Here is a 243,793-nt window from a genome sequence, read left to right on the forward strand (position 1 = left end):
AGTACCTTCTTAGTAACTCTACCATATATATCGAATATTCCCCTGCGATACAAACCCCTGATGACACTTGCCCAACATTAACTCCCCTACGCCCCGCCTCCCCTGGGCTCCCAGTTCAGAACCCACCATCTTCTCATAACCAAGCTGAACCACCAGTACACCCTCTCTCCCTCACCCCATCAAGCCTATTAGCACCGCTGCCTTGGACCTCCCCCCTCCAAAATATAACTTAACCATGTTGTACCATTGTTTCTCCATCCCCGACCACGCGTCCCCATCCACCCGTCAAACTTTGCTCCCCCATCGCACTCCTACCACATAACCAAACTATGGCTCACATTCTTTTCAACTGCCCATCACCCCCTGCCGTAGCAAACCAGCAACTCCACACCCTCATTCCTTGAATGACATTCCCATATAGAAAACTATTCCTCTGCTCATCTCGTCCTGGATAAGGATGTGTTCATCTTTTAAAATGTTCGGCTCCCGGCACTCTCCTGCTGTCAAAATCTTCTCCCTCTCATGAGGGCCTTTTGTTGTGGGTCCTTGTCCTGAGGATGGGATAACTCCTCCCCCATAAGTTCCCCAGAAACTCTCTGAAAATAGTCCTCAGTGACCGGGTTGTATTTTATTCCCTTGTATTCAAAAGAGATCAAGAAGGGGAAACCCCATCTGTACCTCCCCCCTTTCTCCCTCAGCCACCGGATGGGAGGTGAACACAGGCATCGTCTAGCGAGAGTGAACCCTGAAAGGTCTCAGAAGATAGAAATGTTGGCTGCCCCATACTCAATCGGGCCTTCTCTCCTCATTTTGTCCAAAACCCTCGACTTCTCAGAGTACTAATGAAATCTAGCCAGCATTGAACTGGGGCCTCTACCGCCTCCGCCAGCCCGGTGTGCTCTGTCTTTCGTTACTTCTCTTGGATATTCTCATGCGAACACTGTACACAGTACTTCCTGGTTTGTTTTTTCTATATGCATTTAGGATCATTATGCCTCTTGCGATTCTCAAAATCATCCATCTTCAACCTCATGGCTTTCTCCTGACGTTCCAATTCTGAGATCTGATTGGTCTCTCTCCAGGCCCTGTACTCTATCATCCAGGGACTCAATCTTTTATCCAGGCCATCTAACTCTCGGCCCAACGTCCGCCCGTATCCCTCTAATCTCCCCCAGGATAGCAGATATGTCACTCTTTGTGGCTCCCGAGTCTCCAATGTCCGGAGGGTGTGGGTCTTCTCGAGCCCCTACCACCCTTGGTGTCGAGTTTGCTCTCTTACTTTTTTGGAGCAACCCGTTCCAGAGTCTCTGAGTAGTCAGCCTCAGGGGGAAGGTCCCTGGCTGAATGACCCCCTTCCTCCTTAGCGCTAAACTTCGCAGTCCCTCCAATCAGACTTTTCTGGTATTATACCCCTTTTTTTTATCAATCTGTTTATTATTTTCATAAGGGATGGAACAAATGTACGACTTAAGCATAGTACATTAGATTCTACTTAGCATTATTAGTATTGACATGGGAGCACCACTAACATAGGATGCTAGCGAGGTACATTGGCAGCAAGAAGGTACAGGGTTGGGGGCGGTCCATCCTGTCGGGCCCTTCAGCCATCTCCTCCCCACTTCCCCATATCTTCGTGAATTTCCCTGGACAGCCACTGGCTCTGTAGACTCTCTTTTCCAAGGCAGAACAGCGGTCCAGTTCCGCAGTCCACTGGCTTAATCTCGGGTGCTCCACAGAGCCCCAGGATGCAGAAATCAGTCTCTTAACAAGTCCCTGTGCTACAGCCAGGAATGTTTTTTTCGTGTTTTGTAAACTCAGTATCGATCCATAGTCCCAGCAATACCAACTTCGGGTCCAAAGGGACCGAAGCCCGCATTACAGTGGACAGTTTTTGTGTACATTTCCCCCAGAAGACTTTAATCTGTGCACATTCCCAAAGTGTGTGATAGAATGTACCTCCTTCCCTACCGCATCTAAGACATGTGTCACTGTCTGCCATGCCCCATCTAGTCAGCATGTGCAAGAGTAGTATACTCTGTGGAGAATCTTGAATTCTATTAAGCGCAGCCGGGCCGCTATTCCCACCTCTCTCGGGAACATCAGAGCCTCCACCCATTCCTCCGATTCAAGCCTTCCCAAATCCTGCTCCTATTTCTCCCTCAGGCGGGTGAGCTCTCCGGTCCAAAATGCTGGGAGTACTTGGTATAATGTTGATGTGACCTTGGCAGGGATGCCAGTTGAGAATAGGTTAGCCTCCAGAGGGGAACTACTAGGTCCTCTCCCAGGGAGGGAAATTGGTACATATAATGCAATGCATATAATGGAATGCCTCCACAGTTGACAGTCCATAATGTCCTTGCAGCTTTTCAAACGGTTGAAGGCGCCCCTCGTGTGTTATATCCACCAGGGTGTCTATACCTTTCATCGCCCATTCTCAAAGTACCCCATCTTCAGCAGCTCCTTCAGGTGCGTGTTATGCCAAATGGGCTCGTCAAGAGTCAGTTTTCCGCCCCACCCCATGCCCTGGTGTGCCTCCACCCACACTTGGCATGTGTGCCTCATCGGCCTGGGCAGGGTCCTCATGTATCTTGTCCCCCATATAGTGCCTGTCTGGGTGTACGGCCTATCAACCTTTCTCGTTCCGCTGCGATGTGTGGGATTGTCTGATCTCCGTGCAGCCAGTCATTCACCATCCCCAGCTCGGCTTCCCAGTAATATCTGCGCAAGTTAGGCAGGCCTAGGCCCCCTTCCCATACTGACTGCGGCAGTGTTTTCAGTTCTACCCGCAGCTATTTCCACCCCCATAGGAGCCCCCTTAAGGATCCCGCAATTTCCACAAAAGTCTTCTTTGGAATCGGGAGCAGGGCGTTCTGTAGGAAATAGAGAGATTTGTGTAACGTCAGCATCTTAAATAGGGCGGATTTGCCCAGCAGGGTTAGTGGGAGGGATTGCCAGTGTATGATATCCTGTGCGAATTTGTTCACTACTGGGGTAAGATTGAGCTGGATATAGTCCGATAAGCGAAGGCTAAGGTGAACACCAAGGTATTTGAAGCCTGAAGCCCGCTAAAGCTTTGGTATGCCTGTAGTATTCCAGTCACGGCCGGGCACAAGGTCTTTGGGTTATTCATGTATATTAAGAGGTTGTCTGCATAGAGCGAGACCCTATCTTCCCCACCCCAGGGCCATTTGAATACTTCCCATTTTGGGCTTTCCCCGAGTTGTGTTGCTAGTGGTTCTGTTGCCAGAGTAAACAACAATGGTGAAAGGGGGCATCCCGCCGCGTACCTTCCACCAGTTCTAAGGCCCGAGAGGTGACCTGGTTTACTCTTATCACCACCTCGGGGGAGTTGTATAGGAAGCAAACCCAAGCTAGGAAGTTCCCACCAAATCCCATGCGCCCATAATTTCGCAAAGTGAGTCCCACCGCACGGAATCAAACGCCTTCTCCAAGTTTATGGCAAGGAGTGCCAGAGTGTCTGGTATTTCAGTCACCAGGCCAGGTTCATTCGTGTGGATCTGGAGGGCATGAACCCGCATTGTCCGGATGCATCAGCGAGCCGATCACGCCCAGCAAGCTGTTGGCCAGTACTCAGGCCAAGATCTTAGCCTCTCCATTTATTAGGGATATTGGCCTATATGAGGCACACTGTTCCAGGGATTTGCCAGGCTTCGGGAGAACCACTATGCTAGCCCTTCTCAGATCAGGTGGCACACTTTCATCTTGTTTACATTGTAATTAAAAGCGATGCAAAGGACCAATAACTTTCTCCACCAGCCGCTTCCATGTCTCTATTGGGAACCTATTGGGCCCTGGCGCTTTCCCGGTTTGTAGCTGTGCTATTGCTGCTGAAATTTCCTCCTCTGAGGCGTCCGCTTCCAACCCCAAAGCTTGTTGAGCAGAGAGCCTTGGGAGAGGCACCTGATTCAGCATGTCCCGCTCGCCTACCTCCCGGTTCTCAATGACCGCGCTATATAGCGCCTCGTAGTATTGTGCAAAGGTCTTGGCTATGTCTGCATCATTGGTAATTACCTCCTGTTTGGCGTCACGTAAGACACGCACAAATCCGGTCCCTCTATCTTCCCTTTCAATCCTGGCCAGAATGTTCCCCCTTTTATCTCTGGTTTCATGGATTTTACTTTTGTCTATCTGAGTGCGCTTCCCTTGCGTTGTCCACTGCCACATTACGTAGTGTTTCTTGCGCTGTGACTAGTGGCAGCTTGACCTTCTGTGACCCGGAGGAGAGAAATTCCTCCTCCACTTGTTGCACTCCCCTCTCCGCCTCCTCCACCTCCACCTCATGCGCATGCTTCTTACGCTTAGCTGCCCCCAGTGAAAGCGCCTCCCTCTGCAATGTGGCCTTATACACCTCCCAAAGTGTGACTGGGCTGTCGACCGTTCCTGTATTTATTTCAAAGTACTCCTGGTTTTTGCCACCAGGCCGTCCACAAATTCAGGATCCCCCAGATAATAAGTGTTGAGGCGCCAGCTCCCTTTGGGCTTTATCCTATTCTTTAGCTCCATGACTAACGGGGAGTGGTCCGATATCCCTATGGCTAGATATTTGGCAGATAATAGCCGATGGGTCATGTTCGCTGGGATGACAAAGTAGTCAATTCTTGACATAGATGTGTGTACCCAGGAGAAAAAGGAATAGCCCCTCTCGGTTGGATGAAGCCATCGCCATGTGTCTACCCACACCAGAGCCTCAGCGAATGAGCAGAATTTGGTGCAGGCCGCCAGGTTCCTGGTGCCACATATGTCCTGTCTAGGCCCCGGTCCATCACCTCATTGAAGTCCCCCCTAATATCCAAGCATCCCCGTGGCTTTGAAGCGTGAGCCCTTGAATACTGCTACTGTTCACAGAATATCACCCCTTAACTCCCCCTTTGCAAAAACATAGCACCCCCTAGGGTCGGACTTCACCTCTGTAAGCTGGAATGGGACCCTTTTGTGCAAAAATATGAGTGTCCCCCTGGAGCCCATAGCAAAACCTGCGTGGAAAGCCACCCTGTAGTTGGATCTGAGTAAGAATTTACACTCTGTGCCTGCTAAATCAGTCTTAGTAAGGAATGTAATGTCAGGGGACAGCCTATTGAGGAACTGTAGGACTAACCTTCTTTTGACACTTGAGCACAACCCGTTTACATTCCAGGTCATCACTGAGATTTTGCCATTTTGATTCATCATCCCAGAGAAACCATGCTTCCACCCTGATGGTGCCCCCCCTTCCATTCCCGTGCCTGCCGCCCGTTAGCTCTCCCCCCTTCATGCCCGCCTCTACTAGGGTGTCCCTATATGCTGCGTACCTTGAGAACCCAACAACCGTAATCAGGCCAATAACGGTTGACCAACTCTTCCCACACCCCACCCTGTACTCCTCCACAACTTGAAGCACCTGTTGCCCTAACACCAAACCAAACGTGTTTAAAAGAACCATATCAACCATTTGTTGGGTGCCCGCTGTTGCTGTTCGCGCGAGCCTCCATTCCCAATCTATCGCCGCTAAAGTTGCTTACCCCGGAGTGTCTTTGCAAGAATATAGACTGGCGCCTTATGGGGCACCAAGTCATCCGATGCCCTCTGTCCCCGGCATGGATTCTAAAGGAGCTGTTTGCTCTGCTGTCTGCGATTTGAACAATGTTGGGAAGTGACCCAGTCCGGTTCTCGTCTGTGTTGCTCTTTCGGTGGCTGATGTCCAGGCGATGAGAGGACGTTCGTTTCGCGCCATGAGCATGCCTCCTTTGGATTATTGAAGAGGTGCACTGTTCCCTCGTGGTGAACTTTGAGTTGCGCTGGGAAGAAGAGCACATATTTCATGCCAAGTGAATGCATCTTTCTTTTTACTGATTCAAAGGATTAGCGTGCTCTCTGGACCTCCCTTGTATAGTCTGAGAAAAATCCAATCCAGTAGCCATTATAGATTATGGGACCGGAGGCCCACACTATTTTCAGAAGGGCATCCCGGTCCCTGTAGTTCAGAGTCTGTGCAATTATAGTGCGGGGGGATGCCCCGAGGATGGGGCGTCCCACTGGCATCCTGCGTGCCCTTTCCACTGAGAAGAATTTGGAGAGCTTCTTCAGGGCAAAGAGCTCTGTTAGCCATTGTTCCCAGAAGAGCTCCATGCTGGGCCCCTCTTCCTTTTCCGGCACTCCAAGAATGTGGATGTTATTGCACCTTGCCCTTCCCTCACTGTCTTCTGCCCTACTTTCCAGGTGGGTTAGCTTCTGGGTGACCACCGTCAGTTGTTTCACCATTTTCTTAATGGCGTCCTCCGAGTCCGAGATACACTGCTCTGCCTCCCCGACCCTCATGGCCATGTTTAGCATGTCTTGCCGGAGAAAAGGCACTTCTGATGAGAGGCCATCAAGTTTCTCCTGCATAGAGGACCTAGATTCCCCTATGGCTCCCATTATGTCACGTAGAAAGATTTGGGAGTCTTGCAGCTCTCCATCTGTGTCTGCTGTCCCGAAGGCGCGAGTCATGAGGAGTTGGGGCATACCCACTGTATATTGGTTCATTTTACACTGGTGCCGCGTATTCTTAGCTTTATCTCTGACCATGGTGCTGCAGGGTCGGCTCCCTGCCTTACTGCACAATGGGGATGTCGATGCCCCATTGGCTCTGCTCCGCCAGCGGCCAGTGAGGCCTAGGCTTTGTCCCTTTGTTCTGGATGACTTGTGGGACGGGTTGTAGGTTTTAATGCTGCCTCCTACTCCTCCAGGATATGCCTGTCCAAGGTGGATGGGCTGTGGTCCTAGTCGGGGGAGGATGTCCTGTTACTAGTTGCGGCTCAGGGTTTGCCTTCCTGTGTCTTCCGAGCCAGGCTCTGTAGGCCTAATGTTGCCCACCCCGGATCTTTCCCCTGGGTCTGCCGGGTCATGGAGCAGACGGGGATCACAGTGTGAGTGTCTGTGCTCTGTTGGCTTTATTGCCTTCCCTCCATTGGTGGCCAGAGAGGTCCTGGACTCTCCTTCAAATCTTGGGGTGGCTCTTGGTTGGCTGGGGTGAGCGGCCCATTGCTTTAGTGGTGGAAGGATGCCCCACAACTTATTGCCCTCCTATTCCTTTTCCTGTAGCTAGCCGGTGGGCCTGATGATCTCCACCCCATGATCTCTGCCCAGTGTTTGCCGTTGGATCCTTTATGTTGGGCCACTGGACACCGCTGTATTCCACCTGGAGGGGGAAGGGTGCCCAGTGTCAGCCCTCCACTGCACTTTTTGCGCAGTGTCTAGCGCAGCTCCCTGTTGTCCGGAGCCTGCAGCCAGCCCTCCTGAGGGTTGGGGGGCCATGAGGAGACTGCTGGTGTTGCCGGCGACTTGGGTGGCTCATGGCTGGCCGGGGTGCCCTAGCAGTTGTATTGTTTTGGCGGAGATGTACCCCGCTGTGGCTGCAGCACTGGGGGCTGTCCCCCCACTCCTTGCCCTGTAGCTGCCCAGCAGGCTAGATGACCCCTGGCCCAGGCCCTCTAACCTGGGTCTGCCGCTGAGTTGTCTGTGTTGGGACACTGTCCCCAGCTGGCCTGTGATCTGCCTTTACAGTTCTCCCGCCTGGAGGGGCACCTGGTGTCAGGGCCTCCACTGCTCCTTGCACGGTTTCCAACACTGCTCCGCTATATTGTGGGGCCTGCGGCAGTCCCATCTGGGGGAATGGGCCCGTGAAGAGGCTACTGGTGTCAGGCCGGGAATGGTGGTGCGCTCGGCCGTTAGGCCGAATCCGAAAATGGCGCCTGCTGCCTCACTTCCCTACCAGCGGTCTTTCTGAGGGTTCCCTTGTGCGATTTTCCCCTCGAATGCAGCAGTCTGTGGCCACGATGTTCCGCTGTCCAGGGCAATGGTTTTTACACTTGTAAGTGTGGGGAAAACAGGATTCATTCTGAAGGTTGTCTGCAGCTGTCCGCAGCTATGGAGGCCCACGTCTGCATGCTTCTGCTGTGCAAGAGCACCCCTGGTATTATACCTCTTAAAGTACTTCCACGTCAGCCGACAGGGACCAGGGGCGGTGCAACAGCTTCTCTGGATGGGCCTCCCGGCCCCAGGAGTCACAGGAAGTGCTGCCTCCTGTCCTCCCCTCCTGGGGAAGGGTGGAAATCAATCAGTCATCCTTCAACAGCCCAGCTCTTCCCCTGGCTCATTGCCTACTCCCAGATCTCAGGCCTCCCAACTCATCGGTCTGTAAACTCGTTTGTCTCTGCCAAGCCTTTCGTCACTGGCCTTTCTCTGCTCCCTCCTCTCCAGCCCCAGCCCGCCACAACCTCACGCATTATAATTCTTGCCCACAGTTATTTCTCTCTTCCAGTTGCCACTGTGTATGTATGGCTGGTGTAATGATCCATCACTTGGTAGACGGAGACGCAGTAGTGTTATCCAACACACCCCTCCCATAGAATGCCTACGTTTCTCCACCCTTGAAGGCCCAAATATCCCTGCGCCACACGTCTATGTTCTCCTCAGACGGGGTAGATCTAAGTCACTCCACTCCCCTCCATGCTCATGCGTCCCCGCTCCCTACGAATCTTCCGGGCCTGCTCCAGTAAACTCTGGCAGCATGGGGCAAGAGGTCACCTGGGTACACCCTTGGTAGTCGGCGGTGACCTTCTCCACACGTCGATGATCAGGCCCCTGTCTGTCTGGATCCTCAGCTATTCCGGTGGCCCCATCGAGGTTGCATATATGGCAGAGAATAATCCTGCCATCTTCCAACTGCCACGCCAGCACAACTCTGCTGCCCAATTTCTGGCAGGGGGGACGCCCCTCGCCTCTGCCAAGGGCTCGCCCTGCCCCTCTCACAAGCCGACTTCAGAGTGCGAGGACTGCAGTTCTTGTGGTCTGCTGGACTCTCCTTGCAACGTCTCCGGGTCCATCATCAGAACGAGTCCAGAGCTCCCCAGGCTGCCACGGCACACATTGGGCCTACGTTCGGTCCACAGAGGTTTCAACCAGGGGTAAATGGGGCCTGCAATGCCTTGCAAGGTACCCCACTTGCTGCACCACTTCACAGGGGGCTACCCCCCAATCTCGTTGCGGCTAGCACTCTGGGGAAAAAGGGGGTCCCGGGTCTGCTTGACCCAGATGAGGAGCGCTTTCTCATGGCTGCCATCTTGCCCGCGCCCCATTTTGGCCCCCTGGATAGGTTTTCGTCCTGCGCAGTACAGGGATTCAAGCTGGTTTTCTAATTCCAGCCCCATTAGAGCAAGGAGTGAGTTCTTGCTTACCATAAATCTTTGCCCTTGATTGAATACCAAGGCATTGGGTATCTTTTGAAATGGGGGAATTCCATTCCCACATGGGAAAGGGGCAGCTGTAACCTGCTTAAATAAATCCTAAGCTTCTTGCCCAGAATATCGCAAGCTCGCTACTTTTTGCCCTACTGATTCCCCCCCCCATCCTATCTTGCTGCGCCTCAAAACACGTTTATAGGCGCATTACAAATGATCAATAAATACAAATAAATACATAGAAATGTATTTATAATTTCATTGATGTGATTAAAGAAAGTGGCAGGCCATTCCACAGGTAGAATGGAAAAGGGATAAAGCACAATTGGGCATAGACTAATCTTGATTTTCTCAGCCCCTCCCCACCAGGACAATAATGGAATAGACATTTTCATAGCAAAGTTTCTACTTTTGTCTGGGTGGCTTCCACATTCAAATGTAATAAGTCTTGCATCTGGATAGAGAATTCAATACCTAACTATTCAATGGAGGTCATCTTTCACAAGAAACCAACCATCTCAACCTGTTCTTTGAAACAGTATTTATTTAGAAGCCGGAGACGACCCGTCAAATGGTTCATATCCGTATTGATTGACTTCATCTCATCCTGAACCTCCTGTGTACGCTGATCTGCAGGGTCATTTTCTGTAAGATGGCGAATACAGCCATGATGATACTCAGGACATTTTGCGTCGTGAGCATTTTTTTACAGGTAGAGATGACTGTCCTTGTACCGGTTTTGGGAGTGTTACCTTCCCTTCAGGGAAATGCAGTTTTTTGGGATGCCGTAAAGGAGACTTCCACCACCTCTGCACAATTTCATGTCAGGATGTTTGGTATTTTGGGTCAAAAGCCACTTCAGGGTGAAGTGCATTATCAATTCTTCGAAACCTTTTTGAGTATAAATTGCTATTTGGTGTGGAAGTGCTGCTTTCATATGACCGGCTCAGTGTCATTACTGTAGTTCCACTCCCTTACAATATGGCCACTAGTTTGTAAGACACAGATGATTAACTGTATTTTCCCAAGCGTTTGAAACCAGCCGTGCTCACCCCCACGCTGCAGCACATACACGCCAACATGCTGTGACCAGAAACCGGTAGGAATCTTGAAGTCTCAAAAATAGTAATTAGCATAATGATGTCACATCACACCAGGTAAGACGATGTGGTGAGCGTAGGCAGCAACAACAGGGGGGTGAAAGATTGCGTGAATGAGAGGAGGAGATAGGAGGAGGGACACAAAGTAGAGGCATCACACACTGACAATTTAGTATCAGGGACACCCTATGACACGTCCATTAGAGGCTAATATAGCATATCACTCAGTTTCTTGGATAGTCAGTCAGACCTCAGAAAATACAGATACACTGCCAGGGGCCTGTGAAAGGTCTTGATCAGTGTCTTCCATTACTCCTAGTCCAAATATTCCTTGTCACAGTATTTATTGAAAGTAATCTTCCTTCTGATAGGACCCTTACCCACATTTTGTTTCAGAGCCCATGACTACCCGGCATATAAAGCACCTGACATGTCCAATAATTTGCCTGTCTATACCAAAGGAAAAGGGACAATCACACCAACAGGGAGGGAGAGACTGGCGTCAGTACTGTGACAAGGAAGAGTAGCAATCTGAGTAATGAAGATTAAAGGCAGGTAATCAGAGCATTACATCCACGTCCTTCATCCTCGTAGCAGTACTGATTTATAGAAGTGTTCCAAAGATCCAATATCGGACTGGCACATACTTGCACAGAAAAGGAATGACCTTCCCCTGCACAGCAGGAGCAGTGGCTAGTCCATGGAGAATCACAAGCAACCCCCTAAGGTAAAAGAAAAGGGGAGTGTGGAGGGCACCCTTTACAGAGATCTACCGGGAATAGGCCAAAGAGGCAGGCCCTAAAGGCAGACACAAATCCAGGCCGCTCAAACAAAAATAATTCAGGTAAACCAAGGATCCCTGACCTGGAAGACAAACCAAACGAAGGGACCGCCAGAGAATAACACGTCCCAGGAAAACCAGGGGAAAAAGACATGAGGAATATGGGACATGTCAGGTGCTTTAAACCCCAGGGCCAGTAGGGGGGGATTATGGAAACATAATTGGGAAAGGCAGACTGTCTTCAACAAGTACTGTGAGAAGGAAGAGGGACATGGAGGTCATTATATGTTATCATTATACATACTAAGTACTCTCACATAAGAAGCAGAAGTGAATTGAGTGCAGGGCTTGTAGGACACAGGTCTGTTTGCTCCTCGAGGGCCAATCGACGTTACAGCCTCTTCAAGGCTTATTCAGATTTCTCTGGTCTCATGCTCTAAAATATGTTGACTTTATCCCCCAATCTGAGGTATTCGATCACTTTTCACTCTGCTCCAGTGCCACTGAGGCTTTCCAATACAACAAATGGCACACTTGATGTCAAGATATTAACTGTTCAAATTAGAAAGGGATTTATTCTTGCCTGGTGTTAACACCAGGCTATTGACTGGCCAAAAATTCAATTTCTCCAAAAACCCAAACGCCAAGGCAACTTTCAGTTTACTACAGAGACTCACTGCCCTTGACCAGGCCCTGCTAAGATGTGTGGTGACCCACTTCAACATGATGGTTGGGTGCCCGCGCCCCCTTGATTACAACGGAAAAGAGGCACCCATGGAGTGCATACATCATAAGGGAGACAACGAAATACAGCTGAGGGTCAATAGCTGCCGATTATCATGAGACAGCCAGCAGGTAGCTAAAACACGAAATACCGACTGACAAGCTACACACCCTTCTTTGTCAGTGTCTGCTGCGGAGCAACCAATGTTAAAAGTCAACAAGGTGAAAAATGGCCACACGGGATCCAGCAAATGCACCTTGTAAGGTGAGTGCTGCACAGTGTACATTTAAAGCCCCAGAACGAAAGTCATATAGAGAGAAATCTATTGCTGTCTTATAAGACTGCTGACTTGCAACATGGGGTAATTGCAGAGGGACCCCTGAGGCTCGTGGCCCCTTTCAACTGAAAAGGTTGAAAGACCCGGATGCCACCACTGCACTTGACACATCAATTCAAATATTAAAATGTGCAATTAAAAATGTACACAATTTACCTGTCTCAGAGAATGATTGAAGACGTTTGCAGCGGAGCTGTGTGTAAACAGGAGACACTGGGAAGTTCGTTCAGCAGTAAGATAGGTGATGCTCTGACACTTGCCTGGACTTCACGTGCCCAGGGCAGAGAGTGTGTCTGTTTCATTTAGGTTATCTGTGGCTAAGTAGCATGTAAAAATTCATAAAATGAATGGGCCATTTAAAACGCCCATCTATTGATGCTGCTCGTCCCTCATGCTGGGCGGGCTGGGCCTCAGGCAGCCTAGCCTGGAGGAGCCGTAAATCGGTAGGTTTTGTCAACAACATCTGTAGGCGGTAGGATTGCATAAAAAGCAGTAGCTTACAGCCTAAATTGGTAGGGTTGGCCAGTATGCTCCTCTTCGCCGAGAGGGCAGCTCTGCCTCAAATCTCTGTCCTTCGGTCTATCAGTGGGATGGTGCCACCTGCAGATGCCTACCTTGCATCCACTCCCATGTCCTTCACTGCTGAATGGAAGAGGAGGGGGCTGCGGGAGGGAGGGGGCATGGATGGCGACCTGCAGGTCTCCCCTCCTCACAGTCTCTGTCTCAAGGGCTCTCCATGGGTAATCGCTACATCACACTGGTATCTGCGGCCTCACCAAGATCCAGGGACTCCTCCACATGGTACGACGAGAAATGTACATAAGTTAGTTTGCTTTAGGGGTGAATCAAGTGGGGCAGGGACAGAGTCTCTAATGTTTGGACGGACATCTTGTGAGCTACCGACCACACCCCCTGGAATTAACAAAATACTGGCACGTCATCAGATGTTCCAAGAAGTGCCAGACCAAATGCACAAATAATATCGAAGAAATGGTCAAATACAGCATAACATAACCATCAAAGGATTACAATCCATGGAAAATCCAACGCACAGTATTCCTTCCCAGGAAAATGACCAGTTCCCAGGAATCTGGGGACCTCACTGGAGAATAGGGCTGACACCCAAGCTCACAGACCTGGAACTCCCTGTATTAGTAGAGGAGCTTCCCATGGAGGCAGCAAGGCTGGTGGGCCACCTGATGGCCAAATCTGCCCCTGCCAAATGTGTCAAGCAATGGGACTGGACACATGACAACGTTGCATTAGTGTCTGGGCATCCTCATAGCACCAAAGACAATAAAAAGAGGTGGAATGACCCAAAGAGACAGTATGCCTCATAATTACATACACGTAGTAGTGCACAGAGACTACATGCATCCTTGCGAAGCAAATCTGGCACTGTGGTGGACCTCAAGGGCAATACTGTAACAGGTGAGGTGACACAAAGCTTGTGTGAGGGCTACAGGTTGCAGGTGGTGACTAGAATATTATTTCATATAAATTACATACGTTATGGCTTGCAGTGGAAAGCATGCATTAACGCTGGCCGATGCATGATATATTGTGAAGGGAAGGGCCACCTTGGCAGTTATGAGCATGGTGTCAGCCACATCACATTAGTCTAGGAGCCGTCAGCACCACCAAACTCAAACACTCCACCAGCAGGCAATTTACAAATGACTCCCAAGCACAAAGACAGTGGTATGACATGGGCACACCACATACTGGTTCATACAGAGTACAGAGGTGTCATTTTGTGCACTCAGGCAATCTCCCTTGCGGTGCAGCGGACAAAGGGCAAGCAGCAGGAGAGCAGCTCACCTTGAGAGCAGCTGCCTGTCGCACTCTCCTGATAGAAGTCGAGTATGAAGAGAAAAAGGTAATTGTGCTCCTGCATTTGAGGGGCCCTGCCTACAAAACAAAGCTCCCTGGACCTACTACACCCAGGACTCTGCCTTGAAGTGTGGAGCCCTCTGGAACACTGTGACTGACTCCCAGAGGGATGTGCGACACATTGCCTCCCTTATTCAGTCTCCCATGGGTATCCAGGCTGGGCGTCTGCAGCCATGAGCCAAAAGCAGCAAAGGGCAGCTTCCTTTGTAACCTTCTGGGGTTGAAAAGCGCCATGGGCCAGAAACCCTGTTCAAACCAGGACTTCAACAGCTCACCCTTTACCTGAATTCTGCTTCCACACATTGGCCCTCATTCTGACTCAGGCGTTAAGGGGTTTACGGCGCCGTAAACGGCGCCGACCCTTAACGCCTGATTACAAGGTTCCCTTTGCGGGATGGCTTTTAACGGCTGCTTTTTTGCAGCCGTTAAAATCCATGCCGCAAAGGGACCTTGGCGATAATTACGGCACCGTAATTTACGGTGCCGTAATTATCGCCTTTCCCCATTCCCATTATGCCCTATGGGGCGAAAATGGGAATGGGGAAGGGTAAAATGGGAAATGGGGATTTACCGCCCCACTCACCTTGGAATGGGGCGGTAAATCCGCCAACCACCATGGCGTAAACGTAGTTTACGCCATGGTGGTAAGGGTACGGCCCAGGCGGTAACTTACCGCCTGGGTCGTAATGAGGGCCATTGACTATCCATGAACTCTCTGTTCACTGCAAAGCTTCTGTTACCTCACAGAACCAAGGAACCTTGATGTTTTGTGTCTGTTAACGATCATTTGGTAGCACCATTCTAGCTCAACGCAGAAATTCCACCTGCAACTTCTCAGCCAACCATTCGCCCCTTCCTTTTCCACCCACTCTCCCCCTATTGCACTACATCCTTTCTTCGTATTCTTGACTTGCCCATTTCTTCCACCATCTATCAAGGGTTCTACGTTATTTCGTTACTACGATTCGTTTTTTTTCGAAATAAAAACGGCGATGAAAAAACACACAATGAAAAATACCGCGGTGAAATGCGTGTATACCCTATCAAGCATCTTGATGTTGTGCCATTCCTCCCCCTACTCACTCTTCACCTTCCTTTCTCTCACAGATTCAGCCTCACCTTGGGGAGGCCAGAGACTAATGCAGAAGTTACACCATCTTCCTACTGCCCCCCTCCTGCACCCACACCCCTCAAATAAGACGCTCATGTGCTACCAGGAACTTCAACTTCATCTATCCATCCCCTGCCTACCCCACAGCACCTGCTCCTATCAATCTTACAGTTGGTCTCTGGAATGCATGAACTCTCTGCAATAAGACTTCTACATCACTGACCCCCTTCCTATTCCCCTTCGACTCTCATCACCTTCAACTTTCACTTTTTGCTATTACAGGAACCCAGATCTCCCCTCATTACTCTAAAACACTAGCGGCTCTGCAAACCGACTCTGCTACCTTCTCCCACTATCAAAAAGGCCCCCCAACACTGTCCCTCTAAGCCCCTGTGACATCAGCTCTTCCTGTTTCGAACATGCCACTATTTAACTCTTCCTTTCTACTCTGCTCACTGTTCTGGTTCTCCATTGACCCCATGTACCTCTCAACAACTCCTTCCCTGATCAAACCCTTCTCCTTGAGTCACTTCCTACTGACATCCCTGTTGTAATACTATTGGACTCTAACCTTCCTACGCCCTCTTCAGCTGCCTGCCTTGAACTTAAATCCCTCTATTCCCTCTACAACCAGCCTACCCACTCTGGCGGGAACCCTTTACCTGGTCTTTCTCTCTAGCTCACTCTCCTCCTCTAACCTCTACATTGAGCCCTCTCCCTCTGATCACTCCATTGTTCACTGTAACATCTAATTTCCTCCACCTTCAACTCATCTCCCCTTTTCAATGACTAAGAGGAAATTCAGGCAGGACTTTTTTATCCCCTACCTTCATGATGTGCGGACCTCCTGCGCCCCCCACACATTGACCGTGCTTTCTCAGACTTTCACTATTAATTTATGACTCCATTTGACCAACACAATCCTGCTTGCATATTCACGCCTTCCCATCACCAGACTTGGACCACATCTGAAATTCAGACCCTCAAAACAAACATGCACCATGACCTACAAACGCTGGCACAAATTATAGACTCCTAGCCTACAAAAAATGTATTGCTGCCCTAACCTCTGCACTGCACTCTACCAAATCCTCCTACTTCACATACCTAATCTTCCTTCGCAATCAACCTTGCAAACTTTCATCTTTATTCCAAACTTCTCACACCTCCAAAGCTAGTATCCATCACCCCCTCTACGGCCTCCGCATGCACCCAAGAGCCTAGGCCTTGTCTACAGCCTTGCTTCAGGGAGTGTGTGGCGCCATGCTCCCCTGCATGCCTCCATTGCCTTGTAGTGGTTGTGGGCAAGGCCTAGGCTTTTGGGTGCATGGGCGGAGGCCATGGGCGGAGTACCCAAGAGCCTAGCCCTGGAGTACAATCCCTGCATGCACCCAAGAGGCTAGGCCTCGTCTACAGCCTTGCTTCAGGGAGGGCAGTAATACAAAGCCACATGGAAGAATTTTTTTACAATCACAGTTTTGCAATATGCACCTTTTATGCACCTACTCAGATAAACTTCATTGGCGGGTAGCTGCACAGGCGACTATCGTTTTTAGGTGACTGTAGGCAGACAATTGGCGAAGGGGAGTGAATTGGAGAGAATATGAGGATATCTGCAGTGGGTGTACTTTGTTGTCTTGTGCCTGCAAAGCCCCTACCTGTAGTCAGGAAAGCTACATGGCCACATGTTCCCATGCATGGCTTTATTGCCTTCTAGGAGGGTGTTTCCACGGGCTAGGCTCTTGGGTGCATGGGCGGAGGCCATAGGCTTCCGCATGTAACCAAGAGCCTAGCCCTTGAGTACAATCCCCTGCAAAGCCTTGAGTACAATCCCCTGCAACGCAATGCAGCCATGTATGCGACTACTATGATATTGCTATGTGCATTGCACACACCTGTATAAAGAGTGCATTCTGTTTGCCTTAGCTCATTTGGATAAATTATTATAACCATACCTTCTGACATCACATAGAGTTTTAAATATGTAAGTGTCCTAACATACTCACGTTTGTAGAATCATTGTGGAGGACATGTCAGAGGTCTTACAGAAGCAGTGGTGAGGCATGCCACCATTTGCCTTTGGAATGGTGTGGCCGTGAACAGAGCCTTTCTTCAGGGAGTGCAGGAAGAAACTGGAGCATGCAGGGGAGCACTGTCATAATGGTATCTCGAGTGCACACATAGGTAAACAGAGTGCATGTCATTTGGCTCTGGCAACTTCGTTAAGTTATTAAAAACATTCTTTGTTCCATCCGATGCACTTTGCAATATGTGAATGTCCTAAGGTACTCATCTTTGTAGATTAATTGTGGAGGACATGTCAGACTTGCTACAGCAGCATAGGTGAGATATGCCACTATTTGCGCAGGTACTCACATATCCTTCATTGGTGGGTGGCTGCACCTTCCGAGCCCATTGGTGATGGGGAGAGTATTGCAGATGATATCGGGAAATTTCCATTCACTGTACTATGTTGTGTTGGGAGCGGCAAGCCCAAAGTGCCTTGTGTGCATGGCTAGGGCCCTTTGCACTAACAGTCTGGACACTGGTTGGCAGTAGGTTGCTAAATGTTGCCTTCTTTGGGTTCGTTCCTACACTGATATGTAAATCTAGCATACACTCTTGCAAATATGCCTGACTCCTGTGGGTGCTCACCATTACAGAATGGTTGTGGAGGACATTTTGCAGTTGGTACACCAACTGAGGTGGCGTGAAGTGCCTGCTCTTGCATATGGCGTACATCTTTGGACTTGTTGCCGTTCATGGACTGACATGCCACCATTTGTGTTTGGCATGGTGTGCCCCTGATAATACCCTGTGTTAGGAACGATTTCCGTTTCATGTGTAATATTCCCTCCAGTTGTGTACCCCCCAACTTTTTGCTGATGTCTAAACAGCATAGTCTGACTTTACCAGAGGAGCACAGCCTTCTGCTGCACTCCCCTGGGCTTTTCACTCACTTTTTATGCGGAAACTGACATGCCCTTAAAAACAGTCAGTACTGGGAGACTTTGTTTCACTTAGTCCTTGTCCATGTTGCAACTTTTCTGCAACATGTAACAAGTGTACAATATACCTTACAGTACAGTGCACTTGTGTCTAGTCATTTCCAAAGGCCCTAGATACTCTCTAAGGATTTTTTTAGGGGAAGTGCAGATGTGCATTGGACAGGGCTGGTGACAGCATATAATTTCGCATATTTTTAATGTTTTCTTGCCAGGCAAACTGCGATTACCTCGTTTGGCAGTTAGGTGGCCTGGCTCCAAAATGGCCACGCCACAAGGTTCTTTGTCCTATTCTTTGGACATCTTGCCCCTTCAGCTTCCCCAGGTCGAGCCGATCGGGGTCAGTCCTTATTTGGGCATGCATTTTCCCGCAAAGCACCAAGCTTTTGCGGGCTTCTACGTGCCTTGTGTGCGTGCCTTCAGAATGTAGGCTGTAACGTCTGGTTCCAATAAACATCCTGGGTGCCAGAGAGTCTGGAGTGCTGTGAATGCCTGGGACCACCATGATCCATGATTGGTCCACGTATGTTATGCCTGCATGTGAGGAGATCTCCCATTGGGTCCTCTTTGTTTTGGCGCATTGAAGATTCTGGATAAGAGAAGACCCCAAACGCCCATACCATGTCGATCTTTGGAGTTCCCACTGAACGAAGGATAGGATCCAAGTATCCTGAAGCTAAGAAGCCGAGTCGAGGAACCGCTGGTGACCTGCTGGAAGGTTTGGCACCCTGAGCCCGCTGTCGTCACGCTGGACACCTCTGCATCTGGTTGTCCTAGAAGGTCTGCAAAGACGCTTCGACCCATTAGAATAGTTGGACCTACTATTTTCGGCACCTTCATCTTAAGCCTTTTCGGAAGTGTCCTTGGGCCAACCAGTAGACTGACCAGCTTGCGCAGACGTTTTTCCCTGATACCACCACCATTTCAAGGAAGCCCTTGAAATTTAGCACTTCGCAACCTCTGTGTTCACAGCACTCTCACACTGAATTTCATACACTCAGCATTCCCAGGTCTGGAGTAAAGTGAGCGCACCTGAACCAGACTTTTCGCGGTTGCCGTGTCACCCAGCCGTGGTGACGAACTGCAAGTTCATTGCAGCTGTGGTCCTCTGTGCCCTGAAGCCTGCTACAGTGGAACTGGCCTGATCCATCCACCAGGAGAGGTGAAATCGCCACAGTACCGTAGGGCAGTCAACGCTGTATGTTCGTCGCTGAAAGCCGCAGAGCCGCAATATGGCCGCATTTGAACCTACAACCGAAGTGGACTCGACTGCCAAAGTTTGGTTCGGAGTGTGCCGGGGGTCGGTGAGTAATTGCAACCCTAACTGGTGGTCCCTAGCGCATCCATACATTTTTACGCACAAGTGGCCCTTGAGGGACCATCTCCTTTCCACTGCTAGTGTGAACTAGTGAACTATTCCCAACTCTTGGAATCGACTCTGCCCTCAAGTGGAGGCCCTCCTCGAATAGTGGGAACCTTTTCTGCATCGTCTCACCTACCTTCCTGAGCTGCTACAGCCCCTACAAAAGACCCTGCTTTGCCCATTTGAACTACCGTGTGCACCAGCTTCACAAGTACATTTGAGCATTAGGCTCCCCTCATCTTAGGGATTAGACTGCCTTTCAGTTAGGATTGTGTTTGATGCAGAAGGGCCTAAAGACTATTTGCACTGGCTGCTTCCTTCCCTGTTTAGGTTGTGGACCCATTTGGTGCTTTCATCCTTTGGACCCCATTGGTATTGTATGTATGTGTATAGATAGGCTTGTGTTGGTTAAATAGTATTGCTGTGATTGTCTCACTGTGTGTTGGATTGCAAAGGCCTTGGAATACATGTATTTATATTTTTGATATATAATGTCCTATGACCCACTAGATCTGTGTATACTAGCATGATCTTCACTCCCAAGACCCAGAGAGTCCAGGCAAGAGGTTGTAGTTTCCCGGTCTTGGCAGCAAATCAATTGAACTCCTTACCATCCTACATTAGGAATATTGAGTCACATCTTGCCTTCAGGAAAGCAATACAAACGTTGTTGTTTGTGTAGCTAGCTTCGGGTGCTACCACCCATGCTCACTGCACTATCGCTATAACTGATTGACAAACCTCAATGTAACCCCATCTGTTTGCATTAATTTCCGGTGACTTTGATCATACATTGCATCCCAAGCTCAATGCAACCTTGAGCTAAGCAACCAAGTGTAACTAACCCTGCTGCACTCCAAGCTCACTGTAACCATGAGCTTAGTAACCTATTGTAACTAAGACAGGTAACCCTGCTATAACTAAGTCATATTCATGCAACATCGCCTCGATGCCCTTGGGCTGCTAGTGCGCTATACAAATATAAAATAAATAAATCAAAAATACTCCTGACTGGGAGCCATTTGTAAGTGTCCTTTACTCTCTGTGCTCATTGAGGTCTTTCAGTCACCCTCAGCCCTCCTGAGACCTGGGGGGTCATTCTGAGGTAGGCGGTAAGGGGTTAACGGCGCCGGTAAAGGGGCTGGAGCCGTCAACCCCTTACCGCCTTATTACAAGTTCTGCTCGCGGGACCCGCTAAGGCCACCTGGTAAAATCAGGCATCCTTAGCGGGTCCTGCGAGCAAACCAGGGTGCTAACAACGGGCCCGTTATTAACGGGCCAGTTGTTAGCACCCTTCCCATTCCCATTGAGACCTATGGGGGCTCGAATGGGGATGGGTTCCTTGAATGAGGAATTACCGGGCCCTTCAAGGTTGGAAAGGCCCGGTAATTCCTCATTCAAGGAACCCGGACCTGGTACCGGTAAGGGGGTAGCCATGCCGCTAATAGAGGCATGTTTACCCCCTACCTCGTAATGACCCCCTTAGTCTTGACCGCCGCTATAGCTACCTTGATTGGTCTGGCTTGTCCAGAAGGTTACCCTGTTCCAAGAAACTAGATTGGCCTTCTTAACCTCTGCCCACCAGGTCAGAGTTCAGAAATCCATTTTAACACCCTGTGCTTTGAGAATGAAGGCAGATATGGCGACATGACACGAGTTACTAAGCAGTGGCCATTTACAGTATAGATAATGTACAGACCGACCCACATACATTTGCAGCAGTGAAAACCATCAACGCCGTCACGTCCCGCAATATACAGGCTGGCAGGCCATCTGACTGTTAGCTTTCTTTTGCGTAATTGTTGAGATGACCAACGAACGCGGTTTGCGGTCCCATTGTGTGCAATTGCAATGTGTGCATCGCTTTCTTTACCTGTACGTGTGGGCGGCATACACAATCGCAACAATCACTGGCATAGCTGACTTTACAGACCGACCCACATACATTTGCACTGGACAAAACCATCAACGCTGTCACGTCCCACAATATACAGGACGGCAGGCCATCTGACTGTTAGCTTTCTTTTGCGGAATTATTCAGATGACCAATGAATGCAGTTGGCGGTCCTATTATGTGCAATTGTAATATGTGCATCGCTTTCTTTACCTGTACATGTGGGTGGCATACACCATTGCAACAGTCACTTGCATAGCTGACTTTAGTTGTGGAAAGTCATTGCGAACGGCGTGCACTCCAGGTATTTTTGTTATGTGCATGCCAAGCGTAGCACTCTCTGTCATGTGAGAACCTAGCTCTGGAAAGAAACAACACAAACAAAAGCAAAAGCAGACATGCGCACACAGAGCGTACGGTTCCAGAAAATTCCCATACTTTACCAACAACACTGTGAATTGTTGCAAGTGCTTTATTTGGCTACAGATTGTTCACGCAAACGTTTAAGGTGGCTGCCATCAACGCTCTTTTATTTTGCAAACAAATCCAGTGTGCAATGCCGTATGTGCACTTCTGTACTTCTTTTGTCCTCTAGCAAAGTGGACAAAGGATAACTGTGTGGTCCTTGGTGGGCCGTGTGGTAGAACACATTTGCTTTGCAAGGTAGACAAGGTAGCAGCTGTTGCCTCTGGGAAGCTTTACAGAATAAACCTTTGCATGTTGGTTCGTATTGCCGGAACTGCAAATGGACATACCGGCCCATATCAGTCAGCCGAGATAACGACAACGGAAAAGACATTGCTTATGGTAATCTCGCAATGCTTGGTCCACCACCCGTCTGTTGGAATGTGGAAGGTGTGGCACGCGCAGAAAGGTGCCAGGTATCTCACAACAAAGAGGAATTAGAATAGATGTAAGTAACCACTATTAGTGGCAGCTTACTGGAGAAGAGTTAGTGGGAAGGTAGTCATAGTAGGTGGCTGCCTCATGGACCATGTAGTGTGTGTTATTGAGTACATCATATGTTAACCTACTGCTTTGCTCTCCAATTTGTAGGTGATACTGTCCTTGTACGGCTCCGCACAAGCAAAATGTCTTTGACACGTTGCCACCAGATGCTCCTTTCATGCATTTCCTTTTTACAAAAAATGACAGTGCTAGCGAGTGTTGCTAGACCCACAGCATAATGTCTCTGTATGTGTCCAAAGAAAAAAATAAAAAAACAACTGTAATGGGGTTCCCCTCGGATTGCAGGAGAATGCAGGAGCCAGTTTGCTTAAAAATGCAACATTGAAATGCAAGCTGTCGATGTTTGTGTACCGGTTGACAGCTGCGTGAACCTTTGGCCGTTTATTACTTTCAATACAATGAGGGTGCGTAGAACTGGTAATTGTTTGAAAGGGCATAGTAAGGGCAAAACAGGGAAATTAGCACTGCACAAGTGAGCATAAGGTGTGCAGTTTCACTGTATGATTTGCCTTCCCTTTTTGTACTTTATGTCTGCATTTGCAGAGGCCGGGGAAGAATGCCAACAAAACAAAGTACAATCACAGTTGCAATTTACGGGGAATGGTGGAGACATGCCACTGTAACGGTGCATGATAACTGCAGTCACAAACCTCTGTACAATGCACACAGAGAAAGTTTGCGGTAGAGTAAATTTATAATTATGCATACAGAACTGCAGCTTAATAAATTGCAGTCGTAATACACATGAGATGTAAAGTTTTACTTACATAACTTCGTCAAAATCCATGCTTCTATTGGGTGGGGGACAAATTGCAAGGTACGGCCTGTGGAATTGTTGCAGGCTAACTTTGGGGCACATGGGCAGAGCAACTGCAGTGTAAGTTATGTATCCTTTTATTCTAGAATTCCATACGTCTGCCCTTGGAGCTAATCATGCTTTCCACTCAAGGCTGCTTTACAATGCGCATTTGTCCTGTTGAAGGAGAGGTATGTTAGGTTTTGCTTTCCAGAGATGAAGATGGAAAAAAAAGGATTCAGCTGGCAATGTGTTTTGATTGTACCATGCAATTCCGAATGTTGGTGGTGTCATTACGGTGAAGGAAGTACGACGTATAAGTAGAGATGATGCCCTGCATGCACAGATGGAAAGATATATAAGATGTGCTTTTACAGTCCCTAAGGAACATTTATATGTGCAGTGTGTTACAAGCCATCGGTGGAGGATGGCACACTGTGTGTGCGTTGCCTCAGCATACGTGGGTGGCTGGACCATCGTACGCAGTTTGGTGTGTTGCAGTGTGAACATGTTTGGGGCAGTCGTTGATGAAAGAAAAGGAATTACTGCGTACGTCCTTCCAACAGTGTAAGGGGGTTATGGTGTGCAAAAGGTGTTTACATTATACAATAAGAAAGGGAAACAGAAGTTTAAAAATGTAAGGAGTAACACAGTGGTTGAACTATGGCTGCTGATCTATGTACCATGTGCTGCCATGAGTGTGTCAGTGAACAGTGCACATAGGAAACAGGTTATCTATGATGTTGTCAAACTGAAATATAACAGGGGGGTGCACTGCGTTACTGAGATGCTACAGCAAAATTGCTATGCGATAAATAAACAAACCAAACAAACACTAGAAAAGACACTAAATGAAACAACATGAGACACAAAGAAAACACACACAAATCGGTTCAATTGCAACAATAAATTTACTTTTTTCATGCCTTGCATTGCATGATAAAATCACTGCTCAATACTACATTTAGCAAGCGAACCTGCAACCCCTAACATGGGTCACTAATTACAATGGGTGCAATCTACCCTGCCCCTCTGGCTGTGCTAGCAAGCCCAATTACTCAGTCCAGCTGAGTCTAAATAGCAGATAATAGCAAAGCTCCTACTCATCAGCATTTCCCCCTTACCCCACACACATTGGCACTCTAACACTCATGACTCCCCTTTGGGCCGTCTCACAATGCATAACAAAACACTTCTCCTAAGGACTTTCCGAAAAGCACTCATTCCCTCCCACTGCTGTGTGTTCAGACAAGCCAGATAAGGTGGGCCGTCTTTCTCTTCTACTAGGGCACAGGGCAATCTAATTGTTTTGCATTCCAGACTGAATACTGCACCATCAATAAAGCTGCAAACGGCAAACAGCTTCTTCAGAATGACTCCGGACAGCAGCTCTCTCTAGCACCTAGCAAGCATTCTCTAACACTAAGCACTACTAAAATGGACCAGTATAGATTCTTACATTCTAAACGCATATCTTTCAGCAAACATGGAAACATCATGGCTAAGCAAACCCTTCAAATTGATAGGGTCTATTTATTTGGTCAAATGCATGGTCAAATGTGGCTTTCATTGGCTGCATAATGAAGATGAATTATACTTATAACTCATAACAGCAAGCATAATATCTGGATTTACAATGTTTGTATGCATAGTTGTACAGTGCAGTGGTAGTTGTGGGCAGGGTCTGCAATATTGAATGCATGGCTGGAGCCCCTACACTGTACTGAGTGTAGTGAAGCGTGTAGGGCGTACGCACAAGGTGTGAAGTGTACTGTAGGTGTGCATTGCAAATTGTGGCATTGCTATGTGCATGGCAGACATAAGTGCACACATTGCACTGTGGGCATAGTACAGAAGTATGATACCACATGTGATGTCATCAATGGCATTTTTGATGTCCTGGGTCTTAGTCTTAGCAGTGCACGGTGGTGGTGTGAGTTATGGTTGCTTAGCTTACCATAACTGGCGAATTTCTGGGGTTTTTCAGTTTTACTTGTAACCATAATATGGATAGGTTATTATTGCAAAGTAACTGTAATGTCCCTTTGAAATAGTTGTTGCAGTGAATTTGGTAGGTTTGTCTTAGGGCAACTTAACCATAACGTCCCTTTAACGTTTTTGTCAGTGAATTTCATAGGTTTTTAGTAGGGCACTTTAACCATAATGTTCCTTTGGCATCGTTTTTTTAGTTAATGGGATAGGTTTTTAGTAGCGCAACCTAACCATAACGTCCCTTTAACAGTTTTTTGTCAGGTTTTTCCTTTTGTTGCTGGGCGAGGGCTGGAGGTTTCCACATGGAATTTTAATTTTTGTAACTAATGAAGAAGAAATTTTAATCGCAAGATGTTGCAGCCAGTTTTGTGAGAACACGAACATTTACTCGAATTTTGGCACACAACTCCAGGAATGCGGCTCAGGACTGCACCGTGTACACGGTGCGGAGAACCAGTATATATATATATATATATATATATATATATATATATATATATATATATGATACATTACTCACCATAATCGTAATTCTGATGCTTGTATCTGCTTAGATTCAGATGCTATGCATAGGCCGACATCTAGTGGAAGCTGCAGAGTATTACAGTTTGTTTTTTGAAACTTGAAAATGGGCGTTGACACAGGGCGTGCCAGTAATACTATCCCTAGTGTGACGTCCATTGTACCCATGATCCCTCATGCATCTAAGACCCTCAGATTGTATTTTTTCTGACATGAGGTAGCATGAGGAGTAGCGCGAGTACAGATAATCCAAGCAGATAGATAGATAGATAGATAAGACTACAACAATCCATGCGCCTTCTCTCAGAGGGGAGGAAGGGTGGGTCGCATGTGAATCTAAGCAGATACAAGCATCAGAAATACGATTACGGTGAGTAATGTATCCCTTCTGAGGCTTGTGGAATCTGCTTAGATCACATGCTGTGCATAGATTAGCGAGCAGTGTTAGAAGAAGGAGGTGGGATGTGAGAAGGGTAATGAGCAAATAAATATCTTAGAACCGCTTGTCCCACTTGAGTATCTGTCTTGGAATGGGTGTCAATGCAGTAGTGCTGAGTAAAAGAGTGAATAGAGCTCCAAGTAGCTTATTTGCAAATAGTGTCAAGGGGTACATTTGCAATGAAAGCCAGAGTGGCCCCAATGCCTCTTGTAGAGTGGGCTCTTGGCGTGAAAGGCAAAGTTTTTTCAGAAAGGGAGTAACACAGCTGGATACAGTTAACAATCCACTTAGAGATGGCACCTTTAGAGACGCGATCTCCCTCTTTGCCTGCAGCTACGGAGACAAACAGTTTGTCTGTTTTCCTTAACGGTCTGGTTTTGTTTGCATAGTAGAGAACCGCCCTACGCACATCAAGGATGTGTAGTTTCACCTCAGCCGAGCTTTGTGGGGCTTGGAAGAAAGCCGGAAGCTCGATGGACTGGTTCACGTGGAATTTAGAAATAAACTTAGGTGAGAACCTAGGGTGTGTACGTAAATCCAGTTTATCTTTATGAACCGTAAAGAAAGGATCCTGCACTGACAGAGCCTGAATTTCACTGACCCTTCTTATTGTTGTAATTGCTACTAAGAAGGCCGTCTTATAAGTCGGGTGTTTGAGACTGCTTTTATGCATGGGCTCGAATGGGGGCACCACGTTAAGGTCCCATCCTGGTGGTGGGTTTGAAATTGGAGGGTGAAGTCTCTTTACTCCTTCCATGAAGGCTTTAACCACTGGTACTTTCCACCACGACGCCTTGTTATGGGAGGTGGTGTATGCTGACAGAGCTGCCAGGTGTACCTTTAGTGAGTTAAAAACCAACCCTGCGTCCAGCAGGTGGAGCATGTATGTGACAATTGTGGAAGGAGTACAATCAACTGGGTTGATTTGCTTATTCTGGCACCAGATAACGAATCTTTTCCATTTGTCAAAGTAGCAGTGCCTCGTGTTCGGCTTCCTAGATTCTCTTAGGATGTCCATACATCTCTGCGGTAAATTGAGATGTCCAAACTCTATGACCTCAGGAGCCATGCTGCCAGGTTCATTGAGTTGGGTTGAGGATGCACTTTCTGACCTTGGTGCAGGGACAGTAGGTTGTACCAGCCCGGGAGTTTGATGGGTTTGCACACTGCTAGTCCAAGTGTGGGAACCACGGTTGTCTCGTCCACATGGGAGCAACTAGGACGAGCGTCATCGATTCTCTGTTCATCTTGTTGACCACCTTCCTGATGAGAGGTGTTGATGGAAAAGCGTACGCAAACATCCCTGACCAGTTCATCCACAGGGTGTTCCCCTGGGAGTCTGGTTGGGGGAACCTGGATGCGAATCCTGGGCACTGGCTGTTTTTGCTTGTGGCGAATAGGTCTATAGTGGGGAAACCCCACTGAGAGAAGATATTTTCTACGATTTCTTTGTGTAGACACCATTCGTGTTCCTCTGGGAGGGGATCTGTGCTCAAAGCGTCCGCCAGAGAATTGAGATCCCCTGGAACATGTTGAGATGACAGGAAGATGTTCCAACTGAGTGCCCATATCCAAATTTTCTGGGCAAGCTTGGACAGATTTGGCGAACAAGTCCCTCCTTGCTTGTTCAGGTAAAACATGGCTGTAGTGCTGTCCGTCAGGATCTGCATTGACAGGTTCAACAGGTAGGGCTCGAACGCTTGAAGCGCTCTGAATACTGCCAGAAGATCTAGCAGGTTGATATGATTCTTTGCCACTGAGTGAGACCAGAGACCCTGAGCTGTGTGGTGGAGATGGTGTGCTCCCCATCCTGACAGGCATGCGTCCGTTGTGACTATATCCTGTATCTCGGGATCGTAAAAGGGTTTCCCCTTAGACAGATTTTCTCTTGTCCACCAGTGAAGGCATTGTACAAGTGTTGGCGAAACGACCACTAGATCGTCCCACTGACCACTTGCCTGAGACCCCTGTTTCGCCAACCATTCTTGCATGGGACGCATGCGCAGGCGCGCTTGGGGGACCAGGTAAATACATGACGCCATCATGCCCAGCAAACGCATTGCTTTGCGTACCGTTATCTGGCGACCGGCCTGATACTGCGGAATTTGGAGCAGTATATTCCGAATTCTTTCCTCTGATGGAAAGGCCAACCCCTCTTGTGCGTTTAGGACAGCTCCTAGGAACTGTTTGGAGGTGCTTGGCACCAGACTTGACTTTTTCTTGTTTATGGAGAAACCTAATTCAAAGAGGAGGTCGATCGTTCTTTGAATGTTTGTTCAGCAAATTACTGGGGTCTCCCCCGTGATGAGCCAGTCGTCCAGATATGGGTACACTGGGATTGCCTCCCTGCGTAGGTGTGCCGCCGCCACCGCCAGTACCTTGGTTAATACCCTGTGAGCCGAGGCTATCCTGAAGGGCAGTACCTTGAACTGGTAGTGCTGACTGTCCACCTTGAAGCGCAAGTATCTTCTGTGCGCTAGGAACATGGAAATATGAAAATAGGCATCTTTCATGTCCAATGGTGCCATGTAATCCCCCTTTTTTTAGGAGGGGAATTACCTCTTGGAGAGTAGTCATGCGAAATTTTTGGGGCTTGACATACTTGTTTGCAAGCCGTAAGTCCAATACTGGGCGCATTGTCAAATCTTTTTTTTGGCACAGGCAAGTAAGTTGAATAAATACCCTTGTTTACCTGGTGTCCCTGGACGAGTTCTATTGCGTCCTTTGCTAGAAGATTGGCGATCTCTTCAAGGAGGATCTTCTGGTGGTCTAATGAATGTACTTTTTGTCGTGGGGGGTGGTTTCGGGGACACTAACAGTTCTATGCAGTATCCTGCGGACACTGTGGACAGCACCCATCTGTCTGATGTGATCCCTTTCCAAGCTTGAGTGAAGTTGGAAATGCGCCCCCCTACTGGGGATGCGTGAGAAGGGACCCTGAACGGAACGTCACTGTTTTGGGGGAGGTGAGCCGCCGCCTCTACTGGGGCTGCCTCTACCCTTACCACGTCCTCTTTTGTTACCCCTGCCATAACCCTGGGTAGACTGCTAGTTGTTGTTCCATGGTGTACCCTGCCCCTGGGAATAGTTGGAGCCTCTCTGGGAATTTTGGCCGCGTGGGCGGCGAAAATTGCCCTTCCCTCTTTGATTCGGGGGTTTGTTGGTTAATTGGCCCAGGGATTTGAGAGTCTTGTACTCATCCTTGGCATTTTTTAGCGCATCCTCTACTGCCTTGCCAAACAGTAGATCAGGCTCCACCGGTTTGTCTATTAACAATGCTTGGGTCTCGGGTTTGAACCCAGATTGTCGTAACCAAGCATGTCTTTTGAGAACAGTGCTCTCTGCTATCAGTCAGCCGGCGTTATCCGCGGCATCAAAGGTTGCTTTAAGGATGCAACCAGACACGGCTCTTCCCTCTGATTCAACCTGTCCCAACTGGCCTTTTAAAGGTTCCGGGGCAGAATCGATGAGTGCTGCGACCTGTTACCACTGGTGGCAGTTGTAACTCGCCAGTAGAGTGGTGGAGTTGGCAATCCTTGCCTGGTAGGCAGAAGTGGAGGCTACCTTTCTACCCAAACCATAGATCTTTTTGCTCTACTTGTCGGGGGGAGCTTCAGACGAAGATAGGGGCGTTCCCGCCCTCCTTCGGGTGTTTGTCACTAACAGGGAGTCCGGCTTCAGTTGTCCCCTTATGTACAGTGGGTCTGACTGGGCTGCCCTGAATAGTTTTTCGATCCTGGGGTTTACTGCCCTGGTGAGGTTGGGATTTAGAAGGGAAGGGTCTATTCTCCTCTCTATAGATTTGAGAATAGGGATGGCCTGGGCAACAGGTCTCCTTTCTCCCACTAGCTCCTCAGCAAAATCTCTCTCTTCCTGTGCTCCCTGGGTATCTATGCGGAAGTGTTCTTCCGCTCTGGACAACACCTCATTCAGGAGAGATTGGTTGTCGACCGGGGAGTCGGCAACCGGAGGTTCTTTGCCTACTGGGGAGTCTACCCTGTAGGTTTCTGGGTCATCCTCGTCCTCCTCTTGGTCCTCGTCATCCCCATAGTAGTCCATCCCAGTTTGGTCTCCCAACAGGCTCAAATCTGGATCCTCAATCAAAAGTGGATCCTCATTATATTGAGAGTAAGGCTGTATACAGAAGGACTTCGCGTATTTAGTGGACGTGCTGTGGGTAGCGCTCGTATCGCCGGGGGTTTTCCCCAAAGCTGCCCTGCCGGACAACCTTCCGAGGTCGGGGACTTGCGCTTGGCTGGCTCTCGACGCCACGTTGCCCTCGCCGTCCGAAAGTACAGCGTCGCTGCCATCACTGAAGGCGCCCTCCGCTGCCATGGCCTCTTGTCGCCTGGCGTGGTGGGCCCAACGTTTGATCGAACGGTCCCTTAAGGTCTTCAGCAAGCAGAGGTTACACGTGGCGTGTCTGTCAACCCGAGAGTACTTGCGGTTGCACTTGGGGCAAAATTGGAAAGGGGTACCCTTCATACGCACCCTGTGGCAGCGGGCTAGTGTGTGTAGGAATATATAAGAAAATGTACCGAGAGAGAGAGAGAGAGAGAGAGAGAGAGAGAGAGAGAGAGAGAGAGAGAGAGAGAGAGAGAGAGAGAGAGAGAGAGAGAGAGAGAGAGAGAGAGATGTACCACCCCCACTCTCCCTTCCGAGGCCCAAGTCCGTTGTGCAGCTCTCGACGGTTGATTTCTTCTCCAGTCCGGCATCGAGTGTCGAAGTTCGGTGACTCGACGTTGGGGTGGAGAAAATGGGGAAATATTAAGATATTTTGAAAAATTATGGCTAAGGTCAGGGAACTCCACGGGATGCTTCCGACCAGTACGGCGGAAAAAAACAATCTGAGGGTCCTAGACACGTGAGGGATCATGGGTACAGTGGACGTCACACTAGGGATAGTATTACTGGCACGCCCTGTGTCGACGCCCATTTTCGAGTTTCGAAAATCAAACTAATACTCTGCAGCTTCCACTAGATGTCGGCCTATGCACAGCATGTGATCTAAGCAGATTCCACAAGCCTCAGAAATATATATAGAGAGAGAGAGAGAGAAAGAGAGAGATAGAGAGAGACAGAGATATACGTCACCCATTAAATTAAGATAAACCAAGATGACAAAACGTCACTTAATGCCTACATCAGTGCATATAGGGATGAGTATCCTACTTGCATTTTTTTGTTAGTATTGCTGTTATGGTTGAGATGATGTCCTTTGAAGCAATTGCAATTTTAGGATGAGGTTTAATTTTAGAGTTGAGCTTTGCATTTATTGTTCAGTATTAGTAATGTTGGCATCTCACATGTAGTTGGCACACAACTGAGCATTTAACCCGCAAACAATATCGAGATATATATTGTATATCATTTTTCAACCCAAAAATATTGAGATGTGACTTTTGGTCCATATCGTCAGCCCTACTAGCCAGATCCTCCCCCACTGCTACTTACCGATGACATGCTAGTTGGCTCTCCATACACAACCACTCTCTTTTCAAGTTCTTTCTCCTAGTCTAAAAGCGATCAATGGTCTTGCTCCTCAGTACCCGTCTGATTGGATCTCAGTTTACTCACCATCTTCTTCCCTCTGATCCATCCATGCACTCAAACTCACTGTTCCATACCCTCCATGTGCCTCCACACCTTCCGCTCTTTCTCCCTACAACTGGAACCCACTTTCCAAATCAATGATCTTTACAGGTCTTCAAAGCTTGGTTTAAATGCTGTTCACTTGCTAAAGGGGAAGCTCTCCCTGCCTTCTTCCCATTTTCCCTACTCGTCTCCACCACTACTTCCAGTAACGCTTAACAATGGAATTGTATTTTATATTTAATTAGTACTCTTCTTTAGTTTGAAGGACTTGCCCCGTTAGGTTAATGTTCCCTTTATAAGTCACCTGTTTTCTTATATACATTTTGTTTCTGTTGGTTTTGTTTTGTCCCTGTTATATATGGTTATTTGATATTTCTATAGTGGCTTCTGCCCTCGTTATGGCTTTGGAGCGCTGCAGCGGATGAGAACCCTTTGGAAGACTAGTCCGTGTAAACATGTAAAAAAAAAAAAAAAAGGAGCAATGCAATGCATGTGAACAGTAATTGCTGTTCTGTGGTAAGCAGAGATGTCTAGGTTAAAGCATTTTAAATCATACAGCGCATATTGAAAGGTATAAGGTAGACTGATATGGCAGTGACTGTAGGACAGCTGGATCCAATCTTTCGTGTGACTCAGCTGTATTGTATGGGTTTCCGCGCGAGAGGGGTCAAGGATGTTGCGAGTAGTCTATCAATCCCTAGGGCAACTGTCTACAGCTGAGGGCTCTGCTATACCTGCTAACATGCAAATTACAAGCACAATTGTCGGTTAAGGCATAGTTAACCACCGGCCCAGGTCCTCTTTCTTGTCTGTACCATCTTGTTATCGCAGTAAAAATGTAATGAACTATATCTAAATGTGGTGGCGGCAACCTATAGAAAAATAAATACGAGACTAGTCATCCATGCTGTCTCCAGGACACCCATTCCTCTAGAGAGAAGCCACTCACTACCCCCCTCATTGGCCCACCCATCAGAGTCCTTTAATATTAAATGCCCGGCCTGGATGAGTTCTGACTGCCTGATCCTTGAGAAGTGTGAATTCCAACAAGATAGTATGCTCCCCTATGCACCCTGCACTAGTTATTTCCACACCACAAGCCAAATGCCACACAGCTCAAAGAGACACAACGCAATCGTCTTGGTGGACCCTCGGGTGGGTTCAACAGACAAAGCACAGTTTCAGGTGGGCGTTTCTATACGGCAATATAGATATATTCAGAGACAAGGCGGCTTCTGGCAGTGTGGATGTTGGGTGACAGATTGATGGGAGTGTTGGTTCTGTTGGTGGAGCGCCTGTAGGACAATCAGGTGATAGAAAGGCTGTGTTGGTGGATGACAAGTGTGGAGTAGTGACCTCAGTGAACCGCAGGGTATGAGGTGGAAGGAAATCTGAAGTTGCTTCTATTCCTTCCCATCTGAATATTAGTGGGTGACGGTGCAGTTCATGCGGATGGATAGTTAAGGGCATGTGGTCTCCCTAGCAGAGAGCATGCAAGCAACTGCTTGTAGCAATCAAACATTGCCGAGGAAGGAGTCATTGGTTTGATCCTGCTTTCTTGGTCAGTAGTAATTACAGTCTTCAGTGGGATACGCTGAGACGAGGACTGAGACTAACTTCTGGCTTGGGGTCCCTTGGGATATACTCCTAGTAATTCAGTCATTCCGGTAGTGCCGTATCTAAGTGGGATCTCATTGTGGCTCAGGTGGATTGTGCCTTCCTAAGAAGGGGTATCTGTTCAGAGTCATCACTCCTGTAGCACGAATCTGCCACAAATGAGAGGGGTCATTATGTCCATGCTAACAATTGTGGTGGGTGGATGAGTCGGGACGGGTGCCAAATGTCAATGGAGGGTGCAATAATTGTTTTTTTTGGTTGGAAAAAGTGGGGAAAACTCCAGAATGATGCTCCCAGTCATGTTAATAGTAAGGGGGATTGCGTGGAATTCTTTTAGGTCCAAAGAAGGCTATGGTACAGCAGCACGTATCTGCTTTTTAGGTTATTGGTTGCCCAGGGCGAATAGCCCAAGGAGTGCCACAGTTTGCCAGTCAACAATCCCCCCCCCCCCCATCACTGGTCACTTCGACATAAACAGATCAGACACTCTATATTGAGCCATTAGCAGCGATCCACACGCCCATACATACACATATAGGGTAACATGTCTAGATGTAAAATTCCTCTGCAACTCCACTCTATAGTGCAAGACAAACCATTGATGAATCTGTGAAGTCAGTTGCTCAGCATTACCAAGGCATTCCACAGAGTCGAACGAGAACTCCCAAGCATTACTGGATCAGCACACGATCGATCCAGTGTGGGACCCTACACCTTGTATGTCACCGATACATATCCTAATTTTACACCCTCAAACTGGCTCACTACTTGGGCTCATCTTTATGCTATTGTACAAGCACCCTTCGTGGGAATCTGTAAATGTGTTATTGTAAGTCATTTTTGATCGAAATTGACATCCCTGTTCTTCAAATAAATACAAATACAATGCACACAAAAATCCAAATGCCCATTCATCCCAGTGAAGTAATGTGTTGACTACTTACCACATCTCACCCATATGTATCCACAGAGAACACAGCCGGTGATGAACGGGGACCGTCCGGCACCCACACAAATGCCACATTGCACCCTGCATCACATGACACATACCAGTAAATCCAAAGCCACCACTGCACCACCCACAACAACAGGTATGCAGGACCTCCAAAAATCGGCTGTCACTCTATCAGTCAAATGTAAAGACCACCCCCAACCCCGCCCCCCAGTGAGGCAGCACCATGTGCCAAGCCAGAGCAACCTGTACAATTTAGCCCAGTCAGCCACTCCAGCCAGCCTGGCCCAGATACCAGCGCCAATACATGTGGCTGGGAAAGTGACCCAGGATGTCATTTCTTGTCCCTCATCCTCTGTTCATGCTGGTGTCACCTGTGAAGATAGCTGGATGTGGACAAAGCTACACCACCTATGGGCATAGGCATAGATGATACTAACGGAGACGAAGGCGGTACAGGTGTATAGATTCCAGACGTTCACTTCCTATCTGATCAACATCACCCCACAGCTGCCAACAGCCGAGAATAGTCCATTTAATGGGCCAATCTGCCAGGTTGGATAACTCTTGTGATGCACAACACTGACATTGTCAACCCCATCAGGAAGATGGACCCGGAGCTTCAGAACCAAGAGGACGCACCAATGGATGTGCTGCAGGACCTAAGAAAGGTTTTACCCTGCATTGCAAGAAGTTGGGACAGCATATGTGTACCATCCGACAAGGCAAAATGATGGTCTTGTGGGTGCCATAACACTTCAAAGCCAGCAAACGGGGGAGCGCACAGAGGAAACTCAGCAGTGCGTCCAACTGCATCTGGGATTTCGGATTGGCCCTTGTAGCAATTTCAGTCTGTGCTATCAAAGACCCCCACACCATCAAGACCCTCCACATGATCAACCTATGTGAACACCACAGATGAAGCGGTTATTGGCAACCCTCCTCATGGCTATGCATCGTGTACACACCCCCACCCCACAGCCCACATGGGAAGGGGAAGACACCAAACCAATAAGGGTTCCTATGGATACGAGTGCTCGCAAAAACAGACTGGTTCAAGGTGTGTTTGGGTGCTATCTGATGGACAGGATGCAGAGGTGTTGGGGTTGAAATCTGGGGGGCATGAGTGAGTGGATGAGTTCAGATACATTTTTGAGAGGGGAGGTGGAGCGGGAAGGGTGTGTCGGGTTTGACTTCTGGGGAATGGATACCAAAGCACATGTCAGTCCGTCATGTAGAATAACAGGTGCTTATTACACGCATGCACCCGAGAGTTCATTCATGCACCGGTGTCCACTTTGCCTATGTTAGCAGGTAAGACCATCTTGTTGATGGTGTAGTTTTAGGCATGTCTGTTCTACTGTCACATGGCTGCACAAGCCCCATCTCCTGCAGCATTCACAGGTGCTAGGATACTTTAGGATGGGAAGAGTTACCTCAAGGCCGAAACACGTGTCCGGGGTTCCTGGTGGTACTCTTGCTCGTAGGAGACTTGCCTAGCATTTGAGTGCTAGACTGTCCAGGTGGGTGGGATCAGACCGATATGAAAAAAGATAAAGGTACAGAAAGCCAAGACGTTGCTGGAGACCGTCCCGAGTAGGAAACCTGCAGTAGAACAGGTTATTTTGACTGTTGTCTTTCTCAGTAAGGGGGCTCTCAGACTTTTGTATATCCTAAAAGGAAACAACTGTTTCTGAAAGCAAAGCGGTCAAGACAAACACGCAAATGAAACACAGAAGTGGGATGTAAAAGCTTGGAATAAATCATAATCACTGGAAATTGCTAATCTCTTCCAAAGGCAGCAGGGCCAGTGCATCCCAAACTGCTAGGTCACCTCCCTTCTGCACAAGAGGCAGGGCATCCCAAACTGCTAGGTCACCTCCCTTCTGCACAAGAGGCAGGGCATCACCTCCCTTCTGCACAAGAGGCAGGGCATCCCAAACTGCTAGGTCACCTCCCTTCTGCACAAGAGGCAGGGCATCCCAAACTGCTAGGTCACCTCCCTTCGGCACAAGAGGCAGGGCATCCCAAACTGCTAGGTCACCTCCCTTCTGCACAAGAGGCAGGGCATCCCAAACTGCTAGGTCACCTCCCTTCTGCACAAGAGGCAGGGCATCACCTCCCTTCTGCACAAGAGGCAGGGCATCCCAAACTGCTAGGTCACCTCCCTTCAGCACAAGAGGCAGGGCATCCCAAACTGCTAGGTCACCTCCCTTCGGCACAAGAGGCAGGGCATCCCAAACTGCTAGGTCACCTCCCTTCTGCACAAGACCACAGGCAACTCCAGACATTACCGAACCAAACGATTAATAGGTCTTTCACTACTGGAGCATTGTAAGGAATTATGTTTCTGTATTGTTCTGTTGGTTTTATGTAAGTCCTTTAAATATACCCTGTGTGGTCTGTATGATTTAGACATTTTATTACACTAAACTAAAAATATATACCCTGGGATGCTTTCACATTGGTTAATATGCGTCCTACCATTATCATACATCTTATCCGACACTTAGAAAATTACCACAATTTAAAATATTTACACTACGTTTTAGTACTAATATACTGTAAATCAAGGAACTAAAATATCTTTCAATCGTGCACAGGGCTTGCTAAACCGACTCTGCCCGACTCCGATAGCGCATTTGTGCACAGTTTCTGATCTCTTGTAAAAATGCCTTTCACACTAGTGCAACAGAAAGGGATATGCTTTCAGCTGCAACTCCCAATATTCCAAGTAAATGCCCACAGCGTCTCATGACGACCATTGTCTGTTGGTCTCAGCATGAGGTTACGAAGCACCTGTGTATTTTATGGCTACCAAAAGGGAGCGGGGCTAGGGGGGTGATGACCGTAGCTGGTTTTTATGGGTGTTAAATCAGTTCTGTGCAATACCAAAACGGGATTTGTACATTCTTCTTGGGTTTCAAAGACAAAGTTTTACCATGGTGAGCTCTTTCTCTAATGTTTCCATGCCACGAAAAATAGCCCTGATAGAAAGAAACCAAGAGGAAAGACCACCTAACTAGACTGACCACCTAACTAGACCCAGACGAAACCTAGACCTTCACTCTCCCACTCTTACGCACCGGACGAACACAGCCAGACTGGCAGACGCATCTAGATAGACGTTGGCCTGCGTCGCATGTGGATAGGACTGTTCGAAGGATAACACGTCCGCGCCTAGGAAACGTGAATGCTAGCTTATGCCACAATCAAAGCCGTGAACACCAACCTGCATGGCGTTCGGATGGAGTTGTGAACGCTAGCTTGCCCACTCCTGGACCGATCTCTAAACACTAGCCTGCGCCGCGACCAGATAAAAGTGTGAATGTTGGCATGATCACACCAGTATGGAGCCCCAATCATTGGCCTGCGCCGCGCCTAGATGGGAATGCGAGGGCCAACAAGTGCCACTCTCCCCAGAACCGCGAGTACTAGCATTGGTAAAGGTCAGGTAACCCACTAACCAATAAGCTCAAACTCTGCATACTTATCTCACTCAAAAACTCACACAACCATCTCTCGCACAACAAACCGCACGCACTTCACAACACTGCAACAACACATAAACCGGAACAACAGCACACGTGGACTGACTCCAATCCGATACCTGCACCAAAGCTCAGCACCCGGTGTATACCGAGTTGAAGCTGCCAACAGCACACCACTTCTCGCACTATCCTACTCCCTTCTTCAACCTACTACCCCATCCCACCTTTATCGTTTGCAGATCCGCCTGAGCGCCTGGGGACCAATTCCGTTGGTGACGGTGCGCGGTACAAATATCTTTAACATTTAACATTTAACACCAGTAGTCACCGTAATGTAACAGCGCTCTCAGGTGGACTGCTTCGGGATACATTCAAACATTTATATTGTGGTTATTGTCTTTGTCATTGAAATATTGGGGAAGTAGCTCCCCCACAGCAATCCTTTGCATTTTAAACCTGCAAGGCAAGTTTGTTCCTACGCCATCGTCACCAGTTTTTTTTAAACGTAGGAAATAAAAATATGGCACTGTGCGTTAAAGCAAGAGCAGCGCTCCGTTATTGCCGATTCGTGCCTGTTCGCCAAGCTGGCTGTAACACAGCAGTACGGAAGTCTGCTGAAAATCCCCCAGTGGACATGCGCAGTGCTTGCTCCTGCCCTCCAAATCCCCCATGGAGCGCAAATTCTCCATATAAATAGGACTTTCAGCCGCCATATTGTGATGTCATTTCCACACTGTACATAGCCGCCACTTCTCGCGAGTCTTTTCGCATCTTTATCTCCCCATGCACTACACACACATCACTCATGGCAGAAATCCCAGAAAAAAGAGCTTTTCCCTCTGAACTTTGGGTTCAGCGGAAACCCCTCTAGGGAACTGATCTAGCAAGGAATGTGTTTTTTCCAGAACTCAAAGGAGTGTACATTTTTGCAAATTTTTCATTTTAATTTTTTTTTTTTTAAAGTCCATGATCAATGAACTACACGCAGACTTTGTGAATACCACAAACAGAAACACACAATGTTTTCAAGGAAGACATAACAACTGATCAATACTGCATTTGTTATTTATATACAAATTATAATTTTGTCGTACCAAAACAAGTTGCTTCGGAATCATCAAAGTAATGGATCAAAAATATAGACCATCATTCTAATTCGGCTGGTTAGGGCTACACAAAGTTAATCGCTAGTCCATTTTGTATATTAAAAAGCCATCCGTAAAGGGGGTGTCTTGACTGAAAAAGAAATTCGTAGTCCTATAAAATAAGTGTTTTGAATAAAGGCTCTTAGACTATACAGGTCTTGTAGCGGACCGGCACCAAGGCTGTTGGAAGCATCTGCAGGGCACGGCTGCACTTTGGGACAGCTGGATTTGCATTCTGTTATTCTCCCGTAAATTGAGGAAGTCGTTTTTCTGCAAAGGCCGCCATTCCTTCCAACCGGTCTTTGGTAGGAATAACCTGTATTTGAAAGGAAAACATGATCAAATAGAAGCAGTTATATGGTTGAGTGAATTATATTTTAAACCACCTAAAATTTAAAACCTTTAAAATAAGGTAACTTTTGTGCGCTTCATCATGAGAACAAGCCAACCTTTATTCACCATATGGGCAACGCTACCTGTCACAATCCAGGCGAGTGAGCCCTTCCGGGTTTTCTGCACTTGGGCAGAGGAGCCAGCCAATCCGGTTGTTTGGATCACAGGTTGAATCCACGATCCAAGCCCACGTTCCGAGCAACGTAAAGGCTGCTCACCCGCATGCCATCTACCCTTACCCTCCGCGGTCTCTGGCTTCTTCCTTCCCCACCTCCCTACTTCACATACTAGATTCCTTCGGCAGCGGCACCACCGATACCGAGCTGCGTCTTTGGGCACCATGGAAATGGAGCTCAGGTTTCCATCTCTACGGTGGCCATCTTAGGCAAGTATTTTATTTGAATGAACAGGAAGCTGCAAACAAAATATATTGAGGTCAGCACATCAGGTTTTTGGATTGAAAACCTGGGGTGCTAATAGCAATAAACCCTTCTGGTGGGCCGGATCGGGTTGTAATGGCAGCGGGAGCCATTGTTAAGGCCCTCATTGCAGGCCGGATCGGGTTTATTATAATCAAGCTCTTACTTAATTGCAAATAGGAGACTCTTCATGTTTTTTTAACACATCCTTAACTCTTGGATAACATGTTTCAAGTACTTTGGAGATAAATTCATGGGTGGAGGCACCAAACAAGTAAAGGCCTGCCAGCCCAAGTTAATGACATTAGTGAGCTAGGACAATTCCTGATTGTTGCACAGCTATTACTGTCTGGTACCACAGCACAGGGTGGTACTCAGTGGGAGCATCTCCTGGGGAGGGATTCCCCCTCTGGGACACAGGCAGGAGACAGCGGGAGAACGCTGTATTTTGACCCTCACCCAAACCCTAATAATTCTCCCTTAGACCCAGTTCCTTTTCATTTACCTCTATGTATGTATGTCAGTCTACCCCTCTCATTAGTACTGAGATGGGGGGGGAAGAGTAGAGACTACTCTCATATAGACCATCATGCGCAAGGACTGGGACGAGGAGGAGGCACAGAAAATGACGATCACCAACAAGAACATGATGGAGCAGTCTAGCTTTTTGTGGACTTCTCCAATAAAAACCAAAGAGGGACTTACCAACTTGTCTTGCCCTCCCTGGAGGAGCTGCGATTGCGTACGTGGTACAGCGAAGGAAAAGGAAGCAGACCGGGACACAGGAGAGGGAGCTGAGAGGTCCAAACCCAGTTCAAGAACGAGGGACAGAACAGCAGTCTGGTGGACGGTAGCACCACGCGTTTTTAAAGCCGGGGATGTGCTGGGAAAGAGAACTGAACGACCGGGAAGAAGACAGAGGCTGCAGAGCAGCCGCAGCATAGAACAGGTCCACGGAAGCCACAGGGACCCATTGGCTGTTAGACGATCAGGACAAACCAGAAACCCTTGCGGACCACGTGTTGGGGACTCAAGAGAGTTGTGGCAAGTACAGAGGGGCCACAGAGAGCCAACAACCTCAGTCTGGAACAGGTGGGAAAACCCAGATAGAAGAGAGAACCAGAACGGGTCGGTTTAGAGACCCTACCCGAATTGAGCGAAAACCAAGGGGAAGGTGAAGGACCTCTTCCTCATCACAGTCTTATTGGAAGGGACTGATGAGAAGATTAAAGCTAATGAAAGCAGACCATTGACAGGTTAGTAAACTAAGTTGTTCCAGGCCAGGGAAAGGGAGACATTTTTCTGGCTGTGTGAACTCTGAAACAAAGTCAGAGAAAGACCAGAGGAAGGCAGTCATTCCCCCTGGTATTGTGAACTGTGTCGAAAATGTAAAGAGACCAGGGAAAGGAAGTAATTCCCCCGGGTAGTGTGAACTGTGTTGAAATTGTGAAGAGGCCAGGGGTGGGAGGAGGAGAGTCATTCCCCCTAGCATTGTGAATGGTGCCAGAACTATAAACAGACCAGTGGAAGGAAGACGCTCACCATGGTATTGTGAACTGCAAAGAATGTCTGAGATCAGGCCAGGGCAAGGGAGCTATTCCCCTAGTATTGTGAAATCACTGAGTGCAAGAGGCCTGGAGAAGGGAGGCATTCTCCAGGAACCCAATAGTGAAGAAATAACATTGTGCAATAAGAAATGCTGATCTTTGCGGTGGAATTCTACCCTTTTGAGTTGAACTAAGAACTTTGCCGCTTATTTGACATTTCAACCTGGAACTTTGTTTGGTACCTCGAAAAGGGATTGGGACCTGGGGAAGGGAGCCACTCCCTCAGGCAAAGTTCCTACCCAACAAGTGGAACTGGGAGCCATTGTTCATAAGAAGGGAGCCATTCCGACCAAGAAGATCCACTATCTCTTTAGTTTAGTTACAAGTGTAAGGGATAGAAGTAGGGTTTTGACACAGAACAGTGAACTCTTGATTCCATGGGCATCCTGACCGATATCTTGGTGTTTTAGTTGAGGCAGGGAACCCCATCTTAGAATAGGGAGAGATAGGTTTCTCATTAACAAAAGTTTATGGAAACTATGGAAAGAATCCAGGCAATATGATTTCACCTTGATGGAAGTCTTGAAAAGGCACATGGAGGTGTGAAACCGATGTTGGAGTCTGTCAATTGCACAACAATATTTTTATTTAGAGTCACCAATAACAAGTTACTTTCTTACCTGGTAACGTTCTTTCGATGGGATGGTCCGACGACGTATTCCATATCTATGACATGTAATCACCACAGCTGTGCTGCTTCAGAAACATTTTTCGGCGTCTGCGTCCTGCGTCGATGCGCCGTCGTCGAGGACCTCCTCCGACGTCCGACGTCATCCGATGTGATAAGTAGGACGCACAACGCCCATAGCCTCAGTTGTAGTTTTTACCCCCAGAACGTGTGACATTAGTCAACTGCCAGTCAGACACAAAGCCTTGCGGAACGTAAGCTGCAATCGCAAAAGAAATTCTGCAGCGGGGAAGGCAGGGCGGGAGCGATATGGAATACGTCGTTGGACCATCCCATCGAAAGAACGTTACCAGGTAAGAAAGTAACTTGTTCTTCGAGCGGATTGGGTCCTCCGACGTATTCCTTATCTATGACAGACTCCCAAAGCAGTACCAGAGCAAGGAGGAGGGAAAGAATTTAGAATCAAAATTTAGAATAGCCAATCAAATAGCAGACCAAAGGACCGCCTTGCCAAAGGCCAGATCCTGTCCTCGGATGGAATCGAGGGAATAGTGACGTACAAATGTATGTACTGATGCCCAGGTGGCTGCATCACAGATGTTGCGAATGGGAACACCCCTCTGCAGGGCAGTAGATGCAGCCATACCCCTGGTAGAATGGGCCCGCAAGCCAGCCGGTGGGTCCTTACCCGGCAAGCGGTAACACTCCGAGATGGCCAAAATAATCCAGCGAGACAAAGTCTGTTTCGTCACAGCTTGCCCCAAACACTTTCTAGCGTAACCAATAAAGAGTTGATCGTCCACTCTGACCCGGGACATGCGTGAAACATAAAAGCTTAAAGCTCTCCTAGGATCAAGCCTATGGAGCCTCTCCTCTTCCTTACCAGGATGCGGAGGAGGATAGAATGCCGGAAGAACAACCTTCTGGGCCAAATGAAATTCCGTCAGTACCTTCGGAAGAAAAGAAGGACGCACTCTAAGGACAACCCTGTCCTTGTGAAATACAGTGAAGGGTGGCTTAACTGAAAGTGCCTGTAACTCACTCACTCTGCGAGCGGAAGTAACCGCAACTAAAAACACAGTTTTCAGAGTTAACAGCCTCAAAGGCCAAGAATGTAAAGGCTCAAACGGAGCACCCATAAGAAACTTAAGAACAAGGTTTAAATCCCAACCGGGCACCAGGAAAGGTGACGCAGGGAACACATTAGTGAGCCCTTTCAGAAACTGTGAAATTAAAGGGATTTTAAAGTAAGAACACTCTTCAGACGAGCGCTTAAAGATAGACAGTGCCGCCAGGTAACCTTTAATGGTACCCACTTGCAAGCCCCTGTGGGCCAAAGAAAGTAAAAAGGACAGAACCATGGGGATGTCACATGCAAAAGGATCCACATTCTGAACTCTGCACCAGTCGCAGAACTTACGCCAATGGCAACGGTACAGAGACTTAGTTTCTGGCCTTCGGGCCGAAAGCAACACCTCCATAACGTCTTCAGGGAGGTCCCAATCCTTATACCTCAACCTTTCAGAAGCCAAGCGTGAAGGTTGAGGGATCTGAACTCTGGATGGAGAACCTGACCCCCCTCCCGTGAGAGCAGATAGTCTCAGTAGGGAAGACGACGTGGAGGGCAGATGGACAAGTCGAGAAGGTCCGGGTGCCACGTCCTCCGAGCCCACGCCGGAGCAATGAGGATCATCCGGGAACCGAACTTCCGTAACCTCCGCAGCACTTGCGGGATGACGGGGACTGGAGGAAATGCGTACAGCAGCGGGAATGACCACTCCACCATGAACGCGTCTCCTAAGGCTCCATTTGGAGGAAATACCCGCGAGCAAAACCTTTCGCACTTCCGGTTTACACTGGAGGCGAAGAGATCCACTTGAGGGGTCCCCCAAAGGGCGAAGATCTCCAGGAGAATCTCCTGAGCCAACTTCCACTCGTGAGAGATCGCGCTCTGCCTGCTCAGAGCGTCCGCCGTCACGTTTTCGTCTCCGGCCAGATGAACTGCCGAGATCGAAACTTCCTGCTGGATGGCCCAGAACTCGTGCTGCATCGCCTCCCTGCACAGAGGAAGTGACCCTGCCCCCCCCTTTTTGTTGAGGTGGTGCATGGCCACTGTGTTGTCCGTCAGGATCAGGGCATTCTTTCCTCGCACAGTCGGCAGAAAAGCCTTCAGGGCTAGCCTGACGGCCCTCAGCTCCAACAGATTGATATGGAGTCTGGACTCCGACGGAGACCAACGACCGCTGACTGTCAGCCCGTTGGCATGAGCTCCCCATCCCGTGAGGGATGCATCCGTCACGATCGTCACCTCCGGCCAGGGAAGCCAAAATGGATCCCCCTTCATCAAGTTGCCTTCGACGGCCCACCACAGAAGGTCCCGGGCGACCGAGGGCGGCTCCTGAACCGGGTCCGACATCCTGCCGGAGGACTGCGACCATTGCGTCTTGAGTGCCCACTGCAAAGATCTCATCCGCAGGCAAGCCTCTGGCACCAGAAGAATGCAGGATGCCATGAGGCTGAGCAACCTCAAGAACTCGAAAACTGGGAGCGTCTGGGCATGCTGAAACTTGTGCACCATCTGCTGAATGTGAAGAGCCCTCACCTGGGGAGGAAAACACTGCCCCAGGGAAGTGTCGAGCACTGCTCCGATGTACTGGAGCCGCTGTGTTGGCGTCAAATGGGACTTCTTTAAATTGAGGGAAAAGCCCAGCCTGTGAAGGGAGTGGCAGGTGACGGACAGATGATCCAGGACTTGCTCGGGAGAGCTCCCCCTGATCAACCAATCGTCCAGGTAGGGGTAGACGTGAATCCCCCCTTGCCTGAGATGCGCTGCCACCACCACCATGAGCTTGGTGAAAACCCTCGGGGCAGAGGTCAATCCGAACGGCAGGACCCGAAACTGAAAGTGCGAGTCGCCAACCGCGAACCTCAGGTACTTCTTGTGCTTGGGATGGATCGGCACATGGAAGTAAGCATCCTTGAGGTCGAGTGACACCAACCAGTCCTGAAGCTGAAGGGCCTGGAGGACTTGAGAGAGAGAGACCATCTTGAACTTGTCCTTCCTGAGGAGTTTGTTCAAACAGCGCAAGTCCAAGATGGGTCTCAATCCCCCGTCTTTCTTCAAAATCAAAAACGAAATAAAAAAATAAGGGGAATACCATCCCTTGTTCCTCTCCGCTACAGGCACCAGTTCTATGGCGCCTTTCTCCAGCAGGGCTTGAATTTCCTGCGCAAGGAGCGGATCCGGACTCTGCAAAGAGAGGTTCCCCGGTGGATTGTCGCGAGGCCTGTGCCGAAAGGGAAGACAGTAGCCGTGGGTTATGATCTCCAGAACCCACACATCTGAAGTAATGGCTTGCCACTCTACAAGATGCTGCGCCAGCCTTCCCCCAACCGGCGAACCATGGGACATGGCCTCATGACTGAGTGGGAGCGGCTGCGGCGTTACCTGAGGGCAAAGAGGCAACTGCCCGAGCGGCCTTGGCACCACGGGTACCCTGTCATCCACCTCTGGTACCCCTGCGTTGGCCTCTTTGACTGCCAGCTCCTCTCGCTTTACTGAAGGACGAGTAATAGCGAAAGGAACCACCCCTCCACTGCTGTCTCCTAGGACGAAAAGGCGGAGGTTGGCGAACAGCAGCGCCCAACGACTTCGCTGCAGCTTTTGAGGTCTGCAACCTCTCAAGGCTCTCGTCAGTCTTGCTGCCAAAAAGGTGTTCACCGTCAAACGGCATGTTGAGGAGCCGGGACTGCACATCAGGAGCAAACCCCGACTTCCGCAACCACGCAAACCTGCGTATAACGGTGCTCGCCGCCATGGACCTACTGCCACATTCAGCTAAATCCAAACCCGACTGAACAGACTCACACATGGCATCCTTACCATCCTGGACCATAGCAAGGAAACCATCCCGTTCGTCCCCTTCGGGAATATGTTCAGCCGCTAACGCAACACAGTTCCACAGAGTGTGTGAGAAACGAGACAAGGCACAAATGGAGTTGGCCGCCTGAAGCGCCATACCACCAGAAGAAAACACTTTCTTCGCCCAGCCATCAAAACGTTTGTCGTCCCCATCAGGAGGGATGGTCGGGTACGACGCCTGCTTTGCCGGGGCCGTGGCCGCCTGCACCACCAAACTCTCCGGAGTGGGGTGCCTGGTCAAGTAGCAGGGGTCGCTACTGGCTGGACGGTATTTTCGCGACAAGGATCTGCCCACCGCCGGGAGACTCTCCGGAGCAGTCCAAGCCGCCGCCACCCTTCTCTGTAAAGCCATATGGAACGGCAGTACCGGGTCAGTTGGGGGACCAACATCAAGGATGTCCGTTAGATCATCTGGGGGAGCAGACCATCCCAAGTACTCAGAAACCCTAGCCATAAGGCGCCGGTACGAGGAATCGGCATGAGAGCCAGGCTCAGGCCTACAAAACTCCACCTCCGGAGAGGTGTCCAGTCCACTGGCATCATGCAGTGACTGCCTCAAATCGTCAAACTGACTATGGCCCGATACAATTTCATCTGGAACCTGACTAGGAACCAGGCCATCAGAATCCTCATCCGCCTCTGAAATATATTCCAGGTGGCGAAAAGAAGGCACCCGAGAGTGCTTGCACTTAACCAGAGCCTTCCTAGGGGGTTCCCCCGTGAGACGGGGTACCTCCGACACGAAAGGCGTCGATGGCGTCGAGCGAATCGGCGCCGGCGTCGAGAGAACAGGCATCGGCGCCGAGAGGATCGGCGTCAAGGAAATCGGCGTCGACGTCAGATGCAGCGCCGCCAGCATCGGCGGCGTCGACACAGCCCTCGAAGCCGGAGCCCCGAGCGTGTCCTTCGACGACCTGAGCGTCGACGGCTTCGACGACTTCCTCGAAGCCGGAGCCTCGAGAAAGCCTGTCGACGCCCTCGATGCCTCAGACGTCGACGTCTTCCTCGAAGACCTCACAGGTGCACACGGTCTCGAACGCGTCGAGGACCGGGACCTGGAACGGGTACGTCGAGAACGAGTCTCCTTGTCCGAACGGGACCTCTCCCGTGACTCGTGCCGACCACTCTTGCGAGCGGTGTCTCTCGACCGCTCACGACCGACCCCACTCGGGGGCGCGGACGGCTCAGTACCCTGCGACTCGAGAATCGCCAGCATTTTCTTCCCAAAGGAAGCCCATTCCTCCGGCGTCGCATGGCTGGTAGGGTAAGCGACGTGCCGGGCAGAGTCCTCCGAAGAGGACCTGGAAGACGACCGGTGTCGGCGCTTCCGAGAATGCCTCGAAGAGGTTGAGGAGTGGCGAGACCGACTCCTAGAAGGAGACCCACGAGACTTCCGACGATGACGCGGAGAGTCACCTCTCGAATCATCCGTCGAAAGCCCCGCAGACTCGACTTCCGGGGCTTGGACACCCGACCTACCGACAACTTCTTACGTTCGCGTAAGGCTTTGGACGTGAGTGACTGGCAGTCGATACAGTCATCCGTGTCGTGGGCCTCCCCGTCACCGACATCTTGGACCCACACTCCCCGCACTTCTTGAAGCCCGGACGCGGGGTCGAAGACATCTTCACACGAAGGATTTTCACAAAAACGAACAGGTTCGAAGAACCGAGAAGAACAGAAATCCAAAGAGTCGAGGCGTTAACCGAGATTCACGAAGCAACACGTTCGCGGAAAAAACGGAACTGAGGCTACGGGCGTTGTGCGTCCTACTTATCACATCGGATGACGTCGGACGTCGGAGGAGGTCTTCGACGACGGCGCATCAACGTCATCGACGCAGACGCCGAAAAAAGTTTCCGAAGCAGCACAGCTGTGGTGATTACATGTCATAGATATGGAATACGTCGGAGGACCCAATTCCCTCGAAATGAAATTACAGGGCAATGACTCATTTTTTTTTAAAAGTGTTTAGCATATTTAAGTGGTCAGGGCCCTTGAGATTTGTAACGCTCACCTGATTCCCACGGAGGCGCAGGTCTGGCTTCGAGTGCTGATGCTTCTTCAATGGTGAAGCGCAGGACTCTGAAGATGGACAGGAAGGGCCCTCTACTCTGGCTTCTCCGGCTCGCAGGAATATTCCCCTGTGCGTGAAAATGGAGTATTACCTACTGACTGAGTTATGCTTAAGCCTCCCACTCTCTTCCAACCCTCCACGATACCCTTCCACGATTCCCTGTGAAGTCTCACCTTAGGGTCAGGAAGGATGAGCTCTCCATCCTGCTTCTGATGCAGGGGCGCGTTGAAACCCAGTTACTTCACTGTATTGAGAATTGATGGGAGTTCAGGTAAGCTTGACTATTCAGGTAAGGCTCTGTAAAAGTTCTGTTGCAAGTTCAAAAGTCCAAGCTTAATAATAATGTTCCTTGTCTTTTTGCAGCAAGCGCTAATGCTTATGTCTTTTTTCCCCTTAGGGGCCGGGGTTCGGAATGCCGGAGATATGGCGCCGACCCGAAGTGAAACGTGCAGTTCCAGTAAATGGCAGGTTAGTTCTGGATGAGCGCTCGGGAACTGTCTTTGCATACGCTCATTCAATGTCTTTGTCTTTTTTCCCCATAGGGGCCGGGGTCCAGAAAATGCCTGGAAGCGGCAAGACCCGAAATGAAATGGGAATGGCCCAACAGGTAAGTCTTATTCCCTTCCTTCTCTCACCTCTTATTCTTGTCTTTTTCTCTAGGCTCTGGGAAGTGGCTGTGTATCCGGATGATCGCTGCTGAAGATGGAGGCACCCAGGAAAGGTGAGTGAAATGCAGCGCTGCAGCAATCGTAACGAAATGCTTTTAAAAATGATGTCTTCCTTTTCAGGATCGTCGGTGTGATGTCTCTGTGGTGCAGATTTAGCTGGTAAGGTCTCTTGTCTCCCTTTGCAGGTGACCCAGGATGCTGACAGGCGTGGCTGAAGTCCAGATGCAGGAGCTGTCACGGTGAGCGTCCAGCTGCGAGGAGCAGAACAACGCGAAGCGTGAGTTGCTGATCGGGTGCGGTTTAAATAGCTTTGGAAGAAGTTCCAAGTGTGTATCCTTCCTCCGATCAGGTATGTATCCTTCCCCGACCACACCCGGGTGGAAAGTAGTCCCGAAGGTAAAGTAGTTCCATTCAGGCCTCAAGAGGGCCTGGATGTGGCAGCATGGTCTGCATCAGGTAAGTGCACAGTAAAACACTTGAACACATGTCTAGCTTTATGAGCCTGGCGCCTAAGGCGCCAGGACAGAGGTCCAACATGAGCCTGGCGCCTAAGGCGCCAGGACTGCGTCCAAAGGGGCCCAGCTTGGGCCCGATGGCACTCCACTGGGGGAAATGATGCCTGCCTCTGGGGTTGCTGAGTCGGACCTGGCTCCTTGGAGGTAGGCATCATGACAGTACCCCCCCTCAAGGCCCCTCCCAAGGTTCTTCCCTCCGGGGGTTTGGGCTTGTTCGGAAATCTCCGGTGAAACCTTTGTACTAATCGAGGTGCGTGGACATGGTTACTAGGCTCCCACGATCTCTCCTGAGGTCCATATCCCTTCCAGTCAACAAGATAGAAGAGTTTCGACTTTACCACCTTGGAGTCTAAAATGTCTTTAACTTCGAATTCTAATTCCCCTTCAATTTGAACTGGATCTGGAGGCTTGGACAATCGGGCTCCTGGTGGCACTGGCTTCAAAAGTGATGCATGAAAAACTGGATGAATACGCATGTTGGACGGTAGATCCAGTTTAAAGGCCACTGGGTTGATTATAGCTTTGATGGGATAAGGTCCTATGAATCTGGGATTGAAGGTTTGCGGGCCCTTGAGGGGTAAATGTTTAGTTGCTAGCCATATCTGGTCTCCTACTTGGTAAGGAGGAGTTTTACTTCGGTGCAAATCAGCGTTTTCTTTCTACTTTTTCTTGGCTTGCTGTAAATGAGTTGCAGCTTCTTTGAAGGCTCGGGTTATTGTGGAATGCAGATGATTTACTGCGGTCATTTCCAGGGTCAGAGGTGGATCTAGGTCAGAGGTCCGAGGATGGTGACCATACAAAGTATAAAAGGGGGTTTGTCCGGTTCCAGAATGCACTGAATTGTTGTATGCATATTCTGCGATCCAAAGGATGTCTTTCCAATTTAACTCTGATTGGTGTAACATGCACCGAAGATATTGCTCGAGAGTCTGATTGGTTCTCTTGGTTTGTCCGTCGGTCTGGGGGTGGTGGCTGGTGGACAACCGCACATCTATTTGTGCTAGTTGGCAACACTTCTTCCAAAAATGTGAGATAAATTGACTTCCACGATCCGAGACTAATATGGAAGGGAAACCATGTATGCGAACTATATTCTCCAGGAATTCCTTGGCCAAGGTGGAAGCTGAAGGCAAACCCTTTAAAGGGATAAAGTGGGCCATTTTGGAGAATAGGTCCACAATCACAAGGATTGTGTTGTAACCAGCACAAGGAGGCAGATCTGTTATAAAGTCCATTGACAGGGTGTGCCATGGTGCCGGTGGAATATCCAAGGGTTGAAGTAGGCCGGCTGGCCTTTTCTTTTGAGCCTTGTTTTGGGCGCAAATTCCACAAGACAGTACAAAAGACTTTATGTCTTTTCTCCAAGAAGGCCACCAGAAGTGGCGTTTGATTTTTTCCTCCGTTTTAGCGATACCAGGGTGTTCTTCCATTAAAGATTCATGATGATGGGCAATAACAAGTTCTTGCAATTCTTTACTTGACAGAAACAACCGCTCCTGGAAGTAGGGCAAGTCATCCTTAACGGTGTAATGAGGACCCTTTTGACTCCATTCCAGTAAGGTTGAAGAGTCTAGAAGTTGTTTTACTTGCGTTTGGATATCCTCAATAGTTTGCAATGAAGTTAAGCCTAAGATTCTTTGCTCAGGTATGATGGGCACAGGTTCTAAGCTCGAATTAGGTTCTTCCATGCCAATCCGGGATAAGGCGTCCGCTTTTCCATTCTTGCAGCCAGGGCGATAGGTAATTACAAAATCAAATTCTGCAAAGAATAGAGCCCATCGGAGTTGTCGTAAAGATTGAGCTTTGGCCGTCTTTAAATACTGTAAGTTTCTGTGGTCTGTAATTACGGTGATGGTGTGTCTTGCCCCGAGAAGGTAGTGACGCCAAGCCTTGAAAGCAGATTTGATGGCCAGTAACTCTTTATCGGTAATTGCGTAGTTGATTTCAGGAGGAGAAAATTTTCTGGACCAAAAGGCCACTGGGTGTAGTTGGTTAGTTTTTGGGTCTCTTTGCGACAGGACAGATCCCATGGCCGAACTGGATGCATCGGTTTCCACTATGTACGGGAGATCTGGGTGCGGGTGCTTCAATACAGGTGAAGAGGTGAATTTGGTTTTCAGGTCCTGGAAGGCTCGTTCGGCCTCAAGAGTCCATTCGAAGCGTTTGTTTTTCTTTAGGAGAGCGGTGATGGGTAGGACTGTTCGGGAAAATTCCGGGATGAATCTTCGATAGAAATTGGCAAAGCCGAGCATGCTCTGAACTCCCTTCACCGAGCTTGGAGATGGCCATTTGAGGATGGCGTCCACCTTTCGCGAGTCCATTCGGACTCCTTGAGGTGTCAGGATGAATCCGAGAAACTCAACTTCTGTGGTATGAAAAACGCATTTTTCGAGTTTTGCAAATAGTCTGTGCTGGCGCAGTTTCTCAAGAACTGCCCTAACATGTTTTCTGTGATCAGATTCTGAAGAAGAGTACACCAGGATGTCGTCAATGTAAACAATGACACAGACATCGATAAGTTCCCGAAGAACATCATTCATAAAGTTCTGAAAGGCGGCAGGTGCATTGCACAAACCGAAGGGCATCACCTGATATTCGAAGAGCCCAAATTTGATGCGGAATGCAGTCTTCCATTTGTCGCCTTCTTTTATGCGAACCAGGTGATAAGCTCCTCGGAGATGTAACTTGGTGTACACACAAGCGTCTTTCACCTGGTCGATAAGCTCAGGGATCAAGGGCAGAGGATAACGATTCTTAATCGTCATTTGATTTAGGGTGCGATAGTCTATACACATTCTAAGGTCGCCTTCTTCTTTTGGCACGAAGAACAGAGCTGAAGAGACAGGAGACTTGGACGGGCGAATAAAACCATTGGCTAGGTACTGATCTAAATACTGACGCAAATGCAGGTTCTCAGGTTCCGTAAGAGCATAAATCCTACTACAAGGTAGTTGAGCATTGGGTACCAGATCGATTTGGCAATCATAAGACCGATGGGGAGGTAATGTGTTAGCGTGTTCTTTCTGAAAAACGTCTTGGAATTCTTGGTATTCTGATGGTAGCTGTACAGGGGTGGAAGTTGCTGGGGCTAGACCCATAGCTGGATTTCTTGGATAACAAGTTGGTTCACAATCAGGAAAACTTATCTTCTTTGCTCGTCAGTCAATTCTGGGATTATGTGTTTCTAACCAAGGAATTCCAGGAATTACTTGAAATTGTGGGGCCTTGATCACATCAAACACGATTGCTTCCCGATGTCCATCCTGACCCACCAGTGTCACTTCAACAGTGGAATGCGTTACAGGCCCTGAGGCTATTTCGGTTCCATCTACTGTAGTAATGACATCTTGGGTTACTTTCGGGCGGAGAGGAAGCTTAATCCTGGAAGCCAATTCACGGTCTATGTAATTTCCAATAGCTCCACTGTCGATGTATGCTTTTATAGCATGCAACTGCTGAGGCTGTTTTGGGTCCACGAGCACCATTGGCATGACAAAATGCGAGGTCAAAGAGTTAGTTTTCAAGCTCGGCAAGCGGACCCCTACGCTTGCCGAGCTAGGTCGTTTCCAGGTGTCACTAATTCGTTATCAGTAGCTCCAACCACCTTCTTAAGTGGTTTAACTGGACAATTTCGAAGAAAGTGACCAGAAGTCCTGCAATACAGACTAAGTTGCATTTGCCGCCTTCTCTCTCGTTCTTTCTGCGTTAATGGTCCTTTAACACCACCGATTTGCATAGGTTCAGATACGTCGGTACTCTTGGAGTTAGCGTGGGTTTTGATCGGTGCTCGGTTTTCATACTTGAACCGATCTGCTTTTCTATTTTGAAGTCTGTGATCAAGTTGAACCACCAAGTCAATGTAGTCTGCGCAGACCTGGGGTGGGTTTACTATCTGAGCTAGAACATCCTTAAGCTCTCCGCGCAGGCCTCGATGAAACAATGTGATCCTTTTGCTTTCTGGCCATCCAGTTTCCACAACCAGTCTGTTAAAGGTGGCTATGTAGGACAGAAGATCCGGATTACCTTGTCGTAAGGATAGCAGTTCGTTATCAAGGGCCTGTCCTTGAGAGTGTCGAGCGAACAATCTTTCTATGCTGGCCTGGAAGCCCTGAACATTCTGGAGAATAGGATCATCCTGATTTACCAATGGAATAGACCAATCGGCAGCACTGCCACTGAGGTAAGATAGTATAAAGGCTACCTTGGTCTGGTCGTTAGGGAAGGCTCCGGGTCTGCATAGAAAGTGTAAACGACATTGGTTCATAAAGACGGCATATTTCTTGGGATCCCCCGCAAAACGTTCAGGCGGGGCCAAAAGCATGTGTCCAGGTAGATTAATTTGTACCGGGTTACTCAAACCCATTGATGTGGAAATGTCTCCGGAATTAGCTAAAGGAGTGTGCCCTGCCTGGGCCTGTAATAACCTTTTGGCTAGGTCATCTGTTCTTTCCTTGGATAAGATCAGTTCTCTTTTGAGAGCGTTAGTCTCCTGGCGGGCTGAGTGCACCTCTGCCCGTAATTCCCCCAAAAGCTGGGCCAGCTGGTCAGTCTCGGAAGTCTCCATAGCGCCCGGATGGGAATTGTGGGTAGGCTTCGCGTTCTGTAACGCTCACCCGATTCCCACGGAGGCGCAGGTCTGGCTTCGAGTGCCGATGCTTCTTCAATGGTGAAGCGCAGGACTCTGAAGATGGACAGGAAGGGCCCTCTACTCTGGCTTCTCCGGCTCGCAGGAATATTCCCCTGTGCGTGAAAAGGGAGTATTACCTTCTGACTGAGCTATGCTTAAGCCTCCCACTCTCTTCCAACCCTCCACGATACCCTTCCACGATTCCCTGTGAAGTCTCACCTTAGGGTCAGGAAGGATGAGCTCTCCATCCTGCTTCTGATGCAGGGGCGCGTTGAAACCCAGTTACTTCACTGGATTGAGAATTGATGGGAGTTCAGGTAAGCTTGACTATTCAGGTAAGGCTCTGTAAAAGTTCTGTTGCAAGTTCAAAAGTCCAAGCTTAATAATAATGTTCATTGTCTTTTTGCAGCAAGCGCTAATGCTTATGTCTTTTTTCCCCATAGGGGCCGGGGTTCGGAATGCCGGAGATATGGCGCCGACCCGAAGTGAAACGTGCAGTTCCAGTTCCAGTAAATGGCAGGTTAGTTCTGAATGAGCGCTCGGGAACTGTCTTTGCATACGCTCATTCAATGTCTTTGTCTTTTTTCCCCATAGGGGCCGGGGTCCGGAAAATACCTGGAAGCGGCAAGACCCGAAATGAAATGGGAATGACCCAACAGGTAAGTCTTATTCCCTTCCTTCTCTCACCTCTTATTCTTGTCTTTTTCTCTAGGCCCTGGGAAGTGGCTGTGTATCCGGATGATCGCTGCTGAAGATGGAGGCACCCAGGAAAGGTGAGTGAAATGCAGTGCTGCAGCGATCATAACGAAATGTTTTTAAAAATGATGTCTTCCTTTTCAGGATCGTAGGTGTGATGTTTCCGTGGTGCAGATTTAGCTGGTAAGGTCTCTTGTCTCCCTTTGCAGGTGACCCAGGATGCCGACAGGCGTGGCTGAAGTCCAGATGCAGGAGCTGACACGGTGAGCGTCCAGCTGCGAGGAGCAGAACAACGCGAAGCGTGAGTTGCTGATCGGGTGTGGTTTAAATAGCTTTGGAAGAAGTTCCAAGTGTGTATCCTTCCTCCGATCAGGTATGTATCCTTCCCCGACCACACCCAGGTGGAAAGTAGTCCCACAGGTAAAGTAGTTCCATTCAGGCCTCAAGAGGGGCTGGATGTGGCAGCATGGTCTGCATCAGGTAAGTGCACAGTAAAACACTTGAACACATGTCTAGCTTTATGAGCCTGGCGCCTAAGGCGCCAGGACAGAGGTCCAACATGAGCCTGGCGCCTAAGGCGCCAGGACTGCGTCCAAAGGGTCCCAGCTTGGGCCCGCTGGCACTCCCCTGGGAGAAATGATGCCTGCCTCTGGGGTTGCTGGGTCGGACCTGGCTCCTTGGAGGTAGGCATCATGACAAGATTAGAAAGTTGTGTCTCACTTGCATTTGGTTTAATTAATACCACCTATATTAAAAGAGTGGGCAGCCCGACTAGATATTCAGGACAGGAGAAAAGATTTCATAGGCATAGGTGCCATTCCACTTCATCATTTATATCATAGTTTCCAATTACTCGCCACTCGACACCCATCTGTACTAGTCCATCCTAAATGTCGATGGAAGAATGAGAACAGGACTGACCTAGATCAGCCATTGACTGTTGCTTAGCTCTGAAACCAACAAAAAGAAGGAAAAAAGCAACAATTATAATAAAACAGCTCACTGAAATCCTTCAAAATTGAGCAATGAATTTGATCTTCGACTAGGTGAAGTTGGTCCCACTCTATGACTCAGGAATGCACAATTGGACATCAGCAGTGGAGTCTGGCAAAGGATTTGGAAGTCTTAATCTGTTGTCGAGGCTCACCACCAATGAAATGTGCCCCTCCACCAAGAGTATTCATCAGCAGCTTTGCCCAGACATCAAGCCCTGGTCTGTAAAATGCTTCAATTACTGGGATGCACACCTAGGCAAGAGAAGAGGACTTTTCACGAAGGCTGCGAAAAGGATTTTCAGACATGTCTCCAAAGTTAAGGCCAATATGACTGACAGAATTGGCACGAAATGTGTTTTGAGGCTTACTGGGTAACAGTGACGATGAACAATACAATACTAAGTGACTCTGACAAGTGTTGGAAATGTAAAAAAAAAAAGAAAGTACAGAGGAAAGCATGCCCCATCTACTAGTGTTGTGATGCCCAATCACCGCAGGCCGGCAGCTCATTTGCCAAATAATGGACCAGTCCTGGGTACTACCAATAGAAAACAATTCTATTCAACCACATGTCACTGCTTGCAACTAGGGCCTAGCCCAGCGACGTGGTAAAGAAGGATCTGGAGACAAGGAAGAGGGGCTTGTGTTGCAACTGGGAAAATATAGACCAATGGTTTGTCGAAACAGGGAAACTGGCCACTATGGAAATGGTCACATTTACATCTCGAAAGCGAGGGAGTCCCTTCCACAATATCTGGGGCAAACATCTCGAGCATCGCATCTGATGTGGACGGCCTCCTCCACTGACGTTGCTGCCCAGATTGTCTTAGTTGTAGATTCCTTCCAATATGCAAGCACTCTATTTTTCACTGTTGTTGCTGATTGCCTCATGCGGTAATCAAGACTTAACTCGCACCTAACCAACTTCTATTAGTAATGGATTTCTCTTTGCTCTACAGGTGGATGTTTGGTTGCAAGGTAATATGTGTATGTCTTGCACTTTGTAGGGCACCAATAAATATATATATATGGGATACATTACTCACCGTAATCGTATTTCTGATGCTTGTATCTGCTTAGATTCACATGCTGTGCATAGGCCGACATCTAGTGGAAGCTGTGGAGTATTACAGTTTGTTTTTCGAAACTCGAAAATGGGCATCTACATAGGGCCAGTAATACTATCCCTAGTGTGACGTCCACTGTACCCATGACCCCTCACGCGTGTAGGACACTCAGATTGTTTTTTTCCGCCATACTTGTCGGAAGCATTGTTGCAGAGTTCCCTGGCTTTCAGCCATTTGCTAAAAATCTTAAAAATCATATTTATTTCCCCGTTCTTTCACTCCCACGTCGAGATCCGAAGATCGACGCAGGTCCGAAGAACAAACAACCGTTGAGACTGCACAACGGACTTTGGGCCTCGGAAGGCCTGTGGTCTCGGCCCAGGCCTCGGAAGGCCTCTGCTCTACAAGTAGGGAGAGTGGGGGGTGGAAACATACTCACACTCGCTATTATTTCCTACATACACTAGCTTGCTGCCATAAGGTGACATATGGAGAGTACTTGATTTAAATTTTGCCTCAAGTGCAACCGCAAGTACCCTTGGGTTGACATACGGGCCACCTGTAATCTCTGCTTGCCTAGGGACCACCCCGAAGCTAACTGCAGAGCGTATAGCCTGTTCGAGGCGAAAACACTTAAGGACAACGCGACTAAACTAAACGTTGGGCCCACCACGCCAGGCAGCTCGAGGCCATGGAAGCGGTGGGTGCCTTCAGTGATGGCAGCAACGCCACACTTTCGGACAGCGAGGTCACAGGGGCTTCGAAAGACACCCAAGCGCTAGTCCCCGACCTCAGAGGATTGACCGGCGGGGCAGTTATGGGGACCACACCCGGCGACACGAGCGCTACCCAAACTACTACACCTAAACACACTAAAGAAAGAGGCACATAGAGAGTGGTCCACAGAATCAGTGTCCTCTGGGCGTTCCAGGTCGAGATCACCGCACAACACACGGCAACCGTACACAGTTGCCAAGAGTGCCTCGCTCCCCAAAGCCATGGAGGTATATTCGTCAGATGACAAATCTGACCTCCACCCCCAAGCTGCACGCTTAGAGTCAGCGCCGGCAGACCGTTCCTTGTCTGCCTCCGAAAGTCGACGTGAACACTCGAAAGATTCAGAGAGTACCTTACACACCCCCGAATCTCGACGCCAGGCGTCGAAAGGTTCAGAGAAGGTCAAAACATCAGGAAAACACTCTTCTACTCAAGGGGAATGGGATAAACAGCAGAAAAAGTCATCACACTCAACTTCTGCACCCCAGGTACACAAGGACAGACACAAGTCTAAAGATAAGGATCGATCCAAGACCCCTGTCCCTGTCTCTAAACACAAACGAAAAAAAACCACAACATTTTCTCAATTATCAGACTACCCCTGACAACGCTACTCCTTCAGGATCTAGGGGCCCTCAGCCTTCTAATAAGAGACCTCGGTTTGAGACTCCAACTCAGGGCCTTATTTCAGACCCTTACTACATCCAACCTTACCAGCAATATGGGGAGGATCCAGACATAGAAATATTGGTCAACCAAACAGGAGTCAATTATTATGGAGATGACGAGGGCCAAGATGGGGAGGAGGAAGATGAAGCAGAAGTCTACAATATAGACTCTCCGGTTCGTAATGAACCACAGGTTACTGACTCTCCAGTAGATAACCAGCCCACTCTAAATGAGGTCTTGGCGAGAGCTGCAGAGCACTTCCACATAGACACCCAAGGGGCGCAAGTAGAAAGGGACTTTGCAGAGGAGATCATGGGGGTCAAGAAACCCATTGCCCAAGTCATTCCTATTCTGAAATCCATCCAACGCAGGATTGATCCTTCCCTCCTCACCCCTAATCTCACCAGGGCTGTAAACCCCAGAATTGAAAAGATGTTCAGGGCCGCCCAGTCGGAACCACTTTACATAAGTGGCCAACTCAAACCCGACTTGTTGGTAGTCACTAACACCAGAAAAAGAGCGGGGACACCTCTATCAGCATCTGAAGCTCCCCCAGACAAGGAGAGCAAGGAGATTTATGGGTTAGGAAGGAAAGTGGCCTCCACTTCCGCTTACCAAGCGAGAATCGCCAATTCCACCACTTTGCTGGCAAGCTATAATTGCCACCAGTGGGAGCAGTTCATTGACTCCGCACCAGAACCACTAAAGGGCCAGTTAGCCCAGATCGCGTCGGAGGGTAGAGCCGTGTCCGGGTGCATTCTAAAGACGTCCTTTGACCCCGCAGATAATGCAGGCCGGTTCATCGCAGAGAGCACTGTCATTAAGAGGCACGCTTGGCTAAGACAGTCGGGGTTTAAACCCGAGACCCAGGCTACCCTTATCGACATGCCGGTGGAACCGAATGTCTTGTTTGGCAAAGCGGTAGATAAGGCGCTCAAGACCGCCAAGGACGAGTACGATACCCTAAAGTCCCTGGGACAATTGACCAATAAGCCCACGAACCAAAGAGGGAATAGTAATTCTCGTCGCTTACACGGCCAAAATTCCCAGAGGGGCTCCAATTACACACAGGGGCAGTGTACATCGTGGAGTAACAACCAACAGTCTACCCAAAGTTACGGCAGAGGTAACAAGAGGGACCATGGTAAAGGGAGAGGCAGCCTAGGCAGAGGCGGTACGCCTCCCGCAAAACAGTGACGTTCCGCTAAGGGTCCCTTCCGACGCATCCCCAGTAGGGGGGCGCATTTCCAACTTCACCCAAGCATGGGAAGGCATCACATCGCACAGATGGGTGCTGTCCACAGTGCCCGCAGGATACTGCATCGAACTGCTGGAGCGCCCCCGCAACCACCCTCCACGACAAAAAGATACATTCTTTGGAACACCAAAAGATCCTCCTCGTGGAAATCGTCAATCTTCTCGCAAAGGACGCGATAGAACTTGTCCCGGGCAACCAGGTAAACAAGGGTATTTATTCAACTTACTTCCTTGTGCCAAAAAAAGATTTGACAATGCGCCCAGTATTAGACTTACACCCTGCAAACAAGTATGTCAAGCCCCAAAAATTTGGCATGACTACTCTCCAAGAGGTAATCCCCCTCCTAAAAAGGGGGGATTACAAGGCAACATTGGACAAGAAAGCTGCCTATTTTCATATTTCCCTGTTCACAGCGCACAGAAGAATCTTGCGCTTCAAGGTGGACAGTCAGCACTACCAGTTTAAGGTGCTGCCCTTCGGCATAGCCTCGGCTCCAAGGGTATTCACCAAGGTACTGGCGGCGGCACACCTACGCAGGGAGGCAATCCCAGTGTACCCTTACCTGGACGACTGGCTCATCACGGGGGAGACCCCAGCAATTTGCAGATCCAACATACAAAGAACAATTGACCTCCTCTTCGAATTGGGCTTCTCTATCAACGAGAAAAAAAATCAAGCCTGGTGCCAAGCACCTCCAAACAGTTCCACGGAGCTGTCCTAGATATATCTAAAAATAACTATGTGAATAGTGGTCTACTTTCAAAGTGTCTGCTTAGGACTGTAGACATACTTAAATCATTAATGGTAATTCAGGCCTAAATTGAAGACAATCACAGGAGCCTTTTCTTACATTGTGTGCCAGAGCACTCGCAGGGATAATGGCAGATTCTGGTGTAGGAATTTCCACCACTGCAAACATGCACAGAAATGTGTTGATGTTTTGTGGGGTAATGGATGGGTGTAACATAGGTGTATAAATTAGACTGCACATTCACCAATCTCTTAAGAGGGGTTGGCATTTTGGAAAGAGCTGTTGTGCAGTGTTAAACACACCTTGTACTCTGGCTGTGAGCTGAAAAAGAAGTTCTATTGCCCCTACTGTGATATGGGAAGAATGGGATGTGTTTACCGACTAAGACCAGGTGGGTCTCCTTTATGTACTTCTGCAGTTTCATAGAAGTATGGAATTATACCCGACAAATTTAAAATCCGCATTGCATTCCATCAATAATCACATCATTCTTTATAAGACACAGAACTGCATATCAAAAATGGCCTGGGCTACAGAAATAGTTCTTTTGACGTGGAAAAAGTCAAGTGAATTATTCTGTAATTTCAAGGGATGCTGCTATGTTTCAAATGGTGTGCCCCCCTGCTTTACATGCAAAATAAAACTAGAACTAAACATTATTGTATTCAAAATATCATTAACCTTTTATACATTTTTCATTTTATTGACAGCGTTTAAATGTTAATGTGATCTTATTCACATTATGTTGAGCAAAAAAAGAATGAAGACATTGAAATGCTGTTTGATGGGAATGGTTTCCACTTTGTCCCCACTGTTATTTAATTTGGTATTGGAGCCCTTGTTAGCATATATACGTCAGATGAGGTGTATCCGAGGGTTTGCTGTTGGAGATGTGGAAATCAAAGCTTTGGCTTATGCGGATGATGTTGTGGTCATCTTGGATGATCCTGTTGTAGGGGGTCATGTATTGAAGGAGGTCTTTGAGGAAGTGGGTAGGCTATCTGGGTATCGGATCAATTGGGATAAAATGGTGGTATTTCCGGTGAGGGCTTCGCATGGATGTGAGCATCTGCTGGGGTGGCATTGTAAATGGGAATATTCTAGTGTGAAATATTTGGGTATCTATATTACTCAAGATTTTAGAAAGCTGGTAAATTATAATGTGGATAAAATTATTGAGGTTCTTAGGCGGGATATTATGAGATGGGGAGGTGTCAATCTAACTCTTTGGGGTAAAATTAATGCTATTAAAATGATGTTGCTGCCAAAGGTTCTGTATGTTGTTCAATCTTTGCCTGTGCATTTTACAAAAGGGAGCGTTTGCACGTAGAGACAGATTATTTCAGAATTTTTTGTGGGGATTTGGGAAGAGGGCCAAGATTCCCCGGTATATTATGGTCCGGAAAGTTAAAGATGGGGGTTTTGGGTACCCGGTGTTGAAAAATTATGGTAGTGGTTTTTTGTTAAAGAAAGTGTCTGATTACACTGGTGAAGTTCTAAACAAGGTGCTGTGGTGGGTACAAATTGAGATACAACGGTTTTTGCCCTATGATATTAAAATGTTTGTTTTCTTTTGGAAAGTTGCCTAAGAAGGTGCAGTGTTTGAAGTCGGTTTTGGCTACTAAAGAAGCTTTGTCGTCATGGATAGCGGGTACCGGACAAGGTCTATATCTTTATGAAGAGGCTTCCCTTTGGCATAATCCTGGTCTGCAGTTTAATAATAAGGTACTGAATTGGAAAAGTTGGGTCCAGAGGGGTGTTTTTACTATTGGTGATGTGTGGAGTGCTGCAGGGGTAGTACCTTTTGCAAGTTTAGTTGAGAAATTTGGGTTAAGGAACAGGGAATTAAGAAGGTATGATATTTTGGTAACTCTATCAGAACGGAGAGACATGTTGGGCGCTCCATTTTTGAAGAAACCAGAGAATTTTAATATTTTGGAAATTGGACTCCAAAAAGTGTCTACTTTTATGCAGATTATGCAACCTGATGGACAATGGTTAGATTCATGGGACAAGCTGAGGATGTCATGGACAGAGGAGTTGGGCAGAGAATTTACGCCAAGAGAATGGGAAAAGATTTGGAGTGCGCCGACAACTGCCAAAGTGGATTTGCAATTATGCTATATACATCAAAGGATATTGGGCAGAATATATTGGACCCCAGTTCGTATGTGTAAATTGGGATTAGTTGGTGATGATCGTTGTTGGGGTTGTGGGAAAGAACAAGGTACTTTGATACATATGTTATGGTATTGTGAAAGAGTGGTGAGTTTTTGGAGGGAGGTTATTGATGGGGTCGATCAAATTTGGGACATTGTTTATCCACGCACTCCCTTAGCGGTCATCTTATTATTGTATAGTGGTGGACGGGATGTGAGTTGGGTGATATTGTGTGGTGCAATCAAAGTTCTGTTGGTGGCGGCTAAACAGGTGTTGAGGGTCTGGAAGACACAGAAGAAGCCAATGGTGGAGGAATGGATTTTAGATGTTAGAATTTTATCCAGACTTGAGAAAACGATGTATTGTAAACAAAACAAGGAAACCCTTTATGAGGAAATGTGGGGGAGCTTTATTGACCTTTATGGATGATGCTAGATTATGTTCTGGAGTGGAGTGCATTGGTCTATTAGCATTAATATATGGGGAGGGGTTTGTGTTGTCTATGTGGTTGTTTTGTGTGGTCTTACTTGTTTGTTGTCATTTGTTTGATACATCTGGCTTTGTTTTAGGTTAGTCCTAAGTTTCATATGGTGGAATACAGAGTTATGGTTTGGAATTCTGTTTTATGTTGTTTTCCACTGTTATGTATTTTTCAATTCAATGACCTAGGATGTTAATTCTGTTGTTTATTGTAACTTGTTGAAAATGAGAAATAAAGAGTTTAAAAAAAAAGAAGAAAAAAAAAATCAGGCCTTCAAAATGATATGGGATGTCAATGTGATCTGAACTTTCCAAAACCGTGGGTGTCCTTCGATACTGCGAGGATACCGTACGATAAGCTAGTAGTCGTAAGACCCCCATTGGCAACACAAGGTTCCAAGGTTCTGGCCCTGCCTGGTAAATGCTCATCTAAAACCTACTGTACATGTCTTTGCGGCTAACATATGACATGATAGGTTAGTTTATTTATATAGCGCCTTTACACAATGTGTTTCAAAGCGCTTCAAGGCAAAGGAGGGAACAAGGGAAAAAGCAATGACATTCTTACAGGCCATGAACAGTAAGGATGTGAAACTAACTATCGTACTCGGCCTGATGACATTTCAGATAGGGCAAGAGCCAATACATAGATAAAGAAGGGAGGGGGAGAGTGGGAAGGAAATGGAAACAGACAGGCGACTACCATACTAGGCCTGACGACATTTCTGGTAGAGCCGGAGAAAAACAAGGGGAGGGAGAGGGGTGCAGAAAGGGAGGGGAGGAACAAAACATGCGACTATCGTACTAGGCCTGACGCCATTTCAGATAGTGCTGTTGGGGGGGGGAACAAGTAGGGGGATGGGGAGGAGACAGATGAGGTTGCCTTCATACTAGGTCCAGGGAGAATTCTGATTGAGTAAGTGCATGGACGAAAGTAAGGGGAGGAGGGGAGGAGATAGGAAAAGGGAGAAAGGGAGAGGAGGAGAGAACAGAGAGTAAGCAGTCAAAAAGAGTGGAGAAGCAAGAGGGGAGAGCGAATACAATTGAAGAAGTCAGTAACACAATGCTGCAAGGCAGGATACAAGATGAAGATGGGAACAGCATGATTCAGGGCCACCATGAGTACAAGATGCAAAGGAAGTCCAGCATGAGAGTTGAGAAAGGGTGACGCACAGTGAATCAATGAATACAACATTGGCCACAAGACGGTGAAGACTCTCATGACAGTCTCCTGCAGTAGTAGGCTGAAAGGGGTCAGGGGGAGCAGGGTAGAAGAATCAAGCAAAACAGGCAATATGAGGCAAGATGGGGGTTGCAATATGTTGCATGGATGGTCCAGCCTTGGGGTGGGCTGTGATGCAGGAACGCAAGGAGACTAGGTATTAACTGAAGAGTAAGGTCTTGAGTTCTTTCCAGAACTGCAAGGAGCAATGGTGCGGTCTGGAAGGTCAACAGGACAGTGTTTCAGAAGGCAAGGGCGTAGCAAGAGAATGCTTTTTCTTGCGTTTTCCTTGTGTGCAAGTTTCGTCTTGAGTCTACACAAGACTATCTGAGCCTATACAAGAGCCAAAACTGTTGGCTTTGCCAATACTTATTTTTAAGAGAAATTCAGAGCAATGAACAGATGCAAAGACAGGCATTGCTTACAAATCAAACTGACCGAAGGCACACTTGATCGGTTTCTTACATTGGCAGCCACTCTGTAGCTGCAATTAAGCTACTACCTTTTAGAAGGCTGGTCAAAAAGCACAGAGGTAAACGCAAAGATCCTGGGGGGTGCTTTGGGCAGGCAGTGAGTGGGACTGGCACAACCATAGTCAGTCGGCAAGTGGATATAATACAATACAACATACACACAAAGGTGTAGTCTCCTCACATCCTATCATTCTCCTGTGTTCACTTCTCATGACAATAGTTTCCCATTATACGCATGTCCAAATTGCACCCGAAACCAACTCCGAAATTTGAGCGGCAAAGTCATTAGTGCACAACAGAATTTCTGGGGTCGGCAGCAAGGAGGAATGGTCTCCCTTTCCAATAAATACACCTTTCCAATTACAGTATCACCGTCCACTCTGGCCCCGCAAAAGCTTTAGTGATACTGGTCAACCCCTGTAAAGTTCTGATTAATCCGATTTCGAGTATTTGCCCTTTTTCTCTCCGTCGTCCCCATTCAAATGGGTCGGGCTGAAGGAGAGGATTTGCATCTGGATTAGTCTGTGGAGAGGGGTGAAGCCAGAGGAGCCCAAGTGCATTGGGGATTTTTCATGGGATGGGGCATGGAGGCTGGCCCGAAAGCTGAATCATTCTACAGACGACGATTGTTGGTCCTCTGCAAGTGGCATGTTTTAACCCATGTCAAAAGTTACTTTCTTTGGCACTCTCCAGAAGAAGCCAGTGACACACAATGCAGGGCCAGCTTTGAATGTGAGGGTCCAAGTTATAGGACAGCCTTCTCTAAAACGGCATTGCCACTTGTCCCTGTGCAGAGGAAATGGCAGCCACGTGTACAGAGATGCCAAGGTTTAAGGAAGACCTGTGAATCCCTTTGGAAGGGTCCCAAGCCCCCTACCCCTCTAATGTACTACAATTCCATCGCCTTGCCAAAGATGTGGGCGAACGTGTGGTAAATAAAGTGGAGGTAATTCGCTTACCATCACTTTTTTTGGCAGTAACGAAATGACCACCACTCTTACTACACTGCTGAATTCCGAATTTGATCTTGAAGTGTAGGATTTACCTTCAGCAGGATGCTAGCGGTAAATCCTCCATCTTAAGCAAAAAATTTGCAGATGTACAGCGCCAAATTACCGCCCACATTAAATCTGACAAAAATCCCAGTGGAGGCTACGGACTATAAAAATTGTCATTTACTCAGCCGTACCACTCCTGGAAATCCTGTGGTAATGCCATGGGACTAAGTGGAGGCAACAGTGGGAGTATTTGGGAGTAAATCAGAGCATTTACCGCCAAACGCTTAATGATGCCCAATGGGCGGTTACATTTATATCTCGGTGCATATTTATACTACAAAATGGCTTCAACCATATTAATCTTCATTTAAGTGGGACTTAAATGTACTGCCACCTCACTCCCTTGAACAAACTATGCGAATCTGGTAAAACTATTTATTTTTGAGAAGGGAGATTCCTGAAAACTCTATGGAACTTCCCCAAAAACCTGGTAGCTCTGCAAAACGCGACTCCGATGAAGTGTGTTTCGCAATTAGGTGGACACATATTAGGACCCTCGCATCGACCTCACAAGGACAATGCTTGCACTGAAATCCAGCAGAGCTCTCAAATTGCCCCCTACCAAGTGTGAGAAGGCCACCCAGTCCTGCTGTTTTCTTTGAATTCCAGGACCTGTTTTTTTTCCTTTTTCGATGATAATGTGGAAAACTACAAGTTCCAGAATTCCAAGATAAAACAGCACTGGCTGACTTCTCACACATGGGGACACTTGAGAGCTCTGTGCCTTAATCAAGCAAACCTGGAAGTGTCCACTTTTACACAATCAAAAATAAATGTGCGTCAAGTCAGATGATTTAACTCCAAGACATAGTAAAATGCCTCCAGAAAAATGTGTTTACCACATCACACAGGAGCTCCCGCGCTAACATTTTCATTAACACACCCAGGCAAAACCGGTTTCATTAGATGTATGGTTATTTACAAGCTGTTTCAGCGGCAACTGCGTTTGCTTCAGAAACATGAGGATAAAACATGCTTTTTATAAATAAAAAATGTATTGCTTTTATTGTCATGCAAGGGTGGTGGGTGCTGAAAGCTGTTCTCACAGCTCCTGCCAAAGCAGATGCATGTGTGTTTCAGCTTGGCATGAACAGGCAAGGGCGGGAGAGGCAGGGCTGGGAGTAAATAGTCCCTGAAAGTAATGATCAAGCAAAGGGGAAAAACACGTAGATCCCGCAAACAAAAATAAGGCGATGATGTGGTCACAGGTAACGTCCCTGAACTATAAATGAAGGGGCTGAAGGCATGCTTAGATAGCACTATTTTATTGCAGCAGCAATTGAGCCATGCGGGTGGTCAGGAAGAACAGAGTTAGCTGAAAGAGACCCCAGTCGGGTGCGTTTTGGGTGGAGAAAGGAAGGTACGTGGTTGAAACAGCCATAGAGGTTACCAGGCCCATGAGAAGTCAAAAGGTGGGCAAATAATCAAACAACAACTATGGGCTGTGTATCCCGCCTCACATCGAGAACATTTTCGAATATACTTGGTACGAGTTGGCACACTATTAAGTAATAACTTACACACATTGCCCATTTTGCAGAATGAACCACACCTTACTGGGCAAGCATTCCGCCCTGGTGAAGGCCGGGCCATGGAGCAAATAGGCCATACAGCCGAAACGCGAGTTGGCTTTTAAACAACACCTCTTGCAACTGCATTCTGAGCTTTTGTCTGAAGGAGTGGACTTTGTACACAAATGCCCCTCCAGTGTGAGGTGATATTTGACACATTTAGAAAAATGTGTCATGTTTACACTAATAACAAACAACTATTAATCAAATCAACTGTATTATCAGTGAAGTTATCTGTTATTGCACGATTTTTCTATCAATACAACTTTATGGATGCGTGTGAACGTTTTCTCGTGTGTTCAAAAGGTTGGCAGGTTATAGATTAAGCAGATAACAGGATGTTCGATAGTACCGTTTGCGATAACTTGGGTCTGTATTGTTATTAGTTGGGTCTGTATTGTTTTTATAACACACGAAATAGATATTCTTGTCATTTTCTATGCCACTACAGACTTCCCATCAGCATACAGTGTACATTAAATTGATCACGTTAATTCTGATTTATAATCGGTTTGTCTAAATGTTTGCCTTTACGGAGGATCACCACTTGGTGTTATCTTGACTTCCCATGAGATCCGCAGGGGTCATTAACAATAGTTTTGGCTTATAGGCTGCTCGTACAGCGCTACCTAATGGCCAAAACTAAAAACTGTAGTGGGTGACCTGCTCAAACCAGGCATAAGGAAATTAGGATCCCTGGGTTTTGCTGGAATGAAGGAGATTGGAAACTGGCTGATTCCTGGCTAGCAGCTGTTGGTTGTGGGTATCTTCAGACGCGAGCAACTATTCCCCCAAGGATGGATATATTGCAACTTTGAAAGCAGCCAATGTATCATTCAGAATAGGGACCACAAAGAGTACACGATATGGTTAGTGTAGGAAGACTGCAAAGCAATGAAGCTCTCAGTGCTTGCTATGCATAATTCATAGAATGAAAATAATCAACACTTACAGGAACGTACTGTTATTTACGACATAAAAGACATACCTGTGCATACTTTGACAAAGCCAATGTTAATGGTACGAAAACCACCAAGTCCAAATAAACTATTTCTGAATATAAATAATGTCCTTCCAAATACAAATCAAATAAGTCAAATAATAACTTGCACAAACACCACTATTTCACAACACTCACTTTCACAATAGCATGTATTTAAGCGACCTAATATATAAAGTGAGTATTGTGAAGTAGTAGGAAAGGTGTGATTTACAGTTGGATATACTTTGTTTAGATAAGGGAAATCTATATTTTATTTCAGCTAATTCGCTCATTCTTTTTTATGTTTGTAATGTGAGTGGCGTTCATGGATATCTGGGTACTTAAACGGGGGATTTTCTCCATGTGCGGATATTTCTGTGCAATGATTTGAACTCCGTCACTTGTACTTAGCCCCGATGGCACCTTGAGACTAGACGAGCATGAGGTATTTGGGTCAGACTGAAGCCAATACACTCTAAGCATCCCTGTGCCTATACCAGAAGCACATGTATATGTGTGTGTTTTGGGCCGGTGGGGGATGTTGGGATGCACGTGCAGCTTCCATGCACAGCCAAGCGATTCAGACCAAGGAAAATCTATTAGCGCATGAGACAGTGAAGGTGCGCAGCAGCAGAGGCGTGGGGGCACATTTGGGAGCTGGCTATAGGATAACTTTGCATATGAAAATATGGAGTAAGTAACACATGTATTTTTAATATGTATAAAAACGTAGGTAGGCCGGGGTATAGGGCACAGGTGATACTGTGTAACAGTAGTGAAATATAATGTGTAACGACGATGATGTCGACACAGAACCGGGGTGCAGCGACTTATTTCCCCATTCGCAAGCCCCAGGAGTGAAGCTGAGAATAGTGGCATTCATACCGATTAGATAATGGTTTAATTGTATCCAGATGTAGGCCCGTGAAACAGAATTGAAATGTGAATGGCAGAGCGATGGTAGGGCAGCAGCATTCCCGAAGGGCACATCCATGGGGGTCAAGGGTGAGAGCTGCTTGCCCGTGCTAGTTCTTATTTGCCATCTATGGGTTTTTTGCTACTTTTTATGATGAACTGGAAAAGCATTTTAGAAATTCATTTTAAATACTAAATGTAATTGCTTTTAGGAAAATATGTTAGATATTAAATTATAATTGTTTTAAATTACATTTGAGGGATGGTTGTGATAGGAAAGGGAAAGTCTTCTCTCTGGCATTGCAGCAGCGCGCTCCGGCTTACAGGACAGCATTTAAAAGCATCCTGCAGCAGACGTGGGGTGGGCGCGCTGAAGCCGCGAAAGGCAAGCACGTCTGGGCGTGTCAGGGCGCATGATGGGCCATGGGACCCCACTTTATGTCAAAATCCGGAAGTGCTCGGCAGTCTGGGAAAAACAATGCAAAAAAAGGTAATGACAACATACACCCGTACCGAGCTGTTGGAGCTGGCTCCACTCTGTACCTGCCTTCCTGCAGGAGTTCTGAGTGAGAGCAGGGGTAGGGTTCAGGAAACAGACCGGTGAAATCCAGGGAGACAATATGGCCGTCAGAGAAGGGCACAAGGGAGGGAGGGGAAGAAACAATTGGCCCCTTGGAAGACCTGAAGGGATTGCTGATTAATGCAAGATCAGCGGGGGCACCTCGCTAGGTAATGTATAACATACTTGAGGAACTATCCCCCGACATCCTGTGTCAAAATGAAACTTGGTTCTCTGCTAGCTCTGGGCCAGATGTCTGTCAAATGTTGCCCAACAACTATGCCGTTCTGTGGCAGGACAGGCCCCCTCCTGGGAGGGGCGGTGGCCTGGCTGTAATACATCACACCTCTCACAACTGTCAAGCGATTCCTATTGACCATTCACTACACTGCAAGCTTCTTCTAGTTAGAATACAGGTTAGGCCCAATGTGGCAATTCACTTTTTGTGATTTACAGAGCACTCTCCCTCAACCGGGCCAACTTTGACCTGGATACTGGACAGCTGGTTGCTGATCTATCACTTAACTCTAACCTTGTGTTACTGGGAGATTTCGATCTCCACCCCAATGACTCTAGTGACGTCTACACAAAAAACATGGTTGCTAGTTTAGCCGACCTTGCTTTCATTCTATGTAACCGTCTGCCTACTCATCCTACTGGTAACACCCTTGACCTTATTGTTGCGGAAGCTAATTACATTGCCACCTTAACCCCCTTCCCATACTTTGGTCCGATCACTTCCTGGTACCTTTTTGAGTTACTACACCATAAGTACCAAGGACCTCCCATGGCCAGCAGACTCGCCGGTTCTGGAGTAGGGTTGACCACACTAAAGCAGCGGTTCAACTGACTCAAACTGTAAACTGCTGGCCAGGGGGCAAGACCCATTTACCTCTCTTTTAAACTCTCTGACTGAGGTCGCTGACCTGGTAGCACCAGTGGAGTCTCGGTTCGGGTGCCTAAAACCATCTGCACCATGGTTTACCCCTAATCTTAGGGCGCAAAAGCAAATCTGCTGGCGCCTAGAGAGAAAGTGGTGGCTTAAAAACTGTCAAGAATCCCGCTATAGCTATAAACAAGCAGTACTCCATTACCATGAAATGATCAAAACAGAAGAAGCAAACTTCTATGCCAACAGGATCACGGAAGCAGGCTGCTGCTCTCGGAAGCTATTTAAAGTGGCGAAAGAGCTCTCCTGCGATTCCAAAGTAACTACCAACTGCTCACTAAATCCTCAAACCCAGTGTGATGCAATTGGTGTCCTTTTCTCAGAGAAGATCGATGGGATTCGACAGGCTATTGAGGGAAAAAAACCTAACTAACCAGGAAGGACAAGTTGCTTACCTGTAACTGTTGTTCTCCAGCATAGGTCTGGCATGGATTCACATGCTCATGAATATTCCCTGTCGTCAGGCTGGGAATCCTCGGTAAAGAAAAAACCAGTATCAGTTTCGTTTCTGATCTGTCTTTCGTAGTAACAACCAATCACTGGTCTCTGCGTCATACTGACCACAGCCAATGACTGCCCTCTACCTAAGCACCGCCTCTGGCAGCCATCTTCAGATTTGGAAGCACGTGAAGTGGCAGTATGACCAAGTGAAGAGCCGCAGAGGGGTAGGCGGGAGGGTTCGCATGTGAATCCAGACCCATGCTGGAGAACAACAGTTACAGGTAAGTAACTTGTTCCTTCTCCAGCATGGGGTCTGGCATGGATTCACATGCTCATGAATAAAGAATACCTAGCAGTACACACATGCACAACCACGGGAGGTGGCAAAGGCTCAACATTAAGCATTACATCAAACTCAACATCAAGCAATCTTACCTCCTCACCAGGCTCACCTCAGGCGAACAGGTTGCGCAGCACTGCTTGGCCGACCCTGGACTCCTCCCTGGAATCCCGATCGACGCAGTAGAATTTCGTGAAGGTGTGCGTCGACCTCCATGTAGCAGCCCTGCATATGTCCAGCAGGGGCACACCAGAAAGGAACGCCGTGGTAGCTGCGATCGCTCTGGTGGAATGGGCTCTCGGACGGCCAGGCAGCGGTCGGTTTGCCAACCGATGACAGTACATGATACAGCCGGAGAGCCATCTGAAAATGGAAGCCTTCGAGAGAGCCTTCCCCTGATTGACAGGTCCAAAGTTCACAAAGAGTTGTGACGTCTTCCGAAAACACTTCGTGCGGTCCACGTAGAACTTCAGCGCTCTAGCCACATCCAGCGAGTGCAAAGTCCTCTCAGCCGGCGAAGAAGGCGACGGGAAGAACACAGGCAACACCAAGTGTTCGTTGAGATGGAAGTCCGACGGTACCTTGGGCATGAAAGAGGGGTGCGTCCTGAGCACTACCCTCGTGTCGTGAAAAGTCAAGTACGGGGCCTTGCAGGAAAGGGCCTGGATCTCTCCCACCAGTCGTGCGGAGGTGATGGCCACAAGAAACGCTGTTTTCCACGACAGAAACTTCAACGGGGCCGAGTGCAGAGGCTCCCTTCATGAACTCTTTCACCAGACGATGAGACCACAAGGACGTCCTGCCCGTGGTTCTGGTGTATCGGGAGATCGCAGCAAGATGAATCTTGATGGACGCGTGTGCCAGTCCAGCTTTGGCCAGCGTCAGCAGGTACGGCAGTACCTGGGGAGCCGTAATCCGTAGAGGGTTAATCTTCTGTGCGTGGCACCAGACAGAGAACCTCTTCCATTTGTGTCCGTAGCATTTAAGAGTCGAGGACGCCCTGGCCTTTGCAAGAACCTCTCTGCAGTCGGCCGGTATGTCGTATCCTCCAAACTCTAGCGCTGCAGGAGCCAGGCCTGCAAGTTCAGCGATTTCGGGTCGTGGTGGAGGATTGCGCCTCCTTCCCTGGAGAGTAGATCTGCGTCCACCGGTAGCTTGATTGGCGGGGACGCTGACAAGTCCAGAAGGTCCGGGAACCATATCTGCCTCGGCCACGCAGGTGCGACGAGGATCATCCTGCACTGTGACCTCTTGAGCTGGTTGACGAGCCGGATTAGCAGTGGCAAAGGAGGGCACGCATAGAGGAACAGGCCCTCCCAGGGAAACGAGAAGGCATCGCCCATGCTCCTCGCCTGGGGAAACCTGCTGGCGAACCTCTGGCACTTGGAGTTCGTCGCCATCGCAAACAGGTCGATCTGGGGTGTGCCCCACCGTCGGAAGAGGCGATCCACTAGATCCTGCTGTAGTTCCCACTCGTGGCACGAGCGCAGCTCCCTGCTGAGTGAGTCGGCGATGGTGTTTTTTATCCCTGCCAGATGAAACGGCACCAGAAACATCCTTTGGGCGACGGCCCAATGCCACAGGTCCTGCGCCTCCTTGGACAGCGCTGGAGACCTGGTTCCGCCCTGTTTCCTGATGTAAAACATGGTGGTGGTGTTGTCGGTGAAGATCCTCACCACCTTGCCGTTGAGGGACGGAAGGAAGGACCCGAGGGCCCAGAACACTGCACGGAGCTCCAGGACGTTGATATGGAGGCACTTCTCGCGTGCAGTTTTTCGGTGTGCGCTCCCCACCCTTCCAGGGAGGCATCCATGGTCACTGTCTCCTGGTGGTCTGGGGTCTGGAAGTCCATGCCCGCCGTCAGATGCGCGCGGTTGCCCCACCACCGGACCGCTCGGCGGAAACTCTCGTCGAGTGTGATCCTCTCCTCGAAGCCGCCCGTCGTTTGGATCCAGCGCGCGTCCAGGAACTCCTGCAACGGGCGCATCCGGAGCCTGCACATGGAAATGAGGTAGATGCAAGAAGACATCATTCCGAGGAGGGACTTGATGGACCTCACCTTGGCCGCGTCGGAAACCAACATCTGCTGTACCTTGCCCAGGATGGACCTGGTCCTTTCCTCCGACGGGGAGGCCAGAAGGGACACTGTGTCGAGCTTCGCTCCCAGAAACAGTGCGTTTTGCGCGGGTACCAGGTGGGACTTGGCGTAGTTCACGGAGAATCCCAGGTCCGAGAGAAGTTGGACGGTCCTTGCCGTGTGCTCCACGGCGAGCTCCCTCGTCTTGGCTCGGATGAGCCAGTCGTCCAGGTAGGGGTAGACGTGGATCCCCTCGCGGCGCAGCTGCGCCGCCACCGGTGCAAGGCACTTGGTGAATACCCTGGGTGCCGACCGTAGTCCGAAGGGGAGGGCTTTGAACTGGTAGTGACGCCCTTGGACCACAAACCTGAGGAATTTTCGGTGCCCCTTTAGGATGGGAATATGGAAGTAGGCATCCTCCAAATCCAACGACGACAGGAAGTCTCCTTCCTCCAGCTGCCCCAGGACGTGCTGGAGGGTGACCATCCGGAACTTCTGCGCCTTGATGAACTTGTTCAGCCGTCGCAGATCTAGGATGGGGCGCCATCCTCCCGTCGTCTTCTTCACGAGGAAGTATCTCGAGTAAACTCCGGAGCCCCGAAGCCTCTTTGGGACGAGTTCGATGACGCCCTTCCTGAGCATCGCCTTTACCTCCAGGAGAAGCTGAGGGACGTGAAGCTCTTTCCTGGCCACGGGGGGGACGCGCGGGCACCTTCTTTGAAACTCGAGCGCGTGGCCCCGGGCTAAGGCGTCCAGCACCCAACGGTCGGTGGAGATGGACTCCCACACGCTGACGAAGCTCGCCAGCCGGCCTCCCACCGGGGTGCTTTGGTGGGGGCCCACCCCACGGCCAGTTCAATCCTGTTTCGACGAGGCTTTGCCGCCTTGACCTCCTTGGCAACGACGGCGGGGTCCGCCAGACTTGCCTCGTCCTCTGTAGGCCTCCTGAGACGACGAGCGGGCCGCTTCACGGAAGGTGGAGAAACCGCCGCCGGAACCTTTGGAGGCGCCCTTGCCTCCGCTGCTCCGAAAGGGCGTCCGTCGTTGCAGAACCCCAAGGGCCCGGGCCGTCTCAGTGTCCGCTTTAATGGCCTGGAGGGAATCGTCCACTGTTTTCCCAAACAGGTTGTTCCCATCGAACGGCATGTCCAGGACTCTGGTCTGTACGTCTTGACGGAAGTCCGTAGCCTTGAGCCATCCACGCCGCCTAAGGCACACGCCGTTGCCCAACTGGCGAAACCCAGTGTCGGCGATGTCCGTCGCAATAGTGATGGCGTGGTCCGACGCCACCTCGCCTTCCTGTAGGATCTCCAGGGCATCCGCCCTCTTGTCGTCCGGTAGGAAGTCCAGCAGGGGAGCCAGTTTGTACCATAACTCCCTGTCGTAGCGGGCCACGATAGCCAAGGCGTTGGCCGCTTTAATCGTCGTCGCTGCCGACGAGATGACCCTGCGTCCCATAGCGTCCAATTTCTTTCCCTCGCCGTCCGGTGGGGAAGTCGATGTGGAGGCCGCACCCCTCCCCCCGCTTTCTTCCTGGCCGCCACGGAGACGACGGAGTCCGGGGTAGGCTGCGCCCGGAGGCACAAGGGGGTCGCGTCCGGGACCCAGTACTTCTTCTCGTACCGGTCTCTTCTAGCTGGCGTCGTGGAAGGGTTCTTGAGGAGGGCGAGGCCCTCATCCCAAATGTCGTCCAGTAGAGGCACCGCGAGGACCGTCTTCCTCTTGGCCTCGCGCCGTTGATAAAGGAATTCTTCCTTTTTCTTCTCCTCAGGGCAGAGTTGGAAAAGCTCCGATGCCCTGGCGATCATGGAGTGGAACGATCCAATATTGTCGGGCGGAGAAGCCCTGGTGGGAGGTGACGACGGTAGATCCTCGTCGTATACCTCGTCGTCCGTACCCGTCGCTGCCGTGTCAGTCCCCGTATCATCCCCTCGGGTGGACGGGGAGGAGGGCTGGACGGGGCGCGACGTCTGAAAAGGAGGTGGAGGGTGAATCCTTCTTTTCTTGGGTGGGGAGCACCCGAAGGTCCCGGTTCAGGATCCCCCGACGGGAGAGGTTCCTCCGTCGGCAACGGTAGTCTTGTCCTTATCTCTGAACATAAGGACTGTATAGCCAACAAAATGGCCGCCGAGTTGTCTTGCGGCACTGGCAGAGGGGAATCCGACGGGCGATCAGGGGCCCCGTCGGCACCCTCGACAATGTCGTTGTCGCCTGCGTCGGGATCCATCCCGACGGGCCGGTCTTCTTCCACGCCAAGGCCGTGGCTTAAGACCTCAATCAGCTCTTCCTCTGAGGTTGAGGCCGAATCTACGACGACGCCCTGCCCCCCCTTTTTCTTCCCCGCCGGGGGTTTCACGGGGGTCCTATCGATGGGCACAAAAGAGGACTCCCTCCGAGGTGGCAGGGAGACTCTGAGCCCCGAGGTCGCCATCACTGGTGTAGCCTCCACAGGCTGAGCCAGGGCCGCTGCGACAGTATCGATAGAGGGCTTGGCCGGATGGATTAAGGCCATCACCACCTTAAGTGCGCTCACCGCCTTATCCTTGAGGGGGGGGGACACTGCCTCGCTCCCCCTCCGATGGGGCCTTCGAGCTCGACCGGGGCCTCTCCAGGAGCTTCGCCGGGTGCTCGCCCTTCCTCTTACCCGACCCAGAGCGTTGGCTCGTGGCTGAAGGTGCCGGGGAGGGTGCGCCCTGCCTGGCGACCGTAGAGCCCGACCGTTCGGCGCTCCCGGTGCCAGCGGACTCGCGGTGCTTGGCCTTGTGTTGGACCCCCGTCGCCGGGGCGTCCTCAAAGGTCTTAAAAGACCGCTCGGATTTCTTCCTCTTCTTCTCGCCTGACGGGCTCTTCTCTTCCAGCCAGTTGGCGAGACGTTGATGGCGGTCCTTCATGGTCCGCTCCGACATGTTGCCGCAAAATGCACAGTCCTTCTCCACGTGCGTCTTGTCCTCATGCAAGCAGTAGAGACAAAAGGAGTGTTCGTCCTCCTTAAAGACGTTCTGCAGCTGGCATCCAGGGCAGATCCTGAACAGCTTTCCGGGCGTCGAGCTTCCCTTCTCCTGGGCCATGTCCGGGCCTGAGAAACTTCTGGAGTCCTCCAAAGCGTAGCTCGACGAAATCTTCACCCTTGAGGGGCGCAGACGAATCCGACACGGGTCCCCGTTGATCGGATGGAGAGTCGGTGGAGCTTGAGGCTCTTTTGACCGAAAAAAACGAAGTTTTTGAGAAAAAATGTGAAAAATAGCACTAACGCTCGAGAGCAATAGCACGAGGATCCCAACACATGAACGTGCGGTAAAAATCTGAAGATGGCTGCCAGAGGCTGTGCTTAGGTAGAGGGCAGTCATTGGCTGTGGTCAGTATGACGCAGAGACCAGTGATTGGTTGTTACTATGAAAGACAGATCAGAAACGAAACTGATACTCGTTTTTTCTTTACCGAGGATTCCCAGCCTGACGACGGGGAATATTCATGAGCATGTGAATCCATGCCAGACCCCATGCTGGAGAACTGACGCTACCGTCTAGTCACTCGATAGAAGCCAGGCCCCCTGACCCTACTGCTGTTTTTCAACTAGGGCCGATTGATGACACAATCACAGCAAAGGCCTTCAAACCTCTTACCTGCCTGCTCACCCAATACCCCTGCATCTCCTGAAAGAATTTCCTCCTAAGGCTACTACTCTGTTCTCGGCAGCCTTACAACATACTTTCTCGTCAGGTGAAATTCCCGCTCGGATGAAGCATGCCTTGGCCTCTCCACTTCTGAAAAAAACCCAACCTCAACCCTAGCGTGGCTGAAAATGATCACCCTATATCTTTACTCCCGGTTGTGATGAAGTTGATGGAGGCTGTGATTACACCTGTTTTTTCATATTTCTTGGAGACTAATAAAATAGTCTGCACCTGTTTCAGTCGGGTTTCCATCCCTCAATGGGCACAGAATCTGTTATGGTTTCTCTCCTGGATGACCTGGCTCTTCTGCAGGATCGCGCAGAGGACAGGGTGCCGATCCTCCTCGATCTCTCTGCAACGTTCTATACTATAGATCATGGTATTTTGATGGCCCGCCTGGAACAGATTGGAAAAGGGGGTCACTATTGGCATGGTTTAAGTCCTTTCTTACAGGTCGTACACAGTCGGTCTCATTTCAAACCTGCCACTCCTCTCCTCACACTCTTCCCTACAGGGTCCCTCAGGGATCAGCTTTCTCCCACCTCTTGTACAATCTCTACTTGCGGCCTCTGGCAGATCTTCATCGCAAATTTTGGTGTTCTCTTTTACACCCATGCCAAGGACACCCAGCTGGTGTTTCGGCTCGATTCTCCATCCACCGATCCACCGGATAAGCTCAGAAACTGCCTCTCTGCCATTGGCAAGTGGATGGCCGCCAACTGGCTCAAATTAAATGGGGAAAAAAACTGAAGTACTGATAGTCGGCTCACAGAACGACACAAGCTCATGGGGTCCTCAGTTCTTGCCAGACTCCCTTGGCCCTTGTCCAATGCCGATGCGCATTGGTAAAAAGCCTAGGTGTGAGGCTTCTGCCTAGTGGCTCCAGAGAAGCCCAGGTTACAGCAGTCTGCAGCGCCAGATATGGCAAACAGCGTCTTGAAAAAGATCCTACCATTGTTGCCTCCTACTAACCGTACACCTCAGCAATAATGGCCTCACTTGACTACTGTAATGGAATCTACTTCGGGCAAACCAAGCGCCTGCTGCAAAGGCTTCAAACACTTCACGCAGGCCCAATGCGGCAGCCAGGCTGGCACTAAATGCCCCTACAATGACCCCTTCTGTACGATTACTGCAACGACTTCACTGGTTGCCGGTTGCTGCCAGAGTCAAGTTTAAGACTCTTTGCATCACCCACCATGCTCTCTTTGGGGGTGGAGCAAGTTATCTAAGAAGCAAGATCAAAAGATGTCCCACCAGAGCACCTTTTCTCATCTACACTGGGTCTTCTCAAAGTGACTAGGTACCATTAGGCCCGCGCTGGTGGCTGTTCCATTTCGGTCCTTGCCCCAACTTTATGGAACCTGTTTCCGCTCCCCATGCATGTAACAGAGGAATACTTTCCATTCCGGAAAGCACAAACCCATTTTTTTAACTAAGCACTGGTGCACTCTTAATCTCCCCTGGCTCCCCTTAACTCCTGCATGGAGTTTTAGGCCTTAGATGCCCTTGTGCCTTCGTTCACACTCTACAAGTCCTGTTACAATACACATTAGAGGTCTCCAACTGCCAACATGCCTGGTTTAGATTTAGGGCAATAGCGCCCCCCAGGACAATGGCCGTCCTATTTGGACGATAAGCCGGCTGGAAAATAGAGTACATATATTGATCCAAATTGGGCCAATTAAGGCGGTCCTCAAGAAATCAAGGAGATATACCGTGAGTGGGCAACTGATAAGGGGGAGCGAGGAGCAGAACATCCTGTGATTTGTGATACGAAGCGCAAGAGGTGATGCCAACAACTAGTCCAGAGCTGGGGAGGCATTGCTGGGGGCACCTGTGTGTCTGGTATCAAGAGGAGCGCACTACTATTTCAAAGGGCCTATTTGACCTTGGAGTTGTCCACTGAGCTCATGCCAATGACCAGGTGCACACCACTTGACGAGGCGGATGGGGCAGGTAACTTCCCAGGTAACTCGCCAATCCAGTAGCTGGAACCAAGTTCAAAGAGTAGGGGGGGCCACGTGTTAAGAGGGTAGGATTTGATTAGGATGTGGCCCATTGGTCAAGGAACTATAGGGGACTGGTAGTATGTATAGCCAATGAGGGTGGGGGAATAACACTGTTTATTGGTCACGTCATGAGTGACAAGTCTTTTCCTTAAAAGCCATGTACCTGGTTTGGACTAAGAGAGCTCTGTGGCAGTTTGTTTCTACAGGACTTTGATACCTTTTTCCTTTTTGTATACAAAATAAATCTGGTTTCCCTTGTAAAGCGGTGCACTGAACCTTTTCCCCTAAAAGAGTGCTTTTACTGTCCGGTTGTCTGGAGGTCTTGCCTTACATGGACAATTGAAAGAAATTGAGGTTTCCTCACTCCGTTAAGGTATGGGCACACAAATGTATGCTTTCTGAATTATGAATTCGGGGGTCAATAATTCCTTTTGTTTCTTTAGCATCTCTGGTGTGCCTCGAAATATAGATACAATTAGATTTTAAAAAGTGAATCTCCAATGTTGCTTTTTTTGTTTCAGTGTATTTGGTGGCACTAGTCACACATTGCTACAGGTATAAAGAAGAGAGTTAAAGGGGTGTTAGGAAGCAGACTCTCGAGTTGGCAATGATTGTGGCATGAAATGGCCTAAGTACCAGCCCTGCATTGATTTGTTTTCTGCAGCAGACATCTTTGACAAAGATCTTCCTCTTTCTTCTCTTCTCATTGTGACCTGTCAGCAAAAGCAGGTCTCCAATTTCTGCAGGGCGTGCCTGGAGGCCTGGTTGCTACCAATGCTGTGCCCTCTCAGTCTGTTCATTCGTGCTCTGAAACACGTGTGTACAAGCACGATATAAATGAAATATCATATAATTCCAGCTGTATTGTCGTTATTTCACCTCCTATTGATGATGTACAGTTGTGAACCCCCCCACACCCCATCAACAGGTCCCTAACACTTAGACGTGTCCTCAGTCAAGTAGCCAATGTAATTCCATGCGTAGCGAGGAATGGAGTGCTTGCTTTACAAGCTACTGCTGAAGCAGAACATCCCAAGCCAACAACTAATGTTGTCCACATGAGTATTTATGGCATGTGGTTTGCAGACATGTTACTGTTAGGATGAGTGCTGTGATAAATGAACAGAGAGTCCATTGCATTACATGCCCCTCAGAAGGGTTTCCCCTGCCTGAATCCCTATCATAGACATATTTCAAATATAAAATGCTCTGATAATTGTTATGTTCCTCAAAGGGATCTCCGATTGTATGCATCTCTACTTTACATCAGTGCTATTTGTCCCCTCCCCTTTCTCATAGGTGACCTATTTAGAGAGTGAGGGCAACAACATATGAGACCATTCTGTACATGTTTGCAAGGTCTCAAAATGTATGTATGGTCGGGCAGGGCTCCCTTTAGGTCACACCCATCCGTATTCAGGACACACCCCCATGTTGGAGCCCCCCACTCGATTTTGTATCCGACGTAAAGCAATGCCCGACTGCCTTGCCCTTCACTGCTGCACAACTTCAAAGCAATGCATATAAGCTTGTTAGTCCGTAATGTCCTCCTTTCACGCAGGCCCATTCACTTGACATTGACCCCTTACATGATCGTCTCTACTCGCTCCTCTCACAGACACGCACACTCATACTGAAGAACCGCTATCACTCCAAAACCAGTACCTCACCTGCTTCACAAATCGCAGCACCCTCCTTCCTCCTGCAAGTCTCTTGGTAGTTCTCCACCTCCAACTCTGAACTCACCCAAAAAAAACACATCTCCTGTCCCTGGAGGATCGTCCACTTTTCCCTAACCAATCTGCTTCTTTTTTCCCCTCCCAGGGCATGTGTTCGGAGCCGCCCCCACTGTCTCCAAACAGGCTTGCCACTCAACAAACATGGTGTCTTAGGAAATTCAATGCCCCAGTAACCCGGTTACTGGTTTGTGCCCAGATCCCATGGGCCACCTTGGTAAATTCTGGAGGGTGTGTTTGTCCCTGGTGGTCTAAGGATTGTGCAAACTAACCCGCAGAGTTAGACATGATTGCGCTGTGTGTTTCTCTGCTGCTCCAGTGCGTGGCAGCAGCTGTGGACGTTGCTTTCGCTTGGCCATCTCTGCGGTTACTCAGCATCACTCAGTAGTGTCCTGAAAATAAAGACAAACACTGGCCAGCATCTGAAGCAAGATCTGGAGCTAAGGGTCTGCAAACATACATGCTGGCATAAGGGGCGAGGGGCAGGAATAGGGGTTCCTCTTGGTTGCCACAGACCACCCCAAGGGTAGAACTGGCTCTGTATCCCTCCCTGAGATGCCTCCCAGTCCTGGCTATGAGGAGTTTCTGCCCCCTTTGACAGGACAGGTTACTGGCCTTTTCATAGCATCAAGTAACCACACCGCCAGTTCAAACCCCTACAACTCCCCACCATACTACACCACACTCACACCACCAATCGACATCACCATACCGCAACCCTCCTCACCACTCACACCCCAAGATTCCACCCTCTACCACCCCACCACTCTAGCCTTCTCCACTATACTTCATCCCCCAATACAGTGCCCACCCGCTCTTACTCAGCCTTCTGACTATTCCATTCTTCCTCAACACCCTCTATACTCCCACACCACTACTCCACATCACACCTATGCTCCCAACTCACCACTGCTCCATATTCCCTCAACACCTTCACTCCACACCTACATTCCTCTCTACCCACCCATGAAAGCACATCCCCGCCTATCTCCACAACTCACCCACACTCCCCTCTGATACCCCACATATCCTAGCTCATCCCCATACTACCCACCCCACCTTGACTACCTTACCCGGTCTTCCCACCCTTCCATTTCCATTCTACTTTGTTAAAGCAAAACAAGATATCGAGGCCGAGTACCTTCAAAAGGAAATACACCAAATGCAGGTTATAAAGATACAGATCTTTATTCAAAGTAACTGAACAGTTTTCAAAGAAGCAGAGTATCGCATAACTATCAGGCCCTCAGTTCACCACAGCGAATACCAGCCCGTTCGGTGTGGGAAGTGAGTGGGACTGTACATCAGAATAGTCGTGCCTTTTATTCAGTATGTTATCTGATGTTCAGCCCACTTGCAGGTTAACCATCTCCATGGGCTAGAGGTTCATGCTGAGTTCGTTCCCTAATTTATGCAGCTATACATTTAGGGGTTATTCTTAACATATCCGCAAACAAGTTACAATAGCAACAGTGTCTCTTCGGATTTCACGTTGAGCCTCCGCACATAACTTTGTACAATATAGTAAAACAAGTGTTCACATAAAATGCTTAGACAGTATTGTGCACGATATATGTTCATGGATTAATCTCGTTGGTACAGGTAATCCTTTATACACAGGTCAACGAAGGACAAGGTCTCAATACATGACCCTAACATTTGGCCTTGAGGCAATTTACACATTAACTTGTGTAACAGAGGTCATGACAGCCATGTTACATTTGAAACAACACTGTCCACCATCTTAGAACACAGGGTGACTTTAGAGAGAGAATCTAAAATGGAGGATGAACCTAAAACGGTGGCTTACTCAGATCTAAGGTCAGGACCTTGCAACGCGGATTTTCCTCGCAGAATGACTTGGCCTAGGCCCATATATATATGCACACGATCTAGAGGGTATAATATGATTTCCCGTTCGCCAAACCCTCCTTTTGGCCTATGCCAAGCGCTAAACTACTTCTAATCACTTTACGAACAATTCCACGTCTCAATGTCCTCACACCCTGAATCACCATCAGAGATATCAATTGCCATTAGATCGGTTAGCAGAATTTCTTTCAGCACATATTCATTGGAGTTCTTGTCTGGGGCGTATACCTTTCGTCCCAACGTACCCATCGCCTATGTGCAACATCCCCCTAGCATCGAACATATACCAGGAAGACACTGTATACAGCAACAAAGGAACAACATAATTTCCAAGATGATCACTAAGACCGAAAGTACCTTCCAACTCCAAGATCGCAAGAAGTCACAGAACCAAGCGCTAAGATCCCAGTTTCCCTCGGGAACATGCACTTCTGAACTTAGGACAAGCAGATTTCTGTATTGCCTTGAAGATAGTTGGGGAGGAATCTGGCGCGAAAATGCAGCAAGCGGACCCCACTAATTTACATACCCCTCCACATTCAGGCAGGATGACATCTAATGCCATCCGGTTCTGAAGTGCTACTAACCTTATTGCTTTCTGTACTAGAGTCATATTATAGAGTATATGTAACAAAACAATAGAGGTGCCAATTTGTGCGAGCACGAGTGGGGGCAAGAAATACTGCTTAAACAGAACCGACAAAAGGGTACTCACGCTATGGACAGTCCTAAATTCTGTCCATTATTTAGGTAATATCTGCATAATAATTCAAGGATAGTGCTTACAGAAAAAGTCACTGAGGGTAAACCAAAGAAGAAGTCTAGAGAGTACTGGCAATAGATTTATTGTTAAGAGCACAGTTTTTAGTTATTCAGAATGTTTACAATTGAAAAAAACCGAAGAAAGACATGAAACATAACATTCATCATATATACATAAAATACAAAAGAACAACATGTTCATCAAATAACAAATTGGATTGTTGTGGAAACTTAGAACAATCATTGTAGGATACCAATTGTTCCTACAACATAGAGGCTACCAGGGTGTATTAAAAATGATCCTGGTAGGTATATAGAGGGAGTATTCACTCAGCTAAATTTGCATGGTTGTCTGCCAACGTGTAGTTAAAGATCATAAACTTGTTCCCAAAGGGAACATCACACATGGATATCACGTTTCGGCGTGCCAGACGGGCATCAATAGTAGAGGCCTTCCTCAGGGCAGGATTGATGTGATTTAGTAGTATCACCCTAAAGGGGGCAGAGATAGAGGGGACATAGGTTATAAACACAAACTTCTATATAGACAACTTCAAAGGAATATCAGGGTTAGACGGGCTGCTGTCCTGGATATACGGGTCACTCACCCAGTACAAATTTTAAGGAACAGGGTGGAGTCCGTAGACGCTACTTTCCCAGTGTATTAGAATTCTTGCACTGTAAAACGGTTCAGCCAGATTGGAAAAGAGAGAGAACCTGGGCCAGGGTTCTGAACTTGCTGTGCAGAAGTACAGCAGCTGTAAAGACAAAAGTAGACAGGAAGTGAGGGCCTCCGGATTATAGGAAAGAAGCATAGGGGGGGCCATTGGAGGTTACTACAACACACATCAGTAGGTGTTGTCCGTGAGCCCGCACTCAGAACCAGACGAAGTCTGTTGAGCATGTGATGTATGTGAAAATGTGGTCAAATACAGAGCGACAGGAAAAAAGGCTAATGTGGTAAAGAGTCATGAGTGATGCTTAACTAGGAGACAACAGACATAATGACTGGGTGGATTAAGAATGCACACAAACCCGTGCACGAAAAGGAGCACGGAAAAACACTAGCACCACAGGCTAGGTGGAGCGGGTGCTCATGCAAATGAGAAGAAGTCAAATTGAAGCACACCGCAGAGTGAATTGGAGAATAAATGAGGTGTGCAGGAAAAAGTAAGAAAGATTTGAATGAAAAAGGGGGAGGAGGGGAGTACCTTTTAGTCACACTCCAAGTTGGGACGGGCTATGGGACTGGACTGGATGCTCAGCAGTCCTGGTAAGGTGTGCGCCACATCCAACGGCACAATTGGTGCTGTGGGAGAGAGCACACCAACCAAAATGAAAATGTGAGGCACTTTGGGTGGCAACATGTTCGAGCGCCCTAAAGAGTATGGCACGAAGGAAAGCAGCAGCTAAATGAGTCGCCAAAGCGAAAACCCTGAAGAGCAGGTATGAGACAAAGAGCTTACCAGTGCGCGTAGCAGTAGCTCATGCAGCAGGGCTCATGAAGTGGAAGTCGACGGGAAGAGAATGTCGCGTCATGCTACAAGAAGAATTGCTGTGAGACCTTTGCGAGACAAGCAGCTGGGGCTGGTGAAAGTCGGCTAGCACGTCGCGGGAAGATTGTCACAGCAACCACGTTCCAGGGCGGGAGAGCGGGGGTGTGTCAGACGCCCGACACCGGACGCTGGTAATGGAGAAAATGGACAGGCTGGGAAGCCAATGGGTGGGAGGGCGTTACAACAGCCTCAAATGTAAAGAAAGCCCTGGATGGAAAATGAGCCGTGTTACTGAAACACGATCCTGGCGAAAAAAGCCCCCTGGTTAGTGAGTTAGGGGGAGAGAGGTTAGGGGGGAGGGGGGTGTTTGATGGGTGGGTAGAGGCGGAGTGGATCGGGGGAGGGCCAGGGCGCAGCAGGAAAAAGCACTGCCGCGTCAGACAAAAAATCTGATGGGTGCGCATTAAAAGAAAACAACAAACCGCCAGGCTGGACAGAGAGCAGGGCGCAAAGACAGGAGGGAGGCAGGAAAAATGTCTGGCCAGCAACTCACGAATGAGTGCAGGGAGCAAGCGGCCATGGCAGAAAAAAGATGTCAAGGCAGGTAAACTCCAGAGAGGAGATGAAGGAGTCAAGAAGCAGGATGCCAGAGATGAGTGTCGCCAAAAAGGCCGGCCCTACCACAAGAGCCTATGTGGAACAACTCGTGACCCCGATAGGAGTCATATAGGAGCTATGAATTCCTCGTTAAGGCCATTGCGAAAAGTGTCAAGGCGATGGATCCATCTGGCTTCTTTGGATAAAAGGCTCGTAAGGGCATTAGAAGAGTGGACAACTATGTCAACGATCCACCAGTTAATGTCATTGACTGAATGATGGAGTTCTATGTAATGGCTTACAAGTGGTGCACTCATGGTCTTGCACCGAATCCTAGAACGGTGTTCGCAGATTCTAATGTGGGCAGCACGCATCGTCTGACCCATATACTTGAGGCCACAGGGGCACTCAATGACGTACACCACTTGTTTGCTTTTGCAATTCGTTAGATTACGGAGGGTCCATGGTCTACCATTAACCACAAACTCTTTGGTTTTCCTTGTGAATTTACATGCTGTGCAATTACCACAAGCAAAATGGCCCACAGCACTTCTCAAGTTCCATAGGCCCACTCTGGGTGCAGGTTTGACAATTCTGGAATGTACAAGGTGGTCTCTTAAGTTCTTGCCACGCTTGAAAGTGAATCTGGGGATTGGCTCGTCCTCAAGGCAGAGGCGAGTCAGAGGCCGGTATTTAGAGATTAGTTTCTTTATTTTTAGAGAATGGGTGCTGTGTGTGATGACACAGGTGGTCCTAGGGTGAGCGTCTGGAGCTTTTGTTTCGGGTGCCAGTAGGGCTTCCCTGTTGTAAAATCTGGCACGTTTTTTCGATTTAGATATGATGTGACGTGGATATCCTCTCTGGGTCAATCTGCTATCTAAATCCTGTGCATGTTTATAAAAATCCTCAATGTCAGAGCAGTTACGTCTAGTCCTAAGAAACTGACCAAAGGGAAGGTTCTCTCTAAGATGTCTCGGGTGGTCGCTAGAGAAGTGAAGAAGGGCATTTCTGTTGCTTGGTTTTCGGAAAAGGTTACATTTAATCTTTCCTTCTTTGTTCTTAATTTCCAAGTCCAGAAAGTTAACCATGGTCTCGCTGGATTCCATATTGAATTGAATGTCCGTGTTTACATTATTCAGCCAAGATAGGAAGTTATCAAGGATGATGGTGCCCTCCCAAATGAAAAGGATGTCATCAATGTACCTCTTTCAATGGTGTATACGACTTCTGAATGGATTGATGTCGGCAAGAATGTTTATTTCCTCAAACTCTGACATAAAGAGGACATCAAGACTGGGCACGAAGGTCGCGCCCCTTGCCGTCCCTTTTGTCTGGAGGTAGAACTGGCCGTCAAAGTCGAAATAGTTTTTGGTAAGGGCCAGTGTGAGTAACTAAATGATGAAGGGGATGGGGACTCTGTCCTGAAGGTCATATTTTATCAGTTGCCTCCTCATCCACTCAATCGCCTCACCCTGTGTTATGCTAGTATACAAGGATTTAATATCCATGGTTACTAGCAGATGCAGTGTTGGATCAAAAGGTACGTCTTCAAAGTCTGGATGGTGTGGGTTGTGTCTCGTAAGTATGTGGAAGTCAGGAAACTCATCGGTTTCAAGAAGAAATCTATAAATTTACAAACTGGCTCAAGGATCGAACCACACCCAGGCACAATCGGTCTGCCTGGTGGGTTGACACTATTCTTATGGATCTTGGGGAGGGCATAGATGGTCGGTACCCTCCCTTGGTTGCTGATTAAGAATTCAAGTTCTTTCTTAGTGATCCAATCTCTGTCCCTTGCCTAGTTGGCAATCTCAGTAATCTCATTGAGAATGTTCTCATCTAATTTTTGTGTAGCTAATCTCGTCAGCTAGGAGGTCATTAACCATTCAGAGGTATTGGGTTGATGTCATCAAGACAATCCCGCCGCCCTTATCTGCTGGTTTGATAACCAGTGAACGATTTTTAGATAGTTCAACAATGGCTTGGTTTTCCTCTCTAGAAATGTTGTGGCGATAGTTGGATTTTTCTCTTTTGAGAGTGTGCAAGTCTTTTAGGACACATTTCTCGAAGGTGATGATTTCAGGGGGTACCTGATGGTCATGGGGACAAAAATTGGAAGGCGCATGTAACCCTGAGTCTAGTTCCACATTCTCATGCTCTCACTCCTCATAAAAGGCTTTAAGTCGCACAGTGCGGAGGAACTTCTGCACCTCCATTTCGGTATTAACCCTATCGGTCTGATGGGTGGGGACGTAAGAAAGTCCTTTCGAGATAGCTGATGTTTGTGTTTTGGAGAGGGTAAAGTTGGCCAGATTAAAAATAGGTATAGATTGTTCATCTATCTGGTTCGTCTCCTGTGGCCTTGAGTGTTGCGCATCATAGGTTGGAAGGGGTTGTACCACGGGGGTCCCCAACCGGGTAGCCCCATCATCCCGCCTCCTCCTAAAAAAGGATGCATTGGTGGTTGTTGGTAATTGCCAGAGTTTCGTGGCTGTTTTTTGCGGCTCTGGGCGTCTGACCCACTGCTGCTGAGTTCGAAAAAGAAACCCATTTCCTCCTATATCTACCTTGATTTTGTGACGGTTGTTGGGTTTTTGCAGCTTCTCTAGCTTGGTCTGTGGTGTAAGGAAAAATCAGGTCTAGATTAAATTCCTTGTTATCTTTGGCCAGTTTTTTCGGAGACAGTCGCACTCTAAATTATAGAGTATGTCAGTGGTCCGGTTGATGGTTCTTTCCAGTACTCTCGCTAGTCTCCCGATATCCTCTGAGTTCATTATTTGTCCCCAAAACGGCACAAAGAATTTTGCTACGTCTCCAGAACTTGTGCTGGAGTGTCGCCATTCTCGTCCCATCGTGGACGAGACTTTGAAACCTCTACAGTACTGGCTATGAATACCCCGGGTAACAGGATCCCTAAATAACAAGTTCCCTGCCAAACCCTGGGTAACCATTGAAATGCGACATTACCGCAAACAAAGTAGACAGGTTCGCCTACATACAAAGGTCTGTTTTCCCCAGTCAAATTTGAAACGTTGGCGCAACCTTTAAAATCACCCATTGACTGAGTACCATTCCTCTGTATGCAGAAAGAAACTGAATCAGGGCTATGGTTAACAGTGTAAGAAGGAGGCGTGGCATCCTTATGGCCTATAAGAGACATTTTAAAGGAAATCAAAGACTGGAAAAGATGAGACAGTCTATCAGAAGGCCTAATATAAGCAACGTTGAGCTTACTCCTGTTTGCAAAAAGCGAGCATCCCAAGGGAGTCAAAACACGTTTCTCAAACTGATTCAAATTAGTCCCATCAAAGTTCCCTGAGATGCTATCGTTCCAGCGACCAAAGAATCGTGCTCTAAGAGAAGCATAGCATGCAGTTGTCAAAGGTAAAGGATGAATATACTAACCTAGCCCCTTATCCCCATGTTGCGGTAAATGCGAGCAAACCCAACAGTTGGACCTATTAAAGATGGCATGTGTAGCATTCATGACGAGTAATAGCATATTGTTGTGATATCTCTGTCTATGCTCAGAATCCCTAGGAGATAAAGTGTGCAGATGCACGAAAGGAGTAGAAACAGTAGGTACATTTTCAGTCGGTAACAAATTCTCGAGCAGATTTACTTCTTCTAGATACCAGAAGCCTAAAACAATAACTATTATAAAACCAATTAACATTATCAAAAAACAGCAGTGTTTTCGGGCCCCATGTAACGGACTGTCCTTTTTCGCAGCTGGTCACACGTTTATCAGTCCTGTGCGAGCGGTAGCGGTGGCAGGCATTGTAATCTTCAAATGAACACACCAATGTTTTTAGCTGGCGACCTCCAGGCCGAGCGTCTTCTTAGTCCTTCTACAAACCCTAGCCAACAGAATCCCTGTATAGACAATAGATCGGGCCAAAAAGGCAAGCCCTTGCTGATTTTCCTTGATCGCACAGCCGAACCGTGCAGTAGATCTATTTCCTAGGTCGCAGATCGTACCTCGTGCTTCCTGGTAGTGAGTAATCTGAGAACAACTTGTCGTCACTTCCCGTTGGAAGCGACGTATCAAAATCAAGAGAGGATGCAAGATCCGGAACAATAGCTTCCAGAAACAAAACTGTTGGAGAGTGTGAAGGCAAAATGGCTGTTTCCCCAGGCCCCACAGGCTCAGGGAGAGTCTCTGACACACTCTCAATGCTGTTTACTGCTTCGGGATCGTTGGTTGCAGTACTGATGAGGGGTTCTGTTTCTTCTGCATCGTATGGCACTGGGTGTGGAATCTTCTTGGTGTGCATCACATGGATCCAATTTTTCCTGCCTGACACCTGCACCGCCGTTTGCGTGACCAGCAGGACTTGGAAGGGCCCCGCCACCGAGGTGCATGGCAAGATGATCGTTTGAAAGCCTTTACAAGGACCCACTTCCCAGGTCGTATACTGTGACCGGGGCCCTCGTATCGTACAGGTAAAGCCTCTGAGACCTGGTGATAAATCAAATACAGGTTTTTAGTCAACTGGCTACAGTAATCCGAAAGTAGTACATTTTCTACATTTCGGAGTGAGGGACTTTTCAGAAGCTTCCAGATATTAGCAGGCCTCCCCATAAGCACCTCAAAGGGAGAGAGCCCAGTCCTAGTTTGAGGGGTTGTACGCATGGATAACAACACAATCGGTAAGGCGTCCGGCCATTTTAGTTTGGTGCCGGCACACATCTTAGCGAGCTTGTTTTTGATGATGCCGTTGTGTCTTTCTACTAGTCCGGCACTCTGAGCGTGTCTGGCCGAATGGAACCGTTTATCGATCTGTAATCCTGCACATATCTGCAGAATTACAGCAGCGATAAAATGTGGACCATTGTCCGACCAGATGTCTCTTGGTAGCCCGAACCTAGGGAAATATTCCTTTAACATAGTCTTTGCAGTAGTCATGGCTGTAGCGTCTTTAACAGGAAAAGCCTCAACCCATTTGCGACTAACACGTACTTCAGATTATTGCACCGTTCCATCTCAATAAAATCAAAGTGTATGACCTCAAAGGGGACAGAAGGTGGACCAAAACTTCCCCTAGGAGGTGATGTTCCCTTTCCCACATTATACTGTAAACAGATCATACAGTTTTGGACAAAAAGTTCAGCTACCTTAGAGATTTTGTCATTCACCCATACATTTTCCAACATTTTTGTAATCTTGCGGGCACGAATATGTGTGGGACCATGAGCCATAACAACCATCATCATAATATACGCGTCAGGAAGTAGCCATTTCCCTTCAACTCTATCCACCCAACACCAATCATCATCAAGTTTCCCCAAGCCCTCAGCCCACTTTTTAGACTCTTCCAATGTGGCATCGGCTTGGATATCCCTCACAGAATCTGTACCCTCATCCATAGTACAAGCATGTGTGGCTTCCCTTGAAGTACATATGTCTGAAGAGAGATCAGTGGCAGTCTGTTTAGCTAACTGCTCAGCGAAAGCGTTCCCTTTCCCTACATCATCTACAATCTTTTGATGCGCTGCGCATTTTACAATAGCTAACTGAGTAGGGAGTGTAAGCGCTGAGAGTAGCCGTACTATCGGGGAGCCATGCTGGATTTTTTTACCATGTGAAGATAAGAACCCTCTTTCTGACCAAAGTCTCCCAAAGTTGTGAACCACCCCAAAGGCATACTGTCAGTGTATATATTAACGGTAAGCCCTTCGGAAAGTTTGCAAGCTCGGGTCAATGCTATAATCTCTGCGGCCTGCGTGGAGTTATGCGTAATTCTCTTGGTTTCCACGACCGTGCTCAATGTAGTGATTGCATAAGCAGCTGTAAATGTACCATCCGGAAGTTTGAAGCAGGAGCCATCGCAAAACAGCTCCCCTTGCGGATTGTTCAAAGGAGTATCTTTTAGATCAATTCTACCCTGTGTCTCTTGTTCGGTAGTGTAAAGACAGTCATGTGACTCTTCGTCACTGCAAGCAGTACCTTGCGGGAAAGGTAGGAGTTCAGCCGGATTAAGAACACAACACCTCTTAATTTGGATGTGTGGTGCAAACAAGATCAATTCATATCTTGTCAACCGTGCAGAAGTGAGGTGTTGCGTTTGAGTTCTGTTCAGTAGAACATCTACAGAGTGAGGTACCATCAGGGTTAAAGTATGGCCTAGGACCATTCCCTCACTCTGTTTTACAGACGCAGCAGCAGCGACAGCTTGCAAACATCTTGGCAAAGCGCATGCTACAGGATCAAGGTGGAAGAAAAGTAACCACATGGCCTATTCTTCCCTCCATGTTCCTGTGTTAACACAGCCAAAGCACATCCATCACATTCATGCACAAACAACACAAAGGCCTTTTCATAATTTGGCGGAGTGGCGGCGAGTGGCAGTCCTGCAGTATCCCTTGAATGTAGAGTCTGCTTTCCCTGTCTTCATAGGAGGTGGAGCTATTTCTCAACTACTCTATAACTACCTCAACAGTCCGCGGAGCGGACGCGGAGTGGCGGCGAGTGGCAGTCCTGCAGTCATGGCAGGCGAGGCTGCGAGGACTGCCACCTCCCCAACCTCTCCATTTACTGACTTGGAAGCAAAACGCTGGATGCGCAGTTCGCGTCCTCCCTCTATTTTGGAAGAACTGACAAACGCTAAACAAAATCAAGTCTACTGTTTTCCCACAGCTTGTAGCTCAAATGGAAAAACAGGAAACACTGACAAGTCGGCAACAACACTGTTCAACTTTAAACAGCAACGGAGGAAAGCAGCCGCTCTTACGGCCCCCTCAGCGTTCTCAACGGAAGAAAAACAACGAGAAACGACACCGGAGCCAGAGCCAGGAGCTTCTGCAACATCAATCACGGAGGACTTGCATCTTGAGGCCCGACTCACCGGGTGCCTCGTGGACCCTGTGATCACTGTCCCTCTGGCGCCCTCACCTACTGGTCCCGGAGGAGATACTAGGTCCGTGCCGTCCAGGGGAGAGGATCCAGGCCCACGAGGCTGTACTTTGCCGTCGTCCAAGGCCTCGGCCTCTGATGCGGCCTTGAGGACCGGCAGAGACCGAGGGCGGCCACGAGAAGAAGGTCCAGCAATTGCCGAGCCTGGAGCGGTCGAACCCTGCAATCGCGTCGCAGTTGTAGCCATCATACACTGCAACGCAGCCGCTGGAAAAGAAGATCCCGCCCTGCGGGGGCGTGACTTACCGTCATCTGCATTGAGGACTCTCCCTGAGTCTTTCCACCAGGATGGGGAACTCGTTTGCAATGACCAGGAAAATCCAGGAACTGCTCAAACAAGGGCAGATAAATTGTGCACTACTTCAACGCCGGCCAGGTCAAAACAAAGTAAACGCCCTAGACACTCACCGGCAGCCCATAAAACAACAGAAATGAAACGCCTTAAAGGCGGAAAAAAAGACAACAAAAAAAGAAGGCTGCTTTTAAATAAGGGCCTAGTCACAAAGATAACTAACAACAACGGCCTAACAGCTTATTCGAAAAGGTCAGATAAGGCAATGCAAAACAATGCCTCACAAAACCTGCTCACCAGATTTTTCAACCCAAAAACTTCTCAATACTCTCACTGCACACCAGAGCTTACGGACACTGAAATTTTGGAAGCACTAGAGGAAAACCCCCCACCGTTAAAATATAGGAAGACTGTTCATTTGACTCACCACCCACAAACCTTGGCGATTTTAGCTACTGCTATTTTACACCAAAAGGAGGTGCAACATTCCGACACCTCAGAGGCTACGCCACCACCGTTAATCCAGAAATCCCAGCACCAGATGGTGAAGGGGAGAGAGCTCCAAACAAACCACCCCGCACAACCAAAAACACCACCCGGGGCAATATCCAGTAAAAGCGATGACAAGGAGCGTGACGTTGGCCTACCAATCACTACAAACGAACCAGTCAAGAACTCTACACCGGTGACAACAAAAGAGCAAGTGTTAACAATTCCCAGATCGAAAGATTTTCAACCCAATCCCCAAACCTCTTGGCCAGGCTCTGGACCTCCTCCCGACCAGGAAAAGCATGAGTCTACTCCGACGGCAGATTTGGCCCAATCTAGAACGCCAAATAGCGCCTCTACAGTGGACAAAGAAATTTTAGAAGTACTGGTCGTGAAACGGAAAGCCCAAAATCAATTTCTACAGTACCAGCTAGGCCTTCTCACAGAAGACACTCTCTCGACCATCCCACCACAAGACATTATCATAAATCTTACAAGACGGCCTCCACTGTTTTTTCGCCTCAAAGAAGTCCTAGCAACCAAGCCAAATCGCCTTCAAAAATTCCATCAGAGAAAAAAACCAGACATTTTTTCCATCATGTCTGCAATTTCAATAGGCCTTACCCCATTCACCAAACTTTACGAATCCTTAAATGAGACTCTCAAGGACCACACTTCAATTCAAGTGATGATGTACACTAAACTCATTTTTCTGGAGGGCTACGTGATGGCCCACGAAGAGCGCCTGAAACAAGCAAAAGATCAAAACCTTTATTTTACTCCATCTCAACACAAATCGAGAAAGGAAAACCCAACACTTGCCAATTTACCGCATAACAAAACCACGAGAGAGGTGGGAGAACAAACCTCCTTGTTCATAGATTTGACAGTGAAAACTACCATCAGAAACTGTCAAACCCAAACCGACACAATCCAAACGAATTCAATAACAAAACCTAGAGGCCAAGATGAGAAAAAGGAAGTTGTGCTGGTAGTGGACGATACCTTCCCCCCCAGACACAGGATACCCCTTCCAGAGCCAAAGCACTGACCAAGCCTTCAAGATCTTTACCAAAAAGAAAACGGATAAGGACCAAAGCAAAATGAGCGATTTCCAACCTTCCAACCCAAAGAAACAACAGGAACCCTCAATTAAACCCAGAACTAAACCGAACAGAGTCGACCCAGAAAGTGTTAGAGTGGAGACTATTTCCTCGGCAACCCAGAGCACTCCCACTTCCCAGAACACAGTCACTCATTCTCCCAAAACGACTGAAGACTTCATGATCCAGGAATCGTTGATGAATATTAGCCTGCACTTAGAGGAATGCCACCCATCAGATACCATCGAGGAAATAGTTGAATCGCAAGGAAAAATAGAAATCCTAGAGGGGCTTCATTTCAGCTTAGACACCACCCTAGAAGAAGTGCGCTTAAACCAACTTGCACCCTTCCTCACATTAGAAGAACGTCGTAGCAAAACAATTAAAAACTTAAAGAAGCTGGAACCGAAAGCAACGGAATTTCAGCCAACAACCCAACAAAAAAAAAAAACAATAACGAGCTCCTACAAGGTGAGGGACACTAGTTCAAGGTTTGACTCACAAAGACATCACGCTCGGAGCCACGAAGTCTCGAAAGAGGAGCAGTCACAAGAAAAAAAGTCTAGCGAAGAAAGACCTGAACAAAGTAACCGAAAACAAAAAAATTGAGGTTCTGCATTACAGATCCAAAACAGAAAAATACAAAAAGATCTCCAAAGCCCCTCAAGGACGACTGTGGTCCTCAAACTGGAACAAATTCCAGGAAACCACGATGACGTGATTTTGAATAGAAGCTCAGTTCTAATACTATTCAACCATGTGCCCAAGCTGAGGATAATTAATACGGATGACCTAAAGATTGTTGATCCAAGCCACAGGAAAGGTAAGGCGCAAACATATCTGCACATTTCTTCAACAACAATCAAAGACCTGTTAAGAAGAGAAGCAAAAAATCTACTGAAGATGGGATATGACCTCACAGAATCAACAAACAGTAGAGACCATTCGCGCACTAAGCCCCTCACCCCGAGGGGAAACGGAAATTCCCAAGGCGACTATTCAAAAACTAATTCAAGTACTCAAACATTCCAAAGAAACGGGGAACGTTCGATGGCCAGAATAGAGCAGAGTGAGAACAGCGACACTAAAACCCATGCTTCACCCGGTCCAAAGGGGCAAGTCAAACCTATCTCGAAGTACGATGCAACAGGACCAAAAATGAACCTGAATATGCGAATGTCCTCTAGAAACACTACATCTACAGAAAACTTACGCAAGACCTTCAGCCAACCGGAACAACCTTCAACGTTGGACAAAACTGGAACCTTATCCAAGTCTACAGCAACGAACCTATGGGCTTGGCTTCCAAAAGCACTAACATCAAAGAAATTCCAATAGCAACTCAAGTCCTCGGATAACAGCCATATAGACCACCAGACAACAGACGTGGGTAGACATGAAATCCGTCTATGTTCTTGGAACACGAGGGGTTTCTACCATTTGACCAACCCAGGCAAAATCCATCTAGGGGATTATGATATACTATTTTTACAAGAAACGTGGCTAACAAAATTACCGACTCTATATGGCTACGATCTTGTCTTGGCGCCAGCTTTAAAAAGCATGAAAGGCCGGCCATCTTCTGGCCTTTTGACAGCCATCCGCATGGGGCACGGCTTACAACTGGAAAAAGTTTTAAGAGCCAACCAACACCTTCTAGTAGTTCTTCTAAAGTGGTCCCAACAATGCAATCACGACAAGAAAGATCAAAATACATCTTTAGCCATTTTAAACATATACTGGAATCCAACAAAAACAGAAGTGACTACTTTCCTTAGAGAAATGGAACTAGAAATTGACGAGATTCTGACAGTCCACCAAGTGACGCATATACTAATTTGCGTTGATTTAAATGCAGCATGTCCCCAGCAAAAACCAAAAAAAGCTATAACCCCTGCCGTTTTTAGAGGAAGTCAGTGGCTCGACCTTATGAAGTCTAGACAGTTCCAGAATTTAGACACGGTCTTTCCAGACAAGTCACGTCCACCGACCTGGTCAAATGGAGTCTCAGAGTCCTCAATTGACCACATATTCGTATCACGCCCTTTCTTGAACTTGATCTTAGACTTCAAGGTGAAACAAACAACGGCAAGTGACCACAACCCTCTACTTACAACGTGGCAAAGCTCCAACAAAGCAGTTGAATCGTTGAACTATCAGGTGGAACTAAATCCTCAGGGAAATAGATTACGCCTTACAGCGAAAGATATTAAAGAACTATCCAACAAGTACAGTAAGGCCAAAACAAGTAAACAGGAGTTTGAGACCGATTACGGCCCCTTGCTAACAACATATAGGAAGCCTGGCACTACGAGATCTCTCCCCATAGCGTTAAAGCACTCGTATGACATACGGCTAGTGGAAAAACAAAGAGAATACCGCAAAGCAACTAGACTTGCCAGAAAACTTGAAGTTAACCGAGCAAAGAGGGAGAAAAGGAAAGCGAAGTCCACTTACCGCTCCTGGCTAAAATCTCATCGAAGAAATCTATATCAACAAGACTCCAAAACTATTTTGAGAACCATCTGCACAAAAAACTCGAAAGATTTCTGGACATTAATAAACTCCAAATCATCTACCAGAAGTGCAAGTATTGAAAACGCTATTGGAGAAGTAACCTGGGATAAATACATAAAGAAAACTTTGGTCTACCTTGGGACCTGAAACCCGCTATACTAGAGAGTCAAGAACTACCCTGGGCAAAAATCAGCGATCAAGAAGACATTTTCGACCTAATCGTCAACCTGAAAAATTCAAGGGCTCCCGGCCCCGAAGGTATTACAAATATAGACCTGAAATCCAACCCAGAAGCTTGGTCCTCTTTTATCAGTCAAGTCTTCTCAAGATGCGCGGAATCAAAATCAATTCCTGCTTCTTGGACCACAGCCACGATTGTACCTATATGCAAGAAGGGAGACATCAATGATCCAGTGAACTATCGCCCCATAGCGCTCCTTGATCCAAAAGGAAAGCTATTCGGCGCTTTGCTACTGAAAAGATTGCAACAATGGGCCCTGAATGCTGCATGCAATGATCCATTTCAATCTGGATTTAAAAAGAACTTGGGAACTACATCCAATATTCTTCTGATAAGTATACTAAAAATCAAAATGCTCGAAGGAGGGCCTAGGTTACATCTGGCCTTCATAGACTTTTCCCAAGCATTCGACAGAGTGGACAGGTCCGTGCTTTGGAGGAAACTGAAAACCTGGTCTTGCCCTGAGTCCATACTGAACCCCATTAAAGCACTATATACGAACACGACAGTCCATGTTAAACTGAACTACCAAGGTCTGCTATCAAAACCAATAGCGACCCAAAGAGGTGTTAAACTGGGATGCCCTCTGGCTCCCTCCCTCTTCTTGGCCTACCTTGGTGATTTTCAAACTTCAGAAACCTCTGTGAGAGCCTTCCCACCCCGGGTGGGTCAACACACCATCAGCAGAGTCTTCTACGCCGATGACCTTATACTGATCGATCAAACGCCCATAGGTCTACAGCGCCAACTGGACAACCTGTACGAGTATACTACAGCAAATAACCTGGAAGTAAACAAAAGCAAAACAAAAATACTTACCTTGGGAAAATCAACGAAGAAAACTGAAAAACTGAAGTGGTTTTTTCAATCAGAGGAGAAAAAGTCCAAAACTTCAAGTACCTGGGCATTGTGCTGGACAACACCAAAAAAGAAACAGCCATGCAAGAACATCTGAGAACAAAAACCAGGAAACTTGCCTCACAAGGAAAAGCTATCGACCAAAAGATGGGTCACTTTTCTACGATCCCGGCAATCGATTTCTACAAAATGAAGGTGGTTCCTGCTCTAACCTACGGTATTGAAGCAATGATATTGCTCCCGCGTGAAATTTGGCCAAAACTCGAAGCCTATTATTGGCGAACTGTTCTCGGCCTTCCTACTTCTACGCCTGTAGCATCAATTCGAAGATAACTGAGTCTTTTGTCCTTGCAAGGGACGTTAAACTGTAATTCACTAAGACTTTACAGAAAAATCTTACTTCCTGAAAGTCCATTGCTATACAGACTGGTCAAAATCGAACTAGCAGCCGAGTCTAACAAAATTCTACAATCCTGGAAGGCCTACATCTCAAGACTGCTAAAAGAAATTGAATGCAACGAGAATGACTTGATCACAAATCCGGGAAAAATCCTGAAAAAAATTAAAGAGCTAGACTGGATTATGACGCTGGCAAAAGCTTCAGAAAATAAGCTAACTCAACACTTGCCACCGAATACAAAGAAACTAAATGAACTACAGGGATACATCAAACAATTTCCCAACAGAAAAGCAAGAAACTGTATTCTAAGAGTGAGATTGAACTTGTTGCCTACAAATGAAATTAGAGCCATTAGGGGTATGTCAAATCTATCACACTGTAGATTATGTCACAATACAAACGAAAAAGAGACAGTTCGACATCTCCTACTGGGTTGCCCAGAAACCAAATCAATCAGGACCGCCTACATGCGACACTTCTCTTCGGACACTTCTTTAAACAGTGAACTTTGTTGGTGGTCAAGAATGACTAGTGGAGATAAACCGACTTGGCTAACGGCTACCACGCAAATAATTCACCAAATTATGGCAAAATTGGACACTTTGACCTCTCCAGAAATGACAGCAGCAAGTCAGGACGCGACGTTTGCCCTCTCAATCTCGCGAAACCCAGAGGTAGCAGCTACGAGTGAATAGACATCAGAACTAACCATATCTTCCACTCACTAATACCAGCTTGAAGAGGCCGTTGAAGGCTGAAAATCCTAGCAATTTTGCTTCTCTCGTAAACAAAATCAACAAAAAGATATCTAACAGACATGGACAGTGACAAGATCTTTGTAAAAATCAATTTTTTATTTTGATTTGAAAAATAATAATTTGGTGTGCCCAAAACCGGCACCGAGCACAATGCAGTCTTAAGCAAATCAAATGCACGCTGGTGCTCCATGTTCCACGGCAATGGAAAAGAAATGCCCTTCTTCGTCAGAGCCAACATCGGCTTAATCGTTAATGAGAAATTGGGGATCCACTGCCTACAGTAAGAAGCCATTCCTATCAAGGCTCTAACTTCTTTCTGCGTATTTGGGACAGACATGTTAGAAATGAGTTTTATCCGTTCAGGCGTCAATCTTCTTCCCTCCTTTGACAGGAGAAAGCCTAAATAGGTGACCTCCTGGCAACAATATTGAAATTTCTTAAGCAAAGCTTTATGTACATGTTTAGCCAGGTGAATAAGCAACAACACAGTGCCCTCCTTACAAGCGCTTTCTGAGTCGGCAGCTAAAAGCAAGTCATCCACATATTGAAGCAGTGTATAAGTAGAGGGCAACTCAAGGGTATCGAGTTGTTCTTTCAGAGCCCTACTGTAAATGTTATGACTTTCTGTGTAACCCTGTGGTTCACGGGTAAATGTGAAGGAGCGTCCCCCTAAGGTGAATGCGAACAAATACCTACTGTCCTTGTGTATAGGAATACTAAAGAAAGCATTCTTTAGGTCCACAACACTAACGTGAGTAGCTGAAGCCGGAATCATAGTCAGTATCGTCGTCACATCAGGCACAATTGTAAATTGGGGAGCGACGATCTTATTGATGGCACGTAAATCAATTATGAAACGAAAAGGAATCGCATTATCGCCTTTTTTGTACACGGGCAAAATCGGACTATTGCACAAACTACCTGCAATTTCCTCAATCACCCCTCGATGTACAAAATCGGAGACGATGCATTTGAAAGCTTGCTCACCATCGACTGAAATGTTATACTGCGGAATGCGCGGCAGCTTCACTCCATGTTTCAAAACAATCTTAACAGGCTCAATTTGCAAAACGCCGACATCATTGTCGTCAACTGCCCATAAACACTCCGGAACATCACTAAATTCCAGCAGCAAAGGTCTAGTCAAGAATTGAGAGACAGAAGGTTGCTGTGGTGAAATCATCAAACGCACTCCATCAGAGGAACAATGAATTACCGCATTTAATTCTTTCAACAGATTCAAACCCAGCAAATTCTCTCCACAATTCGAAGTCAAAATGAATGGACAATGGTCCGTAAACGGACCCAAAGAAATAGGTACTGGCGAAGAAACCGGACAGACAACTGGTGTGCCAGAAAACCCTACAGAAACATTGGTTTGTCCTGACTGTGGAATGTTTGGAACCCGAGAATGTCCAATGGAACACTTTTGTGCCCTGTATCTATCAAGAATTGATGTTTCCTATTTCCCACTAACATTTCAACGTAGGGACCTTTCTGATTGACAGGAATAGGCGTAGGTTCCAAACCCTGCTTTGGGCAATCCTAACGAAACAGAATATCGTCAAAAGGAAGTTCTTCAGAGAGGTAAGCGGCAGAAGGATGGTCAAATATGTTTCTAGTATCCACACTTGGTGCCCGATTATCCTGCGAAAAAGGTTGCTGTGAATCTTGTGAAAACTGACCTCTACTAGGGCCCCCTACACCCAGGTGACCTCTGGGTCGTCTATCCATTTCCCAAATGTGTTATTTGACCTCTGTCAGAGAATACGCATTGTGCACGCCAATGACCCTCTTGCCTACAATAGGCACACTGGTTAATGTTTACAGGACCCAAGGGCACATTTCCTTGTGGAACATACTGACCTCTAGTTTGTGAATTACCCCCTCTAGGGCCTCTAACAATTTGCTGCAATAATACTTTTGTCTTTAAATCACCTTTTCTCTTTTCGACTCTTTCTTTTTCATTATTGACACGATTCTCATAGTACTGAGCCATGTGCAGTACTTCTGATTGAGACTTCGCTTGCCAAGCGCTCTCAGAAGACATCATTTGCAACGGGATGTCAGGCAGCAATCCACGCACAAATTTTTTCAAAGGTAGCGGGCGCCCCTCTCTCGATAGAACAAGGCTTGATAACCTGTTCAGTGGTTATTAACCACTTGAGAGTTCGCAGACACTGCTTTTTCTCACTGTGCCTTTCACAGATGGGAAATATCCATTTGCATATCAGTCTTTGTCCTGCCCAGGGGCAGTCCAGCACCGAAATGCAATGGCAATTCCAACCTGAACGAGAGTACCACCAGCAACCCCATACACGTGTTTCACCCTTGTTGGGGATCATCAGTGAGGTGAAGCTGATGCCTCTCTAAGCACAGTGAGAGGGAGACCACATCTGGTTGCCCCCAGGAGACCTAGGGTTACCAGTCCCAGGTTCCTTGTTTTTTTTCAAAGGTAGCGGGCGCCCCTCTCTCGATAGAACAAGGCTTGATAACCTGTTCAATGGTTATTAACCACTTAAGCGTTCGCAGCCACTGCTTTTTCTCACTGTGCCTTTCACAGATGGGAAATATCCATTTGCATATCAGTCTTTGTCCTGCCCAGGGGCAGTCCAGCACCAAAATGTTTTTTTCAAAGGTAGCGGGCGCCCCTCTCTCGATAGAACAAGGCTTGATAACCTGTTCAGTGGCACAAATTTGTCTACAAATAATCTTTTCCCAGACTCTGTGCCTAAGTCTTGTCCACTGAAATCCGAGAATACCTGTTTGAACCGATTAAAGAACTCGGTAGCAGCCTCAGACTTCCCTTGGACACAGGCGGTAAGCTTGTCCCAAATAATTCTATTCTCAGGAATTATAGTTTTCAATTTCGCAACTATTCTGTCAGGCAAAGTTAATATTACCTGAGGCGGTCTCTCGCCAGCTGGTCTTTCTCCATCGAGTCTAGTTATGTTAGCCCATGTATCTCCTAAGCCTGGTACGTCATTTATAGCCCTAACCTGTTTCCACAAATCTACGGGCAGGAGTACAGGAAATAACAGATCCATATCACTTAAAGTGAATACTGAGGATTGTAAGACAGACTATTTCTTTATAGAACCCTGTCAGATTTTTCCTAATGTCGGGAATAGATTGTCTAATGGTGTTCACTTCCTGTCTTGAGAACGGGATGTGAACGAACTGTCACACATAATGTGCAGGAATATCTCGAGCAGGTGTACCTGCTACAGCATAAGCGGGAATCTCAACTTTTGGGACAAATGTCAGAGGAAGCTCTCTCATAGGCAACTGAGAAATAGGCAACTCCGAACGCTTACTGAGCAACAGAGCCAAAATCGAGCGCTAAAGCAGCCGAAGAAGTGTCAAATGAAAAAGCTCTCTTGTAAATACTTAATAGCTCTGTAGGACATCTAATCTTTCTTTTTACACACTCATCCTGTAAGTATTCTACCATTACCTGTATCACTTTCCTCTGCATTCCTGGCGTATACTGACTATACGTGTCATATACTTCAACTGGAGTTATCGACGAGCCTGAGATCCATCTAATCGTGTCCTTCATGCAAATTCGCATTTCCTCAGATATCAATTTGCGACAAGGAAGGAACCGTTTCTGCACATACATACTATCTCCATCTTCATCCTCATTCTGTAACCTTTCCAACTCCTTTCTATACTCAAGTACCCTCTCAACATGCTCTTGTACTTTCTCCGCAGTGTCTCTAGAGAACGCTAAGGTGTTCAGATCCCTCAACCCTTGTGGGAGATCTGAATTGTTTAATCTGTCCCACATTACACATAAATGAATACCTAATCCCTCAATAAAAACATTTTTCTCAGGAATATTGTCCATATTAGAAAGTGTGGTAAAAACATTAGCTCGATCACCCCCCTACATACAATGCTTAGCCCACGCAATCAATTCACGTTTCTTCTCTGGAGGTACAGTATTACGAGTGAGAACCCTCCATTCCACTCCCTGATCTACTACAAGTGGTATAGAACCACTTGGAAGAGGGAGAGTAGGCATGTTCAACGGAGGTGTTATTACTGGTACAACAGGAAAGAGCGGAGGAGCAGGTGGAGGAGCAGCAACAAAAGGAGGAGCAACGACTGGAGGAAGAGGAACGATAGGAGAAGGAGGAGGAATAACAGCACGAAGAGGCAAAGCAGCAGGAAAAGGAACATACCGAGGTGGCACAGTGGTACCAGGCCTTCGTTCATTTAACAATTTATCGATAAGTTCGTCGGAAACATGAAAGTCTTTGGAAGGATAGATTTTCTGGATACCAAGTGAGAAAGCCCTATCCATATTCCTAGCTGACTCAGACTGTGTATCTTGGTCATACAACAAAGCTTTTTTGGCGTTTGTCTTATGACAGCGCGCATGTTTTTCTCTACTCTTTAGCTGCTGTAAAGCTTCTTTCTTCCAATTCTGTAATACATCAAATGCTGCAGGTCTAGCCTTTTTCTTTAATAATATAGATTCTAAGTATTCAATACGAGGAATTTAAAAACTACTGTTGATTGGCCACTGAAGTTCGGAAGCATGTCTAGTTTGTCTGTGCCAAATATCATTAAACACTATACTACTAATGCCATGCTTAAAGTACATAGTACAAGCCGGCGACCCCTCCTGTGGCGCCGGACGTCTAAATTCCAAAGATTGTCTGTCACTGCGGAATAATGCCCTAAAGCAGGCAGACAATTTCCCAGGCATGTCAGGATACTGGTGTTACCTGGTCAATAATTGTACTCGCGAGTGCAATGCTCCAAAACAAATTATCAGGATTTTTTTTTTATATACTTTATTTAACCCAAGGGTTTTAAAAGTTTTTTTTGCGTTTCATTCCTTTCCGTTTGAATATTGTTTACCTATGTTCATTTTTCTAAAGTTGACAGAATTGTGTCCAAGATTTTTGCTGTGGCGGTGACCCAAGTGGATATTTAAGAATCGGGTCACGACTCAGCTGATCAAGCCTAAGGAGGTCCGATCGGATTTCAAAGTTTTTCTAACCAATTTTACCTTGTTTTTGGTGATTTCGGCAAATCTGCCCGCCTCGATATGTGGACCCTCGTCAAGATGCCGACTCGGACCGCGTGCTCACCGTCCAGGGATGGGGCCGTGCAGCTCTGCTGAGGTATCGCTTCTCATTCAGAAAGGGGCCCCTTTTTAACACCGTCCGATCCCGGTCCGATAGCCGCGTCAACCTTCAACGAGCGGGCATCAATCTTGAGGATCCCTATTCGGGCACCATCTGTGAAAGGAAAACAAGATATCGAGGCCGATTACCTTGAAAAGGAAATACACCAAACGCAGGTTATAAAGATACACAGATCTTTATTCAAAGTAACTGAACAGTTTTCAAAGAAACAGTATCGGATATCTATCAGGCCCTCAGTTCAACACAGCCAATACCAGCCCGTTCGGTGTGGGAAGTGAGAAGGACTGTACATCAGAATAGTCATGCCTTTTATTCAGTATGTTCTCTGATGTTCAGCCCACTTGCAGGTTAACCATTTCCATGGGCTAGAGGTTCATGCCGAGTTTGTTCCCTAATTTATGCAGCTATACATTTAGGGGTTATCCTTAACATATTCGCAAACAAGTTACAATAGCAACAGTGTGTCTTCGGATTTCGCGTTGAGCCTCTGCATATAACTTTGTACAATATAGTAAAACAAGTGTTCACATAAGATGCTCAGACAGTATTGTGCACAATATATGTTCATGGATTAATCTCGTTGGTACAGGTAATCCTTTATACACAGGTCAACGAAGGACAAGGTCTCAATACATGACCCTAACATTTGGCCTGCAGGCAGTTTACACAATAACTTGTATTACAGAGGTCAAGACAGCCATGTTACATTCGAAACAACACTGTCCACCATCTTAGAACACAGGGTGACTTTAGAGAGAGAATCTAAAATGGCGGATGAACCTAAAATGGTGGCTTACACAGATCTAAGGTCAGGACCTTGCAACGCGGATTTTCCCCGCAGAGCGACTTGGCCTAGGCCAATATATATATATATATATGTATATATATATATATATATACACACACGATCTAGAGGGTATAATATGATTTCGCATTCAACAACTTGCCCCTGCTTATTTCCACCAACCTACCCAATCTCACCTCTGCCTCCCCCACTAATCCTAGTACATCCATGTCTACTACCTCCCCCCATCGCTAAGCCCCTACCCCATACCTTAGCTTCCCCCGTACATGTCATCCTACCTCAGTCTTGACATTACCATGCTTAATTTAAAAAGTCAAACACAGTGTATGCTGGCATCTAACATTAGTAGTACAAACAGTAAAACAACGTCTGTACTCTGCAGTGCAGAGAGGTCGTTCCACTAGGTTGCTTACCAATGTCATTTCTGTGCACAAACTCATTTTCAGCCATGTTTGGAATTACTGGCTAAGTAGCCCAAGTATTTACTGCATTCTTACCTAGAAAAGTAAAATGCAAACACACCAGTTGCTCATATGGTCTAGCTGTTTATACAAGCCTGGTACCAACTATCATTACTAGAGGCAGTGTGCTGAGTGGCAACACAAGAGGTGCCACTCATCCACACCTGAAAGGTGCTCGACAACCAAGCTCTGATCTTCAGGACACATGCGCATTTCCTGCTACACCCGACAGTGCTGCCCAGAATCTGGCTATCAGTGGTGCCCCTGACTGAAGGCAAGATCATAGTGTGGACGGGGGCTCTTTTTAAAAAATACAAGTGTTTGTATATGAGCGTATTTGGTTTGCTAAAAAGTGTGCATTTTTGTATATGAGCGTACTTGGTTTGCTAAAAAGGGTGCGATTTATTTTGCATGAATGTGATTTACAGTTGCAATGTTGGCATATATCGTAGGCACAGGCATCATAAAAAGGACGACGATGTGGCTTATTGGATTTATTCCTGTGCTAATTATACAGAAACAATTATAAATCGTATAGCCTTTTTAAAAATTCTTCTAAATGATTGTGCTCTTAAAATGCACCTTTTAAGCCAATTATTTTCAAAATGCTGCATTAAATCCCCTCCACTGAAACCAGTCGCCAGTTGCTAATGAAGTTTAATCATTTGAAATGCATGTACCCGATCAAAAGCATCCCACCCACTCCTGCGGCAACACAAGTGGCCTAAGTCACTCGGGGCAAAGGAAATGTGACTCTCACCATTTTATTTAAAGGAGGCTATGGTAGCCTTTCCGGTAGAGATGGCATGAGGGTGGAGCATCAAGGTGACTGAAGGAAAGCATGTGAGGGGGAGGGGAAGCAGGAGCCTCACCCCACATCAGCCAGAAACCTACATATGGCACATCCCCTCCGTACTCAAAATCCCACCAAAGCCTAAGTTATATAATATGACTAAAGTTGGAAAAATCCCAGGCCACACATGTCAACATGTCTGGCACTCATCATAAGTGGCACATTTCATTTCACTATATCCCCTGGCGTGCACCGAGAGCGCGATCGCCATAAGGGTATACATATGGTGACCCCCTTGTCCCTTATCCATTTCAATAGCAGTCCGAGTGCCTCTCACCAATCCTGCATAGATGCTCAAGTGACAGTGTAGGGAAATAATGGGCCGACATGGAGAGGAACATTGAGTGGGGCTAGGAGGTTGGAACCTGAAGATGGCCAGAGTGTGCGAGGCACAGAGTAGGACACCAGGTCACTCTCCCAATCAGGGAGGTTGCTAGGTCTGGAAAAGATCTGGGGTTACGCTAACGTCAGGACTCGGGGCTAGCTAGCCTTTTGGTTGTAGCCCCTGAGCTTCTATCCGGGGCTACAACCAAAAGACCCAGCGCTATAGCCCCCCCAGCACCTTCCTAGTGACGCCTCTACTCCCAATGCTTTTTGCAGGAGGTGGGCATTCCATCCCTGCTGCTCTCTTGCCAGCTGAACAGCCAGGGCTCTGTGTTTTTAAACTCAGGCTTACTGTAAAATTGCTTAGCATGGGCGCCCACTATTTTCAGCAGGAGCTGGGAATGGAAGAAAGGACCATAGATAGTGCTATGAAGAGATTGACAGAAGTAAACATTCAATCAGGGAGTGCCTGAAGCGGCCATGTGTGACGCAGGTCAACATCTGGTTAGATGAATGCTCTTACATGAAGAAATTAACAGAACTATTGCTATATCCTTAAATAAATCTGAAAGCCGACGCTACACAGGAATATTCGGGGCCACAGTTGGCTTTGCCAACTTCCAGATGAATCTGATGAGGCAGACAATTAGTTGATTTTCCTGAAATTGTCAGCATAATTTAAGGACCACTGAAATTGATCTAAAAAACGAAAGCTGCAAGGTTCTCAGCAGCTGTCAAATGTTTCCAGGAGCATAAAAGGAGTTACTTTTTAAAGCTGCATACCTGTGCATAACACATTCCTTCAATGGCCATTCCTGCACCAATGTCAACCTGCGCGGGAACAAGAATGAAACGATTAGTTGAGGACAGAGCAGACTCCAAAGTATGCAAGGCGATGCTTGGGAACAAGTAATTAAATTAGACCTACATCGGTTACATGTCTAACATTGACATGCAAACGGGCAGGCAAAGCACAATATATTTACATTTTAAAAATGCAGCCATTTGGTTCTTGTAAATGCATACAGCAATTCATAAATATCTGTTGCTACCCCAAGTCAGTTCTTAAATAGAGTTTTCTAAATGTGTACGTCTTCAGAATCGTCCTCACGAGAAGAGTGGTTCTTATGGCAGGAATGACTTCTATATAGCACCACATTCTGCAGCAACACGAAAATGTTGGGCTGGCATGGAACCTGCCACTTCAGCCAATGCTCCAGGCCAGCACTTTATGTCCTGGTGACAGGGGTGTTGCTAGTTCTAGAAACTATCTGGGGCTGTCAGGAATCGGGGCTAGCTAGCCTTTTGTTTAAAGCCCCCCCGAGCTTCTACCCGGGCCTACAACAAAAAGACACGGATCTATAGCCCCCTCAGCAACCCCCCTAGCAACGCCCCTGCCTGGTAACGGTCCTGGTGACACAGTAGAGCAGCCAGTAAACAGGATAGTGCATGATGAAATCATTCCTGAGCCTACCATAAAATGCAAAACTATTAACTTTTTAATCGACAAGATTGATGACCTACAAACAAGAGATCAATACTGCTAAAAAGGTCAGACCCAGTGCCCAACTCCCTCAACCCTACAGCACATAAACACAAAACTGTACCGACTTCACTCCCTTCACCCCCAAAAGATCTTATTGGCACCTTTGCCTCACAAACTGTATACAAAGATGAACACCCAACCCGCTGCCATCTTCTAGGAGATCAAGGGGGCACTCTTACCCGCCTCCTCTAAATAGTAAATGCCACACCTGCGCAAGCAGCTTTTCGACCACACTACTAATCCGCCCTCTCCTCAAAAATACCACATAGGGCCCAGACAATTTAATGAATGACCGTCTAATCACTAGCTACCAATTCATTGGAAAAATCAGTTTCCAACCATGTCCATGATCGAATGAATGAATGCAGACTGCTTCACAACTATTAATCTGGGCTCAGACTAGAACGTAGCACTGAAACAGCCCCCACCTGGGTCAGGGATGCCGCTCTTCAACTAATGGACAAAGGGAACTCACCCCTCAACTTCTTTACAGCATTAAACACAGTTGACCCTCTCACCAGCTTACACGTGAACAGAATGGGCTTCTAAACCTCTCTGCATCTTACCTCTTGGACAGGCATCTAGAAGCCCTGATGGGTAAACTCATGTCACACTGCAGCGCTGCCGCCTGCAAAGTCCCACACGGCTCGATGCTCTCCCCAGTGACCTTCTACCTATGCCTGGAGCCATTCTGATCACTTCATAATCCCCGGGACATCTCACTCCACAATATGTGGACAACACCCAAATATTAAAAAAAAAAGAAAAGTTGTACCCAGCACATACCAGAAGCTCAATCCCACAAAGACAAAATCTGTCATATTTGGGCACACATCTAAAGCAGGCTTCCATTCAAGGGTGGCAAAACAACATGCACGTTGATGGCCTCACAACTCATCTGGCCACAATTACAAAATCACTTGGGCTCAATATAGACAGCGCTCTAGCCTTCCGACAACTAATCAATAGGGTCCTAAACCGCCTGGGCCCAGCTATACCTCCTTTGGAGGAGGAGACTCTTCCTTCCACTGGAGGACTGCAGAACCTTAGTCCAGGCTCTGGTAATCTCCATGTCGATGGGGGAAATAACCTCCTCAACAGTATGCCAACGATGCACCTGGTCCAACTTAGGGACGCCAAACATGTTGCGGCACGACTCCCAGCCAGAATACTCTCTCACCTATAAGGCAACCACCGCTTGCAACCCCAACTACAAAACTCTGCAGAACAGGTGGATCACGCTCCCTCGGGAACCAGGCCATCACGAGGCTCGCCACAAAACTGGCACGCAATAAAAACAAAAAACAGGAAACAGGCCTTTTGTTCCAATGCCCCTGCCTACAGGAACACCATCCCGGTGGCAATTCTGACTGTGCCAGCGTTCTTGCAGTTCAGGAAGGAATTCAAGACCTTAGTGCCACCAAAGGACTGTGCATTCCTGCATTACATTCTAACCCTGTGGCCGGAACGTCCAGTGCCACATATTGGAACCCCTTCTCTTTACCTCATCATTTTCTCTCAACGACACGCACAGAGCGCTGTTGCTTCCCAACCAGGCTTGCCCTATATAAAGCCAAAATACCAGAATGCTTTGAGCTTTTCTACTCACCTCATATCCAAGTTTTAAAAACATTATAAAACGTGAGAAATCAGCCGAGTCACCCAGACTGTGAGGGATTTAAAACGTAAGCATCAGGCCAAGTGCCCAGTTTTGTCAATTCTCTGGATCCAGTTTTGTCAATTCTCAGTGCTTTTCTGACTGGAAATCTTCTGGCAATATCGAGGGCGAAGGCTGTTCTCCACTTTCTGACACCCCCGAACCCCCCCCCAAGTGAAGAGGATGCCATTCCCCCGCCTTTGTGGCGAGGTACATTTATGAAAGAACACCTCCAATGTTCAGGGGTAGTGGGTCCTGAGGTAATTCTCTGCAAAATCAGGTGGATGGTCGGTAAAAACAGGAGGTTTATAAATGACGGCCTCCTTTTAGCAATACAACCCCACTTTTAATGTGCTAAGAGAATGGCCATGGGATACACACAAGCTCATGTTTAATTAGCGGGTCATGTACAATGAATGGCAGTGTTCTGAAACTCAGCAAAATAATGGCTTAAGACAAGTGCTCCCTAAGCCGCAGGACTGGGGCAGAGTGCCCAGGTGTGCCCACGCCATGTGTGAGGCGATCATCCAGTCCGGATTTCTAAACTCATAAAATCGTTCTATTAAAACCCCATTTCTCTCATACCCAAATACCAGTAACCTCAAAATGGAACGCCCCAAAGTCGGACTGGCGATTATTATTTCATATTAAAACAAAATAAACGTCTTTTGATTCAGCAAAAGGGCACACAGCGACATAAAAATGCAGTGTTCATCCTGCGCCATTCAATACTTCTCTTCCAAGGCTCTTATGATGGATAAAATGGGCAAAGATAGACAAAACTGAATGGAGATGCGTTTAATGACCTTTGGTGGCCAAGGGCGGTAATACATGTATATTAAAACAAAAATAATACTAACGCGGGTGCTCTCAAGTGGTCAAAATGACACTTAAATAGGTATGATATTAATCATGGTTTCATCAACATCAAATGACTTCATTGATAATTTGGTGGCGATTAAACAAGGATTAAAACCATGATTGCTACAAATCAAAAGAATACAAAATCTGGTGCAGGCGCTCTCAAGTGGACAGAATCTCCACGCAAGAACGTGATGAGGTCAGAATAAAACACATTACTCAAGGAACTATGCAAAGCATAAACACATTATCACTGTTAGTGCTGGGCGGAGGTTAGTAATACGGCAGAGACCAAAACAACGAACACAATTGCTGTTGGCCTTACAGCCTCTGTTGAAATGTTATGTTAACGTTAAAGGACATTTGTACCGCGCACTATCAGCACCGGAGTGGTCCCCTGGTGTTCTGGCGGCTCTGAAAGAGGAGGGGAGGTTGAGTTAGTGGGAGGAGGCAGGAAAAGTGCAAGAGAGCAGTGATGTGCTGTTGGCGGCCGTTGGCTGGGCCTGGGGTGTTTGCGGCTGGACTATGTGTGTTTTTGTTTGGTTGTTGAAATGTAGTGAAGTTTATGCGGTTTGTTGTGCTGTAGATTTTGGTTGTGTTTGGTTTGGAGTTTGAGAGGTGTATGCAGAAAGGGAAATTGTTAGTAGAGTTGGTTAGTTTGCGTCTCTATCCTGAATTCAGGCACTCGGCTTGCGCAATCTCCACTGGTGCGGCTCTGTCCTGATCTGGGTCCGACTGGCATACAAGGTTCCTTACTCCTCTGGCCACCACCTCTAACATGCTCTCTTATAGCTCCCCTTATCCTCCCTTCATACTCCTGTGGTCAGTGCATCTGCAAATGTCAACCTCTCAGGTAGAGTGGTGATTGCCAATATCTCGACAATTCCACTCCACTGTGGTACCTGGAGGTAACTAAGGGACGGGCAAAAGTGTTGGTTGATTGTCTGGGGGAGTTGGCTCAGTCTTCGTGCGTGCCGCCTGTGTTCCAGTCTATCCGGTGTCACCCGTCCAGGTGCCGTGGGAGCTACCTTCTCGGGTCAGGGATGGACGTGTCGCCGGAGGGATAATTAACATGTCTTCTTTATTTGAATCTCAGACCGTAACTAACTCCCCTTCTCTCCCCTCCCCGCTCCCACATCATCCCTCCGGGGTCACGTGCTTCCTCTTAAAGGAGCCGTCCCACGTAATAAGACCCACGGACAAATGTAGCATCTGCTCAACATTCTTCCACTAGGCGAGCCGGTTTTCTAACAATCCATTGAGGCGCCTCTATCATTTCTTCACCCATGGACAGATCAGGGCTGTCCAATGACTCAGTCACGTGGGTATGAATTCTCCCTCGGGGAAACCACTCGTCATCCCTTTCCTCTCGTGGTGGAGGATCAGGATCCAGCCACGGGGAACTTTCCTCCTCTCTTTTGATCAGCTTCTTGAACTGTGAACTGTTTCTCATTATCGTTTTGTCCTTGTCCCTTTGATGGCAGTGCGTCCCTTTGATGGCAGTGACGTTCACTGTTTGAGGCTCCAACCGGATGTCTGTCTTTCTGGGAATTGGTTGCTGTATTAACACTTCATTGCCCATCTGGAATTCCTTTGGTCTTGCCCCTCTTCGTACATGAGTCTCGATTTGAGTTTTTTCTTTCCATTCTTGATCCCTGCGTTTTACTTCCGGGTCACCTTCCTGTTGGGAGGCAGGGTGTCGGACAATGCGGAAGCATATCCCGTATCGCATAATCAGCTCAGCTGGTGCTCTGTTGGTGACCTCCTGGGGAGTGTTCCTGTAGTCCCAAAGTAAATCGGCACAATGCTTGATGGGGGTCAGTACCATCGATGTGGGCCCTTTGCATGTTTTTTTTGATAGACGCTATAAATCGTTCAGCCATTCCATTTGCTTGGGGCCACCTCGGGGTGATCTTCTGGTGTGTGACCCCCATGTGTTTTGTAAAGGAGGTGAACTCATGTCCGCTGAACGGGGGTCCATTATAGGATTTGATGGTGTCAGGTATCCCCCACTCACTTAGCGCCTCTTCAAATGTTGCCATCACCTGGGTGAATGCCGTGGTCACTACCTTCTTTACTTCTGGGAACCTGGAGTGTTAGTCTATAAACAGGAGGAGGTATTCTGCTGTTTCCATGGATCCATAAAAATTGACTGCCACTCTTTCCTAGGCTCTTCCAGGAATGTGCGTTAGCTGTGTCGGAAGAGGTGGCTCTGCTCGGGCTGTGCACTGGCATGCTATGCAGTTCCTTACCCAGCCGTCTACCATGGAGTCTAGGAATGGGAACCACACGTGGCAGTGAAGCCGACGCTTGGTGTTGTCTGCGCCTCTGTGTCCTTCATTTGCTGTCTTTATTACTTCTGCTCTGAGTGGTGCAGGGATTACTAGTCAGCATCCTCTTAGTAGTAGTGAGTGATCCTTCACCGCTAGCTCTGTGTGTATTTTGTCTAGACGATCCATGTCTTCCTTGCGCACCCCCGGGTGGTTTAGCACCGCTCGGCGATAGTCGCTCCATTTGTTGTTTGCGATGAGGCTTATCGCTAGCACCAGGGAGGGGGTCAGTCGCAGAGGCATTTGCGACCATCTCTAGTGTCACTGCTGGCAGGAGTGCGTTTGACGCTACGTAGTTTATGTATTCCGTGTCACCTGCTCTGGAGGTGGGCTTTCCTACCAGGAGCCGTGACAGATAGTTTGCTGGGTTGCTTTCGCAGTCTAATGCCCCATCTTTCGATCCTCAGTGGCATTTTGGTGCAGGGATTGCCGAATACTGACAACAAGGCCTGGTGGTCAGTGATGAGGGTGAATTTTTTTCCTATTATGAAATTGTGAAAATGCTCACAGGCCCAAACCGCAGCCAAGCTTACTTTCTCTTGCTCGGGAGTAGGTGGATTCCGGAGGTCCTAGGGTCCGGCTCGCCTATGCAACTATGTGCCTGGGGTGCGTATCTTCTCTGCTAGTTTGGGCCAGGATGGCCCCTAGGCCTGCTGGACTCGCGTCTACAAGGATTTCGGTGTGCCAGGTAGGGTCAAAGTACGCCAACCGTTGGGCCTCTGCTAACAACATCTTAATGGTCTCAAACACCTCTTGGCATTCTGATGACCACTCAAATTGTGTCCTTTTGCAGTAGCCGCCTCAAGGGTTCTGTCATGGAGGCATAATGGAGAATGTAGTGTGTGCAGTACCCTGCCATCCCCAGGAAGGAACGGATGTCTGCCACCTGAGCGGGTTCTTGAAGATTGTAGATGGCGAAGACCTTTGTTCCGGGTCCGACGTCATGCCGTCGGCTGAGAATATGTGTCCGAAGAACTTTAGCTTTGTTTTAAAGCAGCATTTTTCAATGTTGAGGGTTAGGCCTGCTACTTGGATAGCGTTGCAGGTCGCAAGTAGAGCGTTGTTCTGCTCCTTCTGGGTTTTTCCGAACACAAGAACGTCATCACTGTAATTCAGTGCTCCTCGTATCGGCCTGATTATTTGTCTTATGGCCTCCTGAAAGCTTTCAGCCACTGATGAGAATCCAAAATGGAGGTGTCTGTAGCGAAATAGGCCATCATGGGTGGCAAAGGTTTTGATGTCTCTGGAGTCGGGGTATAGCTTTATCTGGCGATAGCCCAGATTGAGGTCTAGTTTGGAAAACAGTACAGACCTGTTCAGCTGTACTATCATGTCCTAAATTCGGGGGCCCGGGTGACAATCTCTCTGGATGGCGGTGTTGGCCATGCGCATGTCGACGCACAGCCTCAAGCCCAATCACCAGGGGAGAGACGCACAGCGTCGGGCCGGATGGTGGTTCTATGATTCCGACGTCAAGCAGCTGATTCAGCTTCTCTGAGACTGCAGCGTGGAGGTGGAACCCATCCCTCCTGGGATGTTGCAGACAGGTAGTTTGAAGGGGGGGGCCTTTCAGTTTGCCCAGCCCTTTGCACAAGAGTGGGAATTTAGTCATGATCGTCTCTTTAGTGATCAGGTCCACCATTTGCGGGTCCCCTTTGCAGCATGTAAACGTGTTCATCGGACTTCGCTGCAGTTTGTATGACGTCTCAGTCATGAATGTTGATGTCTATGAGACCTAAGCAGGACGCTGTGTGAAAGTTCAATAGACATCACCCTTTCGTGAGGCTCCGTATGATGTGGATGGCAGTAGCTATGGTTAGCCCTCTGTGCATGAAGGGTCTCTTAAATTGGGTGATGGAGTGGAGGGGGTGGTTTGCACCCCGCTGGAAGATTTTGGCCACTGTCTTGGCAAGTTTTGGTCGTTCTGTTATCTGTAAAGCTCCTGTTCCCCCATTATGTTTACCGTTGCCCCCGAGTCCACTAGGAAACAGAATTGTCTGTCTCCGATGTTGATTGGGATCCTGGGTGCCTCTTTTGCTTCTCTGTCATTGAGTATGAGATTGACGTACTCATCTTGTGTGTACTGGTCGTAGTTATCTCTCCCAATGGGGAGTCTATGCGGTTGCTGCCGGTCGTGCCATTTGTGTGGCCGGGGTGGTCCATCATATTCGTCTCCCCTGGTCATGCTCTGGTCGTACACCTCACAGTCTTGGGGTAGTCCTCTGGATGGAGTTCCTCTATTGCTCTGATATAACGTCTTTGCCCCTGTTGGTATTGTCTGGGCTGGTGTGGGGTATATTGGTTGGTGCGACTATACATCCTCTGCTGAGATTGCAGTGGCATTCTCAGTGTGGGGAAAGGTGAACCTTCTCTGCAGACGGACTGGAAGTGTCCGTCCCTGCCACAGTTTCCAGATCTTTGGGAGAGGGCTGGGCATGTCCCCGAGTGTGCAAACGCCATTCTGCACCTGAGGCACTGCCTTTGAGTCCTGGGGTAGTTCATGTTGCCCTTCTCTGGTGGCGATGCCCTTTTGTCTGCAGCCCGTTGGACAGCAGCGATTATTTTGGATTTTTCATGTTTGATAGCGCTGCACCCGATATGGACGCCGCTTGCACATCCAACCTTTCAATGATGTGCACAATTTCGCTCACTTTTCCAATCGTGAGTAGTTTTTTTAACAGCTGCTTTTTTAGTGGTTAAGAGGGACATCACTCTATCACCCTAAGTTTTATGGCCTCATCTAGGGAGAATGCATGAAATGGACAATAAGTGCCCTTGATTCGTAGCCGGGTGATGAACTCATGTACGGTTTCTTCGCTGCGTTGGGTACATTGGTTGAAGATGTACTGTTCATAGTCACGGTTGGGCTCTATTACTAGCATCCTGTTGAGTGCTCTTATTAGGGATGCATAGTCTAACTGCTCCTCCGACGGGATGATTTTCATTAATGTTTTAATCACACTTCCAGCAACATTGATAAACATGTTTTTTAGGTTGGGGGATTTTTCTTCCCCTGCCGCTTTAATAAAATTGTCAAAGTCGTCTAGCCACTCGACTCACCTTGGGCCTTTCTCCCCTTGTGGTGTCATTGCAAAACGCTGTAGGTGTTCTCGGGGCCTCTTCACTGGGCCCCCTTGTTGCTGGTGCGCTCTCCCAGTGTTCGCAGTTGGGGGCGGGCGGCCAGCATTTCTCTCTCCCTAGTTCAGGGGGCTGAGGGTCGCGGTTTCCTCACCGTGGCCCTCTAGCGTTGCCTATCATGTCCCTCATCGGCTGACCTCCCGGGGGTTCCCTCCGCCTGGTTCAGTGCTTCTCGGCTTCAGGCTGGGGGTTGTGTTTGGGCTTGTGGGTATCCCGGGGCCAGGGCAAGCAGCTTCCCAGTGGGCCTCAATAAGGGTGAGGGTGGCCACTCGCAGCCTTTCTCGGGGTGCCGCGGTATTGAGCCATTTCCTCCTGAGGCTGAGAGATGGCTCCGGAGGGCTGTCGTCTCCATATCATGAGTCGGCTGTCATATCTTCAGCGTTCTCTGGAATTCCGGTTCCAAACTTCACCCGATTGTGCCCAGAGTGTTAAGGCACCAGGTGGGGTCCACTGGATGTTGATGTGTGGGCTTATAAGGGGGCACAGATCCCCTTTAGGCCAGACGGTGACGGATCAGCACAAAGAAGTCAGCACATCTCTGTGCCCCCTGGTGGCCGATCATCACAAACACTTTCAATGTCTTAAGTTCCTTGTCATGCCTCTCAGGGTTCCTACACAGTTCTGCTTCAAGCTTCTTGGGGTTCCCTTCCTCAAGCTTCAATTCCTTCAGTATCACAAAACAATAGGTATTCCACTTTGTTTAGCCTCTCAGTGTTCCCTTTCCCAAGTGTAGGCCCCTCTCGGATTCAAACACAAGTTCAGTTTGTCAGAACGTACCTTTCTTTTTATATACAATTCTTTCACACATACTCCACTTGTGGTGTACAATCAGAGACTTACGCAACCGCCAGGTTCTTTGTTCCATCTAGGCGTGACCACTCTGATCTGTAACCCCTCTCTTTATTCCTTGATCTTCATTTTATAACCTTTTGCCTTCAGGTGCTTACTTTACCCCTTCTTGTTCTCCTTTATTTCCTTTGCTTCTTTCTCGTGCACACTTGGCACCTCCCTTGCTTTCCCTTGCACTTTTCTTGCTTTCTCATGCAGACCTGCACCTTCCTTGCTTTCTCGTGCACACTTGCACCTCGCTTGCTTTCTCTTGCACACTTGCACCTCCCTTGATTTCTTGTGCACACTTGCACCTTCTTAATGTCTCAACTTTCTATCTGCACTGCTAGCGTCTTTTCCTTTTGTTGCTTTCCTCATCTATCTTGCGCTTTCTGTCTCTCATATTTCCTTTCACTTTTCCGCTCTATGCCGCTTTACAAGCTTTCTCTCGCTTCCCTCACTGTTCCACTCTGTGCCACTTTACAAGCCATCTCTCGCTTTTCCGCTCTGTGCCGCTTTATCAACTGTCTTTCTCCTACTCCACACCAGTCATTGCACGCTCCCGAGATTCTCTCTCACTGACATGAAACTTACTGGGCAGCGTCGTGTTGTCGAGCGGTCCCTCTAGCTACACAGGGATGAGGTCTCACCACCTGCCCCTCCTTGGAACAGGCACAAGTCCTAAAGGAACAACCACTTTTCCGACTGCCACCAGCAAGTGCCTCTCACTAGCTCTTTGGACACAACTCTCCCTAGCCACGCTGCAGCTCCTTACAAACACTGGGCTAGCGTCTCTGCATGCGGTTCTCCTCCAGGCTTCAAGTCCTGCTGCTCTCTGCTCCTTAGCCTCTCTGGTCCAGAAAACATCCCCAGCTCGCTCGCTCTTTGGAAAAAGACCACACCTTTTATAGTTATGAATATAGTCAGGTGCGAGTGATAATTAGCAAATGCCTGCCTCTGCCTATCTATCAGTGGGACAGTTTTAGGTCTTTCTACACGTTTTCCTTACACTCCCCATGTTTTTCCAATGGGAAATCTTCATTGATCTTAGCTGCATCTTCCTCGTCTCAGTATTTGTTGGAAATGGTGAGTGAGAGATGTGGTGTGACCCAATAACCCATGAAGGCTGAGGCAGAGGGATGTGAAGTGTAATGGGATTGGAGATTAGATCGAGTTCCTGTCACTTTTTTAAAGGAGTTGACATTGAGTATAGGAAAATCTAATCTTGTCTTTACTTAAGGGAATGGTTACCCCCTTCCTTATGTCTGCGTGTTGATTATAAAAACGGGCCTTGATGGTATTATCTGTAACTTGGACAGGTCTCAACACAAGAACATTGTCCTTGTTTCATGTAGGTCTTCTCCCCCCCCCTCTTGGGCAACCTTCTACCTCTTGGGTCATAAATGATAGGATTGGAATAAAAGGCCATGAGACCTGGATAAGAGTTGTGGGAATCAACCTATCCCACGAAGGCATCTGGGGCTTCTTCTTACTCCTCCATAGTCCCATCAGAATACTATGTCTCACCTGGGGTATTCCCACTAAGACAACCCCGGACTTCCCTACCCAGGTGATACTCCCTCGCTCGTCTACCCCCAGGGATACAAGAGCGATGGCCTTCCCCTGGCCACCTGAATAGAGGACTCTCTGGGTCAGGATGGAGAACACCCCTAGGTTTCTCACACTATTTGCCGTGATAATTTAACTCTCGCTCCAGGTAGGACATAGTTTTAGCTGGCTGTCTTCCATTATTTGTCCAATTTAGTGCCTGTAGTCAGTCAGTTATTTTATTTTTTTCTTTCTTTCTAAACACAGATTCCCAGGCAAGGGCTCTGGAAATCTAAATCATTTAACTTGGCTTTTGACCTAGCCTCTCATCAGGGATTGGCTATTCCTCTAGTTCTTGGCGAGTGTTCTCACCAGTGTGCGAGTGTAGGCAATCATTTTGACAGTTTTCTATGTGGACACAGTTCCTGATTTCCTGTATATTAATTGTTCGGTTTCTAACACAGGGTCTGTTCATCAAGTGGTCCTTATGAAGGCGGTCAAGTATGTTACCCCGTTGAAACTAATTGTATGCGTTGGCCCTGAAACTCGTTATTTACTTTCAAGAGAATGACATACCGGCTGTCTCATTAGTTGCACTATCTTGATTTAGTTCAGTTTGACTTTTCTCATTAGATTTCAGTAGGTCATATAGGAGGTGAGCCCCCTTCCCAGCCATATAGATGTTAGTCAGGAAACAATCAATTGTTCTAATTGTATATACCCTTTTGTCTCTAAGTGTTCATCTTTTTGTTTTTATTCATGAGCATTTTCTCTTTGTATTTGGTGTTCTCAATTTTTAAAATTTGCATTTATATGTGTTATATCCTTTTAGTATAAACATTTCATGTTTGATAAAGATGAAAACAATTTCTTTAAGAATAAATCATTAAATGTGATGTGTACTGTGATGCTTTAAATTCACTGGAGGGTCAGGACCTCCTTGTCCTCCATCTCCTTATTCTTTGTGTTCACCTTATTTTCTGCACAGGATTCTAGTCTGGACTCCTGGTAGTGCAGCTCTTCATTTTGAGCTTGCTGAACAATACCCGTGTGTTACCCTTATGGCACTCATAGGTAGGGGTACCCCTATATGTTTTGGGCACATGTGTGTCACCCACAGAGCAGTGTATTGGCTGGTGGCAACTACATGCTGATGCAACATTGGCTCTAGGTATCCTCCATTTTTGAGACACCCGGGCCCTGCCATAGGAATCAATGGATTCCTACACAAAGGCAAGACGGCCACTGGTCACCTCCTGGTTTCCTTTGATTTACCCCCTTGTTTCTGAAGGTCCTGACAAGCCCTGGCTCTGTTCCTTTGCCCATATGGTTGTTGGGTGGAAGGACCATATATGGCTCTGGGACTGCTGGAGCCTTCACGTGGGCTGCTTGTTGTGGGTACACACTTGGGGGTGGAGCCTACCTGAAGTGATTAGTCAATATGCATTCTGTGGTGCGAGTGTCTGGTTTAAGTTGTGTGACAATGCCCAAGCAAGCTCTGGAATTAATGCATTGTGGTGCACTGAAAGGCTGGGGAGTAGCCCCAATCCACATCCTGTGTTGTGGGTGTCTGGTTTCTGGTGAATAGCCTGAATGCCTGTGAGACTGAATGGGTGCTGCCTGCATGAATGCACTTGTGTGTGACTAACTGCCTGAGCCTGGCTCAGCCTGAATGAATGAGGAGTGGTTAATATAACAGGGGACTTCACACTCCCTTGTCAGAAGCTGTAACAAGAAACCTGAAGCTGAAGTCATCTTAAGCTTGCAGCCTGCAGTCCAGTTGGAGGAAGAAGTCTGCGGCTGCATTTCTTCACCGAACCCGAAATCAGGAGTGAACCAGAAAGGGCCTGGATAGGCGACCTCTTCCCGAGCTACGAGGGAACCTTGTGCAACTACTGCTCTTCACCTGAAGTGTCCTGGAAGCCAGTCTTGTGTGACTGCCATCTGGAAAAGGGATCTTCGTGGGTCCAGAAGAGGAGTGCCTGAACCTCTTGAAGCCAAGAGGTTGTTTCCGAGTATCACCCAAAAGAGGGGGTACCCTGGCATTGTGCCGTTTGACACCTAGAGCTGCGAAGATTCCAAATCTCGAGTGTCCGCCGATGCGTTCCCGGCACCAAAACCCGAAGACGACGTCCTGCGTGTCCAGACTTGGTGAGGGTCCGCAGTCCAGTCCACTGGATGCGTCCAGGTCACCATACTCCATCCTGGAGGTCCGTGCTGCGGTTGCAGTATTGAAGAACCGAAAGGCTGTAAACCACGAAATACCGAAACCCAACACCTACTTCTGCTGCTGCACTCTTTGTCACAGAAAGTCATCCAAAGCCACCAAGGGGCTTATCTTCTTCAGCCAAGCCTCGTCACGGTCCACCGCAAGTTTGTGTGTGACATCCACAGCCAGAGTAACAACCCACTAACAGAGACCAATAACTGTCAGCAGTTGGTGCATTGTAAAGTATATTGTGGTATTGCATGGATGTGTATATATTTATCATTATTAGGATAGTGTTACGTGAGTACAAAGGGAGTTATTTATTGAGGTATATATTGATTTGAACCTTATTTTATATAAAAACATCTGCGGTAGCAGATGACAAAGTGTGTGGACATTCCTTTGTTGGGGCTTGGGGATTCACTATACTTAAGAACCAGCCTGCATCACCTCCTGAGAGTCTTAGCCCGGCTGCTTGTCCAACATTACAAATTGAGAGCCTTGGCTGGGGTGCTCTGTGCTTCTATCCTAACTGTACAGGGGGGCAGAAATACAGCTCCCCCTCCAGTCTTTACACTGACAAATGCAGTATTAGATATAGGGCCTCATTACACAGTATGCGGTAAGGGTTTACCGGTACCGGTAAGGGCACCGGTACCGGTAAACCCTTACCGCCTTACTACGAGGTCCCTTTGCCGGACCCGACCTCAATGGCTGGTTTTACCAGCCGTTAAGGAACGGGCCCGCAAAGGGACCTTGGTGCTAATTACGGTACCGCAATTTGCGGTACCGTAATTACCTCCTTCCCCATTCCCATTGAGCCCTACGGGGGCAAAAATGGGAATGGGGAAGTGCCTTGGTGAATGGGGAATTACCGGCCCTGCTCACCTTGGAGTAGGCCGGTAATTCCGCCATCCACCAAGGCGGACACGGTAAAATACCGGCGGCAACCATGGCGCTATTAGCGCCATGGTTACCGCATACCGTGTAATGAGGCCCATAGTCTCCCTAAAGACTTCTCAACGATCATGACTGCTGTTAAATAAGATTTCAGCATGTTTGTAGGAAGACATTTGTTAAATCATTTTTGCAATAATTCCTTGTGGGTACAACTTTTGGTTATGTCTACAACATTCATAGTATTCAGTTGCCTCAACATGGCTACGATTAATCTGCTACAAGTAAGGTAGTAAGACTCCGCCATGGTACTCTATGCCCACGTCTGTCGAATTTATAGAGCGCACATTCACCAAAAAGCATTTTCTTGGTGCCTGAAGAGAGGACAATAGAAGCCTAGTTCGAGAAAGTGGAAGAGAACTGCCATGGATACAGTTCATGGTGCAACTGAGTGAAAGTCGTAATAGACCGAAGAGACAGGTGAAGTACGAGAACGGAGAAAGACAGCATTGGGGAATAGTAATGAGATCAAGATTAGCAACGCAGAGGAAAACTGTGTTTAACTATGAAAGAAAGGTAAAAAGGATCAGAGTTCGACAGACCATAAAAAACAATACACCGGCCCTCATTACAAATGCAGCAATGCAGCATAAAAAGTGGGTGCAACAGGATTACTGCCTCTATTACCCCAGCACCTAATTCGGAGAATTGACCTTGAAGTGAAAAGATTCACCCCCAGCAACATGCTGGAGGTAAATCACCCACCTTAAAGCTGACAATCTGTGGATTTACCATAGAAGAAAGACAACTGAAGACAACCCTAAAAAAATCCCCATGAGGCCAATGGACTCTAAAAAGGCAGATTTAAACTTCCTTACCACCACTTGTAATGCAATGGTAATGGATCTATGTGATTACTGCGACCGTCATAATTATGATGGCCGAAAATGCTGACTTTTTTTTGTTTATTTCATTTTTTTAAACCCCCTTTACTACACATATATATGCAGGGGAGACCCCCCCTGCAGCCCTCCAGTATTAATATTATATCATATTACCCCCCCACATATATATATGTGGTGTAAAAGGGGGGCTAAAAAATTAAAAATAAAGTCAGCATTTTTGGCCGTCGTAATTGTAAGGGCGACATTTTGGGTCATTACCATGGTAATCCTCTGAACGAACTAAACGTAACAGTAAATGGCTTTTGTGGTAATTTCACAGAATTTCCATGACATTACCACCAAACCAGTAACGAGGCCCAAAGTGTTATCAAGATAAACCTTTCCTTTATGGCCAACCAGGAAAGTTTATCCAGTTATTGGGCAGTGATGGTGGTGAAGTAAGAGTTCAAAGGCTAAAACGAGCAGCGGAGATCTGGAGAACAAAAGTAGAGATGCTCGAGAGGAATCGAGAAGATCCAAACAAAGGGAAAAGGAATAGTCAAGGCGGGTTTGGATACATGCCGAAGCAATAGCAGTGCAGGCTGAGAACTTGACACATCTGGCAAAGAAGCCAGAGGTAAAAGCGACAGTAAAAACGGATACACTTGAGGGATAAGAGTGATCTCTAAATCAAACATAAAAACAAGATTTTTGGCAGAGGGCACGGGGTACGGCACATCCCTAGAGAAGTGGCATTGCAGATGATTGGGGCCACCAAAGACTGCTACCTAAATTCCGTCTAAATTCAGACAAAAGGCAATCCACGCAGATCCATTCACAACTGGGAGACATATCGGACTGAAAACAAGCTGCGGTTACACCCAGGTGCGCATGCAAGGTCTGCGTCACATATTCAGAGTAGTGCCACCTTTCTTTTATGTCCATCGCAGGGATATGGTAAGGTAGGTTGTACAAATGGTGGAAAGATTTGACAGTAAGTGAAACTTCTTTTTAAACTCCGAGCTCTACAATAAAAAGAATAGACATCTGATAAAAACAATCACATTTAGCAACCTGAGTGTGTGACTCAACAAATCAGAGGAGGAATGCAGGATATCATTGTTGGCGTTTGCCTGCAAGAGACAATTGCAAATAACACCCCAAATCTATGACCCATACCCAATATGCTCGTTTGCTCTGCCACTTGTAGTTTGTGTCCCACTAATTCCAAAACCTGCTAACACCCTCTCTTATGGTGTTCAAGCAGCCAAACCCCTTCTATTCATTTTTTTAACCGCAGCACCTCCTCGCTGTACCTGGCCGTGAGACTCCACTCCATAGCTTGTGATGCTTGGCAATCTTGGGCTACACTGCCCAGCCTACCTTCCATGTAAGCAGAAAGGGGTCTTCCCTTCCATGGGGTCCACAGTTCTTTTTGCGGGCACCAATGTTTAAGTGGCATTAGGACATTGGTAATGTGTTTTAGACAGAAGGCTGAAAACCTCTTTGCTCAATGCACCAACATGTCACTCCACGCCACAGCTGTTCATCAGCAGACACATTGCCCGCCCGTGGCAAGGCAAAAACAGCTATGCATTTCTTGTTGATTTATAACACATCCACTGTAGACAGTCACTTTGTGGCGCCACAAGTGAATGGGGCGGGGGAGGGGGAAGGGATAAAAACGATCCTCAAAGCCTTGCAACATTCAAACTGGGTAAGTGCAGCAGAGTGCAGGAAGAGGAGTGTGCATGTAGAGGGAAGGTAAAAAAACAGGGGAGGGCAGTAATGTGCGGGAGTCCAGATAAGCCCAGGGCAAGAGTAGACAGTGCAGGCCAGGAGCACGGAGAGGGAAGTGCAGGTACTGTAGGGGCTTAACAGGTTCCTACAGTGCTCTTAAGCCAGCACCATTTTTAGGCTCTTCCTGAAGCAAGCATGATTTGTTTCATTACTCAAGTCAGGAGGTAGAGAGCTCCAGAGAAGGGGGCCAGCTGTCCGGCAGGTCCTGTCGCTGAATTTCACCATTTTAATGTGCCAAGGGATCTGAAGGAGGACAAACTGAGTATCCTCCAAGAGGTATCTGGGTATGTTGCCCTGGGAATAAAGAGGACCAAAGCCACAATTTGCCCAGTTAGTGATGCAGGGGGCCTTGAAGGAGAGCCTGGCCCTAACAGGTAGCCGCTGGAGGGAATGCAATGTGAGGGTGACGCAGTTGTATATGTTTGAGGTAGTAGATCAGCCTGGAAGCCTTATTCTGGATAACATACAGTACATGCAAGAATTTAGGGAGACCTGGGTAGAGGCTGTTGCAGTAGTCGAGCCTGGGGCGGACCAGAGCCCTTGTCTCCTCATCCTTGTGAGGGAAGCTGGGAAAAATAACGATACACATTTGAGAAGTTGGAAATTCGTTTTCTTACATAGTTTAAGACGTTGAGGAGTAAAGGAGAGAGCTGTCGAAAAGTGATACCTAGGTTTCTAGCGGATTCAACCAGGGTAGGCAGAGGTCTAGAAAGAGATGATACAGGGACAGGGCAAGGGAGAGGCATGGTCGAGCCATAGGAGAGGATTTCAGTCAGACGATGTAAGGCCCAGGTGTGAGAGAGACAAGAAGCAATCATGCGAGGGCCTTGAAGTGAGCCACCCGATAGTGTAAGGGCAATGTTGCTGTATCAGTATAGATGCTCTTATGCTTTGGTAACAGCTCGTGTAGGGCCCTGGGCTGGTAAATTGGGTTGTAGAAAATGAAAATCCAGCCCTGCCTGCAACCACAGAGAAGAACGCTGAATTAAACTCAAAGGCCATTTGCTTAAAAAACAAAAAAAAAAACCTTTATTTCATTTAAGAAAGAGGCAGCAATACTGCTTGCAGGCTTCATAGATTCAATAGATCATTTTTTATGGCATATAGATCTGGAAATTGCAGAAAACTGCTTCACCTTTTTGTTTCGTATTTGGACATTTTTTCCAGGAAACTCACATACTGATAAGTGTTAGTTGTTCATGTACTCGCATCAAGCGTATGTTTAAGACTGGGACGAGTGAGAAAGACATGCATTCACAGTTCACAGATGCTGGTTGTACACTGGACCACTTCTTTAACAACCATCATGGCATAATCTGGCCACACTATGGCAAGAAAATATATAAATACCTTAAAGATGGATAGCAAAACCAAAGAGGTGATGGCTGGAAGGTTTAGAATTAATCTTAACCTCTGCAATTGCTCTGGGCGACCCTCCAGACCATCGTTCTTCGCCTGCCAAGCCATTACAGAAGGGGAAAGACCATATGCAAATAAGGCTTGATCCCAACCCCAAAGAGTCAGTCCGCCCGGACTGCTTGCTCATATCCCTTCTGCATGAGGCCGCAAGCATCCCCAAACATGTTTCAGCCTCGTTGGCCATCATTTGTGAGGAGTAGCTTGGATCTCAAAGGCCAGCAGGCACAGGACCCACGCCAGGGCATACCCATCTCACTCGGGGGGACAATAGCAAAACAAAAGAGGTGATGGCTGGAAGGTTGAGAATGAATATTAACCTCTGGCATTGCTCTGGGCAACCCTCCAGACCATCGTTCTTCGGCTGCCAAGTCATTAGAAAAGGGGAAAGACCATATGCAAATTAGGCTTAGACAATGTCTGGGGATGCTTGTGGTCTTTCGTAGAAGGGATGTGACCTAGCAGTTCAGGCTGGCCTGCCCCTTTGGGATAAAGCCGAATTTGCATATGGTCTTTACCCTTTCTGTAATGGCTTGGCAGGCGAAGAACGAGGGTCTGGAATGTTGCCCAGAGCAATTGCCAGAGGTTTATGATTAATTCCAAATCTTCCAGCCATTGCCTCTTTGTTTCAATCCTTAAAGATGGATGCCAAGGACAAAGAGGTTAGGGTCAGAGGGGATGTGAGCCCCTTTCAATTCAATGAGCCGATTAAGACTAGGCAGAGTTCTGAAGAGACTGAGCGCAAACCGCTTGGACTGACATGGGGTGCTGAGTTTGTCTATCCACTCAACCAAGTGAAGGAAGAGGTAGTAGCAACGCAGGTGCGAGAAGGCCTAGACTGCACTGTGAGTTTACAGGGGGATAGGGGCAAGGAACGCAGGCAGCCGGAGCAGGCGTTGGATCAATGTGCACCAACAGGATACTTTGTAGACAAATGCTGCTAAATGTAGCTAATTTAAAGGCTCCCTATTGGCTGAGGTGCACCCAGCTTCCCACTCTGGGTGCTAATATGTATTATGGCAAGTCGGTCCAGCATACAACAAATATCTGCAGACTTTGGTACCACCAGCAACCATGGTTAATAAGATACAATAATTACCTCAATGCCTTTATTCATGGAAAGCTTTGCCATCCTTACTGCTACAGGAGCCTTTCAACAGAAAGAGAAACACAAGCATGAGTAACTGCAAACACATCATTGAATGTTGACTACTGTTATGCAATGGAGCCTTCAATAGTGCACTAGAATACAATGCTGGGAGGGATGACTTTTAATTTTCTTTTCACAATCTCTACCGACTCCACATTCATTGTAATGGCAGTTCAGAAGAAACGAGCACTGCATGTGCCAATGGCAACTCCCTTGGTCATTTTGGCACTACCTTTACAACCCCCCACGTTTGAAGGTCTCAAGGAAAGCACCAAATACAGAAAGCAAATGTGACTGTTCAAGAGCCATTATTTCTAAGTTCCCATCACTTGTTCTGCCCCAGTCCCATAACTTCCTAATGGCTTCCCAGAGAGTAGGGGAGGGACATGGCGTGGCGACTCTTATTCCTACCATCAGCTCATCAACAGGAGTTTGATGACCTAGTGCGAGTGAGAAGAGGAAATCGGAGGGTTGGGGGATATAACTAAGTCACTGTAGTGGGCAATGCAGCACAGGTTTCCTGAGCCAGGAGTCTGAGCTTACATGACTAATTACACCTCGAATCTGCATTAACATTATTTGAGGCTGCTGTACTAGGGAGCCAAAAGATCCTTTTCAGGAAGCCCTCAATGGCTGAGTTGGGGGGAGAAGATCCGTCATGATAGCAGCACCTAGCCATGCTAAGCAGCATCCTTACACACGATGGACATACCTGCTTTATGATGCTTTACCCGATATTCGATTGGATGTGACAGTAATTGTGTATTTTCGGTTGCACAGGGGCGAGTGGGAGTATTAATAAGTGCACATTACAAATTTAACTGCTTCTTGGCACTGGCATAAGATGGCTTCATCTGGCCTCTCAAGGCTGCACCTTGCATGTGGCGAGTACAGAGGCATATGAGGCATTAACTGGATTTATTTGGGCATTTAATGCTGCACCTGGTATATAATGGCAAGATAGTCTCCTCTGTCTGTGTCGCTTATAGCGACTAAACCAGATTAGGGATGCATTGCCTGGCATGCGTGTGAAACCTGAAGGTGTCTCCCTTTCTAGTCCCCGGGGGTCATCCAGGTGGGCAGGACACAGCCATCGCTTTTGGATCCAGTTCCTGTGGATGGACCAGAGTGGGAGGATCGCATGGATGGGGAGTCCTTGGGGAGTGGGACTCCGACGGGTAAGACGTGGTATCCCCCTTCTTTGCACACATTTTCCCCATCCTCTTATGTAGGACATTGAAAAACACCCCCCCCCCCTTAATTACATGAACACTTTTGCACAACATGAAAGACAATGGACTAACACCAGAGCCGTTTACCTGACGTGTCCCAATAGCAGGGTCAGTCAAAGTCAGGCAATTGACCAAAATCATGATAAAGAGAGAGGCGAGAGTGCACAGCTTCTTTAATTGGATTTTTCCTTTTAATCTGATAATTCTTAATCCTATGGATTATATATTTATTATTTATTAGTGGGGTGCAGCCCACTTTCTTGTGCCACCGTGTAGGGCACAGAAAATGAACACTGAGAGAAAAGACCTAGGCATGTATGCATTCGGGGTGGGCCGCACACCCCAATTTCCCACTTTGGTCAGTTTCTTTCTGTTTGCAATAAACTACAAGACACACTTTGATGATTTGTCAAAAAATTATATTCTTGATTTAATTTTCAAAATTAGAGCTTCTTGAAACTTATTTTGAATATGGGTTTCACATTTTGCCTCATTCTTCAGCAATAACTTCATTGGTGGAGTTTAAACCAATGAAGTACAAAATAAGTTTCAAGAAGCTCTAATTTTGAAAATTAAATCAAGAATATAATTTTTTGACAAATCATCAAAGTGTGTCTTGTAGTTTATTGCAAACAGAAAGAAACCGACCAAATCCCAAGTGGGAAATTGGGGTGTGCGGCCACACCGAAGGCATACATGCCTAGGTCTTTTCTCTCCAAATTGACCAAAATCTCACACACCTGACGGCCCTTTCCTTTCCTCACAGGGATAAAAGGTGGGGCAAAAGAGCACAATAGGAGCAAGGAAGACCGCACGACGAGACAGCTAGTCTACCATGGCATTTCAAGTGGAGGAGAAAGGCGGCGACTATCAGGAGGCTGACCAGGAGAGACACGACCTTGCCCTTTTTGATGCAGACCCACGAAACCTCTGCAGAAGAAATCGTACGACCAAGGACAGTAGCCAAAGTGTGTTGCAGCAGATGTCAACGGTACACAGAGCGTGTCAACACTGAAAAGCCATATCGAAGGAGATTAATTCTACCATGGTACCGTCCTTGACCCCAGTTACGAGGAAAGCCAAGCAGCTCATCACAGCCGGTCAGTCGAAGGGAGAGCCGATGAGAACCAGGCTGTGGTGAATGAAATTTGCAAAGCGGCACGGTGAAAGAAGTTCTCAGAACTGTAAAATTGTAAAGGGGAGACCAGCTGCAGAAGGGGAACGGCACCATGTGGGTGCTGCTCCCGAGAACCTCTGGTCGATTCCCATCTGCGTGAAATTACAGATACCATAAGGCCTTAGGAGAGCTGCCAAGATAGGTCAAATTGGTCATACAGGAGGTCAAGCAAACTCCCCGTACAGTAGAAAGCTTTTGACCTAAGAACAGTAGTGAAAGCTAAGTGAAGTGAATCCTGCATGTTGGAAAATAGCACATGAACTGTGTTTCTAGAAAGAGTGTACCCGGCCAAGGGATGCAAATGGAAAGGGGCTTAGTCTAAGAGGCCCATGAGGAATTGTTGGTAAAGATGTGTGCAAGCAAGAAGCATTGGATTTGGGGTCCGAGCGCGATCAAGGGTGATCCTGGGGTGGAAAGTCACCACCCAAAGCTCATTGAGAAAATAAACGGTTTTGGATAAAGTTGTTGAACTCTACATGCGAGGGGTCTGCGCCCAGAAGAGGGTGTCCCAGGGGTGAAGCCATCACCCAACGTACATTTGGAACAAACTTTTATTTTGTTTTACTGAGACAACGGGCCCTCGAAGGCTAAGAGACTTTTGAGAGTAAAGAGACTTGGCCCTTGAGAACCTGATAGCTGAAACGGAACTGTCAACTCGTGATGGAAAGGCTCAAGCATGTGCGGTGCTCCAAAGTCCGACCGTGTCCAGTGCTAAAAACGGGTGGGGGTGGGGGAGACCTCGAGGCAATCACATCTTGACTATTTGTGAACACTTTTCTTCTTTATTTTGCATACTCTATCCCACACTCTTTTGTATTTAGCGTAAGGAATTGGCAATAGGTTTTTCTTAGTATAGGCCCTATTATTTTGACACAACGCCACTGGGACTGCCTTATTTTCATTTGATGGTTGACGCGTGCTCCGATCTTAGATTTAGGTTTAGTTTAGGTGTTTTTCCACTGTGCATTAACAGTTTAATATACACCCTTGAACTGTGATCACTTGTGTCTGTCTTTACTGTTGCCACCGTGAGTTCCTTACACATGTCAGTACTGGGGTATTTGAAGCTGCAACGGCATATGACACATTGCAAGCAGTTAATCATCTAGCTAAACTCTGTCTATATGTAGAATATTCTCAATAGACTCCAGTTTCAGAAGATAAAAGGCCTGCAAAGATTGTGGAGGGATGTTTTATACATAATTCCCTGAAGTTGGAAGAAACCAGCTGGACCATTTCTCTTTACCATCCACTTTTGGAAAATCGCCCAGCAGGCAGAGCTGTCAAATTCAGCAGCGTCCCCTCCTGCGGCCCACTGATTCTTTGCCCACAACTTGCATGTGGCCAACCTCCAGAGTGACATCAGAGAAGGAAGCCCAAGTTCCAGCCGTATGGCCTCTACTGGAACCATTACTGTAAACTCACCAAAAATCTTTGCCTCCAGTTTTGACAACCAATTTATCGAATTGGAAAAAACTCCAGTGCATACAGAATACAGGGGACTATTGAACACTTATATGTTTTCATCTTCGCCTCAACAGATGGTCCCCCATAGGAGTCAATATTTTTCTTTAATACCATCCATTTCCTCCATGCTTTACTACAAATGGATCGAGATATGATATGATATGGCATTTATAACGCGCCTATACACAAGTGTTTCAAGGCACGACAAGGCAAGGGGGGGGGGGGGCAAGGGGAGGACAGACAACGATCCTACTAGGCCAAGTGTCATTCAGATCGTGCAAGTGCATGGGAAGGGGGGAAAAGGAAAAGTGCGTGGGGAAAGCGGGGAAAGTGCAGTACATGGGAAAAAAGTGGAATAAATAAGAGTAAATAACGGCCAGCTGGTGGCAAGTGCAAGGAAGTGCAGACAAAAGTGCTAGGGTTGCCGGGGAGGCAGTGCAAGTGGGCAAATTGACAGGGCCTAGGCTAGAGATCAGAAAGGGGGGCCAGGTAACACGAGCAGTTTCAGTCACAAAATCAGCAGGGGAGAGGGGGAGATAAAGCAGAGGCAAAGAGGAAGGTTTAGAGGTGCTTCCGGAACCGGAGATGGTTCTCCTCGAGTTTCAGGGAGGCAGGAAGGCTGTTCCAGAGAGAGGTCCCAGCCGAAGAGAGTAATCTTCCACCAACTCATTGCTTGGAGAAGCGACTGACACTGAGGGAGTTGGAGGCGGATGAGCGAAGAGCTCGAGAAGGAAGATATTTAGGAAGAGAGAGTTGAAGGTATTGCGGTTCCAGATCCCAGAAGGCCTTGTGTACAATGCAGAGGGTTTTGAACTTAATCCTCGCAGCCTCTGGGAGCCAGTGCAGAGATTTCAGTCCTGGAGAGATACGATCCCTGGGCCTGAGGCCAAGGACAAGTCTTGCAGTCCTGTTCTTGGTAAGTTGCAGAGGGCGGAGGGTAGAGGCAAGTAGATTTAGATAGAGGCTGTTACAATAGTCCAACTCAGAGAGAACCAAGGCTCTGGAGACAGTGAGCTTCTGGGGGAAGGAGAGGAAAGGAAGAATACCTCTAAGGAGGTGCAGCTGGTAGTGTGACTTCTTAGAGACGTCAGAGATGTGAAGGGAGAAGGAGAGAGCAGAGTCGAAGATGACCCAGAGGTTTTTAGCCTTGCATGTGGGAGTAGGAAGAGGGCCAAGAGAGGCGGGCCAGAGAGCTGCAGGGAAGGAGGGAGTGGGTGTGCCGATGAGCAGAATCTCAGTCTTACTGGCATTAAGGCAGAGGTCGTTGGTGGTACACCACTCCTGGATGGCAGACAGACAGTTGGAGATGAGGGAAGGAAAGGAGGAGGCCGAGGGTAGCCTGAAGATGAGCTGGGTATCGTCCGCATAGCACTGAAAGTTGGGACAGAGAGCGGCGATGCAGTGGGCAAGGAGTGCCAGGTATTGGTTGAACAGCCAGGGAGAGAGGTTGGATCCCTGGGGGACACCACAGGTAGAGAAAAAGATGTCGGAGAAGAAGGACCCCAGTTGGACCTGGGAGGGTCGGTTGTAGAGGAAAGAAGTCAACCACGCCAGAGCCTGACCAGTGATACCCAGGTTATCACGCAGGCGGTTGAGCAGGATGGCATGGTTGACAGTGTCAAAGGCAGAAGAGAGGTCAAGCAAGATGAGAACGCACAGGGTATTAGCGTCAAGGTTGGTAAGCAGGTCTTCACAGATGTTCAGGAGAGCAGTTTCCGTGCTTCTGGCAGCTCTGAAGCCAGACTGATGGTCATGAAGACAACCAACAGATTCAGTGTGGAGATGGGAGATGGACAGTTTTTCCAGGAGCTTGCCCAGGAATGGAGTGATGGAGATTGGGCGATAGTTAGCTGGGCAGGAGGGGTTTGCAGAGGGTTTCTTTAGAAGAGGGTGCACACGGGAGTGCTTAAGGGAGGAAGGGAAGACTCCAGTGGCGAAGGAGTGGTTGCAGAAATCAGCCAGGGCAGGAGCCAGGGTGTTGATGTGGTCCTTGATAGTTTTGGAGGAACAGGGGTGAACCTGTTTTGACGAGACTTTCATAGATCGGACTTGTCTAGAAACCTCGTCTGCAGAGAAAGGGGGAAAGGCCGAGGAGGGAGGAGGGGTGGCAGAGGAAGGGCCAGAGGAAGAGCAGGGAGTAGAAGGGGGAGGCGAAAGGAGGAGAGTGAGGACAGGATGTCCTGAGCTTTAGAAATTAAGTGAGAAGCCAGTGCCGTGCAGAAGGCCTGGGAAGGGACAGGAGAGGTAGAGACTGTGGCAGGATTGGCCAGTTCATTGCAGATTTTAAAGAGTTCAGTCGAGTTGTTAGATGCCGCAGAGACGTGGGCTTGGATATGAGCTCTCTTCTTGGTGAGGACGGAGAGCCGATATTGCTTTTGCAGCAGGCGGCAGGCCAGTTTGTCAGAGGATGAACTTGAAGCACGCCATTTCCTCTCGGCCACCCTACACCTGCGTTTTAGGGTGACGAGGTCTGAGTCATACCAGGAGTTGCACTTGGCTTTGGGCTTCAGGCAGATTCTCGTGACAGGGGCAAGGATATCAAGTGTATCAGATATAGAAGAGTGGAGTGTGGAGAGGGCTGTGTCAGCGTGAGAGTCAGCCAGAGGGGGAGGAGAGGTGAGAAGGTGGCGGCAAAAGCCTCAACTGACACGCGCTTCATGGGTCGGATGACCGAGAAGGTGGGAGGCAGTGAAGGAGGAGGCTTGGCCTGCGGGTTAGGGAGGGTGAGGTGGGAGGATAGGAGAAAGGGGTCACTCCAGGAGAGAGGAGGTGAGAGAGGGACAGAGGGGAAGGTCTGAAGAGATCAGTACATCGAGGGTGTGCCCTGCAGAGTGAGTCGGGCCAGAGGGGAGAATGGTGAGTGAGAGAGAGTCGCAGAGGGAGGACATGAGGCATCCAAGTGGATGTTGAAGTCTCCAAGAAGGAGGAGTTGAGTGGTAGAGGCCAGATAGATGTACTGAGGTCATTTTTGATCTGATACTCACTCCTAGATATTTATACTCCTCTACTTGAATGGACCATAGCTAAATTTCATTGAAAAGATGGCGCTCCATAGGTCCCCCTACCCACAATCATTACCTTTGTTTTTGTGGGGTTGTGACTCAAACCCAGCTTGTTGGAAAACACATGTAGAGCCTCTAGAGAGTATTGTAACCCTATGGGTGCTCGGTCCAAAATGACTATCCTCCACATACGTAATACAATGGAGTATGTCATTTGCTTAGTGTGGTGGGAAATTACGTACCCCACTAAGTGCTACTGCTAACTGACGCATATACATTATAACGCAAGTGGGCCAAAGGGCACCCTTGCTTGAGCCCTCGATTGGTATCAAAGGCCCTAGTGAGGGTTCCTTCCGGTGATGTTCTTGCACTCACCGCCGTGTCAGAGTAAAGTGCTTTGAAGAAATACAGCAATGATGGGTCTATACTCCACCTTTACAGCTTCTCCCACAGCCTTGATCTAATAACATTATCAAAGGCTGCAGAGTAGTCTACAAAGGCGAGGTACAGAGCAGATCCTGTATAAGAATGGGCATCTGACATTGAAGTCAAAAGTGCCCAGATAGGATCGATTGTTCCACTCCCCTTCCTAAAGCCTGTCTGGTGAAAGGGCAAAAGCCCCTCCCTCTTCACCCAGTCAGTCAAGAGAGAAAGGAGAATGGAGGCAAATAGCTTAGCACTGCAGTCTCGCATCGGCAAAAGTCTAAAGTTAGCCGGCAAGTTGTAAGGGCCTTTCTTATGTACAGGAATGAGTATCTAACTCCTCCACGTACGTGGAATCCTTCCCTCAACACACATGTGGAGAACGAAATGTTGCAACAAGGAGCCCCAAAAGACTGGATCGCTCTTAATTACCAGATTAGACAGACCACCCGGGCCATTGGCCCCGAAGGGTTTCATTCCGACAAACATACACTCCCAATCTATATCCTTAATACAGTTGGCGACCAATGAAGACCACATAGAACAAATCCCCCCTTCTCTCACTTCTGAATCCAACCAGAAATTATCCTGAATAAATATGCCACATTGGGCCTCCGTTACACTACTAACTTCCATTACAGCCCTGTCTGCCTCGTTAGTACGAATCAAATGCCAGAACTTCTTGGAATTGTTTGTTCGTATGAGATAATTAATTAATAAACTTCCAAGCAGCAGAGTTTGCACCATGTATAACATCTAAGCAAAGACTTGAATCTCAGCCCCGCATTTGCCAGTATCTTTTTCTTATTCTCCCCCAATATGGTATTACTTTGTTTAGTTTTACAAATCAGGGCATTAAGCTCTTTCTTTTTCTTGGCAATACCAATATCAAACCTTCTCTACCCAAGGTGTGTGTCATAGTACCATGTCTGATGTTAGGTGACAACAAAGACACCACATACCCACCTCCCAATCACAGCGCATCAGAAGCTTAACCTCATCCCAATCTAACTCCTTTAGGGTCAGATCAAAACATTACATTCTAGAATTCGGCCACCGAAGCCTGTTCCCTTGGGGGTTTACAGTGGGGTTCCCTCTGCCAATAATAGGCTTATTTATCTGTAAACCGCACTTCATGCTAAGCATTAAATGAACACTAGTAAGCACTAGAATTGTTGTCCGTTCTGGCAGGTATTACAGGATTACTGCATTCAAGAAAATGAAGTCAATACAAATGTAGTATGTACCATTAGACCATGTAGTTTGATTTTCACCCTCCTTGGCCCTCAGTGGGGAGAGAACAAACTCATCCAATGCCTCACACCAACCCCTGGCCCTGGGATCCAGTCCATTCCTCCGCATTAGCTTAGTGCTCCATCTAAGGTGCCTGCATGCAATCTACGTTGAAGTCCCCGGCCAATATGATGCCACCCTTTGGGAATTTTGTCGACCAATTCCGGAGAGCGTCTATCAACACCTTCCTCAGACCTGTAGTTTGGTCCCCACCGGGGGCAGGGGTCATGAAGGGTTACTACCAATGTGGCCCTTATTCCAGAATTTAAGTTAGGAATCTGGCCACAGAGTATGTTCTGATGATACTTAAAGGGCGGGTATTCAACAAGACATATACATGTTCTAGCACCTATACAGAGTCTGCCCTTTGGACGCCCCTTTTCTGGATGTAATGAGGGTCAAAACAAGGTAGAGAATCCATCCAGATCAAAGTGTGAGGTTAACCAGGTTTTTTGTAAACAAAATATTTGTGACTTCATTATCGCATCCAGTGCAGGTTGGTAATTCGGGAAAGAACCATGGCCCCTCAAATTCCAAGAAAGCACCTAGAGGCAATTCCATTACTTCCTATCTATTGGTCAGTGTGGTGCCTGTTTGACCGGAGACCAATGCCCCTTCTGCCTGCCCTGTCCAGACCATTGAACTGGGGTAGGTCTTAGGTACAAATAACTGGTGCAACTTCATAAAAATGCGTGGTCAATGGGTGGAAAACCATTATGTCAAAACCCAGTTCCGTCAGAGCCTGTATGTTTGTATACACACACTTTCCAGAACAAAAGAAGATTCAAAATTCACCACAACCCAGTTAGAAATAACGATTGTGAGCTAGTTACTCCAGCCTGCTAAAATTCTTCCTTGTTATGGCTTTTAGCTGTGGTATTAAATGCAGCAACTCCAGTAGCCACATACAACAGGCTATTCCCTGTGGGATTTAACTCTACAAGTTTAATATAATGCTGTGGGATTTAACTCTACAAGTTTAATATAATGCAGGCCTGAAAAGGATGCCCTTCTTCCAGGGGCTGAAGCAATAGCCTGTTTTGCAGGGCATAATTTCTCCACACGATTCAGCCAGTGCCGCAGGTAGGCTGTTGGGGTTCATCCAGTGCCAATACAGCACTGTGTTTTTTTTCCACCATCTCCCTCCCCTCTTGGGGGGCAGGATCCAGCCCCTGTACTCTGCTGGCCCAACTTTTAGAACTACCATTACTGTTTGGGACACCTCTCCCTGGAGCCTCTTGAGAGAAGAAGGCCCGAGCTGCACCATTTTATTTTCTCCTCGCTCTCCTCTCCCCCTACAGCTAGGCACACAATTGTGTGTCAACTATATGAAGCTCCATCTACTTCTCATTGCCACCATCTCTACTTCAATACTAAACCTGTTACACAAATCTGTTGACCATCGAGACGTTCTGACCTGTCATCAACAATTATTCGACAGAAACTGGAAATTGTCCCCAATTAAAGTTTTGGAGAACCATCCTGGCCTAGAATGTCGATTTGACTTGCCATTCTTTGTAAAAAATCCGTAGCTAAATATAGCAAACCATTTCGTTTTGGTTCCTGATGGGACCATGTAACAGTTCACAATTCCAAGTATGTTGTGAAGGCTTTAATTCCATTTAAGAGAATGGTAACGCTCGCTTCATCAGAACAGGGTTTTATAAACGTCGTTATGCGTCTGTTAAGAATTCAACATTCAGCAGGCCAAACAAGCTCCATTGCATGTTAATTTGATCACATCAACCAAGTCTTTTTTTTTTTTTTTAAAAAACAAAGAAAGATTATTTGCAAGTTCACTTAACAGCAATACAAAACACCGATTATCCTAATAATTCATTTTCTATACACTGTGATGAATCCCTCACTTCTCCCCGGCAGGGGGGGGGGGCTCTTCTCACGGGGCCAGGAAGGTGAGACAGCTACCCGAGAGTCCCGTTGGGGGTGGTACTCAGGTGAGGATCCCATGAGTGGGGACCCCCTCTATAGGAGAAATCAGGACAGACCAGAGAGAATGCAGTATCCACACCATCATTCGGCCAGACTTCTATCACCCAAGCATACCAATAGGGATCAGATAAGCCCTTCCTCCCCCTCTCCTCTTTCTTTTAATAATTTCCTTATACATGTGCATCATGCAAATAGTACTGTGACATGGCTATTGGAAGATAAAAAGACAATCAGGCATAAAAACTGATGTAGGTCTCGCCTCGTTGTCAGTCCAGACCTGGAGCAGCTTAAGCAGAGCAGCATGGAGAGGACCGTCTGCAGAACTGAACGCCTAGAACGAGAAGATGGAGAAGAGCAATGACCTACCTGGTTGTTGGGAGATCTAGCATTCAGTGGCAGAATCCAGGCCAGGGGAGTGGTCCAGGTGAGGCCCAATGCGTGGTGAGAAACCAGTGTGGTGGAGCCGGCGAAAGCTGAAGAAGTCTGAGATCCCAGAGGAAGCAGCAGAAGCTTACCAGTATACCAGCGTGGTGGAGCCGCTAAAAGCATGAAGAAGTCTGCGAGATCCATGGGGAAGATGCAGAAGCTTATTGGGGTTGCCAAGGGCAGTTCCCTTGCAGACCAAGAGCAAAGGTACGCAGACAGGGACCGGAAGGCAGAGAAAGACACCAGGGGCTGTGGTTGGGAGGAAGTGCAGAGACATCTACCTCATCCCTGTGGGACCGAAGGGAGACCAGTTGAGAACGGAGGGGGTGAAGGAGCACCCCAAAGAGAATCAGAGAGGCCTTGCAGGACAGTGAACCGGTGTAGTGAAGAGACAGAGTTGAAATAATGGTTGGGGACCCGTATCTTGAGAAACAAGAAGTCCAGGGGAAGAGATCCCTTGGCACAAGTCATGAAAAGACTATTGAAAAGGAGAGCATGAGAAAGGCTTGGGTAAGATAGACATCTTCCCAGGGTTCTTTTGGAATTTTGCTGGGAAGGTCTGGGGGGGGGGGGGGAAAGAGAGAGAGGAGAGAGAGAGAGAGAGAGAGAGAGAGAGAGAGAAGAGAGAGAGAGAGAGAGAGAGAGAGAGAGAGAGAGAGAGAGAGAGAGAGAGAGAGAGAGAGAGAGAGAGAGGAGGAGAGAGAGAGAGAGAGAGAGAGAGAGAGAGAGAGAGAGACAGAGACAGAGACAGAGACAGAGACAGAGACAGAGACAGAGACAGAGACAGAGACAGAGACAGAGACAGAGACAGAGAGAGAGACAGAGAGAGAGACAGAGAGACAGAGAGAGAGAGAGAGAGAGAGAGAGAGAGAGAGAGAGAGAGAGAGAGAGAGAGAGAGAGAGAGAGAGAGAGAGAGAGAGAGAGAGAGAGAGAGAGAGAGAGAGAGAGAGAGAGAGAGAGAGAGAGAGAGAGAGAGAGAGAGAGATTAAAAGCCTAGAGACGGCTAGGGAAGAAGAATATTCCCCCCCTATTTATGAACTACCTGAAATATCCCAAAGGAGGGAGTCATCCTGTTATAGGAATGATATATTCTTAGTTATAGGTTTTCTGTTTAAGTCTAAGGGACGGACATAGGTTTGGTACATTAGACTACTTCATTTTGACTGACCTTTTGACATCTTCCTTAATTTTGTTTGAGGTAGGGAAACCCCTCTTAGTTATATGGCACAGGTAGGGTATTTGTTTTCTTTACTTTTAAGTTCAATAAAAAAGTGTATGCCAATAAGCATGGCACCTTTGTTCCCCGACTCTACTTCTGCACCGTTACAACACATGTTAAATGTTAATGCATTCCTAATCTACTTTGAGTATAGCTAGCTATCTAACAGGGCAAAAAGGACAAGAATGGCATCAAACTAGTCTCGATTCCTGCCCTCCCACTGTTCGCTCCCTATTACAGCATAAACATTTAAGCAAGCTTTCTTAACCTTTAAAGACTTACTTCCCCACTCCCCAAATATCCGGAAAACACACTTAGCATCTTACGAGACCGTCTGAGAAAAGACCAACTTCACCTTGAAACCTCTTTATTAGTTGTAATTTAGGGATAAAGAGTAAGACTAGGACGCAGAGCATGTTGAATGATTGTTATAGACTTATTTCTAGAAAATAAGGAGAACGTTTGGGAGAAATCCTATCTATCCATAACCCGAAGAGGGGTTTACCTTCTCAACAAAAGTAACGACCACCTGTGTCAGAATGTTAAACAAAACAGCATCCTCCGTCCTGTGTCCAAGAATCCTAAGCTGACACTTAAACTCCAACCTCAATATAAATTGCACAATGATTTTATGGTTAGCTATAGATGTGTAGCTTGGTTCAAATGTTCTTTAGATAAAGTCCTAAGGTGCAGAACAGAAAAGTAATAAAGTTTCCATCAGAATAAAGGGGTCTCCCTTCCCCTAGAGTCCTTCTGGCAGTTCCATGCCCTTTTGAATATTAAGAAAACATTGATCTTCTTTTGTATTTCCTTTACACATAGGTTTTTTTTATCCCTGGTATACTCTGGTGCCAGGGTATTTTTGACTTTCTTTCCAGTCCATAAAAAGGGTAAGAGTCTTTCTATTTGCATCTACAACTACAAGTTTATTTGTCTTCACACTCCTGGTTTAGTTCCTTGATAGGATATCACTTTACGTCTCTTCTTTCTTCTGATGTACTTTCCTGCCTGAATATTGCTTCACTCCTTACTCCTGGTTTACTCTCCTGCCAGGATATTGCTCATCTTCTTACTCCTGTTTTACTCTCCTGCCAGGGTATCACTTTGCTCCTTATATGTCTCTCTTGAGTAGGAATCCCAGGCTTTCTCCTTTATTTACTCTTTCTTTTATCCAGTTCACAAAAGCTTTCCACATTTGGGTCACTCACCCCTTTCCAACATTCACCTCGTCTCCTCAGTTTAAGGGTTTTGTCTCCGACCCCTTTTTAACATTGTCAATATTTACAACAGTTGCTTTTGTTAAGATTTTTGCCTTTGTTTCGGTTTCATTAAGGCTCATATACACATCATCCTCTTCTTCAGAATATTGGGTCACCGACCCTCTTTTCATAATATTCTTATTTATATCAGTTGGTTGTTAATTTCAATGAGTTCCTCTTGCGTTCTCAAAGCGGCAGACCATCTGCTGTCAGCTGCCCCAGTGATCCATTTCGTCTCCCTGGGTGTACCAGGCGTCTCTGACAGTGTTCATGGCTTCCCCTCGTTTCTCATGTGGTCCACTAACTCTGTGTTCGTCCGGTCAGCCGGTCCGTCTTTGCTCTGATCTCTCTGACTCCGGACAGCTCCTGTTGCTCCCGTCTGGCAGGCTGCTTTCAGCACAGCTTCTCCTCATACCATCTATCCTTGCTGCAAATCACACTCTTCTGCTTTCTCGCATCCTCTAAAGCGCTCTCATAGATTACTGACAGCCTTTTTCTATGCCATGCTTCCTCATTGCCATCAGCTGTGTCAGTTTTAAACTTCCCGGCAGAGGTTGAAAGTTTCCAAAGACGAGAGCGCAGCGTTGACTTCCTGCCTCTAGTCATCTTCATTACTCCTTCTTCCTCTATGCTGCAATGGGACATACAGGTATATTGTATAGGCGTATGGGTGTCATGAGGAGTTAAGGTCTTCTGGTTATTTTGCACTATGGGTTCCCTACCTCCCTGGAGTTAGTCTTCACCCATGTGGTCCTCCGGCAGATAGCCTCTCCCATGAGCAGAGTCAGTGGATTTATCACATGGCTTTGAGCAGCCAAGTTGTACCCAGATAATCTGGAACTAACTTCCCTGTGCTGTTTCTATGCAGTGCTTACAAATCTCTTCCTTTAGGAAGTGTCAAAGCACACGATTATCCTTCTCTTGAGTAAACCACAGATTACCAATACTCAGCACTCCCCACCCCCTTCTGTTGCTATGCATAATCACTCCTCTGGTTTTGTAAAACCTTGAAAACCCTCCTCTTCAGGAACTTCATGAGGGATATCACCATCCTCTGCCTCCCCATTTAGAACATAAACAGAGACTGCAACCTAGATAGGGCTCATCAATGCCGATCTCCAATACAGTCACACTAGTATTAGCAAACCATAGACGTAGCTTCACCCCTTTCCATTACTGAACAGTCCCTCCTGCCTGTGACGTACAGCTAGCCCCAGCATCACCACAACCAGAAAAGGGCAAGATGCAACACTCTATTCACAAGAGTGACAAAAGCCAATTTGGTCACTGTGCAGCAGACATACCCCTTGTAGTACCGGCCCTCCATGAAACAACATCCTAAGGATATCCTACGCCCATCAATCAATTCTAGTATAGTCTGTGCTATAACACCCAAGAGATGATAACAGACCATTACTATCTCAGTTCTTTTATTCCAATAATAGGATAGTTTATTTATAACAAGTTTAATACACAGAGGTTTCTAAGCGCGGACCCAAGAATCGAACCTGTGGTGCTCCGTGTCGTCTTGCGTCCAAGGCGAGCACGTTGCCGCTGAGCTATCCTCCACAATGCATCCACTTCTTCCCTTTAGCTTGCATACCTGTACCACCTGGCTTCAATTTACCTGCTCTTAAAACCCCACTCATAACTCATTTCCCATAGATTGGACTGACTCCCTATTTGTTTCTTTATACTGGGGGACGGGGGGATACGTAAAAAATCCTTACAAGTACACACACATTAGTGAATTAACTTTCATAGACATCTATGCAAGGACTGTATGAATGTTAAAATCATGTAACGCCCCTTAGCGGCTGGTCCTCCTGCTACAAAGCTGAATAAACAAATAGAATGTATGCCATAGATGGATGCGTGTTAGCCAAGCAATAAAAGATTAGCATCTACCAGGCACTGCCTAAAAATTATATTGTTAGGCTGCAATGTATCCTGGGTGCTGCATTGTTACCCTTCTACTTAGTCTCGGAGGGAGAGACCACATGTCACCAATCTCTAGATCTTCTTGTTTCCTGTTGCAAATTCCTGCATTCTATCCACAAAACACATCAGCTGCAGAACATACATTTTTCATAAATTACAGCACCACACTTCCTTGAGGCAATGATGTCAACAGGGTGTTGCCTCATTTCCCCAGGCCCAGTGCTACTTCGATAAACCACAGGTGGTGCAGGTACACTATATAGGAATTTCCTGGTTACGCCATAGTGGCTTAAGGCCATTAAATTCACAGCAATTGTACTTCCTGTAAAAAGTGCACCTTTCAAGTTAGGAAGATTTAAGTTCCTTCTCTAATTTTGTAGGACTCTCTGCCTTGCCAATACGGCTGATGGATCGTCACTTCTACGTGTTAAAATATGCCTCCTTCCCTGATCCATTCTTTAACTAACTCTACACAGATGTGCAGAGTGCCAACATTCCAGATTTATATGAATTTTGCATTCAAACCAATAATGATAAATAGACAAGAAAGCAAAAGATTGGAGGTATACGCTGGAGTAGCACAGCGAGAAAGCATCCCTGGGATCATCCAGTAGCCTGAACTGGACAGACTTGACCACACATCTGCAACACCAGCCACACAGATGTATGTTCAAATCGTTCATGGCGGTAGGAACATAATTTCACCAGAAGAAGCTACTACAACAGTCGCGAAGCGGGAGAGAAGGCATATAGGTAGCACTAGATTAAATGTGCAAGGAGCCAAATGGGGTAAAAGCAATCAAGAGGAAATGGAAGGATAAAACAATAAAAAATATCCATAACGTATGTCAATAAATTAAGGAACCAGAGCCAACATAATAAAAACAAAGGAAAAGGTAACAAAAAAGTAAAAAAAGGGCAAAGTAAAAAAAAAGAAAGCCTCAAAGAGCCTCAAGCACAGTTTGAGCCCCAGTGTAGCGCAGTGAGAATAGATACTGACCTGAGGAATAATCTCCTCAGCTAAAGAAACGGCTCTGTGGTACGCCGCATCCCCAGCCTCATTTTGTTCCACTGCATGGTTCACAAGTCCAAGGGAGAGTGCCTTCTCACCATCCACCTGTCTGCCAGTAAAAATTAATTCTTTGGCAAGAGCAAGTCCAATGAGACGGGGTAAACGCTGAGAGCCTCCTGCAAGCAAATGACAAAGAGAAGGTGGGAGATGATACAGATAATGCTCCATCTACTATGTGCTCCAACAACCCTCCTTCCAATTCCCTCAGGCCAGCCGCATGTCTGATGTGGCCAATGACCTGCCCTGGAAGAAACCTAAAAATAAGGAGAATGATGTTTGAAATTCCATCACCTGCGCCTGGGAGAAGTCCTCTTGTGCTCTCAATAAGTCCCATTTTCGCAGATGAAGCTATTTCAAAATGAAAAATATGGTTAGAAAATATATATTTTTTCAGAAAAGCTTAATAAAACCATGCTACGTTTTAAATATGACAATGTATTAATATTCCACAAGATATCAATGACGAAAATGCAACATCATCTAAAAAAAGCACACATCAGCATTCAACAAGCAGAAAACACCTAAGGACACTTGCAGCATATGAACATTTATAAAAGTATGGTGAACCCAGAGATTGTCTTCATGCTTTTAGGAAAATGTTCTGCTTTACAAATCTCACATGTTCCATTATTAAAATACCTTTTTAGTGAAAGACTTTCAAAGTTGACTTTTTCTCAGTAGCCCTTGATCACCAAGTAATTTAGCCAAATGACAGATGTATTGACAGACATATTGATAAAGCCACTTCCGACCATACACCACTAAGTGTCCTTCAGTTTTCTATGTACCATCAATTCACCTGCTTGAGAACGTCCCTTGTACATCAGTGCCCGAAGAAATAAAAATGGAACACCGCCATTCTCATCATTTGAGCCAACACTAGCTGTGCTGACACAATGGGAAGAAAGACCCCCATAAAGGTACAGAAAGCCAACCTCACAGATTTCCTGCCAAAAATATTTCCCTACCTAAACAAAGTTATTTGTGTGACGAGTGGTCCTCCAGATGTTTTGCTCCTTGTTGCCACGATTCCTCGCCATTGGCTATTCTAACTTGGGCTGAATGTAGTTATAGGAAAAAAACATCTGGACATTGGCCATGAAAGGAAGAGATCTGCACTTAGCTTTCCTGTGTTGAAGTTAGGTAGGAAATTGAAAACAAGGAGTCTGTCCTCGTCCGAGTTGACTTAAATAGCGAAGAAAGCTTCATCAGCGAAGCATTATTAAAAAAACTCCCAAAAGACCAGACCCTACCTGCCGTAGAGTCAGGGCAGCAATGGGTACGAGACCTGGAAATGCCTGCTCCAAACATCCTCTGCTTAGCAGTTGTATGATCAAAATTTCTAAGGATGACAAAAGCATAATACATACTTGTTGGGTTGTGAGAGGTGTTCCTTCCACCTTTTATATGCGCCATGACCTCCTCAACCAACTTGAGATAAATTTGGACCCTAGTTATTGCCAAGCCCGGTCCCAACTGGAGAGTAAATCTCAGGGTCCTGGCAAACCTAAAGGAAGCCTTCTGGTTAGCGCTAGTGCTACGGTAGGAAATGGAGTTTCAGAAATGGAGGAGAGGTGACCATCCCAGGCCTCACCTACAGAAGCCACCTGTTAAAACCATTAGTGAACATAGATGGGGAATATTGCCAGTTGTTAACCAATGCAAGTGTCTTCCCCACTTCTGACATCCCCCGAAGACGTATGGACACAGTAGTGGGAACATTTCCATAACCATGCTATGTTCTATTTTCTAGCATTTGAACTAAGAATCATCCCAAGAATCACCAAGGAGGACCACTCGGGGACCGGGAAGAAAAACCCAAGGAGCCCGGAGTGCCGCTCCATACTCCCAACCAGAACCAGCAAGGAGAGCGGGTCGCCTCAATCACTGATGAGAGAAGCAACTGAATTTCTCCACATAGACAGAAAAGAACATCTCAATCTCCCGACTTCCCCTTGACGGGAGGTCAAAACCAAGTCGGGAGGGGGGAGATCTGTGGGATGTATTGACCCACTCCGCTATCTTATGCGACATCACTCTGATAGTTATGGTGCAAGGAACAGCAACAATGCCGGCAAAACTCTTGTGTGCGCCAAAAACCTCCAGAACCACAGGTTTAAACGCACAAAAAGATGGATGCGCAACCTGCCTCCCATGGTGCATATGTGGTGGGATAGAGCACACACTGCAGAAAAGGTACCATTGGGCTCCACGACCAGCAAACAGAGTGCAGAGAGAGAAGCAGCGCTTTGCAAATGAAACTCCAAAATGTGCCTATAAATGAGATCTGCTTTGTTGCTAAATACTCCCAAATGCCTATACACAACACTTCTCACATTCAAAATCTTGCTTGGCGCTAAAATTCATGTAATCTAATGAAGCATGGCGAATATACAAAGTCCTAAAGTGTAAAGAGCAAAACATTTCCTCAGACAAACTGGATTGTCTGTAAACGGAGAGCCCCCGTCCAAATCTGTGTGCAGTACCCTGGGCTACCTGTGAATGACAGTAGTCAGATGAGATCCTGATGAAACTTCAAAGTATCTCAACTAAAAGTCTGCCGGGTTAGCAAACATAAAAGGATTGTTGATGAAAGGAATACAGATCTCAGTTGTGTTTTTGATCCCACAGATTTAAAGCTAAGAAAGTAATTTTATGTTTGATGCAACAAATTTGATTTTTGCTGGACTTTAAAGGAATTAAGAATAAATTAGCCTGGCTGAGCTGCAAGAAGTGGAAAAACAGGTTTCTCCCAAGGGGAGGGACGTCCCCTCAGCAGAAACTCACTGGTAGATGATAATTGTGGGTTAGGCCAGACTCTTGTTTACAGAAACAGAATGAACAATGGCAAATCCTTCAGCCCCGGAAACAGAGGTGTGAAAGGGTCATAAACTGCTCCTGGAAGGAATTTCCCAAAGGAGGGGGCCACTCCTGGACTCCAGGGAGAGACAAAGGGGCGGACCATTTGTTGTTAGGAATGAACAATTGTTAGAGACTCATAACTTGTGATTCAAAGTGGTGAAAAATACAGATCTGTTAGTTTCATTTTTGGCTGTACATTTCAAGAGGCTGTAGAACTGTGTAACATGTTCTGGACAGGAATGGCAAGATATGTGGTTTAATGTGAACGGTATTAATACTAGAATTGGGAAAATTTACACATACATCCCTATGTTGAACACACATTTGTGGAAATATGCAGAAAGTTTGGAAAATGTGTTCATGGCGAAAAGGACACAATTCTGTAGAAAGGTGAAACAAGATCCCACAGCTGCAGCATTTTGATGAACAGATGCTTCATAAAATATGGAATCTTTGTGTGTGATTTCTGTAGAGATTACCAATGTAGAAATATGTAGTTAGGATAAAATCCGATTGTGGTACTAGTGCCTAAGGGGAGGTTTCTAAGGACTGTAAAGCTAAACCATAAATGTGGCATCATCCGGCCTTGATCCAATCACTCAGATGCAAGGCGGAGATGAGGTCTTGATCCAATCCAAGCTCAAAGGGGCGAGCTTAGTTAAGCCGCCCATACACCCATTTTGTGATGTCATTTGAAAAGATAAATAGAGACAGCTGACAACACAAAGGGACTCACTGATTCACTCACTTTCCCGATTCCGGCGAAGCACTCTGATCCAGCATTCCACATCCAGCCTTTAACATCCTTCCAGATCCAGATGCCAAGACTCCTGCCAAGCAGGAGCGAACTATTGACTTTCATCCAGGCCTAAATCCTCAAACTTATTCTCACAACCCAGTGGAGCACTATGGTGTGGGAAGGCCTTTTGAACTAGTATCCTGAAACTCTCTGGCTTGCCTGAGGAACTCGCTATCCCGCTGATTTGAAACACCCAGAAACAAGAAGAGCACCTCCTGTGCAAATCCGGTAACCGGCCTAGCTGATCCAGTCCCGTGCCTGAAGTGCTGTCCTTCCTTGACAGACCCAATCCATGACCAGAACTGACGGTCCAATTCAATAACTTATTCTGTAAGTATTAATAGGAAGAACTGTGACCCATAATATATCTGCATTGTATGATCCCAATCTCAAACCCATCCCATCTTTAATTCAGACCCTAGTATTGCCAGGACTATATTTGCACTGACTTTTCTCTCATCTGTGTTAACTTCCTAATGATTTTGAATAACTAAAGTAAATCCTAGGAAGAAGTAGAGTATCCTCAACAGGCGGGTCATGCTGATCACGTGACTGTAAGATCCATATGTGGCATTCTCTTTTTCATAGAAATAATATAGCGTAATCAAATCCATCTGTCATTTTCAAAAGCGCATTGCTGTTTTCATTTTTTGCTCATATTTTTAAAACATCTAACTCCCTCCGTTTTTATGATAGAAGCGAAATTTCAACTCCTACTTGTACCCAACATCCTTAGCTATCCATAGAACGCTAAACAGTGCAATTGGCCCGTTATAGCGAATATCGCATATGGAAAGGTTTGCCGCGATTTGACATTCTGAGAAATTTTACACGTGTGAAGTAGCTTTAAATTATTTCCCACTTGGACTTTGAGATTTCAAATGTTTTCCTCTGACTAAATCATTGCTTGTGATTGTTTGCATCTGTTCAAAGCGGCTCCCATAGGAATTTATGATAATTTAAGTATTTTTGACAACATTTGGTGTTTTTGCTCAGCCAATTCCAAAGACAATTTCAAAGCCATCTGAAAGATGAAAACTCAATTCCGTTTTTCTCTTGTGTTTGAAGGGGGAAGGTGGGAGTGACATTCTGTTTGATTTGTATTATTCCTGAATACCTTTTCTCACCTCTACTTAAATTATCTATTGGTGTGTTGAGGGGTGGGTTGAGGGGTGTTGCAGTGGGAACCTCTAACCATAGTGCTATCCGTTCCAAACCAACCCAAATGTATGTGTGACCGGGAGGGGGGGTCACAGGAGAAGGGTGTGATATGAGTGGGATATTGTTCAGAATATTGAACCTATAGATAATATATAAGGGTTTCATTTGCGCACTACATGCTGGGCGTGACTTGGGTGTGTGCTGGATTGAAATCACTTACACATTCCAAAAGTTGAGATTATGTCAGCAAATCTCTCAGGAAGATCATCAATGCTAATGTGCAAGAGTCCTGTAGAGGCCCAGGAGCAAGGTCAATGCACCATAACCACTCCACCCACAATACGTCCCTGGTGGTGATCACAGTTGCATTGTGGCTACTGGCACAGGGAACATGCGATTATGACCTATCAAACTAAACTAGGTTTCCAACGGAACAGACACCTCATTGCAAAGGTTTAAGATAGCCAGGGTTGTCAAAACAACAAAAGACATAGCTCACGTGACAATAGCAGGCCGCACCATGGAATCCAAAAGTCCCCACATGCGTAATACAGTCCATCTCCTGCTCTTCATCAGAGCAAATAACAACCACAATGTTTGGGGAAGACTGAATGAAAAAAAAGAGGTCATGCCCTATATTCTGTATATTCTGTATATGGGGCCTTTAGTAAACAAGCATTCTATCTCAGTTTCTCATGGAATGTTATTGATTGGACTATTAGTTACATTTGCACGAAAGCCATGGTTTTGTGAACAGGGGCAACATGCTGGTCTTGCAAGATCCGCGCTTAGAAAGCGAACTCTGGTATTAAGCGCGTTATAAAAAAACAAAACAAAATTAAAAATAATTGTAGGGGGTTAAATTCAGAGTTCTGCAACAGAAGTTGTTTTTGACAGTCAAAAGTGCCAGGGTATTACGCAAGTCTATCCAAGTCTGTGCAAGCCCAAAGTGGACAGCCAGCCACCCAGTTTGAACTGGTTCCAGGCAGGCACACTGCAGGACAAAGATCAGGGGAATGTCGGTTACCTCCCCCACTTCCTGTCCTTTCAGAGAAACAGGGAGCCTGGGTGAGCTTTTCAAGGGAAACTTGCCAAAGACAAAAGACCCATAAAGGCCTCCCCCACACAGGCAGATTGAAGAAGGCTCACAAGTCATCATGAAAAGGGCATAAAAAAAGTACAGCCACCCTTTTAGGCAAATGGTGGCCCTAGTGTTCCCAGTCACATCTGCGAAGGCAGTCTGCGATAAAAGTCCACAAAAGTCATGCAAAAAGGTACACTGCCACCAGCCTGTCAGATGAACTTGTAGCAGTAACTCACACTACTGGAACAGTGAGAAAGGGGAAGCAATGTCTCCTTCCCTGCAGCAATCCACATAAGGTTAAGTGTGTTGATCTCACAAAATAAAATACAGGAGAGGCAAAAGGGTGCCCTCCAATCCTGGTAACTTGTGTTAACACAGGTAAAATAAAAAAGGAAAGCTCAAGGAGCTTCCTGCAACACTGCACAGAAAGTGCTGTGGGCTACAATAATAAAATGTAGATGCCAGGAAACACAGAGGAAAGCATGACCCTGTTAAAAAGTACCCAAATGAGGTCAAGAGGGGTCCAAGGTTAGAGTAAAGGAATGCGTGTGGAAAAAGCTTCCCACTCACTAAGGAGAATTAGTTCAAAAATCCAATCGTCCAGCAAAAATGCTGGGGGACTCACAAAATGGGGAGAATTACACTCAAGAAGGAAAATCCACCTAACGGTACCCACTTATGATGAGATCCCATCTTTCTTGCCAGTAAAATAACTGAAGTAGGAGCCTCTCCTTTGAAACCAAACATTCGGCGCCCGCTGCTGAAAAGGGCATTCACCAGTTTCTCCATCATTCTCCAACACTGGGTATTGAGGCCAGCCACCAGGCAACTATTGCTGCTTCTGCTGGAGGCTGCCATTGAACCACTTGTCTTCTTGGTTACCCCAACAGTGATCCAACACCACATTAGAGAAGGATCCAAGCGCGATTGCATGTGAGGTACAGGGCTACTATAAACGTTTCGCAATTTAAAACTGGTGTGTACCTTTCTGTTTAATTAATTAAAAAAATAAGATTTAACTACAATTGGGGCCACAGAACTTGAAACACACTTGGACACACTAAAAAAGCAATTAGATAATTTGGGTCAAGACTTCCACATGCAGTTCACTATAAAATGTATGTAATTTTTATATACTATCCAAATAGTTTGCAAAGTGCTGCCACTTCTGAGAACCAACGTAAATGTTAAATTTCACTACAGATTTCTTTTACTGCAATATTATTAACACATTTTTGCTGGAAAAGTCAGGCAGGCATTTGGGCGAGGCAATGTGCGATTGGGAGAGGGTGGAGGAAAACAAAATTTTAAAATAAAAAGCGTAGTAAATTCTTCAATAAAAGAATAAAACACATTGGACATTGCTTCACATTGCTCTACTGCTTTGTTCTACTTTAAAGTGTTTTCAAAAGCAAAACCCTGTTTTCCAGTGGACCATTGGTAGGATTGCTGCCGCTCCATTTGGCACTTACCTTTCTTATCTGGTCATTCTTGGACCAATTGTTCACCCTTTGTTGGTCTCACCCCATATAGCATGATAGTATTACCTTTTCATGGGCCAGCAACAGTTTAAAACATCTCAAGTTGTGCTACTTGCATAGTGGAGGTGGCACAGTTTTCTCAAGAAAGAGACACAGACCTATTTGCTTAGGTCATTAAAATGCCATGCAAGTTTTGAACAAAAGATACACAGCAGCTGTCTCATAAGTACAGTCCTTGCCATTTGACAACAGAATGATTATTGATGTATTTGTACATACCCGCTACCCTAAGGTCACAAGCCAACGCCAGCTCCAAACCTCCTCCGAGGGCAGACCCGTCAAGAGCAGCAATGGTAGGCATCGGCAAGGCAGCTAATGAAAGAAGAACAGACTCTCAATGATGCACAACGAGAAACACACACCCCTCCCAGAATTAGCTTTCACCAGCAATCGAAGTGGGTTTTAAGAGCAACACAGTAAATAAAGGGCCAGGAAAAGGAGAGAATGGGAAGCAGAGGAACATTTTTCATGTGTGTTGATGGAATTCTCTGTATACTTTTGATATTACAATTCTAATCCTATACACAAAAGCTCAGTTCTATGCTTTGTTGGTATGACTCATGTTGCTAGCAGTTTTGCCAAAGCTGCAGGTTAACTATCGTACAATAAAATGTATTATAAACACCCACTCCCGACTTTCCGAAGCAGTCAGAGGCTTTCAGGCATTCTGCAGGTTTTTTTGCCGTCTCTGGATTTTCTCTTAGCAGGATTTAGATGTGTTACTCAGTCTCAGGAGATTTGTTCTTCGTACGTTTCCCTTGTTTCATTACATTTGGAACAGTGTACGTGGAACTAGGCCTTATTGTCCACCAGCTTTTGATCACATTGTTGGCAGATCCAGTCTTGCGCAGCTTTCAAAGATTGCATGTGCTGGGCACTCCAAATTTATAGATTGTTGTCTCTATTCGATCATTACCTACCTGTACTTCAGGTTTCCTTTTTGTTTTACTATAACAAGTGTGCCTGGGTGTAACCTCTGTTTAGCATAATTTAGCGTTTTATGTTTTGTGTGCGATTCTGAGATTCAGTGACAAATAGCTCTGTGTTTTTCTTCTTCTTTGAGTGTTTAGATAAAGATGAAGGGACCTGCAATCACTCCAGCTAAAGTGTTTTGGTTAATTGAACCTTTTAACACTACATAAATACAATAAAACAGTATTACATACACAAAATGTTATACCATTCTATAAAATATTCAATCACTATAAATTCTTAAAACCCTATTAAAAATTCATATTATCAATACATTTCCAGATATGCATTCACATACTTCATACATTGTTATAACATTACTTATTTCATATTGTGTTAATAAAGAGTAGAAATGTAAAATTGTTGCCTTTGAATACTAATTTAGTTTATCTCTTTCGAAAATTTGCAACTAAATGTGATAAATTGTCAAATTTAACATAGTATTGGCAGCAGAGTATAAAAAAAACAATCTTTCAATACACTCAGAGCGCTGTCAGAGTTGAGTAATCTTATGTAGTTGGCTAGTATGGACACTGGATCTTCTCCCTCCATCAACACTTTTAAATAATAAAATACCAGACCCATTTCTCTTCAAGGTGCATAAGTAACCCATCCCCATTCCGCAATATATTGCCTCTATTGATGTAGTGTTGGGAAGTTCCAATGCTCTACGCCAAAAGTCAACTCTCTAGTGTCTTCAGCCACTTTGTCTTTTTCTGTGTGAAATTGTCTAATCCATAAAGTGCACTAGGGACAAAAACCCTTCAACTGAGTATCAAACTTGATTTTTAATAAGTTAAAGAGCCACATTAAAATGTTCTCTCTACTTTAAGAGGGATACTTTTTTGCAATTTACAAGCTCTCAAATAGTCTGTAATCTTAATTCCCAAATATATGCATGGCCGTACTATATCTATATGCTCTTCCTGGATCTTCCAATTAAAGTTACTTCAATGTCTGTTTTTGGAGGAAATCATCCCAATTTTTTTTTTTTTTTTAGATATTCCCTAGCCAAATTTCCTTTCGAATAGTTATAAAGTGCACCCAAACTTCGTTGGAGTCCTATTTAAGTTCTGTCATGGAGGATAGTATCATCCGCATAGGCCAGCCATGATACATGCAGATTGCCTATGCGGGGAGGAAAAATGATACAATATGGGCGCTAGTGGAAAACCTTGCTTTAAGCCATGGTTTGTCAATATACTCCTAGATAGTTCCCCTTCCTGGTTCATTCTAACCGCAAGAATCCAATTTTTGTATTGCCTAGCGCACACCTGGATTAAAGATTTTTACAGAATTTGTAGAAAATTAGCGTGGTGCCGGGGAGAATAACAACCTTGACACTGGGTTGTTTTAACCTATGTAAAATGAACAGATTGTCCACAAACTTGTGGAACTCTCCCGTCCCCTGCACACCCTTTAAACTGTAGAGACAGTCAAGATTTTTACACAACGGTAATACTAAGTTTCTTTCAGAAAAGAGAAATTTGTGAGAAAAACTGATTTTTGACACTGTCAGTGTAAAACAGAGTGATGGAAACCATCAATTTTAATTTAATTTTTAAATTATCTGTTATAGATATAAATTTCAATTCATTCATCATCCGATCTTAATGAACCTGATAACATAAATGTATTCATTTTGAAGTCACATTCAAAAATATAGTTCGTAGGCATACAATGTGTTTATCACACTTTCTACAAAATTAACTTTTCACATGTTATATCCATAGGAAGTGATAATAAATGTTTTCTCAACGCGTTTCTGGGTGTCCCCTTCTTCAGGATTTGTTAGCCCTCTTCATTGCCATTAATCTTTGATTCGTCTACAATATATGATACAGTAATTAGATCTTAGGTTCTCACCGATAACTGTCATTTAACTCTTGAGAGAAAACTTTTTACAATAATCACCTGGATGTCCAATGCAGAATATCCTGACTGGATTTATTATTAACAGTAATGTCGAATATCTCAGTTGCTATACAACCTGTAGATGTAATAGAAAGGCAGTAGAAAAGGCTCAGTTAAAACACTGGTGTCTGAATAGATCTCTTTTAAGAAGAATAATATCATGGGTTGGAGATTCCACTTTTTTTTATCCCATAATGTTTGGTAGTTTACTGTATCAAATTCTGCCTTTTAGTCTAGATAGCATATACATATGTTTTCTAAAATTGGTATGAACAAGAAATTAGTGACCATAGGTTAGAAATCGTGCCCATTCCTTTACAGAATCCTGATGGTTAGTTTTTCAATATTTTCTCTAATCAATTCATTAAGTTCTATCGGTTTCAACTGAGAAAATAATTTTGAGCTTGCATCTACCATGGTCAACAACCTGTAATAAAGATTGTCCAAGGGTTTCATTTTGTAGGGTGCTCTTCTATATAGTCAATCGCTATTAATGCATTAGTTGTAATGATTAAAAGATCATCCAAATCTTCACTTGTCAGATTCAAACATCTGATAGTTAAAATCACCCATTATCAAGAACATAGCTTTAGGTTATTTTCGTACCATTCACTTAATGCATTTTTCACCTCTACTATTATAACAGAAGAAAAGTGGCCTCCTGCGGGGTTGTACACGTTTATAATGAGCATCTGTTGTTCTCCCCACATCATTGGTAAAGTGATAGTAGCAGTTAGGATATGTTTGTTTTTATGTGTTGCTTCCCATTCCACTAAACCTAATGTACTTTTTTCTCTGATCATTAGGCCTCCAAAGGGCCTCCCTCTTAGATTACGGTTAGTACATTTCTGAAAAATCTGATATTCATTGAGTGCAAATTCATATCCTAACCACGTTTCCTGTAAAGCAAATACATCCAATTCAAGTAAATACAATAGTCCTTCTGGGTTGCTAGTAAAAGAACTAAAACCTCTTGTGTTCCATAAAATAATTGTTATCTGCAAACTTCAGTCAATGAGCACTTTCAGAGTCAGTTTCTATTTCCAGGGCATTTTCATTATAAGACGGCATATTCTTATTTGAATTTAGTACTAAGATAATGTATTCCGCTTATATGTTCATTGCTTGATCTGTTAAAAATAATAATTTTTCTTCTAATCTGGCTTTTGACTTTCTCTTAGTTTCAAAATATTTTTCTTCTGCACTTGTAATTTTGTACCTAATTATGTACATTCTTCTGAGTAAGATCATATTAATTCAGTGATAACAGTTGATACCAAATGTATTATGTCCCAATTCATACCCGTCACAGTGTATAATATTTCTACCAAGCCCATGTCTGTGGTTGAAATAATCCATAATTGGGGTATCTGATGAATGAGCTAAAGTACGTTGGCTCTGTTTAAGAAAGGGCTGTTAGTACTTGCGGAAGTGTCTGATATTTTTATTTTTGTGGCATTTGGAATCTTTTTTTATTTCTTTCCCTTGAATTCTGGATCTGTGTACTTATAATTTAGAAGAAATTTGTTCTTTACTTTTTTCCTTAGTCAGCTCTGTATTATACGCCTCTTGATGTTTGGGGAGGATTCGCTGTTTCAACTGTCGAGCTATTCTAGTTTAAACTTTGCTGTGCAGCAACTGGGCCTAATACCATTTTCTTCTTTAAACAGGTGTCCAGTCCTCCCTCATTGATCTTATTTTTTTTTAGTTCTCTTTTTGGATTTTCAGCTATTTTTTTGCACTACAATAAACTTGTCAGTTGTTTCTTCAAGTGCAACATGATTTGTTGGTGTCTCAGCTAGTGATTGAATAGCTCCCAAGGATTCCATTTTTGTTCTCCGACTACAACGTTTTTTCTTCTTCTTCTGAGATTTGTTTTTCCCTCTATATAGTTGTTTTTTGTGTGTGTTCACTTTCATTAATTCCCGGTCTTTCATGGACAATAATGTCTGGTTCTCATTATATATGGATCAGGCAGTCATTATTTTCATTCATGTCACTTATATGTGCGAGATTATTTTTCATCACTGTCTGCTCTTCAAACCTTTCTATGCTTGGGCCTCTTAGCGATGTCTCTCTATTGGTCGTGTGGCTCTCATTACACAAAACTACATTGACTAAGTTATCCTTCCTTAAATATTTGTTGTTCCCTATAGATGGTGTGACACAGGGTAAACAGAGCTTTTAGTATTACAAGGTATTCAGGATCTGCTTGCTCCTCTTCATCAGATGATGAGTAATATGTGTTATGAACCGGTGATGAAGCATACAACACTTGCCACTTTTTTTCCCTCCCAAGTCAGGTGACTTAGAGAGATTTGTAGAGGGACACACATTAATTTCTTGATCATTTGGTATATTACAAAGAGCCATGTCAATCTGTGCTGTTTGCACTGTAGATATAGACTATACAGTATCACTTTGGAGTCCAAGGCAAAGATTTAATTGTGAATTATTATCTATGGCTCTAGATCAGAATTTTCTATTGAGCCTTGTGTATCAGTCCTATTTATGTTTATAATTTCACTTAATTCAAGAACAGAGGTACTTAGTTGTTTCAAACTTGGCTTTAGGTAAGAAGTAATTCCTACCTCTCCACTTTTATTCCACACTGTCTCCACGATTCTAACCGCTGCCGCTATAGAATGTAGTTTGTTTTTTATATTCTTATTGTTGGAGTCATTCCCCAGTGGCCGCCCTAACAGCACTCGAAGCTGGTATTTTTCTCCACAGCAGGCATAATGTCATAGAAGAATTTTTTTAAATATCTTTATACCAATGGGCTTTTTAGTTAAGGACAGTGGTTACAAAGTATTGTAGCGTAGCTGGTTTCTCAAGGACAGACAACAATTTACTTAATTAGTCGTTTAAACACTTGCATTTCAAGCCTTATTGTATTCCATTTGCACACAAATAAAGAGATCAAGAAGAAAGGAAAACACAATTATATCAAAGAAAACGCCTTTAACAACTGCGTGTTTGTTATTTAAATCACAGAAGTTTCACCACGTTAGAGTCAATTACCATGGGAGAAAATAAATTGCAGTCGCAGCCTTGCGTGATAGCGGCTACAAAATTATACGCATATATTTCTTCAAACTGTAGTCTTTCTTATTTCCTCTTTTTCGGCCTTGGTCAAACGAATTTGTCAGACTAAGCCGATCAAAGCCACCAACACCTTAAGTGTAGCTGGAGAGAGATTACCTTGCTATGATCTTTTCTCTCTGCGGCGTCCCCCCTAGTCCATGCTTATTTTAAATAAGTGTGCACAGCTCAAAAGTCCCTCACACAGCGAGACCCAAAAGTGACTGTACACTTTTAGCAAGGCGAAGCCAGGCAAGACAAACTGCATGGGGAATTAAAATGCCGGGCTGCACATTCACACAGTGCCAATCGGAAGAGCGCTATACTATGCTACCTTAACCTTACCACCTTATCAGCAGGTGAGGTCTATAGCGAGGCTCGTCATGAACACGATCGGTCCACCCCTCAGGCTCTGCTGAGATCTCAAACAGCTCTGCAGGTGATTTCAGGAAATCACACCAGCACCGGCTTCAGACTGCTCCTGCCTTAGCTTCTGCTCACAGCCACCGCTCCTGTAGGGTTAGCATCACAAAGTCATGAGGTGGACCTCTCTGCGTCTCTGTGTCTATGTCTGTTTGTCAAGCTGCACCAAAGACCCAAATACGCATACGCCACTTCTGAAAATCTCCCTTTTATTTATTGGGGACCCAGAGTTATTATACCTGAATGTGTGCAGCTACTGAAGTGTTTGGGGGTTTGTTTCTTTTCCGAGTTGGGTTCTGAAAGCTTCAGCCTGAAGGAGGAGTTGCAGCCTTCCACCAAACTAGCAGCATATCACCATCACAACACCTGGAGCAGAGCCACACACCAACAAGGCCCCTCTCATTCCTGCCGATGTCCCAGGCGGTGGCCATCTTCAAAGCAGGCTGCCTCATCATTGGACCTTCAAACCTTATTGCTGCAGGCCTCATCAGAAAACAGCCATTCACCAAGCAGACCACTCTGCTCAGCTCATCAAGACCACCACCAGCAGAAGCAGCATAAGATTGCTCCATCCAGTTCACAGCCACACACCCAAAGAAACATTCCCTGCCCATCAGTCCCATGCAGCAGCCATATTCCAAGGCATCTGCCCCACCATCAGCCATCCCAACCACAAGGCTTACTAAACACTCAGTTCCCCAACATTCCCTCAGATTGACCGATATTCTCAATGTAGGGCCTCAGAGCAAAGGGAACAACATATTGATCCTAGGGCCGCCCTCCCCTTGCCCTTTTCCAATCTGCCCTCACCCAAACCTTAGTCATCTCCTCTTTCACTATAATTACACCCAGCTACCTATGGCTTAAGATTCAAATCACAATGTACACAGGACTGGTGCCTACCACCTTACTATCTAATATTTTTTATGGCTACTGCAACTAAACTCTTATAGTCGGTTGCTAGCAGTTTATTGCCCTCTTGGCTACCAGCCTATTGCATCTGCAGATGGAGGAACCAGGCCTGTGACTAGTCCTGCATGATTGCAATCTGACTTGCAAGGACATATAGATGCAATCCCTCCTTCCACCACACTTCATACCTACCTGTCGCACTCCATGTGTATCGACACCCGGACGGGGCGCGCATGAAGGGACCACATTACCTGGTGCTGTGCACGCAGATCATCTCATTTCACAACCCACCACATATGTATGTCACATGTGCCCAGATGCCAGACAAACAGAAAACTCAGCATCTCTCCGGCTCCGTTGCTGCTCAGCTGTTAACTGCAAGTGATATTTCCTGCATCATTCTTTTGGATTTCTTGGGGTTCTGGACTCTGGATTTGAATCTTGCTCTTCTGGATTTTCCCTTTTGGATTGGTTAATTGGTGATTTACTGGACTTCTGACATTGCATTGTGACCAGGATTACGTCTATGTATTCTCCCTGCCTCAATGCTTCACACATCTGGACATACAGGTATGATCCTTTCTTGGGGAAGGGGCTTGGAGAGTTTTGGTACTGATATTTGTTTCTCTTGCCTTTACTGCTACAGAGATTTCCGGACAACCTTTCCTATCCTTTTTCCCAAATGGTGGCCAGTAGAGTAACATTGTGCTTCTCTGGCTGACCCATTGTGTAGGTCATTACTTAACCTGGGACCCAGTCTGTGACACTAACAAGGCAGGAGCAATATCCCACTGGGTTCCACAGGTACGCACAGCCATGTAAGTTATTTTATTGAATTTGAGTATTCATGCAGAAAGTCACCCCCTGATCTAGCACACCCTACCACAACAGTCCCACCACAAAATTATGAGCCAAGAAACAGCTATTTTGATGTGAATTTTCAGTTTAATTGAAAATAGTAAATCAAAACTGTTTCCCGGGGAGCCCACAATATGTTTTACAAATAAGATCAGATCACTTGCCTACAGAAAAGAAAAATAACCTGCCTGCTATTCCCTCGCAAGCGTTGATATCTATAATGGAGGACAAAGACATCCATATCTATGCAAAACTGTGAATATCTATTCTAGATAACATGCAATGAACATTCAAATCATCATGAAATTACAAAAAATGTGTGTTGTAGGACACTTGAATGTTTTTAAGGTCACTGAAAAGTGCTGGCATCATAGAAAACATACTCTTTAGGGAGTTTTTCTTTTTTGTAAATCTTACCCTCTTGTAATACTGCTGGACTTGCTAGGACTTTTTGATTGACTCACCTCCTGCATTGGTTACTCCCTTTAAAGGATCCACTGTTCCTCTTTTGTTTTGGCTTGCATGCTTTTCCTATGCCAGCAACCACAACTTATTTGGTGTGCTGCAAGGGGCAACAGGATCACATTTGCAATGTTGTGTTGGGCTCACTGGTTAGCCCATTGGGCTACCAGTACAGGAGCAGTCATCTCGTTTTAATGTTGTGTGTTTTTACCTTTGCAGCACAAGTCATCTTATATGGAGTGCTGTGGGGGCAACCTATGTCCTCTTTACTTTTTTATCAGTAGTCTTTCTGCTACTTTACAGGCTTCCTCAGAACATGCTGGTGCTAGCTGTTGGATTTTTACACTTTTTGTGGATGCATTAACCAGGGCAGACTTTTCAGCTGTGATAATGCACTTAAGAGGAACATGAACTTAAAAAGGGCTCTCCGCGTTTTACGTCATGTTCAAGATGGTCAGTCCTTAGTGCCCCGCTGTCTTTATCTAATGATGGTTGAGAGTGTAAACGTTCAGAAGAAATCGATCTACGATCTCCGCAGCGGGGCAAAGGGAGGAGGGGACCCCAATGCTTCACTGTTGAATGCTTCGGCGGCCATGAGTCTCGCTATGGAAATAATGTTACCTCAGTCGCCAGTAGAAGTGGCATGAGCAGGCAGCAAAGATACAATGACTAATGATAGAAGGAGCAACATAGACTCCCACACTACAAAAACCTGTACTTTGACGTATATATTGGTAATCAGTGCATCTACCTTGCACGGAGCTGTACTCTGTGGCGACACTGGACAGAGAAGCGTCAAGCCCTTGAGGGAGGCAGCTGAATTAAAAGAACATTGTTAAGTAGTTGGCTGCATATGGGAATACATGAGGTTAGAGGAAGATTGGGGGTGGGAGTACATTTACAGCCAGATCAAGGGATTGTGTTGAGAAGGCTGAACAACATCACCTCTTATTTTGCCTCAGCGGTTTGGAGGTTTTCCTTTATGTTAACAACGTCACATGTTGAAAGGTCATCAAAGAAGTGTTCCGCCTGGTAGTATTTGGGTAATGTTTGAATACAAGCAACTAGAATGCAAAAGGAAGATGGAATATCCTTTGGATCCCAAAAGTGTGCATCACAGCTTACTTCCACGCACAAGAATTATGTTTGCACAAGTTAGGGGGATCCGACCTTAGAAAGTGGGGAAGGGGAAGTGCCACCTATCTAAAAGGGTCACCGGTAACGTCTTAACTGAACATTTACGGAAAACTAACTTCAGTATGGGTAGGGTATTCCCTTCATCTTTTACCTTCCCCAGGACAAAGGCAAATGGATTATCTCCATATTAAATACATATATTTAGGTGGGGGGACAAGGATGCAAAGGGATGATCACAAGACAGATATTCTAATGTTCCCCTCACATGTGCACCAAACAGACAGTCTGTCCTACTGAATTTGTAAGAGATTCCCGTCGGGCCACCAATAGTTCAGAGTCCCTTCAAGCCATCCTCTTGCAAACTGGAGACCAAGATCCATTTAGCGTGAACATCATGACCAGATTTGAACAAATAGGTTACAGCGGCACAAGATGTACTGCAGAGACTATCAAAAACAGGGCTGCGCGATTCTGGCCCTCGAGCACTAACACATCATCAGTTTTTCAGAATATACATTATGAATATTCATGGTAACAATCTGCATACCATGAAGCAGAAGTTGAAATAATTTACACAGTCAGTTGTAATCCTGAATTAATGATAGGGCCGAAGGCCCAGGGAGGCAGAGTTGCGCACCCCTAATCTAAAGGGTACTGTGTCTAGGTGACCCATTTTAGGATGAGATTCAGAAAATTCCATAGCAGCATTAAAGGACTTTATTCCAAAAAGAACTTTTCTTTTTTTTATAAATTAAATTAAAAATCCCTGCTTGAGGTTTAATGATGCTCTCTTAAATTGTGCATTAGCTGGTAAAGATGGCGCATCTGCAATCCACTACAGAGGAAAACGGTGCCTGTACAGGAGCAAGGACAGCTTTTTAGGTGCCTTTGCTCAGAAAGCAATGATCATGGAATGACGGGCACACCCATTGAGAAATCTGATGTGGTCATATTCACAAGGCAAGTTTAAGGGTACAGTCAACTGGGGTATCCAGGAAGGAAGTGATGCAATAAAAAGCAATCACATCTCGCACATTTCGTATGACATAACTTACCGATCCCACTCATTAAGCTTCTCAGTCGTTGAACAAAATGACCAACTTCCTCATTGCTCATTTGGGCACGTTCTTTTAGGTCAGCACCTAAAGAAGGAGCAAACAGAAATAATAATAAAAAAAAGGAGTATGGATGGTCACATCCTACAGGCACTGGGGCACCACATCTTCCAGGCACTGGCGCACCACCGCACAGGAAGAAAGAACATATACAGATGGCTTCACAATCTCAGTCTACATTTTCACCAAGATAGGGGGGTGTCCCGTTTTTATGATGGATATGCAGATTCCAATTGGGCAGAGAGGGACAAGGCAAGTTTAAGGGCATCCAACTCTCGAGGGAAGGAGTACAATCCTGCATGCTTTGCTGCAACCAAGCATGCAGGATAGCTCTGTGACAAAGTACAGGTGCTTGCCTTCTGGTTACAAGAGTTGCAGCAGGAAAGCAGCTCAGGGCAACGAACATACATCCATTTGGCCTCATCCCAAAGCCCTCTGGTAGAACCTGGAAACGTGGGAGCGCAGCTTCTACAACTGAGAAGCTAATCGCTGCCCCAGAAAAGGTTCCAGTTTGCTCCCAAATAAAAATCACCTCGGACCAGAACGTCTGCACCAGTGCTACAATCAAGTGCACTTAGCATCTGTTTTGCCCTTGTATTGTGAAATGGATCAAAGAGGTTTTGTCCCAAATTGGAAACATGTACCAACTTTGTATCAAGTCAATCTCTGAAGAACAGAAGGTATGTATTTCATTGGTGAATCATGTAAGTGTATGTATGTATGGGATTTATAAAGCGTGAACCTAACTGGGAAGTAATGGAACCCTGTATATAGGAGTTGCACCCTGGGGGTTACACGTAAAGGTGAAAACTAGCAGAGGAGCTGGAATGGATAGGGGGCGGAGTAGTGTAGGGGAAGCTAGAGAGGTGGAGAATTGGGGCCGAGTCAAGGTAGGATGAAGAGCGGTCAGGGCTTAGTCTGAGCAGAGTGTGAGCGTGATCAGGGGCCTTCAATGAGTCCACAAAGAATGATACACAATAAATCACCTTAGACAGTCAGTTTTAAAAATACAGGTATTTATTAAGGCCTTTAGGACACACTGAAAAATGAAACTAGCAGGTAGTATTTTCTAGGGCTGTGCCGAACAGCATATTTAGAATTCGGCCGAAGCCGAATATGAAGCCAAATAGCTGCTTTATTTAATAAATCATGTTTGAAACTTCAAAAAACACACTTATTAAAAAAACAAGTAACATTTTAAATACATTCTATACTTTTATTTCTCTTCATTGTAATTAATGTAGCATCTTTATTTAAAGTATAAAAGCCAGAAATAAAGCAGATTTAACCAAAATGAAGGGACCAGATATACAGAAGATTATTGCATATTCAGTGCCAGTTAAAGTAGGAGGCATCACAAATGCAAAAGGACTGCCTTTGTGAATCAGATGCATTGCATTCTCTATCCAATTGCAGAGTCAATGCAGTTGAGTTTCGAAACTTCTGTGCAGCTCACATAGAAATGTATAAAATGGTTCATGTCGGCTCATGCAGGACACAAGTAGAGAGGAAATCTGAAATGTGTGAACTCCATCTCACAACTATTCACCCCACCCAAACAAATGCTGCTCACTTTTCACTTATCCTAGCCACTTTTTCTCACCAATACACAAACATATGCAACTTAAAATGTCATGATAAAATATCAGATAATGTTAAACACAGGACTCAAGTCCATAAAAAAAAGATAAGGGTAGACCATAATGTACGCAATAGGAAGTGACATGACAGGAACTAAAAGTATCTATGCACATTTCTTGTTTGTTTTTTCCAACTGACAAAAAAGTGCACATTGCATATAAACATTTGCCAAAAGAAAATATGTTCCTGTATTGTTGTAGGCTAAGTATAAAAGATGAGCACCTTTTTTGTCTCTGTAACAAAACATCCCCTAATATACAGATTACAATATAAGATATTTTCCAGCTGTGTAATAGTAATTTGTCTGGCCTAATTCTATTCAGTTTTGCAAACTGAAGTCTATATTTGCCTTTCTGAGTTCATGTTGCATTGTATTGAAATGAGAATGTCTAAGTATTCAGCAAGAGCCGAATAGCAAGAAACCGAATAGCTTTTTTTCAGCTGGAATTCGGCCGAGTACTTACTCGAAGCCGAAGTTCGGTACATCCCTTGTATTTTCACACAATACTCTATACAAATATATAGAATCACTGGTAGGTTCACTTTCTAATCATCAGGTCAGGCATCCTCTCCTGACCATATAGTAGCTACCCCCCCCCCTTTATCCTCTTCACCCAGTAATGATGGAACCAGATGAGAAGTACTCTTGGCACACTTCGAATCCTCTAGGTGTATCATTAATTAATGCCCATCATAATTGCACCGTTATGACGCAGGGTTCTCAACCCATCCTCCTCCTGCAAGATCAGAGTCTCCTGTCTCTTATTAACTTCCTCCCTTCTCCTGCTATCCCTCCCGTCTCCCTCCCTCCGACGCCTCCACCACCCCTGCACCCCTCCTTGGAAAACTTTCAAAAGGTGGCAAACAGCTTCACTTAGCTACTCTGAATGCTCGCTCTGCTGTTAAACACTCCTCTGATGTTGGTCTCCTTCTTGAGACTGACATCCTCGCCCTTACGAAAACGTGGTACAATGCCAACTCTGTCACTGCTCTTGACACTCTTCTTCATGAGGGCTACAAAATCCTCTCCAAGCCCAGACTCAACCAGTCTGGAGGTGGAGTGACCCTGATCTTCCCTGAATGGGTCCCTGCTACTATCATACCCACTCAATCCTACTCTTATTTTAAATGCTGCGCCTGCAGGCTTGGTGTCTCTCCTACCCTCTCACTTACTCCTGCCACCATCTACAGGCACAATCAACCTCTTCCTCTCTGAATGAGCAGACCTCACCTCCTCTCTCCTGAACTCTACTACCAAGCTTCTCCTCCTAAGAGACTTTAACATCTATCTTGACTCTCCCAAAGAGGTGACTGTACTCTTCTGTGACCTCTGCGACTCTCTCGCACCATTCTTCCCTTAGGTCTGACCCACTTTGCCAGGCACACCTTGGATGTGCTGATTTCAGCAGACATCCCCATCTCCAACCTCTTTGGCAATCCTCTCTCCTGGGCTGACCATGCTTTGCTATCCTCCGACTTGGGGCCCTTGGGCTCCCTGGCTGTGCCGCTGCCCCCACTGCCAGTCTCCTTTGCCATCATTCGGCCCATGAAGCGTGTGTCAGTTGCTGCTTTTGCCGTCAATTTCATCCCTCATCCTACTCCTGCTACTGACTCTCTTCCATTGACTTGGCTCTCGCTAACTTTGACCTCCTCATCGCCAACACCCTTGACACTCTTGCCCCCATCATGAGGATTAGCTTAAAGCCTGCCTCCAAGTGCAACAGCTGGTATAACTCCGACTTAGCCTCACTGAAACAAAAGTGCAGAGTTGCTGGACAGAAGTGGCAGACTTGGGCACATTCACTGACAATATGGCCTGTCGCCTACTCCAAAGGCAATACCGTTTCGCCATCCGCTCCAAGAAGAGGACCTATATCCAAGCCTGCATCTCTGGAGCCACAAACAATACAACTTATTTGTTCAAAATCTGCAAGGAACTCGCTAATCCTACTGCAGTCCCCACCTCTCCCCTTCCATCCCAGGGCCTCTGCACTGCACTGGCCTCCCACTTCACTAAAACACAGGTCATCCTGTCCTCACTCACCTCTTCCCCCCCCCTCCTTACTAGCCCTCCTGCTCCTAAGCCTGTCTTGGCCCCCCTCTCTCGGTCCCCCACCCACTCCTTGTCCTTGCTCATCACACCGGACGAGGTCTCTAAAGTTGTCCGCTCTATGAAAGTCTCCTCCAAACAGCTGCTCCCCTGCTCCTCCAGAACTATCAAGGACAATACTTCCTCTCTCGCTCCTGTCTTAGCTGATTTCTGTAACCACTCTTTTGCCACTGGCGCTCTCCCTCTACCCCTCAAGCACTCCCTTGTGCACCCTCTCCTGAAAAATCTGTCTGCTGCTCCTTCCTGCCCCATCTCCACTGCCTCTTCTTGGGCAAACTCTTGGAGACGTTGGTCTCCTCCTAATTGATCCACCACACCAAACTTTTTTTTTTAAACAATTTTATTAATTTTCTCAACGTAACATACAAACTTACATAACCTTTCACATGGCAATCTGTATCCAAATGGGTCTGCTTGTTCCCTCTTCCCCCAAAACCCCCCCGCCCCGTAACCCAGCCTAAACCACCTACGTTATCCTCATCACGTTTCAACTGCCTGTACTCATTGTGTGGAGAATCCGATCAATGCTCCTCTATGCTGTTGAAATATGGGGTCATAAGTTTGTCAAACGTGGCGTGGTTTTTGAATCCAAACTTTTAAGAAAACTTTTGCGTCTACCCAGCAATGCGAGTGTTGAATATTTATACTTGGAATTTAACATCAGAAGTTATTTGTATGCATATATTTGTCAATGCGTTTTGTCGTGTGAGAAAATTGTGACACTTTCCACCGATACAATTTTTGTCCCATATGTTAAAGCCTACCTTAGTCTTGAAGTTAATGTGCTGATTGGCACTATTGGTACTATCCAAAGGCTCCATCGCACATGGTCTAATGGGTTTGTCCCAGTAACGATGTCTCTACTAGCCTCTAAAATGAGACTTAAAGGGATAGTCCAGTAAAAAAATGTATTTTAAAAATAGATAGGCAACATTAAAAAAATAATACTAGCACTTTTTTTTTTTAAACTTCCTATGTAAAATTTTGAGCTATTCAAGCTCAAAATTCGCAAAAGCAAGCACATGGGCGTATCCATTTTGTGAAATGGATGCCCGCCTGTGCTGGCTTTTGCTTTTGCGGCACTAATGAAGGAAAAGCCAGCCAGCTGTAGTAAACAAAAGCTACCGCTGGGTGGCTTTTCCTTCATTGGTGCTGTACGCGGAGGACGGGGACCGGAGACCAGAGCAGGAAAGCTGCAGCTGAATCTCGGTAAGTGCTATTTATTTTAAAAAAAATAAAAGCACTAGCTGCGTTTTATTTTCTAAGTTTTCTGGGCTGGAGGAGCCCGGAATACTTAGAAATAAAACCGCAGCTTTAAAAACGTTGCATTTATGTTTGCGGTCGCTTTTGAAGCGACCGCAAACATAAATACAACGTTGTGTTTGAAAACGCTGCGGTTTTTCTTTCCAAGTTTCTCAGGCTCCTCCGGCTCGGAGGAGCCTCAGAAACTCGGAAAGAAAAACCGCAGCGTTTTCAAACACAACCGCGTTGTGTTTCTGCCTGCTGTGGCTATCACTTTGGGTCTCCGGTGCTCCAGCACCGGAGGCCCAAAGTGAAAGCCAAGGCAGGCAGAAACACAACGCGGTTGTGTTTCTGCCTAAATCTGCTTTCCCATTTGGGGCTCTCGGGCCCGAGAGCCCCAAATGGGAAGGCAGATTTAGGCAGAAACACTGCAGCATTTAGCATTTCCGCAGAAACACTGCAGCATTTAGCATTTCCCATTTGGGGCTCTCGGGCCCCGCGTGGGGAGCCCCAAATGGGAAATCAGCTGTAGGCAGAAACACAGCGGCATGTAAACACAACCGCGTTGTGTTTCTGCCTGCCTTGGCTTTCACTTTGGGTCTCTGGTGCTCCCCTGGGTGAGCACCGGAGACCCAAAGTGATAGCCACAGCAGGCAGAAACACAACGCGGTTGTGTTTGAAAACGCTGCAGTTTTTCTTTCCGAGTTTCTCAGGCTCCTCCGAGCCGGAGGAGCCTGAGAAACTTGGAAAGAAAAACCGCAGCGTTTTCAAACACAACGTTGTATTTATGTTTGCAGTCGCTTCATAAGCGACCGCAAACATAAATACAACGTTTTTAAAGCTGCGGTTTTAGTTCTAAGTTTTCCGGGCTCCACCAGCCCGGAAAACTTAGAAAAAAAAAACGCAGCTAGTGCTTATTTTAAAAAAAAAATAAATAACCGAGATTCAGCTGCAGCTTTCCTGCTCTGGTCTCCGGTCCCCGTCCTCCGCGTACAGCACCAATGAAGGAAAAGCCACCCAGCGGTAACTTTTGTTTACTACAGCTGGCTGGCTTTTCCTTCATTAGTGCCGCAAAAGCAAAAGCCAGCACAGGCGGGCATCCATTTCACAAAATGGATGCGCCCATGTGCTTGCTTTTGCGAATTTTGAGCTTGAATAGCTCAAAATTTTATATAGGAAGTTTTTTTTTAAAAAGTGCTAGTATTTTTTTAATGTTGCCTATCTATTTTTAAAATACATTTTTTTTACTGGACTATCCCTTTAAGAAAAAAGTCCATGACTTCTGCCATGAACTTAATATGGTAAATTTAGCATCTAAAAGGCACAGTGGCTGGTTTTTAGATGAATACCTGAGTAGAGTTTCGTCTCCTCAATACATTGCCTATCCCAATATAGGTATGTTTCGCACTTACCTTATGATGAAATTTAACTCGACTGGTGCACTAGAGACTAATTGTGTCAAAATGGGGTCCCCACATACGTCAAAGTATTGTCGTCTATGTGGTGTAAATGTTGTTGAGTCCCTTCACCATCTTATTATGTGTTGTGAAAGCTTAAATGAACTACGAACTACATGTTTTAAATCTTATAATAATGGCCTTGTGATGACTAATATATCTGACCAATGGATGATTTTTATGAGAGGAAATGATATTAATCTGATATATTTTATTGTTTTTTATTTGAAGATTGTGGCAATTTTAAAATGTATTGTATAGGATATATTGGAAATGTAATATGTTTCTAGATTTTGTGTATTATATGTTGTTTATGTGTTATACAAAGCCTATTGGCTAGATGTATATCTAATTAATAAATAAATAAATAGATTAGCCTCCATTGAGCCTGGGTGAGGCTTTTTCCCTGCGTGCTGCACAGTGTGCGTTTCGGCACCCGGCTTGTTGCTTTGGTGTCATGCCGGTTCCATTCCCCTTTCTGGAGGTAGCCCCCCCCCTCGTATCTTCTCAAGATTTCCTTGTGTTAGCGCTACTGAGGGCTTAACAGTAGCAGGACACTGGCCATGTGCTCACTTGGTCTGCCTTCCAGTTCAGAACTGCAGTTTCTGGGTTTGCATCTTCTTCATTTCGGGGAAATACCCACTCTGATGTAGTATTATGTGGCTTTATTTTCCATGTATTACGGTATTAGGAGCCGTGCCTAGTTGTCTCTCAATATGCCTTCTGAAACCTTCCCTGGTATCTTTCTCCGCCACCTTCCTCTGCATACCCGATGTTCGGGGTCTGCGTTGATGAGGGTTGTCTTTATTGTTCGGTTGTTGCATAAGTACGTGCTATACACATTCGTCCTGACGTCTGCACTTAACAGTCAGCATAGGCCACCCACACCGCTTATTTTACTGTACCCCCTATGTTCAGCGTCCACGTCTGTGTGGGCTGGCACTGGTATTCGCATGGATACTGCTCGCACTACCTTCACATATGTGTGTTCCTTCGGCGCATCCGCTGCACCGACAGTGCAGCTTCGGTCTCATCCAGCGTACTGCATATATTGCAGACGTCCCGCTGTCCTAATGAACACCACAGCTCTCTGGTGCTATCCGCCAGAGTGGAGCCGCCACTGCACGTCCCTCACTGTGTTCTCTGGTACTGTCGCCGCTGTCTTCTCCAAAGCGGTATGTGTCCTGTTGTCTTCATAGAGTTCTTAACACCGGCCGGGCCAGGTCCGATCTTCCACAGACCCACTTGCTGATTCCGGGCAAGACGCTTCCAGCCACCAGTGACTCGCAGCAGTCTCACCGTGCTGCAGTACACAGTCACTGCTTAGCTCTTTCTCTCGCAGCGTTCACCATCTTGCCTCTTCCCGGATCCCAGACATCCAACGGACCACTTTCTGATATTCTTACTTCTCCAGCCCTCATTTTGAACAGATATGTGCACAACCATGTTATGTGGCTGGTAACATATGTGTGCGCTCAAAGGCACTCTAGCCTCCGTTTCAGCACAGGATCATGCAGGATTGGCAGGAGCTCCTGGAAACACATCCTACTGAATGGCTACTTAGCCCACCACACCAAACTGGTTTGCTGTCTCCATGACCACCAGTCCGGCTTCAGGGCATCCAGGGGCATGGAAACTGCTCTCCTGAACACCTGTGAAGAGCTGCTCTCCAACGTAGACTCCAAATCTCTGTCTGTTCTCATTCTCCTTGATCTCTTGGACACAGTCAACTACTCCATCCTCCTAATACGGCTCCGTGATACCCTTGGACTCATGGACCTGGCTCTGGGGTGGCTGACCTACTTCCTTTCTAACTGGCCCTCCCAGGTGCAACTGGGCCCTTTCTTCTCCACCACCTCACTCTACCTGCAGCGTTCCTCAGTGCTCAATCCTATTGCCATGGTTCTTCAACATCTACCTTGCCCCTTTTGCACACCCGATCTCCTCCTCCTCACCTCACTTCCAGTGCTATGCTGATGACACAGATTTCCTTCAAGCTTCCCTCCTCTACCTCTGTTTCCCACTCTCTCATTACCGATTGTCTGACTGCTATTCAGGCATGGTGCACGGCTAACAATCTCTGTCTTAATGCCAGTAAGACCAAGATCCTTCTCATTGGGACACCTGCGCCCTGTTTCTTCTCCACTCTCTGGCTGCCCTCGATGGGTCCTCTACCCTCCCCATCTTGTGAGGCCAAAAGCCTTGGCATCATCTTCGACTCCACTCTTCTTTTCCCCTCACATCTTGTACCTTGCCAAGAAGGCCCACTTTCAGATTCACCTCAGCATTCTCCCCTTAGTCTCTAGAGCTCTGGTCCTCTCTAGGCTGGATGACTGTAACAGCCTCTTCCTTGATCTGCCCCTCTCCTCCCTTCACCCTCTTCAACTAATCCAGAATAGAACTGCAAGACTTATCCTTGGCCTCAAGTCCAGGGGCCACATCTCTCCAGCGCTAAAATCTCTCCACTGGCTCCCAGTGGCTGTGAGGATCAAATTCAAGACCCTCTGCATCGTCCACAAGTCTTTCTGGGGCATGGGACCCCCCTATGTCCAATTCCCTCTCCCTAAAAACCTCCCTGCTAGAGCCCTTCAGTCCTTTAGTTCCAACTCCTTGCTTTCAAATGTTTCTCTTAGCAGAGAGCAGGGGGTAGATCTCCCTCTTTTGGCAGGTGCTTCCCTCTGGAACAGCCTCCTTGCCCCTCTCAGATTTGAGCTGGACCTCCTTAAATTCTGGAAACGTCTCAAGACCATGCTTTTGTCTACTTCTTTCCCTCTCTCCCTCCTTTGCTACTGTCCTCATCGGTCGCTGTGACTGGCGGCCTGGTCCCTCATGAGTCTTGCAGGTTACCAGGACTTCCTTGTCCCGTCTATTCCAGCACTCCCCCCTGCAGCACGGTCCTTCGCCCATACGGACTGGTTGGACTTCCTACTTGAGTCTCGTCCACCCTCGAAGTTAGCCGGTGGCCCCCACCCCCGAACTGCCCCCAGCACTTATGCCTCCGGGTTTCCCTTCAGCACTTGCCTAGACCCTGCCCCCCCTGTACTTATGCACTCCCCCCTCTACGCCCCCTCCTTCCCTGCCCCATTTTTCTTGCACTTCTCATACTGCACTTGCATGATCCGAATGTCAAGGACGAGTAGGACCGTTACTGTTATTTATTTCCCCTGTTCCATCCCCACTCTTTTCCTGTCTTGTCGTGTCTGGAAACCCATTTTGCTGAATAGGCATCTTATAAATATTCAATAAATAAATTCACCAGAAAAAAAGCAGATGTATTGCAAATGCAGTAAAATGATGGGAACCAGTCACAAGTACAATAGCACTTTGAGATGTCCAGCCCTGATATATGGGGCCTAGTGCCAAAAAGACACAGCTTCCAACAAAAGGTTTCTCACAGGAATGTGTTTTCTTAAAGGATGCAATGGGCTTGTGGTGGCGTTTAGTTTCAAACTATTTCAATAACTATCAGAAGATAGGCAAGTTACGTCCTTTCTTATAGACCAAAGCTAACCCAGGGGCAGAATACCAGATTTAGGATTGACGACCAAAAGGCGGGTAGAAGTGAGATCGGACAAAAACAGATTGTTCCTAATGTTATCGTATGGAGGACAGGGGGAGACAGGCACGGGTATGCTGACTTACACATCCCCTCCACCCAGACACTAGTTTTCCCAGGGATCACGAAGGGTTGACTGTAGGGGGGAGGTTTAAGGGGGTGGGGAATGCTGGGGCAGCATCCTTTGTTCCAGAGTGAGAAGTGCCCAGGGGTTGCAGGTAACAGGAGTCTTCCTGTCGGGTGCAACTACCAGATGCAATCATGGTCGTTGAAAAAAAATGCAGATTCCAATAAAGCAGACCTCTTCAGGATACTTCACGACATGGACGAAGGCGTGTTCCAGCGACGGTCACCGTTTACAGACGACAGGTGCCCCTTCCAGTCGCGGTCACAGAAGCTGCTCTGGAACAAGTTCCCTTTAAGATAGGAAGCTGGAAATCAGGGGGCAAATGCAACTTGTGGAACAAGCTGACGACCATCAAAGATTCGGGCTTCAATGTGGAACAGTGACCAGTGCAAGTGCATGACCTTAAGGACTTTCCTGACATGAGAAAGCAGGAAGAAGGCAAGACTATAATATGCCCAAAAGAAGCAAGTGGAAATCTCATGGCACAGCCATTTTAGGGCACTAGCCAAGCTTCGTAGCCACACGCTGGGAATGTAAATAAGCACACCAAGAATAATGCAAAAACAGTAAAAACGTAACTGCTGCCACCTGCTTGTTTTTAGGCACATATAAAAGTAACTGAAAATCATATGTGTATACGCTAGGGTGATCCAAAAATATCCCCCATTGTACTGCAGGTATGTTCAATTGTAAAAATACACAAATTCAAAAGAGAAACAAAGTTTCTCAGTACCGATAGTCTGAAGGACTGAACAGTTTCCCCATAATAAATTAGCAAAAGGCATGAGAAGTGAAGCTGTAGACCTCACATCATTCAAAAGGTCATGACAGGTTAAAAAAGAAAAAGAAAAAAGAATGGGGTTTCAAAGGAAACTCTGGAGTGAAAGTTGCAAAAAGACAATCTTTCCCAAACCCAAGCCTTGTGATGTTGGTGCTTCAAGAGATTGTGCATTTCTCAGCCAGATGGAGTGGCTGTCTTGAACATGAGGATTGCTTGACGGTGCAGTCGGTGCAGCTCCCTAGGGATGGAGGTGATGTGATAAAAAGTTCTCTGTGGTGAGACATGCTGCAGTATGCGCGACGGCATTCAGAGGGGCCACCGTGAGACCTGGGACTTCTGAGAGTAGGGCGTTGCCATCGACCAATGGAGGATAACTCAATCTTGGACAACTGTTCTGAAACTGGAGCCAGGGATAAAAGGCTAGACTATCCGGAGGAGCACAAGCTGGCACCAGGCTGCTTGGATGTTCCCGGCGATGTGTATTGTGAATGAGAGGTCACAGTTGATGGTAAAGCCAGGAGTATTTGCACCGAGTGAGATTTGAGGTGGGAATCGGTCAATCTTCAGGTCAGACTGCCAATTCTGGGCTTGGGCATTCTTGATCAGGTTTCCTAGGAGAAAGAATGTGGTCTTTATTGGTTTGAGCTTCAGGTAGGCGCTTGACATCCAGGCTCGGATGAGGGACTGACATGATTTGATCAATGCATGTTGTTGAAGCAATTGATCTTTATGTAAAGCTGCAAGTGATCTGCATTATGGTGTGTCTTGATGTCAGCATTGCTGAGAAGTTCCCCGGAGGTTCCATGTATATGTTGAAGATGACAGGAGAAAGGATGGAGCCTTGTGGAACTCTACAGGTTACTGGGCAGCAGTGGGATCAGTTGGGGTCCATCTGGACGGGTTGGTCTCTGAGGTACATGAACCAGTGCAGGACTGATCCGTGTAATCAAGCAAGTATTCAGAGAAAACCAAATTCTCAGCACCAGTTCTTTTTGGATGCCTTCTCCATCAGCCAGTTTGCAAAATGATAGCAAGTCCAGCATTTACAATTAACATTTCAGAGACTTTACAGGGGAATCAAAGACAGCCATGACCCAAAGGAACCTAGAAGAGTTAATAGCTACCTAAGATGACATTTCAGGAATCGCCTTTATTTATTTATTTATTGATTGATTGATGAAAAAGGATTGTTTGCAACTAATTAAATACATTATAATATGCCTATTACTTGCTAAACTAGAATTAGCAGGAGTTAAACATTAACAAGTACTAAAAAGACAACCTGTGTCTTGGGGAAGGGAATGGGAGTTTAGTGCACCAGAACCAGAGTTTTTTGGTCTGATAGGAGTACAGTTTCCATCCCCCCAGTTCGTAAGTATGTGAATGGAAGAACTCCCACGAGTAGCAAAGTCAGTACTAGTGAGTAGCATTTGTGTGTGGCTAGTTGGCTGGGATGGTCAAGGACGGGACTTAGTTTGTTTTACCTCCAACTAAAGCATCACCGCTGAATTTTAGCCAGAGTTGATGAATGGGAGAAATATACTTGAAGATGAAGCTGCAAAGGTTGCATATAAGGCAGTGCACTGCACCGGCCGGTACAACACCTTAGTGCTTCTACGGGACAATCGCAACTTTATAGCCATTCAGAAGTTGGTAAATTAGATTGCAACTTTTACATCCTTGCCTGCCCAAATCGCAAAGTGCAACATCTACTCATCATGCCAGTAACAAAACAGTTTTCTTCGCTACAGATTTGATAGTTTATTTTATCTGCGTTTACCTTAATACTTAACACAAAATTAAGTAGAACATATTTCAATTTTTTTGTTGTTGTCATAAGCTACATATACACTTTACATACCTGAACAGAAGACTCCTTTAATGTCACTTTTTATGATCAGCACTCTGACACTGCTGTCATGCCTCAGGCTTTCCAGAGCTTCAAACAACTAAAAGAAGAACACGTGGGATTTAAACCAAATGCAGCCACGCAGACACTCAGCAAACACTGTGGGCAAGATGCCTCCAAGTCAAGGTAAAACATTTGCAGAACAATTCGGTTACAACTTTGTGGAAAAGCAACAAAACCAATGGCGTGAAAGACTAACATTAGTGTCCTTGTGTATTATCCTGGTTGTTGCCATTTCAATGCGGAGTCATTTTAAAAGAGGGGGACGTAGGGGACTTCGCTATGACTGTGATTGGATTACCATGAAGTGAAGATGTATATCGTGTCCGTGTCAACAGTCATTACCCCCTCATCACCATATTTACAAATTCAGTCAGCACAAGGGACCGCTGTTGCTTTAAATACTGCACACATGTTTTTAGGGCCAGTCCCATACACGCTTCCAGGTGAGGGGTAAAGGAGCTGGATTACTGGGAAACCTCCAATCCTCTGGTGTAGACATGTGCTTCTGCCAGGCAGCAGTTCCCAAGCTCCATCCATGCCAGGTGAGGGGGGGTGGAGGGTACTATATGAGGCGGGCTTAAAGCTGCAAGATGTCTCCCTGGGCCTCTGCTGGGTAGTGTGCCCAGGATGAGTGGAGGCTGGTGGTTTCTCTTTAATCTGGGCTACGGAGAGACCCAACAGAGATGCAGGCTGGACCCAAACTTTGGAGTTCAGGTGGGCCAGCCAGTGTTTTATTTTCCCTGGGCTTCTTTCAAAATGTCCAAATCTAAAAATGTCAGCATGCAGGCAGAGTGCTTTAGGGCGGTCTACGCTTAGGAGGGTTGTCTATTCTGAATTATTACCAGGCGGCTTGTTAGGAGTCCTTGTTTTCATTTACCAAGCTAGTGCATTCCGGGTGATCTAATCTTTGCAAGATGTAAGGCCGCAATCCAGAAGTAGATACCCATTGATGAATAGCACTTACACACGAGGGCTATAAAGCCCCAAATGACACTAAACTGTGATTTTCAGACCTTGTTTTAATGTGCGGTGCAAGTGCATTTTGGGAGTTGCTGTTTTGGTTTGTCCCCCACACCCCCAACATTATAAAATGGTAAATTATGTAGTGGTAGGTTTCACCGTGGTGGGGGTGTATTAACAGAGGTAGTGGTGAGAAAAGGAACAAGTGAGTTGCCCCAATAAAAGAAAGGGGAAAAAAGAAAAACACCCACGATGACAAACCACAAAGTCACTTGTAATTTGTGGGGATTAAATCATGTAGCCACAAGAAGATCACTCCAATTCAAAGAGAATGCCACAATTTCCATTCTTTTTTTATTTTTTATTTGTTTATAGTTACATAGTAACTTTTACAAAAGTTTAAAACATAGTAAAAACACATGAAAATGAATAAATATAGCATAAACTTCACAGTACAAAAATTCACAGAAAAATACAGTGCCAAACGTTAAAAGGATTACATTTTCCCACATTCAATTTCCTTTCCTCATAAGACATCTAAAGTGCTCCCAGTTTCTAAAAGTAACACATAATCCTAGTACAATATATAATACAGTAATCGGTTCCTTCGATACAATTTAGAGACAGCAATAATAGATCTTCAGAAATCTTACTACTGCAATCTGTAATTTAAGTCGTTTGCCGTGCAATTTCCATTCTCGGAGTCACCATTTCTGGAGCTAGTCCACAGAATTGGGAGACATTGGGAGCGTGGAGCACTTCTATGGAATCCCTATGTGCTGTGGTAGATCAGAATCAGGAGACGGACAACGTGGCATTGTGAGTGAACTTTTTCTTTATTCTTTTTTTAACATGTTTTTATTGCCATCTTCATTTTTCAGATCCACAAACATTAGAAACAGTGCAAACACCGACTCACCCACTCTCCAACACCCCCCCAACTCCTCCACCGTCGTTTCACGCTTTGGAAGTGGTACAGTTATATTCGTGCAGTTCAGTTCATCCCCATGAGGTGCAGTCTGAGGGCAGTAGGATTGCCTATAGTCATCTTGCAAAGAGGTCAGTATTGTCTCCCACTCCATTGAGAACTTCGATTGATCTCCTTGTAGCGAGTAGGTTACCCATTCAAAAGGAGACACAGTTCCAGACCTTGGGGATCCAGTCTTGCTCATGTGGGGGGTCCCTAGACCTCCATTTATTTGCAATGACAAGTAAGGCGGCCAGGCTCAAGATGGTATATATGCTTTCTGCCTGTGCTTCGGCCAGGGCTTGCTATCCGGGTTGCAGATACCCAACAGTCATTCTTAAATGCCTCCACTGACTTGGGTGCTGAAGATTTTCCGTATGTTGTCGCTCACTGACCTCCAATACCCTGCCAGTGTAGGGCAGCCCCACCAGATATGTGCCCAATCGCCCATTCCCTGGCAATCCCGCCAGCAGCTTTGCGACACCTTAGGACTCTCAAGTGTAGGTGCGTCGGAGTGTAGTGCCATTGGGTCATTATTAGTGAAAAAGAAAAGGTTCGGAGAATCAAATGCACCAACCTTACTCAAAAAACTTTTTCTTCAAAGGTGAGTCAGTTCAGTATTGTCTTTTTATTTTGCACAATAGGTTAAAGAACATTCAAACAAAAATAGTTCCAATTTTGTGTTTACTTCACACCATTTCAATCCTTAATCCAACTTGATATGAGGTGTTAACTCCACACCTGTAGTTTGGTGGCGCTTCAAGAAAAGATTGTTTTAGTCCATCTCAGTGCATAGCACCGCAGCCGTCAGCAGCTCCTGAAACACCCAACTCCACAGACCACGCCTCCCGAGTGAGAGGTAGATAATAGCGAGCGAGGCATGCTCTGATAGTGATAAGCTGCTAACTTCAACCTTATTCTGCCCAGCAATGTCACTGAGGACCATATTTAGTCGATTCGGGAGAAGGATTTATGCACATGTGAGTAATAGGTAAAGCCATTCTCCGTCCCCCGGAGAGATGTCCATGTGTCTCTCAGGGCCACATGGTCCATCCTAGCTGTGAGAGCTTGTGGGGGCAGGGGAGAACTGACAGTAACAGGTGGTGGTGCTTCTATCGCTCTTCGGAACCCATGCGAAGTTGAGGTCTCCCATCAAAAGCACCCCACTCCCCCTTTCCAAACGCCTCCAAGTCAGCAAGGGTTGCCCTTCGAAAACCATCTTGACCTGAATTTGGGGCGTAGATAGCCACTCGTGTGAGCGCTGCAATGTGGATTATGAGGAACAGATATCTCACCCCCCTTGTCTACTCACATGTCCAGGACCCGTACAGCCAAGCCCACCCGCAGCGCGATGAGAACCCCCGACACTTTCCCCTGGAATATTTGGGGATGTTTCAGCCTAAAGTGGTGCCTGTCCTACTTCCGATGCGAGTCTCTTGCAGGGCTACTGTTAGGCAGAATCCTGTGCAGTTCCCTTAGGGACCACTACACACAATTAAGACCACTAGTGGTAATACAAGTTCACCTTTGGTACAAGCCTGTACTACTATGTTAAAGTGGTAGCAGTAGCGGAGCAGCCAGGCTTATCTCAAGAGAGCAGAGATTACACAAAGGGACCACAATTACTATGACTCAAGCAAACACGGACTCAAAGTTTCAGGTAAAAAATATAAGTACATTTATTTTTAAACCATCTGGTACAAAACACAACACTTCTATAAATTCAAATCCACACGTAAAATCCACTACACACAACCAATTCACTTGGTATAGTATAACTCAAGGTAAGTACCCTATGTTTTAACGGACCGGTGTTGTGAAACAAAAGACGTTACCGGGAATACATATGCGATTACTTTTTGACAGTAATGACAGTTCGGTCTTACTAATGATACGCGTATCCGCGGCAAGTAATGTTACCGGGGCAAAAACACACTTAGCACCCGAGTTAACCAGAGAGAGTGGGGGCAAAAATCATAGGCAATACTTTTGTCAGGGCAGACAGAATCAGAGAACACTTGTTGACAGAAATACAAGAGTCAATAGGCCGGAGCCAGTGTCAAGTGGAACCGGGTTCCTGTTGTTGAGGATCACACAGTCGGACAGTTCAAGATTCAACGTTGCCAGGAGTACTTAGATATTGTCAACAGAGGAAGCAAAAGTTATAAGAAGGAGGGAAGATAAGAACAAACCTTGGAAGAAGAGAAAAGGGATTTACCCTAGTTCTTCAAAGCAGAACACAGAAGCCTTGCTTTGTTGGCCTTATTTGCGAGGGCCTACGAGACTGAGCTCACTGTGCTCACGTTCTCCCGATGCCAATTGCCATCTTGGAATCTCACTTTTCTTTATTCTAGATCACACAAAATCTATACTGTCCCATAGTCTATGATCCTTGGCCCTACTCTATAAATAAAACTATAAAAAGGGTGCTCATTACGATGTACATTACAAATAATAAGTCCTCATTCCAGAATCCTACGCTGACTGAAGTTCTATGAATACTACTATAAAATAAACATAAATCAACAAAGGTACACTTGTGCCTTGGCCCTGATGAAATGACTGGTGATTAGCTGCAGACCCACACACCCAGCCCCATGCAGTCTAAGCCAGTACACCAAATGGCTCTCCAGCCTTCTCTGGTCTGTACTGCTCAATTCAGTACATTTAATTCATGTTGTTTTTTTTTTGTACAAGGGAATGTCTTGCTCGTGTAGCCGGTGGCCTCAATGGGCCCGCATAGTGTGACTACAAGCTTGTCTCCGGAGGGAACACCTAAAAATAAAGACGCAGATACCAGGGTAATAAAAGTATTTATTAAAAGTGGTGCGTTGGTTTCATTTTTGTATGTGTACTGTGTAAGTGTGTGGACCAAGGGCTAGATGGAATGTTAACTTACAAGAAAAGTAGAAAGGAACAACACCATAGAACTCCCCTGCCTATAAATGGGCAGGGCAGGAAAGAATCCAAAGAGGAGTTAAAATAAAAAAGGGGTGCGGGGGTTTCTCAAGTGGCTCCTGTAAGGGAGGCATGGTATCACAAGTACAACACTGGCACAAAAGGTACAATTTGTAAAACCTTTATTTGAAGTTTCAATGGGGTTGGAAAAACTGCTACTTTGCCCTATAGCTAAAATGAGGACGACGTTGGCAGTACGGAAGATTTATCTGTGGTTAGAGCGATTCCCTTACCAGTGGTGGAGGCAAAACTCGCTCCCAGTACTAGCCCGGCGCTCCCCTTTGCCCAGCTTAAAGATGTAACCAGAAATCGGGAGAAGGCTCATTCCTCCCAAATAGCGTCGTCAACTTCCGATTTGGCACTTCATTTGTCTCAAGACATTGCCCTTATTCAAGCTTCTCTGAAGAATAAGGCCAACTGGAATGTTTGTAACAACTCGGCGCCCATGACTGCTATGCTGAAAGACCTTGCGTCTCCTATGGCTCGAGGAAATTTGAATTCAGTTAATTTATTGGATGGGAATGCTTTAGTTCCATCTGGAATAGCGGCACTGGAGGTCCCGGACAACAGTGGGGGCATGCCAAAACCAGATATGGTGGTAGAAGGGGCGTCCAGGGAGCCCCTGAAACATTTGGATGAAAACGTGGGAGACTTAACTTTGGGGTTGGCTATAGGTGGAGCGGTAATGGGCATCACTTCTGCGCTTGAAATAGACCTGCCGGCTACTCCCAACACGAGACGCTCTCCCTTGGTCTCAGCCATCTTTCAATATTCTTATGTGGACTCATCAGGTTGTTTGCTCAATGAATCATTATTTTTGCCACTCAAGCAACCTCACAGGCCCAGCTCAGTGAACAACTCGATGCAGCAAATCCAGTTGATGATTAGGTCAGCTTTGTCAATTTCTCTTGCCCCCTTTGTCAAGCTGTATGCAGCTATTAATGAAGATTTTAAGGGCAAAGCCACTTTGCTGGCAATGGTTCACTGCAAGTTACTCTATTTAGAGGCATTTTCAATGAAAATCCAAACTAGACTGGACTACGAGGCAGAACAAAGTAATAAGTGGCAAAACAGGCTTCGTGATATGGCCAGTGGGGACCAAACGGAGAGGAGATCAACGATGGAATCCATTCTGGACTCTCCAAGATGAATTAAAACTTTGACTACTCCAGATAGACGTCTTTCCATTCCTCCTCAAGATCGGCTATATCCTCTGAGAAAGGATCTATGAGCTGTGGCAATACCCAGAAGGAACCAATGAGTGAGCTGGGCCAGGGAATAGGTCCGGGAAGAGGTCTGGCACTGTTAGCTTCTAAGGAGAGCATTACAACAGAAACCGAGGTTGCAGCGGATCAGGGGCCTATTGCCTTGGCCTCTGAGAAGGCCCCCCCGAGTTATCGAATGGACCTTTGGAGATACGGAATTCAAACTTTTCCATTTTATCGAAAAAAGCAGAAATCAATCCAAATTCCCAAAAAAATGCCTGTGCTACTTCAGTTGAAGAAATAGAGAAATCAACCTCCAACAAAGAAGCAAATGAAGAAAGCCTCTTGTGCGTTTTTTTTTGGAATTTGAAGGAGTCACAGCCTTCGGTGGACTTTCATATCCCCAGAAGTGAGGAGTTGGCCACCGTCGGGGCTGTTTTGGCACCTCTATTGAACACTCAAATCAGTGATATGACTGATTCCACAGGTGGAAGTAATGGACAGCTCTTTGGAGTGTGCAGACTCCCAGTCAAGCCCTTCGGTTGATTACTCATCCTACTCAACCTATTTAGTTGAATCTTCGGAAGAGACGTTGGTAAGGAAAGCATCTCAGCTGGAGCCCCATACTTTGGAGGGTCAGAAGAACAGTCCTTGATTGCCTCGTGCCCTACTATTAAATATAACAGCTGACTTTGAGCCATGCAGATGAAATGAATTACTTAATTTTGGCGGAACGAAGACAGAAGGTGGAAGGAAACAAGAACCCTAGCAAGCTTTCTTCCTTTGTATTGTCTAAGGATAGCAGACCCAGACTGAGGAAAGAGTCATGGGGGTGGGGGGGCAAATCAAAGCCCCTCAAATTTCTACTAGAGCGTGTAAACTCTGATAATGATGGCTTGATCCCTAATAGATCCAATGTGATGATTCTACTACTAGACATACTGGTAGTGGAATTTATTGATGAGGCTCGGCCTGACTGTGTGAAACTGCACGTTCGATCTGAAACTATTAGGTCTAAATTATGGTCAGATGTGCCTCACCTTTGGGCCTTGAACTTTGAGCACACTCAAGTGAAAGAACAAAAAGAATTGATATTGAGGCAGGGCCTAGACCGAAGGTAAGCTTTGAGAGGTCTTCTCGTCCTCGGAGGGTACAGCCAATGTCATGCCAACCTGAGAAGGCGGAGATAGACGAGCAATGGCAACTATCAACTAAAGCAGGAGGGTCTATGTTTAAAACAGATTTGCTGTTGAAAGTTGCTTTTTTTAGACAGCCGAAGGAAGATCGAATTGTGGAACTTCCTATTCTTCACCCAGAGCTTGCCGTAATGGACGAACACTGGTCATGGATCCACAAGGCCTTCAGTACTTCCAACAACCATTAGATTAACATCAGCAATGGCAAGACCCTTTCTTTTATCGGATCTTGCAACACTTGAGGCTTTGGCCACTTGATGAATGATACTCGCATGGATTGGCCTGTGTTTGACACTTTGCTTTTTCAAGAAACATGGTTAATTGAACCGCCTTTGTGTGAACACTAAACGTTTTCTACATCTAGCTCAAAAGGGCGATTTGGGGAGGCCCTTTTCGGGGTTGCCGATAATCATTAAGAAATCCTTACTGTGGAAGGTGGTAAAGCATATCTCCCTAGCCCATAGGTTCAGGCCCTGGTATTGAAATGGCCACAAGAGTATTTCCCAGTGGCAGTTTGTATTAATCTGTACTGGAACCCCGCGAAAACTGGTTGTGAATCATTAATCTCTGAAGTGGTGCAAGTGATAGATGAAGCCAGGGCAGAATGGGTAAATCCAATTATCATCTTGGTAGGGGACTTAAATAGTGTGTCACTCTGGAGAGGAGGGGTGGAATCAAGTGATGGACAAAGAAAAGAAAAAAAGCGAATCAAGAGTTGAATCATGGCTAAATAAAATGTGGTGAAGGGACGGACCTATTGATGTTGAATAATAACACTTGGGGTGATATACCTGCTAAGGCCACGTGGGGTAAGGGAGTGAATGAAGCAATACTGGATTATTGCTTTGTCTCATGGAACATACATCAAGACAATGAATCTTTGGTAGCAATGGAGATGGAGACTAGTGATCACTCCCGCCTCAAGATTGGAAGGGGAAATCAGGCCCGTGAGGTGCGGGAAAAAAAAGCCTTATTGTTGGAGATTTCATAAGGTCGAAATAGACTTTGTCCCTCTACAGGATATTTAGGGGTAACTTTAGGGCTTAGCTCCCATTGAAGAGGGGAGGCCGAAATCTACTCCTGCCCCCCCTTTCCCCAGACACATGAACGGGAAGAAGAGCAGGAAGAATAATGAGCACACTCAGCATTTTGCACCAGTCCCCAGTGCGCCCATGGGTGACAAATATGTAAAAAGATGCCCACTACACCAACCCTGCAACCTGAAAGCAACACAAATCTTCCCCAGAGTGGATGAAGAGCTTCTGGGTGCTAGCAAAGACACTTCAATTGACAGTATTGACTAAAAGCGCTAAGAAGACATGCTACACTAGTCTCAATGCAGCTATACCGCCATGCAGAATATACAAAACACAAGAGTTCCTGTTTAAAGGCTTGCAGATGCTTACATGAATCAACCCTACAGAAAAGCAAACATATTTGGACCACCTAACAGCGCTATAACTCATTAATTCATTCAGTGTAACATGGCACAGTGGGAGCCATGACTGGCTTAGGAAAATTACAGCAAAGTACACTTGTATCAGCAGCGTTGGGATTAGTGCGGACAACAGGAATGCACCTCGCAAACCCCAGCTCAGCCAAGGTTGTGTAACAAGATAAAATTCCTTTCTTTGAACAGCAGTGAACTGAAGCGCAGACAGCATTAATAATTCTTAGAAAATACAGCTAATTGAAAGCTGTAAAAGGCAGAGCAAGACACTTTCGCAAAGCCCAGACATCATTTGCAACAATGTAGCAAGAACACTTGCATGTTGCATTTGAAAACGCAGTCTCTAATTATGACGCAGAAAGAAAACAGTTACCATTACTTGGGGAGATGCATTTGAGCTGAGAGGGAATTATGTCTCAGGGCTGTGGCATCAGCTATACCGATGGGAAGACCTTCACAATGCAACATAAATTAGGTAATGGGGAAACAACCAGGCCAGCCCTCTGACAACGCAGGACCAATGAAATCATTTCTATAAGGGAGCTATATGTGGCCAGTCACTCAGCACCCAATCAGGGTGAGACATGTCCTGGGCACTGGCCCAAGCTGTGATGTCGGCAGGGCACTGTGTCTTAGAAGAAGTGCGTGCAGCCAGGCTCTGGGGGAGATAGAATTTGGATTTGTTTCCCTGCACGGATCCCTGTGTGTGGTCTGGCCAGAATAAAACCACAGTTTTGGAACTTGCTGTTTGCTTGGACTCCTGCTGCATTCCGTTTGGCAAGAAGGGGGGTGTTGGGCCTCCCATGAGTTCTAGATCCCAGGACTCCCAGCAGCCCCCCTTCCTGTGGGTCCACTCCCACCCAACACTATTTGGACCTCACATCTGGGTCTTCAAATTTTGTGCCCCTTTTTGCCAAATATGTCCAGGTACTGGTCCTGAGATCACTCCTGAATTTGTACAAAAACATAATTAGAACATCAAATTAGTAAAGCAAAGAAAGAAATACACAGCTGACTTGAGAGCCTTAAAAGATATTCCCCCAATTACCCGAGCATTGAGTAAAAGAAAGTGCCAGCAGCAATATTAAAAGTGTATGCAAAGCTTTAGAGCTGAGCGCATGCAGGTGGAAGGAGAGAACATGCTGGAGGTCCTTAGAAGAAAAAACTCAAGACACACATGGAGGTGGATAAATAAGGTGGGCACACCTTAGATGGCACTACAGACTACTTGACTGTTAATTAATAAGCTGACTGAGCCACCATCCGTGATGCCAAAGAGTGGTCTTGGAGCCTGGGAAAGCAGGAAGTTTTAGAGGCCTTCTTAGGGCTCAGCACTTCTCGGGCTCCGGGACCAGGTGGCCTATAAAATTGTGCACTAAATTCTACAACATACCCCCCCACGCCCCCATCATGGAAAAGGGCTGTGGTTGTCTCCATTCTTAAGAAGGGAGCTCAAACTGATCGGCGAAATTATCGCCCCATAGCCCTCCTGGACATTCTTGGTAAAATCTTCGCTTCTATATTATTGAAGCGCTTGTCATGTTGGGCATTGGATTCACAGCATCAGGATGAGCGACGGACTGGATTTCTTCAGGGGATTGGTACTGGTTTGAATCTGTTAAAGCTTGAGTCCATGAAGGGCAAACAGAAGTTATATGTTGCCTTCGTGAACTTGGAGCAAGCGTTCGATAATGTTACTCACGAACGCTTGTGGTCCAAATTAAGGGAATGGAAATTAATGGAACCTATGTGTTAGGACAGTTTTTCTGAAGTCCAACTAAGGGCTTAGTAAAACCATTCAACTGAGGCAGTACAAGACTACACTCTTAGTATAAGACTGTACAATATATATAGGGTAGCGTAGACAGAGCAGCCATGCTTATTTTAGGAGGGAGAGAGGGCAGTAGACACAGTACAAGTGAAATTGTAATACAAATGATCCAAAGAAACACTGAAACACTATGTATTGTCAAAATAAAGGATTTATTTAAATACAGGTAGGCCCAAATAAATCTAGGGGTAAGTAAGTACGAATACATTATAAGAAATCACAGTATAAAAACACAACACTATACTTGAAAGCACACAGGCCCAAGTATAAACCTTATTTGGAACACCTAACAGTAGTTCTAGAGAAATCAAAACCTGGCTATACTCTTTTAGTATAGGTCAAGCCTATTCTTTGGGAGTAAGAGACCAATGGTTACTTTCAGATTACTTCAGTAATACCAGGGCAGTAGGCCCTTCCAGTTGTGCAAAATACATTTGTTGAATAGTGAAACACTTATCCTAGGTGCAGTAAAAACCCATAACTACTTTTGTCATAACACACAGTTATACCAGGTGAGTAAAACCTAAGGATGTAATATACAATTACAGATGCTTTTGAAATCAGGGAACCCCAGATTGAGGTTAGCAATAACTCTGGCAACTTATTTGGATGGCACACAGCTAACACAAGGTAAGTAAAACCCATATACTTTAACTTCACAATGAAGGGGAAAGTAAAACCCAATGTCACCCTTTACTGAATAGTTATTCTAGGTAGGTAACAACCTAATACAGACTTATTAAGGACAGGCTAGCAGCACGTCAGGGGAAGCAAGACCCAGTTGGGGGACACTCATACAGTTATCCTAACAGGACTAACGTGGTGAAACCAACAGTTGGAGGACACTCATACAATTACCCTACAGGAATAATCTGGTGAAACCAACACATTACTTTTGTAAAGAGGCACAACCCTATCACAGGACAGTAAAATACCTTCACATCTACTTTCTATTAGACTGGCAAGACAGTGGCTAAGGAAGGAAAGATGTTAACCATATTTCTAAGAATAGTGCATCACACATTCAAGATCAGTAAGAACTTTTGTAACTGTTCACTCTTAGAATTACAGTTACCGACCAACTCTTTACAAGTAAGTTAAACACTTGATTTCTTTTCTAGGAAGAAGTCCCAATCCCTTCAAAGTGTTTCCCTTATTCTTGGAGCACGAGTGTTCTCAGTGGCAGAAGGGGGTCACTAGGACTAGTGACAAACAGGAAGTGTTAGAATAAGATCTTTAGTAGCAAAAGTCAGAGTTCCTTAGGAAAACTGGTCAAACAGGTGAGTACTTTACTTTTAGAGTTAGAAGAGGGTCCAGGGGCTTCTCAGAAGATACCCTAGCAGGATTCTAGCAGTGGGACTGGATGCAGGGACCTCTCAATCACAGAAAACACCCCAGGACTACGCAGAAATCCCAAAAGGCTTAAGCTAAGTATATACCCAAGCCAACACTACCTCAGCAATGAAGAAGAGATTGCAGCAGGAGAACTTTAGGGTCTGCAGCCAAATACCCGGTTAATGGATTCCTTGTCGTGGAGACTGAAAACAAAACCTCAGAAAGGACTTTGTAGCAGGGATCAATGAAGAAAGCTCTAGGCAAGATTTCTCTTGTGGCTGAATGCAGTTCTGTGGGGATTTGGCGCTTTTTCAAGGAGCACAGAAGAAGACAGAAAATCGCGGTTGAATTCTCATCATTTCGGAATTCAGAAGACCATGCACCACACAATGGCAGAAGGTCCCAGGGTATTGGGGTATTGCAAGAACGCAAGGTCGAAACAACCCGTGTGATGGCTCAAAACGCAGGTCTTCTTGAGTTTAGTGGGTCTTACCAGGCTATGGATTCGGGTCGTCGTTTTCAGAGTCCCCAGGTCGATTGGAAGGAAGGGCTGCAGCAGGCTCGGGTTACACAGCAGGCTCTCCAGTCACTGGAAATCATCTTCGCCACTTTTTCTTCGTCATCCTCTTTGGTTTAAGTTCCAGTGGTCGACATGACTTCAGCCTCCAGGTTTCCAGTAATTATCAGGAACTACAGCACAACCTCTGCATTCTTTCCCCGCATTTTACAGGAAAGGGGCATCTGCTTGTCCAATGAGGACAGCCAGCCCCCCACTGGGATTTGTCCCAGTTGAAGCAAGGCGTAAGACAAAGGATGGGGAAGTTTCGGACTCCTCCCCCACTTCCTGTACTTACAGACTAACTGGAGCCTGGGCGGGGTGTCCAGCAGACTCCCGTCGAAGTCAAAACTCACACAAAGGAATTTCCCGCCCTGGATGTCAGGGGAAGGAACAAGAAACGACAAGAAACACTAAAATGGCAGAAAAAGAAGACAGGGGCCATTTTGGTAAAATGAGTACCCTTAGGTGCCTTTACTGCAGCTCTGATCACAGCCCGCGGTAAAGGTGCACCAAATTAGTAAAAGGTATCACTGCCACCAGCCATTAAAGGTAAGCATGTCACTGTAACAGAATTGTTACAGTTTTAGTGTGAAAGGGGATACATTGCATTTCCCCAGCACTCCACATAAGGTGGGGTGCACTGGTTTCACCTAACAAAATGTAAAATGGATTCAAAGATCCTTTCTACCCTTGGGAACTGTAGTTCACTCAAGGTTAGCACAAGAAAGTTAAATGGGGACCACCTAGGACAACACAGCAACAACAGGCACGTATTGCCAATAAGTTGTTAAACATGAGAACTTTAAAAAGACACTATTGAAAGTCTTAAAAATGACACCCATACAAAGAGTTAAAGATTAGGTGAGTGTGGAAAAAGGTTCCCACTCACTGAGGTGTTAATGAGAAATATCCCACTAGAAAAGCAAAATGTTCTAGGGTTAAAGCAGGAAAGGAAGATTTACCAGCTCTGTGGAAATCTTACCTAACACTATGGTAGCACTTTATTCAGATACAATGATGCAGGTTCGCCTTGACTCACAGGGATTGTTATCTAGGGAAATTAAGGTTAACAGGGGCCTTTAGCAGAGCTGTGCACTCGTCCCTATTCTCTTTAATCTTTATATCTCAGGCATGGCCAATTCCCAAACCATGGCCCATGGATTCCCCCTAAACTAAATGGTATCCCAATTCCGTGGTTGATTTACCCGGATGATCTTCTACTGATTGACAAGACCCCAATAGGGCTGCAAAGGCTTTTAGACGCACTTCACTCCTATATGATCCAGAATGACTTAAGCGTAAACGCCAAAAACTCTTAAGATTTTGGTATTTAAGGAGGGTGCCAAAGGCAAGTCAACATCAAACTTTAAATGTTATGCAAATTAGCAGCAATTGGAATGCGTTGACTCGATCACACATTTGGGTGTCTGTGTAAATCAGAGTGTAGTGGAAACCCCCGGGCCAACCTTTTAAGATCAAAAGTAAAAAATCTGGCTTCTCAGGGATCTACATCGTAGATTTGGCAAGTTTTCTATAACCCTGTTAATTATATTCTATACTCAAAAAGTGGTGCCAATCCTTTCGTAAGGGGCAGAAGTTTGTTTAGGAGTTCCCAGATTTGCCAAGGGAAATTTAGAGGGGCTTTTCTGGAAGCAAATTTTACAAATCGCCTGGGGACCAACTCTGTTGGTGACGGTGCGCTATACAATACCTTTAACATTTAACATCTACTTAAGAGTCTACCTATGGCATGTATTCGGTACGAGTTGGGTTTATCATCTCTTTATTCAGCCTCTTTGTGGAAATCTCTTTCTCTCTTTCTCTCTTTCGCAAATCACTGCTTGCTCATTCAATTCCGCAGCGATCTATCTTGGGAGAGAATAAGATGCTTTCCACTCTAGATCTCTTCTCCATATGGAAAAGGACATGTATTGAGTGTCAAGTAGATCTATACCCCTCTGTGACAACCTTCATATCCAATATCGATAAAAAAAGAAACTTTGCCAGCAGGACTGGATCCAAACTCAAGCCAAACGGAACCAATGTACTCTCATGAAAGACTATACCCTGGAGTGTACATCTGAACCAGACACCTAACTATTTGAAGAAGTTCCTGTGTCCATCTGTGCTTGGTCCGTTTTTCAGAATCCGTTTAAATCTGTTTAGCACAAGGGAACTTTTAGTTGCAAGGAAGCAGTTGGACGATGACCAGCTGGCATACAGATTTGCTGGAACCCCTTGGCATGTGTTAACTTGTGCTAACTGGTCCGATTGTCGAACTGTGTTTCTGGGCCCCACAATTGCTACCGCACCAACGCTAGATGCGGATGAGTGGTGGTTAAAATTCTTAATGGGGGAAAGTCACAGGCCGATCTTTGCTCTTGTTAAGTTTCTTATTGGAATTCCTTTAGGTGACGTTTAGGAAATTGCGGGATGCTCAAAGGTTATCTCTTTGCTTTGTCTTCCTCCGAAACATGTGGATATAGTTTGAAGTTTCTTTTTACCTTGTTTTGCCCCTATTGGCTGTTCCTTTTTAGGTGTCTTGTATGATTGTTTTTTCTTTTTTATCTTTATGGTTTCAGGTTTCTGTTTTTTTATTGTCATTGACTTTTAAATTTATCTACGGACATTTAAAAATTGATTTTTATCTTTTTAAAAGAACATTATTTCTATGCAGAGTAGATGAATTAATATTATGTGCATTCTAAATTGGTGTCAGAACTTCCCTAAACCCAAGCTTGTAGTATTGGAAGCACCTCCCATAGCTTCACTAATCTGTACATGCACGACCCCACCGCACCACATCTACACACGGGAACTCCTGTGATTTTATTATGTTGATGTTAATGTAAGCCTTCTCTAATACCAATACTTGTCATTGATACAGGAGAGAAGGAACAAGTTACTTACCTGTAACTGTTGTTCTCCAGCATGGGTCTGGCATGGATTCACATGCTCATGAATATTCCCCGTCGTCAGGCTGGGAATCCTCGGTAAAGAAAAAAACCAGTATCAGTTTCGTTTCTGATCTGTCTTTCGTAGTAACAACCAATCACTGGTCTCTGCGTCATACTGACCACAGCCAATGACTGCCCTCTACCTAAGCACCGCCTCTGGCAGCCATCTTCAGATTTGGAAGCACGTGAAGTGGCAGTATGACCAAGTGAAGAGCCGCAGAGGGGTAGGCGGGAGGGTTCGCATGTGAATCCATGCCAGACCCATGCTGGAGAACAACAGTTACAGGTAAGTAACTTGTTCCTTCTCCAGCATGGGGTCTGGCATGGATTCACATGCTCATGAATAAAGAATACATAGCAGTACACACATGCACAACCACGGGAGGTGGCAAAGGCTCAACATTAAGCATTGCATCAAACTCAACATTAAGCATCTTACCTCCTCACCAGGCTCACCTCAGGCGAACAGGTTGCGCAGCACTGCTTGGCCGACCCTGGACTCTTCCCTGGAATCCCGATCGATGCAGTAGAACTTCGTGAAGGTGTGCGTCGACCTCCACGTAGCAGCCCTGCATATGTCCAGCAGGGGCACACCAGAAAGGAACGCCGTGGTAGCTGCGATCGCTCTGGTGGAATGGGCTCTCGGATGGCCGGGCAGCGGTCGGTTTGCCAACCGATGACAGTACATGATACAGCCGGAGAGCCATCTGGAAATGGAAGCCTTCGAGAGAGCCTTCCCCTGATTGACAGGTCCAAAGTTCACAAAGAGTTGTGACGTCTTCCGAAAACACTTCGTGCGGTCCACGTAGAACTTCAGCGCTCTAGCCACATCCAGCGAGTGCAAAGTCCTCTCAGCCGGCGACGAAGGCGACGGGAAGAATACAGGCAACACCAAGGGTTCGTTGAGATGGAAGTCCGACGGTACCTTGGGCATGAAGGAGGGGTGCGTCCTGAGCACCACCCTCGTGTCGTGAAAAGTCAAGTACGGGGCCTTGCAGGAAAGGGCCTGGATCTCTCCCACCCGTCGTGCGGAGGTGATGGCCACAAGAAACGCTGTCTTCCACGACAGAAACTTCAACGGGGCCGAGTGCAGAGGCTCGAACGGAGGTCCCATGAGCTTGGTCAGCACCACGTTGAGCTCCCACGCCGGGGCCGGAGCCTTCACCGGCGGGAACGATCTGAACAGTCCCTTCATGAACTCTTTCACCAGACGATGAGACCACAAGGACGTCCGTCCCGGGGTCCTGGTGTATCGGGAGATCGCAGCCAGATGAATCTTGATGGACGCGTGTGCCAGTCCAGCTTTGGCCAGCGTCAGCAGGTACGGCAGAACTTGGGGAGCCGTAATCCGTAGAGGGTTAATCTTCTGTGCGTGGCACCAGACAGAGAACCTCTTCCATTTGTGTCCGTAGCATTTAAGAGTCGAGGACGCCCTGGCCTTTGCAAGAACCTCTCTGCAGTCGGCCGGTATGTCGTATCCTCCAAACTCTAGCGCTGCAGGAGCCAGGCCTGCAAGTTCAGCGATTTCGGGTCGTGGTGGAGGATGGCGCCTCCTTCCCTGGAGAGCAGATCCGCGTCCACCGGCAGCTTGATTGGCGGGGACGTTGACAAGTCCAGAAGGTCCGGGAACCATATCTGCCTCGGCCACGCAGGTGCGACGAGGATCATCCTGCACCGTGACCTCTTGAGCTGGTTGACGAGCCGGATTAGCAGTGGCAAAGGAGGGAACGCGTAGAGGAACAGGCCCTCCCAGGGGAACGAGAAAGCATCGCCCATGCTCCTCGCCTGGGGAAACCTGCTGGCGAACCTCCGGCACTTGGAGTTCGTCGCCGTCGCGAACAGGTCGATCTGGGGTGTGCCCCACCGTCGGAAGAGGCGATCCACTAGATCCTGCCGTAGTTCCCACTCGTGGCACGAGCGCAGCTCCCTGCTGAGTGAGTCGGCGATGGTGTTTTTTATCCCTGCCAGATGAAACGGCACCAGAAACATCCCTTGGGCGACTGCCCAATGCCACAGGTCCTGCGCCTCCTTGGACAGTGCTGGGGACCTGGTTCCGCCCTGTTTTCTGATGTAAAACATGGTGGTGGTGTTGTCGGTGAAGATCCTCACCACCTTGCCCTTGAGGGACGGGAGGAAGGACCTGAGGGCCCAAAACACTGCACGGAGCTCCAGGACGTTGATATGTAAGGATTTCTCCGTCGGGAGCCAAAGGCCCCTTGCGTGCAGATTTTCGGTGTGCGCTCCCCACCCTTCCAGGGAGGCATCCGTGGTCACTGTCTCCTGGTGGGCTGGGGTCTGGAAGTCCATGCCCGCCGTCAGATGCGCGCGGGTGTCCCACCACCGGATCGCTCGTCGGAATCTCTCATCGAGTGTGATCCTTTCCTCGAAGCTGCCCGTCGTTTGGATCCAGCGTGCGTCCAGGAACTCCTGCAACGGGCGCATCCGGAGCCTGCACATGGGAATGAGGTAGATGCAGGAAGACATCATTCCGAGGAGGGACTTGATGGACCTCACCTTGGCCGCGTCGGCCACCAACATCCGTTGCACCTTGCCCAGGATGGTCCTGGTCCTCTCCTCGGACGGGGAGGCCAGAAGGGACACTGTGTTGAGCCTCGCTCCCAGAAACAGAGCGTCTTGCGCGGGTACCAGGTGGGATTTGGCGTAGTTCACGGAGAATCCCAGGTCCGTGAGAAGTTGGACGGTCCTTGCCGTGTGAACCATGGCGAGCTCCCTCGTCTTGGCCCGGATGAGCCAGTCGTCCAGGTAGGGGTAGACGTGGATCCCCTCGCGGCGCAGCTGCGCCGCCACCGGTGCGAGGCACTTGGTGAACACCCTGGGTGCCGACCGTAGACCGAAGGGGAGGGCTTTGAACTGGTAATGACGCCCTTGGACCACAAACCTGAGGAATTTTCGGTGCCCCTTTAGGATGGGAATATGGAAGTAGGCATCCTCCAAATCCAACGACGACAGGAAGTCTCCTTCCTCCAGCTGACCCAGGACGTGCTGGAGGGTGACCATCCAGAACTTTTGCGCCTTGATGAACTTGTTCAGACGTCGCAGGTCCAGGATGGGGCGCCATCCCCCCGTCTTCTTCACGAGGAAGTATCTCGAGTACACTACGGAGCCCCGAAGCCTCCTTGGGACGAGTTCGATGGCGCCCTTCCTGAGCATCGCCTTTACCTCCAGGAGAAGTTGAGGGACGTGAAGTTCTTTCCTGGCCACGGGGGGGACGCGTGGACACCTTCTTTGAAACTCGAGCGCGTGGCCCCGGGCCAAGGCGTCCAGCACCCAACGGTCGGTGGAGATGGACTCCCACACGCTGACGAAGCTCGCCAGCCGGCCTCCCACCGGGGTGCTTCAGTGGGGGCCCGACCCCACGGTCGGTTCAATCCTGCTTGGACGAGGCTTTGCCGCCTTGACCTCCTTGGCGACGACGGCGGAGTCCGCCAGACTTGCCTCGTCCTCTGTAGGCCTCCTGAGACGACGAGCGGGCCGCTTGACAGTAGGTGGAGAAACCGCCGCCGGAACCTTTGGAGGCGCCCTTGCCTCCGCTGCTCCGAAAGGGCGTCCGTCGTTGCTGCAGAACTCCCAGGGCCCGGGCCGTCTCAGTGTCCGCTTTAATGGCCTGAAGGGAATCGTCCACTGTTTTGCCAAACAGGTTGTTCCCATCGAAGGGCATGTCCAGGACTCTGGTCTGAACGTCTTGACGGAAGTCCGTAGCCTTGAGCCATCCACGCCGCCTAAGGCAAACGCCGTTGCCCAACTGGCGGAACCCAGTGTCGGCGATGTCCGTCGCAACGGTAATGGCGTGGTCCGAAGCCACCTCACCTTCCTGCAGGATCTCCAGGGCCTCTGTCCTCTTGTCGTCCGGCAGGAAGTCCAGCAGGGGAGCCAGTTTGTACCAGAGCTCCCTGTCGTAGCGGGCCACGATAGCCAAGGCGTTGGCCGCTTTAATCGTCGTCGCTGCCGACGAGATGACTCTGCGTCCCATAGCGTCCAATTTCTTTCCCTCACCGTCCGGTGGGGAAGTCGATGTGGAGGCCGCACCCCCCCCCCCGCTTTCTTCCTGGCCGCCGCGGAGACGACAAAGTCCGGGATAGGCTGCGCCCGGAGGCACAGGGGGGCCGTGTCCGGGACCCGGTACTTCTTCTCGTACCGGTCTCTTCTAGCTGGCGTCGTGGAAGGGTTCTTGAGGAGGGTGAGGCCCTCATCCCAAATGTCGTCCAATAGAGGCACTGAGAGGACCGTCTTCCTCTTGGCCTCGCGCCGCTGATAAAGGAAACCTTCCTTCTTCTTCTCCTCAGGGCAGAGTTGAAAAAGCTCGGATGCCCTGGAGATCATGGAGTGGAACGATCCAATCTCGTCGGGCGGAGAAGCCCTGGTGGGAGGCGACGACGGTACATCCTCGTCGTATACCTCGTCGTCCGTACCCGTCGCTGCCGTGTCAGTCCCCGTATCATCTCCCTCGGGTGGACGGGGAGGAGGGCTGGAGGGGGCGCGACGGCTGAAAAGGAGGCGGAGGGTGGATCCTTCTTTTCTTGGTAGGGGGAACACCAGAAGGTCCCGGTTCTGGGTCCCCCGACGGGAGAGGTTCCGTCGGCAACGGTAGTCTCGTCCTTATCTCTGAGCATAAGGACTGTATAGCCAACAAAATGGCCGCCGAGTTGTCTCGCGGCACTGGCAGAGGGGAATCCGACGGGCGATCAGGGGCCCCGTCGGTACCCTCGACGATGTCGTCGTCACCTGCGTCGGGATCCATCCCGACGGGTCGGTCTTCTTCCACGCCGAGGCCGTGGCTTAAGACTTCGACCAGCTCCTCCTCCGAGGTTGAGGCCGAATCTACGACGACGCCCTGCCCCCCCCTTTTCTTCCCCACGGGGGATTTCACGGGGGTCCTATCGATGGGCACAAAAGATGACTCCCTCCGAGGTGGCAGGGAGACTCTGAGCCCCGAGGTCGCCACCACTGGTGTAGCCTGCACAGGCTGAGCCAGGGCCGCCGCGACAGTTTCGATAGAGGGCTTGGCCGGATGGATTAAGGCCTTCACCACCTTAGGTGCGCTCACCGCCTTATCCTTGAGGGGGGGGACACCGCCTCGCTCCCCCTCCGATGGGGCCTTCGAGCTCGACCGGGGCCTCTCCAGGAGCTTCGCCGGGTGCTCGGCCTTCCTCTTACCCGACCCAGAGCGTTGGCTCGTGGTTGATGGTGCCGGGGAGGGTGCGCCCTGCCTGGCGCCCGTAGAGCCCGACCGTTCGGCGCTCCCGGTGCCAGCGGACTCGCGGTGCTTGGCCTTATGTTGGACCCCCGTCGCCGGGGCGTCCTCAAAGGACTTAGAAGACCGCTCAGATTTCTTCTTCTTCTTCTCGCCGGACGGGCTCTTCCCTTCTAGCCAGTTGGCGAGACGTTGATGGCGGTCCTTCATGGTCCGCTCCGACATGTTGCCGCAAAACGCACAGTCCTTCTCCACGTGCGTCTTGTCCTCATGTAGGCAGTAGAGACAAAAGGAGTGTTCGTCTTCCTTGAAGACGTTCTGCAGCTGGCATCCAGGGCAGACCCTGAACAGCTTTCCGGGCGTCGAGCTTCCCTTCTCCTGGGCCATGACCGGGCCTGAGAAACTTCTGGAGTCCTCCAAAAGCGTAGCTCGACGAATCTTCACCCTTGAGGGGCGCAGACGAATCCGACACGGGTCCCCGTTGATCGGATAGTGAGTCGGTGGAGCTTGAGGCTCTTTTGACCGAAAAAAACGAAGTTTTTGAGAAAAAACGTGAAAAAATAGCACTAACGCTCGAGAGCAATAGCACGAGGATCCCAACACATGAACGTGCGGTAAAAATCTGAAGATGGCTGCCAGAGGCGGTGCTTAGGTAGAGGGCAGTCATTGGCTGTGGTCAGTATGACGCAGAGACCAGTGATTGGTTGTTACTACGAAAGACAGATCAGAAACGAAACTGATACTGGTTTTTTTCTTTACCAAGGATTCCCAGCCTGACGACGGGGAATATTCATGAGCATGTGAATCCATGCCAGACCCCATGCTGGAGAATAAAGTGTTTTAAGAATCTGTACTTTAATTAAAAACGAAGTTAAACACGACAAGCAGCAATGTAAAGATTGAATTATACTGTACAGCTTAGAAGTTGCATTGTATTGTATTGTTTGGAAGAACGTTCAAAAATGCATTTGATACATGGGAATGATTGTATGCGTTACGTGAATTAGTCAGGTTGATTTTGTCCTTTGATTTCCTTGAACGGTGTTCATGGAACAGGGCAAAGAGACTTTGCATTGCAAAAATATGATTTGCACTGCTTCAATAATCACGGCGTGTGTTTGCAGTGCAAAGTCACTTTGCACCAGTGAAAGGTTACTTTGCACTGTGCATAAAATTCCATGACTCATGTCCTTAGATGTACAATAATTCCGACAGGCGCGACTCCTTTGTACAGCGCTCTGCTGCTTCCTACCTAGGGTTGCACTTTATGAATACAAACATATGGAAATAGTGGCCGGTGGCCCGGTCAACTGGTTGAAAAAGGTCCAACAACCCGAGGAAAAGGTGCAAGTGTAAAGGGGGCTATTACCAAGGGAGTGGGGATGTTACCAGCCGAGCCGCAAAGGCTGATGGGCCAATATCTCAATTAGCATACAAGTGCTGGCAAAGGTGGTGAAATAAAAAACAAATTAAAAAAAAAGAGGCAAAATATCGAGTACCTGCCGAGTGCCATAGGGCCTTCAAAGTAATCAGAGGATGAAGGGTGCATGTCGAAAAGTCATATCAGCAGCATGACAGCGCCTGGAATTTTGCTCGACACGTGCGAGAGCTTATGGTGGGCGTCAGCAAAAAAAGGGGATGTAATGGGAGTAGGCGGGAGAAGTGTTGAGAAAAGTGGTAAACAAATTCTAGTCCTCCTGCTTCGGTACTCCACACTGTTGGGACTGTGGCAAGGAAGTGGGATGTGCAGATAATGGCTAGCCTCATCCTTTCTCGTCAGCCCTTAATCCCCACCCAACCTTCTTAGGGGTCTGTGGACCAGAATGGGCAGCCTCGATAATACTCCAGAAATATTCTGGATAATCCACACCCGTTATATCTCACCTTGAGGTGTGGCCAGAGCTGGTCCTAAAAAGCGTGGGAAAGTACTTCAACCAAACTTTGTAAGGACTGTGACAAAAAAAGTGCGGGTATAGAACTAGTAATTAGGGTTCCATGTGAAAATGTCCCAAAGGAAATGTCATTTGAAAACGTAGCCAGCAAAACATTTTCAAAAATATAGTCATTCAATATTCAAAATGTGAAAACGTTGCCATGTAGAAGGTCGCCAAAGAAGTTTTTTTTAAATACACAAAAGTGCAAGGCTGCAACCCCAACAATGACCCAAACCTTAAATAAAACCTCCAATCACCCTAGGTCAGTTCCTAAACCTCTTACAGAACATTAACCTTTTAACGTGCTTTTTTTGCATGTTACTCAACACGAAATACAATGGAAAACGAACAGTGAATCTAACTCCAACCCCACCAGCAGCTCACCACGAATAACATAGCCCCTGTCCTAACCCAGCCTTATCCCAACCCCTTTCTCTAAACCTAACCAACTCGAATGCAGCCTTACCAAAACCCCTACCCTAACACTTATCCTGAAACCTAATCTACCCTAACGACTAATCAAACTCCAACATCATCAGCCCTGCAGCAACCACCCTCACCCCAACTCTTAAACTAAATCCAACCAAAATCTTTACTCTGATCCGAACCCCTACCCTAGCCCTAAACTAGGCAATCACATTCCCACAAAACAAACCCTGCTTCACCCTAACAATTACGCTAGCAGCACTACACGTTTGCCTACTTTTCAGCCGCTTTTTTGACAACGTTTTCCTTGACAACTTTTTCACTGCAGAGGTATTTTCACCATGACTTTTCACTGACTCCATTTTTGCTGGAAACATTTTTTTACTGGGTACCGTAATTAGTCTAGGCATAATGTTTGTCCGGGTGCACTTCATTCAAAGACAGATTCCCAGAGAAGTTCAGAGGGGATCTAGCCTTCTAGCTTGGCCTCCTGCTGAGCAACGTTTCCATTAGAGTAGGTGCGATACGGATTCACAGGTGTTCGCAGATGAAGAAAACTCCTTGAGACAAGAGGGTGTAAAGGCAGTTGTTCCCGCTTTACGAAGAGCTTAGGGGCTTACTTGCCAGGCATCTGTCAGTCAACTGGAGCGAAAACACACTGGGACATTTAGGCTCGGATTTCACCTGCGCATCGTAGTTCTTGATTAGGCCAGGTTAGTAATTCTTCTGCTTTGTTTTGCAGGGAGAGAGGCCTAGACAGATTTTGGGATCAAACTTTACTGTGTCAAACGCTTTAATTAACCACTCCATTCTGGCAAAGGCTTGGCCAGCAACAGCCTGCCAGCCCAAGTCAGGGCAGACCCGGTAAAGGCTGGCAGGCTCTTGCCAGTCAATACAGCCCCAGAATCAGGAAATTATCGCGATCAGCATTGGGGGCATTTCCTGCCAGTTTTAATTTAAAAAAAAAACTACAAATAAAAGGTGCCCAGCGGAGGACATAGTAAATGGAATAAGTCCCATTGCCGAGATGACAGTGTAGAGAGTGAGGTGGAGACAGTCGAATGGTAAGTGGGTGCGGTGAAGACAGGGAAACAAGCTACCAGTGCAGCGGGCAAGTAGGAAATAAAAACAACAACAACAAATAATTCTGAACCACGGGAGATGCGGAGGTGGCCAGTTCAGAAACCAGGATGGCATTTGTCTCTAGATCACCAGTTCGCATTCTTAAGCTACAGCCCACGTCCCAGGTCACTTGATGGGCTGCCCCACGTCGCACGGGCAATGAAGGATGACAAGTCATCATATCCGTATATCAGCACAAAAGGAACGATTTTAAAGTGCTAGGATATGTGTAGCAATACAAAAAGATGCAAAGAGGGCATAGAGAAAGTTCAAGAAAGGTACAGTAAGCTTCCCCTCTAAAGCAAAAAATAAATAATTTTTAAAAAGAAGACAAACCTCTCTAAAACCTTTATTTCAGGCTATGTCAGTCGGCACAAAAGCAGTGATATGAAACTGAATGTTGTGGTGGGAGGCTTCAGCCCTTGGTCTACGGCGACCAATTAACTCCTGTATTTCGCAGGTTGGACAAACACTCCCATTTCGCATAGCATACAGAAGGTGGATCTATTTCAGTCTGAGATGTTCAACTAAACACATCCAAGCCCACCGTCGCATCAATAGTCGAGGATTGTATTTAAGCATCAGCGGGTAGTCGGCAGAACGGTCTAGAGAGGGTTCGCTTGGGAGCCTCAGAAAGGATGCACTATACATTGCTGTGTGGGACACTCCTCTCTTCCCACCACAAGTCTACACTTTACAAAGGCTGAACACATCATGCAGACTTTTGCAAATGTTAAACAACTCGAGCACAAAATCCAGAAACAAAACCGGTTTAAACAAGCATTGGCAAAGCCAACAGTTTTTGCTTGTGTATAAGTGTTAGGCATTTGCCAGGCACTGCCATTAGATGCCCAGGTACTTGCACAATTTTGCATCTGCTACAATCAATGACCAATTAATACAAATAGGGCAGGCCCGTGCCTATATGAAAGCACAAAGTGTTGGCATTGCCAATGCTTGTTTATATAGCGCATAGGCAAAAAGCGTACAGAGCCAAGAGATGATGATGAACTCGAAATAAACCACATTGCGAATGAAGTGCAGGAGGCATGCCATCACCAGAGGATTCCCACAATGATGCAGGACCTACAAAACATGCTCGTAACAATCATTTCCCATTCAATGATCCCTTTCATGAAATTGCATGAAACAAATAACGACAACATAAAAGATCAAGCAACCCTCCTAGCGATGATACTCTTTAAGCAAGTGTACATCGAAAACTTTATTACTAACATAGAGAAGCGTTTAGACCAGGAAGCTGAGCAAACCCGTCAATGGCAAGGAAGATTATTTGAGATCGCTCGACAAGAAAGATCAGAGAATCAGCAACTGACAACCGACATGATTGCATGGCTGAAAGTTTTACCAGCGAACCAACGAACCGTGTATGCTCACTTGATTCCCCCAAATGAGAAATCCAACGTACCACCTCCTCCTATTATTGTTGAAAGTGAAATAGATCAAGGAGGGGCCCCACAAATGAATACTACGGATGCTACACTGACAGCTGTCGCAACTCAACTACCTCCTCAGCAAACAACATCAACCAATACGATAAAACAAGCAGTGGAGGTGTTCCAAATATTCTTGAAAAATGAAAAAGAAATAGGAATAAATAATGAACCACCTAAAAAAGGGGAAAAAGCGGGCCAAACAAATGGATTCGAGAGCCTTTCTGCGCAACATAACAAGTCTACCACAAGTTCCAATATCAGCTGACCCTTCGATTCACAACACATTAAACAGGATCGCTAAAGATAACAAGCCAAACACCACTATACGGTGGGTTACTGCCACAAAACCTGTCCAAAGTGGCCAACTTACAAGAGAGCCACAAATAGAAGATCTACTTGAATTATCAATATATATTGATTCAGTTGATTCGAGTGAGACAGCGATACAATCGATCACGAATAAATCCAATTTCATCTTAATTGATGAATACCTAACAGAGCGCGAAGTCCCGCCAAACATATTAGAACTTTCTTGGGAAGAGATTTCAGATGCATCACTACATTGCTCTTTTAGAAGAATATTATCGCTAAGGACAGTATCAGAAATAGGCAAATCTGCCTTAGAGGATGAGAGCATTATGAGCAATGGTACATCCAGCACATGGGTTAGTGTGAAATCTCGAGACCTGTCTGTGAATGGGCAAAATCGTTCTGTGGATGACTTCCCGCTGCCAATGTTTGTTGACCCGATGATCTAGAAAGCAACCTTTGCTATAAGATTAGTTAGAATGCGCAAAGGGAAAGATCTGCTGGTTCTAAATTTCACGGACGTGCTGCTACTACTCTTCCAAGCAATTCCACAACTTAAAAGGTGTTAAGTTAACAGATATCAAGGTGGTGATATTTGACGAAGTGAACTCGTTGGATAATGAAAGAACTGAATTTTGGGAGAGTGCAGTTATGAATAGAATTTTAGCAATGGCAAGAACATTGACTAAATTGGGATTTAACTGTTCGCAAATAATGGAGCTCAATTCCACTAAGAGACAAACAAACAGCACTGTTAAAATTATTTTAATACGAGAGGAGAAGGTGCATAGGGCAGAGAAGAGAAATGATGCTCCAACATTTGGAAAGGAATACGCGATCATTGTCTAGAGATTAGACAATCAAAAGCAACAAGATGAGTCCAAGAAACCAACAAAGGCGCAATCCTTTTCATCGTGAATTTGATGGCGAGAATCGAGAATATATTTCAGAGAGAAGGAGTCAAAACTCAATCATTAAATCTGGAGAAGGTTGCGAGTTGGTCACTCTGTTCATGGAACACGAGAGGCCACTCGCACCTGTTTGACCAACCAGCTCCAGAATTAGCATCATTCCAAATCATTTGTCTCCAAGAGACATGGTTGTCTACTGCCCCATGTTGTGATGGGTTTCTAACCTTCTTGAACCCGGCCATAACCAAAACACAAGGCCGTCCTTCGGCAGGGTGGATTACCTTGATTAAAATCGATCTTGATTGGGCTGTGGTATCATCAGTGAATGTTAATCTCTGGATACAATATTCCATTTTAAAGATTCAGGACAAACCGAATCAAGTAAAATCGACACATGAGCAGAAAGGCAGATGGTGGATGCTTAGCTATTTTTAACGTTTATTGGAACCCGGCCGCAATCTTTGATGATTATTTCATAGACGCTGTATTCCTGTCAATAGACGAAATAGGAGCCATCCATCTAAACTTAGAGCTGATCGTTTGTGGGGATTTGAATATACACCTACTTGATAACAAAGGTCAACTTAAGAGCCAAAATGAATTGTCACAAAGGGCACGGAAATGGCAGAAAGAAATAAAATGCCGAAATCTGATACTAATCAATAAGTTCAACGATGACCGTAACATCTTGGTTCCTACTTGGAGACGCGGCAAATCAGGGGCAACCATTGATTACATCTAAACGTCAACACAGCTACACCATTCAATAACGAAATTTCAGATTATTCCCACTCTACAAAGTGATCATAATATGGTGACAATTGAAGGGAATCATCTAGTCCATCAAAAGATGGTGCAACATGTACCACATCTGGAAATCAACAATAAACTTTCAAGATTAAGGTTAAACAAATCACAAGCAAATATTCTTCCCAGGCTTTTCCAGAATTCGGAGCTAGATGATATAACAAAACTGAACTACGAATGGCTACTAGTGCCTTTCCAGAAAGCAACTCCAACTGCAGGCTCAAATCATACATAAGCACCAGCATGACCAAGAACTAGCCGGCAAAAAGAGAATGTATGGAAAACAATATGGTTATTAAAGAAGGAAAATACCCTGGAAAACAAACAACAAATAAAGAAAGCCAAACAAGCATATATAATTGGAAAAAAAATCATATCATAATGCTACAAAACGATGCAGAATCAATGCTGGCAACGTTCAAAAACCGGAACTTGAGGGACTGGTGGTCCCTCTTGAATAATAATTCCCAACATCAACAGCTGCTTGTCTGAAATGTATTAGAAGAAAATTGGATTGGTCATTTTTCTACTATATACATGGGAAGTGACCCAGCAGAAGCCCTTGCAAAAATACAATCTGCAATGGAGAAAGGAAGGAAGGAATCCTCAAAATGATACAGCGATTGAAAGGGTCGCGGGCGCCAGGGCCCGATGGATTGTCTAATACAGCTCTAAAACAAGATCATGAGGCATGGGCAAACATGATGGAGCAATTGCTAAGGTTGCTCAATAAACTAAAATCGGATCCAACATCATGGAGGAAAGCTACTCTCATTCCAATCTTTAAAACAGGGAGACCGTGATGATCCTGCTAATTACCGGCCTATAGCCTTACTCGATCCTTTAGGCAAATTATTTACCTCGTTTCTCTTGAAGAAACGGGCCAGACAAAACAACTTATTAGCAACAAGACAGGCTATACTGCCAATGTAGGCACCTATATTAATCCTTTGGCTTTGAATCTGATCAAACATGAAGCCTTATCAACAAAGTCTTCTGTACATGCAATTTTCGTCAACCTCACCATGGCTTTTGACTCTATAATTAGACAGAAATTATGGTCCAAACTATTAGCGTGGCAGTGCCCAGCAGAGATAATCGAACTTATTAAACTTCTGTATTCAAATACGTCAGTCACAGTAAGACTCTCAAAAGATGGCGTGACAACCTCAGAAATCGAAACGTGGAATGGCCTGAAACAGGGCTGCCCCTTAGCCGCCACCCTGAATAGCTTATTTACAGTGGATTTTGAAGATAGCATTAAATAACCTCCTCTTAATCCACCAGGAATTAACTCTGTTCCAACACCAGTGCTAATCTACGCAGATAAAATCATACTAATGGACAAAACAAGTTCTGGCCTAAGAGTGTCTGCAAAAAATGTAAGAATATATGATCCCTAATGGACTAAAAGTCAATGCAAAGAAAATAAATATATGGACCACGACAAAGCAGCACCCAAGGAATAAAAAGCATTGGAAATTCCTAATTGACAGCAAAATAGTGGAAGAAGTGGACATCTTTAAATATCTAGGAGTCCTAATTAACCAATCTAAGAATGAGAACAAATGGGCAGCCGATGTAGAAGCCAAAACACAGTCCCTAGCAAGACAGGGATGCCTCCTCCATAAGAAATTTGGAACATTTTCTTCAAAACCATGAATCTATTATTATCGTCAAAAAGTGATCCCCATCATCACCTATGGGAGCGAAGCCATGTTAAGTGCAGCCAATATAAATTGGCAAAGATTAGAAGCCATATTTTGGAGGAAAAACCTGTGATTACCAAAGAGTTTTCCAATGCTGCGAATAAAGCATGAAATTGCAATGCAGTCCCTGGACTCCATAGTCCGTTGGAAGCAACTGGATCTGCTTCGAAAAGTGCTAGTTGACGAGGAAACACCTGCCATCCAAGTTCTAAGTAGCTTGGACGATGTAATGAACAATACTAAACTGAACCTGTGGATTAAACAACTGAAGCTGAAATTGGTAAATGAAGATATTTCAATTGATAGGTTAACCAATTGGCCCCATTGTGCTAAAGTAAAGCTCCAAAGGAATGATTGGCTGAAGACATGTAAAGATGAATCAAATTACGTGATGAACATTACCTGCGTTGAGGACTTTAGAGCAATTAAGGAGTTGCCTCTATATCTACGTTTATTTCCAGACCCGAAAGTTCTCGATCTATTTCTGAAAATAAAATTGAACATACTGCCGACCCGTGAAAGGTTATCTGTAGCCAGACAATTACCATTCTCAGAAAGTCACTATCGTTTTTGTATGGTCCCAGATGTTCTTGAAACACTGCATCATTTAATCCAGCACTTGTCCATAAGAGAGCCCTATTTGACTCTTTCTTTGTAATCGAAAAAAATATCAATTAGAGGTGTATATCAGATGGGCTCAACTATTGAATGGACAAGATAAAAATGTTTACGCTTACGCAATTCATCACAAACATAATAGAACTCGATAAGATCTGGTGGAATTAGCTCATTTGACGTAGTGCTACAGGAAAACCTAGTTGTTGAGCCTCTTTTCTCTCTTCATCTTTTTATTTTCTTCTTTGTGATTGGCGATAAGATGTTTTTGTGATGTATTATGTCATTATAAGAAAAATGATGATATGGAAGATGTGTAGAAATGCAAAGTGTACATATAAACTATAACATTTTAATTTTTTTTAAAAGTGCTCGCTGCTTGGGTTACTCTATTACAATGAGGTAAAGGCAAAACGTGAATATCGGGGTCCAACAATGAACAACTGAGGCACCAACCCACTTCTCTTCTATGGGTCTGCACTCAACCAACTGTAGTTTGGCACATTTTTCCCCCCATAAATTAAATGTGATTAATTACACACCATAAGGTACTTTGGATTTCCAGCTCAGGCGTATGTTCTCCCTGACTGTCAAATAGGCGATCAGGCCTAGGCGCGGCCACCTGAAACAAAAGCCCATGGAACCAAGAAGGAGAAATGTCTGTCAGAAGCAGCGCTGGTGTGTGATGGAGGAGATGGAGGGACACTGACCTGTAGGTGCAAACAGAAAAACTGTTGAAAGTCTTTGAGAAGATAAGGAGATGCAAAGAGTCAGTAGATATCTGACAAAGAGCCACTCAGTTGCAGCGAAGACTCGATGAGAACCCCTGCCAGACCAGAGAAGACTGGGGAAAGACAGAGAAACAGAGGGTGGAAAAGCGAAGAAAGACACCAGCTGCTGGGACAGTATGACCCCGCCGCACGGAGGCATAATATTTGGACCCAACCAGTGAGGCAGAGCAGGAGGTTCCCAGAACTGGGAGAGGAACGAGGGTTCAGATACAGGTGCTATGTAAAACAAAATCAGACCGGAAGTCAGCATCGGGGACACCAAGTGGCTGCTGGCAATTAATTTGTTTCACGAACGTTGCACACATGTGCAGGCAGCGGCTTAACAACATAACACACACATATTTGCAACATTAGTAAAACAAAAATCAGAGCCTGCGGCATTGGGCAAGCCAAGCCTCTGCTGCCATTAAATTAGTTTCACTAACGTTGCTGGCAGCGGCTTAACAACATCCCAAGCCACCGCCAACACATATTTCTAACGTTTGGAAAAACAAATTCAATGTTGGAAGCTGCCGAGACAGATTCAAACAAATGAACATTACTACAACAAATTGAGTGCCAGCAGTGGATTAATAACATTAGGCAAACCAAGTCGCAACCGGCATTAAATTAAAGGACATTTCTCCAACACTTCCCAGAAAAAAATGGCTTGTTCAAGCAAACACTCACTCCATATCCAATCACATCACTAGCTCCACAGCCAATCAGGTACTCCTTCCATCATACACTGGACTAATCCCCCACAAGTCACTAGATGTACATTTTCACAGCCACTTTAAACCAAAATGTAACTATTACACTGCCTTGTTTATTTTTGATAAATAAATACTGTGAAACGTGTAACATAACTTGAAAGCTGCAGTAAAAATATTTTAAAGCATCAAGTAAATATATTTCAAAGCATCCATCAAGTAAAATAACATTAACAGATGGTGGCCGCCATTTTGGGAGTAAATATGACTGACAAATTCACCACACAGTACAAATTCAGCCAATGAGTGTGAGTGGAAGGAAAATGGGAGAAAAATCCTGTAGATGTCACTTGGCAATGCATCCTCATACGTCACCTGCATTGAAAAGCATTACAAACCTACATTCAAAGTCCCTATTTCAAGTTCTTATGTTAAAGCTCTTATTTTAATGACAATATTTGCTTTAACGGTAGAGCTTTCAACACCACCAAATAGCCAAAACTAAAAATGGCAAACATGACTGAAGCTACAACTTCTGCGAAAACTATCAGATCCCACAAAGCACAAACTAGACCAGGTTCGGTTGGGTAAATAATTTAATACACCTACCTCATTTACAAATACTTTGCCCAGCGCATTTCTTGCAGAAACTCTGTGCATAAGGATTTCAGCTATTCCTGCAATCAAAGGAAATTGTATTAACCAGAGTCTATGGAGCTTTTGTTTGAAAATTGAGTCTCAAAACTAAGTCTGAAAATTCACAGTGTTGTCTGGTTTTCTCTCATGTAGTTCCCAACACCCAACAACTTGTCCAAGCAACCAGTTTAACCTGGCCATCCACTCTCATAACAAAGTAATGGCAAAGAGAACAGTTTTGGCTTTTGTGCAGACATAGATATAGTGATAAGACGGTAACAGCTCGTTTAATGGTACTTAACATTATGCCTAAAAACAAAGGGCAGATACATTCCAGTTAGGAATTGCATTATTTTAATCCATAATGTTAAGGAGTAAACATGTAGTTATCATTCTTCATCGATGAACACTTAGGCATTTTTCTTGTGCTACAAACATTCCTGCAAATTAAAATAAGCTTTTCTAATGATACAGTTCAGGCAGCATTACATACTGTGGCGGGTCAGACGAAGGGCACAGAGTCTGATGAGCCATTTCACTAATAGGTTTATTAAAGAAAAGGGGAAAAGCCCTCTTTCCCTATGATTTAAGGTGTCCATACCTAACAAAACTAGCTAAGGTGCTTGCCTGTCGTCAGTGAATGTCTTAACAGAATTGGTCCTCCATCCAAGCCTAACTGACCCTACCACTGAAACAACAACTAAAGACAGGATAATGACTCCCTTCTCCTGGGGTTTTTGTTTCTTGGAAAGTTCTGTTTTAGTAACTGATCTTTCAACTCTTTACTGTGCTTTGGTTTCCTCTCTTTGATGGTTACTTTTTATGGTTTTATTATTCTCCTCTTGATTCTCTGTACAGGGATTTGTTCTGCGCTATTCCCATGGTAAAGTTATCCAATGTTTCGCCATCTCTTTACGTCAATTGGGATGAGTATGATTGGTCCCATAATGATTCTCATCCACTCCTCTGGGTTTAAGTATCACAGTCTTTATACTTTGACTGGGACGAGTAGGACTGGTCCCATAAGGATTCTCTGTTCCCCGAACAGGACTCCTGTTTTCCTTGTTACCTTGTGCGCTTAGGGAGAACATCACCAGGGCTTTTACTTACTCAGGGTTGGTTCTCTTTTTCGCCAGTGCGGCCTCTCGTGTTGCTGCAATGTCACTTCTCTCATGCCATTGTCCAGGCTGGTCACACAGTATTCTGCGTTTCCACTTCCCCCAAGTGGTTACAGTATAGTTTATTGGACTCCTGGTCCACCACAAGTCATTTGTGGTCACACCACCACCTTCTCCGTCTCCTACAGGACTCCAGGATGCTCTGCATCCACATTTACTTCCCTCGCTTTCTGCCAGGTAAAACGCTGCATGTCTAATTCTGCTTCATGTTCCTTTCTGGACACAGGATGCTGCGTGCCGAGCTCTCTCTCTTCATCAGGAAGTTCACCTATTTTGTAACTAGTGGGCTTTTATCTTCAACAGTCTCCTCCCTGCTTGTGCTTGAAATAGCCTTGGGACTTACCGGGCATACGAACAGGGCTTTCCCTTTCTCGCTCATGCAGTTTCTCTCCTCCTCCATATGTCCTTCTCCTCATCTCAGTTCTATGGGATTTGTCCCTAAAAGGAATATTTAGAGTTTGTGGGTGATGACACATTGGTTTATTCTTCTTACATGCTCTCATAAGAGATGCTCAAACAGGTACTGTTGGGGTGTTTACTAGGGAGTTCATCACAGGAACGGGAGTCCTTGTCCCCAAAGGGGGGGATTTTCTCCCAGTGAGGTCCGACTTGCGAATCATGGTGAGGGTGTTGCAGAGCGGGCACACCTCCCTAGTCTCACGGGGAGGTGGGGGTCAGGGGATACCCCCTTGGGGGAAAGGGACAAACTGCTGTGATTCATCACAATACCAAATCACAAACTCACAATGCATCACTACTTCACAATATTTGCTTTAAATATTAGGTAGCTCACATCCATGTCAGTTTATTTATTGGAGTTATTTTGAATGGCGTAAACTTATCACAGTGAAGCACATGACGGTGCCTGTCAAGATGGGAAGCTTGGCATCAAAAACATGAAGTTAAAAGGAAAAAACAAGTTTTCAGGTTATGTCAAAAGTACTATAAGAAATTTCCAGAGGTGAACTGTGGATATTCAGCCTCCCATTATGACTTTGTATGGAGGAGAGGGGAGGGGAGGGTGCAATAACAATTTGATCAGGGCCGTAGAGATCTATTAGGTCTGTGCAAAGGTATCAGATTACAGTGGAATGGTGCCATCAAGTGATTTATATTTACAGAGCTCTTTGATGAGAGCTAATGAATAGAATTTAAGACTGGTTGGCTAGGTTCATAAATAGTCATGTTGGAAATCAATCAGGCTGTTGAATTCTGACGGAAGAGGTCTTGGCTCCCAGAATTACAGTAGTCGAGTATAGGGGTGAGGAGAGCTGAGATCACGTTCTGAAGATTGGATGGAGAGAGGAAAGGTTTTGTGTTGTGGAGTAGTTTCAGAAAAAAGTAGCCAGAGGAGAGTGTTGAACTGATAAGGGGGTGGGGAGATATAAATCAAAGGTTTTTTGCTTTTGAGGCAATGGTGATGTTGTGATCCCAGATGATTGGGTTCGAACAAGCAGAAAAGAAATTAGGGTTATAAGTGAAAGGGATGCACTTTTCGATTAGTTTAACATAACCAGTATTGAATCTACATTAGAGTGGCAGACTTATGTTGGGAGGATCCATCTCTCGGCATGCCGATATAAATGTTAATGTCTTCATTGTAAACATGGGGGGGGACAAAAAGGTTTTGGTAGTGTGAGGATTCACAGGTTCTCACTGTGAAGCTAGGGAGGTGAGCCCACGCCAGAACATTCCCCCTAGGGGTTGCGGTAAGCGGGACTTCACAGGGAGAGACTCCCCTCTTGGGGACAAGGACTTCTGTTAAAAGGAAAGAACTCCTGGACCCACTTTTCCATGACCCCCCCTCAGACCATCACTGCCTCAGAAGACACAACCTGAACCAGTTTGCTATTGTAAAACAACTCTCAGTATTCAAACCCAACACAAATCCACTGTGAATAAGAAGACTGGAGGAGTAATGCTGAGAAATCCTCCATGTCATATGGAGAACACTGTGCAGAGTGGGAACCACAGAGTAATAAAGAATAATTCAGGGAAAGAGAAGAAGGACAAGGATCCTCGGCTGGGGAGGACTGAGCTCAGATGCATAAAAAGCAAAGAAGGTCTTGCATTAGGAAGTTGTGTTCACGGAGCAGGTGAAGCCTGGGATATACGAACCTAGGAAGGAGAACTCAGGGCATTCTGGGTGCTCGGTCGAGAGGATGTGGAAAAAAAGGAGGAGGGTGAGTTAGGAGCTGGCAGGTAGCTGACTCGTGTGTCTGGTAAGCATTGCCAAGGGGTGGCGTGACCTTGCGGCGGTGGACCAAGTGGTCCGACAATGATGCCAAGACCATCCAGCAAAATAATCTGCAGAGTGTAAAGCAGAGAGGGAAAGAAAGGCACTGGAAGCATCCATCGATGCAGCATGACTGCAGCCCCATAGGAAGAACCAGTGACGCCAAACCGACAAGCTAGAGGTAGCAGGAACGGCAGGAGAACAGGGAGGAACCATGATCAGTTACTAAACAGCAGAGTAACACGAATACCGAGAGAGTCATCAAACTCGTCCCATTAACTATGACAGCAGTAAAGAACATAACGAATAACAAGGGTCTCATCACACTCGTCCCAGTATATGTAAAAGCAGCAGAGTATATAACGAATACCGAGGGATTTATCATACTCATCCCAGTAACTGTGATAGCAGCAGAGTATCTAACAAATACTCCTCACATTCGTCCCAGTGATTACAAAAGCAGTAAAGATAGTGAAGAAAGGCAAAATACTGGTGTAAAGAAGCAGGTGACGTCATCTCTAGTGCCCGCCCCCTCAACTCCTGCATACTGGAAGAACAGCAAGAGAACACGGTGTGCAACACCAAGTATCATCCCTATGCAGCACTGTAGATATGAGAGACATTATGCTCTCAGACAACCGTATCGAATGTACCCTCATACTGAAGTGTTGGAAGGATGTCGACAACTACCATTGGACATAGAAGAGCTGGAAGTACAAACTAATAGGAGTAAAGTGAAAGGGAAGACATAAGGACGTACAGAAATTATATGCAGATACTTCAATAATGAAGGTGCAATTGAAGTAACAAAGTAATCGGAGATGGAGGAAACCGTCTATGTTGGAAAGACAAGCAAGATGAAGCTCAACAAATGTACATACGGAGAAAAACAAGGTAGATGAGACATATAGAAGCTTGCTGCAGTAGGAACCATAACCTGAATAGAGCTGCCATGATGAAAAGATGGAGGCCGGATCGTGTTGATACAGACAAACCAAGGCTACAGAATGGGGAGACGCTGCAAAAGTAGCTTTGTGTGAGATACAAAGAATATCCATTTCAGTAAGACTAAGGATGGCACAGCAAGACATAAGTGGAAATTACAAAAGGAGTTACCCAGGATAAGCCTTGAACGAAGGGCACATTTCTCTTAGATTAAGCAAAAGTGAAAAGTGAAAAACATCTGCAAGTGCCAAGTATTGGGCAATTATGTATGGTGTAACGACCAAGTCTCCAGAGTCCAAGAGGAGCAACAGCAACCAGTATAATCAAATAGCAGCAAATAAAAGGACGAAACCGAAAATGCGTGGTCCAACACATGACTCAGGACTCGAAAATAAGGCTTATTCATTAACTCTCAACTGAAGATAGTAGTGTGCCCTGACTCCCTTACAAGCCTTAGAAAAGAAAACAGCCCGCAAGGTCAATTATTAAGAAAAGACTTGGCTTGTGGCCTAACTAATGAGAGATGGCAGACCAAAGTGGGCGGTGGACTGATGTCGTTCTCTGCACCTGGGTTCGTTTTGTTCAGGTGCTGCTAGCGAGCCTTATGTTCAAGGTTGGGAGGTAAGGCTAACCAATCATGAGTGGCTATGAAGCAGCATGCTATACAGTGTTCAAAAAGCCAATCCGCTTTTTTTATAATCAGTATTATATGTATTTTAGATGTAGCTCTAGGAGGTGCCTATTAGATAAGGGGCAGCCAATGATGTTATTAACACTTACAAATATTAGAAGTATATATGTTGCCCTAACCAATCCCTCCCCTCTGAGAGGTTTTGTTTTTCTCACGTAGGATTACGTCATCGCTGACCTACATTGAAGTAGAACGTCTCTGCATAATTAAAAATCATTGCGAGCGAGTGAACTGCATTTCTGTATAATCACCAGATTTCCCTACTTTATCCGAGCTGATAAAGTAGCACTTACTCAAAGAATATGGCTATGTCCGGTTATTTTAGTCTGAGATAATTATTGGTAATTCCATGGAGCACATGAGACGCTTCAAGGTGCTATTGCAGATTTTGGTAGCAGTGCAGAGTGGTCTTCCACCATTAGCCCAAAGATCGTGGAACTTGATGTTGAGAGCGGTGTGCAATATGCACGGGTGGAAAGAATTGGTTGACAGGTGCCCCCTTGGAGAAATTCCTGCCCGGTCCCCGCAGGTGCCCCACGAACTGAAGGTGAACTAGTCGATTGGGGAAGACTCGATGCCGAGGGACTTCAGCTGAGCCACGGATGTAAGTAAAGCATTGAAGGTGGCAAATAAAGGGGAGGGGCTATACTTTAAGTGTAAATATATGGTAATGGTATTTGTGTTTAAAGAGATAGATACTTTTATTTAGGATTCCAAGGGGACCGAAGCATATACATTAAATTCTAAGCAGAGTATATGGTAGGGATTCCCGAGGCAAGTGCCAATGAAGAAGAATGTGAATTGCACTCAAAAATGGGGTAAATAGTGAGATGAGATAGTACTAAGAGAAAGTAAAGGAAGGTGATCACAGAAAAACGAAAAGTGCATGTTCGTTGGGGGAATACAATGTAAAACTTTTCAATACAAAGTTGAAAACTTGAGTAAAATCGAATAAAGGTTTACGCAGCGGCAATAAAAAGAAAGACAGGCTAGCAAGAAGTGATATAATTAATCAAAGAAATAAGGAGAAATTTATAAGATTTTAAAATTGGTTAAAAAACTGTACGATAAAGGACAGCAATTGATAGTGCTTGCCCACATTAATTTTTGTATTGTAAGTGATTTAAGAACCCAGTAAGTACTGGCAGTTGTTAGGCAGAAACCTGTGCAGTTCCCTCTGGGACCACTGCAAAAGATTTAAGACTACAGGTGTTTGGCAGTAAACCCACTTGGTAGCAGTCTGTACCACACAGATTCACTTGGTAGCTGTGGCTGAGCAGTCAGACTTCCCTCAAGAAGAGTTAGGCAGTATACAGAGTATTCACAATAGGTCAAAAGAACATAGTAGAACAAGTAAACACTGACCAGGGCTTGGTGTAAAAGAGATAGAATTATTTATTTAAAACCACATCTAGAAAAACACACAGGCACTAATAGTAAGCAATTCAAAAACACGGTGACTAAAAGATATACACTCCCTTAGAAGAATATTAGACAAGTCTTAAGTAAAGCCCCACTTATTTTCAGACAGCGGTGAGCACTTAACGTAGATGGCACTCTAATAATTTGTTTTAAAAGGGAGAGAAAAGCAGAGAATAAATTGAAACAGATCCCAACACTTTTTAACAAACACAACAAGAGAGGAAGGCAAAGTAACACTGTGAGTTTAGAGTCAGTAGGCCGAATCCACTTTAAGGGGATCAAAACGAAATGTGTCCAAGGTCACACGGTTGCAGTGCACAAGAGTCTTGTAAAGGTTCAAAAAGAGTTGGACCAAAATAAAGGGACCAGTTAGAGGGTCAAGGCGGCCAGCCCAGTCCAGAAGGTTAAGGGGTTATTATTACCTTGTAGCAATCTTTAGAAAGGGAGGCCTGGCGGACACACAGGGGCAGTTGTTCCTGTCAGCGGATGCAAGTCGGTGCTTCGTCCGGGGGAAGAGAGGATCTCGTCGGGAAGGATGACAGGAGTCCGTTGCACTGCCAGGGAAGAAACCAGCCGCGGAGTTATCAAGTAAAAGGAGCTGTCCTTTTATTCACAGTCCAGTGGTAAGTGGCTATCCGGTTGCCGGGGTGCTTGGCACGGGCAATTCGACAACAAGGTGGTGTCGTCGTGGTAGGTCGGCTCAGCTTCTCCCTCGTCGGATTCTCAGGTCCTGTGGTGACTTCTGAAGTTCCAGTCCCCAAAGCCCTGCTTTTATGCAGCATACCCCCATTCACTCAGCCTAGCTGTCACTCAAACATGCTAAGTGGTGGGCCAATCACACAAGAGTGCGACTTGAGTTACCAAGGTAACTCAGTCAAGGGTGCCTAAACCCCCTCCCACACCCCCTGTGGTACCCAGACAGAGTGCCACCACTTTTGGAGGCTTCTGTGGAGAAGCCCGCCAAAAAGTGGATCAAAGGGCTCGACTTGGGTTGGAGTCACAGAAGAGAACACAAACGCCATTTTAGAATCGAGTCCTGGCAAAAAATACCAACCGGCGAATTAATATTAAATAAATAAACCAGCGGTATGTTTGAGGCTATGAGAATTAAATAATTAAAGTTGGTAGCCTCGAACAATGGGAAAATCCCATGGGAATATATTTGCGGTCGAATATAAAAAGTAGCATCCACTGCCACCAGCCAAAACTTGATCAGGGGGGACGGAGACGTGCCCCCTCGACTAACAGACCCCGGGGCAATCGAATTGCCCCGACCAGTACGTCCACAATATGATGGTTTGTACTGGTTTCTGTTAATAATTTGGGACTAGTAAAGCCAATGGTGACTTTATATGCCCTGGGAGACAGTAGTCAGTCCCAGGGTATGGAGTCTATGGTGGGGTGTCACTTTGACACCCCTGTGTTACTGCACGGAGGGTGCTGTGTAACACACATTTAAAAAAAAAAAAAACACACAAGACCCTATGGAGTAAAGGACCCCATAGCCCATAAAACACATTAGCAGTCAAAGAAACACCATAAATCATGTCCAAGAGTGGGAGGAAAAGAGTCTCACTCTTGGCAGGAGAAAAAACAAACTCCAGAAATCCAGCAAAGCTGCTGGGGGACTCACTAAATTAGGAAATTCAGCCTAAAGAGAGAATTCTTCCTAACAGCAGTCAAGATTGACTTGCCATTATGGGGAACACACACCTTTTACGTTGAAGCAGAACATTACCAGGGTATACACCTAAAATTAGGTAGTATCACGTGGAGTGGGTGAAGGGAACGATTAATACAACACTAATGCTGTGGCTGCAAGAAGGCTTGTAGTCAAAAACACAATTACGACATGTGACAAAATATTTGTATGCTACCTATGCCAGGGAAGAAGTTACAAAAAAAGGTTAGCTATTTTATAATCATGGAAGATGTTTCAAATTGAGAAGGGAGACCCACCTGAGGAGGAGTGGATTCTTAACCAGCATAAAGAGGAGGACGCCACACCTTCAACTCATCTTACTCCTTCCAAAAATGATAATACAGAAGAAGTTTAACAAGGAACCTATCCTTAAATTGAAGGCAGCGGCGGGGTATGTTAATCCAACATATGCACTTCCTGCTTACAATAATGAAGACAGCATAGAAGAAAGCAAGATTAAGGAATGATCAGCATGCAATGAACATAAAGAGCGTGATGAACAAAGAAGTAAACCGATAGAAATAGAGGAGGAAGCTAAGAGAGAAGGACAGAGCCAAGGAAGGAATTATACTGCAAAACAAATGGATGGGACACATTACGCAGAAAGGGTATTGGTGGTGTTAGAGAGAGGGAAGAAAGAAGCACGGGAAGAAAAAGAAAAGGAACAGGAAAGAGCATACAAGGAGAAAGGAGAAAGAGGGAACGTAGGGAAGAACGAAGGAGGTATGAGGAAAAAAACAAGAGAAGAAGAGATTAGCGGACTGAAAATTCAGTGAAATGGGAGCCCAGCGAATGAAAGAACATAGATTGCAAAGAAGGCCATCTTGTTCACAGAAGCATGTTGCCAGTTGAAGTACGAGAATGGTGGGAAGAAGAGAAGGGATCACAACAGCCCCAAAGGGTTTTGCAGGGAAAAGCGAGAATACAGACACGGGCCAATGAGCAGGAGGCAGAATGTATAGAGAAAGGAATTGGGGATTTATATAGGCAGATGAGGGATAAGGATGGTTACAATGATAAAAGAGGATATCGCAAGGATCTTTAACAGAAGGAAAAGGAAGTAGATTGGGTGACATAATGGCAGACGAGCATAGATTGCTGGCCTTAAGCGGGTTGGATCTCGATGACGAGGAAAGGGACGAGAGTAATAGAAGCTGAGGTATAATGTCAGACGAAGAAAGGCAACAAAATGAGAAGGCACCAAGAGAGGGTGCATGCGGTTTTTCAATAAACCAGAGTATAGAAAAAGGGGTTAAATGGTCAGATTTAGAAGACCCTAAAGGAGAAAACTACCGAACCAACACCATATTCTAAACGGCCACCAGTACGATTGCTCAGTGCAGGGGATATAGCCCGGCCATATGTATGCAGGATATGGTCGCTGGCAGGACGAAGACAAACGGGCAAAACTAGCTCCATCTGGAAAATAATAAGTGTAGGTTGTTGGTATGATGATTATGGGCGAGGATAGATGCAATTCCCTAGAAACACTAGCAATGTCTCACCTAGAAATACTTGTGTACAGGCGCATTGTAAATGGCCTACAATATCCCATTATTAGAGAAAGGGGAGGGCGGCCGCAATATATCCCATAGTCACAAATGAATAAAGACAATTTGAAATGTAAATTGCCTAAATTGGACTGCAAGTGTGGGAAAATGGATTCATGAGTTAGAAAGGATGACAGCAGGAATTCAGTTAGCGGTCGACGACGTAAAAGGCCTGCTAGCAGCCATTCTAGGGGAGAGTGCTGATTACATTTGGAAACGAGCATGGTATGCGAGTGTAACGGCTCAAAACACGACACATGATAGAGCACCACTTAATAAATGTACAGAGGATCTATGAAGAGCGCTTAGAGTACAGTACCCTGACACATCAGACATGGGTGTGATTATGACAAGGAAAATATCTGAATGAAGACCCTGTTGCCTTTATACAAGACATTCAAGAGCGCTGGATGCTCGAGACGAGAGAACCATGGGATAAAACCCTGGCATTATTTTACCACATTTTGTGTCAGGGACTGACCGAACCAGTGCAACAGCAGATGAAGAAACCGGTGGGAATTGAAGCGAAGCCCTGGGCGATTGCTGCACGAGAAGAACAAGACAAAAGCAGAGGATATAAAGCAAGAGGAAGCAAATTTAGTTCAGAACAAAATTGTCAAAATGGAATTTGCCATAGAAGCAGCAGTATTGACAAAGGGTGAAGGTGTGGTAACACAAGGAGTACAGCCAAAGCAGACCAGTAATGTAGGGTATCCCTCAGATCAAGGTGGGTATAATTTCTGGTCACGAGGCAGAGGGACTGCATCTAGAGGACGACAAGGGGGATTTCAAAACTTTCAAGGAGGAGCAGGTTTCAATGGAGGACAGGCACAACAATGTTGAAATTGTGGGAGAATGGGACATAAAGTCTGATCTTGTAGGAAAGAGGGTGTATGCAGCACTGGCAAACAGCAAGATGGGGCTTTTCCCAGATCTCCACTTTGCCCTATTTAACAGAGTGTACCAGTTAGGCCTTAAAGATTGCAATATGTGGGGGAGTTGAATATTCCATGCCTTTCTGAGCAAAAATAAAAATCGGTACAGACAGGCACAGATAAGGGGCATCTGGAGGAGGGCACATGAAAGCTGTAATGTTCTCCAAATGCTTGATTTCATCTCTGCCTGAGGAAGTGGACACATTCCACGAAAGCTTGCAAATATGCAAAATAAATTACTGTTAGCCCAATTAAGGTATTGACTCGTTTTCTTCCGGATCAACATTATAAAGAATTCATACTTGATTTTACAGTTCATGCCCCTGCGCTGCCTGGGAACACCCCGAACAGGTGCAGCAGCAAGTCAGACTATCCCACAGCGTCTTCTTTCCAGGTCTGCTCTTGCTTGGGTTGCCTTGCAGCTGCTGTTCAGGATCTCAAACTATAGTGAACATAATAGAAATAAAGAAAAGACTGCAGAATATGTTTACCGAATGGCAGCCATTATGGTTTGGAATATTAGTTGTATATAGTTTGACAACATCTAATCTATGCTCAGTCAATCCATTTGTTATTATGCCACTCGTGGACCCGAGGGACAGACCTATGGGCAGATCCTTTTGGCTTATGGCTTCCATGCTGCAGAATGAGCTCCCCGAAGATAGTCGGGCAATCAACAACCTCTTAAAATGTTGCAGGAATATAAAAACAGTACTTTCTAAACATTGCAGCTCTGTCTGTCGCCTCTGGCCCTGCTGGCCCCCGCTTATCCTTTGGGGAATTTGGAAACCGTTGACCCGAAAGTACTTTTCAAAAAAACAATCAGTTCTGTTCACAAGTCTGTCTCTTCAACCCCGCCAGTACACATCTCCTGCACTGAAATGTCCCAAAAAGATTGTTTTTCTGTAAACTCCCACGTTAGTCCTACGAATCAAAAAGCAAAGAACTCGCCAATAACAGAGGATTTCTTGTCAAATACAGACCTGATGAACCTTACAGAGCATTCGGATGTGGCCTCCTCTACGGGCTCACCGGCCCAGCTTGTTGATGATCAAAGCAGATCTCCTCTACTGGGACATCATATCGATGACCCAGCAACAAGCAGTAGCTGAGAAAATGAATACCTCTACCCTTATTTCATGACCTTAGAGGACTGCCGAAAGAAAATTGAAGCATCAGCGTTAGCCAGAGTCAAGCTACTGCCAAACAGTGCAAATGACCACGTAACAGAACAGAACCCTAAAGAAGGAGCAAACAAGTGTAAAACATGGTTGAAAGTTCATGAGCAGCAACTATCAAACCGCCCCTACACAGTGGGCTTGCCTCCCTCTTCTAGACAGCCTTTCAAACTGACATCAGGAATTCAAAAATGGGAGGTCAGCTCCAGACAAAACAAAACCCACGCAGCTCAGCACTACAGATCAAAAACGAATAAATATCAAAATCCGAAGAAGTTCGAGAAACAGCCTGGGAAATGGATTCACAAACTGGAACAAACCAAATAAAATCGAGATGAAGTCATACTGAACAGAGGAGGTACCTTGGTCTTGATGCATCTCATCCCAAAGTTAATACAAATCAAGTCAGACGACTTATGGATAGTAGAACCAAGCCACTATCATGGAAGAGCGATTTGCTAACTTCACATTCTCTCTAGAAGAATTAAAAACACATTGATGGATCGAGAGAGGGACTTTCTAAGTTTAGGATATTATTTATCACTACAGAATGAGTTTGTAGAGCAGGAAAAACCTAAAAGCTCCGAACCTTAACGAAGCAAAGCACGAACAAACAATGAATATAATTATCAACTGCGAACCCAATCTGCTCCTAATAAAAAACTCCTTGTGAACCTAGAACCCCTTCATGAGCATCTGCAACGAAGAGGTCCCACAGCCCAAAAGTGAGTTTCAATCAACATCTTCTTGCTAACCATCTAAAAAATCAAAGTGAAGCAGGTAGCCCTAGAATATTCACTGCATTTATAGACTTCTCCCAGGCTTTTGACAGAGTCGACCATACTAGACTGGGAAAAACTGGCAGCCTGGGACTGCCCAAGTGACATTCTCAACCCAATCAAAACTCTGCACACAGACACCAACATTAAAGTTCACCTGAATCAACAAGGTCTTCTATCTGCCGAAATTGAGACAAAAAGAGGTGTTAAACAGGGGTGCCCGTTAGCCCAGCACTGTTTCTCGCTTACATGGGGGACTATCAATACTCAGAAGATCAAGTCAGATCATTTCCACCAAAACTGGCTCAAACAAATATAAGCAGACTATTGTACGCTGATGACCTTATCCTACTTGACTTGACCCAAACAGGACTGCAGCGTCAACTTGCCAACCTGCATTCATTTTCCATCAAAAATAACCTCGAAATTAACATCGAAAAGACAAAAATTATGGTCATGGAACGCTCTACAAAGAAGTTGGAAAAATTCAATTGGTCAATAGACAAGATCCCGATTGAAAAAGTCAAGAAATTCAAATACATGGGCGTGGTCCTAGACAATTCCTCAAAAGACCTGGCCATGCAAGAAGCTCTCTTTGCAAAAATCCAAAGTTTGGCAACTAAAGGGAAAGCCATAGACAGAAAATCTGGCAAATTTTCAACCATTCCACTGCTAAATTTCTACAAATTTAAGGTGGTTCCCACAGTGACTTATGGCGCAGAGGCGATGCCCAACCTGCCCAAAGCTCTTTGGTCCAAATTGGAGGCGTATTTTTGGAGAACGGTTCTGCGATTGCCTAACTCAACCTCAGTTACATTAATTTGACGAGAAGTAAGTTTACTCTCCCTGCAAGGAACTGTTGACTGCAACACACTCATGTTATACCGTAAATGTGTTCTACCAAATCCTTCTTTCCATCATGGATTGGTGCTTAAAGAAATCCAAACATCAAATTGTAAATTGCTTAATGATTGGAAAAACGAAATTCATACTCTGTTAAAAACTATAGAGTGTACAGAAGACGATCTGATCCACAATCAGACAAGGATAATTAAAATAATAAAGGAGATGGACTGGATTCGTACCTTAACTGCAGCAGCTGGAAACAAAATCACATCTCATCTACCTCCAAAATGGAAGAAACTAAATGTGCTTCAGTTCTACATCAAAAAATTTCCCAAGCCGTGCAGCTCGAAATCTAATAATGCGAGCAAGACTGAATCTTCTTGAGTCAAATGAAATCCGTCACATCAGAGGTCTGGCGCTGACTAACATCTGTAGATTCTGTGATAAGGATAAGGAGACAATTCGCCATCTAATTCTGTCCTGCCTTGGAACTAAGGAGGTTAGGCTTCCTTATATGAACCATCTTCTCCGACAATCATCTATCTTCGATGAAGATGTATGGTGGGCAAAGATGATCAGTGGAGACAGAACATCATGGCAACTAGCCACCTTTAAGATCCTCAAACAAATAATGGAAAAACTGGAACTTAAACAAAATGAAATTGACTGAGACTTTTTCTTCTTCTTCTTCTATGGTTTTTCTGTTCCTCTAAGTAACTCTACATGTCGTTTAACGAGACTATCTTTTATCAGAGTGATAACTCTGGATAACATATAGAAACATTTTTTGAAGATGTTGTGGAAATCAATTATTTGATTAAATTCAACAATAAAAATAATTTTAAAAAGCATAATTCACCATGCACCCTTTCTTAGACAGTTCCACAAGCTTCAGAAAATAGCCCCTGTTGAATACCTTTAACGTTCTACAGTAAATCGTAACATCTTTCTGTAACAATTGAGCAGTAATTGCCTTGATCACTCAATGTACTTATTTTTCTAATTACGTGTAGAAATTCTATTTCTTCAAAGTAGCAACATGTATTTTACTGTTTTCTGATGCCCTGTCATCTCGTCTCGAGGGTGGTCTATTGATTGCTCCAGCAGGCCTATCCCAGGAGAGCAGAGGGCTTGGGCAGAAAACACTTAAGGGAGACCAATTAGCTTACCTGATAGATTAGCGGAATACCTCCCCTGGCAATGAACACAGTTTCTGGAGAGATTCCTTCTAACACCAAGTCGCTACCGTATATTAATCGGCATACATTGTTTCAAGATACCCACGTTGCAGAAATCCGTGCTTGCATCCGAGAAAATACATGGGCATGAAAAATGGGAGATAGACTTTTGTCCCATTTTATTCCCCCTGCTCCCGGTTGAATGACTGCATTGGATTGGAACAGAAAGGGTGGAGGTGGGGGGTGGGTGGGGTTAGTTAGAGAGGGAGACTACTCCAATACTAGGGACCAGAAACATGAAACTCCCACTCCTCTGAGCTAGGCCACGTAACAGCATGTCATCCGTGGAACTTTGTTTTTTTAAAATAAATATATTTTATTTGATATGACCAATGCAACAGGTCAGCTTACATTGATCATTACACAAACTCAGTCCATTCTTTACCTTTCACAAAATGAACATTACATTTTTAAGCTTCATTTACAATAGAGCACCTGGAGACCACCCCTGGGTGATAGAGATGGACGGTATAAAACAAACATAATTTCAATATGAGCAAACAAATGTCGGTTATCAAAAAAGTAAAACTAAACACCATCACAGTGCCCATTATAAAAATCAGAATGTAAAAATGTATGGATTCTTATTTTCATAAATGTATAATTTATAAAAATCTAAAACCACGATTTCTTAACTATTTCAGGTGTATCAAATAAATGTTTCCGTAAAATGTTATAACCTCCAAAGTTAAAAAAGGGGTCATCGACTGCGTTTAGGCGATGCTGAAATTCATCGGTATTTAGCAATTCTAAACGATCCACAAAGTGCCCCAAAGCAGTGATTCTGAGCTCCTGTAATGTTGGACAATGGATCAATACATGTTTTAAAGTTTGTGGCTCATTTGCTTCCTAGCACAATTGACACAAACCATTCTTATTCTGTTGTCCTAATCGAGCATCAAGTACTTTATTAGTATTTAGTACATTTGGACAGAAGCAAACGTTGCCTTCTTCAGTAAGCATCAGGAAAGCACAGTAGGTAACTTGGTACAATGCCAAGTGCCTTATCAACCAATTAAAACGTGGAGTTCAAAGCATAGTCACGAGTGCTTTCAATAGTGGCTTTACAGTTTACATTAAACAAAAATCCTTACACCACAAGGTTTGTAACTAACGCAGTGATGGTTATGCCACAACTACATAAAATCAATTCAGCAAAAATGTGAAAAACCTTGAGCTTCTTTGTTTTACCTGTATCCATACTGACCTTCAGATGACAATACAAGTATTAATGAAGGATAGCATGTTACCATATAATGGTAAAATCCTCCAAAACTAGCATTTAATGATATAAGCCCCAATTCAAAGCCTAACGAGGCAATCGGGAGGCTCAAAGGGAGGTTAAAAACCTCTTTCCACCACATCCCTTCCAAGCGAGCCCAATTCAGTTTGTCGGCTATAGAGTGTATTTCTGTGCCTTAAGGCACAGACAGAATTACCTTTGTTTTTATAAAAAATAATAGTAAGCATCTGATAAGCAAATTGATCAATTTTCCCTTGTAATCTTGTTAACATAAAGCGCTGACCTGGAGCAGCCAGGATCTCAAAACCCAAATAAGCAACCTTCGATACATGAAGCAGCTTTATCTCTTCTAAGAGCCAGGGAAAATCATATAACTTCCCCTTTATTTACAAAACAAATAACCTGTGATTTTCTGAGTTTACAACACGATCATCCAATGCGGATCGGTGTACGTAAACAAAATCCATGCAGGCCCATTGCAGCCAGCATTTATTTCAAGTCCAATCCAGATGCTACCTCATCACCAGATCTGTGATGAAGGCCATTAAGATCTAAACGAAATAGAGTACAACAGCATGCAGATCAATCACATTTAGAAGTTCAACTACAACAAACGTGAGCAACATATCTCCTCCCGATGATCCACATCAATAACTGCGGTGAAACACACATTGAGGACTATACCTGAAGTGGGCAAAAAATCTAAAGGAACGCCAATTGCATTACCTTATTGTTCACAAGGATTACGGATCATATCTGAAGCAGGCACAAAAAAAACTACATAGAATGCAAAGGACTGTTGAAAGGAACATAAAATTGCATCAATTTATTGTTCATGAGGATTATACTCCAAGCAACCCAAAATTACTAAAAACCAAACCGAAGGAAACAAACTGCAACCCTACAAGTCTGAAGTTGAACAATTGACAATTATAAAGAGGACTATATCCTATGAAACAAACTATTGCTGATGACCCAATATATTATATATTATATATATAGCAACCCCACACTACAAGCAACGGGTTGGTGGTAGATCTCTCTCCTCGGCTGGGGCCTCCCTCTGGAACAGCCTCCCTGAAACTTGAGGAGGACCATCTCTGGTTCTGGAAAAACCTTAAAACCTTCCTCTTTTCTGCTTCTTTCTCTCCCCCTCTCCGCTGCTGAATTCCTGGCTGTAACTGAAACTGCACTGGTTACCTGGCCACCCTTCTGATCTCGGGCCCAGGCTCCGCCAGTTGCACACCTGCACTGCCTCCCTGGCAACCCCTGCATCTGGGGACTGTTTTTCTGTATCCCTGCAGTCCCGGACCAGCACTTATGTCTGCACTTAACTTGCACTTGACACCAGCTGGCCGTATTTTTTATTTATTCTATTATCCCATGTACTGCACTTTTCCCCCCTTCCCATGCACTTGCGTGATCTGAATGACACCTGGCCTAGTCAGATCGTGGTCTGTCGTCCTCTGTTCTCCCTCCCTTGCCTCATCACGCCTTAAACACTTGCGTTCAGGCGCGTTATAATGCCATATCATATATAACTAATGTGCAACTGACAATTTGTAAACCAAAAGCCGAACAAGTCAGACTTTTAAATGTTTTTGAATGACAAGTGTTATTTCAAATTGTACCACTGACCCTTCTCAGTGGTTATCATTTACATTTTGATATTAGGCAGACACATATCTGGGGATATAATCTAGCGATGGTTATCACACAAAATAAAGACGACGGGTCGCTGCAGCATCCGAGACATGTCTGCAAACCAATTATAAAACAGGAAGCAGCTTGTCTCTTCTAAGAGCCAGGGAAGATCATATCACTTGCCCCTTTTTTGTTTTTTAAACAAAACGAATAACCTGTGATTTTTCCAAGTTTACAACAAGATCATTTATGGAGGCATTTCGAGCCATGGCATTCAAAAAGGCGTTTGTGGCCAACTGGTGTAGAATCAATAAAAACATATATGCACAGGCCATGCAACAAACCTTTGAAACACCAATCTTAGGTGAAACGAAAGCATCCTTTCTCAAACAATTCTCAATATCTGCCAGGTACATGTTCAACAGGTAGGGGGACAGTATACATCCTTGGCTTAAACCTCTATATGTCTTAATAAGGTTTCTTAAATGGCCCTGCCCATCCAACCTAACCTGTATCCTTGTATTTTCATGTATATATTTAATAATGGCAATAATGTAGCTGGCAGACCTGATCTTTTCAATGTATCCCAGAGTAAAGCTCGATTTACAGTATGAAAGACTTTCGAAAAGTCTATGAAGGCAGTTTTCCCCACTGGCCCAAACATTTGCCATTTAAATCTGTCCCAATGCCCTTGCAAAAAACAATTTGGAACTTCTTTAATACACCAGTCCTCTTCAATTACCATTTCTTTTCAAATGTACCCATGACCTCTATAAACATACCCCACAGCTTCCATACCTTCCCCAAAGGCATTGAAAGCAATGGCAACGCCCCAAATCAATGCTGCTGCAAACCATTCAGCAGGTGCCCATGGACCTTTGAACCAGACCCGGCTTTTCAGCCTAGTACAATGCCTTGCATTTGGGGCACAGTGGTTTCAGTTCTTTCATCAGGGTACAGGCCGACAAGTTCACAACCACTCACAGTACGGTCAGTTGAGAAAAACTGGTCTCGCGCATGGTGTCATACTTGACACAGAGCCACTTGCCAACTACTGTACGCTGAAATAACAGTAACTTACTCAAGCAATCAAAACACGGTTGTTAATGACTCACACGGAAGGCCATTAGCAACTTCCTGAATGATGTATGATACTACTGTGATTTCATGGCAAAGGATTATGGACTTTATAACCAACTGCAATGATGTCACAGCAGGAAGATTTATAGATTAGTAGCTTTTAACTATTGAGTGTATGGCACCTCAGAGTTCCAAGTGACTTCATAAACAAGCAGAGCAAAAAGTAGCTTTCACGCCCCGGCGGCAGAACAGACATGGGATTTAACGGCCCAACAGCCCAAGCTTTGTAGGCCTGAGGGAAGCTGTGGAGGTCCCCTTTCGGATGATGGCGGCCATGGAAAACAGTTTACAAAATGGCCACTGTCATTTGAAAAGGGAACTAGTCCCATTTCTATGGGAATGGGGCTAGTGCGAATAGCCCCCGGGAAAGCAGATTCTGATTGGTCAATCCGCCTATCCCGGGTGCCAATGTGGAGTTGTCTAACAGGGTTCTATGTGAAAAGACCCAATTTTAAAAGGTCTCAAGATAAAGGCTGATTTAAAATGCCTTTTGATCGTAAAAACAGCATTGTAGAGGTCTTTTTCTTCTCTCAAGACATTTTAAATGTGTTTTTTTAAATATATTCGGGAGAGTTTTGGTGGTTACCCCCCCACCCCTTTGTGCCCACCCATTGTTCCTCCCACACCCTCACCCTCCCTCTCCCATGGAATTTCAGCCCCAGCCCCCTCCACCTCTCTGAACCAAAACACATACATACACACACACACACACACACACACACACACACACACACACACACACTTACCTGTTCATGTCGTCCTGCGCTTCCGGGTCCTGACGTGCCTGTCAGCACCCGAGTGCACTTGTGTGAGGCAGGGGTGTGGCAGTTCCATTTAGAAAGACCGCTGGAGCAGTCTTTCTAAATCAATCTTTTGGTGAAAAGATCTTTTTAAAAAGACCTTTCACTTAGAAGGGTCTAGCAGTTGTCACTTGGAAAACCTGAGTTGAATAGATCCTTGTAGCTGATCGCTATAATTATATATGGTTGCCGAATGTAAACATGAGTGATACACAATTCATGACTTTTATTCATGCCGAAGGACATTTTGAGTTGGCCAAGTAGGCATTATGTGAATGCTGTAAGCCGATTAGTCCAAAGCAGACAGAATGTCTCGCCAGGAATTCATGTATCTATAGAAGCAAATTCTTCTCAACTCTTACGTGTGGTTCTGCTCAAGCGGATTGGTCAGCAGCTGGTGAATAACTAACAGGCAGATTCCTTGCTAATCATTAAGGGGGCAAGGGCCAACCGGCAGATGAGTCAAACAAGTTTGCACCAACTACATTAACCCTCCCTAGCTTGAAAGAATGTTTGCCTTCTCTTTTGCAAGCAAAATCAACAGTTCACAAACACTCAGGAATGTTAAAACAATAAAAAAAATGTAAAAGCCATCTGTTTAAGCAGCGTTACACAAACGAATATTACGGGTGTAACACAAAATTGTGATATTGTTAAGAGTGCGCTGCCAGTAGCTAAATGGCTGAGGGTAAACTAGGGTTCTTGGTTTCATCTGCCAACCCTAAATAGTGCTTTGAAGCATCAACATATGCATGTATTGTGTGACAAAACGTCAAATAAAACACACACATCACGATATCTCTTTGCAATAGGGAGTTGATAGACCCGGGGACCGAGAAATGTTTTTTTTTTTTTATGGTAGGTGGGGGGGGGGCAGAGGTTCCCCACAACACTCTTTTTCTCTATACTAGTACCTAAAGCTCCTCCCCACCACTTTTAACCCCTATATAATGCGATTCGTTTTTTTATGGAATTCCTGTCAGTACAACAACGGGATACGAGAAGTGCCCCCTCTCTTGGATAACATTGCTGGTGTAAGTTTATCTCGAAACCCAAAATGTATAAAGTAACTTGTCTGCATATGAGGGGGTGGGTTGAACCTGTAGCCTTTAGGCTTTCTGGGGCTTGGGTCCAAAATACCTTCAGCTATCCCTCTGCAAATACCTCCCCTCTCGAGCTCTTCGCTCCTCTACCTCCAACTCCCTCAGGGTCAGTCGTTTTTCAAAGAAACGAGCTGGGGGTAGACCTCTCGTCTTCAGCTGGGGCCTGCCTCTGGAACACCCTCCCTGCCACTCTAAAACTTGAGTTCTCTCGAAGCTGGACTATTGTAACACCCTCTATCTAAATATTCCTGCCTCTACTCTCCACCCTTTGCAACTCATCCAGAACATGACTGCGAGACTTGTCCTTGGCCTGAAGCCCAGGGACCGTATCTCTCCAGGACTGAAATCACTACACTGGCTCCCAGTGACTGCGAGGATCAAGTTCAAAACCCTCTGCATTGTCCACAAGGCCTTATGGGGCCTTGGGCCAAAACACCTTCAACTCTCTTCCAAAATATCCAGTCCCCTCTACCCTTGCACGATCTGAATGATACCTGGCCTAGTAGGGTTGTTGTCTGTCTCCCCTTGTTCCCCCCCCCCGCCTTGTCACGCCTTGAAACACTTGTGTATAGGCGCGTTACAAATGCCATATCATATCAGATCAGAACCATCTCCGGAAGCGCCTCAAGACCTCCCTCTTTGCTTCTGCCTTTGCTCCCCATCTACCACCCTGAGCTGTTTTCTCTTGGCACTGTGCACTTGGCCACCCTCTGTCCTCTGGGCCCAGGCACCTGCTCACCTTTCCAACCTCCTGCACTGCCTCCGGGCCACCCCTTGCAGTGGGGTCTGTATCTGTACCAATACAGTCCCTCCTTCTTTCTTCCTGCACTTATCAGACCTACCCTGTCTGCTGCCTTAAACCCAGCACTTGCCAATTGATGGCTGCACTACCACTGTTTGTTGCCTTTATTATTTATCTGTTTCTCCTTTGCTCGGCACTCTCCACATCTCGTCCCTTCCATGCACTTTTCGCCTACCCCTCTCCAATGCACTTGCGAGTTCTCAATGTCATAGGGCCTAGTAAGATCGTTGTTTTGTTGTCCCCTGTTCCTTTCCCTTGCCTTGTCGCGCTCTGAAACACTTATGTACGAGTGCTATTGAAATAAAATATCAACTTAAATCAGAAACATATAAAAATGCCAGTCTGCACCCAAGAGGCAACTGTCTCCTGAAATGCCACTTCTACCTCGTTTTAACATAGATTAGGTATGGAAAAGCGAGTTCAGTTCTCTGCAGCCCAACGTATGCGTAGAGGTCGTAAACTGTCGCCCCTGAGGAGCTTGTAGTCCTGCAGTTTAAAATTGAACCGGTACAACAAGCAGTACATATATCGGAAGAATAACAAAACCATAATTCCATGCACACTTGCAGTGCTATGTAAAGATAAATTGTTACTTTCCAGATGGGCTTAAGTGCCAAAGGTCTACAGTTTCTAGGTAATACTTCAGGCAGTTTGTAGCTTTTTAGCAAGCAGAACGTTGCATTCTTGAACTTGTAGATCCGCAATTATAATAGTAAAAGTGAAACCACAACATTCCCAGACATACAGCCATCTATGCAAGGCAGTGGCAGACCTTCTTGTAGAGAATGGGCGCAGCGGCTGGAGTCCGTGTAACTCACCTTTATGATGGCCGCGCAGGTGCCTGACCCTGACCTCCTGGACTTCAGAGCTGGACAGGCAGCGCCGCTGACCCCGGCTGGCAGCACTACAGCCAGAGTTTGCTGGGGCGGTGCAAGACTCCCTGCCCCCCCGCCGACTCGTCGGGCGGCCATTGCAGCCGATCCCCGCGTTCAGCGCGCCTGCAGCAGGCAGTGGCCCGGTCCTCGCCGCCCTGCTTTGAGGGATGCCGGAGCACAGAGCCCTGGACACGGGCCTGAGTCGCCTGCTCAGGAGCAACATTCCGCCCGCAGACATGTTCTCTCTTCCCCACTTCCTTCTTTAAGAAACAGATTGTCTGAGCGCGCCCCCTGGCGGATACAATGTTCAGCGACCACAGCCACTTGTGTAATGGCACACAGCCAGCATGTTTCCACTGAAGACATCAGGCCACCCACCACATGAGGGAGACCTTGACACGGAGAGCCATGAATGGCATGTTAACACATACACAGCACACAAACCGCTAGGACCATAATGCATACAGGCCACTTGCCGGAGAGCTTTCTTTTCGGGACTGTTCCTGGGATTTCCAAGTATGCAGGGACTGGTCCTTAAACTTCATCCTCCTAATTTGCATATGCATTGACGTCAGAAGTCACATCACAGAAAATGACATTACAAGGAGTGTCTTCAGTCTTTGATGCTCATGAGCTCCATGTGAAGTGACATAACAAGAAGATGCCACGAGTAAGCTAAAACAAGTAATTGTGATGTGAGATATAAGAATACTCACTATAGTTAGATATGGAGCAAGCGTGAGTGGGGATTTGTCTTTACCGGTGTTGTATGCTATCCTGCCTCCCATGGTAGATTGTGGGAGGCAGTGTTCGGCAATCTTCGGAGTCACGCCCACTTGATGGCTCCAGCCATACATGCAGCACGAAAAGAAAAGCTAATGTCATAGCCCGCCTACAGCCCGCCCTCCAACATCTCTATTGAGGGATTGGCCAGAGCTACCAGGTGGGCGTTGTTGCAGGGCCTTCACTCTGTCATGGGAAGCCGAATATCATACAGTATGGTATAATATACGGCTTCCCATGTTTTTTTTTTTTTTTTTTTAATACTGTGGAAAGTCTGGGAGCCTAGCATTCGTTCAGTTGTATTAACCTTTCTATATTTTATTCCAACATCACACTACAGTCAAAATAAGAAAGGTTGTACTGTGACAGCACATAGGGCGCACATGTTATTATTTTAAATGGTATAATTATAAGAAAGGTTATACTGTTACAGTAGATGGTGCGCTTAAACATGTTTTATGGCATAATTAACCTTTCTATATTTTATTCCAACATCACACTACAGGCAAAATAAGAAAGGCTGTACTGTGACAGGCGCACGTATTATTTTAAATGGTATAATAATAAGAAAGTTTGTACTGTTACAGTAGATGGGGCGCTTAAACATTTTTTAATTTTTTATGGCATAATTAACCTTTCTATATTTGATTCCAACATCAAAGCACGAGGAATCACTGCCGGAGCCTCTCTTAAGGATAAAGGGGCAGGTTGGGCTCAGTCACACAACTCTGTCATAATGCAGGGGGGTGCACGGTAGGGTCTCCCTTCAGCATGTGTTATTGGGAAGGGAAGTCAACAGTATTTTACGTAATTGGTGTTAAGCTCCCTGTTCACCCGCGGCTTGGTAAACTGCACACTATTACACACTGCTGCAAGTGACTGGTATGGGCTGCGCTATGTCATGGATACAACACCACTGGGTTAATGAGGCTCAAGCCCCCTACCTAAAGTTTGGGCTGTTTGTATGGGGATGAAATGCAGACTAGTGAGAGTCTTTGTAATTCCTTTCCTTTTTTCCTCAGCAGTGCTGTTCTTCAGCATGCATTCAGCCATCACACACTACAATGGGGCATTTCCAACCGAAAGATGCCCTTCCATTTACAGCTACAACTATCAATTCTGTGTCTGCTTCCAAGACGGATCTATGTGATTACTGTGCCCCAATTACTATGACCCCCAAAATGTTGACTTTTTTATTTCAACCCCATTTTCACCTCATATATATGCTGGGAGAGACACCATCAGCACCCCTACATGTATTATGGTAATTCGCATCCCCTGTCTCCCTGGGGTTAACTCACAATGACACAAGTCGTCATCCTGTTTAACGTTTAATCTGGTCCCTACCAATGTATGGGCACCACCTACCTCCTCCCTTGACACCCCCATACCTTTTCATTGTTGGGGTGCATGATATCATGGCCTGAACGCAACTATGGTAATTCACAAAACCTGTAACACACATCCTGTTTTATGTTTACTCTGGTCCCAAATGATGTAGAGGCACCACCTAGCCCTTCCCTGGATACCTCCATACCCTTTGATTGTGGGGGAGCAAGATATCATGGCCTGAACACACCTATGGTAATTTGCATCCCCTATTTCTCTTGGGGCTATTCACACTAGCGCAAGTGGTCATCCTGTTTTATGTTTGATCTGGTCCCAACAAATGTAGAGGCACCATCTACCTCCTCCCGGAACACCCCCATACCTTTTGATTGTGGGGGGCGCAAGATATCATGTCCTGAACACACCTATGGTAATTTGCATCCCCTATTTCTCTTGGGGCTATTGACACTAGCGCAAGTGGCCATCCTGGTTTATGTTTACTGTGATCCTAACCAATGTAGAGGCGTCCCCCTAGCCCGTCCTGGAACACCGCCATACCTTTTCACTGTGGGGGGTGCAAGATATCATGGCCTGAATGCACCTATGGTAGTTCGCATCCCCTACCCCCCTGGGGTTAACTCACACTAGCGCACGTGGTCATCCGGCTGTATGTTTAATCTGGTCCCAATCAATGTAGAGGCACCATCAAACCCCTCCCTGGAGACCCCCATGCCTATTGATTGTGGGGGGTGCCAGATATCACGGCCTGAATTTACCTATGGTAATTTGCATCCCCTATTTCTCTTGGGGTAATTCACACAAGCGCAAGCGGTCGTCCTGTTTTATGTTTACTCTGGTCCTAACCAATATAGAGGCATCCCCCTAGCCCCTCCCTGGACACCCCCATAGCTTTTGATTGTGGGGGGTGCAAGGTGTCATGGCCTGAACACACCTATGGTAGTTCGCATCCCCTACCTCCCTGGGGTAAACTCACACTAGCGCATGTGGTCATCCTGTTTTATGTTTAATCTGGTCCCAATCAATGTAGATGCACCATCTAACCCCTCCCTGGAGACCCCCCATGCCTATTGATTGTGGGGGGTGCCAGATATCACGGCCTGAATTTACCTATGGTGATTTGCATCCCCTATTTCTCTTGGGGCTATTCACACTAGTGCAAGTGGTCATCCTGCTTTATGTTTACTCTGGTCCCAATCAATGTAGATGCACCATCTAACCCCTTCCCGGAGACCCCCATGCCTTTTGATTGCGGGGGGTGCAAGATAACAAGGCCTGAATGCACCTATGGTAATTTGCATCCCCTACCTCCCTGGGGTTAACTCACACTGACGCAAGTGGTCATCCTGTTTTATGTTTAATCTGGTCCCAACCAATGTAGATGCACCATCTAACCCCTCCCTGGAGACCACCATGCCTATTGATTGAGGGGGGTGCAAGATATCATGGCCTGAATGCACCTATGGTAATTTGCATCCCCTATTTCTCTTGCGGCTATTCACACTAGCGCATGTGGTCACCCTGTTTTATGTTTAATCTGGTCCCAATCAATGTAGATGCACCATCTAACCCCTCCCTGGAGACCCCCATGCCTTTTGATTGTGGGGGGGTGCAAGATATCACAGCCTGAATGGACCTATGGTAATTTGCATCCCCTATTTCTCTTGGGGCTATTCACACTAGCGCAAGTGGTCATCCTGTTTTATGTTTAATCTGGTCCCAACAAATGTAGAGGCACCATCTACCCCCTCCCGGAACACCCCCATACCTTTTGATTGTGGGGGGTGCAAGATATCATGGCCTGAATGCACCTATGGTAATTTGCATCCCCTATTTCTCTTGGGGTAATTCACACAAGTGCAAGCGGGCATCCTGTTTTATGTTTACTCTGGTCCTAACCAATATAGAGGCGTCCCCCTAGCCCCTCCTGGAACACCGCCATACCTTTTCACTGTGGGGGGTGCAAGATGTCATGGCCTGAACACACCTATGGTAGTTCGCATCCCCTACCTCCCTGGGGTTAACTCACACTAGCGCATGTGGTCATCCTGTTTTATGTTTAATCTGGTCCCAATCAATGTAGATGCATCATCTAACCCCTCCCTGGAGACCCCCATGCCTTTTGATTGTGGGGGGGGTGCAAGATATCATGGCCTGAATGGACCTATGGTAATTTGCATCCCCTATTTCTCTTGGGGCTATTCACACTAGTGCATGTGGTCATCCTGTTTTATGTTTACTCTGGTCCCAGTCAATGTAGATGCACCATCTAACCCCTTCCTGGAGACCCCCATGCCTTTTGATTGTGGGGGGTGCAAGATGTCATGGCCTGAACACACCTATGGTAGTTCGCATCCCCTACCTCCCTGGGGTAAACTCACACTAGCGCATGTGGTCATCCTGTTTTATGTTTAATCTGGTCCCAATCAATGTAGATGCACCATCTAACCCCTCCCTGGAGACCCCCATGCCTTTTGATTATAGGGGGTGCAAGATATCACGGCCTGAATGGACCTATGGTGATTTGCATCCCCTATTTCTCTTGGGGCTATTCACACTAGTGCAAGTGGTCATCCTGTTTTATGTTTACTCTGGTCCCAATCAATGTATATGCACCATCTAACCCCTTCCTGGAGACCCCCATGCCTTTTGATTTTGGGGGGTGCAAGATAACATGGCCTGAATGCACCTATGGTAGTTCGCATCCCCTACCTCCCTGGGGTAAACTCACACTAGCGCATGTGGTCATCCTGTTTTATGTTTAATCTGGTCCCAATCAATGTAGATGCACCATCTAACCCCTCCCTGGAGACCCCCATGCCTTTTGATTGTGGGGGGGGGGTGCAAGATATCACGGCCTGAATGGACCTATGGTAATTTGCATCCCCTATTTCTCTTGGGGCTATTCACACTAGTGCAAGTGGTCATCCTGTTTTATGTTTACTCTGGTCCCAGTCAATGTAGATGCACCATCTAACCCCTTCCTGGAGACCCCCATGCCTTTTGATTGTGGGGGGTGCAAGATGTCATGGCCTGAACACACCTATGGTAGTTCGCATCCCCTACCTCCCTGGGGTAAACTCACACTAGCGCATGTGGTCATCCTGTTTTATGTTTAATCTGGTCCCAATCAATGTAGATGCACCATCTAACCCCTCCCTGGAGACCCCCATGCCTTTTGATTATAGGGGGTGCAAGATATCACGGCCTGAATGGACCTATGGTAATTTGCATCCCCTATTTCTCTTGGGGCTATTCACACTAGTGCAAGTGGTCATCCTGTTTTATGTTTACTCTGGTCCCAATCAATGTAGATGCACCATCTAACCCCTCCCTGGAGACCCCCATGCCTTTTGATTGTGGGGGGTGCAAGATATCAGGGCCTGAATGGACCTATGGTAATTTGCATCCCCTATTTCTCTTGGGGCTATTCACACTAGTGCAAGTGGTCATCCTGTTTTATGTTTACTCTGGTCCCAGTCAATGTAGATGCACCATCTAACCCCTTCCTGGAGACCCCCATGCCTTTTGATTGTGGGGGGTGCAAGATGTCATGGCCTGAACACACCTATGGTAGTTCGCATCCCCTACCTCCCTGGGGTAAACTCACACTAGCGCATGTGCTCATCCTGTTTTATGATTAATCTGGTCCCAATCAATGTAGATGCACCATCTAACCCCTCCCTGGAGACCCCCATGCCTTTTGATTGTAGGGGGTGCAAGATATCACGGCCTGAATGGACCTATGGTAATTTGCATCCTCTATTTCTCTTGGGGCTATTCACACTAGTGCAAGTGGTCATCCTGTTTTATGTTTACTCTGGTCCCAGTCAATGTAGATGCCCCATCTAACCCCTCCCTGGAGACCCCCATGCCTTTTGATTGTGGGGGGTGCAAGATGTCATGGCCTGAACACACCTATGGTAGTTCGCATCCCCTACCTCCCTGGGGTAAACTCCACTAGCGCATGTGGTCATCCTGTTTTATGTTTAATCTGGTCCCAATCAATGTAGATGCACCATCTAACCCCTCCCTGGAGACCCCCATGCCTTTTGATTGTAGGGGGTGCAAGATATCACGGCCTGAATGGACCTATGGTAATTTGCATCCCCTATTTCTCTTGGGGCTATTCACACTAGTGCAAGTGGTCATCCTGTTTTATGTTTACTCTGGTCCCAATCAATGTAGATGCACCATTTAACCCCTTCCTGGAGACCCCCATGCCTTTTGATTGTGGGGGGTGCAAGATAACATGGCCTGAATGCACCTATGGTAGTTCGCATCCCCTACCTCCCTGGGGTAAACTCACACTAGCGCATGTGGTCATCCTGTTTTATGTTTAATCTGGTACCAATCAATGTAGATGCACCATCTAACCCCTCCCTGGAGACCCCCATGCCTTTTGATTGTGGGGGGGTGCAAGATATCACGGCCTGAATGGACCTATGGTAATTTGCATCCCCTATTTCTCTTGGGGCTATTCACACTAGTGCAAGTGGTCATCCTGTTTTATGTTTACTCTGGTCCCAGTCAATGTAGATGCACCATCTAACCCCTTCCTGGAGACCCTCATGCCTTTTGATTGTGGGGGGTGCAAGATGTCATGGCCTGAACACCTATGGTAGTTCGCATCCCCTACCTCCCTGGGGTAAACTGACACTAGCGCATGTGGTCATCCTGTTTTATGTTTAATCTGGTCCCAATCAATGTAGATGCACCATCTAACCCCTCCCTGGAGACCCCCATGCCTTTTGATTGTAGGGGGTGCAAGATATCACGGCCTGAATGGACCTATGGTAATTTGCATCCCCTATTTCTCTTGGGGCTATTCACACTAGTGCAAGTGGTCATCCTGTTTTATGTTTACTCTGGTCCCAATCAATGTAGATGCACCATCTAACCCCTTCCTGGAGACCCCCATGCCTTTTGATTGTGGGGGGTGCAAGATAACATGGCCTGAATGCACCTATGGTAGTTCGCATCCCCTACCTCCCTGGGGTAAGCTCACACTAGCGCATGTGGTCATCCTGTTTTATGTTTAACCTGGTCCTAATCAATGTAGATGCACCATCTAACCCCTCCCTGGAGACCCCCATGCCTTTTGATTGTGGGGGGGTGCAAGATATCACGGCCTGAATGGACCTATGGTAATTTGCATCCCCTATTTCTCTTGGGGCTATTCACACTAGTGCAAGTGGTCATCCTGTTTTATGTTTACTCTGGTCCCAGTCAATGTAGATGCACCATCTAACCCCTTCCTGGAGACCCCCATGCCTTTTGATTGTGAGGGGTGCAAGATGTCATGGCCTGAACACACCTATGGTAGTTTGCATCCCCTACCTCCCTGGGGTAAACTCACACTAGCGCATGTGGTCATCCTGTTTTATGTTTAATCTGGTCCCAATCAATGTAGATGCACCATCTAACCCCTCCCTGGAGACCCCCATGCCTTTTGATTGTGGGGGGGTGCAAGATATCACGGCCTGAATGGACCTATGGTAATTTGCATCCCCTATTTCTCTTGGGGCTATTCACACTAGTGCAAGTGGTCATCCTGTTTTATGTTTACTCTGGTCCCAATCAATATAGATGGACCATCTAACCCCTTCCTGGAGACCCCCATGCCTTTTGATTGTGGGGGGTGCAAGATAACATGGCCAGAATGCACCTGTGGTAGTTCGCATCCCCTACCTCCCTGGGGTAAGCTCACACTAGCGCATGTGGTCATCCTGTTTTATGTTTAACCTGGTCCTAATCAATGTAGATGCACCATCTAACCCCTCCCTGGAGACCCCCATGCCTTTTGATTGTGGGGGGGTGCAAGATATCACGGCCTGAATGGACCTATGGTAATTTGCATCCCCTATTTCTCTTGGGGCTATTCACACTAGTGCAAGTGGTCATCCTGTTTTATGTTTACTCTGGTCCCAGTCAATGTAGATGCACCATCTAACCCCTTCCTGGAGACCCCCATGCCTTTTGATTGTGGGGGGTGCAAGATGTCATGGCCTGAACACACCTATGGTAGTTCGCATCCCCTACCTCCCTGGGGTAAACTCACACTAGCGCATGTGCTCATCCTGTTTTATGTTTAATTTGGTCCCAATCAATGTAGATGCACCATCTAACCCCTCCCTGGAGACCCCCATGCCTTTTGATTGTAGGGGGTGCAAGATATCACGGCCTGAATGGACCTATGGTAATTTGCATCCCCTATTTCTCTTGGGGCTATTCACACTAGTGCAAGTGGTCATCCTGTTTTATGTTTAATCTGGTCCCAATCAATGTAGATGCACAATCTAACCCCTCCCTGGACGCCCAGATACCTTTTGATAGTGGGGGTGCAAGATATCATGGCCCAAACACACCTATTTCAAATTTAATTCTATCCGCCGCTCCCCACAGGAAACCCTGTGATCTTCCGGCTAATGGCGGACGATGCCCGATCGTCCGAAACTCTGGAGACAAACTTGTTTGGATCTTTTTCAATCATCCGCACCGCTACCACGTGAGCATATGGCTCTTTAGTAACGTGCATGCAATGGATGGGGTTGCAGAATAATTCTGAGTCCAAATAATGGAACCAACTCGGGAAGATGGCAAAGGTACTGTTTTATTAACAATTATCCAAAACAGGGAGGTTACAACGAACATCAACGGACGTTCGCTCAGGCTCTTGACGATTTTCTCATAAAAACATCCTTATATGCAAAGAACACGTCAGACGTGATGTCATACTGCAAGGCAAATAATAGGAAACCTATCAAAGGCTGTGATAGGCTTAAGGGGAACAATTAAGTATACATTGCATAGGGACTAGGATTGGGATTTGCTGCCCACTGTCAGGTGGAAAACTTATGCCTACCTCTTAAAACTTGTAGAGTACACAGTTTATCATTGGTCTTCAAACTATAAGGCCCTTCACTATATGGCCCTCTACAATTGGTTCGCACGCTCGTGCCATGTCTGGAACATTCGGTTCACTTACAAGCACGTAAACTCAAACCCAGGTGCCAGGAGGTGGACTGGACATTACCTCCCCACCCAATTAGCCCAGCATCTCTCATCAACCATGGCTTCTGCCATGAAGATTGTTTTACAAATTGGCCTTGCAAAGTATCCTTGTCTGTGGGAATATATGGGAGTGCAGGCTCTCACTATCGTTGTTCTAGGACTCCAAGCTGAACTCTATTTCCATCCTAGGCTCACATGACAGGAGACCATGAATTGGCCCATTTTGCAGCAGCCAACATGACCTCTGACCCTTTCAGTACAACTCACACAAAGGGAACTGATGTATGTGTTATTATTGTGTTACAATGCAAAAATACTATCATGTCTGTGGCACTAAATCATGGATATGTACTGCAAATCATTTTAAATTCCAATCCAAAGCATATGTGATTGTGCACTTCTAACAGGCAGGGGACCTGGGTAATTGGCGTGCAGGCCAATGGTGATATGTGGGTGGGAGCATATCTATTCTCTGTCTTTGCATCAGGTGGTGTGGGTTTTCTTGACTGTGTTTGTGCTTCTTTTTGTCACTTTGGTTGGGTGCATTCTGGTACATGTAGTGATTTTCGTATTGGTGTACGGAATGGATGTTGTTACGCATGCACTGGATCATTTTCTTCAATTGAGACACACTTGTCAAGCCCCTGCACTCACGCATGCTATTACTGTGTTGCACCTTGATTTCCCCCTCTACACTTGCACGTTCAATGCACTCACTAGCAATAGTAAGTTTGTCTCCCCTTACCTTTTTTATCATTACTTGTACTATTGTAGCAATTATTGACCCTGGCTCTAATTCATGGTCTACCTTCCCCTTTACCCACCCTGTCTGCCCTCTGTGCGCTTTCAGGGTGTTTTGCTAATTGCCTGAGCGCAGAATATTTGAACAACAAATATAATGCATACACTGCGCACAGCCACTGCTGATCGGTGTTATACATGCCCATAATTCAACAGTGCACATGCCCTTGTAGTTACATTCACCCAGCATCCAGTTACATAGTCCACTGTGACGTGCCATGTACCCAGGCAGCGTGGAGTTGCGCAGCAGCGTGGAGTCGTGGGTTGAACCAGGACATCTGGCACAGCAGTGGGTGATGAGGTGGCAGGCATCACATACCATCTGCATGTTGAGTGAGTGATAGTTTTCTGTTCCGGTAGACTGCCTCCACAGCATGCCTGGCCACCAGCTCCACATGTGTTCCGGCCAATACACCTATGATATAATATGGGATTTACAAGGCGCCTATACACTAGTGTTTCAAGGCGCGATGAGGCAAGGGAGGGGAAACAAAGGGAAGACAAAGACAAAGGTCTTACTAGGCCAGGTGACATTGAGATCGCGCAAGTGCAGGGGAGGGGGTAAAGGGAAAAGTGCGGCGGAGGAGGTGGCTGTGCAATACATAGGATCAATAGTAAAAAATAAATTAAATTAAAAAAAAAAGGTAAAAGTGCAGCCATCTTGTGGCAAGTGCAGGGGTAAGTGCAGACATCAAGTGTCAAGAGCTTGTAGGGGACTTTAGGGATACAGAAACAGCCACCCAAGTGCAGCTGTTGCCTGGGAGGCAGTGCAGGTGAGCAACTGGCGGGGGAGGGGAACTGGGCCCAAGATCAGAGGGTAGCCAGGTGACCAACGCAGTTTCAGTCAGGAGTTCAGCAGGGGAAAGGGGGAGAAAAGAATCAAAGAGGAAGGTCTTGAGGTCCTTCCGGAACTGGAGATCTTTCTCCTCAAGTTTCAGGGAGGCTGTTCCAGAGGGAGGCCCCAGCCGAAGGAAGAGATTTACCACAAACTCGTTGCGTGGAGAAGCGACTGACCCTGAGGGAGTTCGAGGCGGATGAGCGAAGAGCTCGACAAGGAAGATATTTAGGAAGAGAGAGTTGAAGGTATTGAGGCCCCAAGCCTCAGAAGGCCTTGTGGACAATGCAGAGGGTTTTCAACTTAATCCTCGCAGCCACTGGGAGCCATTGCAGAGATTTCACTCCTGGAGAGATACGATCCTGGGCTTGAGGCCAAAGACAAGTCTTGCAGTCCTGTTATGGATGAGTTGCAGAGGGCGCAGAGTAAAAGCAGGCAGTTTAAGAAAGAGGCAGTAGTGCAGCCTAGAGAGAACCAGAGCTCTAGAGACAGTGAACTTCTGGAGGAAGGAGAGGAAAGGAAGAATACCTCTGAGGAGGTGCAGCTGGTAGTGTGACTTCTTAGAGATGTCAGAGATGTCAGGAGAGAAGGAGAGTGGGGAGTCGAAGATGACCCAGAGGTTTTTAGCCTCACAGCTGGGAGCAGAAAGAGGGCCAAGAGAGGCTGGCCAGAGAGCGACAGTAAAGGAGGGAGCAGGTGTGCCGATGAGGAGAATCTCCGTCTTACTGGCATTAAGGCAGATGTCGTTGGCGACGCACCACTCCTGGATAGCGGACAGTCAGTCAGAGATGAGAAAGGGAGAAGACGTGGCAGAAGGGAGCCTGAAATGAGTGTCATCCACACAGCACTGAAAGTTCGGGCAGAGAGCAGCAATGCGGTGGCCAAGAAGTGCCAGGTATTAATTGAACAGCCAGGGAGAGAGGTTAGACCCCTGGGGAACACCACAGGTAGAGATAGAGGAGAGCAAGGATCCTAGTTGGACCTGGGAGTGTCGATCGGAGAGGAGAGAGGTCATCCAAGCCAGGGCCTGATCAGTGATACACAGGTTATCACGGAGACAGTTGAGCAGGATGGCATGGTTGACCATGTCAAAGGCAGAAGAGAGATCCAGTCATGCCTGCAAGGGCACAAACACAGAGTCCCTAGTAGAACCCAAGCGCTTTTCTCCAGATTTACTTGTTGGGAATTCTTGTGTTTTGTGTACCTACCTCTGGACTGCAGCAACCACAATCTGTTGGTGGCAACTGTTGGTCTGCGCTCCTTGGAATCGCCCCCTGTGAAGGCAATTTTAGTGGCATTGACCTGGTCAGCAGTCCTGGGTAGGATGATGTGGTCTCCAACCTGAAACAGGACATGCAAAAAACAGGGTTGCACTATCCCAAGCAGTTCACTCAGTGTGTTGGTATGTGCCTGTGGCTATGAAGTGTAGCACAGACACTACCTTGAGTAAGAGGGGGGTATGGCTGTACGGATATGGATCAGGCTGACCAAGTCGTCCTGGATCAGGTTCGCTATGGAAGTGATGTGTCCTTGTCTAGCCTGTTCAGGGTGTGGATCTGGCTTTGGCTGAAAGGTGTGGCCCTTATGCATGGAATTGGTGGTTGCTTCAGCTTCCTGCAGCATATTTCATTCCCTTCACAGGGCGTGATTCCAAGGAGTGCAGACCATCAGTTGCCACCAACAGATTGTGGTTGCTGCAGTCCAGAGGTAGGTGCACAAAACACAAGAATTCCCAACAAGTAAATCTGGAGAAAAGCGCTTGGGTTCTACTAGGGACTCTGTTTTTGTTAAAAACTCCTTCTCCGTTTAGCACAGGCTTGAAAAGTCTGCGTGCGGAATTTCATTTGGAGTTCCCTGGTCTTGGTTAACTAATAAGCCCAATTTATGCGGTTCTGGCAGGTTCTCAATGTTCTCAAAAGCAAAGAAAGTAGTTATCTTTGCATACAACGCTGTCACAGTTCCTGCGATTGGTGTCCTGGGCCCTTATGCATCCTCGGGGCCCTGATCTCCCACAGCAATCTGCCAAGCTCCTGTCTCTCCACAGCACTTGCATCTGCACACGAGGTTCACACTCCTGCGGCCCCAGTCCGTGTAGCACTCAACATGCCTAGCACTTCATTGGTGGCTCACCCATGAGCTCGGACTCCCCAGCACTTAAATCCCTTTTCCCTCTTCCTTGCTGCACTTGCACATTCTGAATACTCACAGGGCATAGTAGGTTTGTTCTTTCTACCTCCCCCCTGCTCTTAAATACTGTGTTTTTTTTATTGTATTTCCCACCCTTGCTCCCTCCCTGCCCTGGGGGCGCTTTGAAACAGTATTTTCTTACTGTATAAACACCTAACAGTCAAAAAATAAATAAATACGTCACTGTCACAGTGACAGTTAATGAGGCAAGTCCCTTAGCACGGGTAAGACAAGCCTGTTTGGCTGCCATGGCGTTACTCAGCAATTTTGGAGTCGATACTGTAAGGGGTGTGGAAAACTTGGTCTCCCCCCCCCATTCCCGGGGAATTTTTTTTACAAGTGGCCAGAGAAGGGCCACCACTGTTGAATCCCGACGCAGGGGGTGGACGAGCGAGGGAGGATCACCTGGGTGGAGGGTCCTTTGGGATTGGGGAGGGATTCCCTGAGGGCGAGACATGGTGCACCCTTTTTTCCAATGGCCCCCTAACCGACATTCCCTGCTAATACATGACCGCAGACTTTTCCCTTTGACAAAACTCCCCGCTCTGCTAGAACACAGCGAAAACCAACTGAGTCACTTTTTAATTTCTATCCATGTCCAATTAAGAAGGACAAGCAAGGTCAGGCACTGAATTCAGAACAAGCACACCTGAGAACTGTTAGCATACCACAGGTGTATAAAAGGAGTGAGCCAAAGAAACAGAATGAGTGAGCTGGGGCCTGAGCTACAGGAGTCTGAGTACGAGAGCACAGGCGAACTGGGATGCCCAGAGAACCCGAGGCCTGCTGAGAGCGAACTGAGGCCGATATGTTGGGAGCCTATGGTGTTAAAGGGCTAACTAAAGCGTGGCAAGGGAGCCGGATCTTCAAGGAGCCAGGAGGGGGTTGAGTGCAACACTGTTCTCCAGAGTGAAGTCTGTGATGGGTGTTCGTTTTCTTGGGCCAGCTAGGCCGTCTGGGCCTGAGGAGTACTGGGTGTTGTCAAAAGGCTCTGATAACCCAATACACCAACCTGTTGTGAACTAAAAAAAAGTCTTGTGAATTAATGAGAAGTAGCAGACTTCCTGAGGAGAGGTGACACAGAGGAATTGTTGCCTAAATTAACTTTGAACTTGTGCGACCAGAACTGTTTTAACTTTGGAAAAGGAACTTCATGCAGTGCTTTTGAAAGCCAAGGGGCGCATGCTAAATCCCAAGTGGCTCAAGACCTGGGGAAGGGAGCTTTGGACCAGCTCCACTACTATCCTGACCTTTACTTTGAAGCACCCTTTTTATTTAGTCCAATCCGATGCACATTATTGTATTAAAGAGTGTGAGGGCAAGCATAGGTTTAACACAGACACTTTTTTGTTTTGACTAACTTGACTGACTTTGGACTTATATTTTAGTTGATGGTCGAGAATACTCCCATTATAGACGTAGGGCTAGTAAGCAGTCTCCAAACCCCTTTCTTTACAAAATAAATGTTTTCATAAACTTGAATCTTTGTGTCTGTGTCTCTCTCATGATACCTTGCCTGTCTCACAGAGGTCAGAAATGAAAACCAGGCACAACGTTTCTTTTTTAAAACAATTTTAATAAATGTTTCCAAACAAAATAACATACAGACTTTATTAATAGCTTCTGATGATACGTCACATTGTTGTCTGTTCAACCACCCCACACCCTTCCTCCCTCCCCTCTGCCTATTACACTTGCAATGTCTACCAAGGTATATAGCTGCTTGCTTGAACTTCTCTCCATATCTCTATTCCCCCCTTTGTGTGTTGGTGCGGGTGTCTGAGTCTGAGTGTCTTCCTGTGCAGAGGGCATCAATTCCTTTATCATATGTTTCCAGGCCGTTAAGTCCCTGTCCTGCTTTTCCTGACCCTGACGGGGACGCCTCTTGCCACACCGTTGTTTCTGCCAGTGACCATTTCAGGAGGTCCCTCAACCACAGACGTATGACTGGGCCGCTGTGTGCTTTCCACCCCATTGCAATCCTATGCTTCGCCAAGATGTACGCTAGATCTCTCAATTTGCTGACGTGTCTT

At 46.4% G+C, this 243,793-nt stretch overlaps 1 protein-coding gene across 1 annotated transcript; it reads right to left on the bottom strand.

Annotated features, from left to right (window-relative positions):
* Positions 1-38,846: 38,846 nt before the first annotated feature.
* On the bottom strand, positions 38,847-229,188 carry ECHDC2 (enoyl-CoA hydratase domain containing 2). The gene is made up of 10 exons (XM_069642179.1): positions 228,737-229,188; positions 206,460-206,527; positions 174,397-174,484; positions 161,562-161,648; positions 150,964-151,056; positions 143,589-143,645; positions 143,226-143,413; positions 126,785-126,835; positions 107,355-107,402; positions 38,847-39,260 (listed from the first exon to the last, which is right to left on the bottom strand). Exons 1-10 carry the CDS (start codon positions 229,029-229,031, stop codon positions 39,183-39,185), a joined length of 1,053 nt encoding a protein of 350 aa, XP_069498280.1. The 5' UTR covers positions 229,032-229,188; the 3' UTR covers positions 38,847-39,182.
* Positions 229,189-243,793: the final 14,605 nt, after the last annotated feature.

Source organism: Ambystoma mexicanum, chromosome 1q (assembly GCF_040938575.1).
Source record: "Ambystoma mexicanum isolate Mex_15411 chromosome 1q, UKY_AmexF1_1, whole genome shotgun sequence".
NCBI lineage: Eukaryota > Metazoa > Chordata > Amphibia > Caudata > Ambystomatidae > Ambystoma > Ambystoma mexicanum.

Bases quoted from the DNA above. Each gene is read 5' to 3' on its own strand.
- ECHDC2 (XM_069642179.1), bottom strand. From the start codon at position 229,031: ATGTCTGCGGGCGGAATGTTGCTCCTGAGCAGGCGACTCAGGCCCGTG. The intron at 206,528-228,736 runs GTGAGTTACACG...CTTTGATTGCAG, and splicing joins CCTGCGCGGCCATCATAAAG to GAATAGCTGAAATCCTTATG. The intron at 161,649-174,396 runs GTATGTAAAGTG...CTCCTTCTTTAG, and splicing joins TAAAGGAGTCTTCTGTTCAG to GTGCTGACCTAAAAGAACGT.